Below are 217,855 nucleotides of genomic sequence, written 5' to 3'. Positions count from 1 at the left end.
TTCTTAGGTTTCGGACGATGACATATCGTTATGCTATCCGAGAGACCCCATTTTGGTACAAGCCAATTTGTCGAGGATATGGCAATATATGACATCTCTTTCCACTGAAAAAGCCAAGCTTGCTAGCTTCTGCTACGTTTTATATAAAAGTGTATCCAATTATTATTTATACTATATTTAAGGTCCCCTGCCTTCTCCGATCCCTTCTTCCTACTTTTGATGATTGTTACTTCTACGGTCTTCCTACTTTCCTAAGTCCATAGAGAATCTAATATCCATTCTATGCCTCGGCTTATTCTATTCAAGTCTTACTTCCTATGTTAAAATAAAATTCATAGTTGTTATTTACTATGTTTTTTGATAAAGTAGTTGTTACAATGTTGCTGATTGTATATAAAAAAAAAACACTTAACAAGTACGGTTTCTCTGAGATATTCGGCGGGTTCAAGTGTCATCAATACACGGGCTGGTAAAAGTAAATTTTTGTTCGCTAGTGATTAGAAACCACTATGTCATGAGATTTTATCTAATCATGTATACATTTCTACTTTATATTAAACTAAATGTATATATTCTTAGAAGAAAAATTTCCTAATTAATTTTTTTTTTAATCCTAGATTCTAATTTAATAAAAAAAATCATCATTTGTAAATTCTTTTCATGGTTTGTCTTTTGAAATTTCGATAGAAACTGAATTTGCTGTTTAGAAAATCACTCGAAACTAAGATTAGAAAAGGATATTTTCTCTCCACAAAGTACCAAAATTAATTTTTCTTTCCCTCACGTGAAGAAAGACACTAAAAATAACGAAGTTAAGATCTGAGGATTATGGTCCATCGTTCTCTTATCTTTTCTTTTCGCTTTTCTCTCAATACCAAAATGTCGGAAAGCCAATGAACTGTCTCTATAACATTAAAAAATCACTTTATTTTTATGATTTTATATATATATATATATATTGCTATGCTACATCATCCAAAATATATATTTAAAAAAAAAAACTGATATAGAAAAACAGTATTTTTTATGGTGTTTAATGTTTAGTACTGTACGCTCAAAAGTACACTAGTATATAGACCGTAGTCTGTATATGGTATCCCTCGTGACATTGTTCTCAATTGCGTTTATAGGATTCATAGTATGCAACCCATAAAATGAAGTGAAAGAACGAATAACGATCTCATGAGTATAGGGATCTCTCGAAACATACATCTCATTGGACGTCTTCGCGATTCATGGAAACCAAATATATCTACAATTTATCTATGTATATTCTCTTCATTATCAGCTTTTTACGGATCTCTTTTTAATTGCTTTAAATGATTAGGTTTTTTATATTCTTAGGGTTCGCAATCTCATTAACCACTTTAGAAGAAACACACACTCGTCTCTATTAAAACATGTCACTTTTATATTACTTGCACGTTTTAGGTGTTCATCAGAGTTTTCTGTGCGTGGCAGCTAATTAGGTCTAATGCATAGCGTTTTAAATATGCAATTAGGTAACCCATACATACTTTAAGACAATCACTAGCGCGCGATTAGCGTGCATAGACATCATCATTCCATGATTGAAGATCCGTACAGGTACATCATTTTATGTTCCAACAATTTTGGCTTTGGGACCATATCTTCAGATTAGTGTTGTACTGAAACAGAGCATAAAGTGTCACTTCACGTCTAAATTCTAAAATCAGTGTAATACTAGCATCTCTCCGGTGAAGAGGAACAAGTTACTACTATACATTATACAATGCATCATGAACGAATCAGTTCCATATTGCAACATTTTACGAGAATAATTTTATTTATTTAAACCCAATGCAAGGTTTATATTTTTAAATTTATAGTTTACTTTTACAAAACTAAAAAAAAATGATGTTACTTAATTGTAAGATTTTCACATCTGGCCACTTCGATTGTAAACGATCGATCTCAGGGTAGGATTTGAATCAGCTGCCTTTGTCTACTCAAAGCGGGAATTCTTTCTGCAAAAGATCGAGGTTCCTTGACTCGCAGGCTTCGATCAGGTCTTGCCTTGAGGCACAACTGCAGAAAGTTTTTAACAAAAGAACCAAAATTTCAAGGGTCTCACTATGAAACAATTCACACCGGAGAATAATGTTCAGGAGTTTATTATACGTACCTCAACGAGAGCCTCAAGTATTGCCATGCGTTATCAGCTTTAGGATTCATCGCAAGGGCACGAACATAATACGGGATTGATTCTTTGTACATCCCCTGTTACAACAATTACAAACACAATAGCATCCCTAATCTCAGTACTTTTTAAGTTGTCAATTATTATCAAACAAGAAACAGAGACCGAACTCAAACCTGGTTTGCATAACTGATTCCCATGTTTGCCCATGCACGAACGTAATTAGGCTTCAAATCTAGAGCCTGCAAGTAAAAAAAAAACAGAGTCAGAAAGAAGCAGAAAGATGAAACCTAGAGAAGTTTGATTCCCGTGCTTAGAGCAGTACCTGTTGATAAGCAGATATGGCATCAGCACTCTGGACACTGTTGGCTTGTGTAGCACCTAGCTTATTCCACAGAGAATAATCGTTTGGTTTTAGTTGTAATGCTGTTTGGAAGGAAGTAATGGCTTTATCAAAATCCCTGGACAGATTGTAGAGCACACCTAACACTATATGCACATCAGCATCCTCAGGATGCATCTGAGAAGCTTCATTGAATAACCTAGCAATCTGTTTACACACAGATAAGCAATTAGAGTTTCAATACAACCACTAAGATTCAACTGTGGAGTATTTAGAAGAGAAAGAGCACTTACATCAACATGGTATAGAGAATCAGCTAGCTCTGGGGGCGCAATTGCTCCATATTTTGGGTGATTTCGCAGCCATCCATATAAATATTTCAAAGCAGTTGCTTGCTCCAACTCTGTAATTACAGAGAACAAGATATTAATTACCTATCTAATTCCAAAGAATGTATGACCATATGTATTCCATATTGAGCATATTGCTACATAGCAAGTACTAACCGTTGGTATGACTCACACCAAGCGCAAGAAGCACCTCTAGATTTGTGGGATCGGCCGCCTGTGCACGCATCATTGCAGCTATTGCCTGTGCATCCACAATAGTATTTTTTTTGAAAAACGAATTGCGTAACAATCTCTTCTTTTTGACAAGTATAGGTGATGAATTGTTTTTTTTTTTTGAATTTATAGGTGATGAATTGTTAACGTAAATAAATATGACTAACCTGTTGATCATCATCGTTCTCTGCATGTGTGACCCCAAGTAATCTCCAACCTTCAGCATTCTCAGGGTTTTTCATAACCTCAGCTTCTAGAGCAAGCGCTGCTTCACTCAGAAGTCCTTTTCGAAACAATTCCTGCCCTTCTTTCATGGGTTCAGGGTGACCCACATAAGGATTCATGTCAGAGAAGACGTAGACACCACTGGTTTGTTTCCCAGAATTTTTCTCACTCAGAAACCTAGAGAGCCATATATTTTGTTAGATGAACTTGAAAGTCGAATATGCATGTTGGATAAACATTGTTCAACCCCACAGATACAATTTATGAGGTTATCATAAATAATCTTTTGACTAAACAGGTGAATCCAGAATGTTAAATATAAAAACCTGGTATGTAGAAATAACAAAGAACTGCATAGTTGCATTAAGGAACCAGAGAGAAATGCAGAAGTAAGAAATAAGTTTTAAAAAAATTCCATCGTGTCTGCGCTTACCCACCCCCCTCAAGGATTACAGAATGGACAAGCAGAACGAAGAAAAAAAAGAAGTTATAATAGATCAATTAGAGAACAGTGGACTTACTCATCATAAGCATTTGCCCATGCATCAGCTGAACTATCACCCACGGGCCCTTCAGCAAATTCATCTACCCAGTCATCAACATTCAACTTCGAAAACTCATTAACCCACTGGTCTTCCGCTGATTCTTGCTGTCCTCTCCCGGAAGCAAACTCATCGGCCCACTGTTCTGGTCCACGTGCAAGCTGTAACCCACCAAATTATAAGCTTATTTTAGATGCAAGGTGATGCTTCTTATAAAAGAAAAAGAAAAAAAAAGAGATGATAGGTTGCCAATATACTTTCTACCATGGCAGGACTTCATATTCTGTAACTATAAGGAATCATTGGAAAAATGTGCAAAGAAAGATCTACACTGAAGCCTTTCAACTATAAAGACGTTACTGATACAAAGTGAACGAAATTACTAAACCTATCATCCTGAGCTTCAGTTGCGGATATAAAGGCAATCAAGACAAAGGCATGGCAATAGATCAATTACATTAGCATGCTAAAGTGGCAAGTAAGACCCTAAAGTGAACAGATAATAAGTACATACTTTCTCATTTGCGAATTGATCAGCCCAACTTGGTGGCCCCAGATACTGCTGTTCATATTCCGTAGCCCATTCCCCGGGAGCTGATGCTTGCTTGACCTGATTCTCATCAATAATAAGCTCACCACGGCTCATCTTTGAAACAAATTGAAGGAATCTTGAATTCTGCATTCACCAAACATTTTGCCAAGCTTTTACATAAATCTCAAGAGACAGCCCGCACATGAAGTCAAGAGGAAAAGCATAGTATAATTTTGTGACATAATTAAAGAAACCTTCAAATTCTAGCACATAAGCCCAAGAAAAACATTTTCTATGTGCAGTAAAAGATCTCAGCAATGGCCATAAGTCCATAACTGATCAGAACAGTCCAGAAAAAAAGATATGTCGTCCAACAGTACAGTTTATTGCAACCTGACCGATTGATAATACTATCAACGGCTGTTTAGAATTGGAGGAATTCAATTTGAAAGCACATAAATTATTTATGCTAGGCTACACTGACCTGAAATTTCGGATTCCCATCCTGAGATAGTGTATGCGCAAGCTTACGAGTCTGCTCCATTGCAGCCATATTTTGCATATCCATACTTCTCATTTGGTTTGACATCAATTGAGATTGACCCTTTAAAGTTCAAGAAAATAAAAAAAGATGGGGCACCATATATTTTCAGAAGAACATGATAAACTATCACAGAACGGAGTTGTTGGCAAATAAAATGTGAGTCAAACACTGATGACTAATACAGCACAAAAAATTCACAACAGATCAGGCTTTCGAACAACTATGCCCTAGGGACGATCTAAATCAAATCCCACAATTCACCAAAATAAATCCCCTAGATTTTTCTATGATACTCACTGAAAGCTTATCAAGCATATGCTTGGCATGGACAGTCAAAGAGAAGTTTCAAACAACTGAAGGAAATTTTTTCTATCATATAGCTTTTAATGCTAGAAGTACCTGCTCAAACTCAGTGGCCCACCCATTCACACCATGTTGCTGCTCAAAAGACTGGACCCATGAATCAGGACCACCGTGATACGTCCCATGTTGGTTAAATTCATCCCCCCAACTGTCAGCAGGATGTAAGTTAGGTTTCACAACAGCTTGAGACTCATTCCAGTAATTATCTAGCTCCTGAAATCTCCCGGGAACATGACCTCTAGCTTGAATACCCTCGTCGATATCTAAAGATGACAATAATGCGTTTACCTTGAAAAACAAGGTAGAATAAAATATTCAGCCAAAGAAATGGAGAAGAGAAGAGCAAAGAAAAGTAAAGGAGAAGAGAAAAATACTTAGGTCAACAGCAGCATAAAAAGGCTTAACCATACTGCATAGCTAGCATGGTCTCAACAAAATCCATACTGGACAGTAAAACAACAGCAATAAACTAAAGCCCTGAACCACAGATGATTCTGAAATGTGATAGTGCTACATCTGTTGCCATTCCAAAATGTTACATTTTGATGTAAATTTAAGATCAAGGAGGGGCGGACCTAAAGTTTATTGTTATTTCACTTGTCTATATAATTGAATAGATCTTCATTTCAACAGAGCGATGGGCATGAACAATTAAAGACCAAAATATGAAGCATATATACTCGACCCTTAAAAGCTAAGTTGAAGGCATATAACACAATGATTCTGCTACGGAGAACTATCAGATAAACAGAAAACCTGAGAATTGATAAACTCCTCTCCCCTATCGGCAAAAAAATGCCGGGCCATTATGCTACTACGATCACGTATACATTGTTTGTCACTTTGTGACAATCCCAGAATTGGAACAGGTGCTGGACGAAACGGAATACCACCACGGCTACTCTCAACAAATGAATGCAAAAAGTTTGACAAAACTCTCTGTGGGGGTCCTGCAATATATAAGCAATGTCAAAAAAACAAATCAAACAAGCACAAGAGAACGCCTGCCTAGACATTTGCTATATATCGTAGGAGTGTGTCGTAGAGAGAAAGTTTCGTCAATAATGACCATGCTATATTTCATGTCGATATACTAAACTACTAATAAAACTTTCACTGTTAACTTTTCTTCCTACAAAATAATGTTGTGTACGTCTTGGTTGAATATGAATGAGTGAAAACGATATCACCATTTCTTCACATTTCTTCAACATCAAAACCACAATATCTGAGCGAAGTCAAATCACAAACCTTCAAATGTAGGCTGAACAGGCTCATACATAGGTCCCATAGGAGGCATAGGTACACCTTGCTGTACCTCATCCCAAGCAGCACCAAGACCATTCTGATCTACAGAGCGGAAGCTACGAAAGAACTCTGCCCCCTAATGAATAAAAATGGCAAACCCCATCCAGCCGTCACAAACTCTATTCAATCATAGTCAATATACACACAAGACTACAAAAAAATCATAATTTTTGCAGAGCAATAACCTGAGCACCCGGTTGCAGACCAGGTTGATCTAACTCAGAACCAGGAAGTGACCTTATATGTTGATCTTCAGAGTAAAATTGTGGCTCAGGACCTGAACGGTTAGCATTAGGTATCTCCTTGAGCCTTTCCTACACACCAAATCATCAATCATCAAATAAACATTTTGACTTTCACAGAAAAATATTAAAACCCCACGAAAAAAAGAGATCTACTTCGACTTTGAGAGAATTGAAATCAGGAGACTTCAAATTCAATACAGTACGAGCAGGAAGCTAACCTGGGTTTTGGAAGATGAACCAAGTAGGGCGTTGGTAAGAGCTCCGAGAGGATTAGAAGAAGAAGAAGAACCGGGAACCGCACAGGCGGCTCCGCCGTTAACAAGGTCTCTCATCGCCATGTTTTTTACGCTTTATCTACTACTCCGCCGCGACCACCGCCGTCGAGTCTATTAGTACGGTTTACTCCGACCTCAGGAGTGGATCATCACCTCCCAAATCCCCCCAATCTATATGTTGTCTCGTCTCGTGGCGGTGTTTTTTTTGTTTGTTGTGTTTAGTCAAAAACGAATTGTAATTTTTTTGATAGTATTTTCGTATTTTTAATATTTAATTACATATTATCCACACCACACACACACCAACACATTTTTGTTTTTTTCCTTATTGTGAAAAAAATAAAAATATTTTACTTTATCTGTATTTTTTTTAAAAACTGATTTTTTATTTATTATCTAAATTTTAAACATTTTTTATCTATATTTTTTTAGAAAATTAAATATTAATATTTTCTTATTCAATCGTTACAAATGAAGGTAGGTGTTGATTAGTTCTCCCGCTATCTCCCATAAATGCTGAGTTTGCGGATGGTAGCGGTTGCTAGCGATTGGTACCAATCACACAAATCGTTTCCAATCGCTCCAAATCGCTTCCAACTGCTTCAAACCACTGAATTTTAAAAGCTGCTTCTCGCAAGCGTTTGCGGTTGCGGGTGGTTGCGTTTAGAATTTTTTTTCTTTTTTATTAACTTGAAACAAATCAATGATAACGAAATATATTTTTATATATATCTTTTACCTAACTATTTTTATTCATTAAGGATGAGAGAAAATAACGTACAGATATAATTGAGAATATTAAAAAATAAACAATTGAAAGAAAATAAGATTTCAATTAACAATAACCCGGAAAACTTGATGTAAATTTAATGGTACATCACACGTAACATTTCATCAGAAATTTTTTAAAAATAAGATTATTTGTGAAAAATATAAAAACAAATCATGAATAATTCTTCTCAACTCTCGTTTGATCATTACTACCAATGCAAATACTGCCCACGGAACTTATTAAGTGTGTGAGATTTAAAAAAGAAGATCTACGATCTAAAACATATGTTTTGACTTTTATCATTTATCAAATTACTTGATTAAAGTTTTGGTAAAAAGCCAAATGCATAAAATAATAAACATTTCACTATGAAATTTATTTATTAATAATTATTGTAGTTTTTTATGATTTTTAATTATTAATCAAGTTTAAAAAGTTTTTGATATTTTAAAACATTTATACAATTATATATCACATTTATTATGTTCCAACTACAATTGCATCCGCTGGTCAACCAGTCGTAAACCTCCCGCAAAAACGCACCAATTTAAATCGCTAAACCAGTTATTCAAAACGCTTAATAACATTTAAAACCGCAATCTTCCGCAACCGCAGCGTTTGAACCAGTTAGACCTTTAGTCTAGTCTTGTATCAGGACAAACATCACGTGACTTGCACGTGTATGCTCGGCCCATAATGCTTATAATTCCCACTTGTATAAGCTCGGCCCATACGGTAAAAACTCAATATCCAATTAATTGACCCGGTTTAATGTCTCAAGGACCCGAGTTATGATCCAAATTCGCATTGGTTTAAATTAGAAAAAGAACAAAAAAAACAAAAAAAAACTTTGAAAGGCAAAAAAAAACAAAAAGTTCATCGAAGGAGAGAAAGAGAGAGAGAGAGGAGAGATCGACAATGGCACGCTCGTCATCAAGCGGTTTAACATTCAAGCTGCATCCTTTGGTAATCGTAAACGTATCGGATCACTACACTAGGGTTAAGACTCAGCTCAATCCTCCTGCTTCAGTCTGCGCTAGCGGTCATGGCTCAAACAACGGCGAAGCATTGATCCAGCAGAACCCTAGGGTTTACGGATGTGTGATCGGTGTCCAGAGAGGTCGTACTGTTGAGATCTTCAACAGTTTCGAGCTTTTATATGACCCTATTACTCAAACCCTTGATAGATCTTTCCTCGAGAAGAAGCAAGAGCTCTGTAAGCTCACTACTTACTCTCCCTCAGTTTTTTTTATTTTCTCTTAATTATATGCTGCAATAGTAGAATCAAGAGTTTTTTTGGTGATTAGAGTTTGAATTGTGCTTGATTACTTTGATTTATCTGGTGTTCTTGTTTTATTAGACAAGAAGGTGTTCCCTGACTTTTACATTCTGGGATGGTACTCTACGGGAAGTGATACTGATGAATCTGATATGCATATCCACAAAGCCGTGAGTCCAATGCTTTTTGTAGTTGTTTTGTTAGATTGAGATTTTGGTCTCACTCTGTACTGAAAAAGGTGATTTTTTTATTTTTGTGTCTGGTCTCTCTTGGTGACAGTTAATGGATATCAATGAATCTCCTGTTTATGTCCTTTTAAACCCAGCAATCAATCACGCACAGAAAGATCTTCCAGTGACTATCTATGAAAGTGGTATGTTTCTGATTACTCTTCTTGAAAACTTGTAGCTAAGATTATATAACGGAGCATATTTATGGGTTCTGATATGTTAGCATGTTTGTATAGGTATGTCTGTAGTTCAGAGTTTCTACATATCTTACCAAGTCTTCATCTTTATCTACTTTTGGGCATGTATTAGAGCAGATTGTTTTTAAGATTCTAACTTTTCTTATTTTACCATTGATTAGAATTGCATGTCATTGATGGGATTCCGCAGCTAATTTTCGTTCATACAAGCTACACAATTGAGGTATGTGCTTAGGGTTGATTCTGTAATTAATCTAAGTTATATATGTGGACATTGACTAAGATTTTTGAGCTGTTAACCCAAACAGACTGTTGAAGCTGAGCGGATATCAGTTGATCATGTTGCACATCTCAAGCCATCTGATGGAGGCTCAGCAGCAACTCAGTGTGAGCCTTATTTATGTCCTTCATACTCATCATGATCCTCTTCGTCAGTCGATCTAAAATTTTGTTAATGACATTGGTATGCAGTGGCTGCTCATCTTACTGGGATACATAGTGCTATCAAGATGCTTAATAGCAGAATCAGAGTGCTCTACCAATTTCTTGCTGCAATGCAGAAAGGTGTCTCCTATTCTTTACCAAGTTCCCATTCTCATCACCGTGGTATTATGTCACCAGTCCAGGAATCTAGATAGCATATAATGTAGGGTAGTGCTTTAGGTGCCAAGGATAATGACTTGTGGTATATTATGTCTAGGTGATATTCCTTGTGACAACTCGCTTCTGAGACAAGTATCTAGCCTGCTAAGAAGATTGCCTGCCATGGAATCAGAGAGGTTTCAAGATAATTTCTTAATGGTGAGTTAGTTAGATATGCATTTTGATTCGTTTTATTGTAGCTTGTTGTCTTAAATGTCTCTCAACTTATGCTGTCCTTTTCTTTTGCAGGAATACAACGACAAATTACTAATAACTTACTTAGCAATGATTACAAATTGTTCCAGGTTTGTACCTTATGCAAGATCATATTTAGAGTATTTGAGAGCACATTAATAGGCAGGCCAATTTCTTTAAAAAAATTGCAATCTTTCTAATATCCATATGAACTGTGTAAGATATAAGTGTTTATCTGAATGGTAATTCTGTTTCAATCTGCAGTACAATGAACGAGATGGTAGACAAATTCAACACTGCGTATGACAGAAACACTCGGAGAGGTGGAAGAACTGCATTCATGTAAAACAATTCTTTCCAGCGATTCTAGATTCTAAAAGATCTTCTCTTGGTTTCTGAAACCATTTTTGACGTTGCCTCTGGGAGAATCTGGTAACTCAAGACGGCATAACAAAGTTTCAGATACTAAACGAGGAGGCGACTTATCATCTTCATTGTTTTAATATCTATAAGAAACACCTGCTTCTCTGTGAGCAAGTTTGATGTTTAACAAGTTTCTATTGTTAGTAGAGAGTTTTTTTAAGGTTCGATTCTTTCAGTCTCTTGTCACATCCATTAGCTTTTGGAGTTCGGTTTCTGTCCTTCTGTTGCATACATATACGCGTGTGTGCACGTGCTTAACATAGCTCCTTCAAAAGGAAAGATAACCAAATAAAATGTCAAGAGTATCTGTTGGGAAAGTATCATTTGGGAATTTGCTAATTTGATTTGTCCTAGTTTTTGCTTTTTTCAGTGTAAGATAAAAATAGAGGACCAAACAAAGGATTGAACATTTAAGAACAGCCTTTTACTTTACCTTCCCCAAAGTTTAAAACCAATAAAAATTAAAGAAGAAGAAGAAAAAAAAGACAGGAAATATAAAAGTTATATTATAAAGACAGAGTAAATGAAGAAGAGTAAAACTTCAAATCTGCGGTAATCTACTCATGATCTGGTTATATACCGATTGTCCTGAATCCGAAACCGGTTCAGCCTTTGGCTCCATCCCCCCTCTCTGCATCATCGCTTCACTCATATTCCCAACCGATGGTTGTGTCATATACGGGTGAGGCATACCGGGCATTTTCCCTTGACCAAACGCTAAACCAGGAATTGAAAGATTAGCCAAACCGGTTTGTCCTAAACCGAACGCGTAACCTGAAGGAGGACCCAAGTGTGGCTGAAAGCTAAACGGACCCCGGCCATAAGGAGATTGATTAGTCGCCGTGACTTGTCTCTCGAATCTGCCACGTGGCTGCTCTGAGTGATGATGTCCGTTGTGGTAATGGTGAGACTGAGCAGCTGAACCGCCGCTGCTACCGTTACTGGTGCCACCGCCTCCGTGACTGCTGTTGCGTGCGGCTGGGACGTCGTGGTTGTGTTTGCCTTCGTAAGTAGTTATAACGGATTTGAGATCATGAGAAGCTCTCTCTACATGTTTCCTCACTGTACATCCTGGAGCTGTGCACTTGTAATAACTCCTGCAAAAAACATTATGAAACGAATCGGTCTTTATCGTTGTGATGAACGTATAAACAGAACCAAAACAGAGGAGATGAGGATTTATAAAGAACCTGGGATTTGGATTGCCTTTGACAACTTTCTGACCATATTTTCGCCAGCGATAACCATCATCAAGAATGTCAACGTCACTCGTTGTTTGAACAACAACTCTTGGCTCACGTATGGCTCTTGTTGCTCCACTCATCTCTGCTGCATAAGCTTCTAGTTTCCTAAAACACCAAAAACGTTTTTAAGTCAAAAAACACAGTCACACATATTGTTCCTTTGATGTTTCAGTAGCTAAAAAGGAACCTTCTTTTCGACTCAGATTCTTCTCCTTCTCCTTCCCCACTTCTACCTCCTCCTCCATCACAACCCAAAGAGACACTTCCATGTGTCCCTCGATCATCTTCATCTTCATCGTTAGAGAATGTTGATGAAGTATCAACCACAACCACAGCATCATTTGACTCGTACTGACCTCCGGTTTGTGCTTGAATCGATCCAGATTGGTTTCCGTATTCGAATCCTGTTGTTCCCTCTTCCACATTGTTCACGTTGCTTCCACCTTGTTGTTGAGTATTATTACAACTAACCCACGTTCCAGCTGAATCTCTCTGTTGTTGTTGTTGTTGTTGTTGCTGCTGCTGTTCAACTTGTTCAGTTCCATCTGTTTGCATCCCTGAGCGGCGATTAGGTAGAGGTTTAGAGTGATTATGAGCTCCTTTGTATATAATCTCTGTAATGTGACCTTCCCTTGATCTTTCAACTTTCTTCTTCACCTGACAGTTAGGGTTTGTGCACTTGTAATAGCTTCGCGGATACTCACTTCCTTTAACTAGCTTTTGTCCGTATTTCCTCCAGTTATATCCATCCTCTGCTGGCGCACCACCAACCATCGAATCACCACCACGCCTTTGATCTTCTTCTTCCTCTTGATGATCAACGGTTTCAAGACCAGTGTTTGTTGTAGTAGCATCAGATGACTTGTTCTGACCACTTGGATCAGTTTGAACCCCGTAAAGATTGGAGCTTTCTATGTTTAGAGAACCAGGTTTTACATCTTCTTCTGCGGGTTGATGAGAAGATCTGTTGTTGTAGTTACCATAATCAACTGACATCATCTCTGTTGTGCCTTGGAAGAAAGAGGAAGATGATCTTGAAACAGACTGGAAGGTGAATGATGCTCCAATGTCATCAAAGAACTCGTCTTTCGCATTATCAGAAGACAATGCATTACTATTAAAACCGGGAAGAAATGGAAACTTCCCAGTAGTTGGAGACGGTTGAGCCTGCAATGTCAACAGAGATTTCAGAAAACAAACGCTCCATAATAATAACATCTAACTGAATGCAAACAAACTTGTAGCTTACCATTGGGTTAGTAAGGAAAACTGGAGATTCCAAGAGTGTTGCAGGACTAAGGCCAGGAGAAGAGATGGTTAAGCAAGGAGACCGACGACCAGAGTCGATGGAGAAGTTTGTGTTAGAGCGGATACTCTCGGTGTTTAACCTCGGAGCATTAAAACCAGCTCTAGCAGCAATCCTTTCGCAGAGACCACCACCTCGAGAAACATAGGTTAGTGAAGAAGAATCATTGTTATGATTAACAGTAGTAGTGTCTTCTTCTACACCCATAACTTGGCCATGGTTCAAAGATAACTCTCTTTCAAGAACAGGTTTCGAACTATTATTCCCTTCTCCAATCACCGAGGAGAAAAGCGTCCCGGGACTAGGACTACGAGGCACCCATTCTCCCATTACAGCAACATTTTCATCAAAACCAACCATTTAGGATCAAAGAACTTGACTGAGTCTATGATCAAACTTTGATGAAACTCCTGAAAAACATGATTAAAAAACATAATCACAAAAACATCACAATCAAACATTGAAGACATGAGAAGACAAAAACTTCTTGTATTATACAATAATAACCAAGCTTAAGAGAACCAGTGAGCTTAAAAAAGCACATGCATAAGTAGTCTTGGGTCTAGTAGAGACACCAAAGTTTAATACTTTTTTTTTTTTTACAGAGTCGACAAAAATATAAATATATATATATATGAGGAAAATGAAGAACTTTTTCTTTTTCACACGTTAAGCCACTTTCATGGAATCTCACAAAATCGAAACTTAGGATTTTAGATTCTAACGAATTAGCTTCGAGAATTTTGGAGATGATCATCGAGGCATGTAGATTGAAAACAAGAAGCAACCAAAATAAAATAAAACAAACGTATGATTGTAGCTTAAACCAGACTGTAAGCAAAAACAAAAACACTAAAGATGTGATTAAACAAATCATGATTTGTTCAAAAATCCAGAATTTAAGTTAAAGATGAAACATTTTAATCGATTGTGACTAATTACCTGATTGATTGAAAAACACGACCCAGAAACACCGTCACAGCCGCCGCAGCCGCAAACGGAAACCTTCAGTTCCGCCGCTAACATCCAACTGTGTGCTCTATGATCCGACCACCAAACCCGAAAACCCACCCGACCCGGATCCCAGTTTAACACTGATAAAGAGAGCTTTTTTTCACAACCGAGAGAGAGAGAAAGAGAGTGTCCTCTTCTCACCGTATCCTTCTCCTTCCTCTCTCTGTTCTTCTTCTTTCTTCTGGGTCTCACGAAGAAAAAAAAACCCAGAAAAAAAAAAAAAAAAAATACAAACTTTAACAACTTCTCTCTCTCTGTCTCTCTCACCTAAACGAGGAAAGATATAATTTTATTCTCTTTTTTCTCACAATCGAAACGAGAAACAAAGTTCCAACATTTTCTTCTTCCCGTATGTTATGCTTCGAATTGAATTCTACTAAAACAAAAAAAAAAGATTTTTTTTGGTTTGTGTGGGCGAGAAGAGGAATCTTCGAAAGTGAGAAACACACAAAAAAAAAAAAAGATAGAGAGAGAGAGACAGAGAGAGGATTATGAGACCATTATGATCGATTTATAACTAAGGAAGAAGAAGAAGAAGAAGAGGAGGAATAAAAAAGTTTTACGCAGGAGGAATGGTGAAGGAGATGATGATGATGGGGAGAGATTATACACGAAGCGTTTTTTCTCACTATTGAATTAACCTATAGCATAACGCCACGTGTAATCATAAAACTTAAGAGAATAAGATCGACGGTTGGTAAGTGAGGGGACTACCGTAGGGTGTAACACATGTGATTGTTAACGAATTACAATCTGCCAACTTTTCACATTAATTTCTCTTCCAATTTCATTTTTTGCGGATTGGTTATTAATAGGAATAATATTAATTTTTTAAAAACGGGAAATTTTTTTGGCAAAATGTTAATTATTATTCTTGCTACATGCCGGAATTAGAAGAAAAAAAATGGAAATTTCAATGTTTTAGTAGTAATCTTGTATTATTGCTTTGATTCATGTGAAATTCCAAAAAACTGGTTGAAATGAAGAAAACATATTTAGTTATCCTTTTTGAGTAGAAGAAAATAAAAGTTACAGATAAAGCAGGTTGTTGTTGTTTTTTTTTTACTATAAGGGGGTCACATTGGTTAGAAAATTGTGGAACAGAAAATCTAATTTGTAATCTATTTATAGTCTGTGTGTGTAGTAACTAAGCTAGGAAAAAATCAGTTAAGAGGAGAAATTTTGTCAAAATATTGTCACCTTTGAGATATTTTTTTTTTTACTAATACAGGTATTTTGGAGAAATAAAAAATTATTTTTAACAATTTCAAATTTTAAGATCAAAACAAAATTAATATGATTTTATTAATATGAGTTTGATTATTGTATATATTATGATATTTTTAAAAAAATTGTAGTTATGATATATTTTTTGTCAACAATGTATTCAAATAATAATGTTTGCGGCGACATTTATAAAAATATTAGGCTATAAGTTTTGATCCAATAATCTACTATTATTTTTTTCGTTAACGACATATTCAGGTAATTATGTTACAACGACAATAATGAAATTATTAGGCTATATGTGTTGATTTAATATTGTTTTTTTGTCAACGATATATTCAGGTAATGATGTTACATCGACAATAATAATATTATTAGGCTATAAGTGTTGATTCAATAATTTAGGGTCTGACTAGTAACGTACTTAAAGCTGTAAATTGTTTAAAACTGTAGGAATTAGTATTAAAAAAAAAACTGAAAGTAAAGTTTTTAATAAAAATTTTAGTAACGCTTTTTGTGATTGGTACTTGTACAGCTTTATTTGTGTTCACCAATCAAACCCTTAGTATTATTTTTTCGTCAATGATATATTCAAGTAATGACGTTATATTAACAATTATAAAATTAATAGGTTATACGTTATGATCCAATGATTTACTATTGTTTTTTCGTCAACGACATACTCGGATAATGATGTCAGGACAACACTAAATAATAAAATAAATACGTTATGATCCAATGATTATTTTTTTCGTTAACGATATACTCGGGTAATGATGTTATAACGACAATTGCAAAACAAATAAATTGCACGTTCAGATCTTAGTATATTAGCTTTTTCTTTCTGTCAACGATATATTCAGGTAATGATGTTGTGACGGTACTAACAAACAATAAAACTACACGTTTAAATCAAATAATTTACCATTGTTTTATCGTCAACAACATACTCGAATCATGATGTTGCGACGACATTTACAAAATAAATAAGTTAATTTTTCGATCACTTGTTTACTATTTTTGAAAATAAAAATTACTAATTTTTAATTTCAAAAATAATAAAATAATGGAAAGAAAGTAAATCTTCTTACTCACATTGTTTTAGCATCACATTTATGTATTTTCATCAAAAAAAACAAAAAAGCGTGTTTTTGTAACTGTTATTCAGTTTTAACTTTTTAAGTCATGTGACAACAATGACCATCTTAAAATAATTTCTATGAGCTATTTATATATATAACTAGTTGTACTCTTGGGAATAATATTTGTCTTTTTTAATTTACGTACCAAAATCATAATAGTTTAGTGGAACACTCGAAGTTCAAACTAAAAATATGAAACTAAAGACGCAACATAAGATCTATATGGCAACCAAATCTTTCGACTTCAATCGACAAGACGTAAAACAATAACATTTTTGAAATATAGACATGTTCTCTCAACTTCTCATCATACATGCATGTGGTTTTTTAGATGAAACGTATATAAACCTAAAATTGCAAAATAAGGAGATCCGTTTACAAAACCATTGCTAACTTCAAGATATTCAAAATCTGACATAACTCTTTAGTAACTTGTAACTGATCCATGAAACACGAAAAAAAACATTAAACGAACAGATGAACTTCAGAGCCAGACAAATATACTTTTACAAAATAATATGATACATACGTTAAAGACGTTGGTATCTGTTTTTTTTTTTTAATCTTGTTGTCAAGTTTAACGTTCCCTTAATATAAGATCATATTTTTGTATATATATGAAGTAAAGAAGAAGAAAACAAATGACTAACGTGCGTTAGGGGAATTTTAGGTAATAAAGGAAGTTTCTAATTTAATAGAAATGTGAAATGACTTTAATTATAACCTTAAATTGAATATTAAATTGGAAATTGAGGACGAGGCAGTTTTTATTCCAAAAAACCCGGTCAAAAAAGAGACATTGACCAAGCCTCTTTTAATTTCTCTTTCTATATATTTTTTTTTTTTTTTTACTTTAATTTGTTTTTTTTGTCCTTTTAAGAGCCGCAAATTATCCCGTAACGGAGCTGTGACCTCCTTACGAAAAAACACCACTCATGTGACAGACAAAGCACGGTTGTGGCGTGGTGTACCTCTTTCTTTCCCTCTATTTTTTTTCTTTTCTTTTTTCTTCTGTAAGATATTTTTGTATATTTTGACAATGTGGGACCCGCAAAACGAACTTTGAAAGGACAGTGGATCGACGGCTCTGATGTCTTGTCAGTTTTTGTTTTAGGTGTTCAAACTCAAACAAGTCCGGTCCTAACCAAACCGATTTTGAGATATTCAATTCAAAAAACAAAACTATACCTTAACTTAATAGTATGATTTAGATGGATTATTTTTATTATTTAATATGATTTAAATGGATTATATCCAAAACATTGCATGATCTCCAAAACTGAACTAAAAACCTAATTATTTTCCTAAAGTTATAATATATATGACTAAAATCCAAATTTGAATCCAAGCTAAAAATAGGAAGCGTACCAAATCATCATTTGTAAATTAAATGTAGAAAAAGAAAGCTGTATGAGTTTGTTTCTCCTCTAAAACATCAACTTACAGAATGTGGATTCTAGTTTATGTTAAGAGTTGTAAAGAGAACTTTATTTTAGTTTTAAAATTTGTAAAGAATCTATTTAATCTGATTTTTTGAGGAGGAAAAATGGGGGGTTTTTAGAAAACAAAATGCAAATACTATTTAGAATATATCCTACTAATAAGGGCTAATATAATATTTTGAATATTCGTATTATTATTCATAAACCGGAAATTCTAAGAAACCGAAAAATCAAACCGAATCCAAACGCAAACCAAGATTGAACACAGTTATCATTTATCACTACTACTGTGTCTGTAGCTCCTCTCCAATGTGTAAACTTGAGTTTAAACTTTACATCACAAGGCCCATTAGGCCCGTTATATTGATTGACCCAGCGGACTTCTTTTGACTATCCCATGAGGGAACCAAATTAGTCAGTTGAGACTTGAGAAACAATACAAAAAAAAAAAAAAATTCAATGAGTGGATCCGAGAAAAGTGGGTCGGATTGAAAAAACCCGCACCGACGGGTTTAACGATAGGAGGAGGACCAAGTGGTTTCTAATGGCACAAGCTTCTATGAAAGATTGTTTTTCAGTAAATGGATAGGCTGACACGAAGAAGAAGCTGACCTCACCCGTTTACTTGGGTCGATTGTATATATACACATACATGTACATATCGTCGTTGAGAATTTTCAGAAAGCCGAAATCTTTGGAGCTCAAATCTCTCTCTCTCTCTCTCTCTCTCTCTCTCTCTCTCTCTCTCTCTCTTTTGGTAATTTCTTCTGCTTCCTCTTATGAAAAAGATTTGATTTTGTTGAAATCCATACCAATTCTGTTGATATATCGATGTTTAAGATGGGTTCAGTTTATGTTTTCCTTCTAAAGAAACGGTTCTTTTCTTACTCTATTAAAAAGGTTCAATTTTTTTTTTTTTTTCTAGGTTTTTAAGTAAAATTTGAGTTTGCTTTTAAGGGTTAGTCTAAATTTAGAAGGGTCTCCTTTGGGCTTTGTTATTGTTTAGTGAATATTTGATTTACTGTTTCAGCCGTATAAGTTAACTTGGAATTGTTGTGCTTTGGACAAAAATAGAAACAATTCAGTACTATTAAGGTTCATGTAGCTTTGTTTTATTTAGACAAATGGGTTTGATTTTGGATGTTTCCATTGTTTTCTTGGTATGTACATGTATAAGTTTATCGTTTGGTATCTAGTCCAGTAGTCGGGGAAAGAAGTAATTTAAAGGTTGTTTATAGTATCCGGCTTAACCCTCGTAGATAATAGACAAAGCTTGTGTTCTTCTTACTTGATATCAGACTTAAGAGTCAAGCAAACAGTTATCAATTCAGTCAACTGTTAAAATTTTTTAGGGCATTACATTTCACAAGTTGTTTATAATTTGAATGGCTCTGCTTTCTTTGAGCCTGAGGAATTGATCCAAATCTCAGCCTCTTCCAAGTCTGGCTTTAACAGCACGGGTCTTATGCAAAGAGTTGCACATGTTTTTATTGATAAATCATATGCTTGCCTTTTAATTCTCGTTTTGTCTTTTGATGTTTTGGCTCATCATACGCTTTTCTTGAACTTATATTCTGAGACTTTGTGTATTTCTGGTTAGATCTTGTCATCAGCTTTCAAGTGCATTTGTTTAGAGTCAGTAACAAAAATGATTCCTTTTTGGCATCTTGAATCACCCAAATTATTCATGTTGATGGAGAAATTCCAAATGAGCATGAGAACTCTTGTCTGTGTTTAGTTTGTTTTGCTATTTTCATCAGTTTCTCTCAGTTCCCTACTCTAATCCGTCTTGTGATTCCCAAATGCAGAACACACAAACACACATTTTCCCATGGCTGCATTTGCAACTGCAGAAGCGTGTGACAGCAACGCAGAACTAATATCAAACGGAGACTTACGCGCTCTCCACCCAATCTTCAAGATGTATGGCCAAAGAAGATGCTTCTCAGGACCAATCGTGACTCTCAAGGTCTTTGAAGACAACGTCCTCGTCAGAAACCAACTAGAAACGAAAGGAGAAGGCGGAGTCTTAGTTATAGACGGTGGTGGAAGCATGAGATGTGCGCTTGTTGGAGGAAACCTCGGACAGTTAGCTCAGAACAACGGGTGGGCTGGAATTGTTGTGAATGGATGCGTTAGAGATGTGGACGAGATCAATGATTGCGATGTTGGGGTTAGGGCCTTGGGATCTAACCCATTGAAGTCTACTAAGAAAGGTCATGGTGAGAAGAATGTGCCGGTTCATATTGGAGGAACTTTGATTAGAGATGGAGAGTGGCTTTATGCTGATAGTGATGGTGTCTTGATCTCCAAGACCGAACTCTCCGTTTGATTCAGACTGTTTCCATCGACGACATTGCTAAGACAGTCTGCAGCTTCTCTTGAAGCAAAGCTATTCGAATTCTTAATCATCTTGCTTAATGTTTCCCAAATAATTTATTTCTTGCAATATACTTATGTAGTTATGTTTTGTTAAATGTTACTATTATATCATACAAAATAAAATATAAAACCTTACTCTATTTTTTAGTGAACTTTGAAACGTGAATCATGTGATAAATAAATATGGACCATATCCAATCGGTAATGAAAAAGTTGGTTTAAATAATTGCACTTTTTTTTTCTTCCTCATTAAATGAAAGAGATCAATAAGTCAATACATGTGTTGTATACATTACACAACAAAGATTTATTTCATACTAGAAAGGGAGTGTTAAATATTCGATCATCGATTATGATTTATACTGAAATTAAAACATACTTGTTAACTCGTGTAAATCATTGTAAATATAGATAGAGGCAAGTAAAAAAATTTCCATTTACTTGAATGTGAATACAAAATTCTGCTAATATCAGGTTTGAAAGAAGAATACATATCGTGGTGGACCAACTACTTTTTATGGAATTGAAACAATTGAATTAAAATTCTATAATCAAATTCATACCGAACCAAACAAAATAAGATCAGATTTTATTTGTCACGTTAATTTCGGTTCACTCATTTTTTTTTCGACCAACACACATCGAAGACGTACGGAACAATCGGTGCTCCCCGTTAATAATAGAAAAAATTGGTATCATAAATATTTATCAAAAACAAAAACAAAAAAAAGAAGAAGAATAGTAATAAATAAAGTATATGTCAAGGATAAGAAATAAATTATGAATTTATGTTCCGTCACAATAAATAAAAGCATCATAAAAAGTTAGACAGACCACACCATCATCATATGTCTATGCCATTTGATAATTTGACGTATGTGGACATTTCATGAAATAAAAAATAAAATAAAATTCTTTTAACACTAGTTTTGTTTGTTTTCATTTACATGGTATCTAGGATAATAGTCTACCCTCAAATTAAAATAATATAACTTTTTCTAGCATATTTTTGTATCTATCGAATCTTCTAAATCAAAAGTGAAAATAATAATGTTGAGATATGTTTTCTGTTTAATATAACATAATAATTTGATGCTGTTTGGCTTTTTTTTTTTTTTTTTTTTAACCAGCAGAATGTTTAAATTTTCAAAAGCGAAATAGTTTTTATATATTTTTGGATGACATGACACTCTAGTAAACAAAAATAAGTAAATTCTAAAGTTCTAATCCATACATATCTATTCACTCTATCTTTGAAGAATTTTGGAGAAGTGCTAATTGTGATGGAACTTGTTAATCAAAAGCTATAAACGGATGTTTCTTGTGATTTATCATTGCGATTAAGAAGCTATACTATCCTTTTTATTTTTACTTATTTTTTTGGTGTCTTGCTTCAATCCATTACTTTTTCAAAAAAATTCATTCATTATTACTACACAAAATATAAAATGTCGTGTAGCGATGGAATGAATTATGGGACCTCCAATAAGTCCCATAGGGCATGGAATATGACTTAACGAGGAAAATGATGTTTGACTAAAAATCATCATTTGTTTATCCCTTACGTTTCCACACAATGGCACTCTCTTCTTTATTTAGATTATTATTATATGATATATTTTTTTTTCTTAATTTCTCTAATAATGTTGATGATTTGCGACAATTCTGGCTGTTTATATACTAAAAAGATCGATATATAAGATATCTCATAAGTTTATATACTCTATATATTGATCATGTAAGAACTTGTATTTGCTTTCAAACTAAGAATAGCTTGTAAATTTTAGGAATGCACAAACATATGGCCATCCAGCTTTTCAAACACTTGGATCCCTTTTTCTTACACTCTTGGACATCATGTCTTCATATTGAGTCTAAAATGAAAGTCTTTCTTCATTTGTATGTCTTTTCTATGATTCCAAATTCTTCGACCACTTACACAGTCTTTATAACTTAAACGTTGGAGAATCTTTGGGACGATATACCTTCATATCATCCCAAGATATCATAGCCATTCGTTTAATTTATATGCTCCACTTTAAATATCTTTCAAAGATCTTCTATTACCTATGATTCTAGATTCATATTCCTAGCTAGCGACATCACATAAGAAATCATCTTAATGTCATTTGAAAATGTCATCCACCAATTAATGCTTGTTACAAAAACAGATAATTTTTGTTTTACAAACGGTCTCGTTCCAAAGAATTTGTCCCGAAAACTAAAGTTAGTCAACCTAAACATGCAAGTGAAAATCATATTTGCTATTTGATGGTCTCAAAATTTCATTCCTACATATCCCTTTACGTACGATTCATATGTTTAGAGTTTTGAGCATATAGAAATGTATAACATCTACGCAAGGAGAAAATTTAAACCCAAACCAAAAAAAATCTTCATTACTTATGATATATATAGATAAAAGTTTCATAATTTATTACACATTAAATTTTTTGAAGAATTATTGCATTTTGTATAAAAGAAACATATGATAGAAACCATTTCCTAAACAAACAAAAAATAGTAAATAAGCAGACCTCTATTGTCTCGTTCAGTTCAGGCCTAGAAGTGGAAAATAAAATAATAGTTATGACGAAATAAATGCATTTAAATTTTTTTAAAAAAATTCAGAGAAAAAAAAGAAAAAAACTATTTAGGAATTCACACAGCTCACTTACAGACAGACGAAAGGAACAGCGACGAGGAAAAATGAAAATAAATAAAAATCATTTAAACATTTTTTTCTCTTTTTAAACTTTAGTCTCTATTTTTTAATAAACAGTACTATGTATGTTTATTAAATATACTTAGGGAACCTGATACCACTTTGATGTGTTAGTGCGTGGTTCTTGTTCATCTCTCTCTCTCTAAGAAAATCTTTTCTTCTGCCAAGAAAAAAAACCATTTTTGAAATAATCAAATCCTCTAAAAGGTTTGTGTGTAATATTTATAGTGATTCAATTTCTATCTCTGCAAAATTTTATATGAACAAACTCTCTACTTCTTTTTTTCTTGTTCTACTTCTTTGTTTTTTTTTGTACTGTGTCGCCGATTTACAGTTTTCTAGTTCTTAATCTTTGTTAAGTTCCAAAGATCCAAACTTTGTATTCTTCAAAATATTGGTATGCAAAATATCTTTACTCCTCTGTAAGTTTTTTAGTATTTTATGATCCATTTTTTTTTTGTCTTCTGTTCATAGCATTATAAAAAGAGGGTTTGGTTTTGTTTGGTTTTGTTATATTTCTTGGATTCTTAATTTTTCTCTCTAGATTTGTTTGTTATAATCTCATGCTACAAATAGCTTGTAAGGGTTTGTGTTTTGATTTTACCCTTTTTTCATATATCTCAAATAGTTTCTGGGGAAAAAAAATCTGAATGATCTTTGGTTTTTATAATCCACCAGATGGTTTGTTTTAGTTTAGTACTGTCAGTTTCCTACACTCTTTGAGATCTATTGGTCTCTTATTGAGATGTCTTTTTGAGTTTTTATTTGCATAAAATAACACTCCAATCAGATTGGAAACTGATGGCTTCTTAAAAGGGGAAATTTTTTTGTTATAGAATAAAAATCCAATCTTTTGATTGTTCCTTTGTTTGTGATCTCCTTCACCAATTCGACCCAGATACTTGAAAATCTCACCCACTAATCCTAATTTTATTCTCTGTTTTCTCTCCCCATTCACATGAAATAATATTTTCTTTTACAAGCAAGATCTTATAATCATGTGTCTTCAGACCAAAAGAGTTTTAGAAAAATAACAGTTGTTGTTGTTGTTGTAACTCTATTTCAGGTATCATAGGCTGACAAAATTTTTGGTAAATATAAGAAGATCTGGTGTTATGCAGAAGAGCAGGGACAAGTTTAAAAGTGAAGTGAATAGTAACAGTGGAAGAAACAAATGTTCTTATCATCCACTGATCAACAAAGCCCTTCAAACAATCATCTATCATCTTCTTCTGATTTCTTACATCTGACCAACTCTAGTGATGAGTTAGGTCAATCACATCTTTCAAGTTTCTCCATCAGGTAAAAGTTTCTTTCTTTTTTTTTTCTCCGATTTTGTTGGGGTTTTATGGAAGAAGAAGAAGAAGAAGTCAACAGTTTCTTCTTTCACCATTGTTTTAGGCTAAAGTCTTTAGCTTTCTTGTTAGGTCTGATCATCTTTTCTTCTCATCCATTCAATTTTGCTTAATGAGTCAGATTCAAAGCAAGAAGCTTTTTTTTTTTTCTCTTTCACCTTCTGTGATTATGTGACTGGTATTAAGTTTTTGTTTGACTATTCTTCACATCTTTTTTCTTTGATCCGTTGGTCCATACCGTGTGCGTTGATCTGAACGAGGCTCAGTATTATATATCATCAAAGGAACAAACTTTTCTTTGTTATGTCATGTCTCTCAGAAGTTTTTTTTTTCTTTTTAAAGCCTGTACCCTTGTTTTGTCTGGTTGTTTGTTGTACTAATGGTTTATAATTTGGTCTTTGTGATGTTTTTGCAGAGATTATGCATTTAGTAACCGAACCAAGAACATCAAGAAAAATTGGCCTTTCTCCTCAACAAGTTTGCAACTTTGTTTGAAACATGGCTTAATTGATCCATTGCCACCGATTCAAGTGAAGAAGCTAAGCATAAATCATGTGGAAGCGATAAGTAGTAACAAGAGAAAGTCGGAGAAACTTTGCTCTAATCAGACATTATTGGAGACTACTAAACAAGGCTTTGAGAATGGTTTGTTGGCGAGTGGTTCGAAATCCAAAATACAAGTAGCTATGATGGCTAACAAGAATCCTAGAAAAAAGTGTGGGTTGGTGGTTGTGAAACCTGGAGCCTGTGTGGATCATAGTGGATCAAAAGAAGATCATAGTTGCCTCTTTTCAGTTTCTGAATCTATGGCTTTGAGAACTTGTCCCATCTGCAAAACCTTCTCGTCTGCTTCTAACACCACTTTAAATGCTCACATCGATCAGTGTCTGTCAGTTGACTCGGTTGAACAGCAGCAGCCAGTTAGTAAGCCAAACAGGCCTAAGACTAAGCCTCGGTTGAAAGTTAAGTCAATGATCGATATCTATGCTTCTGCAAAAGCAGGCACATTAGAAGATCTTGACAAAAGAAATGGAACAAACTGGGTTATGATTTCGAGCTGCTCCAACCGGGTTGTCTCTGATAATAAGCCTGACGTGTTCAGCAAAGGAAAGAAGCGGAGTGTAATGCGTGTTCGCATTGACGAAGAGGCTGCTGGCATTGGACCTGTTTACATCGATGCTAAAGGCCAAAAACTGCGGATTTTATCTGAGTTTAGTGAGAAAAATTCTGATCCATCAAGTAAGCATGAAGATGGTAGTGATAAGAAGTCTTGTAGCGAAAGTAAAGGGAGTAAAAGCTTTAGGAAAAAACTCCCGGGAAAGAAATATCACAAGTATCCTAAACTAGTTCGTCAAAGCAGAAAAGGCAAAGGCAATGCTTTAGAGGTATGCTTTCATTTGACCTCTCATTGTTTTCTGGTAATTTATGCAATTGTAGGATCCGTACTTGATTTGTTGCTATAGTCTTAATGTTTTGTTTAACAAAATCACTTGTGTAACAGATACCGGATTATCAAAGAGGATATTTTGAAGAAGGTAAAGACTTTGAGAGGTCAGAAACTTCAGGTCTTGGTCACCGTAGAAGGATGATACCAAAACGTCGTCTTTCAAGACATGGAAATAAGAATGGGACAAAAACTTGTGATCAGCCATTTGAGATTGAGCATTCATTGTCAGAAGATCATCTTGTGCTAAGAGGTCCAAGTAATGTGAATACTGATTTGTCCGAGACAGTTTCTTCTCCTTCAAACAGTCAAGGCTCATGGAGAATTTGTGGGGAGAGCCAAGTCTCTGGAAAGAGCTTGGCTTTCTCTAGGAACAAAAGCATTGATGAAAGGGATTCATTTGTAGCAAATCCCTTGAGATGTTCAATACCTGTGGATAAGGAGTTTTCATCCAAGGCAAAAGGCTTCATGAAGTTCAAGAAAGCTCGGTTGGGTTTCTCAGAGAATGAAGATGAAGAAGATGAAGAAGATGCAGGGAAATGGGAGTCTGAAATGAGTCAAGAATGTGATCTGAGAGATTATGAGGATTGGGATGATGATGGAGAAGGTGATAAGTTTGTACTAAGCTCAAATCCTTTATTTAGTGGGGAAGACAATGATCATGAAAGCTATGAAGATAGTGGTAATAACAAAGAAGATGATGATATGTTGCACAATTCTAATGATGCAGAAGTTGAGTTTGAAAGCATGATTTATGAGAAAACTGGTTGCCAAACTGCGGAACAAGACAGCTCGTTTATGGAGGTTGATCCCATTCCCATTCCAGGACCTCCAGGCTCTTTTTTAGCAAGCCCTTGGGATATGGCAACTGATGCAGTTGAACATCATGGAAACTCTTCAGTTATCACAAGCCAAGTCCAATCTTCACAAGATCAGCTTGATCTCACTGACAGAAACTCATCAGAATCACCTGTTTCAGCAATTTCAAACTTTGCAGCTCCTGAAACACAGATTCTTCATAACATCGTCACCATTGACAAGAGGCCTTCCAGATTCAGAGACAATGATCAATCATGTTGTTGCCAAAGAAAGGAGAAAGCTTTTGAAGAGATACCATTAGGCCAACCACCACCACACATGATCCAACAAGATTTGGATCTCCTGAGTAAGCCTGTGCCAGTGATTACTTCAAATCCCAATCCGGTGTTGCGGCTAATGGGAAAGGATTTGATGGTTATGAACCAAAGGGAAGAAGAGCCTTCACACAAAGAATCAAGTCCAAAACCAACCTCTCAGTTTCTAGATCTCTCTAAGACACAACAAGTGTCTCCTTCTGTCCTTCATCGTCCTTATGGTGGAAACGGTTTATATTTCGATCCCAGCACAAGCTTCTACAACATTCCATGAAAAAATATCTGATCAAGAACTCTACTTGTCTTGAAGATACTATATTCCACGGCATTTCAGATCAAAGTCCAGGCAAGATCCTTAAAGCTTGAGATATAGAGAAGCTAGTCTCTCCTCCTCATCATTCAACTTCAAGATCTCATGTATCTCTCTGTTATATAAAGAGGTTGAGAATCTCAAAGAGACTGCTTTAGAAGAAATGGTGACATAGATTCTCATTCTTATTAGGATATGAGAACTCCACCAAGGTAATGGACCCTGCTTTTGTAATGGTTTCAAAGATTTAAAAATATGAAAGTTATTATAATGTTATGAAAACGAATTTTAAATAATTTTGATATGAGTTAACATCATTATGATGCTTCTCTTTATTTAGATATATAATTTATATGGTTGAAATCATATGAGGTAGTCAAGATCATAGTCACCGTCATGACATACATTATGTATACGCAAGAACGCAATTCTTTTTCTTTTTTCCTAACTCATTCCTTGTTTGAGACTGCAAACATATAAACTTTATTACAAACATATATATTTAGATGGACAAGTTTTTTTTATAAAACAACAAACAAAAATAGTTGCATTTTGGCGTAGATTAGCTGTTTTCTTGTCACAAGAAAATTTTAATAAAATTGGGAAATATTTGTAGTGAAAAATAATTTTCGTAGAGATGAGTACAACCACAACGGCTATATTGCATGCGCAGTTTCAAAATTATTTGCTTATTATCATATGCTTCTCACTCCATCATCCATGTGTGTATATATTGTCTTCTTTTGTTTTTACATTATGTATGTATAGTGAATGCAGATATTTACATTTACATACGATATATATAATAGTGGCCGACCTTTTAAGTTATTTTTCTCCGGTCCATAAAAAGAATTTAAGCAACTAACTTGTCAGCAATACTGTTAAATGATCCATGCATGCATCGATAATTCAATTAGTTAGAAAAATGTTACTCGATGATGTTAGATCCAAATTCAAATGCTACTGTTTATATTAGTTTTTGAGAGAGATACTCCTGCATCAAAAGAGGTATATATATATATATATATATATATATATGTCCACTATACCCAAAGGAAACATTGGTCCTAAAATTCAACTATGTTGTTTTTGAAAGTCCCACTAACTCCTAAATAATTACAACTTGTGGCAACTTGGGGAGCCTTTTATAAAAAAAAAAAAAACTTGTGGCAACATTTGACCGTTTGGAAAAAGTTATTATCATGAAAGATTTATTATACTATAAGATAAAACGACTAGTTGAAAGTTGACACACACTATTGAATACTTAAAAGTTTTTTTTTTCTTTGGTCAACATATAAAAAGTATTTCATATTGACGAAAAAAAGCATTTTATATAATTATATTTAGTTTGATGGCCAACTTTGTTCCTATATTTAAGGTTTTGTAATACTTAATTACGACATTATAAAAGTCATATAACAACAACATTACATAACAGCACATCTTAACTTGAAAGTTCTCTTTTAGTCTTGTAAACAAAATTATATCAGATTTTGTATGTATAATAACTAAATTAGGCGCCGACAAAATAATAATGAAGATTCAGGTTGGCAGCTAGCTAGCTAACTTCCATCGAGAGAAATTTTTAGTCGACATATATAAGCAATAAATTTAATTAGTATGAAAAATAAACAATAATTTAAACGATATGCAGTATCAAGATTCAAGAAATTCCGAAGATATGAATCTAACAATAATTTAGAAGAACTAACAAGTACCTACCTCATCCAACTGTGTCTAAGGGCCGACTCTGATAATATATACCTGATCTATTAATATATAATTATGTATCATTAGGTTCACCCAAAATGACTTAGTTTGAAATTTAAAAACCATTTTTTTGTTTATTTGGATTAATTTTACAATATCATCATTTTCGTAATAATGTATGAGTTTTAACTATATAGTAGAAAACAATCATTAGTGATACCAAACCACAATATACAAAAATCCATATTATGCAAGATTTGATGGACCTTTTTCCTCACAAAATAAACCACAAAAAAAACATTAATTAATACTTATATATAGTCTCTGGCGTCTCAGAATAGATATAGAAAGAAACCAAAAATTTTGACAATCAAATAAGTTTTCAATTATTTTTGATAAAAGAACAATATTTCGGATTTTTCTTTTGACATCTAACATTTCTGAAATAGATTTATATATATATATATAAGTATATAAAATAACTTAAAAACAAAAATTAATTGTACGAATGCTGAATGCAGCAGTCGTATGTCCCATTAACCACTATAATTTGTAAACCGCTTTTTTAAGAATTTGTGTTGATGTTATTTAAAGCGGGTCACTTAGCGGTTGGCGTGAAGATCGTGAATTAAACAAGAGTCGAAATGTTGGTTTTGGTTCTCCCATTGGTAGCTTTACGCAATTAAAAAAAGAGCGCTAAATCGCGCGTTGTTCTAAGCATATTTAAAAGCACGAAACCTATGATATAATAGAACTTTAATATATACTGTATTAATTTGGTGCACATTTCGTTGCTATTAAATTAATATGGCACTAGGATAAGTTAAAATTTTATATGTTTTATATATTTCACGATTTCCAGATTATATCATATATGTAACTTTCAGATTCCATACACCATACAATGAATGATTTGCAACACATCAGTGATAAAACATTAGGAGATCTATAATTTATATATATATGTACGATTATTAAAATCTCATGCTCTGTAAGTACTAAAAATCACATCAATGACAGACATTACGTTTGGTCACCCTTTGAGATGGTGTTATATGGCGTTTCGTCCATGTAGGCAATATAATTGAATTTAGGAAGAATATGTCTTCTAATAATTTGTAACATATACAACTTAATGAACCCCATCTTTTACAACAAAAACGTGACATTCATACAAGAACTTCACCACAAACTTGTATACATTGATTTTACACGAAACATATATACAGTATATGCTAATTTCGAATCAAAGATTGATTCAAATCCCCCTCCCTCTCTCTCTATCTCTTCCTTATATATATATATAGTAGATAGCTAGGAATATAGGTAGGAGTCATACATACGGTATGGCTGAAATAATTTAAAAGATTGTGCACATGCATATACATGCATGCATGACACAAATAAGATTTGGGTTAATCTCTTTCGCGCGTCCACGTCGAACCAACGTACCAACTATATTGTTGTATAGAGATACACCACTTTTGCATATTCATAACTTTTTTTTTAAGTATATTTCTGCGTTCATGCTTTTTCCCATGCTTGCTTATTTAAAAATTTCCGAATATATATCAGATTTCATAAGTTTCTATCATAAATCCTCCGAAGAGGCAAAGATAACATAAACAATTTTAAACTTCTTTTATTCCATCCAAAAGTTTAAATCGAGTTTTCAAAACATAAATAGAATAAAGCTTAATACTGTATTGGACCATTGGTTGTGGATAGGAACATATATCAATGCAACTACATATACTACTATAGTATCTTATACTATGTGTAAGATGCGCGTGTGAGTAAAAAAAGTGACCGATATTATCTAAAACGCGCTTTTGAGTTTTGTTCTTTGATGTTTGTACGAATATCATCAGTAAATAAGATTTTATTGGACGTACAAAATGATTTCGTTTCGGTTAAAGAAAAGAAGTAAAAATAGTAAAAAATGTTATAATAAAAAAAAAAAAGAAGAGTAATTTAATAGAGAGAGTGGAGGAACAACGGCCCCCAAGATATTTTATTAGTTTTTATATTTTCTTAAGATTGATGTGATTGCGACGTGTCGCTTGCTTGTCTGCTTGGTAGATCCCACATCCATTTGCTACTTGGTAATTTTTTATTGAGCTTTTTGTTGGAATTCTTACTTTGACCTCTGTTTTACTCACAAAGGTTTGATCTCTCACTTTCTCTCTTTCACTCTCTTTGTTTCACTTTCATTGGTGTAGAGAGAAAAGATCCAAGAAGCGTTTATGCTTAACCTTCTACATCGATAATATCTTGGATGAGGTTATCTTACAACATTACATCACCTTTATACTTAGGTTTCATTCTTAACCTAATTACTATAGCTAACCAACCAAACCCACTAACATTTGTAGGCCTAATACACTTACAGCCCAATAGCTTTATTACAAAACACAAGCCCAACTTCTCTCTTGTTGACTTGTTTCTTTTTTTCTTTGTGTCGTTGACTCTTCTTCCTCCTTTGGTCTTCGCACGACAACTTCTTCTTGTTCTTCTCTTTCTTTGCTTTACTCTGTTCTTCTTCTTCTCCTCACTTGAAGCTTTCTTTGTTGTAGGATTTAATCAGAAGATTCAATCTCCAACACTCCCTCTTGAATCTTTCAATTAAATTCCAAAATCAAATTAGGGATTTTGAATCCCATGCTCCTTGTTCTTCTTCGCTGAATTCGACTCTCCTCTATCAGAATCTCATTCACGTCATAAGCATAGCTCACTGTAAGCTTGCTTTCTCTTTCTCCCTCTTGCTCTGAACCTTCACACATCACTCCCCCTTTTTTCCTTTTTTTTTTTTTTTTTTTTTTTTTTTATTTTTTTTTTTATATATATATATATATATGATTTTGTGAAGTTCTTCATCATCTCCCTCTTGCTTTGATTCTTCTTTAATCAAGCTTCTTCTGCTTTCGCTTGCAGGTGCTTGAGAGTGGAATCTCTCGCCAGTCTTGCCGTGTCTCTTCTGGTTCGAGTCTTAAGGCCTTTTGCAACCAACTCAATCCACGACTCAAGGTACTTTTGTACCTCTTCCTTCTCTAGCTGCAGTTTATTGTCTGACATCACCATCTTTAATAGTTTCTCTTTCACATTGTCGACAGAGCTTGTTACCAAGCTAGTTCTTCTCCCTCTTGACCTGAATCTCCATTGATCCAGCTTTTCTTTTGCGAATTTCTTTGTCACCTTTTGACAGTTTTCCTTCGCTTTCTCTCCATGTTTCTCTTTGATCAATTTCTTGACCAATTTGTTTCCTTGCAGGTAACACTTCAGCCTTGTGCTTAATCTCTGTCCCTGCAAGGCTCCTTCAAGCTCTTTACTAGTTTCAGCTCCCTCTTCGGTTAGCTGCTTTCTTGTTCAGTTTGGTGTCCTCTTCGATCATCAACATGTGCGTGACTCTTGTTCACGTCTTCTTCGGCGCGGCGCTTTGTGCAACCGGCTCAAGCTCCCTCTGCGGTGAGCTTCTCTTATCCTTATTCAGCTCCCTCTGTGGTGAGCTTCTTTCTTCATTCACTGTTTGGATTCAGCTTGATCTTTCTTTGCCTTCCTAACCAGTTTATTGCTCCCTTTCACTCTTAGGTGAGCATCTTGTTTCTGGTTTTTGTTTTAGCTTTGATCTCTGCTTCTCCAACAGCTTGTGCCCTTCTCTTAACCTTAGGTATCTCCTTTTCTTTACTTTGAGTCTTCTTTGATCACCAAGTTGTGCATTTCCATTCTCTAAACCATTACTTTGGTTGACTTTAGTCTGTTTGGTTCTTTTCACCATCACCTAAAGCTATTCTCTAACCTCGGTCTATTTGGTTTTTTTAGAATCTCCAACACAACCTTACTAATCAAATACGATATGTCCAAAACTAGAGCATACCTCTCTGATCTTCAACCTCAGCCACAGATTCTCCCTCTTGGTTTGATGCTTCATGAGTTTGTTCTCAGCCTCAACCTTCTTTCCCAATCCATCTCTTTTGAATTTGAGTATTGTTGATATTTGAACCATGGTTTTATGCACACTAACCTCATGAGAATTTCTTATCATGGCTGCAGCTTCCTTTCATTGGTGACTGAGCTTCTTCTCTGCTTCAGCCCCACTCTTCTTTGACACATCCTCCTAGAGGATTACACCTCTTCTATTCCAGCCTTACACTCTTCTTTTCTGTGCAGGCTCCCTCTCTTCACCTAGGTTTTTCTCTAACCTTAGCTTTGAATTCTTGAATCATCAATCTCGGCTTTGTCCGACCTTTTTTTTTGTTTGATTCCTTACACCTCCACTTTGGTTTTTCTCTAACCTTGGCTTCTTTTCTCTTCTTGTTTCAGTTGGAGAACCACATGGATCCTCAACTTCACAAAGCATCTTCAAGCTTCACTTCGCCATGTCATAACAAGAAAAGAAATCACCCCACAACTCTGTGTTCACATCCGCACTATCTCCACAGCTTCTTCCAGAGACCTCCTCGCCTTCTTGGATGCTCTTGAAGGTACGGTGTGAAAGTGTTTGTGGTAGGTGATGGTGCTCTTGTCACCACATCCTTTTCCTTCTCTCCTTCTCCGACATAGTTTTAGCTTTGCTCTTCTCTCTTCCTTTTTTTTTTCTTTTCTTCCTCAGCCTTACACTCATCTTGTTGTGCAGGCCTCTTCCTTCTTCACCATTCATGTGGCCTTTTTTTTCTTATTTGAACCCGCATCACCAACAACCAGAACATGGCTTGGTTGTTCCATCAAGACTTCCCCTGTCTCACAGCAAGATGCAGCCAAGATGGTCCATGGATGTCTCACATCAGGTTGTTTTCTTTCTCTTTCCTCTTCACAGCCTTTGAGCTGCGTCTCTCCCTTTTTTTTTTTTTTTTTTTTTTTCACGGCCTGATTTTTGCCGTCTTCTTTCATGATGGCTGACTCCATATTTCTCTTCTTTCTTTTGCCGTTTCCTCTTACAGCAATTTTCTTCTTCTCCCTCACAGCCTCTCACTTGGCTGCAGGTATTCCATTGAGCAGCTTCTCTAACCGCATCTCACTTCCTCCTTACTCTCGGATCCGTTGGGCTTCTCTAACCAAGCTTCAGGTCCGAACACATCCCCTCACTTTCCCTTCTTCTTCAGTCTCTTCTTAGACTGCCTTTTCTCCCTCTCAGCCTCAACCCCTTCTTCTTCTTGCAGGCTCCAGGGATCTTCAGCTCTGATACCATGTTGGAATTCTTACTTTGACCTCTGTTTTACTCACAAAGGTTTGATCTCTCACTTTCTCTCTTTCACTCTCTTTGTTTCACTTTCGTTGGTGTAGAGAGAAAGGATCCAAGAAGCGTTTATGCTTAACCTTCTACATCGATAATATCTTGGATGAGGTTATCTTACAACATTACATCACCTTTATACTTAGGTTTCATTCTTAACCTAATTACTATAGCTAACCAACCAAACCCACTAACATTTGTAGGCCTAATACACTTACAGCCCAATAGCTTTATTACAAAACACAAGCCCAACTTCTCTCTTGTTGACTTGTTTCTTTTTCTCTTTGTGTCGTTGACTCTTCTTCCTCCTTTGGTCTTCGCACGACAACTTCTTGTTATTCTTCTCTTTCTTTGCTTTACTCTGTTCTTCTTCTTCTCCTCACTTGAAGCTTTCTTTGTTGTAGGATTTAATCAGAAGATTCAATCTCCAACACTTTTATCTTTTATAATTGGATCTTGAAATTTTGATAACTCTTGAGATGATTTTTTAACTGAAATTCCTCAAAATATTATTCTTAAAAACTAGGGATTTAGTGTTTTGTACTACTCCATCTGTTTCAAAATATAAGATGTTTTAGTTAAAACACGTATATTAAGAAAAAATTATTTTTAAAAAATTTAACCAATCATAAACAAAACTGCATAATATAAAATATAAAATTAATCTAAAAGTTGGATAGAAAGTTGAAAACATCCTATATTATGAAACAAAAATACTTCTTTAAACATCTTATATTATGAAATGGAAGTAGTATTATGCAATTTGAAAATCATTTCGAATTAATAAAACAATTTCCTCATATATATTCTAATTACACAATTTTTTTTGATAAATCGTCTGTTAATTAATGAATTATTGGGATGATTTTAGTTTTGAAAGAATTACACACCCAATAACGTAACCTTAGACTATCCTCATTGGTAGTCCTTAGATGTTTCTTAAGAAATTTTTTAGGTATAGATATTAATTATTAATGAAATATAAGCTAAGGATTGAAAGAAACGTTTCTAATTTTAGAACCAAAAGAAACGTTTCTTAGTGGACAGGTGGCACGATATGAATGGTGAAATGAAATTAATGGAGTAAATTTTTTTTGGCATTTCTCTTTCATTTTTCGTGTGTTCTCTCTTCATGTTGTGTGTTATGTTTTTATGTTTAATGTTTTGTGTTTTAATTTTAAATATTGTATGCTATTTTATGTTTTTATTATTAAAATATATTTCTATGATATATAAAATAATTTTAAATATTTTAAGTTATTAATTATTATTTTACTATTATATTACTAAGAAACACCTTAACATGGTTCTAGCAATAATCAACAAAATTTTTCTTTTCTCTTACCAAAGTTTCTTCTTCCCTTTTTATTATTAAAAATTGCCTTAAAAAACAACTAAGAAACACACTAATGAAGATAGTTTTAGTTTCAGATCTAATAGTAAAAAATAGGATATAGTAAAAGCCGAAATCTTCCCAAGTTCAGAAGTTGATTAGTATTCCAACCTTCTAATAACAATCTCTCTGAGGTCACAATCTTATGCGATAAATGATAAATTAACAACAACCTGTTTTACTTTTACATGGTAAAGCCAAACACACCAAAAGTTACATTTATCGAAATAAGAGAATGTAGCTACTAGCAACCTCAAAATTATTTTTTTTTAACTAAACCAAATCTATACAAAAATGATTTAAAAATATAAAGATGGTGGTGGAGTGTGATAATAATTGAACTTAGTGTGGACACTTTCATATTTTTTTTTTCCTTCTTGCACTCATTTGTTTTTTCTTTATTTTATTCACATTTAGTGATAATACGTATGTGGACTTATTTGGAACACCAAATTTATTTTTATTGTATAGTGCTTTGGTTCTTCCTCTCTCTTTCTCTCTTTCTCTCTCAAATCTCTTTCTTCTCTTCAATGCTCTCTTTCTCTCTCTCTAGGAAGCCATTTTTTTCTTCTTTTGCCAAGAAAACAATCTAAAGGTGTGTCTAGATACTACCCATCGTTTTATCAAATCCATCTTCAGTTTCTTATTCTTCTTCTTGTTCATTATTGGTTTGAAGTTTGTGGATTTAGTTATTCTTGTTCCTACTTCTTGATCTCTCTCTCTCTCTCTTTTTTTTTCTTTTTTAATTTCAAGATCCAAATCTAAATATCTATGAGATGGGTATGTGTGTATATGTATACATATTAACTAGTAAATATTACTGTTTTTTTTCTCCCCGATCTTGGCTTTTATATAGTTATGTTTTGGGTTCTTGAAATAGGTTCTTGAAATCAAGATTTTCCAAGATTTCTCTATCTCTGTATAATAAATATCATCTCTTGTTGATTTCAGTATCCATCTGCAGTCTTTTGTTTGCTGATCAAGAATCTACCTCGTTTCTTGGATTCTTTTTTTTCATCTTACAAAATGTTTATGATTTTTGTTTAAGTGTATGAACACCATCAGATTGTTTTTAAAATTACTAGCTACTAGTTGAGTTTCATCTTAGCTTTGTTGTTCTATTATTATTCTATTTTTGGTAGCTTCTTCATCTATCTATGCATGTCTTAATCTACTTTTTCTTATGATCACTCAACATAAAATAAACTCTCGAATCAGATTGGAAAACTGAAACTTTTTTTTTTTTTTTGCGTGCGAATAATTGTTTCCTCCTTGTGAGATTTTTTTTTTCACTTCATCAAATCAAAAATAAATAAATTCATTTACCAACTAATCCTAATTTTACTTTAGTGTGACTCCTTCCACATGAAATAATGTTTCTTGTAAGTTTGATCATCAAATCAAAAGTCTAACATGAGAAACATGTACTTGGTGTTTTGTATTTGCAGGAGGAGTAAGTGTTGTTTAGATTTGGGTAAAGGGTGGATGATAAAGATCTGGTGTTATGCAGAAGTATTTGGGAAACGAAGAGGCAAATAGTAACAGTGGAAGAATCAAATGCTCTTATCCACTGAGAACCCACCAAATGACCCACTTTTTTCTTCTTCTTCTTCTTCTTCTCATTTCTTACAACATCTCTCCACTTCTTCCCATGAGTTAGGTCAATCCCATCTCTCCAATTTCTCCATCAGGTAATTTCACTTTTACTTTTTTCCTTCTCCTCCTCCTCTGAATCTATCTCTTTCTGGGTTTCTTCGCCTATATGGTTTTGTCTCCATACAAAAAAAAAAAAAGTCTCTGGATTTCATGATTGGTCAGTGTCAAATCATAGCTAAGAGAGCTCATCACTTATGTCTAGATCGTAAAGTTTCGATCTTTCTTTTTTTTTTTCCTTGTAGTGATTAATGGGTCAGATTTCAACTTCCACCCTTCTATGATTTTGTATCATCAAACTTTTCAAAGTTTCCTTAAATATGCTTACTTTTGAGTTTTAAGTGATGTTAAATTTTATATCTTTTAGAGTTTTTGAAAGTAAACAACTTTGTTGATGGCTTTGCAGAGATTACGCATATAGTAACCGGAAGAACAACATCAAGAACAACTGGCCATTCTCTTCAAAAAGTCTCAATCTTTTTTCAACTCATGGCGTAACAGATCCTTTGCCACCGTTTCAGAGATTTTCCACTGTAAGTAATCAGTTTGAGACCACGGCGGGAAAGCAAATCGCATCTTATGTTCATCAAGGAAGAGACTTGGCTAAGTTTGGTTTAGCAGAGACTAGTACTAAAGGAGTTTGTAGCAAATCAAAAATCATTGAGAATGGTTTGTTTCCGAGCACAAGTGTTTCCAAGTCTGAAGTAGAGATAGTAGTAGCTACTACAAGTAACAAAAGCAATCACCACAGTAAAAAGTGTGGAAGAGGGATGATGAAATCTAAAGAAGATAGTTGTGGCGGCGGTCTTGTGACGACTTCTGAATCAGTAATGGCTTCGAAGACATGTCCTATTTGCAAAACCTTCTCATCAGCTTCTAATACCACTTTGAATGCTCACATTGATCAGTGTTTGTCTGCTGACTCAGCATTGCCACCGGTTGTAATTAGTAGTAAGCCAAGCAAGCCTAGGAGTAAGGCACGGGTGAAAGTTAAAACGATGGTTGATATCTATGCTTATGCGAAAGAAGACACATTAGAAGATCTTGATAAAAGAAATGGAACAAAGTGGGTGTCTATCTTGAGTTATACAAATAGAGTTGTTGGTGATAAGTCTGAAGTGTCTAAGAAGCGGAAAGTTTCGCCTGTTGGCGTTGGACCTGTTTATATTGATGCTAAGGGACAAAAGTTGCGGATCTTGTCAGAGTTCAGTGAGAAGAAGACTTGTACTAGTCAGTCGAGAGAGCAGCATGATGATGGTAGTAGTGAAAACAAATCTTCAAGCCAAGGTAGTAAAGGAAACAAGAGGAAAAATCGTCGAGGAAGGAAACCTCACAAGTTTGTTAAACTAACCAATCAAAAGGCCAATGCTTCAGAGGTAACTCTATATGTTTCTGTCCATTATTTTGCATATCTTTGGTTGAGTTTTGTAGCAAGAATCATAAAATAACAGTAGGTTGCTATGTACAGCAAATACCGGAGTATCAAAGAAGGTTTGCTGGAGAAGGTAGTAGCATGGGTCATCGTAGACTCTATAATCAGCGAATGCTAGCAAAACGTGGTGTGACTTCGAAGAAGCATGAGGAAGGACATAAATTATATAGTTTTCGGGATCAGCCATCTGAGGATGATGATGATGATGTTACATGGTCGGGAGGAGATCCTATTGCGTCGAGGGGTACTGATTTGTCTGCCACAGATTCGTATCCTTTATATAAACAGAAGCTGGGAAGCGAAGTTGCTAAAAAGAATAAGACTTTAGTTAAGAGTAAAAGAGCTCAAAGTCGTTCACTTAAGGGAGTTCATGTAAACACTCTCCGAGTGAAGAAGACCCTTGCTTCGATTCAAAAAGATAAGTTTAAGAATTTCTGCTCAGCGGCCGTAGAGGTTTCAGATGCATCTCCTCGTGCAACTTACATGAGAAAGTTGTCACCACCATTTGTACCAAATGCCTGGAGGCGACTATCTATGCCTGTGGAGCTAAAGAAAGCTCGTTTGGATTTCTCGGAGGAAGAAGATGATGAAGAAGAGTTAGGGAAATGGGAATCTGAAATGACTCAAGAACGTGAGCTGTCAGATGATGATTATGTCTCTGGTGATAATGGAGGAAAAGATGAGGTCTTACTGAGATCAAATCCTTCATCTAGTGGTTACGATGATTATAATGATGATGACGAAGAAAATAGTGAAGAGGAAGAAGATAATAACAAAAGAGCTCATGCTTTGGACAAAACCGATGATGATACGGGTGCTGAGTTTGACCAGTTAGACAGTCCACCATCTAATGAAGTCATACCTAGCGAGCGAGAAATGTATTACTCCAAAGAAGTTGGGAATATGATTTACGGGCAAAGCTCTTACAAGGAGGATGTGAGGTTTGATTCTGAAGTAGGACAAGGAATAAGCTTATTTGTAGAGGTCGATACTATTCCCATTCCAGGACCTCCAGGATCATTTTTACCAAGTCCTCGTGATATGGGTTTTGATGAGAATCTTGGGAACTCGTCGGTTATCACAAGCCAAATCCAATCTTCCATGGATCAGCTTGACAGAAACTCCTCTGAATCACCTGTTTCCGCAGTTTCAAACTTTGCACCTGGTAGACTGAATTTTCCTGCGGAGTTATCTTCTTCTATCCAAGAAAGTTTCTCTCCGGACATTCCTGTGTCCTCCTCCTACTCAACAACCCCAATGACCTTTTGTGTTCCATCTCATCATGGGACAACCACCGAGGCTGAGCAAGTTACCATTGACAAGACAACAACACCTTCAAGATTTAGAAACAATGAACATGAGCCTTGTTGTTGCCAAAGAAAAGAAAGAATGTACGAGGGCATTACTTTCAATCATCAAGCATCTCATCTACTGCAACGTAGAGCAGCTTCTTCGTCACTTGCCATGAACTTAACAAAATCACCGACACGTGTGGATCCAAATCATCCATTTGAGCAGTCTCCATACAAGATCCAACAAGATTCAGATCTTCAGAGTAAATTCTCCAGCAGAACGAATCTCAACACCGCTGTGCCTCCAAGTCCATCTAACCCGGTTTTACGGTTAATGGGAAAAGACTTGATGGTCATGAACCAAGGAGAGACAGATGAAAATCCATCACGGTCTAGCTTAACACCAACGCCACCTCAGTTTCTTGATCCTCCTTGCGCTGGAACTGGCTTACACTTCAACACAGGTCTCTATTTCGAGTCAACACATCAACCACAACCACAAAAAGTCCAACCACAAGCTTCAGCATTCAGAAACAATTTTGATCATGTAAGGTACTTTTCTCCGAGCTAGTCACCGTAAAGTTTCGACCTTTCCGAATGTCCCTACGGCAGACATTTACTATGCTTCCATCTCTTTCTGTAGAGAGACTTTGTGTAGTTTACTGTTTTACTAAAAGAAAAAAAAAAAAAGAAGCAAAACACTCTGTAGTAGATCAAGTAACTTTTTATGTAGGCTTTCATTGCCACCAAAGTTGTCCAAAACACTCTTTTAAAAAGTTATAAACTTATAGTTTTATCTTTTTAACTTTTTGCCATTATCACTGTTTTTATATAGTAAGCTAATCACTTAAGAACATAACTGGAACTCATAAACAAAAAATCCAATTAGGTTAAAACTAATTAACAAAATTAGGGTTTTCTTAAAAAAAGAAATTACTATTAAAAGTGTTAAAATTTGGTTAGCTGGCAAAATTAGATTGGTTGGTACAAATAATGATGTAGTAGTTGACTAAAAAAAGTCGTTAATACGACGAAGCTTTATTCCCGGGTGACAATTTCGGGTCGGGTCAAAACCAGTCAACCAAATCGGAAAATTCGCCGGCGATTATGACTCCTTCTTCTCCTGCTGCTTCTTCTCCGGCGATAACAACCTACACATCAATTCCGCTTCCTACCGGCGACGTTATCTCCCGATCAATTCATAATCTCACTTCCACCATCTCTCGCCACCGTCCCTGGTCAGAACTGGTCTTCTCCGGCGATTACTCTCTCCCGTGGCGATTCTCCTCTCTTCTCCTCCGATTAAAAACGAATTACCACTACTTCTTCGTCAACTACGCGATCGTCGTCGCTGTTGCGCCGGGTTAGCTCTTATTACAGCTAGTCCCGTCGCGTTGATCGTCGTCGGCACGATCGTTTCATTGTGGCTTCTGTTTCACTTTTTTAGAGAAGATCCGCTTATTCTATGGAGCTTTCAGGTCGGTGATCGGACGGTGGTGGTGTGTCTTGTTTTAGCTTCCGTTTGGGCTGTGTGGTTCACTAGCTCCGCCGTGAACTTGGCGGTTGGTGTTGGCGTTGGATTGCTGTTTTGCGTTATTCATTCCGTTATTAGAAACTCCGATGAGCGTTTCCTTGAGGAAGACGATGCTGTTACCGGAGGCTTGATCGGATCTAATCGCCGGTGATATTTTCCGATCGTTCTTGCCGTAAATTTTAAATTTTTTTTTTACCCAAATTGCTTGTGAGAGATGTTCAAATTTTTATATTTTTTTACATTTTTTTTGCTTCTTTCAAAATCACTTCATTGTTTGTTTTCTTGTGATTTGTGTGCTAAGAATCTAAATTTGATGATCTAAAAATCTGATTTTTAGTGTTGGTGTTGGATTGTAATCAGAAAGACAAAGAATGAATAGTTTCTTGTTTTGATTGATTACTAAAACAGTAAAGAACTCAACTTGCTTTGTTCATTTTCAGATACAATGTATCAAAACCAACCCACTTGTTGTGAGCAGGTTTAGTTTTGTCATGATGCTCGAGACCTCAACTTGTTTTAAAGTAGTAGATCTTGTAGTCTTTTACAGTAACAGCTTTTTAGTGTTTGACTGTCTTGTACGTTATTCTATACTAAAAAGCTTCAAGAGAGAGCTCAGGGACCCAAATTGCAGAAATTGAGTTAAATGCTTATATGAAGTCAATACCTTAATAATCTTGCTTTTGCTTTGTTGGTTTCTGACTAACTTGGGTATAACCTAAACCAGCTTAAATTTGTATGACAAAGTCCTTTGAAAAGGAAACAAAACTGAGCAGTGTAACTCTGGGACCAGTAACAGGAGAGGGGAGAGTGACACTTGTTGGCAAAATGCAGACACTGATTAAATTGCATGTTTTTATTATTACTACACCCATACATATTTTTCTGTGTTTGTCTTTAGGTCCCACTTCTTTACACGAGTATTTGTCCTTTTTTCTCAATTCTGTTTGTTACTGAGATTGTGTTATCTCTTTTGTTTGATTGGCTAACTTATCAGGTAAAAGGATTCAGCTTGAGAATTCATTGCGTTGAATGTTGGTTACTGCTTAAGACTCTCCCTAGTAAGCTATTTACACCCTGTAAAGAACTCAGTAAGTTGCAATGATTCATGATCTAGAGGAATAAAAAGGAGACTAAGATCAATAAGGAAGTGGATAATGTACATAGGAATAAGATTGTTCTTAACTAGTTTTAAAGTACCCGTTTACATAATTTTGCTGTCTTTAACAAAACTGAGATTAGAGTAATAAGGAAATAATAACCAGGAGAAGTGTTTGTGGGTGGTCATATCTTGCTTCTCATTCTGACTAACTTTGCTAGTGTTTCTTGAGCAGCCAAAGTGAGATCATGGTTATGACCAAGCATCACTGTCCTGATACTGATACAAGTCCTGCAAAGTTCCTCTCCACTATCGAAATGTCCGCCTCGTAGAAGCAGCTTTGCTCTGGTCTCCAGCAATAAAGCTTTCAACAATGTAACATCTTGCCACACGTATTCATCGACCTTCTTGTTGGTCTTCTTCTTCCAACAAAGCGAGCCTTGGCGCCAATCTTGTATCTGCGAAACAAATGATTTCTCCACTTCCTCTAACACGTTGGTGCATACTTTTAGGAGCTCTAATGCGGAGTTACACCTCGAAAAGGTTGTGAAAGCTGTGATTGCCAAAGGAAGAGCTGTTCTCTTGATGTAAAGTACCATATCCATGGCTTGTAGTTGCACCAAAGGAGGTTCTGATTTAAACCCAAATACTAAGAAAGCTGAAGCCCATAGGTGATCAAGGTTCAACAACGGGTTATCGATTTTTCTCACACCTTGAACAGTTGCCTTGGGTGCAAGTATGTAGTCTCGTCTCCTCGCGAAAGTTTGAGTTATCGGATGGAACTGAATCCAACATCCAGGTTGTCTATTTGTTATCCTCGCTAGTCCTAATCTGACTAGTAAAAAGGCTGCATCCTCTTCGCTTCTGCGTCCTAAACCACAACCACCACACCAAGCAAATGTGTGACTCAAACATTTGTTCCATTTGCTGAACCGGTTTCCACCTGTGGGCATGTTCTTAGCAGCTGCAGCTAACATATTAACCGGAATAGGAACCGGAGCAAACCAAGCTCCCACGAGTAGCATTTTCAATGAGAGAAGGTTTCTATTTCCTTCAGCTTGCTCCAAAACAGCCAAACTGAAAGCTAAGACCTTTGCAACAAATGGATTGGATTTGCAATATTGCTCATCGTTTGAGTTAAGAAAAGGTGATGCTGAACGTTCTTCAATCTGAACTTTGTTCACAGCCTCAAAGAGTGCAGAAGGCGGTATTGCAAGCTCTGAAAGCAATGATCCTACCACCCAAAGACCGTAGCTCAACCGTCCCAGTTTCTCTTCAAAAAGCTTGAGGATCTCAACCTCCTCTGCCGGGTAATCTTTCTTTCTTCTTCCTCTCAGTAGAACCATTGCATCAGATGAGGGGATTATAGAAAGCTGCACACTGTCAAAGGTCATGACTTTAGGAAGTCTAGTAGTGATCAAGACATGTGTTCCTCCAGTGTTCCTCGGAATCAGGTCATTCAGATCTTTCCCTTCCCACCAATCCTTTTCTATCTCAAGATTATCAATGATCAACAGATAAGGCATTTCTCTGAAAAGCTCACGCTTTATTCTCTTGAATGCTTCAAACTCCTGTTCATCAAAGCTTCTTAGCCTGCCTCTATCCTTCTCAGCATCAGCGCTAACATCAAGCCCCAATCTGAATGAAAGATTCAACAGGTTCTGTCTGAAGTATCGAGCTTCCCCTCCAACCCACAAAACCATCTTATACCTCTGAGAATACCGGTAAGCAAACTCAAGAGCTAGCTCTGTCTTCCCAATCCCAGGAACTCCGTTTACACAAACAACACTTGTGCTACTTTTGCTGTTACTACTGTTTCTATACTTCTTAGTCTTCAACAGTCTTTTAAGCGAGTTTTTCCCACCATTTGGATCACTCCAAGCCTCACTTCTTGTCTCTGAACATTTTCCAAGCTCCAAGCTGATAAATTTCCCATTTCGAGTTGATACAACATCTGATTCCTCATCTGCAAGTCCTTCAGATTGTCCACTTGCTTCTCCTCTGGTGCTTGGTGTTGTAGACTCAAGATACTCTCCATTACCAAAGAAAGCCATCTCCATTTCCATTATCTCTTTCTCTCTTCCAAGAAAAGATCTGTTCCTCGGAAAAGGAAGCTCATCAATTCCTTCTACTGTCTCTTTATCAGCCACACTCTTCCTCCCAAGCTTTGCCCTGAGAATCGCTGCGGTCTTTCCCACACAGATTCTCCAGTTACTCTCATTAGCTTCGAGTTTAAACTCATGGGACTTAATCAACCCATCAATGGCTTCTTTACACTCTTTATCTATGGCATTGCAGTTGAGAAGACCCATTATCTCAGAAGGTCCAGTGCCATAGAATATCGGAATCAAGTTCTTCTTTTGAGCAAAGAACCTAACTTCCTCCAAGCTAAGGTAGTTGAGCAAGCTCGAACAGGAGACAACCACAATCCCATAAGTAACAGAACAGATAACTCTGTCGGCGATCTCATGGCTCTGTGTGTCCGAATACTTAGCTCTGTCAGCAACGAAACAAGCGATTCCCTGAAGCTCAAGCTCTGACTTTAACCATTTGCAGAACCTCACCAAGTTTGGGTTTTGTCCATGAAACCCTATGAAGACATCAGAGCTCCTGAGCTTGGTGTTAGTTGCAGGTGAAGAAACAGAGACTTTAGCTAAAGAAACCCTAGGAACAGGGAAAGTGAAGGAGATCCTTGGAGGAGCAGGATCTGGAGTACAAGCTGATAACTTTAGCTTCCGATCTGATGGTTGTTCATCAGAGAACTCGTACTGGTCAGAAGGAGGAGTGTAGGAGCTGCTAGGTACATCTTCAGATTGTGAGCCTTTGTAAAAAACAGGCGGTGAGGGGGAGGGCTTGTGAGTGGTGGTGGTTGTGGTAATAGGTTGTGTAGCTCTTGGGGATATATAAGGAGATTGTAAAGCGGAAACAAAAGCAGAAGATGGTGGGGACACAAGAGAAGGTGAATTGAAAGGAGAGTTTTTGATACTTGGAGATGATGAATCTGAAGCATTGTTTGTTTGAAGAGGATCTTTACCTTTCTTACTTGAAGAGCTTGCTGGTGATGAAGTTCTTATGGTTAATCCAACTAAACTTGCTTCTGACTCGTCTTCTATTCCCCTCATTACTACTCCCTTTCTCTTCTTTAACTTCCTCAGCAAACCCAAATTAAAAAACTCAAATGAAGCTCTCAGCAGCTCAAAAGGTTATGTCTTTATCTTTCTAACTTGGTATGAATCATCATTATGGTCTTTCTCTGACAGATTATATATTGGAGTGAGTGGGACTGTGAGGAGATGAGTCAGAACATGAATGCAACAGTTGATGTAGTTCAAGGAGATTGAGGTAAAATCTGAGAAACTGCATGTGATGTATCTAACTCTTCCATTTTGTGGGGTCCTCTTCTTCTCAACAACACTGTTGAAACCCAACTTGTTTATTCTTTCTCTTTATTTCTTTTTTTCTCCTTCTCCCTTAGTTCAGATTTGACCAAGAAGTTCCAAGAGCCAAGTTTCAGAGTCTCTGCAACAATGGACGTCACGGGTCAGAAGAAAAATCATTACTTTACAATGAGTTGTGGTCTTATAATGTTCATCATCATCAAGATTGAATCTTTTTTTACTCTTGTTTGAATTAAAGCCAAAACCACAAAATGAATAGGAACAGAATAAAAAAAGGAACATCTTAGTCAAAATCTTTAAAGATGATTTCTCAAAGACTTACCCTTTTGTTTGATCTTTTTCAGACACAAGTCTAAAAGACGTGTCACTTCCCCTACAAGCCTCTCTCTCTCTCTCTTTCTCTGTGTGCTTCAATATGTATCTTTTTTTCAGGAAGAGCAGATTGTGATAATGAAGAGGGAGAGAAGAATCTGGATTTGTGAGTTGGATCTGAAAGTGCTTATGGAGATTAATATTTTTAATAAATATAGTGATTAAAGAAATGGTTAAGAGAGGAGCAGCCTGGAGAGGGTTTAATGTCTAAACATGTACCAATGCATTTATAATGATCACCCACTTAATCAAAAATTTTTAATACAATTTCCTTGATATATAATACAATCTTGGATTCTCCTTTATTTCATTTGTTTTTTAGCTCTCTCCCTCTCTCTCTTCTCTCAACAACCTTCTGCAGTTGGATTCTTTTCTTTCTCTCTCTCTCTGGTTTCTCTGGAAATGTTAAATGAAGATTTAGTTTACCAAGAAGACTCGAGTTTTTATTTAAAGTATGACTAATTAAGGGGTATAATCTAACATGGTTACATGGGTTTAAAGAGTTAAAAAAAATAGACAGACTCAGATTTAAGACATTGAACTTTTGAGCTGAAAAGAAAAGAGGTTGGATTGAAGTAAGGGAAGTAGGGAACCATTTTCAATTTTCTCAGTACTTTGGTTGTTTGTCCTCTAGTGTTTGTATTTTTTTTGGTATATAGAAAATAAGTAAACTTTAAAACATTTGTACTACATTACAACATTTATTGAACTATATTATACTATCATTGCTAGTTGCTACAATTAATAGAAGAAAAAATCAAGAGAATATTTACACTTCTCTGGGTTACTACCAGTAAGTGAAATTCATATCCAAGATATTTTAGTTTACTAGTTAGTAATAGTAACCTAGTATTTGAAAATTTTCAGACATCTTCTTAAACTTTATATTTTCTTCCATCTATATCAAATGAAGAGGCAGTAAAAATAATTAATCCTTATGATACGTAATATATTACAGAGAGAAATTTCAATGTTTGTCAAAGCAAGTGTAGACATAATAATATAATCACATATATAGAGAAATTTCAATGTTGTCACAGCAAGTGTAGACAGTGTAGGTATTATTTGCGTACACAAATTAACTATTGGATAATGGTCCACACTATTCTGTAGACAACTCTAGTTATAGTATTAGTTTTTTGAGCAAACAAAATTATAACTTCTTTCATAATTAGCTTTGTAAGAAAATTTTCACTAACTTTAGTATTGACTTTTCTCATAAATGTTTTGATTTTTGATAACTATACATGTAAAGATAATATCATATCAATATGTTTAGTCCATAATATGATAGTATTATTTTCTCAATACCGTTTTAGTTTGTAAATTTGATTTGTGAGACAGTAAAGCAGTATAGTACTATTATTGTAAGATGAACTCCCAAATAATCGAAGCAATTATCTCTTTTTATTTGAGACCTGATTATGTATGTATGTATCATATCATATGGGTACACTGACACAACATTTGAAATCTGATTCACAGTGGGAATTGGTCCAAGACCACTCCACTTGTGACTTTTTGTTTATTTACCCCACACATTTTCACATTTATCTACAATCACAAGGACTTTAGAAAAACATAAAACCAAAAAGAAAATTACCATCAAAATCTTGGGCCTTGCGGTATAAGACACATGCATCCCTTTCTAAATAATCTTTACTTTATTATACTAAATCAACTCCAAAATAATTTAAAAAGTTAATTAAATAGTTTATATGTCATTATTATTATTTTGTTTTAGAAATCATAAAATAAAATTTATTTCTTATAATTTCCATTATGCATGACTTTAAATTATAGATTAATATTTTTAATTAATATTAGTTAAAATATAATAATTATTACAATCATATCTTATAATAGATGATTTATACTATTATAATTTATATAAACAACTATATAAATTAATATTGTAGATTTTATAAACAAATATGACTAATTGATAAAATTGAATATATTTAAAATGTAATCAGATAGGAAATCTTTTAATTTAAAATTAGTAAAATTAAATTACTACACTAATTAAACAACACAAAAAGTAATTATTATATTGATGAGTCTCTCATCAATGAAGATATACAATCATAAATAAAATTTATATAAGTAAAATGCATTAATAATAATAATATTATAGTATTAATAAGAGATTGCATGTGGTCTTTACATATGTTTTCAAATTATACCTTATATGTTATCTTGCCTTGTTTAACCATGCACTTCTTTTTCCCAAATTTGAATTCTGAGATATAAACCTTATAAATACCTAGATTTCATCGGTTTCTCTCATTCTCTCATCATTGTCAAAGCAAAAAGAAAATGACTAGTGTCAATATAGTTTCTGGTAAAAATTCTTCTTGGAGGTTTTAGTTTTCACTGTGTAATTTCCAAATACGATCAATGTTGTTTTTTTTTTGTTGATTTGTTTCTTGATTCTAGTACAAGTCTCAATTTTGTTTCACATGGTTTAACATTGACAGAAGATGGAAAGAAAGAACCGAACATGATGAGAAAGCGGATGGAAATATTCAAATTTTTTTTCCACAAGGATAAACCTAATTCTCACATAAATGACTCAAGTCAGACTTCGCCATATTTAACCAAAGCTTTAAATGAGGTTCCTCACTTGTTCAACTGTATTCGCTCTTACTTTTCATATGAATTTTGTTAAGAACTGTAGTTATATGCTCAATTAAGTGGACATTATAATCCCCAGTCAAATGATTCTCCATGAATTAATTGTTACTAGTCTCATAATTATATGAATCAAGTTGATTGTGAGTGGATTTGATCTTAAATTGATTTTTGTTATTTCTCCGTATTTATATTTTTCAGGACCGATCATATGAGCTGTTCAAAATCCAGCAGGAGTTGGATGAGAGAAAGTTTATCCTTGTAAGTGTGTAGTCTCTAGCCTTTCCTTGTACTCTCTGTTCTAAGTTTTTTCTGTATAATTGCTAATAGATTGACCAAATATAATATGCATAATTATGTTGTCCTAAAATAATATACTATTATGTCAATGAACTTTGCTTCTTCAGAAAAAACCTCAAAACAGAAGATTGTCTTGCGCAAATGATGGATGTTTTCATCTCCCTAAAACTGAACTTTTGTTCTGTATTTGCAGAAAAAACAAAATGATATTTTGCAAGTCCAAGATAAGAAGATGAAGAACCTAAGGGAGAATAGCGAAGATGTGAGAAGCAAGGCATTTCTTTTGCATGTAATATTCTACCACTATATACTATAGCAAACATAAATTCTCAGTGTTATAAATCGATATTCTTATTTTCCCTGTCTTAGTCTCTAAGCATAGTTTGGTTAGCATGGTAAAAAAGGTAAGACATGAATGAGTTTGAACGTGTTGGCGATATATAAAAGAACTTTTGCATGTTAATGGTTATGTTGGGGTATTTAAATAGAGGAGGAGGAATGTGGACTTAGAAAACGTTTCATTTGCTCTTGAATACCTTATCTGAGGAAACTGTATGTTTCAGCCCGCAATAGCATACCTAATGTTTCAATTATGTATGGTATTTTCACTGATCTTCATGTGGAGGGATATATTTACTAGTTTTATCATTTTGATATTTTTTGAACCAATCATATTGATATAGATAAACCAAGTTTACTGATGTCATAAGAAACTGATTTGGTGTTTCTTTGTGTGGACAGATGCTTGACAAGGAAACAAAGTGAACGAATTCAGGATGTACACCAATTTGAATACATGTTTATGCTATGAGATATCAAGTTTATATTGTTACTAGAATTTGTACCCGCGCACGCGCGGGATTTTAGTTATAATTATTTCTTATCAGTAGAAATTGTTGAGCTCAAATATAATCATTCCAACTTTTGAGTATAAATCTATATAAATAGTAAACTTACTTTACTCAATGATATACAACATATATATTTTTGAAGATAATATTTATTTGCGATTTTACGTGGGATTTTAGTTAAATTTTTTACCAATAAGAATCATTGAATATGAATATAATTTGAAGATAAAAGATAAATCTATATAAATGCCGTACTTATTTAACTAATCTATATATTACATATATAGTCTAGTCTCACAATAATATTGTCGACAATCTTCTGATCTTTTATCTTTAAAGAGTTAACATTCAATATTCATATCCCATAAAAACATAATTTTAAAAGTTAAAACGTCAAGTCGATCGTTGACCTAATTATAGAGACCATTTAAACATATCAATATCATATATTAAATGCGAATATACAAAGTTTCATGAACAGTTTTAGTGTTATGTTGCTACAATGAGGTTGTCCAAATGCATCATCTGCCATAATAGAATTTCTGACTAAGTAAAAAATGCTTAAATGATAAAACGTTTAAACCCCACAATGAATATCTATTCACTAATCCAAGTTACATATTTTTCTAAAATCTCATATGTTATTTGCAGATGTTAATTTTGTGATGCAACACCAGCTTCGTCTTCTAAAAAAAACATAGTGTACTTTAAATATGTTATTTTTATCAATGTTTTGGGTTAATAGCATTTGATAATATATATATATATATATATTTATATTTGTTATATATGTTTTATATCATGTTGTAAAATTGTAGCTCCAGCTGATAATATACCTTATGAGATATGCTCCACAAATCATATGCTACTTTTTGTAACGGCTTACATATCATTTTTTCTATATTTCCTGACTATTGATTTTATTTTTTAGATAGATTATTTTTTCAATTATTTTCCATAGTTTTCCCAAAAAAAAATGTGCCCCTTACAATGTCTTTGTTTTAGATCAAAACTTTTAATTTAAGTTAAGTTAAATAATTAATCTTTTCTTTCTTATAAGTAAAATTTAATAATAAATCTTTACGGTATATGTTTCTTAGAAACTAATGTTTCACTACAATTTTATTTTCATGTTTAGATTTTTATAATTACAATTACATAACTTATTTTTTTACTCCACCATGCATTAAAATCTTACTTACATTCTAAAACTCGTTAACCCATTCTAAATTTTGGAATATAATCATTTTTTCGTTATAATTTTAATAATAACATTATTACTAAAACAAATTTATAGTATTATTTTTACTATTTTAAAATTTCATTTATTTTACTTAATTCATTTTTAGATAGTTATTATTTTTATTATTTACTAAAATATTATATTATTCTTTTTACTATTTTTAAATTTAATTAATTTTAGTTAATTCAATTTTTATTTATTTTTTACTATTATTAATTATAAGTAATAAATATGCAATGAATGAATATTAAAAATAGTATTTTTTATGGAAAAAAAAATTGATTAGGTGGATGTTGATGTGGAGGAAGGAGAAGTGAGCAAAGTTAACTTTATATATATAGATTAATATAATGCTAATTTATAATATAAGATATATTCAGATTAGATTTTTGATTGAATAATTGTTGGTGTGAGTAAAAAACAGCTCCGCATAAGTATCTCTCAGGCCCAAATATCGAGAAGCTTTCAATCGAGTCCTGCTCCGACACCGGTGAAACTCTGGCTTGCCGGCGTCGGGTCCTTGGTCCCTTCTCCGTTGTCTTCTGCTTGTCCTGCTTCCTTTTATTCTTTTGTTGGTGCATGTCTCAATCGCTTCAAATCGCTCAGATTCACACTCGAACCCCCTTTCTCCCGTTGAAAAGCTTTAATGTTAGATCCTCTTCCGGAGACAGACGGCAAGGGAGTCCTCTGTCGACCTTCATCCCGACTCATGCCCTCTTCCCAAACCCTCTAATGAATCTAGTAACCCTGACGCCTCTCCAAAGGCACAGATCTGACCAAACCCTAGGCTTGCCTGATTCTTCTCTATCCGATGTGTAAGATGACAATGCACGGTGCTGTTGTTCTCTGGATAAGAAGGTCAGGTCCGCGAGTACTCGAGATGGTGAGGTTACTTTTTCTCCTCTTCGAACCCTCCTCCGCCTTAAAGGCTTGGTACTACCGACCTTCGCTGATCCTGTCCCCACCGATGTCTAGTGGCTCCAGTCAGAACGCCTTCTCGCCAGTACGCCGCCACTCCATCGCCACTTCCTGCTCAGTTGGTGAGACTCTAGGGTTCCCGCTAATGGACCTGCATCCTTTGTCAAGCCCAGTAACCACCCTTCGGCCCAATACCACAAACAATGATCCACGTTCTCATCACTTAAGGCTCATGGCTGTGTTCTCAACTTCCTTACGAACGGTACCTCTTTGGTTTCATCTGTTTAATTACCTTAAATTCCTGCTGCTGAATCTTGTTTGGTCATTGTTGTATGAGCATGTGAACTTGCTGATCCACCTTCGACAATGTATGACTAGAGTTAGAATTTCTCTATTTAGATCTGTTATTGAGTTCTTTAAGTCAAGTTCAACTTCTTTAGTACCTTTTCTCTCTGCTTGGTCAAGACGAGGCTTCCTCGGTAGCAGAACATTGGTTTCTTTAGAGTTGCTTGATAGATTTGTTTGTCGAGGTCAGTTTATTAACTCTGTCCGGATGATTGCTTTGTATAACCATAATTATGAATCTGATCCGACAGCTTGCTTGAACCCTACTCCTAAACCATTTGATCCCTTGTACCATCTACCGCCATTAGATCGAATGCTTGGGTCTGTTGACTTTTTCTAGGACCAAACTGATGACAAGTTTTGTATGGAATTCATTTACCTCCATTGCCATGTGAGGGATGACCCACCTGCTTTGTTACAGCTTGGCTCCCATTCTCTGTGACTCCCGGTTATAGCTTCATCTAGAATCCTGAGGTTTGTTCCTAAAGGCTTAAAGGACTTTGATCCCATACCCTTGAACCCTCTCATGTTGGCGACAAACCCCATAAGCGTTCCCCCCGTGGAACAACCTTTCACTAGCTCAAATGCGTTACCCGCTATAGCCACTTATGATCACCCGCTGGTCAAGGATTTCGTGAAGACTCACTTCAAATACGAATCCACTTTGAATCCAATAGACTTCTCAAAGATTATAAAACTTTGCCAGTTTGAAAATCCCTTTGTTAAACTCATGGAGCCTCTATCTTTAGCTTTCTTTGCCTACTTTGAATCATGTTGTAAGAACATACACCTTTGTTGGGATTTAGTTTGAATGAAAGTCTCTTGTTTGCCACTTGGGCCTTGTGACTTATGAACAAAATAAGATTTCATTTGTTTATTTTTTCCTATGTACAGTAAAAAGATTGAGTTTTAGATGTGGAAAGCGTTTAACAAACGCTGAAGGATACGTATCGTTGTTTTCGGATTTTGAAAACGGCAACCACTGTATTTAGAAAAGATGGAAACGTCATCAAGTCAGAAAGAAGAGGGTAAATTAGTAAATAGCATGAGATCATGTTAAATCCCCTTAACGGTATATCACCGTTAAAATCCCAGATCCGACCAGATAAGATCACGTCGAATCGAACGGTCACAAAATAGCCGAGTCGTTGCTGCAGTAACCAGCGGTTTCGCCACGTGTCCCGACCAAGTCGCTCACACGTTGTTCTTATTTTCTCTTAATTTGTTTTTTTTTTTAAATACAAAATTTTCGATCGTAACCGGAAAAAAAAAAAATTAACGATTTTTCGCAGCGAAACTTTTCCACAATCAACGGATACAGAGAGAGAGATAGAGAAAGATCTGCGAATCGTTTAATCGAATTTAGGGTTTTTCCTAAATCATCTTGTAATTTCGTTTCGGTGTCTCACTGTAAACAGTAAAGGAATCACCTTTGGGGTTTTTTTTGCATTTCATTCAATTAGGTACGTAAAGCTTGAATCTTTTTGGTTCATTTCGTGGATTTTGATTTAATTGTTTTTTTGGTTTATTGAATTCTCCTTCTGGTTCCCTGCTGGAATGATGGTTTCTGTTATTGAGATTTGATCCCTCCCATGTGAGAATTTGGAGAATGAGAAGTTAGTAGAGGGGTTTGAGGATTTTGTGTAACGTCGATTTGGAGAGTGAAAGCTCTGGTCTTGAGTCTGTTGAAGATAATAATGGTTTGATTGGTGAAGTTGAGACTATTGGGGATAATAAACTAGTCTCTTCTTCTACTACTGACCTTGATGAACAGTTGATTTCACGGGCTGAGACTTCTCCTCTTGTTTTAAAGGGGTTTGGTTTAAGAAAATGGAAGAGGAGGGTAAGGAGTGATCTTGTTAAGGATACTTCTGTTAGTTTTGAGAACAGTAAAGCTCTGAAGAGGGTTTTGTCAGGAGCAATCGACCCGAATGCCAAACATATGCATTTTCCTGGACCTGATGATGGACAAGATAGTCTTGGTTCGGTTGGTTCGGTGGATAGTGTGGTTGGTTTTCATATAGCTGGGTCTAGTCATGGCATTGGTCTTGCTTTTGCAGCTGGTTTTGATTCTGATAACAGTGAGGATCGGAGTAGTAAGTCCTCCACTACAGGGATTAACTTCTCTAGAGCAAAATATCTGGGTGGGAAGAGTGTGGTTAGCTCGGGTGATAGTGGTCAACAGAGGAAGAGTAGTGTAGAGACGGGTAAGAAACTTAGAGGAGAAAGGATCAAAATTGAGAAGGAAAACCTTCATTCCAGTATGGAATCTGCTGACTCAAGAAGCTCCAACTTTGTGTTTATGCAGGGTGCTTCGTTTAGTTTGAGTAGCAGCGAACAGGGCGGAAGAATAATAATGGATTACAATGAAGATAGTAGTGATCATGACGCACATACTTCGAAGGGAAAAGATAACGTGGGAGTTGAAGAAGAAGAAGAAGAAACAGAAGTTTGTTCACAAGGAGACTCTGTTGATGAGTCCCATATCAAGAACAATGGTTCATCAGACAACTTGGATCCATTAAAAGAGGCTTTCAACAGTTTTCACGCTTTACAAGAAGCTCTCCAAAAAGGTAGCAAATTCATAGTATGGTTTTTCATCTGAATCTTAATGGTTGATACTCACACTGTTTCCTTATTGTTCCTTGTAATGTTAACATGGTTGTGTATCTAGTTTAACTGAACTTCTGTTTCCTTTTGGATCGTCAGAACTTCTTAAATTCAAAGAGCTTGGGAAAGAATGTATGTCATCACTACATGATGGAGGAGAAAGCAACAGTTGCATACACGTGGGACATGAACAAGCTAACGAAGCAAGTTCTTCTCGCCGGTTTGGTTCTAACAATATGGGGGAACAGGGATCAACTTCTCTAGATTCTGAGATACTGAACCTGGTGAACAATGTAGAGCATCTGGAGATCAAACTAGAAGAAGCAAAATGTATTCTCGAGGGTAAAGAAACACAAATCCGTGACCTCGAATCCACCATAAGTGTTTCAGAGTCACTTAATGGAGGAACAGAGATCGTGATCGAAGAAATTTTCCAGCAAAAGATGAAGGCAGAGATTGAATATATCATATTCTCAAGATCAGTGGCAAACCTAAACAGAGAGATCAAACTGATTGAAGATGAGAAGACATTGGCTGAGAAGAGATTTGGTCATAAGATGCTGTCAAAGCTTGAAAAAGTCGAAAGAAAAGCTGAGAATCTACATAATCAAGCTCAAGATTTACAAAACCATTGCGTAGAGATCACAGAGATTCAAGAAGTGAAGTGTTGGAAGAAGAGAGCATTCAAGACCACTTCATGTCTTTTTCTACAGTTAGGCTTGCTGTTTACGCTGTTTACTTTCCAGTTAATGCCAGAGTCGGAGACTGTTGTTGTGCCAACATGAGAGTTTTGTTTGATGGAATCTCTTTTGAGTGACTTTTATTTAATTACGCTCCAATAGACCAACTCCTCTTTGCTTCTACTACGTTTTATTGTGTGCTGCAATGTCATGACGTTAGTGTGCGTAATGTATACTATATTGTTGCCTCTTTGTCAACTTTGCCATCATTTTCCATAATATCTTTATTAGATTAGAAACAGAAGATAGATATATAAACACACTATGATTCTAACTTTACACATTCACATTGATCCAACATTTTCTTGAATAGGGTTCTAAGGGCATATTTATAGGGGATCATGTGGGGGTGATCTTAGATGAGAAATAATGTAAAAATATTGTAAGATCAGGGCTTAAGATCTTTTGTTAAGAAGGAAGTTATAGGGAGAACAGGTATAAGATCTTAAGATTTAATAATATAATATTTTTATAGAATTTTTAAAATATTGAATAAATACAAAGATTAATGTTTAATATATAATTTAAGTATGCTTAAAACTATTTAATATAATGTTTATTAATTTTCTTATTAAACATATTACAATTATTAAAATTTATAAAATAACATTTTAATCAAAAATTATTACAACTTTTATTAAAAAAAAAAAAAAACATTATTACTTAATTAATTAAAGAAGACAAACATTTTATTTAATTAATACAAATGACCAAATTTATTCCAAATATTCTCAATCAAATCCTCCTTTAGTTTGCGATGTGCTTGTTTATCACGAATTAATGTATGACCATCACCTAAACCTTCAAGATTTGAAACATAGTTACTGAAAAGGTAAGATCCGGAGTAGTTCCAGTTCCATCTTCTTGTTGGAATTCTTGTTCATCATAGAGTGTGTATGAATCTCGTTCATTTTCGACAATCATATTATGCAGTATGAGACATGCTCTCATTATATATGCAATTTTACCCTTGGACCATAAAAGAGTTGGATTTTTAATCATGGCGAACCTAGATTGCAAGACTCCAAATGCACGCTCAACATCTTTTCGTGCACCTTCTTGTTTTTGTGCAAATAAACGATGTTTAGGATGTTGTGGTTGTGGGATGGATTTAACAAATGTCGCCCATTCCGGGTAAATACCATCCGTCAGATAGTAAGCCAAATTATACTCATTTCCGTTGACATAGTACGAAACTTCGGGAGCTCGACCGTAAATAATGTCATTAAATACTGGTGATTGATCAAGGACATTTAAATCGTTACAAGTACCTGGAGCTCCAAAAAATGTGTGCCATATCCAGAGATCTTGTGAAGCTACTGCCTCCAAAACAATTGTTGGCTTATCGGTGCCTCTTGAATACATTCCTTTCCAAGCGGTTGGGCAATTTTTCCACTGCCAGTGCATACAGTCAATGCTACCAACCATCCCGGGAAAACCCCTCTGTTCTCCATAAAATAGTAACCTTTGAAGATCCTCTGCTGTTGGTCGGCGTAGGTATTCAGTGCCAAACAAGTCAACTATCCCGACGACAAAATGTTCCAAACATTTACGAGCAGTACAAGCAGCAAGGCGTATGTATTCGTCAACCGAGTCTGTCGCAGTCCCATATGCTAAAAGTCGAATTGCTGCTGTACATTGTTGTAGGGGTGATAGACCATTCCGGAAGGTTGCATCCTTTTTTGGCTTAAAATATGGAACTTCTTCACTGAGACGATTCACAATACGCAAGAACAACGGCTTGTTCATTCGAAACCGTTGCCGGAAATGGTGAGCATTGTAAGTGGGATTATCAGAAAAATAATCGTTCCACAGACGTTCATGCCCTTCTTCTCGTTTTCTATCAATATATTCACGTGGTTTCCTTTCCACCGGAATTTCCTCTTCAACAGATTGAAATTGGTTACTAAATTGCTCTTGAAAGTATTGGTTTAAACTATCATTATGGGGATCATAATGATAGTGAAATTTGTTGGAAGAGGATGCCATAACAATGAAGGAAAGAAAGAAATATTTGTTTTAGGTGAGAAGTGAAAGTGTTTTTAGGAAAAGAAATATTTGTTTTGGGTGAGAAAGAAATTTGTGTTTGATGAATGAAAGAAATATTTGACTTTGGTGATAGAAGGAAATGTTTGTTTGGTGGGGAGAAAAAAATGTCTCATATATATAGAGTGATCAATTGCAAATTCCAAACTAAACACACGGGTTCATAATTCGCAAAATAAAACAACAACAGCCAACTTCACGGACCAATAATTCGCAGAAAAAGACAACAACAGCCAACATCACGGGTTCATAATTCGCAAAAAAAAACAGCAACAACCAACATCACGGGTTCATAATTCACAAACAGCCAAACATCTTTCCAAGACAATAATTTACTTGACCTCTTTCACTATGTCCGTCAGCTGGATCACTCGGTCCGTCAGGTGGTTCACTTTGTCCTTCAGCTGGATTACAAGAACCTTGAGCTGTATCATTTGGTCGTTGAGTTGGATTACTTGCTCCTTGAGTTGGATAACTTCGTCATTGGGTTGAGCATCACGGTTCGACAGACTACGTAACGGACCAGCTTCACGGTTCGACAGACTTGGTAACGGACCAGCTTCACGGTTCGACAGACTTGGTAACGGACCAGCATCACGGTTCGACAGACTAGGTTCATAGTAGGCAGTCTCAGCCTCATCTTCTGTATCGGAACTATAGTTTAAGGGGCTGTTTATGCCCTCGTCATAGTCAGAGAACATGTCTAAGTGCAACCTGAAACCAAAACAAACCAAACATTCGAAATTCATTAAAGTTTCCCAAAATACAAGAACATATCTAACCCGATTCATTAAAAACATCATATAAAGCTAAAATTTCTGAAAACATTAATTAAAAACATTCATCAAAGTTTCTGAAAATACATAAACATCAAATAAATATAACCCGATTCATGAAAAACATCTTATAAAACTAAAATTAAACAAGCATAAACCCTAAAGCTAAAACAGTTCAGCCATTAGCTTTTTCTTTAGAGCTTTTTCATCTTCATCTAGCGTTTCTTTCTTGGCAATGAGAGTGTCTAGAATGGACATCTTTTGAAGTTCCTTCATGCCCTCTAAATCCTTTTTTTTAATTTCCCACATTTGACTAAAATCTGTCGATGGTGCAGCCTTCTCTTTGCCTTTGTTCCTCGCCTTTTTCATTGCCTTTATTCCAGCAGGCCTGCTCTCCTGCTCACCCACAACAGACCCTGACGATGGTGCAGCCTCCTCATCCGCTTTTCTTTTGGAAGAGGTGGTTGTCTTTGGAGTTGGGTTCATAGGCTCATTATTAATCCATTTCTGTTCATAGCGAAGCACATTCCAAGCATACTCTAAACTAAACTTCTTCTTGTACAGCTTCGTGTATAGTTGGTGAGCATTGTGCAGAATATCCACATCATTCATGCCACTAGCTTTCTCACTTTTTGCCTTTGCGTATGCTCCACAAAACTTACTGACCTCCCTGCTTATTTTTGCCAGCGTTGTCTACAATGATCACGGAGCCTTGGTTCACCACCACCAAGGACATGATCGCTTGTTGCATAGTAATCACCAATGCGCTTCCAGAAGGATCCAGACGGTTGATCATTCCCAACAATCCCATCCTTCGATGTGTTTAACCAGGCGCTTATTAATACTAAGTCATCCTTTGCGGACCATATCCTTCTCTCCCTACGTTGTTCTGCTGTCTCTTCAGTTTGAGTATGAGGTTGACTCGGCTGTGGACTGGTTTGCGAGCAAAAAGAAGGGATTTGAGGAGATCCAAGGTTTACATTTGGAGAAAAGCTGTCGTAGGGGAAGTTTAGAAGACTAAAGTAGGATTGAGACTGACTATTAGGATTATTATTTGATTCCATAGGAATTTTTTTTTAAAACGGAGGTAGTGAATGAAAACGGAATAAGGCGAGGAAGAGAAGTAGCAATGTCTTACGAAAGAAGCTGATTTACGAAAGAAGATGAGGAAGAGAAGTAGCTATGTCTTAAGAAAAAAGATGATTTACGAAACAAGATGAGGAAGAGCAGTAGCTATGTCTTAAGAAAAAATATGATATCCGAAACAAGATGAGGAACAGAAGTAGCTATGTCTTAAGAAAAAAGATGATTTCCGAGAGAAGATGATTTAGAGATTGGTAAGAAAGAAGTAAATAAGATTGGTTAATATAGAGAAATTAAGAAGATCATTAAATAAAAAGTTTTGTGTTGTTGGAGAATTTTAATTATACCTACTTCAGTCACATCAGCAGTAAATAAAAGACTTTAAGTGTTTTAGATAAGTAATGACTTTGTACTATCAAACATCACAAAGAAACAACCAACATAGAACATCACAACCAACATAGAACATCACAACATAGACATTTAGTGTTTTAGAGAAGTAATGACTTTGTACTATCAAACATCACAATGAAACAACCAACATACACTCTCGCAATCACCATCACAATAAATTTTCAACCAAGACAATGAAAATAACAATACTTTTAAACCAACCAACATACACTCTCGCAATCACCATCACAATAAATTTTCAACCAAGACAATGAAAATAACAATACTTTTCAATTAACTTTAGAGAGTGGTACTAACCTTTTACTTTAGATGAATGTTGTTTGCGGGTTTCCAATTTAAATCGCCCTGCTAAACCTCACCTACATGCCTCATAAACAAACAAAAATCGATTAATGATTAGTAACAATACAACAAACACTATAATCAAAGGCAATAAGATCAATAAAACAAACGCTATAATCAAACGCCCTAAACCCTAAATCAAGTTTTCCCCAAATCCGAAACCCTTAACTCAGTTTTCCCCCAAATTCGAAACCTTAAACAAAACCTAATCGAAACCCTAAATCAATTTTCCCCCAAATTCGAAACCCTAAATCGAATCGAAACCCTAAATCAATTTTCCCCCAAATTCGAAACCCTAAATCGAATCGAAACCCTAAATCAATTTTAATTTGGGGGAAAAATCAATTATCCCCCATACCGAAACCCTAAATCAATTTTAATCGAAACCCTAAATCAATTTTCCCCAAAATTCGAAACCCTATCGAATCGAAACCCTAAATCCAACTTTCCCCAAATTCAAAACCCTAAAACCAAATGAAACAGAGAAGACGACGAGACAGAGGAGATTACCTAGCCGACGACACAGAGGAGACGGTGATGACGACGAGATCTTCAGCTTCGCGACGCAGAGGAGATGTCTACACTTCGCGAGACAGAGGAGACGACGATAATCGGTGGCTCCGGAGTAGACGACGACACGAGGAGACGAGGAGACGACTAGGAGACGGTCGCCCCGGTGTTTCAATCGCCGGACAGAGGAGAAGACGATGCCGGAAAAAATTCTCTCGTGGTTTCCAGGAAATCGCGTATCGGGAAAGAGAGAAGAAGAAAATGAAAATTAAACAAGGAATGAAATGAAAAAAAAAAAAAAAATTGCATAAGTTAAACAACCGGACACGTCAGCACAAGATCAGGGCGAGAACTGATCTTAATTAAGATCGTTTCATCTGATCTTAATTAAGATCGTTTCATCTGATCTTAGAGCCACTGTTCACTAAATTTGATTTTTTTAAGACCCAAGATCAGGTGAGGTGTTCCCCCAATAAATATGGCCTAACTTCTAACCCATATGGTTAAGTTGGTTTAAGAACAAAGTTAAGAGTAGTGTATTTGTATCCAAATAATTTATCATGGATTTTACAGCTTTTGGGAATATGCACATAATAAGCTTTAAATAAATAATTTGAGTCGGTCTTAATATATTATATTCATTTGTAAATTTCTTAAGAATTATAAACAAGAAAAAATCAATAATATAGTTATTGTCTGGTGTGTTGTTTGTGATGACACATAGAAGTGGTCTTATGTCATTAGCTGCAAGTGGAGACTTTTGACAATTTGACTATAAACAGCCATATTAATGTTGGTTTGGTCCAACACTTAACAATGTCCCACGTCTTGAAGAGTTTTAGACTTGCAAACCAAATCAATATGCAATACACAATATACTTAAAAAGAGTAAAGGTATGATTCATCTTAGACTCTTAGGTGTCTCTTAATGTGATGATCTTTTAATTCGCTTTACGTAGAGATCCACACTACTCTACTTATAAGTTTGGTATTCCAATTAAAGGAGCAAGTTCTAATATGTATCATCAATTCGCCATCTTAAATCTATGGAGAAACCATTTGTTTGAAAAAGAAAGATAAGATGGTGAGATGAGATGAATAAGATGGTTTGCTTTATGGAACTTTGGTCAATTAAAACTATCATGCTTTATGTGAATCCAAAAGCATAATACAGAAAGATAGAAGACAAAAAAATATCAAAGCTTGAGAGAAGAAAACAAAAGAGTTATAATATCCTCTCATCAAATTAACAAAAGACCCCACCAAATTAGATTAAAAGCCAAACCACCAAAGTACTTCAAGAACCCAAAATCAAAATATCTTTCTGTTTTTTTTTTTCAAGACTACAATGTCAACAACTCCTTTATACCATCATTATACTTCCTAATTTAATAGTTTTTTTTTTTTCAAGTTAAAGGCTTACTTTGCTTGCATATGTACGTCTCTTAGACTCTTTCTTCTTCCTCGTCTTCATGAGGTGGCAACTCATTCAAGTCAAACTCCAAAAAACTTCTCTTCAATTTCTTCACCTCTTGCACTATCTCTGTTGCTTGAGCTTGACTAGAAGACGCTTCTGCTGGAGCAGTAGTTGGAGCAGCTGTTGGAGCCGCGGTTGCAGCCTCAGTAGAAACTGGTCCAGTCCAATGACATCTCTTGTGACCTCCAAGAGCTTGACCTGTTGGGAAGCTTCTATGACAAATATTACATATGTGATCTCCATTGTTACTACTGCTTATAGATGTGTTTGATCCCTGAGCACTAGCTAAACCGGTTACTATTGCTTCGATTCCAAGTAATGAAGCTTCAGCGTTTGCCCTAGCTAGATGATTCTCCAATACCCTGACCTTGTTGTGACTTGCTCTATGACCTCCTAAAGCTTGATAAGAAGAAAACGACTTGTTGCAAGTAACACACACGTGCTTCTCACGTACACCAGCAGCAGCACCACCTTCCTCAGCTGCAGCAGCAACAACCGCAAGCTGATGATGATCATGATGAGTAGATGATGACTCTTTCTCCATCTCAGACAAACTTTTCTTCTTCTTCTTCCTCTTCTTAACCATTTCCAGATCTTTCTCTTCAACCGAATGCGAATTATAAGTCTCTGCTACATTAAGATTAGCAGCTTCTTCTGCAGTAGTAGCTAAGAACAATAGGTTATTAGCATCATTCATATCTTCCTGTGGTTGATCCTTCAAATCAGATTCATCAACCTTCAAATCACTTCTCCTTCCTCTCTTTCCTTTAGTAGACCATCCTTTAAACGATTCCTTAAGGTCAACAACGTTTTCAGATTCCAAATTGTTATCCCATAGCTCCGAGTTCTCATCATCATCATCATCATCAAAATCATTATCATCATCATCATAATCCGAGCTTATGAACTCATCATCATGATCATCAATAGAGAGTGTAGAAGACGAAGAGTTACCAAGTGGATGAGGAAGAGGAGGAGGAGGAGGAGGAGGCAAAACTCCTTTCCACCCTCTGTCTGGATGATACCTCATGTGTCCATACAAAGCCTTCATTGATGTAAACTTCTTGTAACAAACACAACAAGCCACTTCTAACTCACCTCTTTCAGATCTACCAACCATACCAGACACCATCTTTGGTCTCTGCACCATTGAGTACTGCGCATGAATCCGTTTGTGACCTCCTAAAGCTTTACCTGAGCTAAACCTTTTACCACATTCACTACATACATGATGCTTCTTCTTCTCTTCATCTTCTTCCTCTTCTTCTTCTTCCACGTCACCTTCCTCTAGATCCATACTCTTAGCTTCATGATCATCTTCTTCTTCCTCGAGACCGATGTTTTTAGCTTCATCATCTTCTTCTACCCCTTTACCTTCCTCATGTTGAATCCTTGGGATTTTAACCTTGATAGATCCAAATCTCGGTCTCCCAAGTGAGAATTTACAGTTGGTTTTGCTACCTCGTAATAGGTCCATCGCCTTTGAAGCTTAAATCCACACAAAACACCAAGCTCAGATCAAAGCTGAAACAGATCTATCCAGCTGATTTACACTAGGGCTAGCAAAGCTTCTCCTGTATGTAAAAACACACACTAACTTAGTACTGAAGAAGAGAAACCCTCAAAAGCTCTCTCAAACTCGATAAAATCTCAAAGCTATGAAAATCTAAGAAAAAAAAGCAAAAGAAGAAGTTGAAGGAGAAGAAGAAGAAGAGGCTATAGCCATAAGAGTGAAGAAGAGTCTGTATTGTGCCTCACGTTTTTGGATGAATAGTCTCTCTCTCTCTCTCTCTCTATTTATTTATTCACAAATATATAAAAACAGCCTTTTTTATTTAAAAGCTAATAATTATAATTAAATTTTGTGTTTATAGAGTTTGTGTAGAGTATCTCTCTCTTCCTTGTAAACACACTTTAGCTGCTTACCACACAAATACTACAAGATATGACTTTTATTGAGGCTTTTTGTTTGACTGTGTATATACATTAACACAATCTGCTAAGTCTTTGACTAGTAAACACACTTGTTTTATGGTAATTGTGTAAAAGCAAAGACTATTATTAGAGTTTGTGGTTAATTTCACCTTTTTTTTTTCTTTTTTTTTTTATATTATCCCTTATATTAATGTTTCCATATCTTCCTTTGGGTAGATTCAAAGGGTATATTTATGATTGATTGAGTTTCCTAATTGATGGAAACGCAAAACGTGGTTTTCTTTGGTGTTTTGAGCAATATATAAAAGTTGAGTTCACGTTTTGGGTTTGAACCAAACACGTCGTAATCCGATCGTGCTTTAGGGAATAATAGTAAATAACTAAATATAGGTGATTAATTGTCATTTATCTTTTTCGTGGGTATTGCAATTAATGGCAAATAAATCAAGATTTTATTTAAAGACTAAAAGATTAAGCAATTAAAAAGATTTTCTTTGGATTTTCATTTATTTATTATTATTGGGATAATCATTTTGGCATCAAAAGAAAATCTTTTCAGTAGGATTCCAAAAGGTTTGTTTAGTAGAGAGAAATTTGGATACTTATCCTAATTTGTAATTAAATCTTCAAAATAAGGGTTCTTATAAATTATTGTCCTACTTTTCCTGAAGATGATTCACTTCCTCAAATCCAAATCTAAAATGATTTAGATTGGTACAGTTTTAGGTTATCTGAAAGTATTTTTTAAAAATTGGCTTTTCTTTTGCAGGGTTGGTTTGTCTTTAATTTAACTTTTACATATTATTTTATTTATTATGGTTTTATCTAAATATAAATTTGTGCAATTTAATTCAAATGATAGATTGTATGTGATTACTGAAAGCATACAACTAATATATCTAAAATTTAAATTTGACCATCCCAATTAGGTGCAAGTGTATAATATTTCTATTGACACATATTTTTAGATATATATATATATATATATATAGATATCTTAATATTTATTTATGTAAATTATACTTACTAGTAAGAAAGTATTCTTTACTCCATTGAACTTCTTCATAAACAGAACAAATCTAACCTGTCAAAAAAAAAAAAAGTAGAAAGCAGAACAATCCAACCAAATCATAAATGGTTAGTAAAAATATATTTCCCATGAGGATCATATTTCATATTTCTTTTCTAATTTCTTAATCATTTTATCTTATGTTCTTTTCTTTTCCCTTTTACCTTTATTAATTAATTAACCTATTCAAACAATTTATATCATTTTCCTTATTATATATGACTTTCCACTCTTCTTTGATATTTTTAATAAAATTAAAGTGGTATAACAAACACATGTAAAAGTATATTAACTACTAGATACATATATGATATAGTTTCATGAATGCTCTGCACTAAATCAAGTCTTCTTAAGTATAAACAAAATATCAAGTCTATATTTTCATAATAAAAAACATTAAATATTTTTAGATATTATACATTAAGACTTTTGGTATTTCTAGTTAGAAACTTGAAAGGAAATGAATCACTTAACTTTCAACTCCTACATTTCATAAAATGTTCATATGTAACTTTTTTTTTTTTGGCTAGTAACTTCTTAGATCCTATTTTCTAGATCTTTTAAAAATATATTAATCTTCTCTTTAACAATATGCTTTTATTCTTAAAGTGCATTTTCAACCATCAACTATGTAAGTATTTTGGTGCGCTCACAATTTAACCACACGAAGTCGACCACGCATTAATTTTATGCATTTGTATGAAAATGTATGTTCATCTCAACTAGATGGAACATGCTTTCCCAGGCAGAGTGATATCGATCAGGAATCAAGGGAGTACACCAAAATTATCGCAGCCGTCAAGACAAACAACATCACAGTAGCTTCCCTAAAACCCTACCAACTACTACTAGAATGATTTGATCTGATGAACGAGTAAGGCCTAAAGATCGTGAGCTAATTCATCTACATAAGTACATAACCACACATATGCATGTCAGCACACTAAAGCAGGTGTTGTGATTTTCTGTAAGAGACAACATCTTTCTTATGTTCATCTATTATACAAATCATTGTTCGGGTCTGCGGGATCTAGACTTCTACTCTACTTGATCGTACTCACCCTTCCGAGATTTAATTTTCACTCAGGTAAATAAGACTTTACGATAAACGAGTTTTGTATGATGAAGCCTTTATTGACCAGTAGGTAAAAATACTAACAAGAGATTACATAAGTTTTGTACAAAATTTAGAGTTGTGAATTAGTGGCCAAAAAACTTAGTAGTGGAGGACCACTCTTACCTGTCATTCAAGTTATCAGAGATTTAACCTAATATAAATCCTCTTAACAATCAATGCTAGCTCAACACATGCTCGATGTGGAATGATTCTATTTGCATTGAACTGCAAAAATATGGGATCAGTTAATTTTCACAAAAGTTTTGGTTATGGTTTCAAGTAATGTAAAATCAAAACCAAGCCAAATTTAGTTTTTTCTTAACCTGATACAAGCTTCTCGCGCAAGAAATTGTTACACACTTGAGAGAATATTCTTGTAATGATATGCAAAAGATGCTTAGGCCAAAATAAATCCAAGTTGGATGATCCAACTCTAGGAAGACTGTTTCTTTGTTGGTTAAAAATCTTATAGCCAAATCTAAAAGATCTTTGAAGGAATTTGAGTTTTTTGACTTATGAATCCCAAAGACAATTTCCAAGTCCGTGAAAAATGTACATTTTAAAAGCACAACAAATCAAATTACACAAATGAACAGCTTCTGATAGTTTCTCTCTCTTTTTCTCTTTGTCGGTATGATTATGAAACCTAACCAAGTAGGCATATAATAGATTATTTTATGTAAGTGTTTTTTTTTAATATAAAAGAAGGCTTAAAATTGATTTTCCATCAGAGTAATGAATCGAGATAAGTGTAGTCTCTGGTTCTACCATACTCCAAGAGACTTCCATAAGTCCGGTCCCAAACACCGACGAAGAGAGATTCAGTATCTGGACTAAACGAAATCCCAGATATCTCTCCAAAGAAATCAATCTCTTGCTCCTTTTTGTAACCTGTTTTTGTGTCATAGATATGGACAAAATCTGCTGGCTCCGCCATTGCAACGTACCGTCCATCAGATGTGAACCTAATGGACCGTACGGCTCCGAGGTTACCTTTTAGGACAGCGACTGATTCCGAGAGATTCCTTGTGTCCCAAATACGACAGGTCTTGTCTTGGTTTCCTGTGGCAAATGTTACACCGTTTGGATGCCAAGCTGATGCAAACGAATAGTCTAAGTGACCTTTTAGCGTCCCGATCGTCTGCAACAAAACTCAAAACCGTAAAGTTCCAAAAGACCTAACCGCAGTATAATAGACAGTTCCGGGAAGAAGAATCTTAAGTACCTGTCCGTTGCTTGAGTCAACCAGTAGACCATCTGGGTCATCTCCAACGACTGCTACTAGTTTTCCATCAGGACTAAGGGAGCTATGCTGTAAAAATTTCCAATTAAATAGCTTTGTAAGATTCAGTTTGATTTATCTGCAGAAAAGCAGAAGAATGAGAAATTAAGTGAGCTTACGTTGACAGGCCATAGAAAACGGACGAGTTGGACAAGCTGGTATCTCTCCATATCAAAGTCTCTGACTCCACAGTCATTATTTGAGGCCATGAAATGAAGTGCGCCGCTAATAAGACAATAGTACTAGTTTCAGTCCTGTTTGTCTTATAGCCTAAAACTTGAAAGCACAAAACCACCAACGTAATATTATGAAAGGCAAAGAGGTACCTGGAGTTTCTGTATATATCTACTGCATTGGTGATAGCGTTTTCGGTATAAGTTGTACGTGAACAGAAGCTCACACCAGGTCTATCAAGATGCTGTTTGTATGGGGGAACAAAAAAATTCACAAAATTGGAACATGATGAATAAGCAACTTCTTTGGCAGTTTAAATCAATGGAAAGAGGCTTCTAAGCAGTTGGTGGAAACACCGAAGTTTGCTACTATCCTTATTATATCTATTCAAAGTCGTTAAACTAACCTTGCAAATGAGTTCTCCCTGAAATCCACCAGCAACTAGCAGTCTTTCTTTTACTGCAAGAGTGCTGATTTGAGTCTCTGTAAATCCTTCCAACAAACTCTCGGGATGTTTCTGAATAATATAGAATATTATCGTCTTTAAATAAACCCAACAGAGACGAAAAGGAGTCCCAACAAGATAGTTACGATAATGCTTGAAAAACGAACCTCAGATGGAGCTACATGACCTTTAACATTAAGTATTTCATTCCTGGAACCAGTCAAAGAAGACCAGTGACTGATAGAGTAGTTTGACAATAGATAAACATCATGTTTTGAGGTAGCCCAGACCAAATTCCTCAACTGCAACAAAGAAGGGAAAATAATTAGTCTAACTCTGATTTCATCAACAACAGTAGCATAGAGAACGTCTACATTTGAATTACACTCCATCTGACTAAGAAGAAAAAAAGAAGCTACCAAGTTATATTTACATGATCTGAACAAAGAACCATACTGTTTGACATAACAGAGAAGGGTTTAAGTAGACAAACCTGGAAATGGAGAATGGTTGATCTCACTGATCTAGAATTCCTCCTGAACGAATAGAAAGAGCTGCCTTTCTCAGTATTCATGCATTTCTGGTTCCAATAAGCAAGACTAGAGTGAGAAAAAGGTCAACCTATGTACACCTCCTTATAAATAACCTTAAAAGAAGCATGAAATTACAATTCACCTTAGCAGATTCCTCACCCGAGTTGGGGATATTTTCATAGTTTTTATACTGTTCTAGCCTAGTTTTCCTATACTCTTTTCTAGTAACGCTAAGTCTATCCCAGGGTATACCCTGAATATCTTTCCCATTCCTTGCTTGAGCAGCAGAAGTATCTGCTGCAGACTTGTTCTGAAGTAATAATCCATGTACACAAGTTAGTAAACTGGGTGTGGTGTTAAAGAACATACACAAAAGAGTAATAACGGAGAAACAGAGTAAAGAAGGAAGACAAACCAATTGGTCTTGGTCTAAATCTTCGACTTCGGAATCAGAAGCATCGATATCCCTACCATCAAACTCGGCATTCATATCATCTTCAAGATCATCCATGTCATACTCATCAGCCATATATTCATCTTCAAAGTTCATAATCAAACATGGGGTGAGTGAGTGAGAGAGATCAATTCAAGGAAAAAAGAATACTCAAATCACACACAAGGGAAAACAGAACAAACCAAAGTCAGCCATATCTTCTCTTAGATATCCCCAAATTGAAACAAAGCCAAATCCAATTCCCACTTTCTCAAAAACCAACCTGCAATATTATATAGTAAACAATTCACAAACCAATACAAATTAATAATAATAAGATGATGCAAAATTCATAAATTTAGCAATAATCAAAAAATTCACAAAGCAATAAAAAGCATAAACAGAACAATAAAAAACATTAATATAATTATTGTATTTATGAATCTCCTAACTCTAAATTAGGGCTTACCCGCAAAATTCAATTCTCCAGGAATCAATTAAAATTGCAACGCAAAAATTTCAATAAAAATTGCAATTAAAAAAAAAAATGAATAGGTAACAAAAAAATCAAAGAGTATTCGATCTAATGCACTAAAAACCCTATGTTTTTGAATCAGGAGGAAAAAGAAAAAGAGGTATATTAATTCGATAAGATCGTCGTCATCATCTCAACCCCAGAAAACCCTAATATTAGTAAAAGAGGGGTTTCACCAGAAGAAAAAAAAAAAAAGAAAAAGAAAAGAGAGGATTAAATAAGTGAGAAGAATAAAATGAAAAAAAAATTCGATTACCAAAATCTCGAAAACTTGTGTTGAGAAATTGACGCGAATTAGGTAATCACCGGATCTGATGAGAGGATCCAATTTTATTGTGTATACAACATACACACTCCATGTATTTTTTTTTAAAAGTTAAGTTGATCATTTTTTTGGAATCAAATATTATCCACGTCAGCATATTAACAGCCAATATCCAATAACCACGCGTTACCCGTATCATTGAAGTTAACCCAATCTTATTTTCTTGGACCAACTGAAAAATCTTTATTATATACAACAACTAGATAAAATTATTTAAAAAAATAAATCGTAAATCTAAAACAAATTTTCAAAAATATATAAAGAATTTTTTTTCTAAAGTAAATATATAAATAATTTAAGTTAGAGAATTTTTAATTTACCTTCATACAATTATTTATATTTCTATATTTTTAGTATATTATAATAATTTAAAGCTAAATTCTATCCCACTAAAACTTTTGTCAAATATTCATCATTACAAATATTATTATTGTCAAATTTCAAAAACGTTTCACAACTTATTCACAAAATATTTTACATGCAGCAAATTCATCAAAGCAACATCTAATAAGTAACCACATACAATTTTACTCTATGTTTTACCATTAAAATATATTCTTACACCCAAAATTATTTTATTGTTAAAGTATGCTCTTTATCACCACCTATAAAATGTCTTCTAAACAAATTAAACAAATTTTATGTTGTTTTACTTTCATTTTGGCATAATTATAGTTCTTATAATTACTAAAATTGTTTTGTGATATAATTTCTTTAGCCATAAAGTTTTTTTTACTCCAAATATATTGGATGAACAACTGGTGAAAATTATCTACTCAATTACAATGATTTTATGACTAATCCAATAAAAATTGAGAAATTGAAAGAAATTTAATATAATATAATAAAAATAAAAATTTGAAAATTATAATCATGATGGTATATATATGTAACAACCCGTCCCGTGGACCCCACTAGCCTCACTGCTAGCCCACTAGCCTCACTGCTAGTCGCCCAAACGGACCCCAAGCTGGTCCTGCAGGGCATCGATCCTAACCCATCACTGTAGAAATCCACATCCACCAGTAGGTTATTGGTGCGCCAGGCGTTCCTCGAACCCTGGTCCCCACCCTTTAACAACCTTCCCACAGGACAAGTTGCCACCAATTGATGGAAATTTGTTTTATTTGGTTATCCGCGGTTATTGATTGTTGATAGGATGTTAGTGGGTATGGGACCACTAGTAAATTAAGGTATAAAAAAAAAACGGGAAGGGTTGTTTCATTTTTGGTATCAATTGGTGGCAACTTGTCCTGTGGGAAGGTTGTTAAAGGATGGGGACCAGGGTTCGAGGAACGCCTGGTTCACCAATAACCTACTGTGGATTTGGATGAATAGTTCCATTTGCCCAGTAAGGGGTTAGGATCGATGCCCTGCAGGGCCAGCTTGGAGTCCATTGGGACAGCTAGCAGTGGGCTAGCAGGGTCCACGGACGGTCCGTTGGGGCAGCTAGCGGTGGGCTAGTGGGTTTCGCGGGACGGGTTGTCACAATATAAGTCTTAGATAATTCAGATATACAAAATAGAAACTTTATATACAATCCAAAACATGACATATGTCATAATCACGTTAAGGATCAACGACCTATTTACTTTTCAGAAGTATCCAATTGTACCAAAACAACTTAAAGTTATGACCTTGTCTCAAATATTCTCGGATCATAAATTCTCAACTTATTTTTACCCAAATCAAAAGTAGGGCGACAATATCCTGGAGAGGGGGATAATTTATTAATTATTCTCAACCTATTCTTTTGACATAATTTATTAATAATAATATACATGCTTAGTGAATTACTTTTTTGTTTATACATGTCAAACTCTTATTGAGAAAACACATATAACATAAGTAGCCTACAATAGAAAATATATTAGTTTTGTTAATTTTCCTTTTTGATTTAGAATTTTTTTTAGATAAACATGTAAATTTTATTTAGATTTAATGTTATTTTTTAATTAGCTGTTTTGAAAAATAATAATTTTGGACACGTGTCAACATTTCATCAGTATACTTGACATGTGGCTAATTTGAAAACCCAACTTTATATAATAAGATTTTTAATATAATAAAAAGATTAATTCAAGCTTTTTTCCTAAGAATGCCAATCGGTTCTCCATGATCTTCGTTTTCTTTGCATGTGTTTTCACAAATCTTCTTGCAGTACTCAATGTCCGTAATTGGCTAACCATAGAGACATAATTTTTTTTTTTTATTGTGTGCAAACAAAGACATAAAATTTAATGTGCTAGGTTATATAGTATAATTATACGACTAAATATGGATGACACATAATATATTTATTTTACCAGGTAGTGGTTAAGAATCTTTGTAACAGTGAAACTTTGATATAAATGGCACATAGTATATTTATTTTAGTTGTTTTGTTTTTAATATAATAAGATTACAATTATATTATGCTTTGTTTTACCAAGCTTGAAAACTGTGGTTTTTTATCGTTAAAATTGATATATGTCACGTTCTGATGAGTTACTAACTTTGATATCTAATCGTTAAAATTGACACATGTCACGATCTGGTGAGTTACTAACTTTGATCTCTAATCGTTAAAATTGACACATGTCATAATCTGGTGAGTATTTAACTTTGATCCCTGATCGTTAAAATTAACATGTGTCACGATCTGGTGAGTTACTAATTTTTTTAAATTGACATGTGTCATGATCTGATGAGTTACTAACTTTGATCTCTGATCATTAAAATTGACATGTGTCATGATCTGGTGAGTTTTTAACTTTGATATATGATCGTTAAAATTAACACGTGTCACGATCTAGTGAGTTACTAACTTTGAGAACCAAGGTTTATATAATAAAATTATGATTCACAAGATAAATAATTATGAAATGGTTGTAGCGGTTGGGGTGGACAAATCTATCTAAGGATTAGACAATTTTTTATTTACTATTCATCGAATGTAGTTCGTAATGGTATGTTCGAAAGAAAACAGAGATAAAATTGCGGCAGATTATTTTTGCATACAAAGAGTTTGACTATAGCGGTTTGTTATCCATATTAAAAATAGAGCGATCTAATCTGCATACGAATTTGTTCTTTCGAACTGCAATTACCATTCAGACTCTTACTCCTAATTTGATATGACGAATATGGAGGAGACATGGACGATCAGATTATATAAAGTCTACTTGTTGAGCATGTTTAGTCTGACCATCTCGATTTTATTCTTTATTGGGCTCACAAGATTTGGATATACGGTTTGGTTTTGGGTAAATCTGTTTGATTCTAGGTATTTTGACTAGAAAAGTTTAGAATCTATATGGTTATTTTATAATTTTGGTTTGGTTCTCAATAGTCGAAATAGTATATATTTGTTTAAATGGTTAGGTTTGAATAAATTTTATAAAATTTGGACAAATATATTTAAAACTTCTAAATATTTTTGATTATTTTAAATATTTTATTTTAATTTAAAATATATTTTAAAAACTTCTAAATATATTTTAATTTAAAATATTTAATTTCTTTATATTTGTAGTTATAATTTTGGTAATAGAGTTATATTAAGTTTTAATATACTCCCTCATTATTACAAAAAAAAATAATGTCTTAGGATTTTTTCTTCTATCAGAAATGATGATTTTTAATATATTTAATGTATTTTGATTTTAAAATCAAATAATTAATTAATATTTTTATTTTTATAATATATAATTAAATGTATGCATGCAATTGAATAACAAGTGTCCAAAAAAATATAACTAAATAAATACTAAAAAAAATAAATAAAAGTAATTAATAATGACATATCATTTATTATTTTTTTAATTTCGGTAAAAATTTGAAAACATCATCATTTCTAATATGGAAGGAGTAATTAGTATTTTGAATATATATATATAAGTACAGTATATGTTAAGTATTTTTGCCGAGAACTTACAAAAAAAAATATATATATATATCGTTATGATGACTTTGACATGAATCAGTGAGAGTCGTCGGTGAGTTCCTTTTCTCATCTCACCGTACAAGTAAACACGTGTCATTATCTCAATCACTCCACGTCACAACTCTCCTCTCGGATGATGAATCAAAACAGTAGTCCTCCTCCTGATCCGTTGCCTCGGGAAAGTTTTCTGATTTCCAGAAACCGAAAAAAAATTATAAAAAAAAATCTGACCATGATTCTAAGGAAGGTCTGGGGATCGATGTGGAACCGATCGAATAGTTGTAAGGATTTGGTGACTCCGACATCAACGAGTCGTGTTCCTCCTCTTCCGCCTCTAGCTATGTCGTCGTCATCTCTCGGTGCGTTTGATCAGCTTCCTATGGATATACTAGTTCAGATACTGATGTTGATTCAGCCAAGAGATGCTGTGATGTTGAGCTTAACTTGTAAAGCCTGGAGATGTTTAGCTTCTGGTAATCGTCTCTGGATGTTTTATCTTCAGTCTTCTCAAGAGTCATGGGACTCTATTTTCTTCGCTGAGACTTGTTTGCGCTCTGGTTACCCTCTCCGGTGAGCTTTTTTTGCTTTGGTTCAAGAGAGGTATCAGTGTTTAATAACACATGTTAGATGATTCAAAAGGTTTTAATGGTTTTTCGCAGATTGGTTTCTAGTCAATCAGGGGAGTTGTCATTTATGCGCATTTATGGTCAGAGGGCTCAAGTTCCTGGTTCTGTTATTATTGATGGTATGGTTTCAAAATTCTTCATTTTTTTGTTCTTTCCTCTAATTGTGCTGAAAGATGTTTCCTTTTTCTGTATGTGTTGTTCGTTATGAAGGTGGTTCTGGATATTGTAAGTTTGGTTGGAGCAAGTTTGATTCACCTTCTGGACGTTCTGCTACTTTTCTGGTGAGTCAATCGTGTTGTACTTGATGCGGTTCACGATTTTGATTACAGTAAAAGATAATAAGCTTTGAATTCTTGTTCTCTTGCACACAAGATAGTTCTTACTAGTTTGATCGTCAGGAATTTGGCAACATTGAGTCTCCTATGTATGCTAGACTTCAACAGTTCTTTGCTACCATTTTCACCAGGTCTGTTTTTTTTCTTTTCATTATGGTTTAGCAATTGATCTTTGGCATTTGCTTTCTCGACTTCATGTGGATAGATTTCTTACAGGATGCAGGTGAAGTCCTCTATGCAACCAATAGTGGTGTCACTGCCCCTCTGCCATTTTGATGGTTAGCTACAGTAATACTTGTTTGTCTTCAGGATTATACATTTCGTGGTTCCACTTTTAAACATTTAAGGTTTATTTCAGATACTGAATCGGCCAAGGCATCAAGGCGGCAACTTAAGACTGCTATCCTTAACGTCTTGTTTGACATGAATGTTCCTGCAGTCTGTGCAGTTAATCAGGCGAGTCCTTTTTTCACTCTTTAGTGCCCCAATATTGGAACTTTTGCTTCGAAATTTCATTTCTCCGGGAAATGTATTTTCCATCTCTTTAGCCACACAGTACATCTAATAGTATGTATTGGCGGAAACTTGTTTTTTTGGGGTATTTGATGCATTATCTCACCATTAACTGCAGATAGTATAACTAAGCTTTATGTATTCCTTTCTACTATTACAGTCATAAGCAAATTATGAATAATCTATGCTCTGTTCTCAGGCTGTGTTAGCTCTATATGCAGCAGGGCGGACATCTGGAATTGTCGTCAACATAGGTTTCCAAGTCATCACCGTTCTTCCAAGTAAGCTGTTTTCTCTCTACGATTCTACTCTTTTTTGTATTTTCTCAGATCTTGTTTAATGACATGATGTAGCCGTTCGAGCTTTAGTCACTCATGATGTGATTTCTTTTGTGGAACCAAGTTTATTAAAGATGAAAATTTGAACACTACAACTTCCTGAAAATTATCATCATGTATCTCTCTTATTCTTTCTGCACCATTCACTTCTGTGATAACAATTTACGTTTACTGGGTGTTCTGCAGTTTTGAATGGTAAGGTGATGCGCCAGGTAGGTGTAGAAGTCATTGGTTTTGGAGCATTGAAACTTACGGGATTTCTTAGGGAGAAGATGCAAGAGAACAACGTTTCCTTTCAATCACTCTACACTGTCCGTACTCTTAAAGAGGTATTACCATTGACCAATTTGTTCTCTGTTGCAGATAACTATGTAGGTTTCCATTCAATCGCTTCATGTAATACTTTTCTTTATGTTATGTGAATGTAGAAACTGTGTTACGTGGCTCTTGATTATAAAGCTGAACTTTCAAAAGACACACAAGCTTCAATGGAAGTTTCAGGTGAAGGATGGTTTACTTTGTCAAAGGAGCGTTTCCAAACCGGGGAGATATTATTCCAACCACGTCTTGCTGGAATGTAAGACCTGCATTCCTTATCACAGTCACATTAAACTTTCATTTCTCTCTTAAAGAGGTTCGATCGGAATAGTTCTGAAACTAAAAATGATATCATCTGACCATACAGTATAGTGCACCAACTTGTTTATAAGTTCCACTATTCTCATCATGACTCTTATATATATATCCTAAAGTCACACGAGTAATACTATAAAGCTACATGCATCTCAGGCCATTTTATAATTTGTTTTTGTATTGGTTTTGTCCTTTCCAAAACAGGCGTGCGATGAGTCTGCACCAAGCAGTGGCGCTCTGTATGGACCACTGTGATGCAGCGGGACTTGCAGCTGATGATAGTTGGTTCAAGACTGTAGTACTGACTGGGGGAAGCGCTTGTTTACCAGGGCTTGCAGGTTCGATAAATATTAGCTCTTTCTTTTGTTTCATTAATATTTTGCAATGGCATCAATTTAAGCATACATCAAATAACCAGTACTTCTTGCATATGGATTAAAAGATCTTTGAAACTCGATCTAAAAGGTACATGTCTGACGTCGGTTTTGTTTTGTGAGCTGTATCCAGAAAGGCTAGAGAGAGAACTGCATGATCACCTTTCTCCATCTATAAGCAATGGAGTCAGAGTACTCCCGCCTCCTTGTGGCGTGGACACAGCATGGCATGGGGCAAAGCTTATCAGTAATGTAAGTGATTATTTTCTATCCATATGTATGAACCTACTAGTAAATGACACAGTAGATCATCTCTAAAGTGCTACTATCTGAAATCTCCCTTTGATATTATATACACTTTGGACACATTTGGTGAAGTAAGCATAGTGTGAGAATACTGATGCATAAATGACTCCTTTACGTATCTCGATTTTATACTGGACATTTATCCGAAGCATGTTCCGTAGATTAATTTAACAAAGTCCAGTCTTGTGGAGCTGATGCAATTGCGTTTCTACTTATTACTATGCGCAGTTAAGCACATTTCCTGGTCCATGGTGTATCACAAGGAAGCAGTTCCGTCGCAAGTCAAGACTCATGTGGTGAATCTCTCAGTTTGTTTCTTTTCTTACCATTGGAAAAAGACCAAGTGAGAGACAGAGCAAGTCTTTATATGATTCGGTATATGTATAGTGTCAATGCTTTGATTGATTGGACGCAAAAGCCAGCAAACAACTTAGTGAAAACCATGACAGTTAAGTTACTTGTTTACCTTTATATACATATACATACTGTAATTAAGACCTCTTGCTGATCTATATAGATACCAATCATCAGTATTCACTTCGTTGGTTAAATCATATAAAAAGAGACAAATGATACACACAAAAGCCATAAAGTTATCATTAAGAATTTTTTGAAGTCCCTAAAAATCAAAAGAATGAAACAGTAAAACAGCAAAACAAATCGTGGATATACATATACTCTCTTCCTCGGGTTGTTACAAGAAGCATGTTCTCGGCTTCAGTACAGCTAAATAAACACCAAGAAAGCCGCGGAAACGGTCAGCCAAAGACAAGAAGAAGAAGCTGTGACGGCTGCGCTTGCATTTGCATCATCAGCTGAAGAGGGAGACGTAGCGGGGCATTCAAGACCTTCTTTGCCTTCTTTACACTGGTTAGCGAAAAGACCAGGCGGGTATTTACCATAGAGATTGATGTAACTGAACATAGTGGTAGCACACTCTGTGCTAAGGTCGTTGAGCTCGTCAGCGTAAGGACAAGAAAATTCCTTGAAGGCAGCGCAACATTCCTTTGGTGGGAATTTGGGACCTTTGCATTTGTCGGTTATGATCTTGTAGTTCATAAACTCAAAGTTCACAGGACATGCTGTTCCATAAAAAAAGAAAATAGAGAAACCAAATGTCACATAGAAGAAAAAAAAACCAAACATTCTAAAATCCCCAAAGACTTGCCATTAAGACACAACACCAATTGAACATCAAGAACATATCTAACTATATCTTTAATCTGGATCTGTGTATGTGTATAGAACACATTGGGGAATAAGTATATAAATGGAAACTCTAACTAAGATCTACTACATACTAAAAACAGAGAACAATCAAATGGTGGAATCATTGTAAAAAAGTACGTTGAGGGAAAGAAGATAGAGAATAATAAAGAAGAACTTGCGTTTCTTGGTCTGAAGCAGGTTTCTTCCGGTAACCGAACTCTGAGATTGGAAGACACCATCTGCAATAAATAAACCAAAAAATAAAAAAAGAATTCAAGATGATGATGACCAATATAACCAAATTAAAGAAGTCTGATCGAGAAGGCTAAGACAGAGTTAGAAAGAAAACAAGAAAGGTGGGTGTGTGTACCTGAGATGACAGTTGAAGATGAGAAAGAAGAAAAAAGAGAAAGTAGAAGAAAGAAGAAGAAGATAGCTCTAGAGAGGAAGTTGAGCTCCATGGTTCTCTTTTGGTTACAGAGAAGTCACCACGAAGAGATCTGATTCAAGAAGAAGAACTATGGCAAACCACGAACACGAAGATAGAGAGAGAGAGAGAGAGTAAAATTAAAAATAAAGTATATACTATAAAATAAGATGAGTCTGACGATGACATATTTATTTTAACAATTTGGATTACAGCCTAGATAGATAGAATAACGCGGAAACATGCGAGCCTGTCTGTTTCTTCAACCTCTTACCTCCGAAACGGCGTCGTTTAAATTGTCTTCTTTCTCAATAATTCCGATGATTAAAGCAAAACTACACTAAGACCATCTCCAATGTATATCTCTATTTTTTCCTCTAAAATAGAGTAACTTAAAAATAAAACATTGTTTTCCTTCAATGTATTACTCTATTTTCAACTCTAAAATTAAAGAAGAGGTGGAAATAGAGTTAGTGTAAAAAAATTAAAGAATAAAGTTAGTGTAAAAAAAATAGAGGTGGAAATAGAGTTGCTCTATATATAGAGTAATCCTATCATTTTCTCTATTTTAGAGTAAATTATAGAGTAGGGTTGGAGCAAATGTTGCTTTATAATAGAGATTTGACTCTAATATACATCACTAAGTTCTATGTCTTTTTTTTTTTGTTGAATAGTTTTTTTTTTTTTTCAAATTTGTCAAATTGTTATGTCATTTGTTATTCATGTTTATATAACCTTATGCAAATAATTGGGCGATGACTTATGACTAGTAGCCAGGGTAGAGAGAGTAGAGAGAGTTGGTTTTGAGTAGTGTGTTAAGAGTAAACCGACTTGTGACTTTCTTTTTGGCTGCACATAACATAATGAATACAAGTTACAAAAATAACTACTAGATCTTTTCTATATTTTTGTCCCAAAAAAAACAAAAAAGAGTAGCTATGACCAAAAATAGATTTTTAGCATAATTTGTGTTGAGTGCTTGTAATTGTACGTGATCGCCTTGATTAGGTGGATGGATGGTAAAGTATGAAGAATTCATAGCCCTGTGTGTTCACAACTAAGAATGAAAGATATAGTAATATCTATATATATATATATATATATATATATGAGTTCACTACTTTTTTACCCAAATATTTAATTTCGAGATTATGTAAGCTTTTGTATTGGTAAATTAAAAGACTTCCAATTTTCAAACATATACGTGATATTATTAGTCGCCTCCCTCACTCGAAAATTTTAGATATATTTTGTGTTTTTTTTTACAAGGGATATAAAGAAGAAGAAACATACAAAACCCCAAAGGTCTCTGTCAGCTTATAGAATTTTCTATCTCATTGCAAATACCAAAAGCTTCAGAAACAGCATCCTGTTCCTCGCTGTCAACATTAATAAGCACACAGTCTCAAACTTATGAATATAACACACAAAATATATTGGATTTAAGGAAAAGAAAAAAAAGTCAATAATTATTAGATAAATCTGAGTGGGCTTACTTCTTGGTAATGAGATTCAAGCTGTTCTGTTATCTGAACTTGTTTTGTTAATGTTAAGTGTAATACCTGAAACACACACACACACACAAATATAAAAGATGTATTTAGTATATGATATAGCTTGTCAAGCTTCTTATAAGATCAAGATCGAGAGGGTTGTGAACATACTGATTTGGTTTTGTCAAGATCGAGTTCTAGAGACTTGATCCTCTCTAGTGATTCCGTTAATAGCTTCTCATTTGCTTCCGGGATTTTTACACGTTTTCTACTAATCTCTGTGAACTTTTTCTCCATCTTCTTTAGACGATCTAAACACTCAAGAACCGGGTTGTTTATCGATGATTCTGCTGGGACGACCACTACATTATTGTTCTGTCTTTGCCAGTATCCAGGCAATAAGAAAGCAAAGAGAGCAAATAGCTTCAGTGGAAAGGCTAGTAGTATTTTCACAAAGAGGAAGATGTTCTCGCCGTTGATTTTCTCTCTAAGTGCACCAAACCGTAAAATCTGACCACCTAAAATGCAATAAAGATCATTAGCGATTAGAATCCATATGAACAGGATATTACCAAAAGGCATGAAGAAGGAAACAAGCACCTTCTCTTCTGGATGTATTGACAAAAGAAGAACTATCAGTGTTCGTGTTATGTGTTTGGGTTTGAGACCGTTCTCCTTGAGCTGGTTCTATTGATTCCACGGTGGTAATGAATTTATCACCGTCTGATGTACTAGCCTGCACACAAAGAGGCTTAGTCAAAAACGAATCAAAATAAAACGTTTTGAGAAACAAACAGGTACCAAATGAAAAGTAGGGCTATGAAGAGCACCTTATCAGAGAGTGGAGGAACTAAACAAGTGTACATTGAAGATCTTGACCCAGTACTGGAATAGTAATGTTCTTCAGACTCTGGCTCTTCTTTTAAAGTTTCGTTATAATATTCCTACAAAGAAATAAAAGTTACAACTTTGAACGTTACTTAAAAGCTATAGCCTAATAAATTACTATTGAACTCACTTTAGGCGGGATCATGTGAGTGGTAGAATCATGATCTCTTATATGCAGAGGAGTTTTTGTAATTTGCGGTATAGGATTTATTTCCATGTGATGTACGAGCTGCAAAAACAAGACACCGATAAATTCAGCTCAGCCTATCATTACAGCTCATGGATTCATGAATCTCTTATAAACAACAATAATAAAAAAAAAAGGACATGCCTCAACAATTTCAGGATCTTTCCAGGGTCCTTTGTTAGACCTCAAGCACCCTCCTTCGTTAGGACATTTGCATAAGCCTCCTAAGAATTCTGGAAGTTGACTGTACAAGAAAAGCAGTAATGATAACGTTAGTATGCCGTGACCAAAACTTGAATGAAGCTATCTACAAAACAAAAACTTATGAGTAGACCTATATTAGATTAACCTGGAATCAATCACTTCAAGTAACTTAGACAAGGATCTTGAGTCCAAAACCTGAGTAAAACAAGTAATGAGTGGTTTCCTGACAACAAATAGGAGAACCTATGCTTAAAACTCAAGAGAGATAATTAATCATTACTTGTATCTTTGCAATAGTCATCGGATCAACAAGCTTCTGTGCGGCAGGCCAAAGAATATTCCTAAAACCAATCCCTGCATTGACAATGAACATTCGGTGCAAAGTCTGCAAGAGTCAGAGACCATCATTACAAACTTTTAGAGCAACCGAAACATCCATATCCACTCAGCTCATTGGAGTCATATGACAAAACCTTCTCCCTTTCAATGCTTGGAATATAGTAATACAGAAAAGTGTATTCTTTCAAAGAGTTAAGTACCTCAGGGTAATAATTGCAATCTACTTTTGCAATGCTAGCCAAGAGATTAGCAGCTGTAGGAGTAAAGTTCTTCATACCCTGAACAACCAAATAGAGAGATATTATAACTCAAGAAAAACCAAGTGATTCCTTTAAAACATCTACAGAAGTTGTTTAACCATACCAGGCCTTCAACATCTAGTATTGTAGTCGTTGTAGTGACTCTTCGCTTTGCTGCAACTGAACACGCAGGGAGCTTCTCTTGAATGGTCCTCTCAAATTCTTGTACATGGTACTTCAAGTATCGCTCAATGGTAGTAACCTCCATAAGCTTACCAGGATGAGTTTTCCCAAGTCTCTCTATATAAATAGGTCTCCCATCTTTATCAACTCCATGATACCCTTGAGGATAGTGCCTTGTCACTTTGTCCAACTCTTTAAAATTAAAGTCCTATTTTTTTGTAAAATGTTGTTAGGTCCACAGCAAGATGCTTCTGTAACTCAAAAAAGTGATAAAGCCCTTAATTACCTGTATAATGTGATCGGTTCCAAAATCTTTCCTCCATTTAAGCATTTGTTCCCATGCCGTGACAGTCTTGTCAATTTTGAAGTCCATTGTTTTTAGAAACCTAGACATATAAAAAAAGCATTAAACTTTTTCATTTCTATAAGATAAGAGACAACTTTAAATAGCAAATGCATCTTGACTTTTACCTTAACAACATATGGTAATCATCATGCCTAGGAGGCAACAAATCTTTCTTGAGAAGTTCTTGACGCAATTGAGAAACAATCTTCTCCTCATTCTCATCCCTAACATCTTCAATTAAAGGAATCAAGTAATCGATTTTACGTTTGCCTTTCCTCTTCAAAGGATGTGTAAGTTTACTAGAACAACTAATAGCCTTCTTTCTCAAATTCCCAATTCTAGAACGCCTTGGCTCATCCTCTATACACTCAGAATCTGATAGTTTCTCTCTTGTTTCTTCACAACCTGCAACACAAATTATATATTTCAACCAAAACATCTATATTTCAACCATTTCACTGATGGGATCTCCTAAAAATTTACCTGACATCTCTTGAAGAATGAGTCAAAAACGTCTCTCAAGGGATGATAAATATCTCCTCTGAAGGAAAAAAAAAAAGCGCAAGTAAAAATCAAAACTTTGAGACCTAAATTGCTCCCATTGCCAAAAACAAGCAATGGTGCAAGACGAAGTCGTAAAAGAAAGGAATCGACAAAAACCCTAAGGGAGCCCTTCAAGTGTTACGCAAGGTTTGATTCCAATAAAAGAGAGAAACTTTTCTGAGAGATTTTTAAAAATAGTAACAGAAGCTGTAACAGATAAAACATCAATATCCAAAAAGGGTAGAGAGAGAGAGAGAGAGAGAGATAAAAAAAGATGACGACGGTTATACCTCTTACTATATACAAAGAAGAAGAGATCTGTCGAGGAGATCAAAGAGATTTTGAATTTTTAGAAAACTAAAACAGAGGATTTTTGGTGCACTTGGTTTCTCTCTGTCTCTGGGGGTTTCCTTTTTTAAACAAAAGTATTTGGAGGAGGAGGAGGACTGTTTTTTTTCTTAACACCACGAAATGGCCGACATGTCTCATTCGCAGTTTAACTCCTTCCACATCTTTGTGTGTTTTTTTTTATATCATTATATAAAATCCGATGTCGTTTTAATAAGGCTCAGATGAATACTTTTTGGAAGTCGTAGTTTGCTGTATTAATTTGGCTTGCACACGTTTTCTTCTTTGCATCGTGTGTGTGTGTGTATTCGTTCGTGCAGTGTTTCGCATTAACTGTTGTTTGCCTCATGCGTTTCTTAAAGCCTTATTAATTTGATCTACCAAACTTAAAAGTTAAAACCGGCCGAATCCAACTTTTGTCTATTCAAATTTTAAACTTCATTGTCATGGTGTTGTCATGGTGGCCTTACACCAAATTCTTTTACAATTTGAATACATTATGTATCTTTGTCATACATATGAAAAAGACTGAATAAAGTAGCATAAAATATTAAAATAATAAATCATCTTATTAACTTGTTCCAAATTCTCAATAAGTAGAAAAAAGAAGAGAAAACCGTACCAATGGAACAAGTCATACTCAGTTGTTATTCTACCAAGTCTCTAGACTTTTCTAGTTGAACAAACAATTAGAGAGAGAGAGAGAGAGAGAGCCAATAGGAATCTTACACCGTTAAGACCTGTTAAGATCACCAAAAGGTGTTGGACCAATCTCATTTCACTATCAGTATTATGCGCACTTTTTTTAGTCATCCATAAACTTGTGTGTATAACAGTAGCAAGGGACTAATCATAATAGCCAATTTATATAGCATTGCAAGATTTCAAATGTTTCAAATAAGGCATAATCAAGCTCATGTACACACCAAACACACGGCTTAACGATAAAAAACCAATAAGCAAAAAGTAGCCAAATTATAATATAGAAAAAGCCAAACTCAGTTTTTTTTTTTTCTCTTATTTCTACGGTTTTAATGCGCAATGTACTGGTGTGGGTCTTATTGCTAGTTATCATCCCATTGCATACTTCTGGGTCCAGGATCTGGCAGTGGCCTCGTACTTGACTCGGTCTGTCTTGTAGATGTGAGCTATTTCCGGAACCAGAGGATCATCAGGGTTTGGATCCGTCAGCAGTGAGCAGATTGACAGAAGAACCTGTGGAAAAATGCAAACCAACTTTAGTTCTTTAGCTTATATGCAAATTAAAGCAAAAGTATATTCAACCAACTCGCTAATGACCCTATTTAATATATAATGAAAATCCACACATCATGTCACAGATTCACAGCCAGGACCCAAGAGCTTAGGCATTGACTATGCCCAACGGATTGGGTTATTGTTTGTTCATATAAAAAATGGAAAGACAGATTGGTCAAAGCAGATAATCACACCAGAGAGAATGCATAAAGACATGACCATAACTAAGACATGAGCACGAGAAGATGTTGCGGAAAACAGACTAAATGAAAGTATGAAAGAGAAACAAATTGATCACCTTGGATATGGTAAGTGCAGGGCTCCACTGTTCTTTCAGAATATCAAGACAGATACTTCCATTACTGTTGATATTTGGGTGATAAACCTTGGTACGGAAGGACACCTACAATTAAACACTCGATTACTTGATTGAACACTTGCTTCTAAGCCACAACAAACAAACAAACATAACAAGTTTTTACCTTTGGTGGCTTGAAGGGGTAATCTGGTGGGAAGTGAATGGAAACAAGGAAAACACCTCCGGTGAAAGGGCTATCTGTTGGACCCATGATAGTTGCTTGCCAGTGGAACATATCATCTCCCATAGGACCTAAATAACATCACCAATTCATTAGAGATCAAAAACAACTCATACCATTCATTATCCTGAAACAGTTAGTGCTACATCAAAACCACAGATTAAATCACTCACCAGCACTGCATGAAACAGGAGGGTCCCTTTGCAAGTCCCTAAGCTCCTTGTTAATTCTTTTGGAAGCCATTGAAAAGTCCTTGCTGCTGCTTAAAAAAAAAAAATAACTCAGATTCAGTAAATAAATCACCAAACTTCTACATGTATACAGATGCAAAAATCACTACACATAAAAGAATCAGTAATAGCATAAGGAGCAAGAACAAAGCTAATCCTAAAGGAAGAGACTTTATACGAATTAAAGACTCGTTCAAGTATGATGATACACTGCATGAAGAAGTAAACTAGAAAAGTTCTCCAAAACCATACGGTGATACGGATAATGCAATCCTAATTCAAACTAACAAAACCCGATCAAAGATGTACTGATTCCGATGATCCGATCAAACAGAGAGTGACAAATCATCAAACAATTTCAGAAACAGGATCAAGCAAAATCACGGATCAGACTAAAAAAGGGTTAAATCTTCATAAGAAGGTACGAGAAGATTCTAGAAAATCAACACGAAGAACATAACATGGATCGACGCTAAGGTAAAACAAACAGAGAGATCAGGATTCTGGGTAAACCCTAAAGAGAGACGATGATGATGATGATGATGATGAATCAAATCGAATTCGAGAGTTTTCGGGAGGTAATTATTTTTGATTTGACCTACCTTTTTGTGTTTAGGTTGTTGATCTAGGGTTTTTGGAGATTGTGATCTTCGGAAATCTCAAGGGGTTGTTTTGAAGATGGATGATGATGAAGGAAGGGCATTGATACGGCTTAAATAGATTCCCTCATTCGAGCGGTGAAGCTTTGCCACGTAGCCTTTAGCTAGATTCTTATCTTATGGGCCTTTAAAAGGCCCAATATTTTAGGAAACATAGATTAAAAGAAAAAAAGATGAAAAGAGAAAGTAAAAAGTAAGGTTTTGGTATCTCCTTATTGATTGATTTTCATTTAATTTTCATAAATTTAATATTTATTTTAATTAAACAACACATTTAATCATATACATTAATGCATACTATAAATAAGTTTTGGTCTCTCTTTATTGGTTGATTTTCATTTAATTTTTATAAATTTAATATTTATTTTAATTAAACAACATATTTAATCATATACATTAATGCATACTATAAATTCATTATTTACTACTAAATTGCAACTGAAATTACATAAATTGTGAATAGACTTTTTCTCCTCCATTTATTTTCATTTAAACATACTATTAAGGGGCATTCTCAAAAATGCCCCTTTTTCCATATCTCTTTTTAAAAATACCCCTTCATGTTGACCATTTTTAAAATTACCCCTCTTTATATACAAAATGACCAAATTACCCTTTTTGAGTGACAGCAAGAATGTACAGTCATCAAAATCGAAAATATTTTCCCGCCAAAAAAATTTCCCGCCAAAATTTTTTTTCCCGCCAAAATCGAAAATTTTTCCCGAAAAAAATTATTTTTTCCCGCCAAAAAAAAAAAATTTTCCCGCCAAAATCGAAAAATTTTCCCGCCAAAAATATTGAAATTTATACCTTTTAAAAACCTTGTAAATGCTTTTAAAAAACTTTTAAAAGCGTTTACAAGGTTTTTAAAAAGTTTTTAAACACATTGTAAACGCTTTTAAAAACCTTGTAAATGCTTTTAAAAAGCTTGTAAATGCTTTAAAAGGTTTTTAAACACCTTGTAAACGCTTTTAAAAACTTTTTAAAAGCATTTAAAAAAGGTGTTTAAAAACCTTTTAAAAATTTTATAAAAACTTTTACAAGGTTTTTAAAAACATTGTAAAAGGGTTTAGAAGGTGTTTAAAAACCTTTTAAAAATCTTTTTAAAAACCATTTGAAAACCTTTTAAAAACCTTTTAAAACCTTTTAAAAACCTTTTAAAAATCTTGTAAAAGCGTTTACAAGTTGTTTAAAAAACCTTTTAAAACTCTTTAAAAAATCTTGTAAAAGCCTTTACAAGGTGTTTATAAGGCTTTTATAAGTTAGAAACCTTATAAAACCTTTTAAAAACCTTGTAAATTTTTTTTGGCGGGAAAAATTTTGGCGGGAAAATTTTTTTTTCGAAATTTTTTATCAAAAGTTTTTTGACAAAAAAATTTTTGGCGGGAAGTTTTTTTTGAAAAATTTTTGGCGGGAAAATATGTCGAAAATTTTTTGGCGGGAAAATTTTGTTTTTCTTTTTATTGAATAAAATAATTTTCATATAAGGGTAAAATGGTCAATTAAAATTAAAAGAGGGCATAAATAAAAATGGCCAGAAAAGAGGGTATTTTTGAAAAGAGGTATATCAAAAGGGGCATTTTTAACAAATTCTCTACTATTAATTATAATTGTAACTCTTCTAATTTAATTATTTTAAAAATGTAACTTCCATCACTTTTTATCTTATAAATAACCATTCTCACATCTTCTTCCACCATATCCCAAATCCTAAATATTTTATTTGTTTTTTTTTTAACGGCAAATCAATTATATTAAATTAGAAATGTGTTACAAGATACATGATATACAAAACCTCAAATACAACCATTGAACCAAACAAAGGAAATTGAACACAATTTCGATGAAGAAGTGGAAGTGACCATGCTTTCCAAACGGAAGCCTTACTGGCAACATACATAATCTGTTAAGTCCCCTCTTCATATACTTGTAAAAGGCTAACATCTTATAGATGAAACTCCCAAATGCTTCCTGCATCATTTTGATTAAAAGAGTACATTGATATGTTGCTTGAACTGGTTTTAGATCATGTCTTTTGCAACGCCCTCTCCATCGTTGTTGCTTAGTGGCCATGAATTCTTTTTCCATAAAAACTGTAGAAACCGATCGGAGGACAGCGTGAACATCACCATCATCGACTCGCCTTCTTAGAATGAGGAAGTTATCACATAAGCCAATTCCTTCAATCGTAAAAAAATCCTTCGTGATTCTCGGATCGAATACCCAAATGACTTCTCCAAACCATAAGTCAGGAGTAGATTCATCGGTTACAAACCGGAGATGACGCCAGGGGATGAGACCACCGGAAACAAATTTTGTATTAAAAGATACTTTACGATTCAAACGAATCGACATAGCACAAGGCGAAAAACATTGGTGTGATGGAGATGTCAAAACCATCGGTGAAAACAGATTGAATTGATAAGCCAACTAAATCGTGAACTGAAACAAAGACAAGTTCCAAGTATAATATGGGGCCGTTAGATGGATAACTTTGATCATCACCAACATGATATGGCAAAAGGCATATATGTGAAACATTCAACTTGCCATGATATCAATACAAACTAGAAATTTGTAAGGGTAAAATAAAAAAAATCAGAGAGAACGACGGTGGCCGACGTCGTCGGAGAGACCGATGTCGTCGGAGAGACCGACGCCGGCCAAAACGATTGATAAGGGAAGGTGTCTTCGATCGGTGGGAAGTCGTTTGGGAGAGAGGAAAACGGTTTTCTTTTGGGAGATTGTTAGAAAATATTTTCTTTGTTTTTTTATAATAAGAAACAATGAACTAAATGAAACTGAGCATACCATGTCTCGCAAAACAAATGAAACTGAGCATACCATGTCTCGAAAAACAATTCAAACACATACCATGTCTCGCAAAATAAACATCCCAACAAAGAAAAGCATGACTTAAAATCTTAAACAAATGAAACTGATAATGATAAATTGATGTTGTATAAATACCCAACATTACATTCGGTTCACTAGCTAAATATATATGTTTGAAACTGATGTTGTATAAATCTTCATATGTGATATAGTGATATCTTGTATAAATGTGTTCGGGTATAAATAGATACTCACGGGTTCTCGGGTTCGGTTCGGGTAATACCAGATACCTGTGGTTATTTGAAAACAAAAACCGATTGGTTATTTATACAAAATCAGTTTGGGTCGGGTTCGGGTATTTTCGGGTCGGGTATTTTCGGGTCGAGTTTGGGTCGGTTCCTCGGGTTCGGTTTATTGCCCAGGCCTAGTTCTTGCATAGGTTGAAAAACCCCAATTAAAAGTTTACAATATATTTTACTTTGTTTTATGTACTTCTTCTTTTCTTCGTTATTTTCTTATATTATTTTGATTTAAAATACATATGTATTCTAATAGGTATAAAAAAATTTTGATGACCATAATAATATTTTGGTTATAACCATCTTATAATAAGGGAATCAAGCTAAAGAAAACATCTTAATTCTTTACTTTAGATGTTTGATTAGTTCTTACAAATTCATGTATATTTATTTTATTTTTAAAATTTGAAATGTTCTCATGAAATAATTTTTTGTAATATAATTATCAAATCAATTTTTCCTACCTCTCCCTTACCTCCAACAAAATTGTAATAAATATATTTTAGAATACTCATCATTATATTTAGTTTATGATTCAACATATAATTATATAAAAATCAGTATTTTTAAATTTAATTCAAATATGTACTTTAAGGATTTTGCTATATAAAAAACCAATTTGTATTTGTTTTCTTTCTAGCTTTTACTACAAGGATGAATAATTAAAACTAAACCTAGCAATATAACTTAAATTCAGGGGAAATAAAAAAGAGAATTTGTTAAAAACGCCCCTTTAGATATACCCCTTTTCAAAAATACCCTCTTTTCTGGCCATTTTTATTTTTGCTCTCTTTTAATTTTTAATGACCATTTTACCCTTAGATGAAAATTATTTTATTCAATAAAAAGAAAAACAAATTTTTTCGGCCAAAAAATTTCCGACATATTTTCCCGCCAAAAATTTTTCGAAAAAATTTTCCCGCCAAAAATTTTTTTTGTCAAAAAAATTTTGTTAAAAATTTCGACAAAAAAAATTTCCCGCCAAAATTTTTCCCGCCAAAAAAAATTTACAAGGTTTTTAAAAGGTTTTATAAGGTTTCTACCTTATAAACACCTTGTAAAGGCTTTTACAAGATTTTTTAAAGAGTTTTAAAAGGTTTTTTAAACAACTTGTAAACGCTTTTACAAGATTTTTAAAAGGTTTTTAAAAGGTTTTTAAAAGGTTTTTAAAAAGTTTTCAAATAGTTATTAAAAAGATTTTTAAAAGGTTTTTAAACACCTTGTAAACGCTTTTACAATAATTTTAAAAACCTTGTAAAAGTTTTTATAAGATTTTTAAAAGGTTTTTAAACACCTTGTAAATGCTTTAAAAGCGTTTATAAGGTGTTGAAAAACCTTTTAAAAGCATTTATAAGCTTTTTAAAAGCATTTACAATGTTTTTAAAAGCATTTACAAGGTTTTTAAAAGCGTTTACAATGTGTTTAAAAACTTTTTAAAAACCTTGTAAACACTTTTAAAAGATTTTTAAAAGCGTTTACAATGTTTTTAAAATGTATAAATTTCAATATTTTTGGCGGGAAAAATTTTCGATTTTGGCGGGAAAATTTTTTTTTGGCGGGAAAAGATAATTTTTTCGGGAAAAATTTTCGATTTTGGCGGGAAAATATTTTCGATTTTGATGACTGTACATTCTTGCTGTCACTCAAAAAAGGGTAATTTGGTCATTTTGTATATAAAGAGGGGTAGTTTTAAAAATGGTCAACATGAAAGGGTATTTTTAAAAAGGGATATGAAAAAATAGGCATTTTTGAGAATGCCCCAATAAAAAATTGTAATATAATTATCAAATCAATTTTTTTTAACTCTCAGTTACATCCAACAAAATTGTAATACATTTATATTAGAATAATAATCATTATATTCAGTTTTGAATTTAACATATAATTGTATAAAAATCACTATTTTTAATTTAATTCAAATACTTTAAAGATTCTCTATAGAAAAAACAAATTGATTTTTTCTTTTCTATCTATCTTTTATCACAAGGATTAAAAATTATAACTAAACCTAGCAATATATCTTAAACTAACGGGAATATATAAAAAAATGTATTTTAAAACTTTGATTGCACTTCACATGATTTTATAGGAAATATATATATTTTTTACTTTCAAATTAGTTTAGTTTTAAATTATTAAATACTTTAGGCTATGTGTTAGTTTACATGAAAAACTTAAATTATATATTTAATTCACATAGTAAAATTTTATTTTTTTATTAGTAATATTTTATTACCTCAAATGCTCAAAAATACTAATAAAAATTATTATAAAAGTTGAACAATCAAAAACAAATTATTTTAAGAGATATGTATAATGTATATATGATTATATTTAAATAATTTATATATTTTGATATTGTATGATTTGAATAAATAAAAATGTAAAAAATGTTAATGACATTTAAATTGATTTGTTAAATTTTTTTTTATGATTATCAAATAAATTTAAATTAATTAATATATTCTATTATACAACAATTGGATAGGGAAAAGGGCCATTTCATACCCGTACACACTCGGAAAGTGCGAATTGCTACCTGTACAAATAAGGAGTGCCAATTTATATATGTACCCTAAGACATTTCAAATTTCATATCTATACTCACAAAATTGAGCCAATTTCACAGTTCACGTTAACGGAATTAAGTCAACCGTTAGAGATGCTGACTCAGAATCCACGTAAAATGCAAAAACGACGTCGTTTTGTTTTCTTCGAAAAAAAATTGTGAAATAACCACACACTAGAGGTTCGAACCCACAACCTCTTCCGTATTTAGCATATGACTTAACCAGTTTATCCCACAACAATTCTCAAAAGAAACATACAAACTTATTAATATAAACCTAAGGTAGCATCCATCGAAATCGAAAAAAATTGTGGAAATCCCCACTGCCGCAGGTCAAAACCAGGTACTCAGATACAGACAGCATAGCACTTAACCAACTGATCCAACAACAATCCTCGGTAATAACACACAACTTTATCTTTATAAACCTATAAGTATCTAAGTCCCAATTAAATGAATTTGAATTGGGGAAAAAATAAAAATCCTAGGGTTCTTCTTCTATCAAATATAACTGATAAATTTATAAATTTATATTTAAATTATAAATTTATAATTTATAACTGAGAATTAAATAGAAATTTATAAATTAAGTATAACTGAGAATATATTTATAAATTTATAAATTATCAGTTAAATGAAATGTTTAAAGTTTAAGGTTTATAAATATTTCATTTAATTTTTAAATATAAATTAATTTAATTTAAATATAAATATATTCTCAGTTATATTTAATTTATAAATTTATATTTAATTCTCAGTTATAAATTTTAAATTTATAAATTTAACAGTTATACAAATTTATCTTTATATTCTCTGTTATATTTAATTTATATTAAATTTATAATTTAGAACTGAGAATTAGATATAAATTTATAATTTATAATTTCATTTAATCTAATTTATAAATTTAATTTATAAATATATTCTCAGTTATATTTAATTTATAAATTTATATTTAATTCTCATTTATAAATTTATCAGTTATATTTGAGAGAAGAAGAAGAATCATAGGATTTTTATTTTTCCCCCAATTCAAATTCATTTAATTGGGACTTAGATACCTTATAGGTTTATAAAGATAAAGTTGTGTGTTATTACTGAGGATTGTTGTGGGATCAGTTGGTTAAGTTCTATGCTGTCTGTATTTGAGTACCTGGGTTCGACCCGCGGCAGTGAGGATTTCCATAATTTTTTTCGTCGTTTTGGCCCTCCTTATTTGTACAAGTAGCAATTCGCATTTTCGGAGTGTGTACGGGTATGAAATGGCCCTTTTCCCCAATTGGATATGTTACTTTTACCTTAACGGGAAAGACTATGTTCACGGTATCACGTAGATTTGACATTTTTTTTTCTCTCACCGTCAAGTGAACCAAGAAGTAGACAAGTTCGACAAGTTCGCCAAGTCTCACCGTCAAAATGAACAAGAATTAAGTTTGTTGTAATCGACACTTTACATATTACTATGGCAAATGTGTTATGTGTGTATCAGCATATTAATATACTTGAGTTTGTGAAGGTTAAATTATCATATGTGAGATGTTAACATCTAAATTGGTTTAGAAATTTCAAATGTTTTATTTTCATTCTATTAAAAAGGGAACAGTACATAACAAATTTTGAATAGTCAGTCGTACATGGTAAATCAAAAATGGCAAAATAAGCTACCTTGCATCACAAGAAACTAGGGTTTGAAGGTTTAACAATTATCAACTGTTGTATCTAGTCTATTTTTTTTTTACGATCTCATAGCTCCCAGTTTCTTTTGGCATTGCGACCACGCACAGACTGTTGAACTAAACGGTTCATCAGTAAACCGAATGAAATATTGGTAGACAGTCCAACCGATTTACTTGAAAAATATATTCTGCCGACTAAATTAACTGACTAATCGAGTAGCCTGTCGATTATGAAAACAGAGTTGACATGTAACAGAGAATGTCGACTTCAGTAATAAACATGTGAAAAATACTTGAGAACAGCATTGCTTTACACAATTCACACACATTATATTGAAACAAGCTTTACTTTGACGTTTATGTATCCAAAAACATATTATGATTACTATCATTACGAATTACCAGACACAAACCATCATGATTTAATGTTTTCTTTATGCTAAAAAAAAAAAAAAAATAAAAGCTTATAAAAGAAATCTCTTGGAATCCCAACTTTCCAACAAACAAGAAAAAACATAAAACAAAAACAAATCCAAAGTCTCGGAGAGAGACAGAGACTCATCACCTCCTTAGAAATTTTGTCATCTGATCTCTCTCTCCGGGACAATGATAAATAGACAGACAAACACATTCATAATTCATATATACAACAATTCTATCCCCAGGGGACAAGAGAGATAGTACCGTGTCATCAAGAGTGGTATATGGCCTTTTTTTTGTGTCGAATTGCATCGGTTTCATATTCCTTTTATGATCACGACAAAGATCTTTAATTTGATTGTTCTTACGCTTCTCTTGTCTTGGCTCTCTTCATACCGAGGCTATTGTAAGGAGAAACAGAACCAGACATTGGAGATCCTTCGTCACGAAGAGTTCCATTGAGCAATGCTAGCTCTCGCAGCTGCTGTTTCTTGTAAAGATCATGAGTTTCCTCCTATAACACAAACCAAAGTAATTAGGACCGTCCATTTAAATTGTTTCAGGTGAGAAAGGGAGCTCGAGAGCTGATGAAACAAACCATAGGAGTAAGAAGATCGTCGAGTATTTCACGAGCTTGCATGAGACGTGCATCCACTATCTCAATCGGCAATTCTGCTTCGACTAAGATATGAAGTGGTTCATTTAGGTGCTCGTATCCTGGTTTGCCTCTCATCATTTCCTCCTACAAGAAGAAAAATATTAAAGCGTTTAACAAACATTGGAATGACCGAATGAAGATAAAAATGAAGTTGTAAATTTACATAATAGAATACCTTGATTGGATCTTTTATACTGCCTCTTCCTCTTATCAGAACACGGCAATCAGTACTTGCTTCAACTCGCTTCAGGGAGTTTCCTCTAGGACCAAGAAGACGACCGACAAAGTTGAACTGTCATATCGAAAACTTACTGTTATATTCCGACCAGATAGTATATATACACAATAATATCAAAGTAGAGATGATATATAATTCTTACATTCGGATAACTGTCGACTGGAATATCGACCCTGATTGTTCGCTTGGCAATGAGACCGGATGAACTATCTGGTGAGTGAAGCCAATTTGGTCCCGGAGACGATGGAACAGATCTCTACAAATGATAAAACCAAACAATTAGAAGCAAAATCAAATTTCAAGCATAAGCCATTGACATATCTAGCTGCAGCATCAAGAGCAACAAAATAATGAAACTTCTTTCCGTGAAACTTCATGCAATGGAAAAAGGCAACTGTATCAAGGCATTGCAACCTGTAGCTGACATATCCTAATAATATGTATAGAGTGATCACATATAAACAAGAAAACTATAGCAATCACAACATCATTTCAATTCTGGTCGTGAGGATCATGGAGTATTTAATTAGTGTGTTAGCCTAGGCTACCTGTAATGATTAACTACGACTAGAAGCAGTCAAATATTGTTATGTCAGCATAACTAAAGTCAATAAAGATTCTATTGCAGTAGTATTGAATTAGACAAAAATTAAGAGTTATGTTAATGGTTAGTAGTCATACTTCTGATGGAAACTGTGATGCCCATCCGTTCAGGTCAGCTCTTGCGTTCTGAAATATCCCTCCAGAAGCCAGAGGGTTATGGTGGTCAAGCCCACTCTGACTTAAAACTGAGGCATTCTCCAACAGTGTGGTTACACGCAAAATTTCTGTTTCAAAAATGTCAATTTCCAAGAGTAAGACGCACCAGTTAGAATTAGTCAACAAATGAGTCAGCAAGACAGCATAGTCAATTGTGTTAGCAAAGATTAATTTCTTGCTCTCACTCTAGTTAAATAAAATGACAGAAGTCAGTATAAGAAATACAGAATTAGTAAATTTCGTGTTCTAGTACTAACATTAGTCTCTCTGTAGATTGTAAGATTAGACACACTTGGGGGTTATTCAACTACTTTGTTATATTAATTCTAACTGTCTCTCTATTAGCAGAAACGTTAAGTGTTCATCAACTGTATGAGAGCTTCATAGTTCTGAAGCAAGGAATGAATATTATATGAGCAGAAAATACAGATAATAAACAACAACAACAAACAGCAACGCTCACCTTGGTTCAGTAGCCGATATGCGTGTGGAAGAACAGGCAAGAACGGAATAAGCTTATGACGCTCTGCAAGTAACTCTGAAAGATACCTGCCAACACAGAAACATGTGCATAGTATACAAATTAGTAAAGCCTCAAAGACACAGTAAACTTACAAGCAGATCCCACTCAGTTAAGAAACCAATACAAAAACGTTAAATCCATTACAAACCAGATTCAAAAATCCATTCTTTTATTGAAATGGATCTAGTCAATCAAGAATACAAATCAACAATAACAGAACGAACACAACCAACGAGCTACAAGATCTCACAACACAAAAAAGACTGATGCTTTAAAGAAAAGGTGAACCGGATTGATGCAAATATGAGCTAAGAAGATGATCCAAGCTATTGAGATTCAATCAAATGAATCAGAATCGAAACATAGATCCTAACTAGATAGAATCAGAAGAAAACAAAACAGAGAAATATCCAGATTCATCAAAAAAAAACTATATAAGATCTAAAAAAACCAAAATAGTCAAAACAAAGATCAACAAACTTCATCAGATACATCAGCTAATCATAAAACCACCAAACAATATGAAACTCAAAAAAACAAAGAAAAAACAAAAAAGTGAGATTCAATTACTTCTCTTGCTCAACGAAGACAGAAGACTGTGATCGGAGACCACCAGAGTAATTAGGAGAGTGAGGAGCAGAAGGAGGAACAGAAAGAGACGAAGAATAATTGATAAATCTCCCTCCGCCGCCACCACCACCACCACCACTTCCTCCTCCTCCACCACCACCACCACCAAGCGACGACATCATCATCATCTTTAAAGACAAAGAATCAGAAGAGCAAATAGGGAGAGATAAGAAGAAGATGAAGAAGCGGCGGAGTCAGGTCAGAACTAAAAGCTGTTGTCTTGTCTCTCTATAACGTCGGTGGATTTATAGAGAGACTGTGTGTTGTTGTTAGGTACTATCTCTCCCCCAAAAAAAATGATTACTCGTTTGCTTAGCTGTTTTTTTCTTTTTTCACCTTTTTTTTTCTTTTCTTTCATTCATATTTTACACACTTTCGCAGTTTTACCGCTCTTGTTAGTTTCTTTCAGAAGCCTCTTAACCATCTAGAAGGTTTTCTTAAACCAGTCCCGGTTTATTTAAATACGGTTTCAATAAATCTGTACCGAAATAACAAAACGCTGCGTTGCGGGAAGCGAAGCTCTGATTCTCTCATTCCCAGTGAGAGAGACGCGAAGGTTGAAGAAGAGGGTAAGTGGAAGAAGAAGAAGAGAAGCTGGGAAAAAATAAAAATATGGAGGAGACGATTCCGTTTAAGAGCTTACATAGCAGAGAATATCAAGGTCACAAGAAGAAGGTTTGATTTAATTTCGAAATCTTCATTATAATTTGCTGTAAAATCTCAAAACCCTAATTTTGGGGGATTTTGTTTTGTTTGGGGATTTGAAGGTACATTCTGTAGCTTGGAATTCTAACGGAACAAAGCTTGCTTCGGGTTCTGTTGATCAAACTGCTCGTATTTGGAACATCGAACCTCACGGTCATGTAATTATAATTTCTCTTTTTCCTTTTGTGCTTGCGATGATGATTAATAGATGGAGAAGTATTTGTAGTTTTGATTCAGACAAGACTTGTTTAGTCATTGAGTTTTTTTATGTTCGATTATTGTGTCTTTGTCATTGTTAAGTTTTGAGTTTATGTACTCTTTTGTAATTTTGATTATCTATGTTGATGTGTTGGATAAATATATATACAGAGTAAAGCTAAGGACCTTGAATTAAAGGGGCATACTGATAGTGTTGATCAGCTATGTTGGGATCCTAAACATTCAGATCTTGTTGCTACTGCCTCTGGGGATAAAAGTGTTCGTCTCTGGGATGCTCGCAGTAAGTTATTGTGTATTCTCTTAATGGATTAGCTTTGTTATCTGAGAATTGTAATAGGCTGTAGCTTAGTTTCTTTATTTTCTTTATGGGACTAGCTTTGTGTCATTCACAGACACTTCTTGGAATCTTGGCTTTTGCTCTTGAGTTATATCTCGGAAATTATTGATTGGTGAGAATAGGATTAGATAGAAAAATTTATAAGAATTATAAACTTGTTAGTTAGCCAGATTTCATTATAGAGCTATTTAATCAGGTTTGTGATATGTGGCTACTATGGTGTGTTTTACTGTCAAAGAAAAATTGCTTGAGATATGACTTCTTCGAGTTATACAGGTGGAAAATGTACACAGCAGGCAGAACTTAGTGGAGAGAATATAAATATTACCTACAAACCTGATGGGACACATGTTGCTGTTGGTAATAGGGTATTATCTCCATCCCCATGTCTTTACAATTGAATTGTTCATTGCTGGACTTTTTTACGCAATGCTTGATGGATCTACTTTATCTGTGGTTGATATTTCTCTTACTGCCCAATGTAGGATGATGAGCTTACAATTCTGGATGTCCGTAAGTTTAAACCTTTACACAGGCGAAAATTCAATTATGAGGTAATGAAAGCTCAGACTCATGGCTTTCTTTTTCCTCTTCCCTGTCTGCTATTTCTAGCTCATGCGGTTATATTTCACCTAACTTTCTTGTTTATGTAATAATAATCCCCTTAGTTTTTAAAGTTAGCAATTCTCTGGTTTCGTCTTCTTGTAACAGGTAAATGAGATTGCTTGGAACATGCCAGGAGATTTTTTCTTCTTGACTACTGGACTTGGTAAGGATTTTGGATTCTGTTCTTTCCTTATTGTTGAACTTCAGAAAATGATCTTATTGGAAACTTCTGTTTGTATGTTCTTTTGACCAGGCACTGTTGAAGTTCTTTCATATCCATCTCTTAAACCACTTGACACTCTCACAGCCCACACAGCCGGGTGTTATTGCATTGCAATTGATCCTAAGGGAAGGTAATATACACTATACAGTATGTTTACATTCAATGTCTTACCCTCTAAGACACGAGTTAAATTTTATTATTCCGGTTTCCTTCTCTTTACAGATATTTTGCTGTCGGAAGTGCGGATTCTTTAGTCAGCCTTTGGGATATCTCAGACATGCTTTGCTTAAGAACATTTACCAAGCTTGAGTGAGTCCCAGCCTGAAATTTACATATAAAAAAGACTTAGTTTCTGTTACATGTTAAGAAGTTTCTCTCCTCGCAGGTGGCCTGTCAGGACAATAAGCTTCAACTATTCAGGAGAGTATATTGCTTCAGCCAGTGAAGATTTATTCATAGATATTGTAAGTTATATAGTCCCGACTTAAACACTGCTAATTACTATCTACTTTCCTCAATATGAGATTAGTGCCTCATATCTGACCTCTAACTTCCAAACAGGCTAATGTCCAAACCGGGCGGACAGTGCATCAGATTCCATGTCGTGCTGCCATGAATAGCGTTGAGTGGAATCCCAAATACAATTTACTAGCATACGCAGGTGATGACAAGAATCCCAAGTATAATACTGATGAAGGTACTTCTTCATTGTTAGCAACAACACATAACTCTTACAACTTCGTTGCAGAAATTGAACAATAGCATTAACAACAAGCTCTTTTTGGATCTCTTTGCAGGTGTTTTCCGGATATTTGGTTTTGACAGCACATAGGAACAGAACTGCATCTTGAACTGCTTGACCTTTGTTGTATCGGAAAAATGTTTTGTGCTTTGTGTACACTACTAATGTCTTGACAGTATCAAATAATTACACGAAGAGTTTGCAGTTGTGATTTTCTATAACACTGGCATTTTATTCACTGCAAAAATGGCAATATACAAGATGTGTTCTTTATTATTAACGACGAATTGAACTTAATAATCATTGATCAGAATTCTGGTTCCGAGTTACATCTATTCTCTATGTGTAAAGCGCTAAAAGTTACAGATTGTTCTTGGACCCGGGAGTATTCTCAACTCTGGAAGATTTGACAGCAACTCTCTCAAAGCTGATGATGCAGAGGCCAGTGACAAGCTTTTGCTAAGATCGGACCAAAAGCTTCATCCCCACGATGGAGGTTGAAGAAAAATGCAGAATCCTGACACATATTTATCACTGAGAGTCCAGATTTGGATTCAAGAACAAAGAACACAAAATTTGCTTACCGAAAAAAAAACAAATAATTATTAGAGAGTTTGGCTGATCTGTCAAAATCAGCAGAGGATGAACTTTGAGACCGGGAAGAACAATCCTGAAAAGCAAAGAAGAAGAATGGTGATCAAATACTGAGAGAACCAAGTAACAGGTTTCCACTTGATCTCAACGCTTGAGCTCTTCATCCTCTTCCCACTCATTGGCTCCTTTGACAAATCGAAGCTCGAACCTTTCATCCTCAACTCCAAAACACACCGTGTAAGCGTTCTGTTATCATTCCTCTCCCTATGAACTCCTCTGTAAACTTTCCAAAACACAAACAGCTTAGCCTGAACAAGAAACACAAGAACCAACGAAGTGGCTAGTGACACTGCAGAAGGTATCCACCATTTCTTGCAGACCGCGTCTCTTCTCATCAAGTCATCGTCATCAGAACAAGAAGCAGAGTAGACGAGAGTGAAGAAGAACCCGTGGAAGATGAGGAAGAAACAACAGAGCTGAAAGATCTCTCTTTTGATTGACTCTAGTCTTGATTCTTTAAGAAGGACACGACGACAGAACAGATCTTCTTCTCTTTGCCATAGCTTCAAAAGCAACAAGTGTCCTGGACTCTCTGAGATCTCAGACAACGGATGCTGCTGAATCACCTTGAGTATCCCCAACCCCGGATTCGAAACCGTAACCAACTGTTGTTGCTGTTTTTCTTTATGCTCTTCGTCTACCGGAATCTCCACTACATGAGAATCTTTAGTTCCGGCCATTAGAGTATTGATACTTTATGAAGAAACAGAGATCGGAAATGGAAAGTAATATGAGAGAAGAGATTGAGAAATGAATAAAAATTGCAGAGGAGACTTGAGTTTGTTGTTCTTTTTTAGTAAGATTTCTTTTTCTATGAAATTATGATTTTTCAGGTATTTAAATTGTTGTTTGTTTAACGGCTATATGTGTACAACGGTCGGATTGTTTTCTTTTTTACGTTATGTTGATTTGTTACTGCTGCGAAGATAATGTAGTAGGCGCGACCTTTTCTCACTGTAACGGCTATATTTTCTTTTCCAACGTGTACAATCTTGGGCCATTAATGGGCTTAATGATTTGCAATGTGCTTGAAAGGTTAAGTAGGCCCAAAGTCGATGTTCTGGTTCTATAGCTTTTGCTCTATGATTCCTTTGTTTCCTCCACATAAAATTGTATAGCAATTTTTAATTTAATCTTTAGAGAAATATTGGAATTTGGAAGTGACATTTTTTAGTTTTCGTAGTCTAATATACTACCAAGCCAACATTAAAAGGTTTGTAACTTTGTATAGTCCGACATGAATATTATGGTATTTATTTACATTTCTTCATTATTAAATGCTTTACAAAGCAAAACTTATTAATCTCTCAAAGAAAAGAAAAAAGAAAAGTAAAAAACAGAAAACACCTAATTAATCATGACCAAATGTTTAACTACCAAATGCGATCCAAAATAATGAAAAACCAAACAAGAAATCTTTATAAGAAAAAACGAACGTTGAACGAAATAAGAATCAAACCATATGATTGATGATATCATCAGCTTGTAAATCCCACAAGACATTATCCACATTAAACACATGTTGATGTTGTTGTTGTTGATGATGATGATGGCTCCTCATCATCATCATTCCATCACCTCGTCCTCCTTGAGATCCAATCTCCTCTTGATCAACCACTTCTCCCTTCAGCTTCCTTCTTTCCTCCTCTTCCTCCGCTGCCGCGGTTTCAGCCACGGCCGTGCGTATTCCTCCGTGACCTCTCCATGCTGCTATCGCAGGAGACGCCGATCCATCATTCCTTTCTTCATTCCCAAAAGATGACGAAGACGATCCATAGGAGAATCCGTTGCCCATCTCCCATAGCTTCATTATTCCATTACCAGCCTCTAAACCATCCATTTTTATCTTACCAGCTTCGTTATCAGCAGCAATCTGGTTAAAGTTGTTAGGATTAGGATTAGGGTTTGAGAAGTTGATTTGGTTTAGGTCAACACGTTTCTTGGTGAGCAAGTGAAGCATCTCGTCCTTGAAACAACCGAGGGCAGCTTCAGCTAGGTGAGAAACCTGAGGAGGATTTAGTGTAGTGGTGATCTCTGCCATCAGATGCGAGAAAGGCTTGTGGGTCACCGGGTCTATTCCCATTCCCGACAACTTCTTCTTCAGCTTCGTGTTCCAATAGTTTTTCACATCGTTGTCTGTCCGACCAGGAAGCTGCGCCGCTATCAACGACCACCTGATCCATACCCGATAAAAAACATTAACAAGGTCTAAAATTAAAATTAAACTTCTCAAAGTTTAAATCCGTATAGTTAAATAGGGTATATAGAAAACAAGGTCTTATTCCCTTTCTTGAGAATCAAGAAACGTATAGACAAAGTCGTTAAAAAGATATATACTCATTTGTAAGTCAGAATCATATTTTCAGAACTTATAAAAATAAATTCGGGAATTTATCAGTCCATCTGTAAATTTATACACCAAACCTAAATCAAATCACTCCAAGAAAATCCAACGAATGAAAAATATTTAAATCCTAGTTAATCAGATCTAGTCATACCGGTTACCAAGAACAGAGTGAAACTTGACAATGATGTGTTCTTCAGCTTCAGAGAACTGGCCGTGTTTCAAATCAGGACGCAAATAGTTCGTCCATCTTAGCCTACAGCTCTTCCCACATCTTTGCAACCCTATTAGAAACCAATTTTTTGTCGATCCATTTATATATACATTATTATTATCACATAAGAATAATATTACTTGATTAAAATAAAATCATTTAAAAAAAATGATAAGAGAACTAAATTACCAGCATTCTTAGGAATGAGACGCCAATTACGAGTACCATGTTGAGCAATATAAGAAGCCAATTTGTTGTCTTCTTCAGGAGTCCATTGTCCTCTCTTCACATTCTCCTTTTCACAACATGGAATCCGACCCATTTCTTCTTTTCTAATTTCTATCTCTCGATCGATTTGATTACTCTTTTAGTTAATTTACCAACACAAAAAAAAAGAAAATTTCGATTAAGAAATGAAAAAAAATAAAAATAAAAGAAGAAGCTTATAAATCAAAGATTGCCCAAAAGATTTTAAAACTGCCAAACTTTTGATTTCTTTTAACTTGTTCTTGTAATTAAGGGTTTTAAATTGCAAAAGAAGAAAGGAAATGTATGCATATATATAATAAAATTGAATTAAACAAAAAATGAAAACATAGTAAAAATTAGCATCAAATGTGCATGAAGTGATTAAACTCTTTAAAGAATTCAACGCTACAGAGCGTGTGATTCCCTTTGGCCGGTAGGTCACCCACTCAACGCCTGGTCAACTCCTTTTACATTCATTTCATTATCAGAATATTCACCCATCAATTATATTCTTGATATAATTCACACTTTAATTATACATAATTAATTCTTCTGATATTATATCTATGCAAACTATAACTTTAGCATTTTGGTGATGGGTAGGACGATTTGTATAACAAACTAGGGTTTAGATCATCACTATTAAATTGATTTTTTTTTAAATATATATATGTAATCATATTGAAGTTCTGAGGAATCTATATTTTCTAAGTTATGATAATTCTTTTTATTTATTTATTTATTTTAAGGGAATGTCTACGTGAAGTACGGAGAATATCGCGAGAGCGTTCGTGTGCATTAGTGAGTGTTCGTCTAAAGCACAGAATCTTGTACTAGTACAATTAGGTACCTACTTATGTCAGCTTTTGTTGTAACATCTTGTAGTACGTACCTTATCCACAATACAGACATGAATATATTCAAAAGTGAATCCGACATCAAAATAAAATAAAATAAATTTATGGAATTAGACGTAAATAACAGATTTTTGAATATATATATATATATATAAATTTTGTAGATTTGACTTCTAATTCGAAATCAATTGATATCAGATGATAAAAAATAAATGATAATATATGATTCTAATAAATGATAATTTACTTTACAAGCATATAGTATATTTTAATTTTTGTAATATTCGATCGAAACTATACTTTTGATAATTCAACGAGAAATATGGATAATACAATTTGATTATCTTTTGTGTTTATATAATCCGGATAACGTAGGTTTGGATAAGTAGAACAGTTCAGATAGACATGGTAATTTTACCTTTTTAAAAAGTATTATATCAATTAAACTTAACACTCTTTCTTATTATTTTGTGTGTTGTTTATCTGTTTGCTATGTTACTTGCCTTGTCTTAGAAGTTCAAAAAGAAAAAATGATATAGCATTACAAAATTTTCTTGGGAGGATTTTACAAATTGTATCTCTCTAAAAATTCGACTTAATTTTGTTTTCTTATCAGAGCCATATCATTCTAAGGATTCTCTTTATTCACTTGAAATTCCCATGAATAGGAAAGATGCCTTTTCCAAGTTTGAACTAGTCAGAAGAGTAAGCCCGAGAAGAAGAAGAATCTGACTTCTCTCGGAGGTAACGACTTCGACCATAACCTAACTCTCTCACCACCGACTCAACCATCCTCTCAGCAACTCCGGTTCCAACACCAATCTCTTTCGCACAACAAACCAGAGAGGCTATTCCCACCAACCATAAGGCTGCAGCCACCCCAACACCAACCATTGCCGCCACAAGAATCGCCACCGTCCCAGCGAAAACCGGAGCAAATATCAGCATCAGTGGAGAAACGATCAGAAACAGAGTTACCGTCGCTACGAGGCTAAAACTCATCAGACCAAAGAGCGGCCCGACCACTGCCACTGCTGCTACCGTTGCTTCCACAACCGAGGAACTAGTCGGCCTCACTCCATCGGTTATGGCTATATCTCTCCTTCCTTCAGGATTCTCCATAGTACTAATGTGAAGTTTAACTGAGAGAGTTTTGTATCATGGCTCTATATAGAAAGGAAGATGGTGGGCTATTGACACGTGGATCCTATAAGCTACAGTTCTCTGACACGTGTATAGTCTTGTTAACCCAAACCGCCAAAAACTGTTTCTAAACATTATCCACAAGGCTTACAACGGATTTGAACCAAAACTGAACTCAAATATAGTATTGAACCGAATTGGTAACAGAAAAATTACAAAGCATAATTAATAAACTCCAACAAAAACACTCAGAATTCTGGAATTCATATGAAAGTTTTGTTAATTGTTTTCGTACATTATTTTTCGAACCATGACTGATAGGTAATACAAACATCATTGACAGCAGAGTTCGATGAGAAAGCTTGCTAGTATAACAGTGTGAGCCAAAGAATCGTTTCTTAGTAAATAATGAAAAAGAACAGAAGGTGAAGGAGGCTTAGCTGAAATTTAATTTAGCAACTTGTGGAAGAGATTTGAGAAGAGAAGGTGATGGTCTCCGAAGAGTGTGATTGAGAAGTAACATCAAAGTGAGAAGTGTTAAAGCTCCTGCTTGGTGTGCACTTCCTAGTGAAACCGGAACATAACTCAGAAGCGTTGACACACCTAATGTCACCTACAAATAACAGAAAAAAAGAACCCCCATCAATGGTTTTGATATTAAGCTTCCATGAAAATTTATGGTGATTGAGTTTTCATGAAAGTTTATGTTGATTGAATAAAAAACCTGAACAGCAGTCATTCCGACAGTGCTTCCAATCAAAGCTTTAACAGCTGGATGTATATCTAGCTTCCTCGTGAACCACCACATTGTGCCAATCGCAAATAACGTTGTGGTTGCCAGAAGGCGATGATCAAGCTGAAATTTAAGTAAAGTTTTTTTTGAGATTCTTGAAGCAAAATGAGAAAGTTATGTTTCAATGGTGTACCTGAACAGTTGCTGTGTTCTCGAAAAAGTTGCGCATAAGTGGTTTCATCTCAAATATATTATCTGGGATCCATGTATCGCCCATCTTCGGGAATGTGTTGAATGCACGACCCTACAATTCACAAGCAGAGAGATCAAAATGCTCAGATTCCGTTCTACAACTAATAAAAGCAGAAGCTTATATCCAAATCATTAGTTTGCTTACAGCATCATTTCCAGCAACAAAGGCACCTGAGATCGCAGTGATACCAACAATCAAGCTTACTGGTAATGCAAGTTTCTTCACTTTAGCTGCTCCACGAACCCAAGCCAGTGACTCAGCTGGTGGTTCAGGCATAACAACAGAGAGAGCGGTCCAGAAAAGTCCACAATAAATGGCGAAAGCTGAGGTCAGGTGAGCTGCAAGACGGTATGGGCTTACCCTTGGTTGAGAATATTCAGAAAGTGGCTCCTACAGGACAAAACTGATTACTAGTTACACAATGTTCTGGACTTGACAACATCTCTGATTGCCCTAAATGCTTACCTCTAAACCACTTTTAACCATCCACCAACCAATGAAACCTTGTCCAGCACCAAGTGCAAATAAACCAGAGAGCTGAACTCCAAGACGTAGAGTAATATAACCTTTACGCAGAAAAAACGAAAACGGCAAAGCAAACATGATTCCCAATCCTCTTCCCCACATTCTATGAGCATACTCCATCCAATATATGAACTTAAAATCTTCAAGATTCATCCCTTTGTTCACACTGCCAAAACACCAAATACCACTTTCAACATCAATGACAGAAAAACACACAATGCAAGCAACGAGTTAGCAACCAAAATCACAACACTAACCGCTTATATTCAGGTGACTGCTTATATTTCTCAAACTCCTTAGCCCAAGCTTCATCTGACAGAGGAGGGAATTCACCGGTGAATTTCCAATCAGTCATGGATAAACCAGATCGAGTTAATCTGGTTACACCTCCAAGTACCACCATGCTGAAAACCCAAGCAGCTGAACCGAACAACCATATACCAACCCATTTCCGAGCTTGAGGTCCTCCAGTGACAAGAAGCTTCAAACCCTCTTTACTCTCTGAGCTAATCGACGCTACAGTTGACATATTCCTAAACAATGAAGCATTTTGACCCTACACATAACAGAATCTTGATCAATCCCAATCTCAATTACAGAATCGTCTAAATAGGAATAAAAATCTCAACTTTAACATAAATCCTGATCAAAAGTATCAACCTTTATACAAATTCTCCAAACTACTTGTGAATCGAATTAAGAACATGAGTAGAAATGAATGTAGAAACTACCTTGAGCAGAGATCGCAAGCCATATAAAGAGTTGCCCGCTAAAGGAGAAGACGAAGCAGAGGAGGTTACAGTAGCAGCTGTGATTTTAGAGGTGAAAGCTCGATGAGATCCTCGAGCAATTATATTAAACGCTTCCTTGTTCCTCTTAAGAGCTGATCCCACCGCCCGAAACATCTCTTCTCTCTCTCTCTCCTCTCTCTCTAGGGTTTAAGCAAAGGTTTTTGCGTTCAGGCGACAAAAAGAAATGACGGAGAGCAAATCAAATCTGTTTCTGCAATTTCGACCCGGCCCGGCTTTGTTCCGGGTTCGGGGTTTGCTGTGGTGGCTTATTCGGTAGACACTAAACAATGTCCGGTTGAAAAAACGACACGGTGTTTAGATCGAAAACGGGAAACAACATACTTATCCCCTATATACCATACACTTAGCAAGCGAATTATGAATTGTTTTTTCCTTTTTGTAAAATACAAACCCTCTGTAAAATTAGGTTAATCTAGTTTAAGTCATTAAAATTGCATTGAGAAAAACCTTTTTAATTTTCACCATTTTGTTCATTCCAAAATCTTGTCGTAGAAGCAATTTTAACTTTGGTTATATCACGATGGAATGTCCGACGTTCGAAATAGTTCAAAGTTTAGAGGTTCAAACTTCTTAAACTTTACTGTAAAAGTCCGACGTAACATACAACATGTCTAAATACCCATCAAATTTTACTTTATCTTAGTTAAAAGACTATAAATACGTTTTCGGTTACCAAACTCCTCCAGAAATATTGATACTATCTAAATTAAAAAATCATCATGATGTTTTTAATGTCATGTTTTTTTTTAAACGTTATGTTTACTATCAAAAGAAATAACGTCGTTTTATTTTTTTAATTTACTAATTTAGCGTCGATTTTAGTTTGATTTTAAATTTTCGCTTTGGATCAAAAAAAAATGCATCACTTATTTTCTTTTCATACTGGTTATATATTAAAATACTAAAAATGTAATTAAACCAACAAAAAAAAAAGTGATTCATGTAAATCTTTCTCTATTTACATTGATCGAATCTATATCGTTATACACAAAATGTAAAATGTAACTTTGTAACTATCTATCTTACAAAACATAACTATAATATCATCAATGACACATTTACCAGTTTAATAAATTCCATTAGACCTTCTTTGAGACTTTCTTGCAGATATAAGCTCAAAGGGTAAACCTCCCGGGGACATAAATATCTCCTTTCTTGGTGAATGTTTTCTGTTTTGTAAACGTATCCGAAATTGAGAGAACAAAATGTTCTTTTGATGTTGGAACTTTGCAGCGTGTCCTTCTAGATATAGTCCAAAGTCAACCACCTGAAGTAAAAGACAATCCATTATGAGCAAACTAAAAGGTGGTTTATCAGAAAAGCATTTTAGTATGTCTCAAATCTTTACGAAGGCTCATCAATTCTTTTTTCTTTTTGAATAAAACGAAGGCTCATCAATTAGTGTAGTCCAAATCATCGATTCAATGAATATGTTACAAAGAAACCAAATCTTCCAATATTGTATTGAGAATTCATTTAGTGACAATTAGCAGATTATTATAGTATGTTAAAATAGGTAGTTGCTTACTTTATAAATGAGAAGCTAAGTATCCTTTACAAATTAGTATATGGTAGTTATATTGCAATTGCAGATTAAACAGAGTCGTTGATGGCAGATTAATAAAATAATATATTAAACATTTGATATATTTTAAATTGAATTGGTTGAATTTTAATGGGGCTTATTAGTAGGACGAAGTTCATGTTGAGAATCGAGATCCAACATGGCAACATATATGCTGAAATTTAAAATCGAACCAAAACTTCTGAAATGAAACATTCACATCAAAATTAGAAAAGATCGCAATATTCTATTTTTTCCTTCAATCCTTTATCTTACTAAATTATATTTGGTGATTGTTTATAAATAATAAAGGAAAAAATCGATTTTAACAATTAAAACTGCAGTAGCAAAGCTAGATTTCTCGTGAGGAGCCTGGTGGTACACAAGTTCTTGTTCCTTTCCACCTGTCATAACAATCTAGGTTACAGTCTGAAATATCAGGAATTGATTTAATAAGAGTTTAGTTTGTAACAATGGTTTAATCTCGAACTAGTTTGATAAATAATACTCCCTCCGTTTCATAATATAGGATGTTTTAGAGATTTTTGTTGTTTCATAATATAAGATGTTTTCAATTTTTGAGGCAACTTTTAGACTATTTTTATATTTTCTTATTATTTCTTTTATGCAGTCTTGTTTCTGATTGGTTCAACTTTTTAAAAGTAAACATTTCTTATTATGCGTGTTTTGGCTAAAACATCTTATATTTTGAAACGGAGAGTACTAAAAAGAGTGTTATTTTGACACATCTTCTTTGTTACAAAAATAGTGTTATTTTATGTTTTCAATATAGTTTTAAATATTAAATTATTTTTTTTATCCCTAAAGTTTGAGTTAATTAATTAAAATGAGAAAATTTTTAGTTCATTTATAAAGAGTAAAATAGAAATTTAGATAATTTTTTTAATTTATGTGTATTATGTTAAAATGACATTCTTTGTAAAACAGAAAGAGTAGTATTTAAATCTCATTATTATATTAGTTTTGAATAACCTTTTCCATACAAACATATATGAAAAAGTATGAAGTATCTACAATCTCTAAGGCGACCAAAATGGCAAGATTGGTTGGAGACGAGAAGTAACCAAGTGGAGGATGAGTAGACGAACACTCATAGAAGGTTCTTTAATTATATAGGAATGTTTGATTTTTAATTATATTAAAATTAGTTTATAAATCACATTTTGAAATGGCGATGAGAGTGATGAGATGAGGGTTTTTACAATGATTTTTCTTTTTGTTGGTTTAGGAGAAGTTCATAAAATTAAATAGTATTTGTTGCCTTTGACAAAACGCAAAAATATGGGTTATTTACTTCTTACGAACAGGTGGCGGCAATACGGGTGGAGACAAAGAGGAGGAGAATGAAAAGATGCGTTTATTATACAAATGGATGGGAGAGCCACGGGGTCCCACGGAATCAACCTTTGAACTCTACCTTTGTCTGTTGACATCAAAAGAGTCCCTCACCCATCCTTTTGGTCGACAAAGGAGATATACTATTAATGATCTTGACTTTGTTATTATATTTAAGGAATTCTCATTATATTATACTCTCTCCGTTTCATATTAAGTGTCACTTTAGACTGTGAATTTTGTTTTAGAATAAGTGTCACTTTGTATTTTTAATGTAGATGTTTGGTAAATTTTCCAATTTTATCTTTACTGATTTAATGTATTGACCAATAGAAAAAATTGTATAAATATATTAATAAAAGGTAAGATAGAAAATTTAATGATTTTGTTAATATGTGTGAAGAATCCTAAAACGACACTTAATATGAAACGGAAGAAGTATAAATAAAACATTGTTATATTTAGGGGGGTGTATTCAACTTGACATTTTAAGTGATTTGTGTGAAACTTACAAATTCTATGTTATTCAATCATGTATTTTAAAAAGTCTATTAAAATCCACTATTATTGAACTGATGATTTAAAAAGCTACTTTAAAATCCACTGTTATTCAAAATAGTTTGTGGATTTGGATTTTAATGATTTTTGAGATTCTGGAGGATTTAGGTGGGATTTGTTTAGTTAAAAATAGAGAAATCCAAATCTCATGGTTTTATGTGGGATTTGAAAGAATTTTACAATAAATCATATCAATTTCCCTAAAATCTTTCAGAATTCCAAATTTTCTAAATCCCATCAAATTTTTTAAAATCATGGTTTCAATACACCCCCCTTAATGTTTTAGACTCAACGGTTAAAATAAGATGATTCTGAACTCACAGCAGATTTTATTTAAAAATAAGTTTAAAAGTCGGACCCAGACTCCAGACTGACCCGGATCCAAAACAGAAACACGCAGCCTCGATACATTGCACTGATTGATGATAAGCAAAGTGGAAAGTTGAAAGTGGTAACTAATTTTGGAAATTATTATGTAACTAATGAGTTTTTCGCAGGTCTTTTGTAGTGACGGAAATAAACAATTAATGTGAATTTTGCATATTTTGCTAGTACTTAGTAGTGAAGGAAATAAATTAACAAAAAAATCAACAATGGTTATATTTGTTGATTGGTATATTTTAAAAATATGAAAAACTTTATGTCAACAATGTACAACAAATTTGTGTTATATTTTTGTCTAATTTTATTTCATTAGGTAGTAAATATTTTCAAATTTCTTTTAACAAAATGGATAATACACTAGTAAAAATAAGTTATATAGTTACAAAAAAATATGTAGAAATAACTTGTTTCCGTAGCAAAATTTTTTTGTTACAGATTTGTTAAAAAAAATCAGTAATTATTTACTCGTCACAAACTGACTTATTTACTAACACTTTTTTTAGTATTATTTACCAAACTAGTTCGAGATTAAACCATTGTTACAAACTAAACTCTTATTAAATCAATTCCTATATTTCAGACTGTAACCTAGATTGTCATGACAGGTGGAAAGGAACAAGAACTTGTGTACCACCATGCTCCTCACGAGAAATCTAGCAAAGCTACTGCAGTTTTAATTGTTAAAATCGATTTTTTCCTTTATTATTTATAATCAATCACCAAATATAATTTAGTAAGATAAAGGATTGAAGAAAAAAAATAGAATATTGCGATCTTTTCTAATTTTGATGTGAATGTTTCATTTCAGAAGTTTTGGTTCGATTTTAAATTTCAGCATATATGTTGGATCTCGATTCTCAACATAAACTTCGTCCTACTAATAAACCCCATTAAAATTCAACCAAATCAATTTAAAATATATCAAATGTTTAATATATTATATTATTAATCTGCCATCAGCGACTCTGTTTAATCTGCAATTGCAATACAACTACCATTACCATATACTAATTTGTAAAGAATAATTAGCTTCTCATTTATAAAGTAAACAACTACCTATTTTAACATACTATAATAATACATTTGTATCATAAACCCGAGTATTATTGTGGGATCAACTGATTACGTCCTACGCTGAATTAGTCTGATATCTCGGGTTCGACAATGTGGATTTTCCAATTTTTTTGGATTTCGATGCTACGAGAGGTTTATAAAGATAAATTTGTATCATAATATCGAGTATTGTTGTTGGATCAACTGGTTACGTCCTATGCTGAAATTGTCTGAGATCGCGGTTTCGAATTTCGACCCACGGGAGTGTGGACTTCACACTATTTTTTTCGATTTCGATACTTTGATAGCTTTATAACCTTATATTTGTATCATAATAGTGAGAATTGTTGTGGGATCAACTGGTTACATCCTATGCTGAAATTATCTGAGATCGCGGTTTCGACACACAGGAGGGTGGACTTGCACTTTCTTTTCCGATTTCGATACTTTGATAGCTTTATAAGCATATATTTTGTATCACAATGCAGACTAATGTGTTGGATCAACTGGATACGTCATACAGTGAATTTGTGAGGTCGCGGGTTCGACGCACTGTTTAGTGGATTTTACACATTTTTTTCGAATTTGACTTTTTTATTACTAATGTGTGAACCCTATCATATATAGTTTGTTGTATATATAGTAAGGGTTAAACTAGTTAACTAGTTCGAGATCAAATCATTGTTACAAACTAAACTCTTTAATTTAATTTTTAATCTTTGGCATCTAACAAAAACATAAAGCTATACAATCTTGGAGGTTACGTTATCTTCGGATCAATGGAAACTACGGCTACTTAGGTTTTGAAATGGTAATGTTTGTCTTGGAAGCTGCTTGCTCGAGATGTGATTGACTCCCCGGAAGATTGAGCCACGTGTAGGCGACAGACATGCCGACGAGAGCTGCCACAGCGCCACAGATGCTGATGAAGCCAGGATCGGACCCGAAGATAACGTAACCTCCAAGCAAGATCACACATGTCTTGAATTGCCCTAATTAATACTACATGAGATGTTGCCGAGGTTGCCCTGTAACTAAGAAACAACAACTTTAGCCTCTTAAGTATGGTGGTATAAAATGTAAACCAAACCAAATCCACACTAACATTTTATCAAAGTCAAGAGTGATCTTCAAAACACCCAAGCAAATAACAAAAGACTACTAACCCGAGAGCGAGTGCACCAGACCATTGGAGAAGAAAGCCGAGAAGAGCCGAGATGAGATTGCAGAAGAGTTACCTAAACCCCATTAGAACAGTAAAACTCCAGGTGGGTCAAGCCATGGCATGAGAGCCAATAAGAAGAAGACGGTAAATGGCGTTGTCTTCCACATTAATCTACGTTCAGTAAAGAGTTGATTTTAAGAGACTTGTATTGCTTAAGCCATACCAGAGGATTTTATTGATGGCACTTGGGATAATCCAAGCAACAGCTACCAATGCGCCAAACAAATTAAATTCTAGATCTGTCACTGTCGCGATTGCCACCCCTAGAGATACTACAGCTAATGCCATGACCTGTTGTGATAGGACAAAACAAAACCCCAAAACAGAGTAAGCACCAAAAACCTGCATGTAATGATACATAATTGTTGAAAATGTCATCAAACTCATGTAAAACATTTGTGGAAGAAATGGTTTTCTTGAAAAGGACACTGCGATCGATCTTAGCCATCTGATAGAATCCACCGCTGGAAAAAGAAACAAAAACCAAAGCTTTCAAATATGAAACAGAGTTATCAAATGCAAAGTTAAAGGATTGAGCTACGAACCTGTTGAGTTTGAGACTGGTATTAGCGAGTCCAGAAGCAAAGGCCATAACAAGAGAGAAGAGAGAGGAGAAAGGTGTAGTCTTTGACGGAGGAGACATTGGAAAGCAAAGAGAGAGATTTGAAGAAAGCTAATATAGTGAATCAATGTTAGGAAGATTGGAAAATTGAATCCAACTCTTCCCATCACCTGCAAAATTGAATCAATGTTCTTAGCCACACCACAGAGCTCGACATCATCAAACCTCTCGTTCGCATGAAAGTATCCAACAATACTCAAACCTTGAGCCACGTAATGCTCCTCAATCTACCACAACAAAAATATACCTGATTCCGTAAGTTTCTTCTTTAAAGGATTCAGAATCCATAAGTTCAGAATCTCAGATCAAGTAAAGGATAACAACGCTACAATTTTCCAATCTGCCAATTCGCATTGGAGAGCACATAAAGATCTCAAACACAGTTACAGATCAAACAATTCAAGATCTGAATTTTATATGTTTAAATAGAAACAACAGTAAGACTTCACTGAGAATCAAGCAACAAGAAGTTGCTACGTATAGTACACGAACTAAAGTTTCCAAATTTCGTAAATTCAATATCCATACTAAACGCATTCAGATCATAGAATTCAATTTCAGAGCTAACAAGATCAATTCAATTCGAATCAGGAAGAAGAAGAAGAAGAAGAAGAAGAGGTACGAACCATGATGAGGGAGATCTCAAGAGGAGGGAGGAGAGCGAGGTTAGAGTGAAAGAGCGGCACATAATCTGAGATCTCTACAACTCCGTCGTCTTTAGGGCTGACTCTTCCGATTAGGACTCCGTTGACCGCCGCCGTCTTGTGTCGCAGCGAGTGGAGAACGAGTTTGTTGTACGCGTTCTGAGAGATCTCATACTTCATTTCGCCGTTACTTCCCATCTCTACGCAACTCGATCGCCGACTCACTGAGTCAGTCCTTTTATAATCCCACTCGACTCGCCGGCGTACAGAGGAAAACTTATAAAAATATTTTGTTAACGACAGTCGAAATCTCGCACCAAACCCGGTTCGGATCCTCCCGGTTTTATGTCGACTACCCGGTTCCCCAATATTTTCACTTAAGTACATTAAGGTTATTTTACTAATGTCTATAAGGTTTAATTATTTTACTAATTGGACCTCATCTTACTAAACGACCCCATTATACTCCAAAACTATTTGTGAATTAAGTAAATATTAAATTGATTTCATGTTTTTGAAATATATTTTTTCCTATAACCAGTCAGACCACTATTTCTAAATGAATAATTAGTATAATGTATAATAGATTAGGAAAAATGTAAAAAAAAAAAAAACCCCATCTTACCAAAAGTGTTGAATAAAAACATCAATTAATTTTTTTTTTGGTGGTGAATTAAATTAGCTATATTTAGTTAACTTTTAGATTAAATCGTTAATTTTTGTTGACTTGGACTTAGCTAAATTAGGTATGTCGCTAAGTCAACTAAAAGATGAATTTAACAGGTTAAGTTAAACAATAAAAGTTTATGTTAAATGGGGTAAAAAAACAAAAAATAAATAAGTTGAAAATTGAGTTTTGAACCCGTCACCTAATGCATCCATTATTGTAATAACAATATATTTTCATCAAACAACCCACAAAGTGGTTGATCGGAAAAGGGAGTTACATTGTCGGAATCATGACAAAACTAAAACGGAGAAGATGACAAGAAAAATTAGGGGTTAAAAATTTCAGATTGGTAAAGAGGTAAAAATTCCACGAGACCAAAACTCGTCAGACCAAATAGCCATTGAAAGAAAAGAAAAAACATTGGGAACTGAAAAAAGTCTACCGGTTGTTTGATGGTACGAAACTCTGGTACAAAAAAATGGTAGATATAGTTGGTATATTAAGGTGGCAGAGTGAAGGGGTACGATAGATATAATTGGTATACTTAGTTGTAGTGATGATACACTTATGTGTATACAAAATAAGAAATTAATGTAATTTTTTTAAGTTTTTCAATCGGTGAATGATTTGACAGTGTATTCAATATTATGTTATTATATAAACCTTAGTTTTCAAAGTTAGTAGCTCATGTGATCGTGACACGTTTTAATTTAACAATTACAGATTTTGTCATGTGTTATAAAAAAACTTTTTTAACATATTTGTGAATTATAAGAAATTAAGAATTTAAACAATTTATTAAATATAAAAAGATAGCTCATATATGTATATAAAAAATAGTACTAATTATAATTTTAAATTACAAAGTCTATAAGAAAAAGAATTAAGAAAATTATACAATTAATTACTATAATACCATAATTAAATAAATTATACTATAAATTATTAATCTTAAAAGAAAAAGGATTGTAGATATTCACCTTTATATAAACAAATATTTTTTTTCATAATAACGTCTTTGAATTTTTGATTAATTTATGACAATGTTGGACAAGTAGTAAAAACTATTACTTATGGGATTAAAAAATATGAAACAAATAGATTTAAGATATTGTTACTTTTTCAAATATGAGATAAAATTAGGTTTCAGTTTTTTTTTTGAGAACTATGTTTTATTAATTTTTAGTTATAAAATATTAATTAAGGTATAAATTTGATACAATGCACATTTTTAATATGAAAATTATAAATGTTACTCACTGGGATTGAGTGCATAGAATTAAAATCTAATTTTTTTATCATGCAATAATATACGAAGAAATTGTATTGCAAGATGGAGTGTGTTAACTCTAAATCCAGTTTAAAAAAAAATCAAATGAATAAAATTAATATTGTAAATACAACTAAAAATTTTCACATATTTTTCTTAAATCCGCGTTAATACGCAGGCCTAATCTAGTATATATATATATATATATTGGAATATTATATTGTAGTTTCATTGTAATCTAATTATTAATAACTATTAAGTTATATTTTAAATATATTTTAAGTTTAAATATTATTAATCCTAATAGTTTATAAACTTATTTTGTTTTCATATGTCATATTTTTTTTGTTATAAACTATAGTAATATATTTTTAAAAAATAGAAAAAATAAACTGTTTTGGTTTCTGCTACAAATTAGTATATGGTAGTTGTATTGCAGTTGCAGATTAAACGAGAGTCGCTGATAGCAGATTAATAAAATAATATATTAAACATTTGATATATTTTAAATTGAATTGGTTGAATTTTAATGGGGCTTATTAGTTGGACGAAGTTCATGTTGAGAATCGAGATCCAACCAATTCAATTTTAAAATCGAATCAAAACTTTTTTTTTTTTTTTTGGACAACTATGAATTTTCATTCAACTTAAGACCCATAAAGGGTTGTGTTCTTACAGCATAAAACCAGATAGACATAAAAAGGTAAAGATAATGGCTCCAAGAGCTTAACAAAAGGATTTTCATATTGAAAAAGTTTTGAGAAGTCTATTGGGACCAGAGTGGATTCGTTCTTGAAGTCAGGCTTCACGAGATCCTCGACCAACTGGTGGTTATGAGCGGCTCTAGCGGATGATACCGGGGAGCATTTAAAAGGGTGTTCCACGGAGGGAACAGTTGAGGGAGTTATCGCCAACTTGAAAATGGTCGAGAGTATGTGATGGTTTAAGCTTTGAAAAACCAACCTCAAGGATGTAGATGAAGCTGTATTCGGGAGTCGCAGGCAGAGGGTGTCAAACCATAACAAAGCAGGTGGGTCATCCCTTTCATGGCAATGGAGGTAAATGAAATCCACACAAAGCTTGTTATCTGAAATGAATATTCACATCAAAATTAGTGATAAATCGAATTGAAAAAGTTATTAAACAAAGCCTGGAGGTAAATCGAATCAAAACTTCTGAAATGAAACATTCACATCAAAATTAGAAAAGATCGCAATATTCCATTTTTTTCTTTAACCCATTATGTTATTAATTTATATTTGGTGATTGTTTATAGATAATAAAGGAAAAATCGATTTTAACAATTAAAACTGCAGTAGCAGGTCTGGTCTTCTCGTGAAAGGCCTGGTGGTTCACAAGTTCCTGTTCCTTTATACTTGTCACAAGAATCTAGGTTACAGTCTGAAGTATCACAACCAGGAGTTGCTCCTACAAGATAGGCATGACATATACGTCCTTGCGTCTTCTCCATCACCATTCCTGTTAATACATATTTAAAACATATACTATCATTTAAATTCTGTTATAAAACTATAAAGGTTATAAGCAAAAAAACCATTTAAAAAAAGGGCATTCTCAAAAATGCCCCTTTTTCCATATCTCTTTTTAAAAATACCCCTTTATGTTGACTATTTTTAAAACTACCCCTCTTTATATACAAAATGACCAAATTACCCTTTTTGAGTGACAGCAAGAATGTACAGTTATCAAAATCGAAAATATTTTCCCGCCAAAAAAATTTCCCGCCAAAATTTTTTTTCCCGCCAAAATCGAAAAATTTTCCCGCCAAAAATATTGAAATTTATACCTTTTAAAAATCTTGTAAATGCTTTTAAAAAACTTTTAAAAGCGTTTACAAGGTTTTTAAAAGGTTTTTAAACACATTGTAAACGCTTTTAAAAACCTTGTAAATGCTTTTAAAAAGCTTGTAAATGCTTTAAAAGGGTTTTTTACACCTTGTAAACGCTTTTAAAAACTTTTTAAAAGCATTTAAAAGATGTTTAAAAACCTTTTGAAAATTTTATAAAAACTTTTACAAGGTTTTTAAAAACATTGTAAAAGGGTTTAGAAGGTGTTTAAAAACCTTTTAAAAATCCTTTTAAAAACCAATTGAAAACCTTTTAAAAACCTTTTAAAACCTTTTAAAAACCTTTTAAAAATCTTGTAAAAGCGTTTACAAGTTGTTTAAAAAACCTTTTAAAACTCTTTAAAAAATCTTGTAAGCCTTTACAAGGTGTTTATAAGGCTTTTATAAGGTAGAAACCTTATAAAACCTTTTAAAAACCTTATAAATTTTTTTTGGCGGGAAAAATTTTGGCGGGAAATTTTTTTTTTTTGAAATTTTTTAACAAAAGTTTTTTGACAAAAAAAATTTTGCGGGAAATTTTTTTTTGAAAAATTTTTGGCGGGAAATTTTTTTTGAAAAATTTTTGGCGGGAAAATATGTCGGAAATTTTTTGGCGGGAAAATTTTGTTTTTCTTTTTATTGAATAAAATAATTTTCATCTAAGGGTAAAATGGTCATTAAAAATTAAAAGAGGGCATAAATAAAAATGGCCAGAAAATAGGGTATTTTTGAAAAGGGATATATCAAAAGGGGTATTTTTAACAAATTTTCTTAAAAAAAAAAGAGACGTAGAGAGCATATACCAATAACAAAGAACACCATGAAAATTGTAAGAACCATGTTTTTAGTCATCTTTGATGATAAAATAAAACTGATGGATATTATTGTATATATTGCATATATATATATATATATATATATATATACAAAATATCATGAATTGTATTGACATCAATTATTAGTGTTGACCAAAAAAAAAGGTAAGAGATCAGTTTGCATTTAAGAGATATTGCATGAATAAGAAGAAAAGAAATCCCTAAAAATTAAATTGGAACCATAGATAGAAATTAATTAAATGTAAAAACAGACAAGAACATTATAAATCACAATTAATACATTAATAAGTGTTGACCAGAAAAAATGATGATTAAGTCAACATATATGAAATACTCCCTCTGTATCATAAAGGATGATGTTTTAGTAATTTTTCTTGTATCACAAAGAATGATTTTTTGTATATTTTTATCAATTAATGTTAAGAAATTGTAAATTTCAAAGATCATTAAATGAGAATTTAAAAGTTTGATGAAATACTATTGGTTAATAATTATAAAATATGTTATTATAAATAAATAATACACTTATTGTTTCACATTAAATGTTTTTCTTAATTCAAGTAAAAATCCTAAAACATCATGTATTGTGATACAGAGGGAGTAGATTGGATGGATAGAGAAAGACATTGTAATTAACTTTGACCAAAAAAAAAAGAAAAGAAATCAATTAGTAACTAATGAGATGCATGAATCCAAAAACCCCATAAGAAAAATCAAATAACTAAAAACTAACAGAATGTGAAAGCATGTAAAAACATTATAAATCATAGTTATTACTCCCTCTATCACATAAAGAGTGTCATTTAGGGGGGTGTATTCAAACTAGGATTTTGGAAGATTTTGAATTTTTATCAAAATAACATGTTATTCAACTTGGAATTTTAAAATCCCTTTCTAAATCTCTGTTATTGAAAATGAAATTTTTATAAAATCATTCAAAATCACTTAAAGTTTCTTGTTATTCAAACAACAATTTTTAAAAATCATATAAAATCAACTGTTATTGAAAACATAACTTTTTATTTCTTTAAAATCTTATACCAATGATTTTGGGAGATTTTGAGAGAGTTTAGATACATTTTTACACTAGAAATCCAATTTATAAAATCACACCTCTAGAGATGATATTTTGAAAGAATTGTTTTATAAATAAAAAACACGTAACAGAGGCGTTTGTAACCGACTGGCGTTTTGTATGAGGGATCTTACGTTTGCTCCTTCTCCTCTAGAAACAAATTAAAAAAAAATATGTTCTTCTCCTCTAGGAACAAACGCTCAACTTCTTCTTCCATATGGTTCATTTGCTACATACAAATCAGTATGTTCCTCAAAGGCACGTTTTGTTATTATTTTCCGAAAACCCAGAAGAGATTATGCACTAGCAATTAACACTTAAAACCAGAAGAAACAAATTAATGAGGAAACAAAAACTGGGGGAAGGAGATGATGAACAGTACCGGGAATGTAAACAAAGTAGTAAGAAGAAGAAGAAGAAGAAGAAGACGAAGAAGAAGAAAAAGAAGAGAATCTCAAAAAAAAAAATGTGATCAAATTTTGCAGTAATGCTGCAATGATTAAACATTTACAACAGAACCTAAAGCAAAAATTGTTAACAAAGGAGATTAACGATGAGATTAGTTGGTAAAGAGAATAGTTGCGTCTTTCAATTTTGTTTTTGAAATCTATTTTTTTCATAAAATCTTTTAAAATCACCCAGTATTTGAATCTCATCAAATCACAATAAAATATTTAACAATTCCACCAAATATCCTAAAAACTCTCTTTAAATCTTTCAAAATCTCAATTTTCCTAAATCCCATCAAATCCTCCAAAATCATAATTTGAATACACCCCCCCTTAGAGATTTAAGTGTCTTTTTACATTTCCAATGTATTTTTACATAATTGGTTTTTTTTCTTTTTTTTTTTTAATTTTACCCTTATTTAAAACTAATTAAACTATTAATCACTTATTAAATAGGGGGTATATATGTATAATTCAATGTTTTCTTAATTTGTGTAAAATGTGTAAAAATGACACCTTTTATGAAATAGAGGGAGTAATATATATTGAAAAGTATATGGGTCACTAAGTGATTAATGGTTAAGAAATGAAGAACCAACAAGAATAGAACAAGCAATTTTTTCCATCATCATAATACTCTATTATTTATCATTTTACTCTAGATTAGGACCCGTGCTAGAGCATGGATTGAAATTTCTTTTATTTATATTGCAGTTTTTATATAAAATATAATTTATGTGATTTTTTTTAGAAGTTGTTGTGAATAAAAGTAAAGAAACGGGTTGAAATTTAGGACCCGTGTTAAAAGTGATTGTTTTTAAAAGTTGTTGTGAATAATATTAATTTTTTGAGATTTTGTTGCCTATATATGTTTACTTAAATATTTAGTGGAGATTTTATTTATTTTTCTGGAATATCCTTTCTAAGAGGATCTCAAATCGAAATTTAACTAATGGTTAAAACCCATATAACATATAACCTATCAAATAATCAAATAATTAATCTTATAACCCTTATTATATAGTTTACACAAAAAAGTTGTGTACTTCTGTTTTATTATATAGGAGAAAAAAGGTGGTAGGGAGTTAAAAAAAAAAAAAAAATGACGGCTAGGGTTGGCGATTCAGAGCAGCAGGTCACGGGCGCGCAATGCGACCATGATAGATATCGGGAAGAGGTTTAGGCCTCCGGGGGACCCTCCATTTGAGCGTATTTCTAGTTAAAGGTTGCTCGACTTACAAAACTATGCATGTAGACTAGACTAGCTACCGCTCAAACGTTACATATTCTTTTTGTTTATTTTTTTGCTCTGGTCAGCTGAACGTGACATCCGAGAATACCATAGAACCGAAGTCATTTATTTTGTTGTTGGGGCTCACATTTTTCTCTCTATTTGATTTAAACTGTAGTTTGGAAGATGAAGTCAATCTTTGACAAAAAAAAAAAAAAAGATGAAAGGTGGTAGAGAGTAACGCGGGTGGGATGTTGTCTTTGGAGGCAGTTTTGGATGATGGGTTTGTTACGGCGCGAGTGCGTTTGGAGTTTTCGACCGGGGCGAATGGCGAACCGGTGGTCACAATAGGGCAGGAAGTGTTAGACGCTATGCATGGCCTTTGGAAGCAGCGTATGATTGTCAAGGTTCTGGGTAAGCACATTGGTATCTCGGTTCTAAGTAGGAGACTACAAGAGATGTGGAAGTCGAAAGGGGCCATGTATGTTATGAACCTGCAAAGACAGTTCTTTATGGTTTGCTTTGAACAAGAGGATGAGTATTTGGCAGCATTAATGGGTGGACCATGGAGGGCGTTTGGCATTTATTTGATGGTACAAGTCTGGTCTCCGGAATTTGATCCTTTGAAGGATGAGATAGTTACAACATCGGTGTGGATGCGTTTATCTAACATACCTATCAGTTTTTACCATCGATCGATTTTAATGAGCATTGCTCGTGGTCTAGGTAAACCGCTTAAAGTGGATCTGACTACATTGAAGTTTGAAAGGGGTCGATTTGCCAGGATATGTGTGGAAGTTGATCTGAAAAATCCGTTAAAAGGCACAATATTAGTTAATGGGGAGCGTTATTTTGTGTCGTATGAGGGTCTGTCCAATATATGTTCCGGCTGTGGTATGTATGGCCATATGGTCCATAATTGTCCAATGCGGGTTCAGGAAAAACATGTGGAGCCTGTTGTTCCGGCTATAGCGACGGTAGTGGCAGAGCCGGTGCAACGAGATGATGGGTTTACTGAGGTCCGACGTGGGGGGAGGAAGTCAGGGCTTTCGCAGACTAGGGTTGTTTCCACGGCGGGAGGTTCCGGTGTTGTTTTGGAAAGAAATCTCCAGGACATATCGCAACATGAGATTAGGCAGGTGAATATCTCAAACAGATTTGGTGGTTTAGGTGAGGAAGATACGATCCCTGATCAACGGGAGCCAAATATTTAGTTTGGTGCAAATAAGGAGAATGAATATCATTCTGCACAAATTGTGGTGCGAAGGGTACCGTGCAAGGGAAACAAGTGCAATCTCAATTGGTCCTTCGCGAAAGAGAAAGGGTTTGTGCGAGATGGGCCTAAGGACAAAAAACCCAAATTAATAGAGGAGGCGAGGCACATGGATTTAAAAGATAACAGAAACAGGCTCGGCCTGTTAGGGGTTTGGTTTTTGGGCCCATACGGGATGAGAGTTCTTTTCTGGCCAGTGGTAAGCGACTGCGAGTCAAAACAGATATTATCGGGAGACCTGGTGGTGTGTTTATGGCTGAGGCTAGGGATAAGATGGTGGATTTGGGGCCGGATGAAGTCGAATCAGGCTCGCAAATGATGATTCGTTTGGAGTCGGAGGGTGTCGAGTTATCCAAGGCGATGGAGGAGTCGGCTGATTCGTCGGCGGGAGAGGCGAACCCTTTACGCCAATAATGTTTACCCCCAGTGGTTCTATGCCATGTCGTTGAATATATGATGATGAATTGCTTGTCGTTGAATAAACCCAATTTCAGCAGATCCATTTGATATCTCTTGAAGAAGAATGTTACGGATATTTTGGCGTTGTTCGAAACACATGTTGGGGCTGATAGAGCAGGTCGAATATGTCAGGGATTGGGGTTTGAAAACTCTTTTCAAATTGATGTGGATGGCCAAAGAGGTGGTTTGTGGCTTATGTGGAGAACATGTATCAGTACAGTGACGATTATGGAGTCTTCAGACCAATATATTTATGCGAAAGTGGAGAATGGGTCTGATATCCTACATTTGATTGTAGTGTATGCGGCACCGACAGTTAGTAGACAGAGTGGTTTATGGGCAAAACTCCATCAAGTTATCAGCAGGGTTGATGGACCGTTGGTGGTTGGTGGGGATTTTAATACCATTGTTAGGGTTGATGAGAGGATTGGGGGTAATGGTAGACTCTCCTCGGATTCTTTGGCTTTTGGGGACTGGATTATCGCAGAGTCTTTGTTTGATATGGGATTCCGTGGAATCGTTTCACCTGGAAGAGGGGACGAGTGGAGCAAAAATTTGTGGCTAAAAGATTAGATAGAGTGTTGTGTTGCGCAGAAACACGTTTGAAGTGGCCGGATGCATCAGTGGCTCATCTCCCATTCTTAGCCTCTGATCATGCTCCCCTGTATATACAGTTATGTCCAGTGGTGAGCAGGGACCCTAGAAGGCGACCTTTTTGATTCGAGGCATCATGGTTGAGTCATTCAAGTTTTTAGGAGTTGGTTTCCTTGTCATTGCGTCGAGATTTGTCCACTTCGGAGGCTCTTGAGTCTTTACAAGTGATGTTGAAGAAGTGGAATAAAGAGGTTTTTGGGGATGTTCATAAGAAGAAGGAGCGTCTACTGGGAGAAATAAAACTGGTGCAAGATTTGTTGGAACATTCACATACTAACGCCCTGTTACAAAAGGAGGAGGAATTGCTTCAGGAACTGGATAAAGTTTTGGAGCAGGAAGAAACTCTGTGGTTCCAAAAGTCGCGTGAGAAATAGATTGTTCACGGGGACCGTAACACGAGTTATTTCCACACCTCGATGGTTATAAGGAGAAGACGAAACCGGATTAAGGCACTGAAGGATGATAGCGGGGTGTGGTAAACTGATCCATATGAGTTGGAGCAGATGGCAATCTCTTATTATAAATGTCTTTATTCGATGGAGGACATTGATGCTATAGTGGACAGTTTACCGAGTGGAGGTTTCCAGAGTTTAACCAGAGAGGACAAGCTAGAGTTGAGTAAGCCCTTTTGTGCACATGAGGTTGAGCTTGCTGTGAGGAGTATGGGACAGTTTAAAGCTCCCGGTCCGGATGTGTATCAGCCAGTCTTCTATCAGCGATGTTGGGATATTGTGGGAGAATCCATGGTCGCTTTTGTGCTTCGTTTTTTTGAAACAGGGATCTTAGAGCCAGGACTGAATGATGCATTGGTTGTGTTATTGGCGAAGGTGGAGAAGCCAGAGAAGATAACACAGTTCCAACCGATCAGCCTCTACAATGTGGTGAAAAAGGTCATGGTGTTGAGACTGAAGAAGTTAATGACAAAGTTGATAGGACCAACACAGTGCAGTTTTATTCCAGGGCGTCTTAGCATAGACAACATAGTTATTAGCCAGGAGGCGGTTTATTCAATAAAAAGGAAGAAAGGGAGGAAGGGTTGGATGCTCCTAAAACTTGATTTGGAAAAGGCGTATGATCGTATTCGGTGGGATTTCCTACATGATACTTTAGTAGTTGCTGGTTTATCGGATAAGTGGGTTCATTGGATCATGCAGGGTGTTACGGGTCCATCGATGAATATATTATAGAATGGTGAAAAAACAGAAGCTTTTCAACCTTTGCGGGGATTGAGACAGGGGGACCTGTTATCTCCGTAATTGTTTGTGCTTTGTCTTGAGCGTTTATGTCATCAGATCGATTGTTCAGTTGGTAGGAAGGAGTGGAAGCCTATTCGCCTTTCTCAAGGAGGTCCCTTGCTTTCACATGTTTATTTTGCAGATGATTTAATTTTATTTGCTGAACATCTGTGTCTCAAATGCGTGTTATCCGACGGATCTTAGAACGGTTTTGTGTTGCCTTGGGACAAAAGGTGAACCTTGAGAAGTCAAAAATATTTTTTCTCCAATAATGTGTCTAGGGACTTGGGGAAACTTATCAGTGATGAGAGTGGTATTAAGTCTACACAAGATTTAGGTAAATATCTGGGAATGCCTATATTACAGAAGAGGTTAAACAAGGAGACATTTGGGGAAGTATTAGCGAGTGTCTCCTCGAAACTGGCTGGTTGGAAAGAAAAATGTTTGAGTCTCACAGGCCGCCTTACACTCACTAAAGTTGTGCTTTCGTCTGTTTCGATGCATACTATGTGTGTTATCTCGATGCCACAAAGCTTGTTGAAAGAGTTGGATAAAGTGTCGAGAACGTTCGTATGGGGTAGCACGGGTGATAAGAAGAAGCAACACCTGGTTTCTTGGAAGAGAGTCTGTATCCCGAAGAAACAAGGCAGTCTTGGGATTCGACAGGCTGCAAAAATGAATAAAGCCTTGCTGGCTAAGTTGGGTTGGAGACTTCTTCACGACTCTGTCAGTTTGTGGGCCTGTGTGCTAAGAAGCAAGTTCAAGGTGGGTGATATGCATAATGTGCAATGGTTATCACCTAAAAATACTTGGTCATCGATGTGGCGGAGTGTAGCTCGAAGTATTAGGGAGGTAATCAGTTTGGGCCATTGTTGGGTGCTTGGGAATGGTAGTATTGTTCGTTTTTGGCAGGATAAGTGGCTCACACGAAAGCCTCTCTGTGATGGGATGCTTGATTCGCTACCTGCGGAGTGTTTGAGTGTACTAGTGCAAGATATGTGGCGTGATGGTACTGGGTGGAATCTGGGAGGAATGTCTGCTTATGTTAATGAGGACACTAGACTACGACTAGGAGCCATTGTGGTAGACAGGGTTACAGGTGCGACAGATCGCTTGTCGTGGGAGAGAGTTCAGACGGGTCCTTTACTGTCACGTCGGCGTATGAACTACTCACGCGGAGTACAATACCATAACCTGTTATGGCTGATTTTGGTCTCGTGTGTGGAGTGTGGCGGTACCGGCACGGTTAATGTTTTTCTGTGGCTTGTGGGGAATCAAGCGATATTGACAAATGCGGAACGGTTTAGACGACATCTTGCAGATTCAACCTTATGCCAAGTTTGTAAAGGTGGGGAAGAGACAATAATCCACATTTTACGTGATTGTCCAGCAATGGAGGGGGTATGGAGGAGGTTAGTGCCTCTGCGTTGAATTTGTTTGAGTTCGCGTGTTCGACACACGGTAATGTGGATTTCACACATTTTTTCCGAATTTAACCTTTTTATCACTAATGTGTGAACCCTATCATATATAGTTTGTTGTATATATAGTAAGGGTTAAACTAGTTCGAGATTAAACCAAAATCTGTATTTATTATTTACTAAACTAGTTCGAGATCAAATCATTGTTACAAACTAAACTCTTTTATTTTTTTTAATCTTTGGCATCTAACAAAAACATAAAGCTATACAATCTTGGAGGTTACGTTATCTTCGGATCAATGGAAACTACGGCTACTCCGGTCTCTCCTCTTCCGTCGTCAGCCTCGGCTTTAGGTTTTGAAATGGTAATGATTGTTTTGGAAGCTGCTTGCTCGAGATGTGATCGACTGATTTCCCCGGAAGATTGAGCCACGTGTAGACAGACATGCCGACAAGAGCTGCCACAGCGCCGTAGATGCTGATGAAGCCAGAATCGGACCCGAAGATAACGTAACCTCCAAGCAAGATCACACATGTCTTGAATTGCCCTAATACTACATGAGATGTTGCCGAGGTTGCCCTGTAACTAAGAAATAACAACTTTAGCCTCTTAAGTATGGTGGTATAAAATGTAAACCAAACCAAATCCACACTACCATTTTATCAAACTCAAGAGTGATCTTCAAAACACCGAAGCAAATAACAAAAGACTACTAACCCGAGAGCGAGTGCACCAGACCATTGGAGAAGAAAGCCGAGAAGAGCCGAGATGAGATTGCAGAAGAGTTACCTAAACCCCATTTGAACAGTAAAACTCCAGGTGGGTCAAGCCATGGCATGAGAGCCAATAAGAAGAAGACGGTAAATGGCGTTGTCTTCCACATTAATCTACGTTCAGTAAAGAGTTGATTTTAAGAGACTTGTATTGCTTAAGCCATAAGTCAAAAGTAAAAGAGAGTTAGAGAATTAAGTATATCTTACGCTAGGGCAGTCCAATTAGCTTGTTGCTGAAGATTAGACCAGAGGATTTTATTGATGGCACTTGGGATAATCCAAGCAACAGCTACCAATGCGCCAAACAAATTAAATTCTAGATCTGTCACTGTCGCGATTGCCACCCCTAGAGATACTACAGCTAATGCCATGACCTGTTGTGATAGGACAAAACAAAACCCCAAAACAGAGTAAGCACCAAAAACCTGCATGTAATGATACATAATTGTTGAAAATGTCATCAAACTCAAGTAAAACCTTTGTGGAAGAAATGGTTTTCTTGAAAAGGACACTGCATGCGATCGATCTTAGCCACCGCTGGAAAAAATATATATATATTAAACATTTTGATGTAGTTTAAGTTGAATTGGTTGAATTTTAATGGGGCTTATTAGTAGGACGAAGTTCATGTTGAGAATCGAGATTCAACATATATGCTGAAATTTGAAATCGAACCAAAACTTCTAAAATAAAACATTCACATCAAAATTAGGAAAGATCACAATATTCAATTTTTTTCTTCAATCCATTATTTTATTAAATTATATTTGGTGATTGTTTATAGATAATAAATGAAAAATCGATTTCAACAATTAAAACTGCAGTAGCAGGTCTGATCTTCTCGTGAGGAGCCTGCTGGTACACAAGTGCCTGTTCCTTTATACTTGTCACGACAATCTAGGTTACAGTCTGAAGTATCACAACCAGGAGTTGCTCCTTCAAGATAGGCATGACATATACGTCCTTGCGTCTTCTCCATCACCATTCCTGTTAATACATATTTAAAACATATACAGTACTATCATTTATAATTCTGTTATAAAACTATAAAGGTGATAAGCAAAAAAATCATTTAAACAAAAAAAAAAGAAGAGACGTAGAGAGCATATACCAATAATAAAGAACACCATTAAAATTGTAAGAACCATGTTTTTAGTCATCTTTGATGATAGAGATAAAATAAAACTGATGGATGTTAATGTATTTTTTTTTTCTGAACGAAAAGATGGATGTTAATGTATATGTTGTGTATATATATATATATATATATATATATATATATATATATACAAAAAATATCAAGAATTGTATTAACATCAATTAGTGTTGACCAAAAATATTGTGATAGAAAGACATCAATTAGTGTTGACCAAAAATAAAAGGTAAGAGATCAATTTGCATTGAAGAAAAAAAACAATAAGTAAACAATGCTTGAATCAGAAGAAAAGAAATTCGTAAAAATTAAATTGAAACAATCGATAGAAATTAATTAATTAAATGTAAAAACAGACAAGAAAATTATAAATCACAATTAATACATTAATTATTGTTGACCAGAAAAAATGATGATAAAGTCAACATATATGAAATAGATTTAGATTGAATGGATATAGAAAGACATTAATTAACTTTGACCACAATAAAAAGGAGAGAAATCAATTAGAAATTAATGAGATGCATGAATCCAAAAAACCCACAAAAAAGTGACATGACTAAAAATTAACTAAAAGTGAAAACATGTAAAAACATTATAAATCTATATATACATTTTTGAAGTACATTTTGGGTTCTACCCTTTTATTTGTACTTATTTACAAAGTTAATCCCTAAAATTTTTTCAAAAATAGCATTACATCATATTTTATTTCCTAAATAATTTACATCTCAATCCAACTAAAAAAAGTAGTACATCAATCAATATGGAAACATAAACTTCTATATATACATTTTTGAATTACATTTTGGATTCTACCCTTTTATTTGTACTTATTTACAAATTTATTCCCTAAATTTTTTGCAAAAATAGTATTATGTCAGAATTTGTTTCCTAAAAATTTACATCTCAATCCAACTAAAAAATTTACAGCAATCAATATAGAAATATAAACTATAATATATTTAACCACACATAAACTATTTTATCTCTGAATCCTTTGCAAACTAAGAAAACAACAATTTGATTCTCATTTTGTTTTCTAAAACCTGTGAGTTTTGATTATTAACGTAGGAAGAACTTCGATTCGCATTTATTTAAATATTATAATTAATATGTATAAATTTAGTAAAATTTTAAAACATTACGAATATTTAAAATTAAAAAGTTTAAAATACTATATAATATGGTTATATAGTAGATGAGTTATAAAGAGGACATGTTGGAATTAATAAAATATCATTGAATTTGTGCTAACACGGGTTATATCCTCATTTTATTATTTGTCAACACTACAAATATTAGAATATTTGACATAGAAAATCAAGTTGATTAACTAAGATTATGTAATATAATTAAATCATTAGGAAAAATGTGACTTAATTACAGCGTATAAATTACTTTTTATGTATTTAGATCCCTTATTTTTTTATTATAATAATTAAAAAATAAAATAGAATTTCAAACATTAAACAAAACAAACTAAATATAACAAACAAATGGTCATGAATTGTATTGCCTATTGCGGGTTAAAAAATTAATATAAACATTTAGACGCACGAACGGCCAGAAAATTTAGTTATTCATCTATTTACAAAACATCCAATATTTAACAAACAAATACAACATAAAATATAAATAATAATAAAAATTATATGCACGCGGTGTACCGCGGGTTAAAATCTAGTATGTATTAATTTTACATTCAATTCAAAAAAAAAATTAAAAATCTTTTTTGATTTAAAAAAATAAAAAAATAGTCTTTTGGGGAAATCTTAAACAAGATTATCTTGGAAAGGGCAGAACAATGCCAATTCTTCTAATTACTTACTAAAGGACCCCGTTGGATCAATGGAAACAACGGCTACGCGGGTCTGGACTAAGTATCCGATCGTCAGCCTCGGCTTTAGGTTTTGAAATGGTAATATTTTGTTTTGGAAGCTGCTTGCTCGAGATGTGATCGATGGATTTCCCCGGAAGATTGAGCCACGTGTAGACGACAGACATGCCGACGAGAGATGCCACAGCGCCACAGATGCTGATGAAGCCAGGATCGGACCCGAGGATAACGTAACCTCCAAGCAAGATCACACATGTCTTGAATTGCCCTAATACTACATGAGATGTTGCCGAGGTTGCCCTGTAACTAAGAAACAACAACTTTAACCTCTTAAGTATGGTGGTATAAAATGTAAACCAAACCAAATCCACACTAACATTTTATCAAACTCAAGAGTGATCTTCAAAACACCGAAGCAAATAACAAAAGACTACTAACCCGAGAGCGAGTGCACCAGACCATTGGAGAAGAAAGCCGAGAAGAGCCGAGATGAGATTGCAGAAGAGTTACCTAAACCCCATTTGAACAATAAAACTCCAGGTGGGTCAAGCCATGGCATGAGAGCCAATAAGAAGAAGACGGTAAATGGCGTTGTCTTCCACATTAATCTACGTTCAGTAAAGGGTTGATTTTAAGAGACTTGTATTGCTTAAGCCATAAGTTAAAAGTAAACGAGAGCTAGAGAATTAAGTATATCTTACGCTAGGGCAGTCCAATTAGCTTGTTGCTGAAGATTAGACCAGAGGATTTTATTGATGGCACTTGGGATAATCCAAGCAACAGCTACCAATGCGACAAACAGATTAAATTCTACCAATGCGATTGCCACCCCTAGAGATACTACAGCTAATGCCATGACCTGTTGTGATAGGACAAAACAAAACCCCAAAACAGAGTAAGCACCAAAAACCTGCATGTAATGATACATAATTGTTAAAAATGTCATCAAACTCAAGTAAAACCTTTGTGGAAGAAATGGTTTTCTTGAAAAGGACACTGCGATCGATCTTAGCCATCTGATAGAATCCACCGCTGGAAAAAAAAACAAAAACCAAAGCTTTCAAATATGAAACAGAGTTATCAAATGCAAAGTTAAAGGATTGAGCTACGAACCTGTTGAGTTTGAGACTGGTATCAGCGAGTCCAGAAGCAAAGGCCATGACAGCTCCAAGAGAGAAGAGAGAGGAGAAAGGTGTAGTCTTTGACGGAGGAGACATTGGAAGCAAAGAGAGAGATTTGAAGAAAGCTAAAAGAATCCATATAGTGAATCACTGTTAGGAAGATTGGAAAATTGAATCCAACTCTTCCCATCACCTGCAGAATTTCAACCATACAAATCATTATGACATGGGCAAAACAGAGAACAACAGGACTTTGGAATTTGGGATTACTAGTTTATTGGGCAAAATCTCTGTTGTTGCCTTTTAGCTCCTTCTGATGTTTTAAGCTCATTGTATAATGAACTTATGAGTTCCTCGTCCTGCAAATCAAAACAAAAGCACAAAAAGATCAAACAAACCTAAAGGTGATTCATTTCATGAAAACAGAAACAAACCCTTAAAACAATGCGATCAAAACAGATGAAGAACAGAGACAATGTGGAAATAAAAGCATCATCTTTTAACATTAAAAAATCTGATCTTTTTAGGTAATATTACCAGAATCTACAAAAAACCTTTTTATTACTAGAATGTTTCGGGTATTTTCAAAATACCCAGCGTGCCCCTGTTTTATGTTACCGGAAAAAATGTAATTACAAAAATACCATTGCCACGTTAGACGCCACGTCAGAAATCGCTGACGTGTAACCATAACTCAGCCAAAAATGTCATTGCCACGTCAGACGCCACGTCAGAAATCGCTGACGTGTAACCATAACTCAGCCGTAACGCGTTACATAGTATGTTGCGGCTGAGTTATAGGTATATTGCGGCTGAGTTATCGGAAAAACATTTGAGTAAGAGCGGACAGCTGACTTATTAAAATCTGGCTGAGTTATGCGCATAAGTCAGCCAAGGGTTACGGCTGACTTATTAAATCTGGCTGAGTTGTACGCATAAATCAGCTGTAGTTACGGCTGAGTTTTCACCCGATGGTTGAGTTATCAAAATTTTGGCTGAGTTATCACAACGACACGGCTGAGTTGTCAAAATTTTGGCTGAGTTATCACAACGACACGGCTGAGATAACATTTTCTGCCTGGCTGAGTTATGAAAAACGGCTGACTTATGAGATGTTGTTACGGCTGAGTTATGGTAAAAAGACTATAACTCAGCCGTCATAGGCTGACTTATCGACAACTCAGCCGTTTGACGGCTGATTTATTAGCAAAAAATTAATTACTAGAATGTTATTCAGTTACGGCTGACTTATCAAACGATACGGCTGAGTTACATATTTTCAGTTGATGAAGCGGCCGAGTTTGGCAGCAATTTTTTTTGCTTTTTAATTACTGTAATGTTTTTCATGTTGTGGCTGAGTTACATTGTTAACTAAACTTCTTTGTTACATTGCAAATTAAAAAATTAACTACATGCATGCCATAATATTTAAAATCTTATCATATTTAAGTCTATGTCTATTTTCGTTTCAAATGATAATAAAAAATAATAATTTAGGATAAATAAAATAACTAATTAAAAAAGTTATTAAATAAAAGAAAAACAGTAAAAATTATTTTTTTGATATATGAATTAAATAAAAACGAAAAAAATAATTTTTTTGTATTATATAACTGAATTTTCGTTTTTTAAATTAAAAAAATAGATAACTCAACTTACCACATCTTTAACTCATGAAAATTTTCATGATGTTGAATAATCTTTTAAGTTAACAATTTTACAAAGGATATACCTCAAACTTGTACATCAACCATAACACATGATTATTCAAACTCAACTTCAAAAAAATTAGTTTTGTTAGTGATTGGTAACATTTTTAAATAAAATTTAGGTCTATGTCTATTTTCATTTCAAATAATAATAAAAAATGATAATTTAGGAGAAATAAAATAACTAATTAAAAAAGTTATTAAATAAAAGAAAAACAGTAAAAAAATATTTTTCTTGATATATGAATTAAATAAAAACGAAAAAAATAATTTTTTGTATTATATAACTGAATTTTCGTTTTTTTTTAATTAAAAAAAATAGATAACTCAACTTATTACATCTTTAACTCATGAAAATTTCCATGATGTTGAATAATATTTTGAGTTAACAATTTTACAAAGGATATACCTCAAACTTGTACATCAACCATAACACATGATTATTCAAACTCAACTTCAAAAAAATTAGTTTTGTTAGTGATTGGTAACATTTTTGAATAAAATTTAGGTCTATGTCTATTTTCATTTCAAATAATAATAAAAAATAATAATTTAGGAGAAATAAAATAACTAATTAAAAAATTATTAAATAAAATAAAAACAGTAAAAATTATTTTTCTTGATATATGAATTAAATAAAAACGAATTTTTTTTTTTTGTATTATATAACTGAATTGTCGGTTTTTTTTAATTAAAAAAAATAGATAACTCAACTTACTACATCTTTAACTCATGAAAATTTCCATGATGTTGAATAATATTTTGAGTTAACAATTTTACAAAGGATATACCTCAAACTTGTACATCAACCATAACACATGATTATTCAAACTCAACTTCAAAAAAATTAGTTTTGTTAGTGATTGGTAACATTTTTGAATAAAATTTAGGTCTATGTCTATTTTCATTTCAAATAATAATAAAAAATAATAATTTAGGAGAAATAAAATAACTAATTAAAAAAGTTATTAAATAAAAGAAAAACAGTAAAAATTACTTTTCTTGATATATGAATTAAATAAAAAAGAAAAAGATAATTTTTTTTTGTATTATATAACTGAATTGTCGTTTTTTTTTAATTAAAAAAAATAGATAACTCAACTTACTACATCTTTAACTCATGAAAATTTCCATGATGTTGAATAATCTTTTGAGTTAACAATTTTATAAAGGATATACATCAAACTTGTACATCAACCATAACACATGATTATTCAAACTCAACTTCAAAAAAATTAGTTTTGTTAGTGATTGGTAATATTTTTGAATAAAATTTAGGTCTATGTGTATTTTCATTTCAAATGATAATAAAAAATAATAATTTAGGAGACATAAAATAACTAATTAAAAAAGTTATTAAATAAAAGAAAAACAGTAAAAATAATTTTTCTTGATATATGAATTAAATAAAAACGAAAAAAATATTTTTTTTGATAACTTAGCCATAACTTACTATAACTCAGCCATAACATGACTTTTCGTTTTCCCGTAAATATTATAACTCAGCCGTAAAGTCATATATATCATCTATTTACTTTCAGATTTTTCTTGTGATAACTCAGTCATAACTCACTATAACTCAGCCGTCACAGGACCTTTCGTTTTCCCGTAAATATTATAACTCAGCCGTAAAGTCATATATATCATCCATTTACTTTCAGATTGTTTTTTGTGACAACTCAGCCATAACTCACTATAACTCAGCCGTCACATGACCTTTCGTTTTCCCGTAATGATTATAACTCAGCCGTCACATGACCTTTCGTTTTCCCGCAATGATTATAACTCAGCCGTAAAGCGATATTTTGGCGTGAAACCATCTGTTAACCTAATAATAGACATATTTCCATTCTAAATTTAAATTTTGAGTTATAATAATTTTAATATTCAATTGTTGGAGAAATACTTTTAGAAAAATAAAATTCTAAATTCGAATAATAATTAGTTAATTATTTGCAATAATATCTTGTGATAAAAACCTCACTTTATGAATTTATTATGCGTGTGGATTTGAGCAGGCACAAAATTAGTGATTTTTCGCGCTTCCCTAACAACACTTTTTGTGACATCGAGTGACGTTTTAATACTTATTAGGAATCTGACAGAACAAAAGACCCAGATATTATTTGCAATAATATCTTGTGATAAAAATCTCACTTTATGAATTTATTATACGTGTGGATTTGAGCAGGCACAAAATTAGTGATTTTTCGCGCTTCCCTAACAACACTTTTTGTAATATCGAGAGACGTTTTAATACTTAGGCTATGAATGGCAATAAGTTTTTCATTGGTTTTTAGTTTTTAGATTTTGGTTTTTGGATTTTTGTTTTTAAATTTTTGGTTTTTGGTTTTTGCTGTATATTTAAAAATTAATAAATTAAAAAGTCAAAAATAAAAATTTACGCTGGAAAAAAAGGTTTTCCACAAAATCTCAAATTTATGGTTTTTAGTTTTTCTTTGAAATTTAGAAAAACCACTTAGAAACTAGTTTTCCTAATCTTTAGGGAATCCAATTTTTGAAAATCTTGAATGGTAAAGAAATAGATTTTCAAAAAATCAAAAACCAAAATCAACTTAAAAACTAGTTACCATTCAAGGCCTTATTAGGAATCTGACAGAACAAAAGACCCAGGAAAGAAGAATACGTTTTCATATTATTGAGAAGACTCTAAACGATAACTCAGCCATAACGTTACCATAACTCAGCCAACCCTCAAATTAGAATGACTAAATAACCGACCAAACCAAACGAACCGGAAACTATTTTTTCCATTATTTTCGGTTAATTACGGTTATATTCGGCTTGCTATCGGTTATATTGAGTTAATCGACCTAATTTGGATAATATTTGGATTATTTATGGTTATATATTCATCTAACCGACCCATAACCGGAAATAACCAAAAAATAATTTCAAAAATTTTTAAATTTTCAAATGGTTATCATATTAGTATATTCAAATTACCACCTTAAACCAAACATAATATAACCAAAACCAAACTGTTATATTAAAACTCATAATGTTAGAAATATGAACCCTAAACCTCAAACCCTAACCCTAACCCTAACCCTAACCCTAACCTCTAAATGTGATGATTTGAATGTTTTACACAATTTGATCATACTGTGTAAAAATCAATCTTTGTCTATAATTATTACTTTTTATTGCTTATAATGATTGTAATATTCATTTTTTAATTCTATATTTTAAATTTGAGTTATAATAATTCTAATTTACAAGTATTTCATAAGTCAGCCGTTTATTTCGATAACTCAGCCATATCAGTCAATTGTTTGAGAAATACTTTTATTAAAAAAAAAAAGAAAAAATAATAATAATAATAATAAATTCAAATTCAAATTCAAATTTTAAATTTCTTTTAAATAAAAAATCGCTAAAATCTCATTTATTACGTGTGTGGTTCTTAACAGTAAACATAATTATTGTTTGCGTCTCCCCAACAACACTTTTTGTATTCTCGAGAAGGTATATAATAAATTAATATATCTGTTGCATAACTCAGCCATAACTTTACCATAACTCAGCCAACCCTCAAATTAGAATGACTAAATAACCGACCAAACCGAACCAAACCGAAAACTATTTTTTACATTATTTTCGATTAATTACGGTTATATTCGGCTTGCTATCGGTTATATTAAGTTAATCGACCTAATGTGGATAACATTTGGATTATTTATGGTTATATATTCATCTAACCGACCCATAACCGGAAATAACCAAAAAATAATTTCAAAAATTTTTAAATTTTCAAATGGTTCTCATATTAGTATATCCAAATTACCACCTTAAACCAAACATAATATAACCAAAACCAAACTGTTATATTAAAACTCATAATGTTGGAAATATGAACCCTAAACCTCAAACCCTAATCCTAACCCTAACCCTAACCCCTAAATGTCATGATTTGAATGTTTTACACAATTTGATCATACTGTGTAAAAATCAATCTTTGTCTATAATTATTACTTTTTATTGCTTATAATGATTGTAATATTCATTTTCTCATTCTATATTTTAAATTTGAGTTATAATAATTCTAATTTACAAATATTTCATAAGTCAGCCGTTTATTTCGATAACTCAGTCATATCAGTCAATTGTTTGAGAAATACTTTTTTTTCTTTTATTCGCAATTCGAATTCAAATTTTTTAATTAATTTGAATAATATATTGTGAGAAAAGCTAACTTTATGTATTTATTATGTGTGGATCTAAGCAGACACAGAATTAGTGATTTTTCGCAATTACCCAACAACACTTTTTGTAATATCGATTACCCAACAACACTTTTTGTAATATCGAGAGACGTTTTAGTTAGATAATTTATTAGGAATCTGACAGAACAAAAGACCCAGGAAAGAAAGAAGAATACGTACTAACATCTTATAACTCCGTAATTCATAACTCAGCCGTAAATTAACCGTAAATCAGCCATAACTTTGAAAGTACAATTCATCTCGAACTGAGCATAGTCACGAAGAGTGTAAACGTGATGGTATCTCTTGGGTCCTTACGCCAGTGTAGAGGATACAGACACCAGCTATATCTACCATAAACATGGCTGCACCCAAAACATGGCCTGCCGTGTAACACCAAAATTGTAACAAAATTGTATAAAAATGAAGAACCGAAAACATAAGTCTATAACTCTCTGAATCAGTACATAAACTGGTCATCACTCATAAAGACACACCATTTCCTCCACCATTTCCTCCGCAAGACAAGTACATAAACTGGCTCAATGTTTTGGGTTCAGCTCTCTCCTTCTTATCTGTACCTCGAACAAACAAGTCCAAATTCCTGAAGCCTGTAACGTTTAATGAAATGGTAACATAGGTAAGCTGGATTTGAAAAAAAAACAAGAAACAAGAACTACTTGAGTTATACAATCATTCAGCCATCTATGCTTAACAGTGTTTGTCCTCTATATATACGACAAAATAACACAAGTAATGAAGTTAATATCATAGCTCTTGTAATGAGAATCTAGAAACAGACAAAACAAATAAGGAAAACCAAAACCCATTTGAAACACATAAGGTTATTGCCTAGGTAATCCTTGACATTGTTTTGGTTTTGTCTTGCCAATGTCAAATCCATAAGTGGCAGCCAACATAGTAAATGATACGGAAAGCATAAATTAAATGACTAAAGCAAGTAACGCTTTAAGATAAGAAACATAGGTAAACTAACCATGCCCTTCATCTTAGAAGTAAAGTGTCCACCACATTGTTGCTTGAGCTTAGTAAGGATGCATCTCTCATGATTATCTTTAGCAGCACTATGATCCAACAAGAGTCTTTGGACTAGCTTCTTCCTGCAATCAACGTTGTTCTTCAAAGAATCTCCCTGAAAAATCAAGCAAGCTCGGGTAAGATTAGCAGCAGCACGCTTAAGACTTTTCTTCCTCAAAATGAAATTGGAACCTATGAATACACTCAACAACACAACTAATACCAAACCTATATCATTTCTGGATACAATTGTAGCACTATATTGATTCTATGTTTCTGACTCTCCCAAATTTATAAGCAAACAACAATACCCCTAAGTTTTTTAGCGAGATAGAACCAGAAATAGAAGAGATTGACACAAGTTGTGTCACACAACACTTCCAGTATCAAATACTCTAAGCAACGATAAGAAACTTTGCACAAATAAAAGCCCAATTCAAGTTCTCCATCCATAAACTCTCGGTTACCTTATTTTGGAGTTTCTTCAGATCTGGAGACTTACTTACTTCTTGAATTGATCTTCATCAATTACTCAACCGATAAAACCCTAAAACAGAAAACAAACAAAAGTAATTAAACGCATCGAAGAAGAGAATCAAAGTAAAGGATAAGCAAATCTCACTTTTAGACTTAAATAAAGTAGAAGAATCGAGCGAGAGAGTATGCCTGCTTAGATCTAGAGAGAGGAAACAGAAGCTTACACCATATCGAATCTATGAGGGCATGACGAAATTAGAGATTTTTGATAGGAGGTAGACTCTCTTGTTTATTAGGAGGAGCAACGATAGCCATGAGAGGAGAATCAATAATCACATATTTTATAGATCCTTCTTAGATAAGTAGAATAAACTTGCCAAAATCATACTTTATAGATCCTTCTCAGCCTCTCAACGGCTTCGATTTTACCTGAACAGAGTCCAGTACGAAGCGAACATCGCCCGAAATCGGATTTAGGCTTATCCGGTTTGAAAGGGACGAGGAATCTGAGACACGATTTGATATCTCGAGATATGATCGGGTTAAGGGAGGACGCGGCATAGGATGGTCCGAGAACGGAGATAAGATCGTCGGCGGTGGCTTTGGGCAACGACGACGATAGAGAATGGGAACTAGGGTTTATGCAACGAAAGACGAGAGAGGTTTTTTTTTCCGTTTTATGAACAGTGGAAACTGTTTAATTTCTCTATTTGACATAAACAAGAAAAATTCAACTTCTGAAAAAAAAACTGTTTAGTGACATAGAAAATTGAAAATGATGTGTATTTTAATTTGCTGATGTGTATTTTTTTTTTTTTTTTAGTTAAAATCGAAAATCTAAATTTAAGGGGTAAATTGTAATTACACCCAGAACACTAAACATTCTAGTAATTTTTAAAAGATTTATAGATATGAGTAATAAACCAACTTTTGGATAACATTTGAGTAATTCTTTCGATCTTTTTATAAGGAAGATGAAACAGATTCATAATAATAATCACGTTCACGTACCTGCTTCTGCAGCATAACTATCTTCAAAAGTCGAGACTAACAAATAAGTTACCAAATATTACAAAGTCGAGCTTCTCAGTCTTTCACATTTTTCTCTTGATCTTATATTTGGCATAACTTGTTCAGTTCTTACTAAATTGACTAACTTCTAAATCTCATATCCATGCTATCCTTAGCTTTTAAAACATTTGCTGTGATTAGAAATACCAACCTGCATCACAGGGCTTCGCTGTTTACCCTTCGACAAGGCTTCAAGCTTACTGGCTCCGCCCTTGATTGGTAGTACTTAGTAGTGAAGAGATCCTACGGAACCCTTTTGGTCACCACCATTTATGTCCCTGACTCCATTACTAAGATTCCTGGCTCTCTCATTCAACCCAGAAACAGTCTTGTGTTATAAGACAGATACCAACCCTAACCATACGTTATCTCGTAGAACGAATGATACCAATAACAATTATACACGATTACAAGTACAAGTTAAAATATTATGAATATTTAAACATATTAAAATTTTAAATAATATAGATGTGTTATAAGACAGATTTGAATCAAAATTAATAAAATTTAATTAGGATTAAATACTCATTTACCTTTTTAACATTAGAAATATTAGACATGTTGAATCAAAATGATTTAATTAAGATTGTTTTTTAAAATTAGTAGTATATATGCAAAATTTAAGCAAATTTAAGCCAAAAATTAAGGAAAATATAAGCAAAATTTGAGCATACGATTTTCAAGCTCAAAATATTTAAATGAACTAATGAATACTAAATAAACTACTGTTAGTTACAACCTACAGTGGAAGAAATGTTCTAAACAAATCAATAAAATTTGTCAAATAATTTGATAAGTAATAAGAAGAGTGGACAAAAAACACCATTTCATATCTTTGCTTCTCACTACTCACAATCTCTCTCTCTTTTTTTTGGGTTTAAAATCTCTTTTCTTTTAAACATAATAATACTCAAAACTCTTTTTCCAATAAATGAATAAAACAAACACCATTTTATATCTTCTTATTATTCTCCTCACTCCTCACAATCTCTCTTCTTCACTCAAACTTTTTTTCTAATAAGCCAAACACCTTTTCGTTCAACATACATCTTAGTCTTCAAACCATCCAAGAATGTCGACACTTTGTTCGGACAACTCGTGTCCACGTGCTTACCAACGGAAACAAGCATCGATATCAAATAAATACACGATGAAAAAGTCAAAGACGCGAGATCTCATCTCATCAAGCTTTGTGGTGAAGCCGAAGGTTATTTAGAGGAACACTTCTCAACAATCTTAGGCTGTTTTGAAGACAACCCACTAAACCATTTACACATCTTTCCCTATTACAACAACTATCTCAAACTAGGCAAACTCGAATTCGATCTCCTATCACAACACACAACCCATGTCCCTACCAAAGTTGCCTTTATCGGTTCGGGTCCGATGCCACTTACTTCCATCGTCTTGGCCAAGTTCCACCTCCCCAACACAACGTTCCACAACTTTGACATCGACTCACAGGCCAACAAACTCGCTTCAAACCTCGTTTCTCGCGATCCTGACCTCTCGAAACGCATGATCTTCTACACAACTGATGTGTTAAATGCTAAGGAAGGGTTAGACCAACATGATGTCGTTTTCTTGGCAGCTCTTGTTGGGATGATGGATAAAGAGTCAAAGGTCAAAGCTATTGAGCATTTGGAAAAATATATGGCTCCGAGAGCTGTGTTGATGCTTAGGAGTGCTCATGGTCTTAGAGCTTTCTTGTATCCAATCGTTGACTCTTCCGATCTTAATGGATTTGGGGTGTTGACCATTTATCATCGCTCTGATGACGTAGTGAACTCGGTGGTCATCGCACGAAAGCTAGGTGGTTCGAATGGAGTTAGACGCAGCTAGATTGGACGGTGTGTGGTTATGCCTTGTAATTGCTCTAAGGTCCACGTGATTATGATCAATTTTGGTGTGAAGAAGAATTTGATCGAGGAGTTTAGTGCCGTCGAGTAAACAAGTAATAATTATAACACATATTTTTTCTTAAAATTATGTTATTTTATGTTTTGTAATTTTATGCCTTGTGAGAAGTGTGGTATAATCTTAGTGCCATCGAGTAAACAAGTAATAATTATAACACATCTCTTTTCTTAAAATTATGTGTTTTTATGTTTTGCTATTTTCGATTTTATGCCTTGTGAGGAGTGTGGTATACTGGTATGTTTGTTAAGTATTATCACTCTGTGAATTTCGTGAGTTCTTTGATCTTCATATTAGTTTGAAGATACGGAACCTTGTTGATGTTCTTTTTTATATTGTGATCTACAATGTATATTGAAAAATCATGAAGGTTTTGTTTGTGATTGATATCTGTGGTGGTACCTAAAACTATATATATATATTTTTTTCATTTTCTTTATGTTATCTTCAGTAAACAAACAGAAAATGTATTTACAAATCCTTAAAAGACAAATATATTCGTTTTCTCATGCAATTTCAAACATTTGATGATAATATAATGTTTATGAGCTTTCTTGTAAACTTAAAAGAAAAATCTAGATAGTAACAAAAGAGACCAAAACTAAGTATTCAGACTACTAAACCAAGATAGTAACAAACGAAAACTGTTACGTATTATTCAAATTAATAAAAGAACATGAAAGTAGAAGATTTCCTAACAGGAAAGCTAGAGTCACTGTAACCTCCTCTTCCTCTCTTGTTGGACTAACCAGGGTATTGACTCAAGCAAAACTCGATCTCAGGGATCAAATCTAAACCTTCTTTCTCGCCGAGAGTCTTAAGCTTCCACTGCTAAATGGATATAATATATTATATTTTATATGTTATCTTTTGTTTCTGAAATTTAAAATATAATAAACTAATTATTTTTCCATGGTGTACCATTGGTAATCTTACTTACAAAACCTACAGTGGAATACAATGCTCTTCACATCAACAGAGAGAGTTAAGAGGAGCCATCAGAAACGCCTTTTACCTGATTTCACCAAAACCAATTTCACTCATCTACTAAAAACTAGTTAAGCAACTGAAGCAATATACAAAAGCGCATAAATGTAAGAGAATGAGTGTGGTATTAGACATTGGTTCACTCTCCACGATTTCAACCATAAGCAACCAAACACGGAATCAACAAAACTAAGATAATTCACAGATTTCACAAAACCATTAAACAAACACATGACTTGAAATTAAAACCTATCGAAACCTACAACAAATAAGAGAACACAATTCAATTACTGATCAACCAACCCTTAAGAATCAAAACTGAGATGAACAAGATTGATTATAGATAGAAACACTCCCCAAACAGATCTGGAAACCATGATTTTGATTTGATAACTTTGAATCGCTAGCATGGTTGAGAGGAGATCTGACGAACCTGTGGCTAGTGCTGTGGTTGTGTGATCTTGAAAGATCCGCCCACTCTTGTAATTTGGAGACTCTCCTTTCATGAAGGCAACACGGACAAAGATGACGGGGATGGAGGAAGAGTCCGAGAAACGATGTTTATGGATTCGGATCTGAGGAATTGGAGACGAAGAACTCGTAGGAGATTCAGATGATGATATGGCTGGACCCGAGATCTGAAGCGGGATTGTTGTGCTAGGGAAGAGAACAAGAATTAATGGGAAGATAAAGAGACTATGTGTTGGGGTTTTTCTCGTAGAAGAGACTGTGTATTGAAAGAAGAGATAAGATTGTGTATTTGTGTGTGTCGTTTAAGTGTTTAGGTCAAATTTTTTTGAAAAAAACTTAATTATTACTTCTTTTTGGACGGACAACTTAAGTTTTTGGAGAAAATTTTTGTTAAAATTTGGACGGACAATAAAATTTTATTATTCATAACGTTTATCATTTTAGTAAATCACCACTTAAACACTTAAAACGCTATACTAAAGTGCTATCAATACTCGTTTTTCTTGTATAAGAGGTAGCCCGAGAAGAAGAAGAAAAACCAACCTCTGACTTCTCTAGCAAGTAACAACTTCGACCATAACCTAACACTCTCACGACCGACTCAACCTTCCTCTCAGCAACTCCGGTTTCAACACCAATCTCTTTCGCACAAACAAATCAAAGCGGCTATCCCCACTACCCACAAGGATGCAGCCACCCCAACACCAACAATTGCCGCCACAAGAATCGCCACCGTCCCAGACTCCCAGCCAAACCCGGAGAAAATACCAGCATCAGTGGAGAAAACGATGAGAAACAGAGTCACCGTGGGCCCGTGGCCACGAGGCTAAAACTCATCAGACCAAATAGCGGCCCGCCACTGCCACAGCTGCTACCGTTGCTTCCACAACCGACGAACCAGTCGGCCTCACTCCATCAGTTATGGCTACATCTCTCCTTCTTCCTTCAGGATTCTCCATAGTACTAGTGTGATCGAAGTTAACTGCGTAAGGCTTTGAGTACGTATTCGATTACCAAACATCTCTAAAAAGACTGATACCATATAATATGAGATGATTTGTACGTTGTCTTTTAAAAACCATTACGTCGCACTCAAACTCAACATGACCATGTATGTACGCACCTAATATGGATACAATAATACAACAGTCACCATATCTATACTACTATAGATGCATGTTGAAAGATAATAAATCTTACTTTAGAATGGTTGATTTTGAACTCAAAACAAAACCACTTCTTTCGTTGAAAATGTATGCTGAGAGCTACGTAAAATTGGCTATTCATTTCGTGCAAGAGGCACTGATATAAAATAATGTACGAACATCAATATATCAATTGCAAAACCTGTATGTGTCTTTTTTATGTTTTCATTTAGTTTGGTGCTTAAATTATAAAATCCTAGGAAGAGGTTTCGATAGGTTACAATTGAGATCGCACATCAAGAAAGAAAAAAATACATGTTGCGAAATAGAAAGTCAATCTTTTTAAGAAAGCAATCTGAACCTTGATCCAATATTGTGTATTCAGTCAAATTTAATGTTGAGTGACACCAAAAAGATTGATTTATTCCCAACAAAGCATGTAAGTGAACGAAATCTAATATTTTGAATTTTGATGACCGTTTAGAATTCAACGGTATATAATAAAAAAAATTTAACTAGATCATTATGTTTTCGGCTACCCAAGTAGATCATATATATATTTCTTTTATACTATTAAAAATAATCGTTGCATTTTCGCGGCGACTTAACTATGTTATGAGACATGCCTAAATTACCAACCCTAACTATATATACGTTATCTTGTAGAATGAATGATATCAATAACAATTATACACGACTACACGTAGAAGACCAAATCGTAGTATCTAATTCCTTTAGATTCCATTCATGCATGACAAGCACAATCATACGCATTTGCGCACATCACTCAATGAAAATTTTAACACACGAGCAATGCTTAGATTTATTATGAATTTGGTGAAGAAAACTTCTCTAAGTTTTTTTTATATTTTTTGTTATAACCTTCTCGTTTTCTCTTCATAAATAGGTTGTTTAAAACAAATATGTGTGATAAATTAATAGAAGCCACAATTTGTGTTTTCTTCATTTCAATCATAACTTTTTAATGTAAAACCTTTACACATTTGGTTTTTTCCTCGCCAATTTAATGTAAGCGTGAGTACTAGTTAGTCTTGTTCCTCGCCAATTTGAAAGCAAAGTAACATAAAGTAACATGGTTTTTTCAACTTGTACATGATCATGATATTTTTAATATTGTGAGGATAGTACACTGATTAAGGTCAGTAAATATATATATATATATATATATATATATATATATATATAGAAAAGCAAGTTAACATTTTATGTTGAAAAAAACGGATTTTGAAACAAAAACAATAATTCTAAAACATAAATCAAACTAACTGACGTTATTTTTTAATATATATGAATCGAATCAAATAAATAAGCTAACAAATTTTAGCCAAGAATGGATCCCACACTGCGTCAATAAATAACGACCCCTTGCGAGCGTTAAGACAACACAACACAAGCTTTTTTCCAAGTCTTGAAACAAAATTCAAAGCTCTATTTTCTCTCTTCATAGTGTCGACATGGCTTACGAAAGTAACCTAGTTGTCAAGCAAATCATCGACTTGTACAACCAAATCTCAAACCTCGAGAGCTTAAAACCATCCAAGAATGTCGACACTTTGTTCGGACAACTCGTGTCCACGTGCTTACCAACGGACACAAACATCGATGTCACAGAAATACACGATGAAAAAGTCAAAGACGCGAGATCTCATCTCATCAAGCTCTGTGGTGAAGCCGAAGGTTATTTAGAGGAACACTTCTCAACAATCTTAGGCTCTTTTGAAGACAACCCACTAAACCATTTACACATCTTTCCCTATTACAACAACTATCTCAAACTAGGCAAACTCGAATTCGATCTCCTATCTCAACACACAACCCATGTCCCTACCAAAGTTGCCTTTATCGGTTCGGGTCCGATGCCACTTACTTCCATCGTCCTGGCCAAGTTCCACCTCCCCAACACAACGTTCCACAACTTTGACATCGACTCACAGGCCAACAAACTCGCTTCAAGCCTTGTTTCTTGCGATCCTGACCTCTCGAAACGCATGATCTTCCACACAACTGATGTGTTGAATGCTAAGGAAGGGTTAGACCAATATGATGTCGTTTTCTTGGCAGCTCTTGTTGGGATGGATAAAGAGTCAAAGGTCAAAGCTATTGAGCATTTGGAGAAATATATGGCTCCGGGAGCTGTGTTGATGCTAAGGAGTGCTCATGGTCTTAGAGCTTTCTTGTATCCAATCGTTGACTCTTCCTGATGTGATCGCAGGACGCGACCTCAGCCAAGAAGACCAAGACACGCCGGACGCGACCGAGACGCCTGACCAAGACGCATCGGACGCGACCAGGGCAACCTCTTCAGACGTGGCCAAGACTCCAACGATCCTTCCCGGAGCCACCACACGTTCCAAGAGCTCAGCAAAGGCGGCCAAACAGCGGCTCAACCTATTTGTCCGAACCTACGTCCGACACCAGCCACCCAACAAAGACTCCGAAGGCTCAGTCCGCTTAGTCTTCACTCTTACCCAAGAGTGAAGACGGTCAAGTCGTTAAGCGAGGAAGTGTACTCTTTTTCCTCACTCCGGGTTTGTCCCAATGGGTTTACCGGAGGAGGTTTTAACGAGGCATGGAGCTAAACGCAAAACGCCTAAAGGCTAAGTTGCTTCACGCGCAAGGCCAAGGCGGTTATCTCTCTTTCCCTCTTATTTTTGGTTTAATTTTGAACTTGAGAATATTCTCTTTTGATCCTATATTTGTGAACGTTGGAGAGTGTTTGTGGCTAAGCGTGTTAGTCAAAAGGTGGCGATGTGTTCTCTTTGTAAAGGGGACACGTCAAAAGGACGATGTGCGGATCAAGATGAATCCGCGTGTCCTTAAGCTCCTATCTAGACCTAGCTATTTAAACTCTCCTTAAGCCCTTGTTCCTCCTTAGACTTGTATGAAAATAAAACTTTTCCTCAAGAGAGATTCTTGAAACTTGTCTCACTCTTCTCTTTCTTCAATCCGGGATTGAACCTTGAGAAAATCCTAACAAGTCACGAACCGGGTTCGCCCTTGTTAGCGACCGTATCAAGAGGAGAGCCAAACCTCTTGTGTCGTCAATCGATCCATCCGTATTTTCCCCTCACCACGTTTCCATCTGTCCTCTTTCATCTTTCTCGAGTCCCCTCGAATCACCTCAAGTCATTCCCGCTATCGTTTTCCTCGAAGACGTTCACCCGCTCGTCCCGCATCCGTACTGTCCGATTGAACCGTTCGTGACTTCCCGAAGTATCTCCCGAACGGCTCGTTTGAATCCCTTCAAACTCCGTTTCCCTCGTTTGATTCTCTCCTAGATCCGAAGCCCAGAACCTCGGCCGCGAATAGCTTCACCGACTGAAAGTTGGCCGAGAGCTCAAGCCGCGTCCGTACCGCGATCGTACCGTGACCGTGTCCTCGGGTCACATCACTTCCGATCTTAAAGGATTTGAGGTGTTGACCATTTATCATCCCTCCGATGACGTAGTGAACTCGGTGGTCATCGCACGAAAGCTAGGTGGTTCGAATGGAGTTAGAGGCAGCCAGATTGGACGGTGTGTGGTTATGCCTTGTAATTGCTCTAAGGTCCACGCGATTATGAACAATTTTGGTATGAAGAAGAATTTGATCGAGGAGTTTAGTGCCATCGAGTAAACAAGTAATAATTATAACACATCTCTTTTCTGAAAATTATGTGTTTTTATGTTTTGTTATTTTCGATTTTATGCCTTGTGAGGAGTGTGGTATACTGGTCTGGTATGTTTGTTAAGTATTATCGTTTTGTGAATTTTGTGAGTTCTTTGATCTTCATATCTGTGTGAAGATACGGAACCTTGTTGTATGTTTTTTTTTAATATTATGATCAATAAAAAAAATAAAATTGAGAATCCACAATGTATATTGATACGTCATAAAGGTTTTATTTGTGATTGATCTCACTTCTCACTGGTGCCTGAAACCATTTTTTTTCTTTTTCTTATCAAACAGAAAATATATTTACAAATCCTTAAAAGTTAAAAATACAAATATATTGGTTTTGTTTTCTCAACATGAATATATTCAGTTCAAATTTAAAAATAACTGAAAATGAAATCGAAAATAAAAATATACATATTCATAAAATTTCAAACATTTGTGTAGACTGGTCGTCATATATTTATGATATACCAAATTATATCAAAGGAAAATCAAGACAGTAACTTTAAATATGAATCAAGACAGTAACTTTAAATATGAATCAAGACAGTAACTTTCAAACATTTGTGTAGACTGGACTCCATGATTATGAATCTTGTAACTTTAAAGGAAAATCAAGACAGTAACAAAGAAAACCAAATTAAGTAGTCAGACTACGAAACCAAGACAGTAACAAATGAAAACTATTAAGCATTTAAATTAATAAAAGAACTGTTTTGTAAACATGAAAGTAGAAGATTTCCCGATAGGGAAACTAGAGTCACTGTAACCTCCATTTCCTCTCTTGTTGGAATAACCAGGGTAATGATTCAAGCAAAACTCAATCTCACGAATCAAATCTAAACCTTCTTTCTCGCCGAGAGTCTTAAGCTTCCACTCGCTAAATGGATACTCTGTCCTATGAATCACATGAATCTCGCCTCCCTTGCCTTCATCTTTCACCAACACTCTTGCATTCTTCATAAACCCTCTTACAAGCTCTTGATGCCTCCTAAATCACACAGTAAAATAATAATAACATTTTTTAAAGAAATAGGTTTGACTATATATTACCAAGAAATAAAATCGGTTCAAATATGTTTTTTCCTACGTAATATCTTTTAAAAAATAAAAAAGACAACAGATATATATCTATGGGTCGATACAAGGGGTATATATAAACACACATGATGATTTTAATTTCGTGCTCACGGCCATAGTCGAACCCTGCATGTGGATAATTGAAGATGACTCTATCATATATAGCGGAACCACCAAGGGTAGGCTTTGTGGCCATTGAGTGGACGTTAACTCCATAGACCACGCTGCACCCGAGTTTCTCCAACTCTTCTACGTTCGCCTTCCCATTCTTGAACTTACGCTCTAGCTCCCCTATACAACGTTCGTCATCCCAGAGTTAATTCACATAACTAATGTAAAGAAATTTAATATTAAATTTTGATTTACGTACCTTGAGTATCAAGAGAGGTTGCAGTGAGATTAGATGCGGAACCAAAAGCCCTTGCTAGAGACAGAGAAAAGGAGAAGTCTCCTTCTCCGACCAAAAGTATTTTTTGTTTGTTACTGTAATGTTTTAACCTTTTAGTTCCTTGAACCTCCATTTCGTCTCTGCATGAGTTTGCCTCTCACACCAGGATTATAATGTATGTATACGTACATATTTCTTTATGGATGCATGGGTCAAAGAGGACTTAAATGTTTTATTTTGTTTGTTTACTAGGCTATATGCCTATATATCCAACTGGCTCTTCGAACTTTGTGGGTATTTATGTAATTCGGAAAGCATTCAATGTTCTGTTCATATCCATGCAAAAACCTTTTTTCTTGCCGAGAGTACATAAATTTATAATGCATCAATTGATACATTTTTCTCTTTTTGCGTGTGTAATAAAAGAGATGGTTGAAAAAAGAAAAAAAAAATCCTAATTAACCAAATATTTCGGTAATGAAAAAACAACCCGTGTGGTATTTTATATACTTTGATATAGTGCAATAATATATGTATTTTTTTAACCGTTTGGTTTCCTAATGCTCCATTTCATCCATGTTATTACTTCTCACACCATGTCGATTAATAGTCCATATATATTACACACACATATAAACATATATATCGTGACATAGTTTCATCAATTTGATATATGGATGAATTTGACAAATATAGAGGCTACTAATATTAAACTCTGGTTTTGTAATCTGGCTATTCAGAGATTGTACATGATTGTTTATGTACTCCTAAGAACATTCAATTTTTTTGCACAAAAAAAAAAAACATTCAATTTTATGTTCATACACTCTTAAGAGGACAAGAACTGAAGCCTCATTCTATACCAGATTTTTTATATTCAATTTCCTTTAATTAGTTTTTTTTATTAAAACCAATTCCTTAATTAGTTGGATCATTTCAATGAGAAGAATGACAAAATTCTAGCTTCCAGCATATGCCAATTAGAATGAGGCGGAATTTAATTATTTATTTTTACCATTCGATGAACATAATCATTGGTATTACCATTACAAATCACATGTAATACTTCGAAAATTATAGCAGTGATTATTATTCAAAGTTTCAAACAGTCAAGTAACGACAAAAAGAGCTTTGAAATTTGTTAGGAATAGTGCGAAAGATAAATATGTAATCTTCGTCACATAAAATTTATCCACGAACAACCTGGATACAAACTAGTAAGCTTCATGATCTTCGTCACACAAAAAAAAAATATATATATACATCCGATCCAAAATCCAAACCCACTTAAGTATATGTATCGGAAGAGTTTTTTCAGAGAATCCGTTTCCGGAACATGAAGGTAGAAGATTTCCCGACAGGGAAGCTACCGTCACAGTGACGTCCACTTCCTCTCTTATTTGAGTAACCAGGAAAACATAATTTGTTACATTCCATCTCCCGGACCAAACACAAACCCTTTTCTTCAGCCAGAGTCTCGATCTCCCACTTGTCAAATGGATGAGCCGTCTTATGAGTAACATGAATCTCACCACCGATGTCTTTTACCATTTTCTTCGCACTCTTCATAAAACCTCTCACCACTGCTTGGTGTAAGCTGTGATACACATACACACATTTCGCATGAAGCATCTTGCCCTCGACTATCATTTCGTTCGGGAACAGGTTCAAGGCAAGACACTTCGCGTTGCTCACATCTCCTCTGCTGATGAGCTTGCGGATGCGCTAACCAAGCCGCTTCCTCGTGCTCGCTTTCTTGATCTCTCTGCCAAGATCGGACTCTGTCGCCGGCGTCCATCTTGAGGGGGCATATTAGTATAGATAAGGCTTATCTATAACTTATGTTTATCTTGTATAGTTATCGTAATTTCCAAGTCTCCTTGGATTACGATCTGATCAACACAACAACCTTATTGTATAAATATGTGATTTCTCAATGAATAGAATCATCAGTTCTCATATTCTACATTCAATACACCAAAGATAACCATAAAAATGGAGCCAAAAGACAAGTCTTATAGATTAATTACATGATGTAGTAGCTCTGGTGCTCACAGCCAAAACCAAACCCTGAATGAGGAAAATTAAAGATGATTCTATCATAAAGTTCCGATCGTTGACCATGTTTAAGATCTTTGGTCATGGAATGCACATTAACCCCGTGGACCACAGTGCAACCTTGTCTCTTCAACTCTTGTATGTTAGCTTTTCCATTCTTATACTTAAGCTGTACCTCCTCTGCATTATTCGTATTTCAATTATTAATCACCAAATGACGAAAATCATATTATATATGGTTTCATAATCGCATTAACAGACAAAACCCATACTTGTGACCCGGATTATATGATTGTTCAATAACATCCAAGAACACTAGATCAAAACAAAAATAAAAATCTTTACAATGACAATATATACCAAAAAATTTCTAAGAAGATAGACGATTAAAGAATTGATTTACCAAAAGTGTCGAGAGAGGTTGCAGTGAGATTTGTTGCGGAACCAAAGGCTCTAGCTAAAGATAGAGAAAAGGAGAAGTCTCCTTCTCCAACCAGAAGTATCTTTTGCTTATTGCTGTATTCTCTTAACTTTTTAGTTTTCATTTTATCTCAATGTCTTTCCCTTTTCTCACAATGTTGTTATATACACACACATGAAGATAGATATAGTATCAAATATGCAAACTAAAATATTAGTATTAAATGTTTGGTTTTGAAATCAGTCTCTTCGGACTGTGTGATTATTTATGTAATTCGAAGTGCATTCAATATTCTATCCATGCACCATTTTGGCGACAAGAATCAAACCCTCTTTTGTTTTCAATTGGGTACCATATACCACGCCAATTAGCAAGTTTATTAACAGAAAAGATGCATTGATTTGTTCTTACCGATTCATTTACCCGTCTGAGTTAATTAACAAATTTTACATATTTATTTAATTAAATCTAGTGTCAAAATCATATTTTAAACCAATGAAATTTAAAACTAGTATTAGTTTTCATAACCAACGTCAATGTGACACCATTTATGTCAAATTTGACTATGTAACATACAACGTATGATTTATGTATTTCTAAGAGCAATATTGCATTTGTATTCATCCACCATTTTGACGACAAGAATTAGACCTTTCTTTAAGTTCGGTACCTATTGTAGACCTTTAGTTGCCCCTACTGTGCCAAAGAGCAATTATAATAAAGGTTGTGCTGATTTGTTCTTACCTACTTTTGTGACTTTTCTGAGTTAACTAACAATTTTAAATCCTTCTTTAACCAATCGAATTTTTACAATAGTAATTTCAGTTGATATCCATGTTAATCCATTATTGTTTGAATTCAACTTTTATATATATAATGTGGTGTTTCAGTTATAACCACAAAAATCTCAATAATGTTTAACTTAAATTATTGCAAATATAAAACATTAATGTTAAGTATTAGCCAAAATTGACATCTCTGTCAGAATTTGAGAGATATAAATTGATAGATAATTTTATGTAATTTCTAAAGCTAATTAATACATTAGGAAATAAGATCTCACGATTTGTTTATTTCAAATATTCAGAAGTATCAAACATCTACTGATTAGGAGTCTAGGAAACTCTTGAGCTTAGCTTGTTCCCGTGGATAAACAAAATCTTAGGATTAGTTCTGCTTAACATATTTATTCGATTCACTAAGAGAACAACCGTTTCCTAAACATGAAAGTAGAAGATTGTCCAATAGGGAAGCTTGAGTCACAGTGAATTCCACTTCCTCTCTTGTTGGAGTAACCTGGATATTGCCATGTGCCAAACACCACTTCTCTGGAAAACAACAAACCCATTTCTGAACCCAAATCTTTTATATTCCAACTGGCAAATGGATATGCCGTCTTATGAGTCACATGAATCTCTCCGCCGTAGTCTTTAACCATCTCTTTAGCACTCCTCAAAAATTCTCTCACCACTTCTTGGTGATTCCTGTGTCCCCACTCACAAGTATACACAAACATTTGTTTACTACACCAAAAAAACTGCAAAACTACATAAATGTACCATTACCATACAAAAAAAAAAATTATGTACATGATGGTGTGGATCTCATGTTCGCGACCAAAATGAAACCCTGCATGAGGAAAATTAAAGATGATTCTATCATATAGAATCCATCTGACGACACGATAATCTGTGTTCATGGAGTGCACATTAACACCGTGGACGACAGTGCATCCAAGTCTCTCCAACTCTTCTACATTATTTTTCGCATCCTTGTACTTCAGCTCTAACTCCACTACAACAAAAGTAAGATTGAATTAACCGCAAATTTACGTGTCAATAATATTGTATTCGTCATATATATAAGAGAAACTACAAACACAAACAAAGAATGATGATCTCAATACTATGAAATGATTCTATAGGGATCAGATTATGTCGATACGCTGCAAATGAATGATATATGTAGCTACCTCGAGTATCTAGAGAAGTTGCAGTCATGTTAGTAGCCGTACCAAAGGCTCTGGCAAGGCATAGAGAAAAGGAAAAGTCTCCTTCTCCGACCAGAAGTATTTGTTGTTTATTATTGTAATGACTACAGTATAAAGTTTGTGAAACCTCCATCTCGTCTTCATGCATATGCTGCTTTCACCATGCATTATATAGTTTAATTATAAAATGATATGAATGCATGGATCAAAGAGTTTTTTCTCTTTGTTAATTTGGCTCTTCGAACTTTGTGAGTATTTTATTTTCTTTCAACATGCATTCACGTTCTCATTCATCTGCCATATATATACATCTTGAGAGAGTTTTAAACCTTCTTTTTTTTTGACCAGCGTTATTAATAATTTTGGAATGCTAATTTCAAAACGTGAATGCTAATTTCCAACATACGAATTAATTCAACCCTATGATTATGAATGAAGTTCCAACATTCGATACGACTTACGAGCATAAAAGACAGTGTTGTAATTTGCTATTTTTTGCGAAATTCATTACAGTAACATAAGTATAAGTCAAACCGCACAATTCCTTTCTCGTTCGGATTGGTGAAGTGCAATTGCAAATAGCATATTCCCGTTGAAATAAACGACTCAAGAACAACTTTGAACTTATAATTAAGCTTTATATAGTAACAAGATATAGGGTATATGTTAGAATCTCTGTAGTAGTTTTTGAAATTTCTTTACTATATCAAGTTGTGAACTTAAAAATCAAATAACCAACATAAAGTGTACCATAAAAAACTAACAAAGCTGTTTACTGAATATTTTGTAGCAAATTTTGAAGCAAATTTGAAGCAAATTTTGAGCATATGTTTTGCAAGCTCAAAATCATAGAACTGAATTAACTAATACCTCTAAACTAAAACATTAATTAACTATTAATTATGTAAAGAAAATTCAACCAGTGATAAAATAATGTACAAAATATAAAGAGCCCAAAACAATTAAAACCCAATTAATTTTACATTGAAAACTTAAAACATCATACTGTATAATTTAGAATAAAAATTCTTCTAATAATTCAACTATTAAAAAACGAAAGGAGTATTGAATAAACGTAACTACTGTTAATTACAACCTATAATAAAATACAGTAAATCTTCTAGACAAATCAACAAGATATTTCAAATCATTTGATCTCAGATTTCAAAGGGACTAAATCTCTTTATTTTTTAGGAAACGAGAAACATGAAATAAACCATTGTTGAAAGGACAAAAAGAAAATTCCAACATGCACTTTATAGAGAAAAGATGTTCCTTAGTGATGAAGTGTTTAGGGAGCCACACCTAACAACACTAACATTATCAAAAAGAAAAGATCAAGAATACAAAAAAAAAAACCTGGTTCAAATAATAACGAAACTCACAAGCAGCAATACGCATTCTAATTACGTAGCTTAAATGATTTATTAATTATCTAAGGCTATATCGTAAGATAATCCAAAGTATTAGTAAAACAACTAAAAATTATATATTTACTATTACATTATATATTAACATATGTTTCCATCGTTTGTATACAATAAAGTTCAATATATAAATGCAAAAAAAGTTTCAAAAATGATGCATGGTGCAACTCTACAAAACAAAACCCATCCCATTAAGGAAAAGCTCCCTCCTTTTTCCCCACTCACAATCTCTCTTTATAAAAAAAAAATTAATATTAACTTTTTAACTTTTGTTTTTTCTATTAAACCAAACACCATTACACATTCCCAAAATTTCCTTTCATTCAACACACAACTTAGTTCTCCTCACACCATCAACACATCTTAGCTTAAACTCCATAGACCTTCTTCCTCTTCTAGTTCTTCAACAAGCTATCAAGACATAAAAAACCCATGTCAAGTCTTCATCCACCGCAACCGTCCGAAACACCTCCATGGGAAACGCCTTCTTCAAAATGGTATACTCCAATAAACACACCATGGAGAACAACTCCAAGAAGCACAAATTCAACTCCGAGTACAACACCAATAGCTCTTACCGAAGTGATTGTGTCTAAATCACCTTTATCTCGCCAGAATAGCCCTACAACGCCTAAGCTAGACGGTATCGAAACACAGCCTTTACACGAGACGATGGTTCTCTTGCAGCTAAGAACAACCCGAACCAGTCCATGGATCTGGTGTGGTGCAGCTTTGTGTTTTATCTTCAGCATACTTCTTATAGTCTTTGGGATTGCTACTTTGATTCTCTTTCTCGCCGTCAGACCAAGAACCCCTGTTTTCGACATCTCTAATGCAAAGCTCAACACCATTCTCTTCCAGTCACCAGTTTACTTCAACGGTGATATGTTGTTGCAGTTGAATTTCACCAACCCAAACAAGAAACTAAATGTGAGGTTTGAGAATCTTCTTGTAGAGCTCTGGTTTGCCGACATAAAGATTGCCACACAAGGTGTCTTGCCGTTTTCGCTAAGAAACAGTAAGACTAGGCTAGAACCGATCCGTTTGATTTCAAATTCGATCTTCTTGCCTGTAAATCATATAATTGAGCTCAGAAGACAAGTGACCAGCAACAGGATAGATTATGAAATCAGAAGTAAATTCAAAGTGAAAGCTATTCTTGGCTTTGTTCCTTATTCGTATTGGCTGCACGGGAGTTGTCAGCTTCAATTGACCAGTCCGCCAGCCGGTGGCTTAGTTTCTCGGAACTGCACTACTAAAAGATGGTGAAGAACAGCGGTCATCTTCAAATTCACAAGATGTAAAGAGGAATCAAGATTCAATAGACTCTATGCAAGAACCGAGATAAGAGTCTGTTCTATATTGGTAAGATAGATTTAGTAATTAAGATTGGTGTAATTAAATGAGTCAAAGAGATAATTCTTATAAGGCCATATATTCTAATCCCGTATTCAAACATGCTACAAGATTACTAAAATCTGATCCATATTTTGATCCACAAGACACAATCTCAAAGAACAAGGATCACACAGTAGATTCCTATGTTGGTTCCTTAAGTGTTTAAGTAATCAAAAGAATTATATTCAAAGTAAAAAGATGACAACTCACAACATGGAGTTGTTCTTTAATTGAAAGCCTTTAACTTCATGAGTACTTTTTCTTCAGGAATTAGCTACAAAAGTGGCAGAGAAAAAAAAGTGAAGCTAGAACTGATTGGCTAAAGCTCAATTAGCTTACGTGGGACAAGCATGTAAACTCGATTGTATAAAGATTAAAAGCCTCAAGTCTTAGCAAAATCTCTAAACAAAAGCTAAAGTAAAAGGACCTAAAACTAATTCTAGTGGTAGACTAAAACAGGGATCAAAATATACTCTTTCACAATTTTAACACTTGTGTCAATAAGAAAATAGTGACCAAATTCTAACTCTCTCTCTCTCTGCATTCCGTCATATCAATTTGAAGTAGCCGATTTAAAAACTACTAACTAGATTATCTAGACGAATGAGAAAAGAAAGAAGACCTAAATTTATTTTCAAAAAAAAAATACAATGTTTGTCATTACTTTTATCTATGTATCCAAACAAACTTTACTAAAATTTAATATTATTCATATTTATATATATATATATATATATATATATATTTTTAATTGTTTAAATTTTAAAAATTTATGAATAGAGAACATTTTAGCAAAATAAGATTAGAATTTTGGATGTTGTAAATATTATGGTATTGAAATTGAATTTGAAATATTTAGAAAATATTATTAACAGTAAATTACAAATACTATATACAAATTCACTTATACACATGACATAAATAAATTCAAATTTATGAATAAGAATATGAATTATCGTATTTTAATAGTTTATCATACTATCAAAATGTAAATGATGCATATTTAAAAATTGAAAACTTTAAAAAGTTTTAGCTATTTTTATGAAATGTTATAGAATATTTTATATCATTATAGTTTGAAGATACAACATTACAATTATTTTATAGATATAAGGTTCAAGAGAAACATACTTCATTATATCAGTAAATATATGTAAATTTATATTATTATTAATTTATGATATTATTGGGACCATATTTTACATGAAATATTTTTTTTTTAAAAATATTATCTTGTTTTTTTTACAATCAAAAACAAATTATCTTATTGAATTTTGTTTATTTTTACATTTGCCCGACTTAGGACTAGCAAGTTTATTAATTTATAGTGTTTATTAATTTATAGAGTATTAATTTATAGAGGTTTTTACTGTATTAGACATGTTGAATCAAAATGATATAATTAAGATTGAGCAAAATATAAGCAAAATATAAGTTAAACATATGCAAATTTTAAGCGAAATAGCTCAAAATATTAAAATGAATTAATTAATATTAAATAAACTACTGTTAGTTACAATTTACAACCTATAGTGGAAGAGAATAAATCTTCTAGACAAATAAATATTCTAGACAAATAAATAAAATTTGTCAAATTATTTGATAAGTAATAAGAAGAGAACATAAACAAAACTGTTTATATACGGTGTTCACAAAATTATTTTATGTATCTGAAATATTTATGATGAGCATGGTATGTTGTACAAATATGAAAAACTAATCCATATGATCCACATATATAATATGTAACTACTATGTATGATGAATTGTTTTGCCGACAACAGAAATCATTATACATAGTTACATATTATATTATATATGTGGATCATATGGATTAATTTTTCATATTTGAAACCCTATGATATATAGAAAAAACTAATATATATGCATGCATGAATGAGTGAAAGTAGGCATATTGTGTTTGTTTTGTTGTAGGTATGTATGATGTGAATAACCCGTAACCACCTGAGAAACGTATCCCTCAAGTTAAAGGGGACAACAAAAGAATCGGTTAACTAATCTACACTTTAGTTATCGCGAATTGGTTTACTCAATTGTATTGTATGTGAATAAGCGGGCTCATTTTCTCATAACAGGCATAACGGGCCCGCGTATTTCAAACCCATTTATGTATGATGTATTTGGATCGGTTATAATCATACATAATATACACACCCGGTTAATTCATATCAAAGTTAAATTTTGGAGAAACTCATGCATGCATGGGGCATGGGGGCACATGACTTGAAAATCATGAGATGATGTAATTGTTAGTATGTCACAATACATGGATCGAACACATGAAGTGGTTCCCGTACATTCCGCATAATCATCATTATAAGCTTTTGGTTGCTTCTGTCTGTTGCGAGACTTCGTAATCCTTTCTTTTCATATTCATTTTTTCTAACGCTGAATAAATATCTTAGGGAACTGTCCAAAGTCCAAACTACACAAATAGTTCCATTAAGTTTTCTAATGCTGATTTCGTATGCTTTCGTCATAGTTGTTCCAAATACGAAAAATTAACCATTAATACCACACGACCACGAGTGATGGATCTATACAAACTAAACTTACTCCTCACATTTTCTTTTTTAAAAATGTGAGGATAATATTACTCTTTGCACTATAATGGCCGCAGATTGACAAAACTCAAAATTCAGACTAATTCTTGGAAGTCGCTGTCAAAATGTCTTGAACTTAAGAGATTAAATAGACAATCATAAACACAACAAAGAGAAGCAACACTCGCAAAACTGAAAACTGTCGTTCTTACATTTGGTTTAGGCATGTGCACTTTTTATTATTGTGTACACACAAACTTTTTTTTTTTCGTTAGCTTAAAAAGGTTATTTGAGCCTCGAGTCATCATCTTCAATCTTATATTATATATATAAACCAAAATATATACATATTTATTGTATGTAAGATGATAAAAATTGGTGATCGTTGGCTGGAAAGTCATTGTTATTCAGACAACACATGATCATGTGATGGGGTGGCGCGTGGGTCCACGTGATCCCACGTCGAAAGCCTCTCTTCTCAATTTCACAAAATTAGCAAACATCCAAAAGATTTTATATAATTAGATTATTGAATAAAAGTTTTGAATAAAGAAGAACGAATCTTTCCTATGTATATAACTCCAAACACTCCCGGCCTTTTTCCTCCAGTTTTATTTCTTGAATCCTCCAAAATTACAAAAACAAATACCTTAAATTTTATATAAATAATATACTCAAAATGTTCTATTTTTGGATAATATAATTGTGGATCGATGTTGAAACTAATCCTCTTCTTCCTCTGTTATCTACGCACTATGCACGCGCATATACAACAAATTTATTTCTGCAATGGTCAGACAAATTGGATTGAATATGCATTATTCTTGGATCTATGAATTTTCGGTTTATCTCTCGTTATTTTTGTTCAACTTATAAGATAATAACAAAATAAATCACTTCCAATCTATAGCAATTATTGTACATTACATTCTTTAACTCGTTTGCAAGAAAATAAAATTAAAACTCACAAACCAAAATAATAAGCTAAGCTTAGATCTTTCTTTTACTGATTCTAACAAATCATTGACAACAAATATTCACACACTTTTTTATAAAATGTTATCACCCTAATCGTAGTAGACGTTGTGTAGTTTTCTTTTATACGGATTCATCGGAAAAAGCAAACGAACAATTAGATGAACCTCGAGGAGTACTGACAATTTTCTCCGGTGGTAACGGTTGCGGCTGCCATTTCTTTCCTTTTTTCATCATATCAGTTTCCGATTGCTCAATATCAAACTGTCTAATCTCTTTAAGCATAGCCACAATATCTTTCATCATAGGCCGATCGGCTGCCTTATTGCTCACGCAAAGAAAGGCAACGGCTAAGGTTTGTAGCATCTCATGCATTATCGGATCTGCCCGTCCGCGTAGTCTCGGATCAAGAACTTCTCTAGGATCTTTCTTTCCAGCTAAATGATCTCTCACCCATTGAACCAAATGAGCACCTCCCAGTAGATCCGGATCCAATGGATGCTTCCCGGTTAAAACTTCTAGTAACACCACTCCATAGCTATACACATCACTCTTCTCGGTTATATGTTGCATTGAAGCATGTTCTGTAAACCAAACAAAATAATATCCGTTATAAATTCTACATTTTCAAATAGACAATTCATGACGTAAAAAAACAAAATTCTGAATTTTACCTGGAGCCATGTAACCATAAGAACCGGCTAACGGAGGCCGGTTACTCAATTTCGACGATTCTCCATCGATAACTCCCTCACCGGAGACGATTTTAGCTAAACCGAAATCGGCTAAGTAAGATTCGAACCGGGAACCCAATAAGACATTCATAGCTTTAACGTCACCATGTAGAATCGGAGGAAGACAATCATGGTGAAGATAAGCTAGTGCATGTGCAACGCCTAGAACCACGTCGTAACGTGCTTCCCAATCAGCTCCTCCACTTCCTTTACCAGCACCATGAAGCAGAGAACTTAAACTCCCGTTAGGAAGATAATCATAGAACAAGAGTTTCATGTTCCGGTTCGAACACCAACCCAAAAGACGGATTATGTTCCGATGTCTAATCGAACCGAGAGTGTTGATCTCCGAGTTAAACGCACCGTTTTCTTCCTTTGACCACATTTTTTTCACGGCCAACGTTTCACCGGACGGGATTGTGACTCTGTAAACTACACCGGAGCTTCCCGTTCCGATCACGTTAGCTGAAGTTAGATTCTTGACGATGTCGTCGATGGAGAAGTCTAGTTTCTGATACAGAGTCACTTCCCAAGAATCTAACTCCTCATGCTTTCCGGCGACTTTTTGTGCCTTGACGAGAGTGTAAATCGCCATGAGAACAAGAACGACGCTTGCTGCGACGAGGATCGACATGGTTAACTTCACCGCGGAGCGGTGTCGGGTTTGGATCGCGTTCTCGGGTCGGGTCGAAATGAAAAGCCCTTTGTTTGATTCAAGAACAGAGAGTGGCAGTTTTCGGAAAAACAGAGTGTTCGGTAACTCGCCGGAGAATTCGTTGAATGAGATGTTGAGTGAGACGAGGTTCTGTAGATCAGCTAAGACGTTTAAGTTTCCGGCGAGTTTGTTGTGAGAGACGTCGAGGGTTCCGAGATTAGTGAGACTGGAGAATCTCGACGGGATCTCTCCGGCGAAGTTGTTGCAGCTGAGATTCAGAGAGATCGCAAGAGACGGGATTCGTCCTAACTCGTTTGGGATTTCTCCGGTGAACTCGTTGTCGCCGAGGTTGAGAAGCTGTAAGCTCCGGCAAGACGAGATCTCTCTAGGGATCTCACCGGTGAAGCGGTTCTTGGCGAGGTTAAGCTTCGTGAGTTCGGTTAACGATCCGATTCCGGTTGGTAAAGAACCGGTTAACGAATTATCTGATAAATCAATGAATTGTAAGCTCTTCGGAAGCGTCCCGGGTAAACCACCGGTTAAACCGTTTGAATGTAGATCGACGAATTCGAGACTTGTACAACCGGAGATCGCCGGAGGGATGTTTCCGATGAGACGATTCTCGCTTATATCGATAAAGTTTAGGTTTTTCAGATTCCCAATCTCCGCCGGAATATTCCCAGCGAGTCTGTTTCCGTTGAGTCGAAGCCGGTACAGATTCGTGCAGTTTCCAATATCCGGCGGTATGGCTCCGGTTAAGCGGTTAGAGATGAGAAGAAGCTTCGTGAGGTTTCGTATCTCGAAGACTCCGTTAGGGATGGAGCCAGAGAGGTTGTTGTAAGAGAGATCAATCGCTTGAAGCTCTTGGCATTGTGATAAAGACTCCGGGATTTTTCCGGTTAACTGATTCTGCCACGCGAAGAACATCGTCAAGCTTGTTAATTTCCCGATCAACGGCGGAATCTCGCCGGAGATTTGGTTGTTGTCGATCTCTAGATGCGTTAGCTTCGTGCAATTCGCTAGCTCTTCGGGGATTGTGCCTGAGAGCTGGTTAACGCTGAGCTGAAGCTCTTGGAGGTTCGGAAGGTTTCCGAAGCTTCTTGGGATGTTTCCGGTGAGGAGGTTTTCGGATAAGTCGACGAGGAAAAGGTCCGGGCAGGTTCCGAGCTCGGTTGGGATTTTTCCGACGAGGTTGTTTTGCCATAAGAGAAGACTTTGAAGCTTCTTGAGACGTCCGAGTGATACAGGAATCGAACCAGAGATTGAGTTTTGGTACAAGTAGAGGTTTTGAAGCTCTGTGCAGTTACCAATCTCGTCAGGGATTGGACCAGACAAGAGTGCAGTGTACAAAGCTATTGTCTGAACTTTTTTCAAGTTTCCGATCGACGCCGGGAGTTTACCGGAGAGACTTGTCTCGGCGAGACCTAAAGTCACAAGACTCTCGCAGTTACCTATCTCCCAAGGAAGCTCACCTCTTAAGTTCTTGTTACCACCTGCACGGAAGATTTCAAGACTCTTGAGTTCTCCGATGGTTCTAGGAATCTCTCCGGCGAGTTTATTGTCGAAGAGTTTGAGCTCGACGAGGTTAACGAGATACCCTAGCTCCGACGGAATCACACTTTCGAGATTGTTTGTGTTGAGAGACAGAGTCTTGAGTTTCTTGAGCTTGAAGATTTCAACTGGGATATCACCGGAGAGAGAGTTATCAGCTAAATCAAGAACTTCAAGCTCCGACAAGTCTCCGAGCTCTTTAGGGATTGAACCGGTGAGATTCACGGAGGTTAAAACTAGTGAAGTCAGAGACTTTAACTTCAGGAGATTCGTCGCCGGCAGAGGACTTTGAAAGTCCATGACTTGGAGTTGTATCTCCGAGACTTGACCTCTCGCGTTGCATTTGATACCGAGCCATTGACAAGGATTGGATTCGGAGGGTTTCCAAGAAGACAAAACGTCTCCGGAGATGTTTAACTGAGATTTCCATGAGAGGAGAGCTAGACCTTGTTCGTCTATGGAGAAACAGGGGATGAAGAAGAAAACAGAGGAGTTAAAGAGAAAGAAGAGGAAGGGGAAGAAGCAGAATCTAGGGTTGCGTGGCATTGGTGAAGAGGGAGAGGAGGAAGGGGAAGAAGAAGAAATGGGAGAGAGAAGTGCGTTGGGATTGTGAAGCGAAGAACCCCATGGATTTGGTTTTTACTTTGTTTTTATAGAAATATATAAAAAGAAAAACAGAGCAAACCAAAGGAGAGAGAAGAAAGAAGAGTAGCAAACGAAGATCTGGATCCCCAAAAAGCACCTCTACCTTTTTTCCTTTATTATTATTTTCCAATTTTTTTTTAACTTTTTTATTTTTTTAATTTTTCATTTCATTTGTTTTGTGAACAAAATAGAAAAAGAATTGAAAATTTGAGTTAAGGAAATACTAAAAGTCGATTATTTATTTTGGGGTTATGTATAAATGATCCATAATATATGAGTGTTTATAATTAATCTTCTTCTATAGTTGTATGTAAGTGGATTTATTTGTGGTAAACCACCATTTAGATGAGGCATGCTGATAATAGTTTTCATAAATGGTAATTAGACAAGATAATTTACTATTAGTAATCGAAAAGCCTATAGTATACGGCTCCAGGTTCAAGTTACAACTCCTATTGACCTAACTATAACATGCGAGTCATACATCATATAAGAAAGAAAAAAAAAGGTTATCAAATCAGAAAATGACTTGTTAAAATTGGCCCTATTGTTTTTGGTATTTTCAGGAAACAAAAAGAAGACAATGTTACACAAATCAATAATAATTTCTAGTTACAAATCATGATATTTGTTGAATACTACCACCTATTATTGATAAACAATGCTTTACGTAATTGTATTCTTTAATGCTTCCAAAGACGATTTAAGAAACTTTGGATTGTGTTTAATTGTTTTTGATCAACAATGCTTCACATAATTGTTAGTTTTTGTTTACTTCGGGGGAGTCGGAATTCGGTATACCGTATACGTATATAACTGTAATCTGGAGATATCTACTTTGGAACCCTTTCTGATATAGTATAGATTACAGTATTAAATTAGTAGTTGGAACATGGAATCTTGAAGAGAGTGAACTGCACATGCAAGCTAAGAATTTATGTGAAAAGATTAATCAAATTTACTAATGCTCATCTCTGCTCATCTTGTCGGTCCATTTCATTCGCTGTAATTATATGATACATCTGCTAATATCTATAAATATATATATATATATATGTGTGTGTGTTTGTGTGTATGTTTGCTCATATACATGTGTATGCAATTATGCATGCTTAAAGACTAAATGAAGTAAGAACTCTATAACAACATCAAAACCAAGTACAGCCAATCGACTATAGTTCATGTAGTTGCTAGCTAGTAAATATATATTGTAGATGTTCATACAAATTTAAGATGCCAAAGAAAACTTAAATATATCAAGATTTGTAGTTGTTTCGGAAAAGAAAAAACAGCAACATTTACCTACCTTTTACTTAATTGCACTTTAAATAGTTTGTAAGGTTTATTAAATTAAGATGACGATGTTTAGATCCAACTTCTTGGACAGAAGTTTTAAGAATACTGATTACAAAAATTAAGAGAGGGGAGAAGTGGACAAAACAAAACAGAAAAAATGGAAAAGATAAAGTAAATTAAAATTAAGATCATGGGTCAAGCATCATTAGGGTCAAGAAGATTATATATAAAGATATAACACCACAGCTCTAGTCACATGCCATAGTAGCATCAAAAGATTAAATAAGAGTATCAATAGATATATAGAGAGATAGTCATGTGCATATCAGCATATCTATACACATATTTACACTAAATTTATAGTAAAGTAAGAGAAAGCATTGCGACAACATGGTTTTTTTCTGCAGGCAATTAATTATGGAATAGTGTGTACTCTAATTACCGTAATTTGCACTTGAAAAGATGGTGATACTAAATATCAATCATGAAATGCGTTTCGTAATATGTAATTTTTGTTTACGTTATAGACAACATATATTCTTTCATTATAAATAGTTTTTTTTTTCTTTTTCATTTTAAAGAGTTTAATGGTAACAAGTAACAAGTTTCTTCTCACGAAAGTACGAATATCTCTTGGGGTCTACTACATTATACATTTGTATAATATGTACATATACTAATTAAATCCTATGCATGCATATACTAGTGGGGATGTATAAAGGTGATCAAACTTGACTACTAGTGAGTAAGGTGTTCACTGACCTTAACTTTAAGACCAGAAGATTTGCTAAAGTTTCGAATTCGATTTCGCTGTATGTACTTTGATCATTTGGACTCGGCTCGAAAGTTTTCGACCATCCTTGATTTACAACTTTTTTTCTTTAGTTTTTAACTCATTTTTTTTTTAGTTTTGATAAATAAATTCATAAGTAAGAGATACAAACATGAGTGGGAAGAGTTAAATGAATATGGTCCATAAAGAGGAAAAATAAAAAGGGAAAATAATAAGACCAAAAACCAAAAACCAACAAACAAGAAGGAAGTAAAGAGACAGCAAAAGATGCTAGAGAAAAGACAAGCACCCAACTGTATTTTTTCCAAACTTGTGAAAATTTATATTTCTTTCTCAAAATCATATGATTTTCATTTAATGGTCCATATTGTTCTTTTGCCTAGCTATCGCATATATCATTATTTCGAAACAATTTCGACAATTCGGGACTGTTATAACTAAGCAGCTCTCAATTATATCTCAAAACTTTCACATGTATACGATGAAGGGTGATGGGTATTATGATAATGATACGTGATTATTTTTATTACTTTTAACAAAGTTAATAGTGATGATAGCAATTTAGATAAATTAACAGATGTAGACTTGATTACGACAATGGAACAAGATCTGGATCTATATCACGTTTCGATTAGGTCAGAGATCTCACCACATGATGATAGAGCAATTAAAAACAAATCTACGGATACATATTCAACTTAGGATAAATGTTAGTTTTAATTCCTATCAAAAATTACGAATAAATAATTTTAAAAAGCATAATTCTTTATTTTAAAGTTAGTCTCTAAAACACGAGATACAAAATTATAATTCAAGATTGTGCTTGGAGACAACAATTGAAGCAGTCACTTAAACAATGCTAGTTAGTATTCGGTATAACAATTTCGTAAACGTTTGTAAATAAATATAAAATCATTTTTAGTTAACTCTTTTTTGAGGTTTCAGAAACCGATAGTTATGTTTTATTATATACTTTCAAAAAATTTGGAATCTTGGAACGAGTTAAGCTTGTTTAGTGGATAAATCAGCACTAAGCGAGTGTTATAAATTAATTAAAGTGTGGGATCTGATCGAGGACTACGATGGGCAATTGTTTACTTAGTTATTTTTAATATATAAATGATTATATACAAGCATTTGTCTTTATCAATTTTATAAATTCAATAATTATAAGAAAAACTGGTCCATTGTGGGGTATTTAGTAGCAGAAGCAGTCCAAGAATGTAGTGGCAGAAGTACAGAAGTGTGAATAGAAGTGGGCATCGATCAAAACTACTTGTTTATTTGTTAGATTTGTCGATCCAATGAATATAACATATATAATATGGTTGATCATGATAATGCTACGTCTTATGAGTGGTCTGTGGTCATGTTGATAAAATTCTATTGGTTGTAACCACTCATACGAGTATATACGACCACGAAGACACTGTAGTAGGAAAAGTACCTTACATATACATGCTGATAATATAACTTTTTTTCGGAAAACCAACCAATCCTCCATAAAATAACAATGCAAAAAATATCCCAAAAATAATGTTCTGTCTTTTATTTTTTCTAAATACTACAACAAACAAGTTTGAGAACCATATTTTGGTAATCTTATGGATAATAATTTACAAAATATATATTTTTAAAAAAACTGAAGTTTGCTCATTATTTTAACTTCTTTTAGTGCGTTTCTTTTGTCGTGACAATTTTGACATAGTCAATATAAACTTTTTTCTGGTTAATAATATTCAATAATAAAGATTATACATAGAAAGGAAGTTTTGATGAGGATATAGAACATAGTTACTATATAGTATGAAAAAATATACGTGACATTTTCTGTCAATTGTTCGCAACTGGTGTGTGCCCGGGGGTCAAGTTAGGCGCGAATGGTGCGAGTGATCTCTTGCGGGATGAGTGTCAATGAAAAGTAGCCGGGCATACTATAAAAAGGCGAATTATTGGATTCCTAGCCTGCTTGTATCATTCAGTAAACTAAAACACGACAAAGATGATGAACCATTGGAATGATTCACATATGAAAAACTAATCCATATGCACATATAAAGTGATTTTTTTTTGTTCGAGGATATATATGATGATATATAGATAGTTTACAATTAACTTTTGATTACTAATTTGGGACATCTCCATATCAAGTGTGAACCCTATTATATATAGTTTGTTGTATAATAGTTTCAGGAAAGTATGTACAAAGAAAAAACTGACATGTATGCATGCATGAATGAGTGTAAGTAGGCATATTGTGTTTGTTGTAGGTATGTATGATGTGAAATGAGATGGGGCCAATGATAACGAGATATGGCTTTATGAGGGAAATCATAATAGTGACCTTTTTTTGTGATGACAACAACCACACGTGCTCATTCCTTCTACCAAAGGTTTTTGCGCACTCGCTAGGCCTTCGTTGCACCTTTTTACTCCAATTATTTCAGAGCCAAATTCTTAGTACTCAATCCGAGTTTATTAGATCGAAACTCAAACCTTTTTTCCTTTGTCTTTTAACTTCATTTCATTGATGTTAATCAACTCTTTTTTTAGCTAGCTCTCTCAAGTACTCTATTTTTGAGATTGAAACACAAAAACTGTTTTTAGTTTCATTTCATTGACGTAATTAGTCTTTTGAAAGACGCTCAAGTATATTTAACATTCCCTATAGACACCAAAGCACAGTCTATTAATCTTTGCAACTAATTTGACAAAGAAATCAACAAGTTTACGTATTAATTAGAGGTATTATTCTTTTATGTAACGAGAGAATATCTTAATACTGTATAGAACGCATAATTCTGTTGAAACTCAATTTTCAACAAAACATTCCTGGCCTAACTTTTAACTAACTGGCCAGATAGTTTTCTTTAACTTTGTTACTTTTACACACCATTTTACTTTCTTGGTCAACAAAATATGTTTTGGAAACATATAAATATAATAGGTATGTGTAATTCACCTTTCACTCTTTTTCTTTGTCCTTTAATCCTTTCCGTAATCTTATTAAGATAAAATATACCAGCTTTTTTCTCTTATTAATTAGATTTTCAGCTTTTTTTTTCCTTTCCGCTTCATATACTGTCTTTTTTTTGTTTTCCTTTATTAACGATCATGCAAAATTTTTCTATCAGAATTGTTTTGTTAATTCCTATTAAGTTTGCGTAACCATGAAAAATTCTCACCGAGAGAACCAGCCTTTTAAAACTTTCCTTTTTGTTATCTTTTTTACTTTTTTATATCGCTTTTCACAGAATATATAGACGACAACAACAACAAAAAGTGAATGTTTTTAGAAAGATAAAAAATAACATAACACTAACCTTGATGTGTCTTTAAAAACTAAACATTGCTTAGTGGAGAAGTTGGGCTTTTGCAATCAATTAATCTTTTATTAATAAAAATTTTAATTTAATGAAATTAATGGGCCTTCGATGTTTTATGGAAAAATAGAGATAATAATAATACATCTGTGATGAAAGGTGTAAATTAAAAGGGTCAAATATTCCTTCCGTATTTCCAGGACTTGGGTTTCTCGCTTACATTAAATTAAACTCTAACTAAAGTCTAAACATACTTCCACTCATAAAAATAAAATAAAGTATATGTAATACATCACTAATTGTTTCTATCAGTTGCCTATTTTTTTTTTAGTATCTAGATGATAAATACGGTAACATTGATTGTCAAATTTTTTCAGAGATTAATGAAAAACATGCATGGTTATGTAATTATGTATTTATCACCAGATGGACAGTTCTATTTTGCTAACTCTAAACATTAACTGAATAGTAGTAGTTACACAAGACTAAAAAAAGTAGCAATTTGTTAAGATATTAGGAAGATGCCAAAATAAAAGAAAAGGGAAAAATGTGATTAGTGAATATGTTAATCAATAGGCTCCCTTGTTTTTAACCTAAATAGCCTTTGCTTTTTTAACAAAAGACTATAAAGAGTTTCTCATTTGCACTAATGCCAAGTTCGTGGTGTATTATATATTTCTCCACTAAAACGGTCAAATTTTTGAACGCAAAAGCAGTGTTTTTTTCCTGTTGATTACATTAATAAATTAAGATCTAATCTTTGCATTATTGGTGATCTTTTTGTATCAAAGCCAGTCTCTGATATTGACGAGTCTTTTTGACTGATGGGGTCCTGTTAAATAGAGGCCCATACTATACAATAGCGGACCTTTTTGGGCCCAGGTAAATATATATCATTTGTTTGCACTTTGCAGTAAAAGATGTTATGCAACACACTGCACGTATCTTCCATCTTTAAATCGAACAGAACTTGAGTTTTTGATGACTAACAAATCAATTTTGTTTCCTAACTCCTAAGAATTCGTTCACTTAATAAACCATGTTGCAAATAAAAAGAGCGAAATATACTTGTCTTTTTGTTTTTTGCACTAATCCTAATTTTTGAAAATTGGAAGTTAAGAGAACATTTCAGTGTACATGTTGTATCTTTTACTAATTCTGATGCAATAATTCACAGCAAGAAACTGAAGCTAACTCGTAACCACCACAAGCCACACTCTCTCCAAGTTCCATACCTCATCCACAGTGGCTGGTGATTTGAACCAGTTTGGTAGAAATTTTTTTTTCAAAAATAGAAAAGTCATAACAAAACTGTCTTTTGAGCCTATGCGCCAACATATATTACCAGGGTTGTCATTTTAACCATTGTTCAAGATTTTTCATGCTTCTTTATACACCATAGAATCAAGTTACTTTCTTTGAATAGGTCGAGGCAAAAGCTTATCTCCCAAACATTCTAAAGACAGAGGAGGTAAGAGTAGAAGTAAGGAACTTCATTCCCGATGATCCACCAGGGAAGTAGGATATACAGTAGTAAGCCAGTGCAACAACCTATGGATTCACAGAACGAATACAAGAGTTAACGTATAGAATGCGCATATATGCAAGCAAACGTATATATTCCAACATGAAGGAACTATTTTACAGAGTTATATAAACGTATATATTTAGGTGCAATCCAGATCGATAATGGGTGAGTAAATAATTAAATCAAAGCTCTTTCTGTCGCAAGTAGCTTGAACTAGATAAAAAGATGTAAAACAAGCCACAAAACCAACCGGATATAAGAAATTCTCAGTTTCTTCATACTAACCCTACTTTTATTTAGAAACAGCATTAAGAAAAGTCTAAATTTTTGTTCCTAGAACCCATTATGTTTTTGAGGCAAAAACTAAGTTTCTCATTCAAGGAATCCAGGGGAAAAGGAACATCAACATAATCAGATTTTTTAAAATGATATAGTGGAAAATTTTGACAATGAGAAACAGAGGATGAGAGGATATTAAAAGTGGTAGAGAGTGGAGAAGGACGATGAAATTAAGTACCTGTAACGCAGAGAAAATCACAGAGAGAATGTAGCTATGGAGCACCATGGAGACATAGATGGTACCAACCATGGTGGCAATGAAACCTAAAGTTAGTGGAAGCCTCTGGAGAAAGCCAGCAAAACAAGAAATTAACTTTTGTAAGAGAAAATGTAAATGATATAAGAAATGTAACACAAAAAAAAAAAAACAACTAGGTCATGTTATAACCTCTGTCGATGACATGTGAGCGAGTTGATTTTGTGGACCACGGAGAGCAAAGAATGATCCGATGATAAATCCACATCCAAGGGTAAAACAAATAGCAAATTTCTGTGGCATAAGCACCATGACTGGAAGAAACATGGTGAAGGCAATGAAGATGAAGAACACACCACTTGCTAGAAGTAAACCGAAATACATCAAAGCTTTTCCTGAAGGCATACTGTTTGTTGCAGACTGCAAGTTATCTCTAACTCCTTTCGAGACACTGTTAACAATTAAGGTTTCAAAAATCAAGAAAAGAGTTTAAGAAAACAAGCAAGACTACTGAAACCTAATTTACAGGATGGCTTAAGACTACCGAAATCAGATTCCGCTAATGAAGAGATGAACATTGTATTTGCATAGCACATAACATACAACAATCTTACAGGTCCATCATAGACTTATATTAGCTTCAAGTCTACAACAATGCAAACTTCATTTAAGCATAAGAAAGATCTGAGAATATGTGTATTTTGATTAGTCCTTTGATGCCTAAAGAAAGAATACAAAACCTTAAAGCTCCTCACTAATCAAAAACTATTCACTTAACTATAGTTCCAAATCCTAAGGTTCCAGATTTGGTAAATCGCAATTTTCGCAGATTCCAGATTTAACAAGACAAGCGCATCCTCAAATACATAATAGCAGAGCAAGTTGAAGAATCGATCGTGTTAAAAAGTAAGAGAAGAAAGGGAAATGGATGGGTTACACATTAAAGGTGCCGGAAACAGTGTCGTTGGCAGATCTAACGGCGGATTCGATATCGAAGCTTAGAGTTCCTGCGGTATCTTCTTCGAAATCTCTGGATGCTGCGTAAGAATTCCAATCAGCTAGTAGAGACGTTCCTGTTTGCTGCTGCTGCGACGGCGGCGCCTGATCTCCGCCGCTACTACTACTGGTGCCGCTCATCGAGAACCACTCTTTCGCTAATTTCTCCATTTTTTGGTTTTTTTTTTTTTTTTGTGTGAATTTTTTTGGAGCAAAAATGTGTTATCTAAGGGAAATTTCAAAATCTAAAATACCGACGGGCGGTGGTTTTACGTCGGAGCTAATCGCTAGATTTCGAATCGAGGAATCAAGGTTCTGTGAGCGGCTTCAAACGACTGTGTTTTGAGTGTTTTTTTTTTTTTTTTAATTTCTTTTGGCGTTTCTAACGGTGAAGGAATGAAATCATGAATAGTCGTCTTAAACCAACAGTAAAACTAACTATGCAACTTTTTCTATCGATGCTTAAATAACATAGTTAGAACAAATTGTCCAATTTTTGTCAAAGTAATACCACAGTTTATGGCTGAAAAAATATTACGCTATTATGCACAACAAATCTGTAAAAGATAATATGGTAGTGAAACTTTTTAACTCTAGTTCAGTTTTCTTTTTTCAACTAAAGAACAGACTCAAAACAATACCGTTCAAGGTAAGTTGTCTTAGATGCTTCAGTTATGATTAATACTGACAAAAATCAGCAATTTGGATTTGCTAGAAAAAGGGAAAAAAACTTAAAAATACCTCATCTATTTTTTATTTGGAAGTTTAATACCTAGTTTTTTTTGGTTGGAAGAAAAAATACTTCATTTAATTAAAACGTGTGATTTAATACTCAAACTAATAAATTTTGTTAGTTTCATACTTACTATTTTTTGACAAAAATTTTGTAATTTAAATCCTAATCATTTTTTTATAAACCCAAATTGAAATACAATTTTGTTTAATTGTAAAATTTAAACCCTAACCACTCTTTTATAAACCCAAACCGACATATAAATTTGTTTGATTGTAAAATCTAAACCCTAACCACTCTTTGTATACCCAAACCGACATATAATTTTGTTTAATTATAAAATCTAAACCCTAACCACTATTTTGTAAACCCAAACCGACATATAATTTCGTTTAATTGTAAAATCTAAACCCTAATCACTCTTTTGTAAACCCAAGAATTTTTCTTAATTTATAGGTTTATTTGAATTAAAATTAAATTTATTTAATATTTCTTTTTTATTAATTTTAATTCAAATAAAATTATAAATTAATACCATGTCATTTAAAATTAATTATTAATTAATATAGTAAGGGTAAAAACAGAATTTTATTTTGGTCAAAAAATCATAAGTATCAAACTAATAAAATTTATTAGTTTGAGTATTAAATCACACGTTTTAATTAAATGAGGTATTTTTCTTCCAACCAAAAAAGACAAGGTATTAAACTTCCAAATAAAAAATAGATGAGATATTTTTAAGCTTTTTAAACACCGAGTTGATTAAAAAAAACTACATCGAAATTATCTATATATAATAGTAAATCTACTTTTTTATCATCTTTAATCTAACGGCTGAGATTAGTTTTATTATTTTATCTAACGGTTGAAACTTATTAATGATCCCAATAGTTGCAAGTCTTTTTTTTTAAAATAATCGTGTCTCTTCGTCGTACCTTCATCTTTCAAAAATCGCACCTTTTAAGTTTTGCCTCTCTTTGTCGTATCCTCATCTTTTAAAAATCGCACATTTTTGTTTCATACATCTATATTTTACACATCTTTGTTTATAATATATAAATTTTTATGAACTACAAAAACAAGTTTCGAATTTATTGTTTTCAGAGTATTTTTAAAAGTACTCTATATATAATAGCAAACCCACTTTTTGTGTCATCTTTAATCCCCAAGTCCCAACAGTTGCAAGTCTTCTTTCTTCAAATAATCGTGTCTCTTTGTCGTACCTCCATCTTTCAAAAATCGCACCTTTTAAGTTTTGTATCTCATCGTCGTACCCCATCTTTTAAGAATCACACCTATTAATTTTTGCACATTTTTGTTTCACATCTCTATATTTTACACCCTTATATTTTACACCTCTTTGTTTATTCTATATATAAACTTTTATGAACTACAAAAACAAGTTTCAAATTTATTGTTTTCAGAGTATTTTTAAATGTGAAAAATAAAATCAAAGAATTGTTTATTGGAGTGTTTTTAAATTAACCTGCATCAATCAATCTCTATATCAAGGTATTTTTATGAACTTGTTAGTGTCCATTCCGAAAAATGGTTTTGTTCCCTCATCCGTTTCGTTCTTATATATAGATTATAGATTAACGAAAAGTTTGGTTATTCTTAAGTTCTCTGAAACAAAAACAACTTATTGGGATCAACGGTTCAGATAATAAAATAAATAAATCGGATGGTTGAGATTAGTCACTTACTCACTCCTCTTTCTTCTAAACAGTTGCATCGTTTTAAGTCTTCTCTCATCTTTAGGATGCCAATCTATGCGATTTTTGCCTTTTCGCATCCATTGGTTTATATATATATATATATATATAATTCTAAACTTTAGCGTATGATTTGATGTATAATTTTCTTAACAAAAAATATACTTCCAGTTCCGATATCTCTTTTTAATTTGTTTTGGAATAGCTGTGTCTGGTTTTCATAATTTGCTTATGACTCCAACCATATGGTATATGGTGCTATATATTGGTATCCTTTCTTAATTCGCTATTAGAAATTGTCTTTGTTGTTGACCATTATCAATCGAAATACATACAAGGCTGCTTCTCTCTTGGTTTATTTACTGTATCGAGAAAATACTAAATGCCACTTGTCAAAGGAAGGTCAAAGATTGGGATCGGAGTAGATGGCTGGATTGAGTTTCGTTTCCCCTTCACTTTGATATGCGATTTTTCTTTCCATAGATTACCGATTCACACAATCACAATCAATATTCCGATGTTGTAAGCGTTTCTACTTTCTAATGATATTCCTCTTTTATTTTAGTTTTTTAGTTTTTGTGTGTTTGTGATGTTACACCTTGCTACTATCGTTTGAATGTACATTTTGCCGTCACACAATTCTCTCATTATCTTTCCCTCATGGAATATAGTGTATCTTGCTAAAGGTGATTTTTTTTTAAGTTGACGTCCTTTCATTTGTTGAGAAGGTATATCCTTAACAGGCACCAATGTCATCGTTCTATTCACTTTGATGATTCTTCGCTTTCATATAACGGTCTTTGTGGATGAACAAAATGACATTGAAACCTTAATATAATTAGAAGATTATGTATACAACACTCTCTCATTGTGTTACGTTTATATGACTGCACGCGTAGAATACTCATACTAATTACTGTATATATATTATATTATATTGTTCAATTCGATTTATATCCACAAGAAGGGAATGTCACTTTACCTATTTTATTTTGACAAATCTAATACGTTCATCATATTCATTTTTGATGTATAATAATAGATTTCAAAGTTTAGAGTCACTCACCAACTAATATAGTTTAGATCGGTCTATGTCGTTGATGTTCTGCTAATCCGTATGTCTATTTGAGCAACAATAAAAACCCAAAAAAAAAAGTGTGGACCATATGTTGTCTCACATGTCTTGCTACATTGGAAAAAGAAAGTTCTGGGATTGAGTACTAACAGTCTAACATTTTCATATTTTAGTTGCTTCGTTGCATATCCTTATTAATAATAGGAGTATCACAAAAAGAGAAAATTTAACCTCTCATCAACCAAAGATAAGATATAGATGTATTAATAATAGGAGTATCACAAAAAGAGAAAATTTAACCAACATACATATTGAGGATAAACATAAAAACTCCTTTACTTCGTTGCATATCCTTATTCTTGTATCCTTGCGTGTGGCATAAACTCCACTCCCTGCAGAGACGGTTTTTTCAGATTATTCCAAATAATTTCACATTTCAGTTATCTAAGCTTTCTTTCAGGAAGATAACTCAGCAATGGAGTGATTTTCGATCCTTTAGGAATTAAACTTTTTGTAGCATGAGTAAAATGAACCACTAATCATAGAACTTTGATTAATGCTAGATTTATACAGACGGCTATGTTTCCTTAATGTAACAAATGGATATAGTTTTGTAGCAACATATAGAAAACCTCTGTTAATGTTATTCTATTTTTTTTTTTTTAATACGTGTTCTGTTTCGTGTTGTTATCACTACAAGAAAACATGCATTTTGGGACCACAGTTTGTGACTACTTATTCAGTCGCACAATTTAGCGACTTTTTTGCGACTAACTTGCGACGATTAAGCGACTACAAAAATATTGGAGAGAACAACGTCACTTATTAACGACGAAACATAAACGTCATAAAAGGGTCTCAAATAAGCGACTACATTAGGACTATTTTGCGTCAAAAAGAAATTCGTCTCATAATGGTCACAATTTTGCGACTATTCTGCGACTAGTTCTATAGTCGGTAAGAATAGTCGCAAAGAAGTCGCATATTGAGGACTTATTTGCGTCCACATTTGTTACTCCTACCACGTAACAAAGTAGTCACAAATTGCGACTATATTGTGACACGTATCTGAAGACTTTGCGACTAACATCGGACTTCGCTACTGTTTTAAGACTGTTTAGCCACTCTCCATATTTTTTATTTTGAAATTTCACATTTGAGATTCATCTACATGTTTAGGTTGAAGTTTATACTTTGTTTTGCTCAATTTGTCAATAATAACTTTCTCAAAGTATTAAATTTCAATGTCTATAAACTAAACATCCATAACTTCAAAATTTATCCTAAGTGTTACATGTTCATTTATAAGAATGTGTTCCAATGAAGAAAAATCAAAACTAAGTAATATAAACATTGTTTAACTAAATCTTACTATTATAAGTACTCTATTGTATCTACTATGAGTCTCCTTAGTGATTTATATTGTTCATAATGTGTAGAATTCAAGATTTTTATTTTGTGACTTTAATAAGGTAGTGTTAAAATAGTCACACATTGCGACCCTTTTGCCACAATATTACGACTAACACCTGATTTAGCTACTCTTTTAAGACTGTTTAGCCACTTTATATATTTTTTATTTTAAAATTTCACATTTGAGATTCATCTACATGTTTAGGTTGAAGTTTATACTTTGTTTTGCTCAATTTGTCAATAATAACTTTCTCAAAGTATTAAATTTCAATTTCTATAAACTAAACATCTATAACTTCAAAATTTATCCTAAGTGTTACATGTTCATTTATAAGAATGTGTTCCAATGAAGAAAAATCAAAACTAAGTAATATAAACATTGTTTAACTAAATCTTACTATTATAAGTACTCTATTGTATCTACTATGAGTCTCCTTAGTGATTTATATTGTTCATAATGTGTAGAATTCAAGATTTTTATTTTGTGACTTTAATAAGGTAGTGTTAAAATAGTCACAAAAGAGTAACAGTTTGCGGCTGACTTGCAACTGATTTGCTATTTTGTTTTGGCGGTATATCTTCCCACCACTTATTAATCTAATTAATTTGGTTGCGACTGGTTTGCGACTAAAGTGCGACCTAGTTTCGATATTAACTAGGCAAACCCATTAAACGACTAAACACTTCTTCCTTCTTTTTCATTTCGATCTAGGGTTTTCGAGAGAAAACCTCTCAACTCTCCTTCTCTCAAACCTCTCCATCATCTCCTTCTGTCAATCCTCTCCTTCTCTCAAACCTCTCAATTCTCTCAATCCTCTCCTTCTCTCAAACCTCTCAATCCTCTCCTTCTCTCAATCTCTCAATCGTCTCCTTCTCTCAATCTCTCAATCGTCTCTTTCCTCTCCTTCCTCTCAATCGATCTAATGCCTCCTAAGGGTAAGGCTTCTTCCAGAGGTTGCGGTGCCAGAACCGCCACCGGTGTCCGAATCTATAATCCGAGTAACAGTTTGTCTTCTCAATCGTCGAACCCCTCTCAACGGACGCAGTCGGCAAGCCATTCACACCAAAGTCGACCTTCTCAGTTCCCGCCGACGACAAATCCAGCTCCGATAACGAGTCCGTCGCCGAGTACCCATCCACCGTCAAGGGAAGATCCTGAACCGCGGAGGGAACTTACACCGCCGAGTACAAATCCACCGCCGAGTACAAATCCACCGCGGAGGACAAATCCTCACCAACTGCCTCCTCATCAGCCGCGGAGGACAAATCCTCACCAACTGCCTCCTCATCAGCCGCCTCCTCATCAACCGCCTCCTCATCATCAACCGCCTACTCATCAACCGGAGCAACTACCTCCTCATCAACTGCAACCGCAACAAAACCCTAATCATGAAGAGGAAGATAATGGCGAAGAAGGAAACCAAGAGCAACAAAATCCAAATGTCGATTACTACCAAGAGCTTTTGGATGGGTTGCTAAGACTTCCAGGCCGAGAACATCTACCACTCTTGTCTGAGCATCCTATCCCTGGCCGAGAAACGCTATGGTATGAAATTCTTTCCTTTGCTACTCGGTTGCTTGTAGTTGATTACGGTTGCTTGTTGTTGATTACTAAGTTTGTAGTTGTTTCTTTAAGTGTCAATAATTCTAGTTGTTGTTTGATATTCAATAAGTATAGTTGTTGCTTTAAGTGTCGGTTGTTTGATATTCAATAGTTTGTTTCAATTGTTTCAAGTCCATATTTAGTAGTAGACTTACTCATTTTATGTAACAGGTTTAACCGGCAGAAAGGTCAGCTGTCTCGAGCGATTTCTGGAATATTGAGGAGAAAGTTTGATGGGCCTTACTACAGTTGGAAGGTTACTCCAGTCAACATTCAAGAGCGATATTTCAGGACATTTGCGGTAAGGTTTACTCCTTATTTCTGTTATTGTTGCTAACTATGTTTTGGTATTGTTGCTAACTATGTTTTGTGTTATTGTAGCGGAAGTACAATTGGGATATCGGCATTACTGAGCTCGTTAAAGCAGGTTTCTTGAAGATAGCCAAGAAAAGGATGAAAGGAATTGTCAGTCAAGTTAGGAGGAGTGGTGTACAACCACCATGGATTGTGGTGAAAAAGTATGGCCTGTTATGGTGGAATATTGGCAGACCCCTGATGCAATTGAGAAGAGTGAGAATGCTTCACAGTGCAGAAACTCTGATCGTGGAGGTCTTGGAGTGCACAAACACTTAGCTGGTCAAAAATCATTTGTGCAAATTCATCAAGAGATGGTAAGACTTATCGAATTCAGCTCAAAGTTTTTCTGATATTTCCATGTTTTTCTGATATTTACATGATTTAATCTGTTTCACTATCATTGTAGGAGGAAGAGTTGGGGCGTCCTGTGTCACTAGTGGAAGTGTTTCTTAAAACACACACTCGTCCGGATGGAACATTTGTGGATCAAAAAGCCAAACAAGTTGCTGAGACATATGATAGAACCATAGAAGAGAGACAAGCTGAAACAGAGGTAGATGGTCCAGATGGTTCAGAGAGTTCAACACATTATAATCTTTCCCTTGATGAAAGAAATGAAATCTTCCTTCAGGTAATTTTGTTTCTGTCTGTTTTTTTTTTTAAATCTGGTTCCATTTAGTCTGTGATGATTACTGAATGTTTATCTCTTGGTTTAGTGTACTCATACAGACCACAAAGGCAACCCATTTGGACTTGGATCACTTGTGGAGACACTAAAGAAAAGGAAAAGGGCAGAGAGTTATACAAGTGCTTCTCCAACAACTCTTGGGGAGCTTCAAGATGAACTTCGGCGCAAGATTTCTGAACACGAGGCTGAGAATGCACGACGTGATCAGGAACACCGAGAGTCTCAAGCTGAACTGAAGAGGCTTCTCCTCTATATGAAAGAAACAAATCCTGAGTTTGAAGCTTTTATGGTTTCTCCTCCTGAATCATCCAAACCTCCAACCACCCATCCAGCTACCGCACCTGCAACCAATGCACAACTCACTGGCGGAGGAACCACACCAGGCACCACACCAGTCTCCAGTCCAGCTGCCAATTCTCCTTCCTCTAATACTGCTTCCAATTGAACTTGTTACAATTCCCTTTTTTTTTTTTAATGAACTTGTTTTGCTTTTGAATACTTTTTGGATGATCTTTTTGTTTAGGATGATAAGTTTTAATGATTAGTACCTTAAATCATCATTACTTTTGATTAATATCATTTCAAAATCCGAAATTAATCAAATTTAGGATTGCTAAACCGTGACTAATTTGTGACCAAACCAATTCAAAAAATGTAACTACTTTGTGACCAAACCAATTCAAACAATGTGACCACTTCGTGACCATATCCAAATTACATAAATAGTCACAAAAAAGTCCCCAAATAGAGTTGGTTGCAGTTTAGTCGGAAACTGTAACTACCACATTTGGTCACACAAACGTCGCTAATATACGACTATATTAACGAGTCTTAAATCAGTCGCAAATAAGCGACCATGTTGCGACCAACAAATTTTGTGACCGTTTTTTAGCGACCATTGAGCGACCATTACGGGTGTCGCAAATGGCATGTTTTCTTGTAGTGTATGTTTTTTTATGTATTTCAGTCATAGATGCTTCTTTATCAAATTATGAAAGTCATCTAATAGCAAGAAAATTGTCATCGGTAGTGTCTTAATGATAAATTCATAGATATTAAGGGGGGTGTATTGAATCTGATATTTTAGGAGATTTGCTGAGATTTTAATATTTTGGAATTTTGGGCGATTTAAGTGTAATTTTGGGAAATTTTGATATTTTGGCAGATTTTTTGAGATTTGGGTTTTGGGATTTGGTGAGATTTGATTATAAATTTTAGGTGATTTTAGAATATAGAAAGGAAAGAAAAAAAAAACAGCTTGATTCAACCTCACGTGATCTTCACTCGATCACACTTTGGTTAACATAAAATAAATTACAATGTGTATCTTGTTATTACAATGAAAGTGTGATCTTCACGTGAGGTTGAATCGGTGTGGTTTGTTTGCCTGTGTAGAGAGGATTGGATAAAGTCGATGTTAGATGATGGTGACCAGACGAGTTCAGAATTACAGTGTAAGAGATGATTCCAACGCCAAAGCCTTCTAAAAGTCTCCCCATGTAAAGGAAGGAAGTATCCTACAAAACCATAATGATGTAGAGAGTTAAGGTCAACCAACAAGTTTAAATCCCCACTCTAGACAGAGAATGGTCTGACCAAACTGTTGGAGATGAATAACCACACTGATCATATTCGAAAAACATAAGAGGTTTAAGAAACAAAATCAGAAAATTATTTAATAGTTTGCATGTTTGTTAAGGATTAGATTAGTTCAAAGACAGTGACACTTATTTATTGTTATGGACACTGGATATACACCTGTTGAACAATCACAAAACATAGATTGGAGCAAGGATCACGCAACGGTATGATATAAATTCCATCTTTTCTTTTAGCCTATGCTCTCTTTTAGGTTCAATCTTGTTGGCTGATTATATATTTATTTGGCTAGTTTTCCAGAAGGAAACAAGGATGTATCCAAAGAAAGTTACCGCACTTCTCGTGATGATGATGGATGTAGTACAAGGAGTGCCAAAACGCGTCGCTCTCCTGATAGGAGGACACAGCAAGACAGTGGAAGCAGAGGAGGGAGTTTGCGTTCCAAGGATTGCCATGGATGGGCAAGACACAAGCAAGAACAGAGATGGAGCCAATTCTTTCCCGCTTTCTCCTTCGTCTCTCTATCTCTCTTTCAGTTTCCCCGAGGATTGCCATGGATGGGTTCGACCAAGAACAAGATTATCAGAATTCGATTGGTTCAATAATTGGTGGCATCGAATTTGAAGCCGAAGAAGAACCCATTATCCCTGAAACTCATATTTTTTTTATTCTGTTCTACAACTCCCCCTAATCTATCTTCTTTCTCCATCACGAATCTGACTTGAAATTGAGTGAAATTGAGAATATGGAGTTGTTTTTCATAGTGAATCGGTAACTAATAATGGGATTTAGGATTGATTCACTCGATTACACATCAACAAATATTTCTAGGATTTATAAAGAGAGAAGAGAGAACGAGAGAACGAGAGAACGAGAGAGGAGAGTTTGCAAAAAAAAAAAAACTGAGCAAAAGATTCCTTTTCTTTTGTAGATCGAAGAAGTGTTTTTAAAATATTTTAAAATTTCACCTTCAAAGGTGTGATTTTGTAAGACATTATTTTCAACTAAAAATGTTTGAAAAGTCTCCTAAAATCACATCCAATAGGTTTTTTAAGAAAATTTGTGATTTTTTGAATAACAGTAGATTTGAAGTGAGATTTATAAACTATTGACTGAATAACCAGAGATTTTAAATGATTTTTATAAATTTCACATTCAATAACATAGGATTTCAGATGATTTTAAAAAATCATCAATTAAATAACAGGGGATTTAAGAATATCCCAAAATCTCTTAAAATTTTCAGTTCAATACACCCCCCTAAAAGTTCAGTCAGTCAAATGGTCTCAAATATTGGTTTGGGAGTTGGGTTAACACAAAATTCTGTTTGGTTAATTATATACTAGGTACTAACCCGCGAAAAACCGCAGGCTGAATTTTTTTTTTTGATGAAAATTTATAATAATTTATTTTGTTATTATGTTATTTATTAATTTTTAAAATCTAAGTTGTTAAACAAAACTGATATAGATTTTATTCGATTAGATTTGGTAAAAAATGTTGATAAAATCTGTAGTTGTAGATTTTATTCGATTAGATTTTTAAAATCTTAGCTGTTAATTTTTAATAATATTTTTTTAAAGTATGAATTAGTTTAGATTTGAATAGATTTTATTTTTTTGGTTAATTACATATATATGTGAGATCATAACTAGGTAGGCTTGTTGTTGTATAGGCCGAGTCTAAGATACCTCGTGAGAATGTTAAATCTAGTTCAGTTTCAGAAGAAGATTCTAATATCCAGGAACCTTGGTACTGGGATCCTGATGTGGACCCTAAGTTGAAGGTACTTAACAGCAAATCAGAAAGAAAACAATATAAATAACTACATAAATAAGATCAATTTACAACTCTTGTTATTTTAGGCCGAGTACAAGAAACATTCACATGTTAGATCGATGCCACTGTATGTTACCGATCCTAAATATTATGACTTAGCTGAGCTGAAGAGGCAAGTAACACTCTGGATTCCAAATAATAACAAGCATCCATGGTATGATGCTCCTGCTACGGTGAAGGTAATAGCAAATCAGCAAATACTAGTGAGGAATTGCTAGAATTAAGAAGAATATAGAAATGCTAATTAACACTTGTGTTATATATTTTTTTTTTATGTTTGAAGGTGAAAACAAAAAAGGGTGTTTGCCATTTGAAAATAGAATTCACATTGGGATGGCCTCCTCATGGAGTCTATGAGATGCTTACTAATCCAAGAAATATGAATTTCTTCAGTTTATTCGACAGGGAGTTTCGCCAACGTCTGGTTTGTTTTATCTTCATATCGTTGCATTGTATGATTCAAATTTAGTGTATTAGTTATTATCAGTAACTGAAAGGGAGTTTCGCCAACGAATCAACAAAGGTTTTGAAAAAGGATGGACCGAGGCAGATCACGGATGTGAAAAAAACTTTGAGATGGAAGGTCCTTGGGTGCACTATAGCTATCCCGAATTCCCGATACATCTAGTCATCGATGAAAACCATCAAAATCTTACTGTAAGAAGCTTCTCCGAATCCCCTCACATGAACACAACTGTTTTTGTGTGTTTTGGTGATTTAATTTGTTGATCTCTTGCTTAGGCAAAATATAAGAAGAAGAATATATGTCGTGCATGAAAGTGTTTGAGGGTAGCTGGAAAATAAAGCCACTATACGCAGATCACGAACGCTTATGCAAGTCTATAGGTCACGGATTAATGATGAAGAGTACAAAAAATGTAGTGGCGGAAAAGGAAGTATTGGATCAAAGGTGACAATGGAGCAGATCTTTCAGCCTTGTACTCTTCTTAATGTGCCACCGGTTTCGTGGTTCATACGTAAGATCACCATCAGAACAATCAAGAATTTGCTCGAAGATCTTAGACAATATATTATCAATATCCACAAAAGCAGGGCCGGTCCTATATTCAAATATACATGATATATAATTTTTGCAACTACTGGAAGTGGTGCAGCTTAGTAATGTAGTAGGCAAGCGAAGAATAGTTTAATCGGGATTCAAAATTGTTAATGTTGATTATGTATTTTTTGACCAGACCAATGATTGACCTTCTATTTTAATTTTTCTTGGGTCAAATATATAACTTTTTAGAGTTAAAAATCTATATATACCATATTAACAAAACTACAGATGGAAACAAATTTGACTATGATTAGAACGTGTACACAAAAATAAAAATAATTTGTGACTATATATGAACGTACGTTTTATGTTATAAATAGATCATTTCATTATCAATTAATCTACATCAAACATATCTTACATTGTTGACAAAAAAAAAAAGAGAAAACTATATCTGAGAAATATACAATATTGGTTTGTTAAAAATGGGCTCCTCCAAATTGATTGTTACATGCATTTTTGTTGCTATGCTGGTCATTGCATGTGACCTTCTCTCAGGTACATGTTATTTCAAATATATATATTTAACTATAACATCTACAATTTCTTATCTTTCTTCAAAAAACAAGATTCTTAATTTTTTTTCTTTTCATGATTGATAGTTGAAATGGGAATTAGGGTGCAAGCTCTACCTCCGATTTGTGGACCAGATTGTACTGGTGGATTCTTGAAAAAAGACTGCATTAAATATTGTGTAGGTTTGTCTTATAAAAATGGTGCTTGCATTTTATTCCATGGACTTTCTTCACAAAATCGTTGTTGTTGTTTTTAAATTAAAAAATATAATTGTTCATACTCTTTGATCCAATATGTTTACGTTTTGATATAATAAAGAGTTTTATTTCAATGGGAATACCATACATATATATACATGCAATTTCATTATTGTTAATAGTATTTTTTATAATAATTAATACTAATTAATTCATATATATATATATAATGAAATGAATATATATTATTTATCTCACGATTTTATATAATGAATATGTTCTATTTTAAACTATACGAGTGAACATTTGTAGTTAGCTAATTAGTTTATGCTTTTTAGTTTTGAAGTTATATATACTTTATACAAATTCATATTACTAGTAGTCTAGTATAAAGAAACGCACATTGTTGAATAAATTTATTTCAGAAGATGATTAAATTTGGAAATAACTTTGGGTATCGACCTATCTATATATAATAGCAAACTCACTTTTTGTGTTATTTTTAATCCAAAGTATGAGATTAGTTCTATTTTTTTTTTGGTAGGCCATAGGGGATTAAATCCCCTACAATTTATTTAGAAAAAAGAAAATTACAACGAAACAAAGCGTGGGATCGCAGTCCCATTAGAGTCTTCTAACAGAGTGAAAGACAAATCTACCGGACAAACGTCCAAATAATGAAACCCAAGCGGTAAGGGAAACGCATAGTTAGCTAATCCATCTACTAGACGATTAGCTTCTCTATGCACATGAGAAATTCGAACTGTCCAGTTCTTTACAAGAAAGCCATAGCACAAACGCACTAGGAATGACAACGGATGAGAATCACTGATCCCTGTCTGTAGAAAACCAACAACCACCTCAGAGTCCACCTCCAACTCAACACAGCTCATCTGACACTCCCAAGCCAGTACCAAACCGTAGTAAACCCCCCAAAGTTCTGCTAATGGTGCCGAACAAATACCAATATTCAAGGCAAACCCACGGCACCAATCCCCAGTAGTAGACCGCAAAACTCCTCCTGCAGTTGCTAACCCGGGGTTACCCCTAGACGCCCCATCGGTGTTAACTTTACACCACCCTTCCCTAGGACGGACCCATGCGATCAACCGCTCCACCCTACCAGGTCTTCTATTGCCCTTACTCGTCTCTAAATTTGCCTGGTAAACCTCCTTAGCAAGATCTCGCAGAAACTTCACTCTATCTCGACATTTACCCACCACACCAAAAACATTGCCACACCTCCACTTCCAGCCCCATCAAACAGTCATAGCAAAAGCCGTGGACCATGGGCAACCACCAACATCAGACTGATCCCCCAGGTTCGCGTAGATCCATTCAAACAAAGTCCTTTGAAAGAAAGCATCTCTTTTCTGTCTTGGCACTAGCCTGTTCCAAACTCCTGACATGGCAGGGCAATCACGCAAAATATAAATAATTGTCTCTTCTCCACTCTTACATACCTGACAAATCCCATTATCGCATAGGTGTCGACGCTTTCGCTCCATATTTGTCATCAAGATTTGGTGAGCACCCTGCCAAAGAAACAACCTCACTCGCTCTGGTACCCTGACCTTCCATACACGATCAAATAGAGCACTTAAATCTGGTTGCGGTACAGTATCTCTAGTAATGAAACGATATGCTGACTGAACCGTAAACCTCCCATCCGGACTTTCCCCCCAAGATAATCTATCAGAGGCACCCGTAACAGTATCCACCACAACTGCTGCAAGACGTAGCCTAACGTCCATAGAAACATAAGGTAGAATAGTATCCAGCTTCCAACCCATTCCACTACTCCAGACATCACATACACGGACTTGATCAAAGTCTACCGGTAAAGGTCCCATGACATTATTCTATCTAACGGTTTAAAATAATCAATGATTCCAACAGTTGCAAGTTTTTTTTCCTTCAAATAATCATATCTCTTTGTCGTATCCCCATCTTTCAAAAATTGCATCTATTAATTTTTGCATCTTCTCGTCGCATCCCCATTTTTCAAAAATCGCACCTATTAATTTTTGCACATTTTTGTATCACACCTCTATATTTTACTCATCTTTGTTTATTATATATAAACTTTTATGGACTACAAAAACAAGTTTCAAATTTATTATTTTGTGAATATTTTTTACATACAAATTAATAAATAAAATTAAAGAATTATTTTATTGGAGTGTTTTTTAATTAACCTACATCAATCTTCAGTTCAAAGTATTTTTATATTGCGTTGCATTGTAATAGATATAGAAAGATTTATGAAACTCACTGAATCAATGACAGAAGCTTACGAACCTGTTAGTGTTTACTTATGAACATGAACTTGTTAGTATCCATTCGGTTAAATACGAATAAAGTTAATTTCTTCGTTAGATTATTATTTACAAAAACGTTTTGTTTTTTTTTAATTGAAAATTTAAGTTTTTTAAAGTTTGTTTGAACGTGTTATTAAATCTATTTTACTACTGAAGATAGTGTTATTAATTCAGCGGTTATCTTATCAACCATTGCAATGGTTGAGTGAATATGTTTATTCTATAAACTTACGGTTGCAAACGTATCTTCACAACCTTTGAACCTTATAAAACTCTGTTTCTTTTGCCCCAAAAACAATCAAAAGAAGATAATTTTAAAAAATAAAACGTAAAAGAGAACAATAAGAGAGATTCAAAAGACCAAAATTTGAGAAGTAGTTTTTTTGTTTTCTTTGTGAAAAAACACAAAAAATCTCGATTCAATCATTATCTAAATTCACCAGAGATACACATCGATCGCCAAAGACTAGAATTAGTGGTTAAAGACAAAAATATTGCACTAATAATTAAACAAACACCGCCGTCTATCCTGAGTATTGTTAACTTTTGTTTTTTCGAGTCTTAGTGGAATCCCCAAAGTAAAACATACTAGTGACGAAGATAACAACAAAACAATTACCATAATAATTACTCCGTCTTCTCGTCTTCAGGTTCATTGAATATTTTTGTTTAATTTGTTCTCTTCACTTCCTTTTTTCTTTCTTTTTTTACTGTGTTCAATTCACTGTATTTGCTAAGTTTCGTACATTTCTGTTCGTTTTTTGGTGCATACAAAAAAATTTCGCTCCTTTTTGTTTTGGTTTCTAAAACTGAGGCATGTTTTCGATTTTTCTGAAACTCAAATATACTCTTTGTAAAAGAAAAAAAAAGTATACGCTTTGTTCTTGGAATTTCTTGTTTTGTAGTTGAATTTTTTCATCGAAATATCTGGATCTTAATTAGGGTTTGATATGGATTTTTGTTATATGTTGAAGATCTAACCTAGGTTATTGTTTTCTTTTTTTACAATCTCCATGATTTTACTCGCACCAACGGTTCGAATTTCAAAATTTTTAACTCTCCGTAACCTTCGTATTTATCCCTTGTGTTATTGTTACAGTTCGTTCACACTTGTGCCGTATCTATACACTTTTATACGATTTGACTTTTGTGATTCTCATGTCATTTTCTTGAAACTTCGAAGTTTAAATATATTAAACTGACTAAAAACTTCATCAATGTTCTTTGCATCTTTCTTGATTAATGTGTGGGAACAAAGAAGTATCCTTTATTTTTTTATTTTTTATGAGTGTCTCTTGAGTTTGGAAATCAAAAAGTACTTAGCGATTACTAAAGTCAGTTGATGTTGTGTGCAGGATGATGATTCAAACGATCTCCCCTTCTGTCATAAGTTACACAAAAGAGGATTCGAATGGTTATGGAGATAGCAAATGTGTTGATGTTGCTCGTCACTATTACCATATGCCTAAGGAAGTGGAATCGTTTGAGTCGGTTATGAAGATGGCTGACTTCAATGTAGCGGGTAATGGTAATGTTGGCAATGGGAAGTTTCCTCCAGCTAAGAGGAAGGTTCCCTTTATTTTCTGAATGTAAAGTGAAACCTCCAAGCTTTGAGGAAGGTACTAGGCTAATGACTTCCCAAAGCAAAAGAAGACCTTCTTTTGGCAACTTTCAGAGGTATCCTTTGGTAGCCAGAGCTGTGGCGAAACATAGACTCTCATCATTGGCTAAGAAGAAGTTGAGTAATGCAGCTTCAACAAAGAGATGAAAGACGGTTAAATGAACTTGGATTCATCCCCCGGGTTATACAACAAAATCGGATTACCAAAGATCTTAGCCCACGCGAGAAAGTTCTCAAGGTGTTGCGTCTTTTCAAACTTGTGCATGATGAGTTTGATCGTGAAAGGGTACCACGACGGGGTGAATCAAAAAATGCAGCGAGCAGGGCACATCTCAGGACTCGGAAGGTTCTCATGGAAAGGGGGATGCAACTGAACGAGAAAAAGATGATTGGACCAGTCCCTAGAATCGAGGTTGGAGATGAGTATCAATTCAAAGTAGAGCTCAACATAATAGGTCTTCACTTTAACATGAGGGGTGGGATTGATTACATGGAGCAAGGGAATATGCAACTAGCTACGAGCATTGTTTCATTGGAAGGTAGTGGTTACACCGATAGATGTGGTTCGGATGTGATGTTTTACTGTGGTGAACGAGGTCACAAGGGTGTAAAAGTAATCAAAGATCAGAAGCTTGTTGCGGGGAAGATGGCTTTAGCTAATAGCATGAAGATAAAGACTCCAGTGCGAGTGATACTTGGCAAAGAGAGAGCGGACTATAGAGGAAAGGATTATGTGTATGATGGTCTATACATAGTTGACAAGTTTTGGACAGAGAAAGGACCTCACGGTAACATCATGTACAAGTTTAAGCTTAGTAGAGTAGCTGGTCAACATTCTCTTGACTTTTCAAAGGGTTAGTGTTAGTTTCAGGTTTTACTATGGGCTTCCAACTCAAAACCAATTGGCAATGAGTGGATTGGCCCTAACCCTTTATATATTACTTAAATCATTTCACATCTTTCCGATGTGGGATATTTTACACTAACACATCCCCCCGTCACGCTCAGGCATGACCATCTGAAGCGTGGGCATATGTGGGAACAATATCCACGGGGTGGTCCAATAATCTACCTGCTTTGATACCATGTTAGATTCGGACTTTACTATGGGCTTCCAACTCAAAACCAATAGGCAATGAGTGGATTGGCCCTAAACCTTTATATATTACTTAAATCATTTCACATATTTCCGATGTGGGATATTTTACACTAATAGTTAGTGTGAGATGAAACTTTGTTTTTTGGTTTTTTTTGGGAAGATAGTACTTACAACTTAGGTGAGGTACTTGTAATATCAAATCAACTTAGGTGAGGTAGCTCCTTGTAATAGCAAACCAATTTTATGTGAGAAACTTGTAATATGAAACAATGGTGCTTCTAATGCCTACGTATCCTTTTGTGTTTCTGAATTTCATATATGTTACTTTTGGTTTTTAACAAATTCTTGAATGATTTCTTAATTCTTAAATTAGATTTTGAGACAATTTTATATTGAAGTTACATTAAAACTTTAACTGATTGATACAAAGCCGCCTTTGAAAGAGTTTTAATTTGTTGTTTGATAACACCTCCAAATTTAAAAATTCTGAGTATTATTTTCTTTCAATTTATCAATCAACATTGATTCACTCATCTTTGTTAAAATTTGAATTGTTTTATTTATTGATTCATTCATTTAACTTTTATTTGGTGTCATTTTCCATCTAATACCCACTTCATTCATATCTTCCAAGTATTAATTTAGTTAATTGATTGTGATTTATAATTTTCATAGATTTATCTTTTTAGTCAATTTGGTTGGTTGCAGGGTTGCAGGCTTGCAGCTATGGGCTCTTTCTCCTTGCTTCTCTTATTATTTTTTGTAAATTTTAAGAGAATAATAATTTAAATCTTGTTTTATGTGAATATCTTTTAAAATTGATTATCTGAGTATGATTCAGCAAGTCTTGATTCATAGATTTTAACATTATTCTCTTATTGTCACTTAATCGATTTTTATATATACAATAAATATCTTAGTTATTATTTTTGACTTTTATACTATACAGTTAAAGAATTACTATAAAGTTTCCTCGAAATGTAAAATTAACAATATTAGTCATTTCAAGTTTTCACTTTTCCGTGCGGCAACGCACGGGCCGACATCCTAGTAATAACAAGAGAAATACCAATCAAAGGGAAAAAAGTTTCAGAGACGAAATCATAAAAAGAAGAATCCGATAGGAAGTCGAGAAAAATCATTAAATTGCAATCTTGTGCAATATTTAGTGACTTCCTCCATCTTGCTACCTTCGGCATTAGCATCATCTTCAAGAGGAGGCATCTCAGCGTCGGCTTCAACGGCATCATCTTCATCAATGCTCAATCCAAGCTTCAGCATCCTGTGGATTCTGCTTCCAAAAGTGTTGGGCTCATCGAGGCTGAAACCTGAAGTGAGAAGGGCAGTCCCAAAGAGTAGAAGCAATTTAATGATAAGCTAAAGAACTAACCAATCAAAAACGTTGTATTTCCATATACACAAAATTTATAAATCCAGAAGTACTTTTTATCTTTTTTGTTGTGGTTTACTAGAATTCTAAACTAATAATTTTCAACAAAACAAAAATCTAAGAAAAAATTACTAGTAAAATAATAATAATTTTTTTTTAATTACGCATAAGATTTGTATTAGAAAAACGGAGAAGTTGGCATGCAATATGTTGGTTTAAATTGTATAAGCGGAAGTAAAATAGAGAGAATGTAAGAGAGAATATGAGATTGTATTAGAATAGAGTTTACAATGTCGGCCAATGGCCTTAAATAGTAAAAGAAAAACTAGGGTAAATCCCTATTACAAACGATGACTATGAGATAGGGACATAAGGCAAGTTGATGGAGGATTCCAAGAATGGAAAGCGACATGACTCGGTTTCCTTAAGAGAAGCTACTCGTGATCTTTTGCTTCCAACGGCTCTTTATTCCTTCGAGATCCTTCTAATGGGCCTTATTAGGCTGCTCAGCCTCGCCCCTCCTCATTTCACTTCGATATGGCTCGGCCTTATTGAAAGCGTACGGACGGCCGTACGGACACCTCCTCGTCTCGAGTACCTTATGGTCAATACTCCCCCTCAAGCTTAGCCAAGTATAACGGCTAAGCTTGGAACCCGCGAGAGACCACCTCGTTAAAAACCTCAACATGGAAAACCACATGGGACAAAACCATGTTAAGGAAAAGAGTATGATCTTCACGGGTTAGAGGAGTTCCTTCATGGATGTGTGAGGTCGACTAGTCCAAGTTTGCTTGAGATGTATTCGCAAATCTGTGGACTAGTGGCCTTTGTGAAGATGTCAGCCAGTTGATCCTTGCTTGGCGTGTGACACGGCAAGACTACTCCCTCCTCAATCTTCTCTCGTATCGTATGGCAGTCCACCTCGATGTGTTTGGTTCTTTCATGGAAGACCAATTTGGTTGCAATATGTATTGCCGCTTTGTTGTCACAATGCATAGTGATAGGTTTGTCAATCTCCACCCCAAGGTCCTTGAGAAGGCCTTTAAGCCATGTGAGCTCGTTGGTGAGCTTCTTCATAGCTCTATACTCCGACTCGGCACTAGATTGAGACACTACCTTCTGTTTCTTCGATTTCCAAGTAACAAGGTTCCCACCAACAAACGTGCAGTATCCTGTCGTAGACCTCCTATCGGTTGTGTCACCCGCATAGTCCGCGTCGCAATAGCCGACGAGCTCAGTATTGTTGTTCTTCCCCATCCAAATGCCTCAGCCAGGGCTCCCTTTGAGATAACATAGGATCCTCTCGACCGTGTTCCAATCAAAGTTAGTCGGCGCTTTCATGTGTTGGCTCACTTGATTCACGGCATAGCAAAGATCCGGACGTGTGATAGTGAGATAGATCAACTTGCCCACCAGCCTCCTATATCTTCCCACATCCTCATACGGCTCAGCCAGTCTGTTCACCGGTGCATTTGGTGATTTCTTCATCTCCCCCTTTCGCTTGACCTGGTAACCCTCTTCAAGTGGCGTGGAGACCGGTTTTGCACCAAGTTTACCAGTTTCCTTTAGCAAGTCCAGCGTATATTTTCGTTGGGAGAGAAACAGCCCTTCCGGTGATCTAGAGATTTCAATCCCAAGGAAATATTTGAGTTCGCCAAGATCCTTTATATCGAATGCGGATAAGACGAGCAAATGTGTCTGTGTAATCATCCCCATAAGTTTGTGTAAAGCCACGAGCGACAAGACGAGCCTTATAGCGTTCCACATCACCGTTGCTCAAATATTTAATCGTGAAGACCCATTTCGAGCTGACCGCCTTCTTCCCTTTTGGAAGATCATCTTCATCCTAAGTATGATTCCTAATCATAGCATCGGTCTCATCCTCAACGGCCGCGACCCATTCTTTGTGTTCTTTGGCTTCATCGTAGGTTTGAGGGACAAACTGAGCGTCGATCTTGGTGAGGAAAGCAGCATGGTCTTGAGGAACAAGGTCAAGCGAACACACAGCTTGGATTGGATGAGCCACGGCCTGATTATTGTAGTAAACCCTTTTGTCTTTCCATGTCGACGGATGAAATTTGAGACGTTCACTTCGCCGAAGGGGAACAGGCGGCTCGGAGGGATGTTCTTGAGATGGAACGTCGATCGTAACCACGGTATGGTCATTGTCCACATGGTCAGGTTCAGCACACGGTGCATCAGTAGGAAGAACAAGCGGCTCGGAGGCATTTTCTTGATCTTCCTCGTCTACTGTCGGTATAGTGGTCACTTCCGGTTCATGTGGAGTCTGAGTGGTATGAGCTTGATCCGGTTGATTCGATGGTGTTGTGATGCCTAGGTGGTTCAGGAGAAACCGAAGGTTGGCTGCACGATCCGAGTTGGGTTGAGATAGGTCCTTGAGGCTGTCCCAATCCTTTGTCGCATAGTATCCTTGGTGTTCAAGGAACTTCACGTCTCGAGAGATATGGAGGCGGCCAGTCACCGGGTCGTAGCACTTATAGCCCTTCTGACTCGTTGAGTAGCCAATGAACATACATTTGGTGCTCTTGGCATCGAGCTTAGTCCTTTGTTCTCCTGGAACCAAAACAAAACACACACACCCAAAAACGCGTAAGTGGTCCAAAGAGGGTTTAAATTGGTTTAGTACCTCATATGGGGATTTATCTTGTAAAACTTTGGTAGGAGTCCTATTTATCAAATAACAAGCCGTCATCACAACATCTCCCCAGAACCGTTTGGTGACATTGGTTTGAAACATCATTGACCTCGCCACTTCCATAAGGTGCCGGTTCTTTCTCTCGGCCACACCGTTTTGCTGGGGCGTATAGGGACAGCTAGTTTGTTGTAGGATGCCATGTTTGGATAGATGAGCCTTAAGTTTGTGACTTGTGTACTCCCCTCCATTGTCAGACCTTAGTACCTTTATTGTTGCATTGAAATGATTAGTTACATAATTCTGAAAATTAACAAATGCATCATAGACTCTATCCTTAGATGGTAATAAGGTAAGCCAAGTATACTTTGATTTTTCATCAATAAAAGTCACAAAATACTTGTTATTGTCTCTAGATAAGCATGGTGAAGTCCAAACATCAGAATGCACTAAATCAAAACAATTTTCATAAATAGTAGTTGATTTAGGAAAAATAGACTTGCAATGTTTACCAAGAATACAAGGTTCACAAGTTGAATTATCAAAAGAAACACTAGGCAACATTAATTCAAAAGCTCTAGAGTGGGGGTGGCCTAGTCTAGCATGCCACACATCACTAGAAATACTACTAAGGTCCGATATAAAAGAAAACATATTAGGTGAACTTGATGAGGTTTTCTCTAGGACATAGAGATCTCCCTTGGCATCTCCTCCTCCAAGAACCTTTCCAGTCTTAATATCCTGAAAATGCACACTGTTAGGACCAAATATAGTATAGCAATTTAAATCAGTTGTAGCTCTCTTGACCGATAAAAGATTAGAGGTGAATGTAGGCATAAAGAAAGCTTTTGAATTCTTATCAAACAGCTTCAAGTCTCCTACACCCTTAACTGGTATTCTGTCCCCATTTGCAATAATAACATTTCCCACAGCCGGTTTTATGTTGTGTATGAGACTAGGGTTACTTATCATGTGGTGAGAAGCACCCGAGTCTACAACAAGTGTTTTACTAGGCTGTGAAGCAAAGAAAGTGGTACCGGAATCCTCGGCAATGGACTTGATGAGGGCCTCCAGGTTGGATTTCCTCACAAGATCCCCAAACGAAGCCACCATAGCCTTAGCCGCTGCACCACCTTGGTTTGCCGCACTGGAACCTTGTCCGCTTGATCCTTCATGCGAGAGATGCGCCTTGAACTTAGCCGGTTTGAGATGAGGATGGAGGATCCAGCACTTGTCCTTCATGTGTCCCTTCTTCTTGCAATGGTCGCACACCATCACTCTCCGGTCATCGTGCTTGTAGACACCTTTGTTCGCGGTCGCCAAGTCTTCCTTTCCACAAAAGAGACCAAGGGAGCCTTGTTCCTTTTGTACTTGCGAGCACACGTCCTCAAGCGTAGGAAGCTTGTCTCCACGGAGGATATGCTTGATCAGGTCATTGAACGCCGGGTTAAGGGTGAGCAAGAGGCCAAACACCTTGTCTTGCTCCTTCCGTTCGTTGAGAATAGCCGGATCTATTGTACTTGGTTGGAGCATCTCAAGCTCGGCCCATAATGACCGAAACTTCCCAAAATGCTTCGTGAATTCCAAATCTTCTTGATGGAGACCGTTAATCGCTTTCTTAACTTCAAACACACGAGTCAAGTTGGTCACGTTCCCATAAACGTTCGCCAGCGTCTCCCATAACTCCTTGGCCGTTTCACAATACGAGTAGGCCTCAAGGATAGGTGCGTCTAACGAATTTTGGAGAATGGCAAGCACGGTCTGATCTTCTTGGAACCACTTAACTTCCTTCTCGAGATCAGCCGCCTTGTCTTCTTCCTTTTCCTCCTTACCGCCCTCCTTAGTGACTTTCTTGGGGAGTTGGTCCGTTTCGACGTGGATCCAAAGTCCCCGGCCACTGAGTGCGGTCTTTGTGGTTCTCTTCCACAACAGGTAGTTTGCTCCCTTGAGCACCACCGGGGTCACAATAGGCTTGTTGTTGTCCATTGTTGAGTAGAGTAGAATAGCAAATAGAATAAAGAGTAGACTAGCGAATAGAATGGTGAGCTGAGTAGAATCGTAGAATAAGAGAGTAGAATGCTAGGTAGAATCAAAGAGGAACCAAGAACGAGAAGAAGAGAAGGTTTATAGAATCATAGATCGATAAACATGCTCTGATACCATGTTGGTTTAAATTGTATAAGCGGAAGTAAAATAGAGAGAATGTAAGAGAGAATATGAGATTGTATTAGAATAGAGTTTACAATGTCGGCCAATGGCCTTAAATAGTAAAAGAAAAACTAGGGTAAATCCCTATTACAAACGATGACTATGAGATAGGGACATAAGGCAAGTTGATGGAGGATTCCAAGAATGGAAAGCGACATGACTTGGTTTCCTTAAGAGAAGCTACTCGTGATCTTTTGCTTCCAACGGCTCTTTATTCCTTCGAGATCCTTCTAATAGGCCTTATTAGGCTGCTCAGCCTCGCCCCTCCTCATTTTACTTTGATATGGCTCGGCCTTATTGAAAGCGTACGGACGGCCGTACGGACACCTCCTCGTCTCGAGTACCTTATGGTTAATACTCCCCCTCAAGCTTAGCCAAGTATAACGGCTAAGCTTGGAACCCGCGAGAGACCACCTTGTTAAAAACCTCAACATGGAAAACCACATGGGACAAAACCATGTTAAGGAAAAGAGTATGATCTTCACGGGTTAGAGGAGTTCCTTCATGGATGTGTGAGGTCGACTAGTCCAAGTTTGCTTGAGATGTATTCGCAAATCTGTGGACTAGTGGCCTTTGTGAAGATGTCAGCCAGTTGATCCTTGCTTGGCGTGTGACACGGCAAGACTACTCCCTCCTCAATCTTCTCTCGTATCGTATGGCAGTCCACCTCGTTGTGTTTGGTTCTTTCATGGAAGACCAATTTGGTTGCAATATGTATTGCCGCTTTGTTGTCACAATGCATAGTGATAGGTTTGTCAATCTCCACCCCAAGGTCCTTGAGAAGGCCTTTAAGCCATGTGAGCTCGTTGGTGAGCTTCTTCATAGCTCTATACTCCGACTCGGCACTAGATTGAGACACTACCTTCTGTTTCTTCGATTTCCAAGTAACAAGGTTCCCACCAACAACCGTGCAGTATCCTGTCGTAGACCTCCTATCGGTTGTGTCACCCGCATAGTCCGCGTCGCAATAGCCGACGAGCTCAGTATTGTTGTTCTTCCCCATCCAAATGCCTCGGCCAGGGCTCCCTTTGAGATAACATAGGATCCTCTCGACCGTGTTCCAATCAAAGTTAGTCGGCGCTTTCATGTGTTGGCTCACTTGATTCACGGCATAGCAAAGATCCGGACGTGTGATAGTGAGATAGATCAACTTGCCCACCAGCCTCCTATATCTTCCCACATCCTCATACGGCTCAGCCAGTCTGTTCACCGGTGCATTTGGTGATTTCTTCATCTCCCCCTTTCGCTTGACCTGGTAACCCTCTTCAAGTGGCGTGGAGACCGGTTTTGCACCAAGTTTACCAGTTTCCTTTAGCAAGTCCAGCGTATATTTTCGTTGGGAGAGAAACAGCCCTTCCGGTGATCTAGAGATTTCAATCCCAAGGAAATATTTGAGTTCGCCAAGTTCCTTTATATCAAATGCGGAGTGGAGAAGAGCCTTAGTGGTGGAAATGCCAGCATTATCATCGCCGGTGATGATTATATCATCCACATAGACGAGCACCACCACGCGACCACCAGCTGTGCGTAGTGTAAACAAGGTATGGTCTGCTTCCGATCGACGAAAGCCATTGGTGCGAAGCGTTGAGCTCAGTTTGTGATACCACGCCCGAGGGGATTGTTTCAAACCATAGATGGCCTTACGAAGGCGGAGAACTTTGCCTGGAGCAACAATGTGTTCCAAGCCCGGAGGAGGGTGCATATACACTTCTTCTTCAAGCTCCCCCTGAAGGAAAGCATTCTTGACATCCATCTGCCAAAGATCCCATGAGAGGTTCGTAGCGAGAGAGAGAACTACACGAACTGTATGGAGCTTGGCGACCGGGGCAAATGTGTCCGTGTAATCATCCCCATAAGTTTGTGTAAAGCCACGAGCGACAAGACGAGCCTTATAGCGTTCCACATCACCGTTGCTCAAATATTTAATCGTGAAGACCCATTTCGAGCTGACCGCCTTCTTCCCTTTTGGAAGATCATCTTCATCCTAAGTATGATTCCTAATCATAGCATCGGTCTCATCCTCAATGGCCCCGACCCATTCTTTGTGTTCTTTGGCTTCATCGTAGGTTTGAGGGACAAACTGAGCGTCGATCTTGGTGAGGAAAGCAGCATGGTCTTGAGGAACAAGGTCAAGCGAACACACAGCTTGGATTGGATGAGCCACGGCCTGATTATTGTAGTAAACCCTTTTGTCTTTCCATGTCGACGGATGAAATTTGAGACGTTCACTTCACCGAAGGGGAACAGGCGGCTCGGAGGGATGTTCTTGAGATGGAACGTCGATCGTAACCACGGTATGGTCATTGTCCACATGGTCAGGTTCGGCACACGGTGCATCAGTAGGAAGAACAAGCGGCTCGGAGGCATTTTCTTGATCTTCCTCGTCTACTGTCGGTATAGTGGTCACTTCCGGTTCATGTGGAGTCTGAGTGGTATGAGCTTGATCCGATTGATTCGATGGTGTTGTGATGCCTAGGTGGTTCAGGAGAAACCGAAGGTTGGCTGCACGATCCGAGTTGGGTTGAGATAGATCCTTGACGCTGTCCCAATCCTTTGTCGCATAGTATCCTTGGTGTTCAAGGAACTTCACGTCTCGAGAGATATGGAGGCGGCCAGTCACCGGGTCGTAGCACTTATAGCCCTTCTGACTCGTTGAGTAGCCAATGAACATACATTTGGTGCTCTTGGCATCGAGCTTAGTCCTTTGTTCTCCTGGAACCAAAACAAAACACACACACCCAAAAACGCGTAAGTGGTCCAAAGAGGGTTTAAATTGGTTTAGTACCTCATATGGGGATTTATCTTGTAAAACTTTGGTAGGAGTCCTATTTATCAAATAACAAGCCGTCATCACAGCATCTCCCCAGAACCGTTTGGTGACATTGGTTTGAAACATCATTGACCTCGCCACTTCCATAAGGTGCCGGTTCTTTCTCTCGGCCACACCGTTTTGCTGGGGCGTATAGGGACAGCTAGTTTGTTGTAGGATGCCATGTTTGGATAGATGAGCCTTAAGTTTGTGACTTGTGTACTCCCCTCCATTGTCAGACCTTAGTACCTTTATTGTTGCATTGAAATGATTAGTTACATAATTCTGAAAATTAACAAATGCATCATAGACTCTATCCTTAGATGGTAATAAGGTAAGCCAAGTATACTTTGATTTTTCATCAATAAAAGTCACAAAATACTTGTTATTGTCTCTAGATAAGCATGGTGAAGTCCAAACATCAGAATGCACTAAATCAAAACAATTTTCATAAATAGTAGTTGATTTAGGAAAAATAGACTTGCAATGTTTACCAAGAATACAAGGTTCACAAGTTGAATTATCAAAAGAAACACTAGGCAACATTAATTCAAAAGCTCTAGAGTGGGGGTAGCCTAGTCTAGCATGCCACACATCACTAGAAATACTACTAAGGTCCGATATAAAAGAAAACATATTAGGTGAACTTGATGAGGTTTTCTCTAGGACATAGAGATCTCCCTTGGCATCTCCTCCTCCAAGAACCTTTCCAGTCTTAATATCCTGAAAATGCACACTGTTAGGACCAAATATAGTATAGCAATTTAAATCAGTTGTAGCTCTCTTGACCGATAAAAGATTAGAGGTGAATGTAGGCATAAAGAAAGCTTTTGAATTCTTATCAAACAGCTTCAAGTCTCCTACACCCTTAACTGGTATTCTGTCCCCATTTGCAATAATAACATTTCCCACAGCCGGTTTTATGTTGTGTATGAGACTAGGGTTACTTATCATGTGGTGAGAAGCACCCGAGTCTACAACAAGTGTTTTACTAGGCTGTGAAGCAAAGAAAGTGGTACCGGAATCCTCGGCAATGGACTTGATGAGGGCCTCCAGGTTGGATTTCCTCACAAGATCCCCAAACGAAGCCACCATAGCCTTAGCCGCTGCACCACCTTGGTTTGCCGCACTGGAACCTTGTCCGCTTGATCCTTCATGCGAGAGATGCGCCTTGAACTTAGCCGGTTTGAGATGAGGATGGAGGATCCAGCACTTGTCCTTCATGTGTCCCTTCTTCTTGCAATGGTCGCACACCATCACTCTCCGGTCATCGTGCTTGTAGACACCTTTGTTCGCGGTCGCCAAGTCTTCCTTTCCACAAAAGAGACCAAGGGAGCCTTGTTCCTTTTGTACTTGCGAGCACACGTCCTCAAGCGTAGGAAGCTTGTCTCCACGGAGGATATGCTTGATCAGGTCATTGAACGCCGGGTTAAGGGTGAGCAAGAGGCCAAACACCTTGTCTTGCTCCTTCCGTTCGTTGAGAATAGCCGGATCTATTGTACTTGGTCGGAGCATCTCAAGCTCGGCCCATAATGACCGAAACTTCCCAAAATGCTTCGTGAATTCCAAATCTTCTTGATGGAGACCGTTAATTGCTTTCTTAACTTCAAACACACGAGTCAAGTTGGTCACGTTCCCATAAACGTTCGCCAGCGTCTCCCATAACTCCTTGGCCGTTTCACAATACGAGTAGGCCTCAAGGATAGGTGCGTCTAACGAATTTTGGAGAATGGCAAGCACGGTCTGATCTTCTTGGAACCACTTAACTTCCTTCTCGAGATCAGCCGCCTTGTCTTCTTCCTTTTCCTCCTTACCGCCCTCCTTAGTGACTTTCTTGGGGAGTTGGTCCGTTTCGACGTGGATCCAAAGTCCCCGGCCACTGAGTGCGGTCTTTGTGGTTCTCTTCCACAACAGGTAGTTTGCTCCCTTGAGCACCACCGGGGTCACAATAGGCTTGTTGTTGTCCATTGTTGAGTAGAGTAGAATAGCAAATAGAATAAAGAGTAGACTAGCGAATAGAATGGTGAGCTGAGTAGAATCGTAGAATAAGAGAGTAGAATGCTAGGTAGAATCAAAGAGGAACCAAGAACGAGAAGAAGAGAAGGTTTATAGAATCATAGATCGATAAACATGCTCTGATACCATGTTGGTTTAAATTGTATAAGCGGAAGTAAAATAGAGAGAATGTAAGAGAGAATATGAGATTGTATTAGAATAGAGTTTACAATGTCGGCCAATGGCCTTAAATAGTAAAAGAAAAACTAGGGTAAATCCCTATTACAAACGATGACTATGAGATAGGGACATAAGGCAAGTTGATGGAGGATTCCAAGAATGGAAAGCGACATGACTCGGTTTCCTTAAGAGAAGCTACTTGTGATCTTTTGCTTCCAACGGCTCTTTATTCCTTCGAGATCCTTCTAATGGGCCTTATTAGGCTGCTCAGCCTCGCCCCTCCTCATTTTACTTTGATATGGCTCGGCCTTATTGAAAGCGTACGGACGGCCGTACGAACACCTCCTCGTCTCGAGTACCTTATGGTCAATACAATATTCTTGTACAATCACATTTTATCCGTTCTAAACAATATTTTCTAAGTTTGACTTCTTTGAATCTACCAAAATAATAAATAGCTATTGCAAAAATAAATAAATGTATCATATATATATATATATATATATATTTAGTTCATCTCAAAAGCAAAAAAAAAATAAGCAAAAAATTGTTTAGGATGTTTTGATTTTAAGTTTGATTTTGAACTCAATTTTAAATTCAATTTTGTTATGGATTTGAATTTATATGTTTTATTTTGTCATGTATTTTGAGTTTTGAGGTGGATCCTAATTTTGGATTAGTTTTTGAATTACATGATGTTATTTGGTTTTAGTTAAAAGACAAGATATTCCAACTTATAGTCTTATATATATATATTTAAAAAAAAAATTCTGATGATGAATTTTAATAGAATAGAATACATAATATGTCTCCACATTAAAAAAAAATAACTAGTCAATTTTTAATGCTTATTCTATGTACTTTTCTTATTATGTATTTCCGCACTCTTTTCTAAAAATATGTGGTTGGTTTGCTCTTGATATTTTTCACTTTATTATCTTTTTGTTAATAATTTAATTTTCAACTTTTAAAAAAGAGATATATACTAATTTGGTAATTCGTAGCTAGACATGAAAAAGTCATATAAAAAAAAAGTAAATTACAAAATTAACAGAAAAAATATGTATAAGTACACCTGTTTGAAAAGAAAAACAAAAAAAAAGTAAAAAGAAAAAAGGGAAATTGGTGTATTTTGGTATTTCCATTTAATATTTAACCATTGATGCAGATTATGTGGGTCTACATATTTAAAAACTAGCTAATTAACATAATCCAAATGCAAAACTTACATTAAAAATTGAAGAAGGATCTAGAAAACCTAATAACAAACAGAAGGATCTAGAAATAGGTTACCACTTTATATAGATTTGTTTTGCTCTCTCCTCCCCCAAACTCGCATCAATACTTTCTCTGCTCTCTCAAGCTTTGTTTGATTCATAAACCTCTTAGATATTTCTCTTCCGATAAACGACAATGGCGGACGCAGAAACCTTTGCTTTTCAAGCTGAGATCAACCAGTTGCTGTCGCTTATCATCAACACCTTCTACTCCAACAAGGAGATCTTCCTTCGTGAACTCATCAGTAACTCTTCCGATGTACGATCTCTCGCTCTCTCTCTCTATGTTTTATATGTTTATCTCCTCCGACTCGATTTAGTTGATCGATCTGTAGATTTAGGTTTGATTAGGGTTTAGTGTTCTTATCGATTTGAGAATTTGGTTTGTTAATTTTAAGTGGAGGCAAGTGTTTATATTCAAATTTGTTGATTTAGGTTTAGTTAGTTTTGATACCAATGAGATTAAGCAGTGAATATAGTTAGATTATGATTTTTTATGGTTAATTTGTATATATGTTCTGTGTAATTTGTTTCTTACGATTTTAAGTGTTTTTGTTCTTGTGAAAACAGGCTTTGGACAAGATTAGGTTCGAGTCCTTGACGGACAAGAGCAAGCTCGATGGTCAGCCTGAGCTTTTCATTCATATCATTCCTGACAAGACTAACAACACCTTGACCATTATTGATAGTGGTGTTGGGATGACCAAGGCTGGTACGTTATTGTTTTTACAGTCTTTTGTTGCTTCTTAGTGTTCTGTCTCTGTGTTTGTTTTGTTTGCTAATGCGAGTGTCTTCTATTGTACAGATTTGGTCAACAATCTTGGAACAATTGCGAGATCTGGTACCAAGGAGTTCATGGAGGCATTGGCTGCTGGTGCTGATGTTAGTATGATTGGACAGTTTGGTGTTGGATTCTACTCGGCTTACTTGGTTGCTGACAAAGTTGTTGTCACAACCAAACACAATGACGATGAGCAGTACGTGTGGGAGTCTCAGGCTGGTGGGTCTTTCACTGTTACCAGAGATACCTCTGGTGAGCCTCTTGGTAGAGGTACCAAGATGACACTTTACCTCAAGGAAGACCAAATGGAGTACATTGAGGAGCGCAGGCTTAAGGATTTGGTCAAGAAGCACTCTGAGTTCATCAGCTACCCAATCTCTCTCTGGGTTGAGAAGACCATTGAGAAGGAGATCTCTGATGATGAAGAGGAGGAAGAGAAGAAGGATGAGGAAGGCAAGGTTGAGGAAGTTGATGAGGAGAAGGAAAAGGAGGAGAAGAAAAAGAAGAAGATTAAGGAGGTTTCTCATGAGTGGGATTTGGTGAACAAACAGAAGCCTATTTGGATGAGGAAGCCTGAGGAAATCAACAAGGAGGAGTACGCTGCTTTCTACAAGAGTCTGAGCAATGATTGGGAGGAGCATCTGGCTGTGAAGCATTTCTCTGTGGAAGGACAGCTTGAGTTCAAAGCTATCCTCTTTGTTCCCAAGAGAGCTCCTTTTGATCTCTTTGACACTAAGAAGAAGCCCAACAACATCAAGCTCTATGTCCGTCGTGTCTTCATCATGGACAACTGTGAAGACATCATTCCTGATTACCTTGGATTTGTCAAGGGTATTGTTGACTCTGAAGATCTTCCCCTCAACATCTCAAGAGAAACATTGCAGCAGAACAAGATTCTCAAGGTCATCCGCAAGAACCTTGTGAAGAAGTGCATTGAGCTCTTCTTTGAGATTGCTGAGAACAAGGAGGACTACAACAAGTTCTACGAGGCTTTCTCTAAGAACCTGAAGCTCGGTATCCACGAGGACTCCCAAAACAGAACCAAGATCGCTGAGTTGCTCCGTTACCACTCAACCAAGAGCGGTGATGAATTGACCAGTCTCAAGGATTACGTGACAAGGATGAAGGAAGGTCAGAACGATATCTTCTACATCACTGGTGAGAGCAAAAAGGCTGTCGAGAACTCTCCCTTCCTCGAGAAGCTCAAGAAGAAGGGTTACGAAGTCCTTTACATGGTTGATGCGATCGACGAGTATGCCATTGGTCAGCTCAAGGAATTCGAGGGAAAGAAGCTTGTCTCTGCAACCAAGGAAGGTCTGAAACTGGAAGAGAGTGAAGACGAGAAGAAGAAGAAAGAGGAGCTCAAGGAGAAGTTTGAGGGACTCTGCAAAGTGATCAAGGACGTTTTGGGAGACAAGGTGGAGAAAGTTATTGTCTCTGACCGTGTTGTGGACTCACCGTGCTGTCTTGTAACTGGCGAGTATGGTTGGACCGCTAACATGGAGAGGATCATGAAAGCACAAGCTTTGAGGGACAGCAGCATGGGTGGTTACATGTCCAGCAAGAAGACGATGGAGATTAACCCTGAGAACTCCATCATGGACGAGCTGAGAAAGAGAGCTGAAGCGGACAAGAACGACAAGTCTGTCAAGGATCTTGTGCTCCTTCTCTTTGAGACTGCCCTTCTCACTTCAGGTTTCAGCCTCGATGAGCCCAACACTTTCGGAAGCAGAATCCACAGGATGCTGAAGCTTGGATTGAGCATTGACGAGGATGATGCTGTTGAAGCCGATGCTGAGATGCCTCCTCTTGAAGATGATGCTGAGGCCGAAGGTAGCAAGATGGAGGAAGTCGACTAAACTATTAGCGGTGCTGAGACTTTTTGGGTTTTTTTTGTTTCTCTTTTATCTTTTCAAAGAAACTAATATTTAGGGAATTTTTTTCCCTATCGGTTATTATTATCCAAGCTTGATTTTTCTCTGATTATAACAAAATTTTTATTATGCTCAAAAGTCAAAAACCAAGCTGATTTATGTTAAACAAAAATTCTATAAATAATACATAAATTGTAACTATTATCTTAACACAATATATTTACAAGCTCTAAATTATTCTATAAAGTATTTATTTTTCATAGAATAGGATACAAAAAAATTCACTTAACCATTAAGATCAAAGTGTTTGGAGATAGAAAAATTCTTCTACATAATAGAAAAATTCTTATACATCTAAACTATATTGAGACAACATCAATACATTTACTTATTGGCATACAACTATACAATAATACAAGTATAAGTATTAGTGTTGAACGTAAATTATTCAAGTAGATATGTTGTGTTGTACTCCTCCGTTTCAAAATATAAGATGTTTTAGCCAAACTACGTATAATAAGAAATGTTGACTTTAAAAAAGTTGAACCAATCAGAAACAAGACTGCATAAAATAAATAATAAGAAAATATAAAAGTACTATAAAAGTTGCCTCAAAAATTGAAAACATCTTATATTATGAAACAAACAAAAACCTCTAAAACATCCTATATTATGAAACGGATGGAGTATTTGATAAGATTATGCACTAGTAATTTGTGTTTTGAAACTGTATAAACAAACTAGATAAGGCTCGCGTTATTACGCAGGTTAAAATTTAAAAAATTATTCAGAATAGTTAAGTAGTAATGTAAATGTTTTAAAATTTTATCTTGTAACATTTTAATATTGAATATGAACCTCTCATATTTCATTTTAATACTCTCTCAGTTCCATTATATAAGAGTTTTAAGGTTTTTTTGGCTCTATTTTATAATATTTTCTCAAATTTCTATCTACAATTTTTATTAATATAACAACTTATGACTATTTGAACTATGCAGTATATTTTCTTGTTGGTTAAAGTTTTATAAATGACATAATATTTATTGTTTATTAATCTTTGTGCTTTTACCCAAAAAATCTTATAAGACTGGAAGTACCATTTAAATATCTATACCATCATAATAAATCATATTTTAAGTTTAGTTATACATTTAGTCTTAATGCATAGAACTAAATATTTTATATCAAACACAATTAATACATCATATCAAATCTATCTCGTAGTAAAAATTGAAAATACAAATAAAAATTAACAAAATAAAATTTGCAAAAAAACTGAATCAATATTATTTAAGATATATCTGTTATGTTGTTATCTCATAAGTACTTATTTTACCTCATGTCTTAATCATTTTTAAATGAGTGAAATTTATAAAATAAAAACATATATAAAAAGATATAAAGATATTCTCATCAAATAACTGAAGATTCATTCCTATAAACTATAGTTTATTTCAAATTATCTTATGTTTTGACATATGCATTACAAAAATACATGTGTTGAAATTATAAAATCAAACATTAAAAAATTACTAAAATTCTTAAATGATTTTTTTTTAAACATGATACATATTAATATTTTAAAAAATTTGATTCTAAAATTAATTTCATCGTTAGATATTAAGTTTAGTAATCACGTTTAATTATCTATTTAATCGTAAAATCATAATTCACTTCTTCATGTATTAGAGTTAAAATTTTAATAAAAAAATAATATGAGCATCATATGAGATAATATGTATATTAGTTATTATTTTAAATTTAACAATAAAAATAATCAGTAAAAAAATCAGTTAACATCCACAAAATTTCTAGAAATCCACAAAGAAATCCAAAAATATCCTAAATATTATTGTTCTATATGTCATAATTTCATAAGTAATACGTTGTCAATTTTCATCAATTAACAAATATTCATTCCTACAATTTTTTTTCAGGTTTCTCATATTACTACATGCATTAAAATCTTTAAAATAAAACATGTAAAACTATACTAATACACATCACGTATTGAAATTTTTTTTTTTAAGTTCATTATTCTTTCAAGGTTTTGTGTACTTACTTACAATAAAAATTTATATTACAACAATAAATACAATTTACATCCGATGAAAATTATGTTAAATAACTTATTGCTTAGACATGTCAAATTTTATTGAGAACACACGTATAATATAATTAGCATACAATGAAAAATATCTTGATTTTGTTATTTTTCCTTTTTGATATAGGAAAATAAATTTCTAAAATATAAAGATGTAAAATTCTGTAAATATATTTTTACATGTGTCAACATATAATCAATATATTTGTAACATCCGCGAACCAGATTTTGTGATTTTGGGAGGAGTGTCGATCGACACCCTAATGGCATCGATCGACACCACTAATTTCTGGGTTCGACCGGTTTGATTTAATTCGCGATTTTTCGATTGGGATGGTTTGGTTAGTGGTTTAACCGGGTATTTAAAGGAGAAATCGACAAAATAAGGGTTTAGTCTTTTTCCTCTGTCGCCGTTTGTGTTTTTGAGAGAAAAGGGAGAAAAGTGTGTTCTTGAGATTCCTAAGAGAGATTTAGTGAGATTGCTGGCTATTCTTGAGTTTTCTGTTGCTGGGAACGAAGGAGTAGCTTCCTAAGGAGTTGCTCTACTGTTCTTCGACCTTTTCCTTCTGTATTTTGAGGTGAGTGCTTGACCATGGTTGATCTAAGCATGAGATCTCTCTTGTTTTGGCTGTTTCCTTGTCTTTTGTGGTGTTTGCTTGCTTGGGTTCTTTGTTTTTCGTGATTCCCAGTGATTTCTGAGGCATTTGGGTGAGTTTAAGACGATTTCGGGGTGGATTGAATCGGAAGTTCGTCGTTCGGATTCGCGCATATCGTGTCTGCAGAAGAGGCATCGATCGACACCTTGGGTGGAGCATCGGTCGACACTGTTTGTGGAGCATCGGTCGACACTCTCTTGTGGCATCGGTCGACACTGTTTGTGGAGCATCGGTCGACACTCTCTTGTAGCATCGGTCGATACCAGTCTCAACCGAGACTTGTTTTTCCTAGTTTGATGTATTGTTTGTGTTTGTTTGCTTGCTTAGACTTGGGGGTTCTCAAATGCTTGTGTGTATAACCTAGTAGATGGGAGGACGACCTCACTAAGTATTTATGATAATACTTACGCATCTCAATTGTTGTTTGTGGTGTGCAGGTATGTGACGTGGAATCATGGCGATGAGGAGGAGGATGAACTAGGGTCTCGTTTGTGTGTTGTTGGTCTTTGTTATATTGTTTAGGATGGAACCTTGGCTAGAGATATGATAGGTTGATCGATAGAATGCTTAGGATTGTTATTGTATGGTTGGTATGTTTCCGCTGTGTGTACTGGTTGTTATTGGTTTAATTTAGTAGTATAGGCTGCATAATTGTTTACATTGTATTTAATTGTTAAAAAAAAAAAAGGTCGGATTGTTTCATTTTGGTATCAGAGCCTTTACGGTTCTAGAATGGTTAAATGGATGGTTAGAGCGGTTAGGAATTTAATTGGGTGAATTATTTTCCTGTTGATTGATGCATGATGTTGTGTGAAGAAATTGATTATGCATAGTTAGTCAATTTGTTTGTGGTATGGAGTCCTAGTATCATCCTCTTCGAGCCTTCAATGAGATTCCACGGTAAGTGATTTTTTGTTGTTAGTTGTGTAGTGTTTTGAGCTTTGGTGCGGAGGTGCAATTGGCTATTGGAAAGTTGTTGGAAAGTGGTGGATCACGCCGGTATCAAGAAATACCGTTGGCGGTGACTTTGTCATGTGGAAAGGAAATAGCTCGGGAGTTCTATAAATGGAAAGTTTCCATAAATAGAAGGTTGCTATAAAATGGAAAGTTTCTAAAAATAGAAGTTTCCAGAAATGGAAAGTGTTGAGGTAGATCTGGTCGGGAGATACTCGTTGACATCGGACTTATTTGCTCAGGATTGTGTGGGCCCAACTCATGTGATACCGATAGCTCAATGGACTTTGTGGCCAGAGAGTGGGAGTGGTATGTTTGCTTCGGATGACGATCCGTGAGCGCGCTTTAGGGTGACGACCTTAGAGCGGGATTTTGAGACTCCCTGGATACCGTAGCTGTGAGCCGTGGCTCGGCAGTGAGCCGGTATGTCTCGAGGGTTGCGACCCGAGAGCGGGGGGAGTGGGCGTGTGAGACTCCCTGGATACCGTAGCTGTAGGCTGTGGCCTGGTAGTGAGCCGGTATGACTCGTAGGTTGCGACCTCAGAGCGGGGGGAGTGTGTGTGTGAGTGACTTCGTGGATGTCGTAGCTTAAGGCGGTTGGCCTGATAGCGAGCCGGCATGATTCGTTGGTTACAACCACGGACGGGGGAAGCACTGAGTTGTGAGCAAATAGTGTCTTTGATGTGAGTATATTGACTAGAGGGAGACCTCGTGGTTCAGTCGGAGGTGTGCGGGCTGTTACGACAGTTGCACGGGAAACCTTGGCTGAAGGTGTTCAGTCTGGTCGGAGGACGTGCAGACCGTGTTGACGGTGGCACGGAGGTCCTTGACAGATGGACAGTGTTGCGGGATTCGAGGACGAATCCTTATTGGTGGGGGAGAATTGTAACATCCGCGAACCAGATTTTGTGATTTTGGGAGGAGTGTTGATCGACACCCTAGTGGCATCAATCGACACCACTAATTTCTGGGTTCGACCGGTTTGATTTAATTCGCGATTTTTCGATTGGGATGGTTTGGTTAGTGGTTTAACCGGGTATTTAAAGGGGAAATCGACAAAATAAGGGTTTAGTCTTTTTCCTCTGTCGCCGTTTGTGTTTTTGAGAGAAAAGGGAGAAAAGTGTGTTCTTGAGATTCCTAAGAGAGATTTAGTGAGATTGCTGGCTATTCTTGAGTTTTCTGTTGCTGGGAACGAAGGAGAAGCTTCCTAAGGAGTTGCTCTACTGTTCTTCGACCTTTTCCTTCTGTATTTTGAGGTGAGTGCTTGACCATGGTTGATCTAAGCATGAGATCTCTCTTGTTTTGGCTGTTTCCTTGTCTTTTGTGGTGTTTGCTTGCTTGGGTTCTTTGTTTTTCGTGATTCCCAGTGATTGCTGAGGCATTTGGGTGAGTTTAAGACGATTTCGGGGTGGATTGAATTGGAAGTTCGTCGTTCGGATTCGCGCAGATCGTGTCTGCAGAAGAGGCATCGATCGACACCTTGGGTGGAGCATCGGTCGATACTGTTTGTGGAGCATCGGTCGACACTCTCTTGTGGCATCGGTCGACACTGTTTGTGGAGCATCGGTCGACACTCTCTTGTAGCATCGGTCGATACCAGTCTCAACCGAGACTTGTTTTTCCTGGTTTGATGTATTGCTTATGTTTGTTTGCTTGCTTAGACTTGGGGGTTCTCAAATGCTTGTGTGTATAACCTAGTAGATGGGAGGACGGCCTCACTAAGTATTTATGATAATACTTACGCATCTCAATTGTTGTTTGTGGTGTGCAGGTATGTGACGTGGAATCATGGCGATGAGGATGAGGATGAACTAGGGTCTCGTTTGTGTGTTGTTGGTCTTTGTTATATTGTTTAGGATGGAACCTTGGCTAGAGATATGATAAGTTGATCAATAGAATGCTTAGGATTGTTATTGTATGGTTGGTATGTTTCTGCTGTGTGTACTGGTTGTTATTGGTTTAATTTAGTAGTATAGGCTGCATAATTGTTTACATTGTATTTAATTGTTAAAAAAAAAAGGTCGGGTTGTTTCAATATTTGACACGTGTCACGATCTTGTTAATGAGTAATTTTGATATCAGCTTTATATAATAAGATAAAAAAAATTATATTATAACAATAAATACAATTTACATCCGATGAAAATTATGTTAAATAACTTATTGCTTAGACATGTCAAATTTTATTATGAACACATATATAATATAATTAGCATACAATGAAAAATATCTTGATTTTGTTAGTTTTGGTAACACCCGCAAACCAAGTTTTGGTATTTTGGTAAGGGTGTCGATCGACACCTCCTAGTGAGGCATCGATCGACACCAATTGTGGTCGGTTTGGTCGGTTCAATTTTAATTGTCCGGTTTGCGTGGTTGGTTTAGGGAATCCCTAAATCGAGTTTTAAAGGAAGAAAACGACCTAGGGTCGTGTTGTTTTGTCTTATTCGCCGTTTTTGAGAGAAAACACAAAGAGAGAGTGTTCTTGAACTATTGGGAAGAGATTGAGAGATTCCTTGCTGTTCTTGGGAGATCCAAGGCTGGGAAGGTGCTAGAAGCTTGCTAGGAGTGAGGGAATTCGTTCTTGTTGGTCAGAATCTTCCTGCAAAGAGGTGAGTGCATGACCATGGCTTATCTAAGCTAAGATCTCTAGATTCTATGTGATTTGGTGCTTATGTGGTTGTTTCTTTGAGTTCTCTATGATATTTCGTTGCTGTCTGGGCTGGGTTTGGCTTCTGGGAGTGCAAGGAGCGGATTGGAGAAGCTTGGAGGCGAGATTCGGAGTTTCTGATCGAGAGAAATCGCTACTCGGCATCGGTGTCGGTCGACACCGGTTGGGGTGTCGGTCGACACCAACGCGAGGACGGCTCGGGACTTTAGCGAGTGTCGAACGATGCCATGTGGAGGTGTCGGTCGACGCAAACTAGGGTTTTCGGGAGTGTCGGGCAGGGTGTCGGTCGACACCAGTTTGGTGTCGGTCGACACCAGGTAGTCAGTGTCGATCGACACCATCTGGTGTCGGTCGACACCCCTTGTTCAGTTACGCTGGTCGTTGCATGCTATGTATATTGCCTGGTTTGTTTTATTGATTGTTGTTTGTGGCATGTAGAGATCTTATTGCTTGTGTGTATAGCCCAGTAGATGGGAGGATTGCCTCACTGAGTGTTTATCAAATACTCATGCATCTCAATATTTGTTTGTGGTGCAGGTAAAGGCAAAGTGTGATCGTGGAATCAAAGGCAATGAAGAGGAGGATGTTCTAGGGACTTGATTGTATGGTTATCTGGCATTGATAGGTTGCTAGAATTGAGTCTTAGAGCATTGTTAGGATTGCTGGTTGTTTGATTTATGCTGTTTGGGATTAATGCTCGATATTACTTATTTGGTTATTGGACATTGTTTTATTGGTTATTTATTGGTATGTGGTTCCGCTGTTGGATTGTGAATGTGGTTAGGTGGCTAGTGGGTATGGGACCACTAGTTGTAGTTATTTAATTATATTATTATTTATTATTCTTTTATAATAAAAAAAAACGGGAAGGGTTGTTTCATTTTGGTATCAGAGCCCTTACGGTTCTAGGACTAGGGTTCATTGTGCTTTTGCTATTGATGTTTAGGATTCCATGTTATGATTGATTGTGTGAGTCGGTCAATTGAGTGTGGCATGAAGTCCTAGAACATCCTCTTCGAGCCTGTGTTGTGATTCCACGGTAAGTTGTGTTTCTTGTGTATTAGAATTATTGTTTGCTTAGCCTTCTGTTCTTGGATGATACAGATGGTTAGGGGTGAGGATGCTGTTGGTCGCGGTCGTGTTCGTGGGCGTGGTCGTGGTCGGGGTCGGGGACGAGGTCAGGTTCCTAAGGCCAGTGTGAGTGTGACCCAGAGCATGGCCAGTGAGGAGGTGGCGGAGTCACAGGTTCATCCTAGTGTGTCTGGAGACCAGGCTGGTTTGGGTGACAGCAGGGCCGATGGACCCGGTGTCGGTCACGGTGTTGCCCCGGGTGTGGGGGTTGCAGCGGGAGGTGCTCCAGGCAGGGAGGATGTCTTGATGGACTTGCTAGCTCAGGTTCTGCAGCGACTTCCAGCAGTTGTGCCGCCAGTGGTTGGTGGGCAGGATCCAGTAGTGCCGCCAGTGGTTGGTGGGCAGGATCCGGTAGTGCCGCCCGTGGGTGGTGGGCAGGGTCCAGCGGTGCAGCCTGTGGCGGGTTTGCAGGCAGGTGTGCAGCCGGGGGCCGAGGTTGTGGATGCTCAGTATGTGCGGATGATGGAGCAGCTGCGGCATGTGGGAGCAGGGTATTTCTTGGGAGGTACCGATCCGAGTGTAGCGGATGAGTGGAGAGAGCGGATGGAGGATATTTTCCTTTCGCTTAGGTGTCCCGACCGGTACAGGGTGGATCTGGCAGTGTTTTACTTGTCAGGAGATGCTCGTGTGTGGTGGAGGTCGGTGACAGCACGGAGGGTGCAGAGGGGTATGTCTTGGGGAGATTTTGTGGGGGAGTTTAACTCCAAGTATTTTCCTCAGGAGGCTCTTGATCGTATGGAGGCACGGTTCTTGGGTTTGACTCAGGGGGACCGTACAGTGCGGGAGCTGGATGCAGAGTTCAGTCGGCTTGTGGGGTATGCAGGCAGGGCATGGGAGCCAGAGGCGGCTCAGGTGCGGAGGTTTTTGTTGGCTCTGCGGGATGATTTGAGGACTCGGTGCAGAGTGAGGAGCTATGCTACGAGAGCAGAGCTGGTTGAGGTTGCAGCTGGGATAGAGGATGACTTGAGGTCACAGGTGGTTGTGGTCAGTTCTTCGGTGCAGCCACAGCAGTCTCAGCCGCTTTCTGTTCCTAGCAAGGGCGGCAAGCCTGCGCAGGGGCAGAAGAGGAAGTTCGATGTTATGCAGAGATCGAGGCACGGGGGTGCGAAATGCTTTGGGTGTGGTAGTAGGGACCACAAGGTGTCTAGCTGTCCACAGAGAGGTGAGCAGCGGGCAGTGACAGAGCAGCGGGCGGTGACGGAGCCGCGGACAGATACTCGGGTGTGTTACTACTGCAGAGAGACGGGGCATATCAAGCCTCGTTGTCCCAAGTTTCAGCAGAGGGCAGTAGCAGTGTTGCAGGCTGGAGCTCAGCCAGGGGTGCAGCAGGGTGTGCAGCACGGTGTGCAGCCGGTGGGTTGGATTGAGCCGACGACTCAGGTGTACTCGACTCAGGAGCCCGGTGGCACTAGTGCAGGAGCGATCACAGGTATAACTTCTGAGATTCGAACTTAGTCAATTCAATAGTTCAGATTATATTTGTTTTTGTTTGTGGTCAAGTGTTAGGTTCTCAACACATGAGGTTTGTGTAGGGACCTTGTTGGTGGGCGGGTTTAAGTCCCATGTTATGTTTGATTCTGGAGCTTCTCATAGCTTCATTACTCCGGAGTGTGCCGTGAGTGCGGGGATCAGAGGGGATTCTGGAGAGCGTTCAGGAGTTGTCAGAGTTGCTGGAGGCAAGTTCCTGAGGGTTATTGGACGAGCTGGAGGAGTTGATATTCAGATCGCAGGAGAGTCGTGGCCAGCGGATTTGCTTATCAGTCCAGTTGAGTTGTATGACGTCATTCTTGGTATGGATTGGTTGCATCGGTATAAGGTGCATTTGGATTGCTATCGGGGTAGAGTTGAGTTTGAGCGTCTAGGAGGGAAGTTGGTTTTTCAGGGTATTAGACCGACTTCGGGGAGTCTCGTGATCTCAGCCGTTCAGGCAGGGAAGATGATCGAGAAGGGCCGTGAGGCCTATCTGGTTACTAAATCTATGCCAGAGTCAGTGGGGAAGTCTACGGTTAGCGGTATTCCGGTTGTGGAGGACTTTGAGGATGTGTTCCAGGCATTGCAGGGATTACCACCATCTCGGTCGGATCCTTTTACCATTGAGCTGGAACCGGGGACGATGCCGTTATCCAAGGCTCCTTACAGGATGGCTCCAGCAGAGATGGCAGAGCTGAAGAAGCAGCTGGAGGATTTGTTGGGCAAGGGTTTTATCCGTCCTAGTTGTTCACCGTGGGGAGCTCCGGTGTTGTTTGTTAAGAAGAAGGATGGGTGTTTTCGGTTGTGTATTGACTACCGGGGTTTGAACCGAGTTACTGTGAAGAACAAGTACCCTCTCCCGAGGATTGATGAGTTGTTGGATCAGTTGAGGGGTGCTACTTGGTTCTCCAAGATCGACTTGGCTTCAGGTTATCATCAGATCCCTATTCATGAGGGAGATGTGAGGAAGACAGCCTTCAGGACGAGATATGGGCACTATGAGTTTGTGGTGATGCCGTTTGGGTTGACAAACGCGCCAGCTGCGTTTATGAGATTGATGAACAGTGTGTTCCAGGAGTTTCTGGACGTGTCAGTCATCATTTTCATCGACGACATCCTGGTATATTCTAAGAGTCCTGAGGAGCATGCAGTACATTTGAGAGCAGTGTTGGAAAAGCTGCGGGAGCAGAAGTTGTTTGCTAAGCTGAGTAAGTGCAGTTTCTGGCAGCGTGAGATGGGGTTCTTGGGACATATTGTTTCAGCCGAGGGAGTTTCAGTGGATCCAGAGAAGATTCAGTCCATCAGGGAGTGGCCGAGGCCGCAGAGTGCCACTGAGATTCGGAGTTTCCTGGGGTTAGCAGGTTACTACAGGAGGTTTGTTCGGGGTTTTGCGAGTATGGCTCAGCCGATGACTAAGCTTACAGGGAAGGATGTCTCGTTTGTGTGGTCACCAGAGTGTGAGGCAAGTTTTGCAAGTCTCAAGCAGATGTTGACTACCACGCCGGTGTTAGCATTGCCTGAGCAGGACGAGCCTTATGTTATGTATACAGACGCTTCTAGAGTGGGGTTGGGTTGTGTACTTATGCAGCAGGGGAAGGTTATAGCCTATGCTTCGCGGCAGTTGCGGAAGCATGAAGCTAATTATCTTACCCAGGATTTGGAGATGGCAGCAGTGATCTTTGCTCTTAAGATTTGGAGATCCTATCTGTATGGTGGGAAGGTACAGGTATTTACAGATCACAAGAGTCTGAAGTACATTTTTACTCAGCCTGAGCTGAATTTGAGGCAGAGGCGTTGGATAGAGTTAGTAGCGGATTATGATTTGGACATAGCTTACCATCCTGGTAAAGCTAATCTGGTTGCAGATGCCTTGAGTCGGAAGCGGGTGGCTTCG

The 217,855-nt window shown here is 35.2% G+C and overlaps 28 protein-coding genes, 3 long non-coding RNA genes and 12 pseudogenes across 54 annotated transcripts; 19 read left to right on the top strand and 24 right to left on the bottom strand.

Moving 5' to 3' along the window:
• Window positions 1–1,788: 1,788 nt before the first annotated feature.
• On the bottom strand, window positions 1,789–7,408 carry LOC104732989 (peroxisome biogenesis protein 5). 2 transcript variants are annotated; one of them, XM_010452606.3, is made up of 16 exons: window positions 7,045–7,353; window positions 6,767–6,895; window positions 6,525–6,657; window positions 6,030–6,223; window positions 5,310–5,561; window positions 4,851–4,970; window positions 4,349–4,510; window positions 3,814–3,995; window positions 3,235–3,469; window positions 3,011–3,095; window positions 2,798–2,907; window positions 2,645–2,711; window positions 2,487–2,542; window positions 2,338–2,403; window positions 2,147–2,241; window positions 1,789–2,049 (listed from the first exon to the last, which is right to left on the bottom strand). In XM_010452606.3, the coding sequence occupies exons 1-16, from the start codon at window positions 7,162–7,164 to the stop codon at window positions 1,971–1,973; spliced, it is 2,085 nt and encodes a 694-aa protein (XP_010450908.1). In that variant the 5' UTR covers window positions 7,165–7,353; the 3' UTR covers window positions 1,789–1,970. The 2 variants fall into 2 exon arrangements, with proteins under 2 accessions (XP_010450908.1, XP_010450900.1); XM_010452598.3 differs by having other exon boundaries at window positions 2,487–2,711; window positions 7,045–7,408.
• Window positions 7,409–8,702: 1,294 nt separating this feature from the next.
• Window positions 8,703–11,006, top strand: LOC104732978 (COP9 signalosome complex subunit 6a). 2 transcript variants are annotated; one of them, XM_010452592.3, is made up of 9 exons: window positions 8,703–9,089; window positions 9,234–9,322; window positions 9,432–9,525; window positions 9,741–9,802; window positions 9,888–9,966; window positions 10,051–10,143; window positions 10,280–10,380; window positions 10,471–10,526; window positions 10,681–11,006. In XM_010452592.3, the coding sequence occupies exons 1-9, from the start codon at window positions 8,792–8,794 to the stop codon at window positions 10,760–10,762; spliced, it is 954 nt and encodes a 317-aa protein (XP_010450894.1). In that variant the 5' UTR covers window positions 8,703–8,791; the 3' UTR covers window positions 10,763–11,006. The 2 variants fall into 2 exon arrangements, with proteins under 2 accessions (XP_010450894.1, XP_087345612.1); XM_087489486.1 differs by having other exon boundaries at window positions 8,719–9,089; window positions 10,051–10,185.
• Window positions 11,007–11,241: 235 nt separating this feature from the next.
• On the bottom strand, window positions 11,242–15,186 carry LOC104732968 (putative WRKY transcription factor 2). The gene is made up of 5 exons (XM_010452582.2): window positions 14,332–15,186; window positions 13,333–13,799; window positions 12,271–13,250; window positions 12,030–12,188; window positions 11,242–11,936 (listed from the first exon to the last, which is right to left on the bottom strand). The coding sequence occupies exons 2-5, from the start codon at window positions 13,747–13,749 to the stop codon at window positions 11,381–11,383; spliced, it is 2,112 nt and encodes a 703-aa protein (XP_010450884.1). The 5' UTR covers window positions 13,750–13,799; window positions 14,332–15,186; the 3' UTR covers window positions 11,242–11,380.
• A 3,381-nt stretch (window positions 15,187–18,567) lies between these two features.
• On the top strand, window positions 18,568–20,736 carry LOC104732956 (putative 4-hydroxy-4-methyl-2-oxoglutarate aldolase 3). 2 transcript variants are annotated; one of them, XM_010452564.3, is made up of 2 exons: window positions 18,568–18,971; window positions 20,023–20,736. In XM_010452564.3, exon 2 carries the CDS (start codon window positions 20,046–20,048, stop codon window positions 20,544–20,546), a length of 501 nt encoding a protein of 166 aa, XP_010450866.1. In that variant the 5' UTR covers window positions 18,568–18,971; window positions 20,023–20,045; the 3' UTR covers window positions 20,547–20,736. The 2 variants fall into 2 exon arrangements, with proteins under 2 accessions (XP_010450866.1, XP_010450872.1); XM_010452570.3 differs by having other exon boundaries at window positions 18,798–19,089.
• A 2,542-nt stretch (window positions 20,737–23,278) lies between these two features.
• Window positions 23,279–27,880, top strand: LOC104732940 (uncharacterized). Of its 3 annotated transcripts, none has more exons than XM_010452547.3 (4): window positions 23,279–23,528; window positions 24,388–24,623; window positions 25,092–26,061; window positions 26,178–27,880. In XM_010452547.3, exons 2-4 carry the CDS (start codon window positions 24,496–24,498, stop codon window positions 27,525–27,527), a joined length of 2,448 nt encoding a protein of 815 aa, XP_010450849.2. In that variant the 5' UTR covers window positions 23,279–23,528; window positions 24,388–24,495; the 3' UTR covers window positions 27,528–27,880. The 3 variants fall into 3 exon arrangements, with proteins under 3 accessions (XP_010450849.2, XP_010450857.2, XP_087345572.1); XM_010452555.3 differs by having other exon boundaries at window positions 23,415–23,718; XM_087489446.1 differs by having other exon boundaries at window positions 23,429–23,743.
• A 3,838-nt stretch (window positions 27,881–31,718) lies between these two features.
• Window positions 31,719–34,500, top strand: LOC147949190 (uncharacterized). Of its 2 annotated transcripts, XR_015582730.1 has the most exons (10): window positions 31,719–32,012; window positions 32,211–32,303; window positions 32,547–32,741; window positions 32,865–32,943; window positions 33,096–33,206; window positions 33,327–33,462; window positions 33,597–33,757; window positions 33,910–34,060; window positions 34,256–34,338; window positions 34,433–34,500. XR_015582730.1 is itself a non-coding variant. In XM_087489440.1 (4 exons), the coding sequence occupies exons 1-4, from the start codon at window positions 32,672–32,674 to the stop codon at window positions 33,379–33,381; spliced, it is 315 nt and encodes a 104-aa protein (XP_087345566.1). In that variant the 5' UTR covers window positions 32,551–32,671; the 3' UTR covers window positions 33,382–33,504. The 2 variants fall into 2 exon arrangements, 1 of the variants encoding a protein (XP_087345566.1); XM_087489440.1 differs by lacking the exons at window positions 31,719–32,012; window positions 32,211–32,303; window positions 33,597–33,757; ... (1 more) ...; window positions 34,256–34,338; window positions 34,433–34,500 and having other exon boundaries at window positions 32,551–32,741; window positions 33,327–33,504.
• Window positions 34,501–36,213: 1,713 nt separating this feature from the next.
• On the top strand, window positions 36,214–41,076 carry LOC104732924 (uncharacterized). Of its 2 annotated transcripts, none has more exons than XM_010452531.2 (4): window positions 36,214–36,494; window positions 37,348–37,590; window positions 37,959–38,928; window positions 39,021–41,076. In XM_010452531.2, exons 2-4 carry the CDS (start codon window positions 37,457–37,459, stop codon window positions 40,845–40,847), a joined length of 2,931 nt encoding a protein of 976 aa, XP_010450833.2. In that variant the 5' UTR covers window positions 36,214–36,494; window positions 37,348–37,456; the 3' UTR covers window positions 40,848–41,076. The 2 variants fall into 2 exon arrangements, with proteins under 2 accessions (XP_010450833.2, XP_019092287.2); XM_019236742.2 differs by having other exon boundaries at window positions 36,330–36,679.
• A 191-nt stretch (window positions 41,077–41,267) lies between these two features.
• On the top strand, window positions 41,268–42,150 carry LOC104732915 (PRA1 family protein G2-like; annotated as a pseudogene).
• A 771-nt stretch (window positions 42,151–42,921) lies between these two features.
• On the bottom strand, window positions 42,922–47,050 carry LOC104732906 (uncharacterized). Its single transcript, XM_010452512.3, has 2 exons — window positions 46,627–47,050; window positions 42,922–46,425 (listed from the first exon to the last, which is right to left on the bottom strand). The coding sequence occupies exon 2, from the start codon at window positions 46,026–46,028 to the stop codon at window positions 43,092–43,094; it is 2,937 nt and encodes a 978-aa protein (XP_010450814.1). The 5' UTR covers window positions 46,029–46,425; window positions 46,627–47,050; the 3' UTR covers window positions 42,922–43,091.
• Window positions 47,051–48,811: 1,761 nt separating this feature from the next.
• LOC104732897 (uncharacterized) lies at window positions 48,812–50,620 on the top strand. 2 transcript variants are annotated; one of them, XM_010452502.2, is made up of 5 exons: window positions 48,812–49,020; window positions 49,157–49,293; window positions 49,512–49,571; window positions 49,804–49,899; window positions 50,352–50,620. In XM_010452502.2, the coding sequence occupies exons 1-5, from the start codon at window positions 48,996–48,998 to the stop codon at window positions 50,373–50,375; spliced, it is 342 nt and encodes a 113-aa protein (XP_010450804.1). In that variant the 5' UTR covers window positions 48,812–48,995; the 3' UTR covers window positions 50,376–50,620. The 2 variants fall into 2 exon arrangements, with proteins under 2 accessions (XP_010450804.1, XP_087345529.1); XM_087489403.1 differs by having other exon boundaries at window positions 48,850–49,020; window positions 49,160–49,293.
• A 1,444-nt stretch (window positions 50,621–52,064) lies between these two features.
• Window positions 52,065–56,507, top strand: LOC104732882 (WPP domain-interacting protein 2). 3 transcript variants are annotated; one of them, XM_087489389.1, is made up of 3 exons: window positions 54,071–55,174; window positions 55,276–55,540; window positions 55,677–56,507. In XM_087489389.1, the coding sequence occupies exons 2-3, from the start codon at window positions 55,324–55,326 to the stop codon at window positions 56,360–56,362; spliced, it is 903 nt and encodes a 300-aa protein (XP_087345515.1). In that variant the 5' UTR covers window positions 54,071–55,174; window positions 55,276–55,323; the 3' UTR covers window positions 56,363–56,507. The 3 variants fall into 3 exon arrangements, with proteins under 3 accessions (XP_087345511.1, XP_087345515.1, XP_087345517.1); XM_087489391.1 differs by having other exon boundaries at window positions 54,204–54,430; XM_087489385.1 differs by having other exon boundaries at window positions 52,065–55,540.
• Window positions 56,508–58,448: 1,941 nt separating this feature from the next.
• LOC147949189 (uncharacterized) lies at window positions 58,449–61,769 on the bottom strand. Its single transcript, XR_015582716.1, has 3 exons — window positions 61,489–61,769; window positions 60,934–60,995; window positions 58,449–59,077 (listed from the first exon to the last, which is right to left on the bottom strand). It is a non-coding gene; the product is annotated as an uncharacterized LOC147949189 (long non-coding RNA).
• A 900-nt stretch (window positions 61,770–62,669) lies between these two features.
• Window positions 62,670–64,917, bottom strand: LOC104732874 (uncharacterized). The gene has a single exon (XM_010452472.3). It carries the CDS (start codon window positions 64,440–64,442, stop codon window positions 62,934–62,936), a length of 1,509 nt encoding a protein of 502 aa, XP_010450774.1. The 5' UTR covers window positions 64,443–64,917; the 3' UTR covers window positions 62,670–62,933.
• Window positions 64,918–67,574: 2,657 nt separating this feature from the next.
• Window positions 67,575–70,889, bottom strand: LOC104732857 (putative WD repeat-containing protein C2A9.03). 2 transcript variants are annotated; one of them, XM_087489376.1, is made up of 11 exons: window positions 70,745–70,889; window positions 70,157–70,236; window positions 69,936–70,057; window positions 69,663–69,830; window positions 69,481–69,567; window positions 69,155–69,289; window positions 68,949–69,059; window positions 68,695–68,786; window positions 68,488–68,593; window positions 68,312–68,398; window positions 67,575–68,227 (listed from the first exon to the last, which is right to left on the bottom strand). In XM_087489376.1, the coding sequence occupies exons 2-11, from the start codon at window positions 70,167–70,169 to the stop codon at window positions 67,814–67,816; spliced, it is 1,335 nt and encodes a 444-aa protein (XP_087345502.1). In that variant the 5' UTR covers window positions 70,170–70,236; window positions 70,745–70,889; the 3' UTR covers window positions 67,575–67,813. The 2 variants fall into 2 exon arrangements, with proteins under 2 accessions (XP_087345502.1, XP_087345506.1); XM_087489380.1 differs by having other exon boundaries at window positions 70,423–70,847.
• A 3,821-nt stretch (window positions 70,890–74,710) lies between these two features.
• On the top strand, window positions 74,711–78,400 carry LOC109124689 (actin-related protein 8). 2 transcript variants are annotated; one of them, XM_010452443.3, is made up of 12 exons: window positions 74,711–75,308; window positions 75,398–75,483; window positions 75,575–75,645; window positions 75,763–75,830; window positions 75,916–75,977; window positions 76,058–76,155; window positions 76,412–76,493; window positions 76,737–76,879; window positions 76,979–77,127; window positions 77,388–77,521; window positions 77,691–77,809; window positions 78,092–78,400. In XM_010452443.3, the coding sequence occupies exons 1-12, from the start codon at window positions 74,872–74,874 to the stop codon at window positions 78,161–78,163; spliced, it is 1,521 nt and encodes a 506-aa protein (XP_010450745.2). In that variant the 5' UTR covers window positions 74,711–74,871; the 3' UTR covers window positions 78,164–78,400. The 2 variants fall into 2 exon arrangements, with proteins under 2 accessions (XP_010450745.2, XP_087345496.1); XM_087489370.1 differs by lacking the exon at window positions 74,711–75,308 and having other exon boundaries at window positions 75,422–75,483; window positions 75,741–75,830.
• Window positions 78,401–78,436: 36 nt separating this feature from the next.
• Window positions 78,437–79,763, bottom strand: LOC104732837 (GPI-anchored protein LLG1). The gene is made up of 3 exons (XM_010452435.2): window positions 79,443–79,763; window positions 79,252–79,311; window positions 78,437–78,945 (listed from the first exon to the last, which is right to left on the bottom strand). The coding sequence occupies exons 1-3, from the start codon at window positions 79,531–79,533 to the stop codon at window positions 78,590–78,592; spliced, it is 507 nt and encodes a 168-aa protein (XP_010450737.1). The 5' UTR covers window positions 79,534–79,763; the 3' UTR covers window positions 78,437–78,589.
• Window positions 79,764–80,688: 925 nt separating this feature from the next.
• LOC104732821 (phosphatidylinositol/phosphatidylcholine transfer protein SFH14-like) lies at window positions 80,689–84,441 on the bottom strand. 4 transcript variants are annotated; one of them, XM_087489336.1, is made up of 15 exons: window positions 84,212–84,441; window positions 83,862–83,919; window positions 83,504–83,783; window positions 83,319–83,418; window positions 82,974–83,240; window positions 82,811–82,888; window positions 82,552–82,685; window positions 82,417–82,466; window positions 82,212–82,311; window positions 82,011–82,109; window positions 81,823–81,936; window positions 81,593–81,728; window positions 81,164–81,510; window positions 80,996–81,061; window positions 80,689–80,878 (listed from the first exon to the last, which is right to left on the bottom strand). In XM_087489336.1, exons 7-15 carry the CDS (start codon window positions 82,642–82,644, stop codon window positions 80,855–80,857), a joined length of 1,029 nt encoding a protein of 342 aa, XP_087345462.1. In that variant the 5' UTR covers window positions 82,645–82,685; window positions 82,811–82,888; window positions 82,974–83,240; window positions 83,319–83,418; window positions 83,504–83,783; window positions 83,862–83,919; window positions 84,212–84,441; the 3' UTR covers window positions 80,689–80,854. The 4 variants fall into 4 exon arrangements, with proteins under 4 accessions (XP_087345462.1, XP_010450723.2, XP_087345464.1 ...); XM_010452421.3 differs by having other exon boundaries at window positions 82,552–82,656; XM_087489338.1 differs by having other exon boundaries at window positions 82,552–82,625; window positions 84,212–84,437.
• Window positions 84,442–85,116: 675 nt separating this feature from the next.
• On the bottom strand, window positions 85,117–87,056 carry LOC109124628 (ubiquitin-conjugating enzyme E2 30). Of its 2 annotated transcripts, none has more exons than XM_010452412.3 (5): window positions 86,898–87,056; window positions 86,239–86,324; window positions 86,009–86,136; window positions 85,825–85,929; window positions 85,117–85,484 (listed from the first exon to the last, which is right to left on the bottom strand). In XM_010452412.3, exons 2-5 carry the CDS (start codon window positions 86,306–86,308, stop codon window positions 85,341–85,343), a joined length of 447 nt encoding a protein of 148 aa, XP_010450714.1. In that variant the 5' UTR covers window positions 86,309–86,324; window positions 86,898–87,056; the 3' UTR covers window positions 85,117–85,340. The 2 variants fall into 2 exon arrangements, with proteins under 2 accessions (XP_010450714.1, XP_087345488.1); XM_087489362.1 differs by having other exon boundaries at window positions 86,809–86,982.
• Window positions 87,057–94,689: 7,633 nt separating this feature from the next.
• LOC104732810 (KH domain-containing protein At5g56140) lies at window positions 94,690–97,923 on the bottom strand. Its single transcript, XM_010452397.3, has 7 exons — window positions 97,502–97,923; window positions 96,872–96,957; window positions 96,331–96,476; window positions 95,792–95,905; window positions 95,587–95,703; window positions 95,352–95,495; window positions 94,690–95,267 (listed from the first exon to the last, which is right to left on the bottom strand). Exons 1-7 carry the CDS (start codon window positions 97,687–97,689, stop codon window positions 95,118–95,120), a joined length of 945 nt encoding a protein of 314 aa, XP_010450699.2. The 5' UTR covers window positions 97,690–97,923; the 3' UTR covers window positions 94,690–95,117.
• On the top strand, window positions 97,692–100,631 carry LOC104732790 (THO complex subunit 3). The gene is made up of 11 exons (XM_010452375.2): window positions 97,692–98,236; window positions 98,329–98,424; window positions 98,636–98,765; window positions 99,099–99,190; window positions 99,308–99,376; window positions 99,534–99,591; window positions 99,682–99,781; window positions 99,874–99,960; window positions 100,037–100,115; window positions 100,213–100,348; window positions 100,449–100,631. The coding sequence occupies exons 1-11, from the start codon at window positions 98,174–98,176 to the stop codon at window positions 100,481–100,483; spliced, it is 945 nt and encodes a 314-aa protein (XP_010450677.1). The 5' UTR covers window positions 97,692–98,173; the 3' UTR covers window positions 100,484–100,631.
• On the bottom strand, window positions 100,605–101,882 carry LOC104732801 (uncharacterized). The gene is made up of 2 exons (XM_010452386.3): window positions 100,978–101,882; window positions 100,605–100,910 (listed from the first exon to the last, which is right to left on the bottom strand). Exon 1 carries the CDS (start codon window positions 101,725–101,727, stop codon window positions 101,026–101,028), a length of 702 nt encoding a protein of 233 aa, XP_010450688.2. The 5' UTR covers window positions 101,728–101,882; the 3' UTR covers window positions 100,605–100,910; window positions 100,978–101,025.
• Window positions 101,883–102,258: 376 nt separating this feature from the next.
• LOC104732780 (transcription factor MYB80) lies at window positions 102,259–104,218 on the bottom strand. Its single transcript, XM_010452364.2, has 3 exons — window positions 103,795–104,218; window positions 103,546–103,675; window positions 102,259–103,221 (listed from the first exon to the last, which is right to left on the bottom strand). The coding sequence occupies exons 1-3, from the start codon at window positions 103,925–103,927 to the stop codon at window positions 102,501–102,503; spliced, it is 984 nt and encodes a 327-aa protein (XP_010450666.1). The 5' UTR covers window positions 103,928–104,218; the 3' UTR covers window positions 102,259–102,500.
• A 1,015-nt stretch (window positions 104,219–105,233) lies between these two features.
• On the bottom strand, window positions 105,234–105,862 carry LOC104732770 (uncharacterized). The gene has a single exon (XM_010452356.3). It carries the CDS (start codon window positions 105,831–105,833, stop codon window positions 105,405–105,407), a length of 429 nt encoding a protein of 142 aa, XP_010450658.1. The 5' UTR covers window positions 105,834–105,862; the 3' UTR covers window positions 105,234–105,404.
• Window positions 105,863–106,097: 235 nt separating this feature from the next.
• Window positions 106,098–108,509, bottom strand: LOC104732762 (heme A synthase COX15). The gene is made up of 7 exons (XM_010452344.3): window positions 108,097–108,509; window positions 107,623–107,921; window positions 107,306–107,531; window positions 106,985–107,230; window positions 106,781–106,891; window positions 106,579–106,710; window positions 106,098–106,467 (listed from the first exon to the last, which is right to left on the bottom strand). The coding sequence occupies exons 1-7, from the start codon at window positions 108,268–108,270 to the stop codon at window positions 106,291–106,293; spliced, it is 1,365 nt and encodes a 454-aa protein (XP_010450646.1). The 5' UTR covers window positions 108,271–108,509; the 3' UTR covers window positions 106,098–106,290.
• A 5,264-nt stretch (window positions 108,510–113,773) lies between these two features.
• LOC104755561 (nucleotide-sugar uncharacterized transporter 2-like) lies at window positions 113,774–115,922 on the bottom strand (annotated as a pseudogene). The gene is made up of 5 exons (XR_015582669.1): window positions 115,566–115,922; window positions 114,863–115,166; window positions 114,712–114,781; window positions 114,259–114,608; window positions 113,774–114,120 (listed from the first exon to the last, which is right to left on the bottom strand). The product of XR_015582669.1 is annotated as a nucleotide-sugar uncharacterized transporter 2-like (transcript).
• Window positions 115,923–123,211: 7,289 nt separating this feature from the next.
• LOC147949188 (uncharacterized) lies at window positions 123,212–124,174 on the top strand. Its single transcript, XM_087470396.1, has one exon. The coding sequence runs from the start codon at window positions 123,212–123,214 to the stop codon at window positions 124,172–124,174; it is 963 nt and encodes a 320-aa protein (XP_087326522.1).
• A 4,032-nt stretch (window positions 124,175–128,206) lies between these two features.
• Window positions 128,207–129,761, bottom strand: LOC104755543 (nucleotide-sugar uncharacterized transporter 2-like; annotated as a pseudogene). The gene is made up of 5 exons (XR_015569127.1): window positions 129,661–129,761; window positions 129,254–129,320; window positions 128,984–129,150; window positions 128,721–128,890; window positions 128,207–128,582 (listed from the first exon to the last, which is right to left on the bottom strand). The product of XR_015569127.1 is annotated as a nucleotide-sugar uncharacterized transporter 2-like (transcript).
• A 1,966-nt stretch (window positions 129,762–131,727) lies between these two features.
• LOC104732755 (nucleotide-sugar uncharacterized transporter 2-like) lies at window positions 131,728–133,095 on the bottom strand (annotated as a pseudogene). Its single transcript, XR_015582666.1, has 5 exons — window positions 132,883–133,095; window positions 132,732–132,801; window positions 132,471–132,628; window positions 132,208–132,377; window positions 131,728–132,069 (listed from the first exon to the last, which is right to left on the bottom strand). The product of XR_015582666.1 is annotated as a nucleotide-sugar uncharacterized transporter 2-like (transcript).
• A 5,893-nt stretch (window positions 133,096–138,988) lies between these two features.
• On the bottom strand, window positions 138,989–141,069 carry LOC104732738 (uncharacterized). Of its 3 annotated transcripts, none has more exons than XR_758961.3 (4): window positions 140,565–141,069; window positions 140,331–140,410; window positions 139,823–139,978; window positions 138,989–139,436 (listed from the first exon to the last, which is right to left on the bottom strand). It is a non-coding gene; the product is annotated as an uncharacterized LOC104732738 (long non-coding RNA). The 3 variants fall into 3 exon arrangements; XR_758963.3 differs by having other exon boundaries at window positions 138,989–139,208; window positions 139,335–139,436; window positions 140,331–141,026; XR_758960.3 differs by having other exon boundaries at window positions 140,331–141,068.
• Window positions 141,070–141,514: 445 nt separating this feature from the next.
• On the top strand, window positions 141,515–143,504 carry LOC104755532 (nicotianamine synthase 2 pseudogene; annotated as a pseudogene). Its single transcript, XR_015569125.1, has 2 exons — window positions 141,515–141,630; window positions 142,434–143,504. The product of XR_015569125.1 is annotated as a nicotianamine synthase 2 pseudogene (transcript).
• Window positions 143,505–144,557: 1,053 nt separating this feature from the next.
• Window positions 144,558–145,745, bottom strand: LOC104755521 (uncharacterized; annotated as a pseudogene).
• Window positions 145,746–147,365: 1,620 nt separating this feature from the next.
• LOC104732729 (nicotianamine synthase 2) lies at window positions 147,366–149,800 on the top strand. The gene is made up of 2 exons (XM_087478011.1): window positions 147,366–148,145; window positions 149,344–149,800. The coding sequence occupies exons 1-2, from the start codon at window positions 147,407–147,409 to the stop codon at window positions 149,565–149,567; spliced, it is 963 nt and encodes a 320-aa protein (XP_087334137.1). The 5' UTR covers window positions 147,366–147,406; the 3' UTR covers window positions 149,568–149,800.
• A 508-nt stretch (window positions 149,801–150,308) lies between these two features.
• On the bottom strand, window positions 150,309–151,210 carry LOC104732720 (uncharacterized protein At4g26485-like; annotated as a pseudogene).
• A 1,181-nt stretch (window positions 151,211–152,391) lies between these two features.
• Window positions 152,392–153,857, bottom strand: LOC104755510 (uncharacterized protein At4g26485 pseudogene; annotated as a pseudogene).
• Window positions 153,858–154,754: 897 nt separating this feature from the next.
• LOC104755501 (uncharacterized protein At4g26485-like) lies at window positions 154,755–155,710 on the bottom strand (annotated as a pseudogene).
• A 1,580-nt stretch (window positions 155,711–157,290) lies between these two features.
• LOC104732710 (uncharacterized) lies at window positions 157,291–158,471 on the top strand. The gene has a single exon (XM_087489309.1). It carries the CDS (start codon window positions 157,406–157,408, stop codon window positions 158,240–158,242), a length of 837 nt encoding a protein of 278 aa, XP_087345435.1. The 5' UTR covers window positions 157,291–157,405; the 3' UTR covers window positions 158,243–158,471.
• Window positions 158,472–161,813: 3,342 nt separating this feature from the next.
• On the bottom strand, window positions 161,814–165,730 carry LOC104732704 (leucine-rich repeat receptor-like serine/threonine-protein kinase RGI4). Its single transcript, XM_010452283.2, has 2 exons — window positions 162,585–165,730; window positions 161,814–162,494 (listed from the first exon to the last, which is right to left on the bottom strand). The coding sequence occupies exons 1-2, from the start codon at window positions 165,394–165,396 to the stop codon at window positions 162,034–162,036; spliced, it is 3,273 nt and encodes a 1,090-aa protein (XP_010450585.2). The 5' UTR covers window positions 165,397–165,730; the 3' UTR covers window positions 161,814–162,033.
• Window positions 165,731–172,173: 6,443 nt separating this feature from the next.
• Window positions 172,174–174,480, bottom strand: LOC104732693 (protein transport protein sft2). Its single transcript, XM_087489307.1, has 4 exons — window positions 173,908–174,480; window positions 173,163–173,421; window positions 172,953–173,057; window positions 172,174–172,458 (listed from the first exon to the last, which is right to left on the bottom strand). Exons 1-4 carry the CDS (start codon window positions 174,135–174,137, stop codon window positions 172,348–172,350), a joined length of 705 nt encoding a protein of 234 aa, XP_087345433.1. The 5' UTR covers window positions 174,138–174,480; the 3' UTR covers window positions 172,174–172,347.
• A 5,345-nt stretch (window positions 174,481–179,825) lies between these two features.
• Window positions 179,826–181,995, top strand: LOC147949187 (uncharacterized; annotated as a pseudogene).
• A 1,315-nt stretch (window positions 181,996–183,310) lies between these two features.
• On the top strand, window positions 183,311–184,174 carry LOC104710953 (uncharacterized). Its single transcript, XR_755155.3, has 2 exons — window positions 183,311–183,355; window positions 183,442–184,174. It is a non-coding gene; the product is annotated as an uncharacterized LOC104710953 (long non-coding RNA).
• A 255-nt stretch (window positions 184,175–184,429) lies between these two features.
• On the top strand, window positions 184,430–186,069 carry LOC104755493 (uncharacterized; annotated as a pseudogene).
• A 4,375-nt stretch (window positions 186,070–190,444) lies between these two features.
• Window positions 190,445–191,565, top strand: LOC104755486 (YDG domain-containing protein At5g47160 pseudogene; annotated as a pseudogene).
• Window positions 191,566–204,196: 12,631 nt separating this feature from the next.
• LOC104732685 (heat shock protein 90-3) lies at window positions 204,197–207,110 on the top strand. 2 transcript variants are annotated; one of them, XM_010452261.3, is made up of 3 exons: window positions 204,197–204,576; window positions 204,888–205,029; window positions 205,123–207,110. In XM_010452261.3, exons 1-3 carry the CDS (start codon window positions 204,454–204,456, stop codon window positions 206,955–206,957), a joined length of 2,100 nt encoding a protein of 699 aa, XP_010450563.2. In that variant the 5' UTR covers window positions 204,197–204,453; the 3' UTR covers window positions 206,958–207,110. The 2 variants fall into 2 exon arrangements, with proteins under 2 accessions (XP_010450563.2, XP_087345431.1); XM_087489305.1 differs by having other exon boundaries at window positions 204,227–204,714; window positions 204,753–205,029.
• Window positions 207,111–217,855: the final 10,745 nt, after the last annotated feature.

This window comes from Camelina sativa, chromosome 2 (genome assembly GCF_030686135.1).
Source record: "Camelina sativa cultivar CO46 ecotype springtype chromosome 2, ASM3068613v1".
In the NCBI taxonomy this organism is placed as follows: Eukaryota; Viridiplantae; Streptophyta; class Magnoliopsida; order Brassicales; family Brassicaceae; genus Camelina; species Camelina sativa.
The sequence above is the reverse complement of the archived record's forward strand: the minus strand, read 5'-3'. Positions and strand labels throughout refer to the sequence as shown.

What these genes read in the sequence shown, in the direction of transcription:
- LOC104732989 (XM_010452598.3), bottom strand. Translation starts at nt 7,164, where the DNA reads ATGGCGATGAGAGACCTTGTTAACGGCGGAGCCGCCTGTGCGGTTCCC. An exon ending in AGGAGTTTATCAATTCTCAG is followed by an intron (nt 5,562 to 6,029) that starts GTTTTCTGTTTA and finishes TTGTTTTTCAAG; the next exon opens with GTAAACGCATTATTGTCATC. An exon ending in ATGGGAATCCGAAATTTCAG is followed by an intron (nt 4,511 to 4,850) that starts GTCAGTGTAGCC and finishes TGGTGAATGCAG; the next exon opens with AATTCAAGATTCCTTCAATT.
- LOC104732978 (XM_087489486.1), top strand. Translation starts at nt 8,792, where the DNA reads ATGGCACGCTCGTCATCAAGCGGTTTAACATTCAAGCTGCATCCTTTG. An exon ending in ATATGCATATCCACAAAGCC is followed by an intron (nt 9,323 to 9,431) that starts GTGAGTCCAATG and finishes TCTTGGTGACAG; the next exon opens with TTAATGGATATCAATGAATC. An exon ending in TTCCCATTCTCATCACCGTG is followed by an intron (nt 10,186 to 10,279) that starts GTATTATGTCAC and finishes TATTATGTCTAG; the next exon opens with GTGATATTCCTTGTGACAAC.
- LOC104732968 (XM_010452582.2), bottom strand. Translation starts at nt 13,749, where the DNA reads ATGGTTGGTTTTGATGAAAATGTTGCTGTAATGGGAGAATGGGTGCCT. An exon ending in TTTTCCTTACTAACCCAATG is followed by an intron (nt 13,251 to 13,332) that starts GTAAGCTACAAG and finishes TTGACATTGCAG; the next exon opens with GCTCAACCGTCTCCAACTAC. An exon ending in AAAGGCAATCCAAATCCCAG is followed by an intron (nt 11,937 to 12,029) that starts GTTCTTTATAAA and finishes TGTTTTTTGCAG; the next exon opens with GAGTTATTACAAGTGCACAG.
- LOC104732956 (XM_010452564.3), top strand. Translation starts at nt 20,046, where the DNA reads ATGGCTGCATTTGCAACTGCAGAAGCGTGTGACAGCAACGCAGAACTA.
- LOC104732940 (XM_010452547.3), top strand. Translation starts at nt 24,496, where the DNA reads ATGTTCTTATCATCCACTGATCAACAAAGCCCTTCAAACAATCATCTA. An exon ending in CTTTCAAGTTTCTCCATCAG is followed by an intron (nt 24,624 to 25,091) that starts GTAAAAGTTTCT and finishes ATGTTTTTGCAG; the next exon opens with AGATTATGCATTTAGTAACC. An exon ending in GCAAAGGCAATGCTTTAGAG is followed by an intron (nt 26,062 to 26,177) that starts GTATGCTTTCAT and finishes CTTGTGTAACAG; the next exon opens with ATACCGGATTATCAAAGAGG.
- LOC147949190 (XM_087489440.1), top strand. Translation starts at nt 32,672, where the DNA reads ATGTGCGTGACTCTTGTTCACGTCTTCTTCGGCGCGGCGCTTTGTGCA. An exon ending in CGGCTCAAGCTCCCTCTGCG is followed by an intron (nt 32,742 to 32,864) that starts GTGAGCTTCTCT and finishes TTTCACTCTTAG; the next exon opens with GTGAGCATCTTGTTTCTGGT. An exon ending in TGCCCTTCTCTTAACCTTAG is followed by an intron (nt 32,944 to 33,095) that starts GTATCTCCTTTT and finishes TGGTTTTTTTAG; the next exon opens with AATCTCCAACACAACCTTAC.
- LOC104732924 (XM_010452531.2), top strand. Translation starts at nt 37,457, where the DNA reads ATGCTCTTATCCACTGAGAACCCACCAAATGACCCACTTTTTTCTTCT. An exon ending in CTCTCCAATTTCTCCATCAG is followed by an intron (nt 37,591 to 37,958) that starts GTAATTTCACTT and finishes ATGGCTTTGCAG; the next exon opens with AGATTACGCATATAGTAACC. An exon ending in AAAAGGCCAATGCTTCAGAG is followed by an intron (nt 38,929 to 39,020) that starts GTAACTCTATAT and finishes TGCTATGTACAG; the next exon opens with CAAATACCGGAGTATCAAAG.
- LOC104732906 (XM_010452512.3), bottom strand. Translation starts at nt 46,028, where the DNA reads ATGAGGGGAATAGAAGACGAGTCAGAAGCAAGTTTAGTTGGATTAACC.
- LOC104732897 (XM_010452502.2), top strand. Translation starts at nt 48,996, where the DNA reads ATGACTAGTGTCAATATAGTTTCTG. An exon ending in TAGTGTCAATATAGTTTCTG is followed by an intron (nt 49,021 to 49,156) that starts GTAAAAATTCTT and finishes TAACATTGACAG; the next exon opens with AAGATGGAAAGAAAGAACCG. An exon ending in GCAAGGCATTTCTTTTGCAT is followed by an intron (nt 49,900 to 50,351) that starts GTAATATTCTAC and finishes TTGTGTGGACAG; the next exon opens with ATGCTTGACAAGGAAACAAA.
- LOC104732882 (XM_087489385.1), top strand. Translation starts at nt 54,910, where the DNA reads ATGCATTTTCCTGGACCTGATGATGGACAAGATAGTCTTGGTTCGGTT. An exon ending in ACAAGAAGCTCTCCAAAAAG is followed by an intron (nt 55,541 to 55,676) that starts GTAGCAAATTCA and finishes TTGGATCGTCAG; the next exon opens with AACTTCTTAAATTCAAAGAG.
- LOC104732874 (XM_010452472.3), bottom strand. Translation starts at nt 64,442, where the DNA reads ATGGACCTATTACGAGGTAGCAAAACCAACTGTAAATTCTCACTTGGG.
- LOC104732857 (XM_087489376.1), bottom strand. An exon ending in CGGGTGAGGAATCTGCTAAG is followed by an intron (nt 69,568 to 69,662) that starts GTGAATTGTAAT and finishes TATTGGAACCAG; the next exon opens with AAATGCATGAATACTGAGAA. An exon ending in CAACCATTCTCCATTTCCAG is followed by an intron (nt 69,290 to 69,480) that starts GTTTGTCTACTT and finishes TCTTTGTTGCAG; the next exon opens with TTGAGGAATTTGGTCTGGGC.
- LOC109124689 (XM_010452443.3), top strand. Translation starts at nt 74,872, where the DNA reads ATGATGAATCAAAACAGTAGTCCTCCTCCTGATCCGTTGCCTCGGGAA. An exon ending in TTTGCTACCATTTTCACCAG is followed by an intron (nt 75,831 to 75,915) that starts GTCTGTTTTTTT and finishes GATTTCTTACAG; the next exon opens with GATGCAGGTGAAGTCCTCTA. An exon ending in CAACCACGTCTTGCTGGAAT is followed by an intron (nt 77,128 to 77,387) that starts GTAAGACCTGCA and finishes TTTCCAAAACAG; the next exon opens with GCGTGCGATGAGTCTGCACC.
- LOC104732837 (XM_010452435.2), bottom strand. Translation starts at nt 79,533, where the DNA reads ATGGAGCTCAACTTCCTCTCTAGAGCTATCTTCTTCTTCTTTCTTCTA. An exon ending in ATCTTCAACTGTCATCTCAG is followed by an intron (nt 79,312 to 79,442) that starts GTACACACACCC and finishes TATTTATTGCAG; the next exon opens with ATGGTGTCTTCCAATCTCAG. An exon ending in CCTGCTTCAGACCAAGAAAC is followed by an intron (nt 78,946 to 79,251) that starts GCAAGTTCTTCT and finishes TTTATGGAACAG; the next exon opens with CATGTCCTGTGAACTTTGAG.
- LOC104732821 (XM_010452421.3), bottom strand. An exon ending in GAACCGATCACATTATACAG is followed by an intron (nt 83,241 to 83,318) that starts GTAATTAAGGGC and finishes ACAAAAAAATAG; the next exon opens with GACTTTAATTTTAAAGAGTT. An exon ending in TTCCTCCACTCTCTGATAAG is followed by an intron (nt 81,729 to 81,822) that starts GTGCTCTTCATA and finishes CTTTGTGTGCAG; the next exon opens with GCTAGTACATCAGACGGTGA.
- LOC109124628 (XM_010452412.3), bottom strand. Translation starts at nt 86,308, where the DNA reads ATGGCTTCCAAAAGAATTAACAAGGAGCTTAGGGACTTGCAAAGGGAC. An exon ending in TCCTGTTTCATGCAGTGCTG is followed by an intron (nt 86,137 to 86,238) that starts GTGAGTGATTTA and finishes GATGTTATTTAG; the next exon opens with GTCCTATGGGAGATGATATG. An exon ending in ACCCCTTCAAGCCACCAAAG is followed by an intron (nt 85,930 to 86,008) that starts GTAAAAACTTGT and finishes GTTTAATTGTAG; the next exon opens with GTGTCCTTCCGTACCAAGGT.
- LOC104732810 (XM_010452397.3), bottom strand. Translation starts at nt 97,689, where the DNA reads ATGATGATGATGTCGTCGCTTGGTGGTGGTGGTGGTGGAGGAGGAGGA. An exon ending in GTCTTCGTTGAGCAAGAGAA is followed by an intron (nt 96,958 to 97,501) that starts GTAATTGAATCT and finishes CTGTGTTGGCAG; the next exon opens with GTATCTTTCAGAGTTACTTG. An exon ending in GTATAAAAGATCCAATCAAG is followed by an intron (nt 95,496 to 95,586) that starts GTATTCTATTAT and finishes TTCTTCTTGTAG; the next exon opens with GAGGAAATGATGAGAGGCAA.
- LOC104732790 (XM_010452375.2), top strand. Translation starts at nt 98,174, where the DNA reads ATGGAGGAGACGATTCCGTTTAAGAGCTTACATAGCAGAGAATATCAA. An exon ending in CTTCTTGACTACTGGACTTG is followed by an intron (nt 99,592 to 99,681) that starts GTAAGGATTTTG and finishes TCTTTTGACCAG; the next exon opens with GCACTGTTGAAGTTCTTTCA. An exon ending in AGAACATTTACCAAGCTTGA is followed by an intron (nt 99,961 to 100,036) that starts GTGAGTCCCAGC and finishes CTCTCCTCGCAG; the next exon opens with GTGGCCTGTCAGGACAATAA.
- LOC104732801 (XM_010452386.3), bottom strand. Translation starts at nt 101,727, where the DNA reads ATGGCCGGAACTAAAGATTCTCATGTAGTGGAGATTCCGGTAGACGAA.
- LOC104732780 (XM_010452364.2), bottom strand. Translation starts at nt 103,927, where the DNA reads ATGGGTCGGATTCCATGTTGTGAAAAGGAGAATGTGAAGAGAGGACAA. An exon ending in TCTCATTCCTAAGAATGCTG is followed by an intron (nt 103,676 to 103,794) that starts GTAATTTAGTTC and finishes GGTTTCTAATAG; the next exon opens with GGTTGCAAAGATGTGGGAAG. An exon ending in CACTCTGTTCTTGGTAACCG is followed by an intron (nt 103,222 to 103,545) that starts GTATGACTAGAT and finishes GGTATGGATCAG; the next exon opens with GTGGTCGTTGATAGCGGCGC.
- LOC104732770 (XM_010452356.3), bottom strand. Translation starts at nt 105,833, where the DNA reads ATGGAGAATCCTGAAGGAAGGAGAGATATAGCCATAACCGATGGAGTG.
- LOC104732762 (XM_010452344.3), bottom strand. Translation starts at nt 108,270, where the DNA reads ATGTTTCGGGCGGTGGGATCAGCTCTTAAGAGGAACAAGGAAGCGTTT. An exon ending in AGAACACAGCAACTGTTCAG is followed by an intron (nt 106,711 to 106,780) that starts GTACACCATTGA and finishes CTTAAATTTCAG; the next exon opens with CTTGATCATCGCCTTCTGGC. An exon ending in TCGGAATGACTGCTGTTCAG is followed by an intron (nt 106,468 to 106,578) that starts GTTTTTTATTCA and finishes TGTTATTTGTAG; the next exon opens with GTGACATTAGGTGTGTCAAC.
- LOC147949188 (XM_087470396.1), top strand. Translation starts at nt 123,212, where the DNA reads ATGTTGTCTTTGGAGGCAGTTTTGGATGATGGGTTTGTTACGGCGCGA.
- LOC104732729 (XM_087478011.1), top strand. Translation starts at nt 147,407, where the DNA reads ATGGCTTACGAAAGTAACCTAGTTGTCAAGCAAATCATCGACTTGTAC. An exon ending in CTTGTATCCAATCGTTGACT is followed by an intron (nt 148,146 to 149,343) that starts CTTCCTGATGTG and finishes CGGGTCACATCA; the next exon opens with CTTCCGATCTTAAAGGATTT.
- LOC104732710 (XM_087489309.1), top strand. Translation starts at nt 157,406, where the DNA reads ATGTCAAGTCTTCATCCACCGCAACCGTCCGAAACACCTCCATGGGAA.
- LOC104732704 (XM_010452283.2), bottom strand. Translation starts at nt 165,396, where the DNA reads ATGCCACGCAACCCTAGATTCTGCTTCTTCCCCTTCCTCTTCTTTCTC. An exon ending in TTATGGTTACATGGCTCCAG is followed by an intron (nt 162,495 to 162,584) that starts GTAAAATTCAGA and finishes TTTGGTTTACAG; the next exon opens with AACATGCTTCAATGCAACAT.
- LOC104732693 (XM_087489307.1), bottom strand. Translation starts at nt 174,137, where the DNA reads ATGGAGAAATTAGCGAAAGAGTGGTTCTCGATGAGCGGCACCAGTAGT. An exon ending in GTTTCCGGCACCTTTAATGT is followed by an intron (nt 173,422 to 173,907) that starts GTAACCCATCCA and finishes AATTGTTAACAG; the next exon opens with TGTCTCGAAAGGAGTTAGAG. An exon ending in CTCACATGTCATCGACAGAG is followed by an intron (nt 173,058 to 173,162) that starts GTTATAACATGA and finishes GGCTTTCTCCAG; the next exon opens with AGGCTTCCACTAACTTTAGG.
- LOC104732685 (XM_010452261.3), top strand. Translation starts at nt 204,454, where the DNA reads ATGGCGGACGCAGAAACCTTTGCTTTTCAAGCTGAGATCAACCAGTTG. An exon ending in TCATCAGTAACTCTTCCGAT is followed by an intron (nt 204,577 to 204,887) that starts GTACGATCTCTC and finishes TTGTGAAAACAG; the next exon opens with GCTTTGGACAAGATTAGGTT. An exon ending in TGTTGGGATGACCAAGGCTG is followed by an intron (nt 205,030 to 205,122) that starts GTACGTTATTGT and finishes TCTATTGTACAG; the next exon opens with ATTTGGTCAACAATCTTGGA.